This window comes from Streptopelia decaocto, assembly GCF_964273445.1.
Source record: "Streptopelia decaocto genome assembly, chromosome: 2".
Taxonomy (NCBI): Eukaryota; Metazoa; Chordata; class Aves; order Columbiformes; family Columbidae; genus Streptopelia; species Streptopelia decaocto.
In genome coordinates this window covers 137498250-137748465 of record NC_138655.1, presented here as the reverse complement: position 1 = coordinate 137748465, position 250216 = coordinate 137498250, and the positions used below count along the sequence as shown (strand labels likewise).

At 40.8% G+C, this 250216-nt stretch overlaps 4 protein-coding genes across 14 annotated transcripts; 2 read left to right on the top strand and 2 right to left on the bottom strand.

Annotated features, from left to right (window-relative positions):
• Nucleotides 1-18667: 18667 nt before the first annotated feature.
• PPP1R9A (protein phosphatase 1 regulatory subunit 9A) lies at nucleotides 18668-162536 on the top strand. Of its 6 annotated transcripts, XM_082044354.1 has the most exons (20): nucleotides 19116-19316; nucleotides 19567-19699; nucleotides 20624-22317; nucleotides 95935-96067; nucleotides 96553-96673; nucleotides 101617-101721; nucleotides 115146-115281; nucleotides 124142-124297; nucleotides 129898-129951; nucleotides 132316-132545; nucleotides 133804-133900; nucleotides 134023-134194; nucleotides 140868-141025; nucleotides 141581-141881; nucleotides 146404-146491; nucleotides 146590-146667; nucleotides 149237-149435; nucleotides 152039-152158; nucleotides 155290-155472; nucleotides 156441-162536. In XM_082044354.1, the coding sequence occupies exons 3-20, from the start codon at nucleotides 20851-20853 to the stop codon at nucleotides 156651-156653; spliced, it is 4011 nt and encodes a 1336-aa protein (XP_081900480.1). In that variant the 5' UTR covers nucleotides 19116-19316; nucleotides 19567-19699; nucleotides 20624-20850; the 3' UTR covers nucleotides 156654-162536. The 6 variants fall into 6 exon arrangements, 5 of the variants coding, with proteins under 5 accessions (XP_081900482.1, XP_081900480.1, XP_081900479.1 ...); XM_082044356.1 differs by lacking the exons at nucleotides 19116-19316; nucleotides 19567-19699 and adding an exon at nucleotides 18668-18919; XM_082044353.1 differs by lacking the exon at nucleotides 19567-19699 and having other exon boundaries at nucleotides 19116-19311.
• A 132-nt stretch (nucleotides 162537-162668) lies between these two features.
• On the bottom strand, nucleotides 162669-182375 carry LOC309435718 (serum paraoxonase/arylesterase 2). Of its 5 annotated transcripts, XR_014183218.1 has the most exons (11): nucleotides 179300-179394; nucleotides 178029-178099; nucleotides 173279-173334; nucleotides 171605-171770; nucleotides 170383-170509; nucleotides 169386-169586; nucleotides 168632-168713; nucleotides 167994-168122; nucleotides 166920-167090; nucleotides 165575-165783; nucleotides 162669-163243 (listed from the first exon to the last, which is right to left on the bottom strand). XR_014183218.1 is itself a non-coding variant. In XM_082044359.1 (10 exons), exons 1-9 carry the CDS (start codon nucleotides 179377-179379, stop codon nucleotides 166932-166934), a joined length of 1071 nt encoding a protein of 356 aa, XP_081900485.1. In that variant the 5' UTR covers nucleotides 179380-179394; the 3' UTR covers nucleotides 164523-165783; nucleotides 166920-166931. The 5 variants fall into 5 exon arrangements, 4 of the variants coding, with proteins under 4 accessions (XP_081900485.1, XP_081900486.1, XP_081900487.1 ...); XM_082044359.1 differs by lacking the exon at nucleotides 162669-163243 and having other exon boundaries at nucleotides 164523-165783; XM_082044360.1 differs by lacking the exons at nucleotides 162669-163243; nucleotides 165575-165783 and adding an exon at nucleotides 165791-165953.
• Nucleotides 182376-199205: 16830 nt separating this feature from the next.
• ASB4 (ankyrin repeat and SOCS box containing 4) lies at nucleotides 199206-217599 on the top strand. Of its 2 annotated transcripts, XR_014183184.1 has the most exons (6): nucleotides 199206-199509; nucleotides 203613-203912; nucleotides 207024-207514; nucleotides 209163-209276; nucleotides 211655-213616; nucleotides 214649-217599. XR_014183184.1 is itself a non-coding variant. In XM_082043952.1 (5 exons), exons 1-5 carry the CDS (start codon nucleotides 199296-199298, stop codon nucleotides 211841-211843), a joined length of 1308 nt encoding a protein of 435 aa, XP_081900078.1. In that variant the 5' UTR covers nucleotides 199274-199295; the 3' UTR covers nucleotides 211844-217599. The 2 variants fall into 2 exon arrangements, 1 of the variants encoding a protein (XP_081900078.1); XM_082043952.1 differs by having other exon boundaries at nucleotides 199274-199509; nucleotides 211655-217599.
• A 9325-nt stretch (nucleotides 217600-226924) lies between these two features.
• PDK4 (pyruvate dehydrogenase kinase 4) lies at nucleotides 226925-237451 on the bottom strand. The gene is made up of 11 exons (XM_082045689.1): nucleotides 237032-237451; nucleotides 236115-236256; nucleotides 235015-235086; nucleotides 234265-234449; nucleotides 233746-233835; nucleotides 233139-233216; nucleotides 232425-232501; nucleotides 231646-231744; nucleotides 231247-231357; nucleotides 230441-230554; nucleotides 226925-229416 (listed from the first exon to the last, which is right to left on the bottom strand). Exons 1-11 carry the CDS (start codon nucleotides 237168-237170, stop codon nucleotides 229273-229275), a joined length of 1251 nt encoding a protein of 416 aa, XP_081901815.1. The 5' UTR covers nucleotides 237171-237451; the 3' UTR covers nucleotides 226925-229272.
• Between the last annotated feature and the right edge of the window lie 12765 nt (nucleotides 237452-250216).

Here is a 250216-nt window from a genome sequence, read left to right as displayed (position 1 = left end):
GGCTTGCTGCTCACTTGGGCATGTTGAAGTTGCGTCTCCCAGGTCCTGGGGGAGCATCCAACGGAGCGGGCTGCCCGGGGCAGGGGCTGGGGAGGGAAGTGCTGCCAGAGCTGTGTGATGAGAGTGGGCTGCGAGGAATGGGGGAGTCCTGGGGCAGGGAGGAGAATGACCCCTGGCCTGGCTCTCCCAACAGGGAAGGGTAACTTTTGGAGTCCACTCCCAGCTTCCAGACTTGTTTGTGCATTTTAAATGCAATTCCAAAACTAGTCCAAGGGATGCGATATCTATTTCTGTCATTCAGGTGAGAGCCCTAACTACTCAGGGGTAAACACTCTCCTTCATGTCTTCTGCTCCCCTCTCACTGCTCAGTCTACGTTCCAGCCTGGTATTTGAGCACATTTCAGAGGCAGGAGAGGAACCTCTTCTTGCTGAAGGGACCTTTAACCCAGGTGTCTCCTGTTTTTTTCCAGTGAATGCTCTAACCAGCAAGATACTGTGTGGAAAAGAACACTTGCAACATTTTTTTCCTCTCTGGCTGTGTTTTAAAAGAAAATGTTCATCTCTTCATTTTCTGAAGTACTCTGGGCTCCTGCTATAGGCTGGGGAGGTTCTGAGTGCAGGTACTGGGCTCCTCCTGGGGCAGAGTGAAACCTGGGGTTTTTAGGTCTTCAGTTAGAATAGGCCAGTGACACAGCTGCCAAGATGCTTCATTTTCTGCTTCCACAGAAACAGAAGTTTTAGAAAACTTGCAAGTTTATCTGGGAGGTGCTCCTTGGAGTAGGCACCGGCAGCTCCCTGATCGATGGGTTTGGAATTGCTATACAATTATGTAGGTGTTTAAGTTCTCTCTTGAATGTAGCCTTAACTGAGTAGGGCCCCATGTTAGTGCCTTTGCTCCTTTTCCTGTCTCTTTGCCAATTCCATTTCCAAAGCTGTAAAAAAAAAAAAAAGATATAAAATAGTTACTAATCATAGTTTCTGTAATACTTTACCTGATTATCATGCCTCATCATTATAACCACTTCTTTCAATCATCCAGCTTGTTTTAAATCTGTGTAACTTCTTTCTACAGAAGATAATTAGATTTAATTTTAAGCATAGGATTTTTTATGAAGTACTGTCATTATTGAACCTACTGCTTTTCATTCATCAGGGTTAGAATTTAATAGAGCACTCATACATTTAACAAAATTTTGTATTTAAGTGAACACATATTTTCCTCTCATATTTTGCTGTATTCCTTTACCTTTGTATTTTTCTGCTGAGGATGCTGGGCCAGTTCCAACTGTAATGTATTACTTCTTGCTCCATCAAATCAATTTATATTACAGGTTCAGTGAAAGTCTCAGTGTTTCAAGGGAGATTGTAAATGTACCTCTGCTGACAGATTTTTATCTGTAAAATGAGATACAAAATCTCTGAGAAAACATTGTTTAATACTAGACTATTTTCAGCCTAATAATGTACTTTTAATTTTATGCTGATTACGTAGTTCTCTATTCAGAGAAAATAGGCTTCCTTATTCCAGTATCCTTTTTTTATTTCCCTAAAAATCTCAGGCAAAAAATAAACTAGCAGATGATTTGCCATCCAATGCCTGGACAAAATTTGAAAATGACTTGAGATTTTCCCCTGCAGAAAGTTAACTCTCTGCATTATGATCAGCATCTCTGCTGCGCACAGAGCCCCTCTCAAACTTCACTGGGGATGGTTTCCATGGGAACCAGAGAATGAGAACTGATGAGTCTTGAAGCAGTCAAATAATAATCTTGCTTTTTACCAGTGGGCAAAGATTTACTTCTCCAATGTTTAATGGAAGGTACTAAAGCTTATTATGTTTTGAAGGAGAGAAAAGACACCTGGAAGGAGGCCAAATCTGCTTTGTGTACCTGTAGGGTTCATGCTAGCTGTATTAAATGGAAAAACCACTATCTTCTCCTGTGCCTTTAGATTTCCTGAATGACAGAATGGAAAACTCTATTCAATCCAAACACCCACAGTCCCCGGAAGATGGCGAGGGAGCAGTGGTCATGAGGAGGTGAGTTGGTTACCTGTGTGCAACATTTTAGAGCCTACTGAATGATCCTGCGCAAAACCATCCCGGGTTCAGCGTTCCAGGTACTAGCATGGACTTGTCTCCAGAATTGCACTGACACCGGTTTTTGCACAGTGCTGAGTGCATCTTACCATGACTATTAGCTACAATGAGGGTTGTTTATTGTGATACTGTAGGAGGGAGCAGACATTCTGTGTAAATAAAGTCACACAGAAGTCCAATGAGATGCTTGGCTAAGATGGCCATTATTTGGTTGTCACAGTCATTGGGATTATTTTCCTGAAATACTGAGAAGAGATAAGAACACCATGTTTCACTCTTGCAGAGAAAATATACGGAAAGGATAGAGAAATATCTGCCCTTTTAAAATCTATTATATCTGTTATGAAAGATGACCTCCAAAAGCAGAAGAAAGCAGGTTCCACGAATCTGTACATGATGATGCATAGAAAAGATCAGAAATGTCTTCCTTACAGAACCTGAATTTGACCTATGCCTTGTAGTTTTAATGTATTACAATTCAAACTTGAATTATAGGAGGGTAAATGGCAAGGTATGATTTAAAAAAAAAATGTTTTCTCTTAAACTCATTTTTATATTCTTTACCATAATCTGATTTTCCAGTGGTTTTGAGCTTAAGTATTTAATATACACTTTTGTGTGATTATTTTGATTTCTATTTCACAAACATGAAGAAAGAAAAAAGAAAAGTGCATACATAGAGCATCATTACAGTGTTCGGAAAAACTTCTTTTTTTTTCAATTAGTTGAAATAATAGATCCTGAGGGAGAACAGCTATTGTTATTTCTGCATTGTATAATATATCAAACATAGATGTGATTAATGATCTAATCCAGTGATTAAATTAAGAAATCCCATTTCTGTCTCTTACCAGTAATTAGTATCTTATAAACACTGAAGGCAATTGCTGTACTTAAAAATGAGGACTCAAATTTTAAAATATTTTTTCTTAGCTTGTAGCTGAAACTAAAATAAATGAGATGCTTGCATTAAAAAAAAAAAAAAAGTAAGAAAGATTTTTCTGCATTAAGTAAGTATTTTGATGGGCTCATGAGATGAAAACCCAGTTCTATTACTGACAATATCAAAGAATCCCTAATACAGGAGGAGGATGGAGTAGCAGATGAAGCACAGCTAGGGAATATGGTGGGTTTGGCAAACCCTTATGCTCTGTCTTTGGGTCACTTTATTTGGGCACTCTTTGCCGTGTGCAGAGATGCTGCAAGCAAGAGGTGTGCAGTTTAAACAGGTCAAGTAGTGCTCATTTTGTTCCTGAATTCTAATACCACATTTCCTTCTGTGTGTTATAAAACATCATCCTGTTAAATGACTGCCCTATACAGGTCTGGTGTTCAAAGGTGAAGAGTAGTTCCATGTTTTTCATGCCTGGAAGGGTTTATTCACTTCTAACTGCTTGACTGAGACAAGCGTTTACCCAGTTCTTACATTTGCCACTATCTCTATACAGTAGGCCTGCCCCGACTTTCAGGAGTGAAGAACATCACAAAAATTCTTCATTCTTGTGACCAGCTGACCTACCTGAAGTTATACCAGGGAAGAGGCTGCTCCTTCTCTTTCCCACAGTCTGAAAAGCAGGCTCATGGTAGATGTGGAGTATAACAAGCCACCAAATGCTAATATTGGTAGGCTGCTTAACACCGTTTTCCCTGCTGTTCTCTGAGCCAGATCCCTAATTGCTGACCAAAGAAAATAGGCAAGAAAACTATTAGAGGATAAACTGAAGACTCTTACTACTGATGAATCATAAATCTCAAACACTTATTCTTTCAGAGAAAAAGGCATCAGGGCTGCTGCTTATCTTGAAGGTCTGGGTGGTGCAGTGAGAGAAAATGTAATGATAATCATATAAGAACAGGAGAAATGGTGGTGGTTCCTAAACATCTGATGGGAGACAGTGGAACAAAGGACAGGGCTGATACAACTGCCGTTTCATCACAGCGTGCCCAAATCAAACAGCATCGTTTCCTGGGAGATCAAACAATTCTGCATGCTTATTAATCACGAGAGAAGCTCTCTGCTGTTCTCACAAGTCCTCCAAAACCTGTCTAACTCAAGTGGGCGAGGATCAGCCCACCCATGACAAACTGCTGCGGCTTTATCCCGCATACTGTATATTATCAAAAATGTTATGTCTGCTCTGAACAAAATGTCCAAGTGTGATGAATATGGGCAACACTCCAAGAAAGTGGGCTTGTCTTCATGAGAAAATTGTACTTAAAATCAAACTTTAAGTTGGTTAATTCATTTTAATTAGACTAATCTACAGACCTGCATGAGACACTCTTTTTTTTTTTAATGTCACTGTCACACTCAGTGAAATAAATGTTTTGTGCAGATTAGTGTGCTGCTAACTAAATTGGTCTGAAATAACAGCTGAGATTTAGAGTGACTTTTTGTAGTAGCTACGGTTATATGCTGTGGTCTTCCTTATGCTGGACCCTTAATTCCCACTGTTTATGATAAAAATGTAGGTGCTTTAGGAAAGCTTTCACTGAAGCAGCAGGTGTCTTTTCCGACCAAGGAGAGCCTGTATTTCTACTAGGTTAGAGAAGGACTTGTGTAGACCTCCCTGCTGAATGTGCAGCCCTGCATGGCCACTGCTGGAATTCATCTTATTTTGATACAGTACAAGTCAGAGGTAACAATAAATCTCTTTTTATTGCTGAAAATCTTGGTAGAACGATACTAATAGAAAATTCACTCTTTTGTAAAGTATACTATCCCAGTGGAAGACAAAACTATCAGATACACTTTTGTTTCTTACCCATCCAAGGAAGGAATGTTTTCCCAGTAGATGAACTATGATCTAAGAGTCTTTGAAGAAATAACAAGCATCAACAAATTTAGAGTCATAAAAAAACCTGTTTATTGTGTGCTTATTCCCTGATATCATGCTTGATTGTCAGTCATATTTGTTTTACTGTGTTTTACTATTTGAACATCATTATGAGCTGAAAAGCTTGAAGGAGCTTTTAAAATGTAAGCTAGGTTAGAAAAGGGACTGTACAGAATGTTGCAAGAGTCATCTGAAAGAAGCTTGTTACTGTGACATTCGTGTCTAACATCCATATGCTGGGGTGAGTTCTCATCTGCAAGAATAACACCAGTCATTTTACATTAAAATAAAGATTCCCAGTGAAGGACAGCATCAAAAAAGTAGAATTATTTTAATGACCCAGCCAGCCAGGCCTGCTAGCAAAGTCTTGCATACTTTTTCATGTAGTCTTCTGTAAACCAATAATATTTTAATTGTTTATTTAATGGGTGCAATGTATGGTTTATGTTGTCTCTTCCAAGTATGTATGCCAAATATATTTTACCTTGCAGAAACCTTTGAGGTGACTATTTGAAAATTTGGCAAGAACTAACTTAATGACCACTAAGTAGTCCTTTGCACAAGGAGTCTCTATTTCTGGAAGCTGTTAGATCCATGAAATGCAAACTTAAAAGTGTAAGCAAATAAGGTTAAGTAAGAGGGGAAAAGAGTAGACACAGTGTTGAAATACTTTGACTTCACCTTTTACAATGGTGGGAAGCAGCTCAAGAATTACAACCCATCTATCATTATTCCAGCTACTGCTTGAACTGTTACATTCCTTTGTAGTATCTTAGGTATATATTATCATACAATGTGTATGACATATATCAGGATTATTTTTACTATATAAGTATCATAGTGTTTATATCCAAAAAAAATATCCAGTCCTCTCTTTACCACACCACTTCTTGAGTTAAACTTACTAAAGTATTTTTTTAAAGGAGATAAAGGACTGCTAGACTAGAAGATCTTAGAGCAACTGACAAGGAATTTCTTCAGGACCAAGTAAAAGCAGCACCTAAGAAACAACTGTGAGTTTTTATGTTGGAAGCATAACCTTCTCCAGGACTGATCTGTTCCTGATTCACTGAAATGAAAGGCTGTTTTCTGTTCAATTTTTGTAGCAGAGGAGTTCGGCTCACAGGAACCCAGCAGATGCCCTTGTGATGTGCTAGTTAAGCTGTTGCAGAGTGACTCAAGCAACGCTGACTTCGGCTAAAAGAGGATCTAGTCAAATAAGTGGGGTTACATTTTTGTCCTTGGTAACATGGCTGTGACTTACGCAGCAGTCTGCCAGGGATTTATACTGTGCTCTTTTCAAGGGGCAAAATGTTCCCACAAGCACTCCCACACCAGACACGAGCTCTAGGAAGACCGAGTGAATCCTGTGTTTTGGAAGATTTGTACCACTATGTGTCAGGCCTGCTTGACCTTTCAAACCAAATTCTCCAGGAGAAAGTGCTCTGCTCCCATCCCCTCCTTGTCTGCTTTTCCCTCTGTGGCCCTATGTACTTAACCCTTGTCTGTGTGCATGGGTAAAGAGAAGAGAACAATACTGGGAGCTCTGCTCCCCCTTGTACGGGCAAGCAAAGCCATGGGCTCTGTGGTCAAGGGGCAGGGAGATGACCTCCTGCTTGTTTTCTCTGTATAAACAGAGCATCCCAATGTGGGAGGTGCAGAAGCTTTTCTCGTGCTATTCTCCACTCTGTAACCATGTAGAGCAAGACCACTGTGTGTGCAGCGGGATAAGATTATGCCATGGGAGGTGTTTAGTAGTTATCTTTCCCCTGTGGGTTTACTATGAGCTGTGATTGGCTCAACTAAGAAGTAGCAAGGAAAAAAGAGAATTCCTACACCTACTTACTGTGAAGAAGGCTATGTTTTTTGGGTTTGTTTTTTTGTTTGTTTGATTAAGGTTTTTTGTTTGGTTTGGTTTGCTTTGCTTTGCTTTGGGTTTGGTTGGTTGGTTGGTTGGGTTGGTTGTTTTGGTGGGGTTTTTTTGCTACTATACCATAGCTATCTACATCGGTGCAGCCCTCTGCAGAACTCCTGATTTTGGTCTATATTATTATCCATTCAGTAAGTTTGAAAATACTTAAGACTTCACTTAGGATTCCGGTGTTTACTTCACTGCATTTGTTTGTACAGGCTTGGTTAAATAAAGAAATAAGCACATAAAAATTAGCACCATCTCTGTAATTATGGCATAGTCCAATGTCCAAGACTTCTGCTTTTTTTTTTTTTTGAAAATAGCTTCCATCACCTTGTTACTTCATACATTTAATTTTGCAGAACTTTGAAATATAAAGGTATATAAAATAAATAAATAAATGCAAAGTCAATTCCCTTCACCAAAAGCAACACAGAACAGGCAGCAGTGCGTGAGACAGGAACAGTTTTCTAATTAACGTGAATCTCTCCTTTTAGAATATTTTAAGGCAGTGTAGTCTGCAACAATTATTCTTACTTTAAAAACAGTTTCTGTTTTGTGATAAGCTATGGTCTGTTCTCAGAAAGCAAAAAGTTGAACATTCTCTGAATCATGCCCAAGATTAGCACACTAATTTAAGAAATCTAGTTCTCCTTTGGAGCCTCTATTTTTCTTCTTCACTATTGAGCCTTCCATGAAGATGTGTCGTCTTTAAAACTTCTTGTGTTACAGATGAATCAGTTAGTGAAGAATCCATGACTCATTCCTACAAAATATTTCTTGAACTTCCCCACCTCGGTGGCCTGAGGATCATATTCCTACTGAGTTATCTTTGAGAAAGTGAACTTTCTAATTTCTTCAGCAAGAAGTTCTTAATTTTCTTTTGCATCCATGAGGACCTTGTTATTGACCTATCACTGAAACAGAAGGCTTGATCAAACTCCCAGGTAATCATATATTCTGTGATACAAAGTATTATAGGTAGTTTTAATCTGAGAAATAGTGTGTATCTCAGTAATGGTATTAATTTCAGAGGGTTGGAAATTTGATTTCAAGCGTATACTTTTAAAGCTCACTACACGTGAAATGGAAAAGACAAAAAGTTAAACAAGGCTATATGGTCAGTGTTTGCCATTCAGTGCTGAATCAAATGGTTACATCTACCAAGACAGTTTGAGGGGAAAGGTGAAAGAATGGAGATGGGCAGAAGGTTAATTCTTCTCAAAGTGCAACGTAGCACAAGTCATTCCTTGCAATAAGGAATCCTTGCAATAAGATGCTTTGATAGAGTGAAGGCTTTAGGGAAAGTAGGCAGAAAAAAATAAATGCCTCAATGTTGGGATTCTGAACCACTGAACTTTCTGCTAGGACTGGTTGCCAGAATGCAGACTATGAGTGCAGAAAGGATAAGTGCCATGTATATATGTTGTAGAAAAACAGTAAAAGCTTGTCTATGCTCAGACTAAGCATTTTTTCCAAAATATATCAGTATGAAAAGACCCATAGAAATTAAGGGGAGGAGGTGGAGGATTGGGATCCTAAAGAGATTTGTCCAGCTTGACTTTTGATCATAATGTTTTTTTTCCTCTTTTTGCTTCATGGTAACATGAGATGCACAGTGTCCTTTGAAGGATGCCTAATGTACCTTTTTGTACTACTACCGAACACAAGTTTTACTCAGCATATTAAAATAAGTGTTCAAGCGGTAATATATACACATGTATTTCCCTAAAATATCTCCTCCTTGTTCTGCTTTCCCCCCTCTACTGTTCAATATTCTTTCCCATTGTTTTTTCTGTCACCAACAGATAGGTCTGCTGGCTATTTAGTGAGTTTGCTATTATGGCAGCTACTAATGAAAGCTTCAGAAAATCTATTTAAAAGAAAATTAATAAGGGTTTCAGGCATTTAAGTGCAATAAGAAATGTTCTGGGCAGCAATCAGAAAGCCTGCCTAAAAATAAGTAGTTTAGCCTTATTCATTTATTGTCCACATTTCTGCCTTTACTGTGTAGGTTGAGAATTCAAAACTTAACATTCAAACAATCCAGTGCTGTCTGCAGTTTGGGATGTCTGCAGACATTTCCTTTTCTAGTGATTGGGATGGTTCAATACAGTCAGAAAGACATTCCCCATTTTGTTTACTTGTCCGCAATGTTACTGAAGTTCCCATAATTTTGAAATATAATGAAATCAAGGAAGCTGTAGAATAATTTTATGACTTTATAGTCTTTATCCTGATAAAAACCAGAATTTGGTGCCTCAGTACGATGTACATTTACAATAGTTAGGACAGCAGAATTTAATTCCATGTTTTCTCTTTGCAATGGAAAAGATTTTTTTCCATGACATTCTTCTGTTAAGTTGTCTCAGTTGTCCTTTTAAACTTAAAGCAGTTCATACACCCAGCCAACCTGGTGTGCCCTGTGTTTTGATGCTTAGATGGTTTTTATATTGAGAAGTCGTGAGAAGATCCTTGTTAACAAATAATCCATCCATGATAATGCCACCATCTGCTGCCCAGGGAGGAGGGAGAGCAATGAAAACCAGAAGAAGTGAAATCTCAAACTCCCTTACTAGGTGCAGACTCCCTCCAGCAATCCACAAATCTTATTCAGGCATCTGGCAGGGGCTTGGCAGTTTTGCAGTTGTGGGAAGTGAAAAATGATCGTAGTTAAACTTATGCTGAGCATTCTCTTATTTTTTACAAAGATAGTAAAATAGTAATGTGGTACCCGTTTGCAGGCATGCTATGTATAGCTTTAGATGGCCCCTCCAAAGCACTTACAAACTGCTTAGAACACCATGCATGGGCGAACTGTAGTGCTGGTGAATTTAGGTTTGATCTAAACTCCCACTCTCTCAGCTGTTTCTGAAGACTTGGTGCACTGCATTCTTTTTCCTTCTCTGAATGGCACTGTGCATTACTAGTAGTAGCAACATGAGTTACTACTACCTCATACTATATTAAATATCCATTTACTTTTTTTCCTTGCAGTGAAATAACATGATAATTTCTTCAGCTGATGAGATTAGTCTCTTCACTGCCTGTATATGCTCTTGTAGAGCAGTTGTGCAAAGCTGATTGAGTAGGCTCTCAAATACAAGAGACTCAGAAAATGCTCTTTTCTCCTTCCCCTCTCCTACCCTAGTTACTTGCCTGTTTGTGGGGTTTTGCCTTTAGTTCTCTGTGCAATCTGAGAGGAGAACTGCCATGCAAGCTAATTGTTCCTTCAATGCTCTGCCTGAGCCGCTTCCTTCCTTTTTCTTTTTAAAAACTTATTTCCCTGTTCCAATTATGGGCAAGCTGGAGTTCCTGACATACAAAGCAAAACTGTTTACTTACAGCTGGGATTTTTTTGAACTGATTAGATGATGTCTCTACTATACAACCTGCCCCAACTGGAGCTGGTGATTTCATGCCTGATAGGAAAGTAAGATGCTGGAGAGAGTATTCATGTTCTAGACAAAGCTTCTGTAGAGATATAAATATATGCAACTTTATTCTTTCTTTTTATTGGAATCTACATAGTATCAAGACATTTACCAGCTAGTACATGATGCATTCCAATATTTTATTGTTTATGTGCCATTGCTTGCTAGTCTGGTTTTTGTCATTGTAGTCAAGTCATTGGTGGGACTCGTGAAGCTGCCTGTATAGATGCATGGACACATGCATTGCCTTATCTTCTTGTGTTTCAGTCATTTCATTCCCTATCTGAAAACTCCACTACATCCAAAAAAGATAAATAAAATGGGTCAAGTTCTTTTGCTCCTCATGCACCCCTTACAAGTTCCCTCTCCTCAGATCTGACAGGTTGTTGGCAGTTTCGTACCCGTCTGTATTTCCCTTCTGCCTCCATCTCGTCACCATTTATTCCCAAACACTGTTTTCTCTTTCACATGGCACAACATGAAACTAATGCAGGCTGCTGGGTAGTAGGTCTAACTTAGCTTAGTCCCCTGTAATCTCACTTTCCTTCCTTCACCCTTTGTTCCAGCTCTCTCTTCCCCCTTCTTTACAGACATTTTCCTTAGATGACAAGATAGTGCTTGGAAGAGAGACTGGTCATTTGTAAAAGGTGCATTACATATACCAATACCACCACAATACAGAGGAAAAAATACTTATATGACCTCGTTATAAAGAATCTTACTTTAACTGTCCGATTTATGCAAAGACCTTGGTAAAACAGTTGAAATTCTGCATCCTATTTCTTCTTGATTCTGCATCCTCTCCCTTTTACTTCTTGTAGACTCTTGATTTTGGTATGTTTGCTTCTATCAAGGTATCAGGCAGCGTGCTTGCAGTACCTGCTTTTGCTGCCCAAGACACTACCATGTACAAATATTTTGGTCCAAGCCCCACCATCAGCTTATTTACTAAGTGATCTATTATTCTGCTAACGTGTGCATGACTCTCTGCCTGAATGAATGAAAATGGTCACCCATAAAAGAGGGCACTTGAATAATCAATGGCCCTCTCAGGCCTGAGAGCCATTCATCAGATACGTCCTGGAGCTCTTCAGTGTCTTTATAATTTCACAGTAAAGTTACAAATTACTAGATCAGGCATAACTTGTGTAATGAAAACAGATGGGTGTTTTGTGTGTAAATATAACTTTCCTTGGTAGCAAGAGCCCTGTTTGCCTCTGGCTTAGACAGAAACTTCTCCTCCTGGAGAGCCAAGGATCCACTGCCTAATCCATTGTGAAGGCCTATTCCAATGCTTGCTGATACAAGTTAGAGCTTCTCAATATTCTTCTAGAGATGGGTCAATTCCCTTCCGAGAGAGCGTGCATCTACTTTGTTATTACCAGAAATATGTACTGCAGCAGAGTAATCGTAACTAACGCAGCTTTGCAGAATGCAACCCTGTTCTTGAAGGACAGGAAATGGAGCTTCCAAATAATGGCATTTTCCAGCTATCTTGTGTTCCTTCCTGCTTGCACCTACTCAGCATGTCACCTGAATTTTTATGAAAGAGGAGAAGTCCTTTTGTTGTTGGTCTCCCTTTTGGATTTTGTCAGTGATTGAACAGTGAAACGTGAAGAGATTCCCCTTGTCCAGCGACACACCTTTCCATTTATACTGGCAGAGCTAATGGAACACAACCCTTCAGAGCAATAAAGAAACTCAGAATTTTTTTCCGTTCTGAATTGTTTCTCAGAAAAGCGTCGAAACGTGTGTACCACGCGTGAGGCATTGCCCCTGCCACCCAATAGGGGGCGCTGGGGAGCGGCTCCTCACTGACCACCGCGGTCGGATTTCGTATTTTTTTTTAATGTTACAAGCCCGAAAGTTTAATATTAGATCCGTTGTTCAGCTTATAGAGTTGTGCTCTTCCTTTTCTCTGTTTTCCTGGTGGCTTGATGGTTTTGCTTGTGCAAAGCTGGCTACCCCACAGCAGCTATTCCTGGGTATTTTTTCTTGGGCAATGTCCTTAGTCCTTCAAAAGCTTGTCTCTTCTGCCTTATGCAATTACTTGTTCTGGTTTATGCAAATATTGATGTAACCCTATTTCTCTATAATTCCATACTGATTAATGTGAGTTTTCCTTCCCTTTCTTAAAGATGTCATTGTAAATTTGTGGACTTTGATTAATTCTTATGTTTTGTGTTTCAACATGACAGCAGTGTTCTCATTTTTCTTTTTAATGGTGTGATGAAGTGGTCACTCTTCTTGATTTCTCTTTCTCTTTACACAGGTGCTTTATTGGTAGCACAGAACTCTTATTTATAGACACATTTACCTGGTAACCTGTATTCCTACAGTGACTGTGGCACAGTGATACTGTTTCTATGCTTTGGCAAAGAGCACAGCTTTTCCAAAATAACTGAATATTTTTAGCTGGCCTACATTCATTATCTGATGCCATATAAAACACAGTAATTAAGTATTCAATGCTCTTATGCACTAAATTAAACTGACTACTAAATCTAGCTTTAAGAGCGAATTTCCACTGATCATGTATTAGGAAGGCAGTACCTGTAAGGGAGGAGGAAATGTAATCAAAGTACGCAGCAGGCAACCAAGGTATGGGAAACTACGCTTGGCTCTGCATTCTATAAGTGACAGATTGCTGTTTTGAGCTAAAAAGCTGTTTTCTCATTTGTATTTATTCTAATTACTAGATTTTTTTTTTTTTTTTTTTTTTTTTTTTTTTTTTTTTTAAGGAAAAAGGAGAAAGAAATTCCACTAATGCATCCATAACCAGCCCACACTTGTATTACCAGGACGGTTTGGGACACAGGCTGCTATGATGTGAGCTCGAATAGAGGCATATGCATCAGCTTCTGGGTGGAGCAATCCAGACAGATTTTTTTCCCACTTGCCCATAGATTGCACACAACAAGACAGCAGAACTGTGCTCTATTTTGTGAAGTCTGGCCTCTGTGCCTCTCTCTGAGAAGTCACCTGTTGCTCTTTCCAGAATGGGAGTATAGGCTCCAAAGTGCCACTGAATTAGTCAGTTGGAAAAGGTGAATGCTGAACTTGCTGCCATTTCCACAGCACAAAACATCACCTGGTTTGGCAAGGTAGTGATTACTGAACTCAGTAACCAGATTTGCTTGGGTGTTATATACTGACAGTATCAAGGACACTTGTAAGCTCTGAGCATCAAGTATACTTCTCCCTCTTCTCCCAGTTTTCCTCTGGCTAAATAAGTGTTCTTTAAGAATAATAATAGATATTTACTGCACAAGAAATACTCTGAGATAATGCTTTTGCACAGACTGGTGAACCTCATTGTATTCTGGATTCTGACTGTTAAGGAAAAAAATATTTTCAATAGAAAAAGAATTTTGTTATAAGAAGAAAGATTTTCTATTAAGAAATAATATTAATTATTAAATTATTATGAGGCTCCCAATTATATCTTATTTCTGCTTTAGATTAACCAATTGTGACATCTGTGAAAAGCATAACTTCCATATTTACATTGTTAACAAAGAATGTGTCAGGTGCAAAATTCAGCTTTTTGGGGTTGGAATAGCTGAAATAGTAACATTTCCAAGTCTGAATCTTTCTTGCTGATGTTTGAGAGTTTTCCATTAACATATGATACTTATCTGATCAATTAAGGTATGTGACAGGTACCATTCACTTTGGAGTATCTTACTCATTTTGTCAACTCATCTTTTTTCTAGAATGTTTCCTAATAATTTCCCCACCTGAACAATTTAACATGAAATAAGAGTTTTTCCAGGGTTTGATTCTTAGTGAATTCCTAAAAGACTGTACCTTTAATCTTCTCGTTTCCCGTGAGATCATATATTTTCTGCAACTGTCTGGCATCATTCTAGCTAAGCTGGTAACTAATAGCTGTCCCTATTGTGCTATAAATTCAGAGCTCAGTATTGAGGGCCCATGAGAGAAAGATGTGTGAAATGCAACACTTTTGAGCATTCTTAAGATTTCTAGCTTTTAAAATAGGCAAAACCACTACTTCAATGTAAGTACTTGTATGCAGTATATAATCCATATCTTTCCCTTTTGAAAATCCCATTATATTTGAGACATAACTGTGCATTTCTTGAATAATTTAAAAGCAGATTGTTTAAGAATGGATGTGACAGTCTCCTCACTGTAACTGAGAGAAGGCTATTACTAGTCTGAGTTTAGGCCTTCATAATGCTAATATTTGCCTTTCTGATAAACTGCTAGAATGTGCAGTTTTGTTATCATTAGCAGAGATCTTCTTCAGCTCTTTCAGGACAAAGTTATTTTTTTTTTCATGCTATTCTTGCGCTTTCAAGTCGTTTGACATGTTCTGTGTAAAAACAGCACATGCAGTTGCCAAATGAGTGATATTAATGAGCTCACATTTTTCACAAATAATGGCTTCCTATGTAAAAGAATTATACTTACTGCAATCAGAGATTGTTAATGTTTGAAACTAAAGGTTATAAACTCATTATTACAGTTGTTTGCCATTTATTTTAGTCTCCCACTACGCTGGTACAGGGGAATGCTAACTTGAACATTCCTTATCTGCCAAAATGCATGTATCTTGTTCAGACAAGATCTTTTACTTTAGACTGGATGATGTATTAAGAATTCATGTCTGAGTGTTAAAAATTAGAATTCAATTCTGTTTATGCTGTGATATGAGTAAGGAAGAAAAACCTCCTCCTCGCCAGTGGTTTGGCAGGATAGCAGATAGAGGCTTTCTTAGCCAAAAATCAGAATAGGTAAAATAGTTTCCATTTGTACGTGTACCTACAGATATTATCTTGCAAGACTTAAAAAACATGGACAGGAGACAGATGATGGAATGAACTTTCGTCTTTTGCCTGAGCCATGTGGAAATCTGCCGCTGCTGCTCTGCGGCGCAAATAAATCGCTATTTCAAAACCTGAGTGTCTTAGAAGCACAGAAGTGACTCAAAACAACCCATCAGTGACATCCAAAAAGTCATGCTTGTAAGTAAATATAATTCACACACCTAGAATAAACAGAAAATCAATTATTTTCAGTGTTAGATGACTCGTTTTAAAAGATACTGAGCATAATTTAAAGTGATGCTGTCAGGTTAAACAACTTGGGTCTCCCTGTCATTTGTGCAAATTCAGAATAATTTGAATGGAGTTGCTACTCTGCTGCAAGTAAAATGGCAGTTATACTTTATCATATGTAAATATTAAACTGAACAGATTTTAAATTCCCATTGGTTGGGAAGCAGAGTTATTCTGTACCTTCAGTGAAGTTACTCTGAATTTATACTAACATAATAAGGAGTTCCTTGGTCTCTTATCTTCCCTAAAGTATGCTGTGCAGCATTTTAATGTTGCTCAGGAATTAACAGAAATGTCAATCATGCTTTAGCAGAGCCTAAAAATACCTTCTAGTCAAATGGATTGTCACAGAAATACTGAAAATGTAAAAGGACACAAAATTCTGATTTTTATAGTTAGTTGCATAGCCATACTCATATATGAAAAGTCTGTTTTGTAAAGTGACATACCAATGAAAACAAAATACAGTTTATTATCCCAGAGACTATAACAATATTCTTTAACATAGGCACTGTGGAAATAAGGATGTTTACTGAAAATTTTTGGAAGTGATTAGTAAGTTTGAATATCTTAGATGTCAATGACCAATGCTGAACCCCTGCATAAGGTCCAAACTGTTTCTGATTAATCAACCAAAATTGCCAGTAGTTTCTACAACTCTTGGCCATTCTGATGCCGAGGTGGCATCGAAGGAACATGAAATTACTTCAAATAATTTTGCATTAGATTCTGTGTCAAAGCTGGGTGTTGTCTGCTTGAATGTCTATACTGTCTATTTACAATACATTTAGGGAGAACATAAATGTAACATATTATCTCTTTCATCACGTAAAACTTGAGGTTTCTTGTGTGCTTCTATCAGCATCAGTGAGTCATCTAATTTCCTTATTTTCTACTAAAGTATAATATAGAGATAGTTTGTGCTATTCTGCCATGAAATAATAAAAATGTTTTCTTGGGTACCTTGTTTAAAATATATATTATGGGTCAGAAGTGGCCATTTTGTTTGCAAAACATCTGTTAGAAAAGGGATTTAATAATATTTATAGCTCTGGTTATGTAGATATGGTAGTGGATACTTTCCTAAGTATCTTTACATAATTAGTTATGAATTAGTATCTTTAAAATGGTTTAAATAGTTTCATAGATTGTTTAATATTTGCTTGTGCCCCTTTTTTCACTTGTGTAAGTGAATTATACAACATTTCCAGATACATATCTGGTACATGCTAAGCTCTTCAACCACTCTGCGTGCTTAGTCTAAATTCACAAAGGAAATAAAATGTTTAAATTACTGCTTTATGGCTCTATTGTTCTTCAATGACACTTGAAGTTCTGTTAATGTATTTTAACTTCGAAACTCAAGCAGCCCTCTAAGTGTTCTTACAGCTTCACGTCTACAAAATCGTCTGGCGCTGTCAGAGACTGAGCCTTGGATCTGGTGTTAGCTGATGTTTAGAATGTAGTAGGGAATGTCCTGGTTAGCTGCAATATTTTTAGTCCTTGTGCAAGTTCTCACCTGTAGGACTCCTCACTGCAAGCAGCTGTGTGCTGTGGTTTAACCCCAGCTGGAAACTCAGCCCCATGCAGCCGCTCATTCACTCCCTCCAGTGGGATGGGGGAAAGAATCAGAAGGGTAAAAGTGAGAAAGCTCATGAGTGGAGACAAAGACAGTTTAGTAAGTAAATAAAAAGCTGTACACCAAAGTGAAGCAAAACAAGGAATTGATTAACTCCGTCCCACAGGCAAGAGAGTGTTCAGCCATCTCCAGGACAGCAGGGCTCCAGCATGTGCAATGGTTACTTGGAAAGCCAAACACTATCATTTCAGACACCCCCCTTCATTCTTCTTCCCTCAGCTTTATATGCTGAGCATGACATCATATGGTATGGAATATCCCTTTGGTCAGTCTGGGTCAGCTGTCCCAGCTGTGTCCCCTCCCAGCTTCTTGTGCATCTCCAGCCTTCTCACTGGTGGGGTGAGAAGCAAAAAAGGCCTTGACACTGTGCAAGCACTGCTCAGCAGTAACTAAAACATCCCTGTGTTATCTTATCAACACTCTTTTCAGCACAAATCCCAAACATAGCCCCATACGAGCTACCATGAAGAAAATTAACTCTATCCCAGCCAAAACCAGCACAAGGGGAAAGAGTTGTTCCTTCATTCTTCTGCTTTGCGAAACAGTCTCGGAAGGTGTTTTCTGTAGCTGCTCTATATCCTCACTCATTATGTACCTCACCTGATCTCCTCCTCTTGCTTGTTGTGCTGTCGTCCTCCAGTATAGCCATGCCACAGAGCACCCGGGATCCCCCTGACCTCCTCCTGTGCCTCCCTCCTCTGGCACCGCAGGCCTGAGAGATGCTGTGCCATGCATCAGGACAGGCTTATTGCCCACCGCAGGAAAATCACTATTGCAGCGTCCTCAATTCTGTTCCACACCTCGTGTATGTATTTATCAAAATGCTCTTTTTCAATCTGTTTCACAAGGTTTGTTGTTTGCCTGTCAATATTAATGTGCTGAGTATTTAACCTATATAGAGGCAATCATTTTGAGCTGCGTACCCTTGGTACAAATTAGATTAACTAGAGACTGACATCTGTGAACAGTTAGAATAGTGTATAGTACCCATGCTTCAGTTTCATTAAAACTAATGAATTAAATTTGTGAACCTATATACCTAATGTCTTAATTTTTAGTCACTCCTGTCTTGCTGCTGTATGTGTAATAGTTTTCAGAATTTGCAACGTACATCCCCAGGCCATTTATGCAATTAGTTTAATGAACTTTACTGAGGAGTTGCTATGTGATTAACAGTCATTACCTTCTTGGATTGCCAATTTTACAAATTACCTAGAGGTTTCATGCTCCGCAATTAAGTTTTGTTATTCAGTGCATAAAAACAAAACATTTTTGTGGCGAAGCCGCCCAGGTAACAAACAATAAAAGCACGCTGGTTGTGGTTGTACTTGGAGGGCAATTTGCTGTCATCCTCTGTCCCTGTCAGCAAGTGCCGGAACAAGTCATGTTAGCAGAGTTGTTCAGCGGTTTGCCTGGGTTTGTTACCGGCATGTTACTCTTTCGTGTAGGCTGGGTTCAATGGCTCCATAGCGAGGGCGGGAATACGCCGGGTCTTGCTCTGGAGCGAGTTCTCAGCGCGGCCGGTGCTACGCGCGCCCCGCGGGTTTCCCCGCCGCGGGCCGCCGGCCGTACCGGGACCGGGACCGGGACCCTGCCCCTCTCCGGCGGAGGCGGGCACGCTGCCCTCCTCAGGAACGGGCGGGCGCCGAACCGGCGCGGTCCTCGGCGGTCGGACTGGAACCCAGCGCTCCCGGGCGCAGGAAAGGGACGAGGGGAGCCAGCGGGGCTCGGCGCTGGCACCGCGGCGGAGCGGCGCGGTCGAGCTCACCGCCCCGGCGCGGAGGCGGCGTGGCCGCGGCCGAGCCCGGCCCCCACCGCTCGGCGGTAACCGCCCGGGGCCGGACTGCAGCGGGAGCGCGGCTCGCCGCCTCCCCCGCCCCCCCGCCGGAGCGAACCACTGCGGCTCGCCGAGGAGGTGAGGCACCTGTCACCCGGCGGCGGCGGCGGCGGCGGGCGGCCCCCCGGCGGGCGGCGGCGGCGGCTCGGGGCGCGTCCCGCGGCAGGGGCGCGGCGGCCGCGCCGCGGCGGAGGGGCGGGCGGCGGGCGGGAGCGCGGCTGCGGCGGGGCGCGGCGGCTCTCCTCCCCCGCGCTGCCGCCGCGGGTGTGCGCGCGGAGCCGTGTCGGTGCTTCAGCCGCCGCTGCCGCCGCTGCCTGCAATGGCGTTGAGGCGCGGCGGCGGTTGCTGCCTCCTGTCAGGCGGGCGGCGGCAACGGCCGTTCTCCACAGAGGCGCCGGGCCACCGCGGGCCGGAGGAGGAGCGGGGGCAGCGCTGAGGCGGGAGGCTGGGGGAGCCCGCCGCTGCTCTCGGCTAGGTAAGGCGGCGTGCGCGCTCGGCGGGAGAGGCGCCGGGCTCCGCGGGGGAGCCGCGCTGTCAGCGGGCTTTTGTTCCGCGGGGCCCGGCCGCGCGGGGGTGGCTGCCCGGGCTCTACCCCGCCGCAAGGTGCTGCTGCCCGGCGTCCCGCGCCTCCCGCCCGCCTGCCGCCGCGGCGCGGCCGCCCGAGGAGGAGCCGCCGCGGGGGCTCCGGCGCTGTCCTCTCGGGTTAAGTTTATTGCCTTCTGCAGGAGCGGCGGATCGCGCCGGGAGCCGCTGCCGTGTGGCCTTTCCAATCTCCCGTGGCGATCGGGCAGGGGCGGCGGGCCGGGAGCGCCTCTCCCGCCGCGGCGGCGGGGTTCCCTGCGCCGTGCGAGCACCACGGTATGTTGCAGCGCCCAAAATGAGGCGTCCCTGTCACGGCGGGAGCGGCGGCGGCGCGGGCTCGCGGAGCGAGGGCTGGGGAGGAGGAATGGACGGAAAGGGAGGGGGGTTTGGCTCTCGGTGAGCCGTGTGCTGCCCTTCCCGGGTGTGCGGGGGTCGGGGGCGGCCGCCAGGGTAGGGGAGCTCCGGCATCTTGGCCCCTGCGAGCCCCTCGGGCCGGGCGGTGGGCGCGGATCCAGACCCTGGCTCCCTTTCTGCAGCTCCTTCTCAGGCACCTCCAGGCGCTAAAACCACTGCCCGTGACAGGGGGCAACTTTCTCTAACTGAATTTCACTTTCTTTACTGTGTCAACTGAGGATGTTAACTTTGGGTGCAGTTTTTTTCCTATTCCCTCGAGCCGCTGTTTAATTTGCCTTTCTAAGTGTATTATGTTTGATGGTATTTCTACCATTATGTTTCTTTGAGAGAGCAACGGTTTTCTTGCAATGCCTTAGGGAAGTAGAACCATCATGTTTGCATGAATTATTTTACAGTTAAATGTAAGTTACTTAGAGGTTTGAATTGGGGATTATTTTTTTACTATAGTTTTTAGAAAAGTTCAATAACACAAAGTAGTGTTATTTTTCTTGTCACATTGCCTTTTCTTTGCATGCATGTTTGTGGCATGATACAATACTTCGTGAATGACAAGATGCAATAATCCGTTCTTTCACTATGGAATGATATTATAGATTGCAAACTATGCAGCAATCAGTCTGAAAGTTTGTAATTACAAGCTTTCCTGTGTCTGTGCGCTGTTAGTTTTTGTTGTGTTTTGTTTTGTTTTTTTCTCTATTTTTGGTAAGCACTTTGAATGGAAATTATGGCTTAGGTTTAAAGTACAGGTGCCTGACATGATTCAGAAAACCCTCCTTTGTGTTGCAGGTTAAATTACCCATTGTTCTTGAGAGTCCTTGGTTGTGCTGCTTGGTCAGAATTGACTGCATGCGTTTGGATATTTGTCTCCAGATCTTCTGTTGAGTATGGCCCTGCCAAAGGGCAGTGCCCCCTGAGAAAAACACTCCTTAAGCAGAATCTCAGCTGTGACAGACTGAGACTGAGAGTGGTACTGCAGAAACTATGTAAGCTGTTTTTGCACTCCTGGAGTAAACATGATGAAAACAGAGTCTTCAGGAGAAAGATCAACCCTCCGAAGTGCCTCTCCTCACAGAAATGCTTACAGGACTGAGTTCCAGGCACTGAAAAGCACCTTTGACAAACCGAAATCAGATGGCGACCAAAAAACGAAAGAGGAAGGAGAGGCCTCGCAGAGCAGGGGAAGGAAATATGGCTCAAATGTCAATAGAATTAAGAACTTGTTTATGCAGATGGGCATGGAGCCCACTGAAAGTGCTGGAGTTACCCCTAAAACCAGGGGGAAGGGTGGCCCTCCATCACCTCAAAGACGAATTAGGCCTAAAGAATTTGTAGAAAAAGCAGATGGTTCAATTGTAAAATTGGAATCATCTGTCTCAGAAAGGATTAGTAGATTTGATACTATCCATGATGGCCCTTCCTATTCCAAGTTTACTGAAACTCGGAAGATGTTTGAGCGAAATGCTCATGAAATGGGACGTTCCAATCGCTATTCCCCAAAGAAAGAGAAAGTCATTTCCAATGAGCTTCCAGATGAGTGGTGCAGCTCTAAGTCTCACAGAGGCAGCACTGATTCGCTGGACAGTCTTAGCCCAAGGACAGAGACTGTCTCTCCGACTGTGAGTCAGCTCAGTGCAGTTTTTGAAAACACTGACTCACACAACGTAATCGTCGTAGAAAAATCAGAAAACAATGAAGAGTATTCTGTAACTGGCCACTATCCACTAAACCTCACATCTGCTGTGACAAATATCGCCTCCCCGGTTGCAAACCTTGAGGGTTTCAGTCCCTTGAAAGATGCCAGCACGTGGTCTCCCCCAGCCAAACAGGGTACGGGCGTGATGTCTGTTGAGAACTCTCAGCAGAACAGCACACCTTCAACGCCGAGACAGAAGACGTCCACAGGCACTTCGGCAGGTTCAAAAACAACTGAAGAAATAAAGAAGAGTACTGAGGCAAGTGCTGATTCTGTTGAGAACTCTGCAGCAAGTCAACAGGATTTGGTCAATGTGCTTGACAGCGAAAGATCTGTGGACAGCTGCGCTAGGAGTAAGTCAAAAACAGACACAGAATTTTCGTTGCAACAAAAGGAACGGTCAGAACACGCAGAGGGTATCTTTGATAGACCTGAAGCTGCAGAATTACCAAGAAATGTAGCATCAGGTGTTGATTTTGCCACAGATACTGTTTCAGATGCTACCGAGTCCCATTACGATGAGGCGAGTGAAAAAGAAGTGCATGAAGATGTGAATAATTTTCAGAGTTCCCACGTGTACATGCACTCTGACTACAATGTGTATCGGGTACGATCAAGATATAATTCTGACTGGGGAGAGACAGGTACAGAACAGGATGATCAGGATGACAGTGATGAAAATAACTGTTATGAACCTGATATGGAATATTCTGAAATCAATGGATTGCCAGATGAAGATGAAATCCCAGCCAACAGAAAAATAAAGTTTAGCCGTGCTCCAATTAAGGTAAAGTTTCCTACATTCTTTTTCTGCAGTTTGGTTTGTTTCCAAATGCAACTGTATTTGAAGTAGATTTTGACAACTGACCTTGGCTCTGAAAAGATTGCGGAGGATATTTCAATATGCGTTATTACAGTCAGACAGCGAGCATGATCTTAAATGAAGTAAGGAAGCTGAGCTCTGATGAGCTTGTGTCATTTCCAAGACTACTTGATGACTGAGTAAGCCAGCAGAAATTGAGAGTGACAGCTGGGTTTGTGAAGTCTGGGAATTTTAACATGCACATTTTGACTTACGTGGCTGACCTGTAATCACATAGAGAAATGTAGAAGTGGGTAGTTGGTGGCTTTCATGCTGCTTGTTTGTTTGTTTGTTTTTTTCATTTGAAATTACAGTTTCTTTAGATTGAATGGTGGCTTTCTTCTGCTCTCATCAGATGTTCTTTTGGGTCCCTGTATTTAAACACTGTGTCATGAAATAGAATGTGATTCCATCTCACTAGTAGAGGGCTGTTAATATTGTGCATTTGGATTAGTATAATTTTTTTCTAGTAGCATCATCACTTTTTAAAAACTTTAAAACATTAGTATATGTATATCTAGTATATCTCAGTGCTATAGAAGTCAGTTGATTGAAATATCTAATGAAGGGTGGGGTTCTTGCAGAGCTCTTTTGCTCTAAGTACCTTGAAGTTACGGTTAAGAATGTTGTTTAAGTACTTTCAGTTCAGGAAGGAATAACTAGCCATGGTTTGTTTTACCAGCTTTTCACTGCTGAGTTTCGGGGTTAAGTATAAAAGTATTTTACTTCCAAGTTGTTTTTAGTGCAAATGGTCCCAAATGGGCAATTCAAAAACATAGTCATTTTTCCAGAAATGGCTCTTGGAATAGCCGTATACCATGGACTACTTGAAGTCTAAACATTTTAAAATTAAAAATATGTAATTGTAATTGACTATATTTTTGTTGTGTGAGTTTACCAATGAAAATTACTGAATCAACGCTATGAAACTTGAAGTAATGCAGTTTACAAAAGCTGCATCTACACCACCTGTGTTTTAAGTCAGGGTAAGATGTATATTTGTATTCGGAAATTTTCATCTGCATGAAGCAACCAGGTTTTCACATCTGTTTGTTGGGGGGTGGAGGGAGGAGGATGGCTTTGTGTTCTTCGTACTTTAAAAAGACCATTTTTTTTACACTGAATCAAGTTATTCCAAGCCAAGATAATGGATTTTTTGATTTTGTTTTGTTAGTATTTTATTCAGGCTTGCGTCGTGGACCAAAAATTCTAACACTACTTGTGCTCCCTCTAGATTGTTCCCGAAATTAGTCTAGCTATTTTTCTTTAATTTTTTTTGGAGATGAAGTAGAGAAAACTTTTATTACAAAGGATTATGGAGGTTGTTCCCCCCACCGCCTTCCCCCTCAGGCTGTACTAACAGACAAGATGATGTTCTCCCTTCTGAAAGCTCAACCAATTACATGCAGAGGTTTGTTTTATCATATTTATTATGGTTCCAACAGATCAGAATCCAGAGAGTGACTCCTGGTTTTATTCTTAAGACAGTTGGATTTTTCTGCTGTTTCTGTTTTGAAAGAGCTAACAGTGGCATCCTGACTTCAGCATATTGCTGTTGTCCGTCTGAATCATGCTGTCATGCCAAGTGCTGTAAGAGTATTCTTTCAGTTATTTAGCTATAAAATTTTTCTTTTCTTCTCAAGTTTTTCATGCTATGTTCTTCTCAGATTACATATTATCAACTAATAATAGCAGTCCATCAGGAAAATGCTCTAAAAGTCATTTATGTAAAAAAAAATAAAGAAGTACATTTGTCATGGTTTTAAGCATAAAGCTCTCTTAACAAGCTTATCCAAAGCAAAAGAATTGTTAGTTTAATTATTTTAGCATCTTTATTGTAGATAGGAAGAAAACAGAATAAAAGCTGCTTTGAGAGGGAACAGTGTAGGAGGGACTGGGAGGCTTGGGAGATCCCCTGCTTTTTGTCTTGGGTGCCTCCAGTGCATGCAATCTGTTAGTCATGCGGGGAAACAGAAGTGAGACCATGTGGAAGGCTTGCTCTAGGAGGAAGAAGTGCAGCGGAACTTGTGGAAAATTAAAAGCTGCTTCTCGGGCGTTCCTGTCTTCTTGCCACAGTGCCCTGTGATTCCCTCAGCAGGGTCAAGCAGTGTAAGCTGCCAGGCAGGGCTGCCCACAGCATCAGGTCACTGCTCACAGTGTCAGGTCACTGTCCAGCCACGCCACCGCAGGCAGGGGCTCGGGACGGCAGCGGGAGATTCCCCTGCTGGGTGCCCAGGGGCTGGTGAGTCTCTGGGCTTCTGCCTCTCACAGCGCTGCCAGTAGGGCATGCTGCCGGGGGGCGTGAACTGACTTTGCCAAGCGGTTTCTGGTACTAGTGAGCCGTCCGGAGGGCAAGGGGGACTTGCGTTCTGTCCCCTTGCACAGTGCTAGCGTGTGAATTTACCCCATCTCTGTCTGGGATGTGGGGATGATACTTGCTAGCTGACTAGACAGCAACAATTTAAGATTTTCTCTGTTCTAGCCCATTTTTTGTGTTAGTAGCCATAACCGGTTTCATTGATACTTTTCTGAATGTCATCTCATGCATGTAACCGAGAGAGGAAAATACAAAGCAATGTAGGAGTATCTTCTGAACTGTTGGACACTGATTTATCTTTATTAAAATGAAGCAATTTGTACTTAATTACTCTGCTAGATAGTGGTGTTAAAAGTCCAAACCAAACTCAAGATGTTTACTGCTGATTTCACAGCATCATACCTCCACTCTCCTCCTACAGGTGAGCTCTGAAATAATTAGCAAAACCGGCATGTGAATGTGTAACCTGTGAAATGAGTGGGTACTTATTACCATAAAGTTCTTACTTGAAGGTCTCAACAGGTTTAGATAAACATCTTTGAACTGTTTTTTCCAAGAAGTTTTTCAGGTGGACGTGTAAGAAGTAAATGAGAAGAGTGCTGAGACTGAGCAAAGAGATTCAATTACCACCAAGGGGAATCCTTTCTTTCTCTTTAGGAGAAATGCTTTAGAATATGAGAAGTAATGAAGGCAGAAGGATGAAAAAATAAAATCTTATTCATCAAACTGATAAAGATTGAATTCTGCACATCTCCCAAGCAGGAAGAAGATCCTGTTATTGAGAAACTCGCTATAAAGAGAAAGACTCAAGTCCATGCGTACAGGAAATTCCACCCTGTTGGAGACTGTAATTTCACTATTACTGATCCCATGCTTCATGGACCATTTACTCTGCTCTAGGATTATGGGATATGTTTGCTGACCTTGTCTCTCTTGGAAATTAGTCCCTTGGGAGCAGGTGGCTGCCCAGGGGCCATTGCAGGCTTGGAGAGCTTTTAGGTATTTGGAGTGTGGCATCAGTGACAGGAGCAGTTGTGTGTGTCTGTGGGAGCTTCAGGCAGCTTTATAAAAAATAACTTCAAAGGGCCCAAAAGTTGGTGCTGGTAGTGGGAGCAGACATGAGTGTGTATGTTGCTAAACAAGGTATGTGCACATTGATATAGCAGTTGATATCAGTGTTTTATCTAGCAATATAGGGGCCATCACCAGCACTGTCCTGTTCTTGTGTTGAGATATTGTGTTTCTTCTCAGGGATAGAACTGAAACTCTTCAAGGCAAGTGTAAGAGTTGAATAATTTAAGCTAAGTGTGATGAGATAAAAAAATACCCCTGTTTTGCCAGGGATACTTCTCTGTACAAAAAAACAGGAACTCTGTGATTTATAGGCCTTTGATTGAGTTTCATAGAGTTTCCTGGGTTATGCTGCTTCCCGAGCATTGTGGGATAATTGGACGAGGTTTGCCAGTAGTGCAAAATTCGTTAGCTCATGGCTTTCCACACTCTAGTGACTGGAATGTATTGGTTGTCCAAATCATAATTCTTTTTGAGCCATGCTTCCTCTCTCCTGGATAGAATTAGGATGGAAGAGTAACATTTACCTCTTCTCTCCGAGTCCAGAATGTCTAGGATCTCAATAACTGATGGCTGCATCTTCAGTTAGTGCCCTATTTCTGGCACCAGGTACACTTTAGAACTGTTAGCAGCAATTGGTGTATCCTGCTGAGCCTCCTTTTGCAACCTTCTCCTCCACTGGCCTGGCCCTACCTGGCCAAGGGGTTGGAGAGGTTGGGTGGTGTGCGGTCAGACTGTATGGCAGACAGCAGGTAACTTGTGTAGTAAGGGGTTTTGGGCCAAGCTGCTGCTGCTGTTTTCAGGGTTCCATAAAGCTTCCTTAGGGTGCAGTGGTAGTGAAGGGAGCTCTCAGCAGACCTCTGAGTTTTGGGGTGGGTGAGAGAGAGGGTAACAGGAATGGAAAGCATATAGTTAAATGGCTCTTCCGTGCTTCAGCTAATTTCATACAAAGGGATTATGGTCACTAGTGCCCAGGCCTCATGTTATTCCTCTCTTTTATCGTGCAGCTTGACTGAATCTCATACCTTACAACACTTCAGTTTTCCAGATCATGTTTTGTTCAAATGGTCTTTAAGAATCAGAATATGTGCTTCTGTCTCTCTCTTTTTAAAGTGAGCCTTTGAAGAGGTTTGTACAAGAAATGCTGTGACTGTAGTTTAGTGTAAATGTAAATATTTGTATTTAACAGTTGTTTTGAAATTTTGTATGAGCTGTATGGTGATTTTTCTTATCAAAATAAGTTCAAGGAGCAAGTCTTTCTTTTAAGTTTTTCCTTGTTTCTCTCACTAAAATGTATTCAGGAGTGTAAGTAGTGACAAAGAAAGAATCGGAAACAATCTGACACTGTAATTACTTTGGAAGTTTTTATTCTCCAAAATATTACAGTTCTTTTTCCAGTAAGCATCAAAATAAAGTATGCCGGAAACATCTTCAAATTGTAGTGTTGAAAGAGAGAGTATTTCTTTGTCTGATTCGATGTTTAGTATGCTATTTACCTGTTATTGTTAAAATGTCGATGAGCTATTTTGGATCAAAGAAGTCATAAGTGAAGGTTGCCCATCCACAAGCACTGTACAGTCCCTGGCTTCAGACTTGCCACCGCTTCTATTAGTGTTTTACTTAGGTGAATACAGAGTTGGATTTAGGTGACCTCCAGATCTCTCTTCCACCTTCAGTGAGCATATGAGTCTGTAAGTAAAGCAGTCCAAGAGGGTGTTAGGACACTTGCTGAAGGCAGACATGAAAGGCAGGACTTGCAGAAAGATCTTGAGGCTGTATTGGATTTAAAATGATTATAGAATCTGATAAATTCATCCACTTTTGAATGAGTTAATTAAGACACCTTACAGATTATGAAGGATGTGTAGCTTCCTTCTGAAATAGCTGAAAGTATGTTTTCCTTTCCTTAAATTTGGTTCTCTAGCTCCTGTGTCCATGCTTTGTTTACAGCATTAGGAGTAGATGGTAGTTTTGACTAAAGCATGAAACTAGGTATTAAATAGGCTTAGGCTCCGTCTCCTGTAGTGTTGAATAAACCACTGAACTTTTATGGTGTACTTGAATTCTGTAAAATGGGCAGCATGTTGGTAATTAATTCCATTAATCTCTACTTGTGAAGTAGTTTGACATGCTGAGCTATTGCTTGGGTAGCTTGAAATCTGTGTATTCTGCTACATAAAATGACCTTATACTTTTTTCAGGTATTGTGAAGTATGGGAAATTCTACAGACTTAAGCAGTAATAAAATGTATTGTGCTGCAAGGATTGTGATGCTAGCTTTGATTTTTTTTTTTTTTTTTTTTTTTAAGTAATATAGAACCAGCTTCTTTGTTCTGGTGGCAGGATATAAAGAGTGTTTGTGGGACCTGGTCTTTTATTTCAGTTACGTTTGTTAAGGAAGATCTTGCTGTGAAAGGCAGAATGTTTTAAATACGTTTGTTGGTGAAAGGAACAAGAAGTAAGTATTAAAGATTCAAAGACTGGATGCTTTCACATAAAGAACAATAGTGAAGGGATAAAGCATTCCAGAACAAGTTGCTATTTTGATTATTAAAAGATCAGTGTGTTCAACATGGTCATCTACCTCCTACATGAAGTATATTACTATATTGGAATTGTATACTTTCACTGGATGAGTCTTTCACACACAATAATTTTAGATGCAAAAGAGTTTTCTTGTATTGAGTATACATGGAATTATTGGTGTGCAGTAGATGGAATAAAGTTATTTGCCTGCCACAGTCTGCTGTGGAGACTTTAACTATTGTATAGGTGATAATGTGACTACTAATTCTAGGGACCAGTTATTCCTGGATGCAATGTTCACACGGAGTTGTTGAACTAAAAATAAATAATGTTGCTTTAAACTGGGTTTTATAAGCATTGAGGACATTCTAGAAGAGCCATTTGTAGAAACTGAGTTTGGATTGAATAATTGGCATCAGAGGTTTATATGGTTTAGATTGAAAGGGGTTTCCACTTAGAGATTTTGAATTTCAAAAATGGAGGCTGAGAAACTGTAAGGAAATGGTTTGAAATTAATTGAACCAAAGAGCTAAGGGAGCTAATGGTGGGGTCTTGGAATCTCTTTGATTCAGAATTAGAAAAAGTGTGTAGGATTTGCCTCCCAAGAAAAAGCAGAATACACGAGCAGAATAATTGCAGACCTAATTGGAAGAAAAGCCACTCAAAGAGAATATCAGAAGCTTGCCAAGAACTTGCAAGGAGTGGCAAAAGTGGTTGTTCAAAAAATGAAGACTGTTGTAGAGTTCAGAAGTCTTAAGTGTGAATAAGATGTTGCCAGAAGTCAAGCTTAGTTTGACCTTGCAAAGGAAAAATAATCAAAAGTAAAAAGCTGTATAATCCCTAAAAATGAAAGAAGAAAGGAAGCTGTGTTACACAGTGAGCATGAGGTTACGGTCAGAGCTATCATCCCCAGTTTATATTAATATTTTGCCTTCATTTTTGGTTCAGTTGGTCATGTTGAACATGGAATTGTGATTAGGAGTGAAATAAATGTATACAGGTGGAAATGGTTACACTGGAAATTCTTGTAGTGAAATGAAGAGGAAACCTAGAAGTTCCTAGTGCTTAGGTTTGTAGGGGGCTGGGTGAAATAAGCTATATTTTAGAAGTGTTTGTAGCAATTATTTCAAAACAAACAGAACACTATCAAAATAGAGATGGTATTAACTGCAGAAGAGCAAATGCAGTAGCTGTTTTTCAGAAAACAGAGAAAAGGTGGTTCTGGCAGCTTGATTTTTTTTTTTTTTTTCCTTATAGCAAAGCAATAGAAAAACATTTTAAAAAGAATCAAAGGCAGGGAGGCAAATGGAAGAGTGGAATACATGTAAATGGACTTATGAGAGGTAGCATATGTCAGGCTAAATTAGTGTCTGCCTTTGATAAGATAGAAGACCTTGTTAAAAATTTCAGTACTTCTGCCTCAGAAAGTTGGAGTTTGCTAATGACACTTGGTTTTGACGGAAAGTGGGGAAGCCTTATCATTGCATAGGATTACTGTAAAATACAGGCGACTGGGAAGGCTTGAGTAGTGGGGGTGGATTTATGAGCTAAGAAGTTTCACAGTGAACTAGTGACTCGTTGGTAGGGGATAAGAGTGAAGGAGAAAGCCACTCTGTGAGTTGCTCATGCAGAATGGCAGCAGTAACCCGCGGTGCCATGCAGCTGTGAGGAGGGAAAATGGCATTTTAGATACATGAGGCAAAATGTTTTGGTAGCGGTAGGGAATTGTGAATGTCATAACTCGCTAAGGAAGCTTCATCTGGAAAGTGTCTGGTGGATTCTGCTGAAGGCGAGTGAATTTGCAGGAAGAGCTGCAGCAACTTGCTGCTTTTATCTATGCCTTTCTTGGTTAATTCTGTCAGAGAACAGGGGGCTTAAGAAATTTGTCTTGCTTAGTGAGGGATGACAAAGCCTGAAAAAGAGCATAATTGCATCTCTGCTATATTCATAAAGAAAAAGCATCTGAAGGCTAAGGGGAAGCATTCCACTTTTAAGGTGGAGTTGGGCATTTTCCAGCTAAGATTAAAGAATTGTAAGAGCAGGTACTCTTTTCCTATGTTCCCAATAGACTGCTGTATTATCCAACAGTGTCTATTAATTCTGTTAAAGGTTGGAATTTCTTTCAGCACTGTTGAACTTGCAGGCCACAAATAAGCTATTTTTAAAAAGTACCGGACATTCCTGTAATTAATTGGTACAAAGTGATAGCTATTATTCTGTGGTGTCCTTGTTTAAATAGAAAGTATTCTAGTGAGAGCAGAAGCTAATTTTATTCACTAGATTTGATTCAAGAGACCTGTCAGATCCCTCAGATATTTCCATACGATAACATCAGTGGAAGGTGTGAATACAGAATTTATCTCTGAGACCTGTTTGCCTTGAGTTATTACACATACAGCTGCCCTTCTTAGTCTGTGCACATCTGTAACTTTTTATGTTCTTCTCTGCGGTTTCCATCTGCGTTAGTAGTCAGTGCGTAATCTCAAGGGCATAAGATGCTGGTTCACATTGAAAGGATATCTTTTAATATTCAGACTATTCTGCATGTAGATCTAGGGCCTTTTATTTGATAAAATACCTGTATTTCAAATTTTAAAACCTCTATAGCTTATTGCTTTTAAACAAATGATGTGAATAGTAAAAGTCATGCTACTAAACTCCTGTCTAATTTACCTAGATCATGGCCTTTATGATAAAAAAAACATCCCAAGCCTTTATCTAGCTTGCAATCGTCTTTACATCTTTATAAGCTTGCAGTCATCTTCAAGTTGGACTCTGACATATTTTTATACTGACACATTTAGACTCTGTAGGTATGTAGATTCTGACATATTTAAATATTTACCTGTTAGCTCTGCCTTGTTAGAAGCCCAAAGATACCTGTTCACTAATGTCACCTTGGGTTATTGTTCATTAGATTTTATTGTGCATGGACTGCTTAAACAGAATACTCAAGAATATTTTAATATCATATTTTTTCACAAGGGAAAAACAGAGAGAAGTCATGAATCTAGAGTTTTAGAGCAATCTTGAAAAAGCTGGTGATTTAGAAGTGTGACAGAGTGCTCTAATGCAAATGAGAATGTTTCAGTACGGTGTTTGGGGGAGACTGCCAGACCATGTAACTCTTAATTCCTCTTTGCTCAGCCCGTTTCTCTGAAGTAGTTACTCAGTTTTATCTCCCATTTATTAATCTGGTAGTTTGACTAAAAACTGCCACCTTAATGTTTTGTGCGTTTCTTTCATGTTGATATTTAAGATGGGGAGATGAAAATACCATAACAGGTGTGTTGTTGTTTGTGGTGGGTTTTTGGTTTTTTTCCCCTCCCCTTTTCTCTGTATGGCATATAAAGCAGTTTCCAACTCTAATAGCTGTTGATCCAAATTAACTGCTAAGACTTACTGTGGTTGAGTACAAGTGCATGATACAGTAATTACCAGTAAGTCTTGACCATTAAAAATGGGAAGTTATGCTAGACCAACCTTCAATGAAATGACTGGCTTGATAGATGGGAGGAGAGCAATGGATCTTGTCTACATGCACTTTGGTGAGGCTTCTGACATAACATCCTCACAGAGAGGCTGGATGAGCAGACAGTGGGGTGGATTGAAAACTGGCTGAACAGAGAAGTGGGCAGACAGAAACCTCATGAAGCTCAACAGGGAGAAGTGCAAAGTCCTGCATCTGGGGAGTAACAACCCCATGCCCCCATGCTGGGGGCTGCCCAGGTGGAAAGCAGCTTTGCGGAAGAGGATCTGTGGTCCTTGAGAACACCATGTTGAACACGAGTCAGTGGTGTGCCCTTGCAGCAAGGAAGGCCAGTGGTGTCCTGGGCTGCATTGGAAGGAGTGTTGCTGGCAGGTTGAGGGAGGTGATTTCCTCTGCTCAGCACTGGTGGGGCCACACCTGGAGTCCTTTCTGGGCTCCCGAGAACAAGAGACTGGAGAGAGTCCAGGGAAGGTCCATGAAGATGATGAAGGGTTTGGAGCATCTCTTCTATGAGGAAAGGCTGAGGGAGCTGGGACTCTTTAGTCTAGAGAAGAGAAGGTTCAGGCAGATCTTATTAATGTATATAAATACCTGAAGCAAGAGTGCAAATAAGATGGAGCCAGACTTTCTTCAGTGGTGCCCAGTGACAGAATCAGAGGCAATGGGCACAAATGGAAGCACAGGAGGTTCTGTGTGAACATCAGGGAACCCTCTTTACCTGTGAGGGTGGCCAAGTACTGGCACAGGTTGCCCAGAGATATTTTTGAGATTCTGTCCTTGGAGATACTCAGAAGCTGTCTGGACCTGGTCCTGGGCAAGCAGTTCTAGGTGGCCCTGCTTGAGCAGCGGTGTTGGACCAGATTGGATCTTCACAGGTCCCTTCCATCCTCAACAATCCTCTGTTTCCATAGTTTTATTTAAATCAGAAAAAGTTATTATCTGGATAGTGAATTTTGGCAAAGGAAGCTGCTAAATTGCATCCAAGATTAATTCCTTTAGTTTTACTATTTGTAAGATACACTAAGTGACCTCTCATATTCTTTCTCAAAATTATGAGTGTGTGGTTTCACAAATCCAAAGGTGGTGCAGCAGCTCTAAATTATAATAGTTAACATTTTTTGAATAGACGTGAATATTTTAACAAGAGCTCAAAAATACAGCTTGAATTTATACCTGTAATTACAGATAGTTTAGTTTAAGGATTGATAATAGCCATTTGATGTTCCCTGTTAATGACCTACCACTGTCAATCAAAACAGCTATCTAAGAAAAGATTTTAAGAGTTGTTTGGCCAAGTTTTGTTGTATTATAGCATGAGCAGGTTGATCTAACCTAACATTTAAGAATGCAAAAAAAAAAATTGGGAAATGTTTAAACAAACATTATTAGTTAAATATTTATGAATAAATGGAGAAATTAAAACCAGCAGTACAAAAATAAAACTGTTGAGGGGTAGAGTTCATTTGCAGCAGAGGCAAAGCCCACTGGCATTTTGCATGCAGCATAGCCCAAGTCTGTACGGCTGTTGCTGTCCTGCAGCTGGGTGAGCACTGTTTGGAACAGGAACGTCAGCTGAGAGCTCGGTTGAGGCCGAATACTCCGATGTTCTGGTCAGACTGGTAAATAATTCCACACTGTGCAATGCACCTTTGGTGCAGTCTCGAAATTACTCACTTCTCAAATGTACTGAGCTGCTCACATTGTTTTGTTTATCTGTGAAATCCTTCCGATAATGATGAAGAGAGGCACTTTGCTGATTTTATAAAGCACAGGATCTCCTAGCGGAGAAGCTGATGTGTATGGCTGAAGGTGACCAACAGTGATTTATAAAACATGAGAGATTAGTGGGATTTTTTTTTTTGGGTAGCACTTTGAATAAAGGCATTGAAACTGAAAGATAGTGAGTAGTATACAGTAAATTGTTCTTCACTCCTTTGGCTTAAAAGTGGATCTGCTAAAGCAAATCTCTTGTGCTTATATATGATTTATGTTATTTATTTTATTTTTCTAGTCCAGAGGGTCACTTGTGTCTCTAAGCCCTGGAGAACCCCTGTAGTTAATCCGTGCCATTAAGACCTGCACATTTCTGAGCTTGAGAAAGCTGGTTTTAGCTTCCAGCAGCACTGTGATGAGAACTGTGGGGGCTTAGGGGGGAGGTGGGGTGGTGGTGGAGCAGAGGGGTTTCCCTTTACCCCAGGGAATGGGCTGGGAGCACGGGCTGAGCTGGAGCCTCCTCAGCACCCTGCCTTGGCTGGGCCTGGCCTCAGCTGTCGTAGGCCAAGGTGCCTGATACGTGGTAGCGCTGCACTCAAAGAAGCCATAGGGCAGGTTTGTGGCCTTTTTAAAGAGCTAAACGCTTACCACTGCATCAGTAGTCCCGCAGTGTGGCATTATCTGAAACATGCAATTGAACCCTTTCTTCACCACTTTGCCTCCATTGACTTCCCGATGTTATCTGAGTATTGTAGTCTGACTCTTTTTTTTTTTTTTTTTTTTTAATTAAATGTAGTTTCCGGTTGTCTTCTCTTCTTTTTATCCGCTGTATTGATTCTGGACGCTTCCCAGACTGCAGCTGGTTTTGTTGATGGCCTAGGACATAATTTCTGTTTTTATCCTTACTTTTGTTTTCTAGGACTATATGCTTGACATTTTGCATTATATTAAAAAACAGGAGAGAAAAAAAAGCTGCTTTTTAAATTGTCAACTTATGAATTTTTGTAATTGTTTTATGCAGAGCATATTTATCACTTGAAAGACTGTGGTGCTTTTTTTCCACTGAGTTTATTTTGTCACAGCATTGTCTGTGGATTTTGTTTGTTGTGTTTTATTATTTGTAATAAGTAAATAACATGTGAAATTTATAGCTTCATATCCACAGAGGCTCTGTAAATGCTGCTCATTCTTTTGTTATTCTTATTCTCTCCACAGATCTATCTGATCTCACTCTTTGCTTTTGTTAGCTTGCTTCCTTATTGTGTGAGACAAAATCTAGATGTGCCATATGTTCCATCACAGTTTTCCTTAAAACTGTGGCTGACACCTGAGAAGAGGGGAAGTGTCTTCTCTGGGCCGTGTTGCATGGAGTATCTGTTTCACCTGGCCAACTTATAGGCAGATCGCAGCCACTTCTTTTTAGAAGATACACTCGTACACCTAGAAAAGTAGGAATTAAAAGAACACACTTACTTGTGTATGCAGATGCTTGACTAATAAAATATTGTAGTGGTAATTCATCAAAAGGCTTTGAAAGAGAAATCTTTGTATTAAAAACTCTGTAATTTATTATTATGATAAACACAATGCTCCCAAGGGTGTGGGGCTTGCTTTAGCTGCAAGAATTTTTTGCAGTGCGAGGTAAACCGACCAATAGGGTGCAAAAATGTCTGTTGAGGGTAAGCATAGTATGCCTTCTTTCTGGTATAAGGTATTTTTTGTTCTCTTTTAAACAAGAGTGGTACTATAATAATGAAATACTAGATTGAATTCTTTGTCTTTTATTAGCAATGGAATTCCAAGATACAACATCACTTGGTGACTTGCTGAATAATAGTTGTCTTTTGATGACTGGCTTGGATTACATTATTCTGAAAATGAAGGTCAAAATTCTATCTTTTGTCTCACTATCTGAAAAAACACCAGCAGTAGAAATAAAGGAGGACTGTCCCTCATCCCCCTTTCAGATCTCAGATTTAAGTTCCTAAAGTGAAAAAAATGCAATTGTAGAATAAATTAAATTTAAAATATCTTACTTTGAATCAACTGTTTCTGCTGATGCCTGTGTGTTTGGTGCAGATATCAGTGTTACCATAAGAAATAAGATATTTTGGGGATTTCCTGACAGTGTGCAGCGCTTTGTCATGCTACCGTTCTGAACTTGATCAGTAAATTAGGTTAGTAGTGCTGATAGCAGATTTCCAGGAGTTACTCCGCCAACTCTGATTCAGTTAACTGAGCTTGCATGCAAGAATTCCTGATGGCACATGATGGGGTGTCAAACATGGTGACATGAACTATACTGTGCTATATAAACTATGCAAACCATACTGTATGACACGGGCAGACGACAGTGCTGGAAATCCTCATTATAACCCCCCTGAGTCACGTGTTGTCTTCTGCACCATTTAGTTAGCATGTAGGGAACAGAAAATAAGGTATCAACATGCACTGATAGCAGGGCAGCTGGGCAGACATGATGATGGCCATGACCTGAAGAACTGCACAGATACTGGTTTTTCTGCTCTTACGCTGCATTTGGCAGCGTGGAGCTGAGTGAGCAGCAGGAGAACTGCAAAGCTGACAGGCAGCACCAGGGTGTAGCAGCAAATAAACTCAAAAGAAGCAAATGTGAATGGGAAAGTTTGGAACATACAAAACTGGAGAGTGGTGTAATACAGCAAGATAAGGTGGCACTTAATGTTAAAATGCTTGCTGAACTGGGATGACTTAAGGGAGTTATTCTTAAAGATGGAAACATAATTATGACTATTAAAAGCTGAGGAGGAACCTCTGCATGAATTGGTAGTGTGCTTGCCATTTATGCTAGTGGCAAGCCTAGCAATGAGGTTGTAGGGTATTTTTTAGCAAAGATCATGACAACATCAGTGGCGTGGAGTGGGGAGTGTTCAACTGTTGTTGGGTTTGTTTATTTGTTTGTTTGTTTTGTGGTGGTGTTATCATAGCACTGTTGAAGTTTAATGTAGACATATCTGCAGAACCACTTCGGTGACTTAGCAGTGTTTTCCTGTTTTACAGTCTCACTGTGCTGATGCGCTGATCTGTACTACAAAGACACCTCTTAATTTCACATCATGGTTAAGGAAAAATGTATAGCATTGTCTACAGTCTGCTCTAAGAGAAAGGTTCAAGAAATGATGAGCTATAAGAAAGTGAACCAAAAAAAAAGGAAGCTATAGAAAACTGTGATGAAAAAACAAAATCTGAGAATTGTGGAAACTACTGGCCTTTGTTTTTTGCTATGACTCTTTTCCCAAAGCAGTTGGCCCTGGGAATTGCACTCCGTTCTGCAGGGAGCCTGTGTCAGTGTGCTGAACGTGTAGTCTGCTGTCTCTGCACTTGTGCAGCCTCACCTGGAGCACTCTGTGCAGTTCTGGGCACTACAGGATAAAAAAGATATTAAGCTATTAGAGTGTCCAGAAGAGGGCTATGAAATTGGTGAAGGGTTTGGAGAGGAAGCCGTATGAGGAGCAGCTAAAGTCACTTGGTTTGTTTAGCCTGGAGAAGAGGAGACTGAGGGGAGACCTCAGGGTGGCTACAGCTTTCCCACAAGGGGAGGAGGAGGAGGAGCACGTGCCAAACTCTTCTCATTAGTGACCAATGACAGAACCCGAGGGAATGTCAGGAAGATGTGCCAGGGGAGGTTTAGGTTGAACATTAGCAAAAGGTTCTTCATCCAGAGGGTGGTGGAAAGCTGGAACAGGCTCCCCAGGGAGGTGTCACGGCCCCAAGCCTGACAGCATTCAAGAAGAGACTGGACAACACCCTCAGACACATGGTGTGAACTGTGGGGTTGTCCTATGCAGGGACAGGAGTTGGACTCGATGATCCTTGTGGGTCCCTTCCAACTCAGGACATTCTGTGATTCTGTGATAATTTAACTAAGTACTCGTGGGATGGTCCCTTCATCCAGTTATAAGAATTGCCTCAGAAGATGTCTACATCAGGTAGATTTATAATGAAACCATGAACTGATGCTTTTCTGGAAACAGTTTCAATATCTGGTAGTGTTCAAAGAAATGCAAAGCTACTGTGATAAGAAAACAAAATGACTTAAAGTTCCTAACTTTTAATGCTTTTGATGTATAAGTAAAAAAAAAAATGCTGCATTTTTCGGTGACAGTTTGTAACAAATGACATCAGCATCAAAGAGAGCATAGTGCCTTCAGCTGAAAGCAGTTCTTGAGTTTCATTACTAGTCAGTGAGTCTCCTTTGTATGATCACATCACAACTCTAACTGATCAAAGAGATACTCAGGAAACCTTTGCTATCACTTAATGGGGTTTCTTACTTGCTGATCTTGGAGTACATGTAGATTATATCATTAAGGCTGACAGCTTTTTCAGGTGTGCTGTGAATCTGCAATAAAAATTTATAAAAAAAACTTCGTGTCGTCTGTGCAGGTAATAAAAGAGCTTGGAGAAAGATTGACCATCTTTGGAACATGTGCTGAGGAAGGGGACTCAGACCTCCCTCCATCATTTTCTAGGAGCATGTCTAACTAAACATTATGGAGTAGGTTACGTTGTATGTTCTTCCATGCTTTCTGTTGAGTGTGGGACTGAAAGAACCATCTGTACAGGAAGACTTTGCAGGTCCTGGCACAGGAAAGAACACAATGGCGAGGATGATTCTGTAGCTTAAAATTTAGCATGTTCTACTTCGGCCCCAATGGCAGCTTTGGCATCTGAGATGTGCTGAAAGACTCATTAAAATGAAATACACAAGGAGATAGTAGATTTCAAAAGAGATTCTTTGACTTAAAGGGGATTGAATTTTAACTCCCACATAGTAGATGAGTGTTATAACCTCTTGGTCTTTTATATGAAGTGCACCACTATCGTCTTTTCCTCTCCTGGATAGGCTTTCCTGAAGAGAGTTAGATCTTCCTGGTTTTTTTTGATTAAATGCAACAGTCGCCTGCCTTCAGGTGGCAGGTGTAGGCTTTGAGCCTTGAGTAAAGGTGGCATCTGTTTGCAGCTCTTACTAGGGCTGTAAGCTGGAAGAATAAGTAGTCAGAGAGACTGCAGTACTCAATAAATCGATTCCTGACTCTAGGCAGGACCTCAGTCAATGTTTGTACTGACTTTGTGGAGCACCACCCCTAACTCAGCTTAATTTCCCTTCAGATTTTGTGGGGGTTTAAGTGCTCAACTCCAGATTTTTAATTTAGTCAGTACATGAATGTGGTGTTCGACCAACAGATAAGACCATAAATATTTTACTGGATTGTAGTCCCCTGTTGATTATAATAAATAGTATTTGTTTCTCAAACCAGAACCTCTTTTGGATGCTTTTCCATCCTTTATTCTTCAGTTGCAATATCTGTTGAAACCTGGCCTTTTTCTACGTTGTCTCTCCCATTATGCTATTTGCAAGTGGTGGCTGGGAGATGACAAAGACCAACGTTTAACTTCACTATTCTAAAGCAGTTCCAATGTGGAACATAATCCCAAGAGGGAAAAAAGATAAATAAAACATCAATGAATAAAGAAGCTAGAATAATTTTCAAACTGGGATAACCAGGATAAGTTTTCTTATTCATGTCTTGAAGCTTTCATGGTTTTGATACACGGTTGGGGCCTTATCAAGGTATTCATTTTGTGGCTAGAGTGTCTTTTTGCATAATGAATATAAATAAGCTCAACAGATAACAGAGTAGGGAGAGAAATAGTCAAAGGACAGCAAAATAATGCTCAGTTATGCAACTGGGATTAGTGGGAGAGAGAGGAGTAGAACCGAGACCTTCAAATTTTAATGGAAAATAAAAATTGTAAAATTTAGATAACTGCTTTTGGGGAATCTTATGATACTGATTAATCGATTTAATAGTATTCCAGTTCAGATGGAGAATATTAATTGCCATTTACCATGTGTGCTCACTGACCTACAGATAAATGAAGTTGAGGTGAGATCACAGAATCACAGAATGTTAGGGATTGGAAGGGACCTTGAAAGATCATCCAGTCCAGTCCCCCTGCCGGAGCAGGAACACCTAGATGAGGTTACACAGGAATGTGTCCAGGCAGGTTTTGAATGTCTCCAGGGAAGGATACTCCACAACCCCCCTGGGCAGCCTGTTCCAGTGTTCTGATACCCTCACTTGAGAAGAAGTTTCTTCTCATATTTAAATGGAACCTCTTGTGTTCCAGTTTGAACCCATCACCCCTTGTCCTATCATTGGTTGTCACTGAGAAGAGCCTGGCTCCATCCTTGTGACACTCACCCTTTATATATTTGTAAACATTAATAAGGTCAACCCTCGGTCTCCTCCAAACTAAAGAGACCCAGCTTCCCTCAGCTCTGGGGAAAGAGCCAGGAGCTGCAGCTACTTGTGTTGGAGCACTTGTCTCCTGCCTGCACTACTGCTCTGTCCTTCACCATTTTGGTTTGAGAGAACCTCTGTGTGGTCTTCAGCATCACCAAAGCACACCTCCTGCATTGTCATAGCTCTTTACTAACCGTGAAACCAGGGTTCAGAAATCGAAGAAGGGTGGTAATGTAGTGTGGACAGAGTTGTACCTCACATGTAACTCTGACTGATCAGAGCGGGTTTGTTGTCAATGATATCTTCAGCAGAACTGAAACTGAAATTAATATTGAAGAAGTAAAAGAAAGCAGTGTGAGCCTGCGCTTTGAGTTCCTAGTGTGTTCATCACAGGGCTGATTGTTTTTTTTCCCTGCAGCAGTCCCATGTGACTTGATACTTTTTTGAAAATATTGTCTGTCGTGGATATAATTACATGCTTGGCCAATAGAAGTTGGAAACAAACTGCATTTCCCAGATTCTGTACTCCTGTCCTTTGTATAATGGTATCAAGCTATATTCAGGAAACAAAAGAGATTTAAGAGTGGGGAGACTGTCGTGGGGAGTACGTGTATATATTGCTGCAGGCAGCAGCATAAATTAGGTGTACATGAATTAAAATTAAACAAGATGAGTTGGTACCAAAAGCAGTCTAGTTGTAGCTGTTTGGTCTTCAAAAAAAGATAATTTACTTTGCAATGTAGTTGTATACTTTGTCTTATTTTATGTGTTACATAAAGTAAGCCAAGCAAATTCTCCTTACTGAGCCTGCCTGACCAAACATTAACTGCTGATGGATGGTTATAGAATTTGCTAATAATTATATATTCCTTACAACAAGAGACTGTGAACTTATATTTGATGCTTTCACAGGATTTTATTTATGGTAATTCAAGAATGTAGTTTAGAAAGCTTCCAGTTTGAAGACAAAATTCCTTTCGTGATTGAATTGAGTGTCTAGGATCTTACGTGCAGCTAAATAAATGCGTGTTCCCCATATACCAGAGGACACAGGTGCAGACTTCTGGTTAGCTTTTTTGAGAATGCAGCATTTGAAGAATTGGAGACTTTTCTTTTGCAGTTGGAGGGGATGACATCTTTGTCATTCGGTAGAGGCAGCTCTGTGTTGGTTTATGTCTTTTACAGATGGTGGCCACTTTTTTTATTTTCTCTTTTTCCTGTTGTGGTTTAAAGCATGTTTACACAGAACATTCATGACTCTTCCTGTGCTAAACTAAGACCAAAGGTGCTAGGAAGCTTGATGCAGAGAGGTTAAGCTAAAAAATTATTCTGTCCCATTGAGAAGCTTTTGGGACTTCCAGTCTTTTAAGTAGCTTACGGGATGATAAGACCTTGGAAATTTTTAGTGCTACCGTGCTCCACAGACTTTGATTTGTTTTTTTGTTTTCGTTTTGTTAAATTGTGGGCAGACATAGAAGGGCAGTAGGATCCTGCTGTTAGTGAGATGCAAATTATCGCCTCTACCCACTGCAATGAATTCTCCTTAGCCAAATTAAGAGTTTCGATTTTGGTGGTGGCTTTTTTTTGTCTCTCTGTAGACATCTTAAGAAAATGTATTCCTTATTGTGTTCTTTAAGTAGTTTTCAGAGCCATTACATAATGTGGAGGATTTTGTGTTTGAATCTGCGCAAGATATTTTTGCCGTTATGTGGGGTTATCTTGCTACTTTATCAAACTTATTTCCGGTACTGCAAATTAAGAAATGAGTATGCAAGAAGCATGTAACAGCATATGAGAATTTGATGTTATTTAGGACTATTTGCACTGAGTGCAAAGCTGTGCAAGGCTGTTTCATTTTATATTCTTACAGAAGCCCCCTGAATGTCTGCAGTACATGATGGTGTTTCTAGTTGAGAAGCAGCTTACAGGATTGAGCTCTGAGAAGTATTTCAGATATTATGAGCTGGTCTTTTCTTTCCCAGGTCCTTTTAAAAGCTTTCAGAAATGATATTTGGAGCACAGAAGAAGAAAATTAACATAGTTTCCCACAGTATAAGGGAACAAAAGTGAATCCATGGCATATAATATGCCATGGTGATTTATTTAAAATAAATAAAATTAACTACCCGATTTAGGATCTGACACGAAGACAGACTTTGATCCTCACGTGTTGTGGCCTTGGGCCCTGGCTGCATGTCAGTGTTTCTGCCCCATCCGGGAAACAGCAGATGTTGGCAGCAGCTCATCACATTTTCCAGAAAGCCCCTCTTCCACCTCTGCAGAAGAAAGTGGTTCTCTCCTCCTTGTGCTGCTGGTGGCAGCAGACTGGGAGGAACTTTCCTGTTCCGCATACAAAATGTTTTTGTTTTCTTCAGAATGCTTGTGTGTGTATGTGTGCCTTCAGGTAAAAAACTTGTCTGCAAATGTATATTGCTCATATTTTGCCTCGAATCAAATTGCAGTGTGGATTGATACTGCAAATTGATATGTGTTGTGCAAACTGTGCAAGAGGAAAAAGCGAACACCACCTAGAAGGCTCTATCTAAGGCTAGCTATTTTTGTTTCTCTGTTATGTTTGATTTTGCTTCAAATGATGCTCTGTGGCTGAAACACTCGCGCTTTCTAGTTTGCACCGTCAATTTAAACATTTGCTGAAATATGGCATCCAAATAAAAAATTGCAAATGTCAAGTTCTGTATTTAGTGATACTTAAGTCCGCACATATGAATTAAACTGTTAAATAAGAAAAATATTTTACTGCATTGTTATTTAACTGTATTTCTAGGAATGGCATTGCCTAAAACCCTAGAACCTGAAAAAGAACCCCTTATCAGACTTCAGAAGTTCGGTGTTGTTGAGCTCATGTATTTTCAGCAGTGTTTGTGGCGGAACTTAACTGGGGACCCGTAAAGGCCTTAAAATTCATAATTCAGCCATCTGCGTTCTTCTAAACACTTTCCAGGTTTCCTAGTGTTTCCGGGGTCCGTGTCCCTGCTGCACTGTACCCGACAGCAACGCAGCAGCAACCTGGGCAGCAGTTTGGGTTGTGTGATCACCAAAGGGCTTGATGTGCTCGTGCGTGTGGTGTTCAGTGAGAAGTACCGTCTCCTCTGGCCCCACATCAGGTTTTCGGGTACAGCTCATGACCTCTCAGTTTAAACATTAGAAACACTGTTCTAAATAATCCCATTTTACTTTGTGTAAAATAAGTCTTAGGCTTATTTGAATAGCTACAGTTCAGCAACTTCGCTTCTATTTCCACATGGTACCTTCTAAATTTTTTTACTTACTTATCACCCTGATGACTTCCCCATGGTTAGTCCGGTTACCTTGGAAACCAGTTTACCCACACATCTAATCTCTGAACTGATTAAATAATATGTACTCCCTGTGAATCAATTTGAAGAATGCTTTCTCCTGTCTTAATTGAAGAATTTTAATCTCTTTGTTCCAGAAGTATCAGAATTTCAGAGGGCTATTTTTAGGTTCCAGTAAAATGTTCTGCTTGTTTTTTTATTTTAGCCCTTGAAAAGACAGCAAAGAGGATTAATCTTATTGCATATTTTTTAAAACGTGTAAATATGTCTTATGAGCAACCGCTTGCAAATAAAAATGAAAAAAATGGAGAAGCACAAAGCTGTTCACTAATGGCTGAGGCTACATTATACAGCTGTTGAATCAGTGCAGCAGCAGAATTTAACTGTATAATGGTAGTTCAGCATTATCTCCTTGTACAGCTGTGGCACGGCTGCTGCACAGGGTTGCAAGGAGGAGTTTGCTCCTGCCCGGCTCTGCTGAGGAGCACTGGCTGTGCCTTTTCTTTGCTATCCACATCAGTCCATGTTTCCTTGGAACGGACTATCCTGAAAATAGTACTTTTATTTTCTTCAATGAGATAGGGGAAAAAAAAGGAACAAAAATGTACTACCTTTTTTTTTTTTCCCCTTTAGCTTTTCATTTAGTTTTCACTGTGTACTTGCTGGTCTTGTGTTAATCTCCACACTATTACAATTTCATTTTTTAACTTGCATAACAGATGAGCACTCAAAGTTGCATCTAGTTTTGGAGGCATCACATAGAAACACTGATTTTTCTCATTATCTTCTGGTAGTTTATTCTAATGAGATCAAGATTTATTAAACTATTGTTCCAGGTCTTATCTGCAACATGGAAGTTGAATAATGTTATTCTGAAAATCAGAGTAATATTTTATTTTCAATGGAAACTGATTTGTCTATTATTTCTGGGGACCTTTCCTGACAAATTAAACAACTGATAAGAGAAAGCTCGCTCTCTCACCAGACTTCATTGTGATGTCAGGCTTTCTAAGCAGAACCATCTATGCTTTTGTCTTCCAGTGTATTTGAGATGATGCTTTCTGACAGTTTATATAGCAAAATCCTACGTTGTGTGACACAAATTATTCTTTAAAGGTAATTCCTCAATTTTAAGCATATGCTGAATTGTGGTAAAAAATATTTTATTTGCAGTGGTACAATAAATAGTTGATCTACTGTTTTCTCATTAATGTTTTTTTCACTATGGTCAGCTGCTTCTCCCTCTTTTTGACACATTCAGGTCACTGAAGCATTTCCTGAGGGTGATCAGGGCTTTCATATATTTTTAGATGTGTTTATTCCAGAATTCAGGTAACAAAATTTCATCCCGAAATTTTACATAGAGTCAAAGAGTTTCTAGAATTTTTAATAGGTTTTTGTTTTCCCAAAAGCTTTCTCAAGTTTACAAACTGCTTAATTGGGAGGAAAAACATTAGAGAGCAGGATTTATATACTCAGCTGGAAAGAAATGCAGTTTTTCTTGTTTGATTAGTCTACTTATGGCTACCCGCTAAGATTCTAATAATTGGAGACCAAAGGTTCTGGGATAGGATTTAAGAGAGAATTTTTTTAGAGTTCACAGAAAATCTCATGAGAAATTAAGATGCTGATGGAAAGTGTGTATAGAATCTCTTGTGGTGAGTTCCTTCTGTCACTATTTAAGTGTGTGAATTGCTTGACTTGTACTTCATTGTAACTTGGGGAAAAAAACAAAAACAAAAAACCAGGATGCCTGAAATCAGAAGACATGCTGTAGACTGAAATGACAGACTCTGGGTTGGAGCAAATTACACTAGAGCAAATTTAACTACATTAATTTTTATCTGCTAAAGTCATGATTAGAGATGTGTTATTTTCCAGTGTTTTAAAAGCATTTAAAATAAATAAAAAGCCATCAGGACCAGTTAGTATAGATTCACCAAGGAAAAGTCATGCTTGAGCAACCTGATACCACTTTTGATGAAATGAGTGGCCTGGTGTAATGGATGAGGGGACAGCAGTGTATCTTGTCTATCTTGATTTCATTGAGCCTTTCCACACTGTCTCCCATAACATCTTCACAGAGAAGCTGATGATGTGTGGGTGGGATGAGCAGACAGTGAGGTGGGCTGAGCACGGGTGGAGTGGCTGGGCTCAGAGGCACGAAGTGCAACTGGAGGTTGGCAACTAGCGATGAACTCCTACTGAGCCCAGTTCTGTTTGACATCTTCATTAATTGATCTGGGTGATGGGGCGGAGTGCACCCGCAGCACGTTTGCTGGTGACACAAATCTGGGAGGAGAGACTGATATGCCAGAGGGTCGTGCTGCCATCCAGAAAGACCTCGACAGGAGAAATCAGTGAACAGGAACTTCATGAAACTCAGCAAGGAGAACTGCAAAGTCCTGCACCTGGAAGCAGTATGTGCTGGGGGCTGCCTGGCTAGAAAACAGCTTTGCAGAAGAAGACCTGGGGGTCCCAGAGGACACCAAGTTGAACATGAGCCAGTGATGTGCCGTTTGTCTGTTAAAAAAGTAAAGGGTGTTTTACTGTGAGGGTCATCGAGCTCTGCTACAGGTTGCCCGGAGAGGTTGTGAAGTCTCTGCCCTCAGAGGTGTTCAAAAGCTGTCTGGACGTGGTCCTGGGTGACTGGCTCTAGGTGGCCCTGCTTAAGCAGAGGGGTTGGACCAGACGACCTTCCAGCCTCAACCATTCTGTGAATCTGTGAAACTTTTTTGGAGCATTGCTTAACTTCAGTCTAAGTAGATAACACTGGGGTTTTTTTGTTTTTATTTTTGTTTCTTTGTTTGTTTTTCCTGCCAGTGCAGTAGAATTGTAAGTTAGGTAGCAAATCGGGCAAAGAGGTCACATCAGTGTGTAGGTTGAAAGCTGAGCAGTCAGGCTACTGACAAATTACTGAATAAGCATTCTCAAGAGTTTAAGAATGTTTTCACGACTGTGGAGATGGTTCATTGTGTAAAATTTGGAGGCGTAAACAATATAGAAAAAGAAGAACCAGTTTACCTTGAAGACTGGTGTCACAGACATGAGATTACAGTCAGTCAGAAGGGCAATGAAGTCCTGCACTTCTGGGTTTATAACTGACACCTCCTGGAAATGCGGGAGAAAAGAGGAAAAACCTGGATTCCCTGTTGATCATAGGATTAGTACAATTAGTCTATTGAGCTATGTAGCCATATACAAAGCAAATGTGTATTTAGACAGATACAGTGAGGTATTTCAAGTACCGGTAGTGAAGAGCTGGGAAAGCATATCCTGAGTGATGGTGTTTACAGTTCAGATGTCTTGCATTTGAGAAACTTGACTTCGCACCAGAATGAATGGGTGGGCACAGCTAACAATAATGGGATCTAAGAGAGCCATGAGTCAATTTAGGATGGAAAGTCGAGGATAGTTTTTAATGCCAGACCAGTGTGCATTGGGTCTTCATAATGGGGTAGAAGACATAGAAACAGTATTAAGTTGAAATTCAGTAAATTCATGAAAGGGATTACAAAGTACCCCACAGGAGCAGGATTTTATCTGAGAATCAGAAGGGACCTCCTGGTTTCTGTTCATGTTACGATGTGCTAGATGAGCTTCTATGTGGCGGATCAAGCCAGTGACAGAAGAAATGAATACTTGCAGAAGCCTGCATTTCCACTTCATTTTGGCAGGTTTATCCCACAAGAGCTATGGATTTTTCTAACATGTTGGAACTGGCAAACTTGGCAGCTGTAAAATGCCACTGATATCAAGTATAGTTCTGTTTGCATAGTGAAACGCATTCTCTTCAAAAAAACTACAGTAAAGCTATCCTGTGTTCTGTCAGAGGAATTAGTTAAATTGAACTGAGAAATCTGGAACAAGAGATTTCTGATGTGATTGCACCGGTGGATGCTGCCTCCAAGTACATGGCTAAATACCTCAGTGGACAGCTGGGCACCTTGCCGCCTTCTGCTGCATTCTTCCCCATATACATTTCTAGGCAAATACATTGTGAGCCAGCTTTCAATCATGAATTCACAGTCTCTCCAGGTCACAGTCTCTCCAGATTCACAGTCTCTCCAGGTCACAGGCAAGCCTGAATAGTCAGAAAAATAAACCTTATTAGTAAAGAAGGAAGTTTGTCTTCTTCATTGATATTTCAGAGTTTTCACACATTTATGGGCAGAGGTGAGTAAAGCATACCTGAAGTTCATCCAGATGTAATACTGCCATTTTTGATTGAGGTGGTTCTAAGCCACCTAGTTTTGTATTCTGGATTGAAATACAGAAATAACCTGCCAGACTGTTAAACAGTCTATCTGAGTATTACTGCACCAAGAGCAGACATTGTAGAAGAGCAGTAAAAGCTGATGTGGGGTAGTCATCTTAAAGTTTATGGTTAATGGCCATCTAGTCAGTATAGTGAGTGTAAGGGAAATGTCTGAAACAGATTGATTACTTTACAAATGAACCTGTTTCTTCTCTACAATGACTATGAAGTTGGCTTTAGCTATTAAAATATTAAAAAATAAGAACTGAACTGCAATGTGGTGGGTCACCTAAGATAGACTCTGCCATTACTTGACAGTTTAAACTATTCTGTAAGCTGAACTTCAGATGCACCAGGGCTGTTTTTAATAGCATTTGTAATTGAAATAAAATTGTGGATTGTAGAAACACCTCTCTCCAGGGTTAGTAGTTTCAATATCTGGATATCTAAGAACTGAAAATGAACATGGATTTTTTCAAATTACATCATTAATGACTAAGCCTTGGTTTTTGGGTCTTAGGTCACAGTTGTGCTGAAAAGAGTGTTTATCTTTTCTTATTCTTGGACCCTACATATTACATTCCTTAGTTCTTGTATGAAAAATATTTTTTTAGTATATGACAATCTCAATTATCTCAGATATGCACAAGGAAATGGAAGTAATGTTCTGCTGGACTTTTCTAAATGACAGTTGCTCATGAGAGCAATGACAAAAGTGGGATTATTGCACATAGTATTTAATGGTGTATTTCTGCACTACTTCAACTTTGGGGTAATTGGAACCATTCACTGTTTTTATTTCAGTAAAATACCAAAGTAGTTGAACAGGTAGTAAGATGTACATTCTAGAATTTAGAAACAGCATTTGAGAAGATATAACAAAAAAAAACCGCTGGTGTTATGTTAGTGTATACACTGGGAAGACAAAATATCTGGCACAAACTTAGATGGATCTGTTTTGGGAGAACTTCTCGGTGGTGCATTCTTGCCTGTAGTTCTGAATATAATTTCTCAAACTCTCACCATGCAGCATACATCTACATGCCGTGTATCAGTGTTCAGTGACTCCAATGCCTTTTAATTTAAGGAGATCTTACACAAATAATCTTCATGAGTCCTGCTCTTCTGTTTTCATCATGCCTATGGATAAAGAGACTTGTCTCTCCCACCATCTAGATTTCTTTCCTGTTCTAGTGCCAGTTTCATAAGATTCAAGAGGTTTTGAAACTATATTTTGAGTTGGATTCTTTCTTTATTTTGGCAGGTATTTTACATTGCACTGACAACATAAAATGATTGACAGAGCTGGCAGAAATGACCCTGCTCTGTAAATTGAGTGCATCACATTCTTGCTGATATAACTGTAGTTGCAGCAATTCAAATGTGAACTTTCATTGCTACAAGTATTTTTTTTCAGTCTCTGAGGACAAAAATAGTCTTTAGCTCTTGAATTCAGGTTCTAGCCTGGGGAGAGTCCTCAGTTCATCTGTTTAATACTGTATGTCTGAGCTGAACATAACCTGGGTTTCTCACACTGTAATTTTAGTTTGTTCTTCATTCAGGCATTTCACAGTAACTTTTCCTAACAAATTGTCTCATTAAATTTAGTAATAAGACCTGTTCCACTTGGCTGCGTGCATCATTGGTTATATTAAATAACTAATTAGAGGCACAAGCCATTTAATAAAAAAAAAAGAATTACACTCTCTCCCAGTTCCATAACCCAAACAATCTGACAGTTTCTGTCTGTAGCAGCAATGAAGTGAAAGTAGCTCAAATCACCAAGAAGACACTAGATTTGCTATATAGTAGATTCTAATGGCTTTGTCAGTGAAATATTTTGAAGCTGGGAATTCATAAACATTGCAATGTCTGTGTATTATTTTACCCCTCTGCAGTTATTTGAATGGCACACTCTCCTTTTCAGTGAATGAAAATTGTATCTTCATCGTTTGAGTTCTTGTCATTTTGCTTATTTAAGCTTTTGTTTAGATCCCTTGCCTGATGGATTAAGCAAGCAGCTGCTCTTTGATCATGGCATCTGTGCCCCTTATTTTGACTTGAAGTTTCAAAATGTGCAGTTCATGAAAGGTCTAAGCAAATGGATTTCTTTTGTTTGTCTTGTTTAAAAGAAAGCAGTTTGAAGACTATTAAGGGTATTACTGTGCTACTGTCAGTGCTGTTATAGTTTAGGCTGTATCATTGTTTTCCTCTCTCAGTACATGGATGCAGGGTTCTTGGAAAATGACAGGAGGTACTACTACCTGAGAGAAATTGTTGCTTAGTTGTCCATTAATGAAAGGGCTTTAGAGTAATTTTGCTAACTGAAATGCCAGTATAGATTGGTCTGATCGGTAGCTGAGCGCGACAGAAAATAGAGGCGAATTGTGGTGATGTCATTCTTTTGATACTGAAAGAAGAAACAAGAAGAAAAAGAAAAATAGCAGCCATCTACACACCATCAAGTCCAGAGGGTAGAGAAAACCAAGACTTTGTTGGCCAGCTGTTACAGTTATGAACACGTATGCTGTTACTTCTGTTATGTTTCTTTTGTTGTGCTGGACTTGTGTCCTACGTGCATACAGTTTGTGGTTTGGCACATTACGCTGTACCCCAAAAAAGCAGACACAGGTAAATGTAGTTGCTGATGCTTAAATTACACAATACACAATTCACTAGATTTTAGAATAAATATTATAGTTCTACGTACATATTGACGACATCTAGGGGTTTAGATTTGCGAACTTCTGGGTTTGGTTTTATTTGCTATTGTTGCGTAAAAATTGGAAAAGATATTGAATGTTGGAGCCCTCACCTCTTTCCCAGAACTTGTACCTCTAAGAGCTCACACCACGGGGGTAAAGAACAATTAATTATTCTTAGTCCATCCAGCAGTGACTGAATTCTGCTTGTCTTGAAATCAGCATGAAGAGCATGCCATCAGTGATCTCCTCATCCTTTTTTTTCCCCAGGTCTGCTGGAAGTGGCAATTAGAGGTTTTTATTTTATTACTTTGTATACTTAGGAAGAATATCATTAGCAGGTTTTAAGCAACTGTCCAATAGTTGCAGTGGGCAGAACTGGGGAAGACCCAGGGTACCCAGGAGCTTACAGGGACCAAACTGCCCCTCTGGGAGAAAGGGGCAAGTAGAAGCAGTTCTGGTTTATGATCTCTGCCTGTAAACCAAACATTTGTTGCTTTTCTGCTTGTATTCAGAGTTTGCCGTGATGGTCACTCCCGTTCCTTTAAACCCTTTACTAGCTGTCCAGCATATTCAGCTTATGTTGCTTTATAATTCACTCTGTAGCATTCATAAATAGATATTTTCATCGACAAGTACAAACTTTTGTACATGTTTGTTTCCTTACATCTGTTAAGAGATGGTCCTGGAAGCGTGATGAGGAGAAGGAGCAGAAATCACGGCTAACCATCCACAAAATGGGGCATTTACTTTTACAATGAAGATTCGCATTTGCCCTCTCCGTTTCTAACCTTGATGCCAGTTCGAGTCAAATCAAGCCTGCATTTATTGACTTGCCAGAGTTTACTGACAGAAAACATTACTCTTGGCAAATTACAAAACGGCTAGGAGTATCAGACGAAATAACTGACGCTTCACTGCAGTAATATAAATGACCTAAATACCCAGTTCTAGTGGAGTCTTTTGGTGTGTTGAAATAGACCTTTTGTAGAGTATAAATTGCACTCAGTGTAGAAATGTCACCAGAACAAAACATCTAACAATCTTTTAAGGAGCTTTGTTAACAGAAAATATTCTCAAATAAACGTGAAGCCATCGTAATTATTATTTTGTTGACGGTTAGTAGCATGTTGTATGTGTGACCCCTTTGGAAGAATGTTACCGTTCATCTTTTCAACATGCTGGCACATCCCCAGGGCTATGAAAAATCAAGAGTCTGGGGATGCAGGAATTAAATGCATCTCCAAATGCTGCCTTTTTCCCTACATTTTCTTTTGATTTTTTTTTTTTTTTTCCAGTTCCAAGACCTTATATTTTTTACATGGTTTCTAAAATTGGGTAGTACCTCCTAATTGTAAGTGGTTCAGTTTTAACATTTTTCCTTTGCAAAAGCACTGCCATGGCTTGCTGAGATACTGAGCACCCACCTCACTTGCTGATTTCCATGGGAGCTGGGAATGTTCAGCTTTCATGGAAATAGCACTCAAGATGTCTCAAGCGGAGGACTTAAAAGCTGTTGCTCCAAAAATGGCAGGCTGCTTTTGAAAATACAGCCCTATATTTGAAGTGTGGGTTTGGTTTGGGTTTTTTGTTTTTTTTTTTTTTTTTTTTCTGCATTAATTTTCTCTGTTTTAGTTTGATTCTGAATCAGCTTCACTGAGAGAATTGGGGTTGGGATGCGGGTGTGTTCCGGACACAGATTCGCCAAGGGGGATGTGAAGGATGGGGGGAAGATAAAAGCCCACGGCCAGCACCAAGGGCCGTGACTCTTTTCTTCGATGTCCCCCACGGTGACCGTGTGCCCTCACAGTGGTCTTTGGCTCCGTTGATGGATTCAGCTCCGAGGGGTTTTAACATTGGTCTTGCGTGCAGCAGATACGAGTGTAAAGAACCTCTGTTTAAGATCCCATATTTCAATATGGTGATGTGTAGTGGTGGCAGAGGTTCAAGTTCAGAGCAGCCTTGGATTTCTTGGCGAATTGTGCCAGTCTGAGGCCCTGTGTGTATTAGGACTGCTTGGACCAGGTAGCTGTGCACTAGAGCAATTACAGGCATGAACTTCTGGGGCAGATGGATTCTGTCAATGCAAAGCAGTGTTCATTGAACATTGCAATATGGTAACACACAAAGGAATGGCACTGCTTTAAAATCCTGGCTGGTGTTGCTGTGAATCATGAAATGATCTTTTAAAGTAGTTGCTTAGTTATCAAAAGGAGAGTTTCACTAATGGAGATGGGGCTGCACCTTTCTCTGAGGAAGGCAGGTAGTAATGTCCAGGTTGTTCTGCTTTTACCTACTACATTTTCAATAATTAATTGTACAGAAGAGCTACCGAGTGAGAGCATATGTCTGCAAATACCTTTGCTTTGGTACTTAAATAATACATTTAGATGTCATTTGAAAGAACACAAATTTTAAGTGCTGGAAAGGGAAGGAACAAAAGGAGAATACTGAATGTAGAATGTGAGGTTAGGGATCAGGTTGATGCCAAGGCAGTCAGTCCAACCTACCAGCCTTCCTTCCTGCTTGGAGGTGCAGTGGTGGGGAGGTCATACATCTAGTACAGCGTCACTGCTGGTTTTCCCTCAGAGCATTTCTGAGTCGTAACCTGAAGTGCTAAACATCTGTCAATTTTGAAATAATGGGACAAGAATTTTTGCCAAAACATTTCATGTGTATATTTTTTTTTCAGTCTTCCTTCAAATTTCAGTTATTTACATTCAAATTTTCTATTTCTAGGATTAATGTATACCTTTGAACTCGTATTTGTAACCTCCCCTGATGCTTTTTTAGCCATACATCTTATGGAAATTCCTGTATCTCATTAGTTATATGGAGCTATACATGTGCCACTGTAATGAGATTTTTAATTCGTGTTTCCTCCTGCTCTGCTCAGCCAACCATAATACCATGAAGAAATGTTCTGTCTGGAGGGCAGGAATAAAATTTATGGAAATAAAATTGATATCTGAGATCTGTTCCTGAAGGTCGTCTCTGCTTACATCTGCCCTCTGTTTACTGCAGTGACGGGGATGTGTATGCATAAAAAGGAGGGCGAAACTCCATGGTTGCATCCTTTCCTGGTAAATACTATTTAACAACCTGTGTTTGACCATTTGAAAGGCCTGCTGAGCTGCATTGCTGAAACTACAGGTCACAACTAACAATTATGCAAGTTAATTACTCTTTCCTCAGTTGTGAAAGGCTTACATAAGGGTTTCTTTTTAAAACATGTATAATTGCCTTGAAGAAAAAACTGCTATTATTTGCAGGAGAACACATTGTATAATAGAAGTCAAAGCAAGAATCTGCCCTAAGGTTGATCTCACAGAGGTGGTTTAGCCCAGATCGCCTAAAAATAAAGTCCTGAGGGGCAAGTTCATGCATACTTTGAACTAATGTGCATGAATTTTGCATTTTGAAACACGTACATTTTATTTCAGGGACCTACAGTATTTGGTGTAAAAAAAAAAAAAAAAGCATTCTTTAGTTATCTTTAAGCACTAATCTTCAACCAAAAATAGTATTACATTTGTAGAACAGTTGGGAATATTCAGAATCCAGAGTGACTGGGAAAATTCAAAACATGGCTGCTGTGAAACATCTATTTTAATATAGCACAAATATTTTCGCATACAGTTGTTTCCGGATGCAGTTTTGGGAATGTAAAGTGGTTGAAAAAAAGCCACTAAATTCAGTACAAAAGCAGTAATTACATTCCCTCCGGAGCCAAGCTGGTGTGTAACACAGCTCCTTTTGACTTTTACTATCTGTGGGTTTTAATGTAGGCGGAAAACTTGCCACAAAATGATAATCGGATAGTACTCGACATTTCTAAAAAATGTTTTTTTTCCCACCAGATTTGCAGCCTACACAGTGAAGTTATGTACTTGTATCATGAGAAAATGTAATTTAGGAAAGCAGGAATTCACTGAATATAAAGTCTCAAATGGCAGAGGGGAATACAGTTTCAGTATTAGGCTTTTATAAAAAGAAAAATGTTAGTAATCTCTTATTCATGCAGTTATGTCTTGAATATTTACAAACTCATATAAAACAGAATGTACTATGCGGATGTATTTTTCAGTACAAAGCAGTAGGTATCAAACTTATAAGACAAAGCAGAATGGAAGTAAAAGCCTTTCTGATCTACATAGAGAAAATGACCACTGGTAATAAATGGGATCTGAAATATGCAATATACAGCAGTACAAAATTGGCATAATACCACTGGCACAAAGGAAAGTGTTTTCACTCCCCTCCCTTAAAAGTAATGACTGCAGTGCTAAAGTTATTTTAAAAACCTAAAACAAAGGAGATGAATACAGTTTAGAAAAATCCATGTGTATTTAAATGTAAGGTCCCAAAACAGAACAGAATTTTGAGGGAGTTTCTTTCTAAACAAATGGTATTTAGAAAGTGCCTTATTAAGATTTTTTGTTTTGGAATATTCAGCTGGTTTTAGTTTGGTTTTGCACGTGTTTTAGCTCAGATTCTCTGTTCTTCATTGTATATGTCAAAAGCATAGTGGTATTAAACTTCAGACTGACTGTTGTCTTGACAGGGAGATGTGGATACCCTTAAGCTTGTGCAAGATAAATCCATTTACTGTGGCTTTTATAAACATTTTATTTGGTATTATAGATGAGGAGTCAATGATGATGGTTACTGAACCTGTATGCTTCTATAGACTTAGCTTAATGGTACCTGTATATCATTCTCTCAAGCTGTCTCCATACAAGATAATTCTTGAATTAAGAGTATACATAAATAAAATAATGGCTTTAAAATGGTACATCATGGTTTGGTTGTTTCAAGGAATTCAAAACAACTGGTCTGCTACAGAGACTTTGAAGAGTGGAGTGTATAACTACAGTTTGCTCCCATTTCAGCCTCATCTCAAGGGTGAAAAGAAGCAAAAGTTGGTTAAAGTCATGTTTGCTATAAAAAACTGGAGTTTAGTTCATGTCTTGCTAGAGGAAATGCTGTAAGAAGCAACTATACAGCCTCAGGTTGTGTGTGCCTGTAATTATTATTTAATATCTGTCATATACCGTGTGAGATGCCTTCTCTCATAGCTCCGAAGTGCAGTGACAGCAGCATTTTTTTTCAAGTTGCAGGACAGATACCACGGATTTATGTTGGTAGAAAGTAGGTGCATCTTCCACTGCTGCCAGTAGTCAAGTTGCATGAGTTCTACTCCCAGACACTGCCAGAAAGAGCAGAATAGAAGTAAATTTTTACAGTATTCTTGAGTTTGTCTTGAGAACTTAATTTAAAATGTTTTGTTAAGACTCCTGTTAACATAACTGTTTGGATGTCTCAGGTTTATGAGGAAAGGCTGAGAGAACTGGGATTGTCCAGCCTTGAGAAAAGAAGGCTCAGGGGAGATGTCATCACCATGTTCCAATATTTAAAGGGTGGCTACAGGAGGAGCGAGACTCCCTTTTTACAAGGAATCCCATGTAGAAGATGAGAGGCAATGGGTGCAAATTACTCCTGGGGAGCTTCCAGTTGGATATAAGAGGGAAGTTTTTCATTATGAGAACAATCAGCCATTGGAATAATCATTCTCCAGGGAAGTGGTGGATTCTTCAACACTTGACACTTCTAAGGTTCAGCTGGACGAGGTGCTGGGCCATCTTGTTTACACTGCGCTTTTGCCAAGAAAGGTTGTACGAGATAGTGCTTGATGTCCCTTCCAACCTGGTATTCTATGATTCTGTAATTTTTTGCAATTCAGAGCCATTTTAATAGAATGAGTTTATTTGACAGTAAAGCTTCTGTTTTATTTAGGGTATTTTGTTCTTTCTGGACATCTTACTAAATCCTTGGAATGTTTTTTTAAATATCATCTTAGAGGACTGAATGCTTTTGCCTTCATATTTGAACTGCCACATATGCCTAACAGCTTTTTCAGTTCTTTGATTTATATGGGACTGCTTTGTTACCCGAATCCTGATAAAAGTTGCACGCAAGAGCTGCAAGGCTGTGTTTTCTATCTTGAACACCCCTAGACTTGAGACACAGTACAGTTTTTAAAATGGGTTGGTGACAGCCCTTGTTGTTAACTGAGCAGCCATCATTTGCCAGAAATGATGGTAGACAAGCTACTTGCACTTGCTCTTCTGTCTCCTAGGGGTGTTAAAGCAAGCAGGCCTCCAAGAGAGAACTTCCTGGAAAGGCATTTGCAAACAATGACCAGAAAATTTTGGCTAGTTTGGTGTCACCATGGTTTTCAGGAGATGAAAAAAAGACAACTGCTGTGTAGAGTGTAATATGAATCTCAAAGAGTGCAGCTGTTCATCATTCTTAAGGTTTTGCAGCTGGTTTTGTAAGTGATAATTCAGATAAATTAAATACGGACTGCTGTGTTCTTTAACCATTTGGGAAACAAGTCCTTTTCTTTCAGAATATTTCTTCTTCCAATAATTGAATAAGTAAAAATAGGTCTGGTCACCTGTTTATGTCCAAAGTTGCTCTTACAAAATGAAAGTTTGACATCTTCTGCTCTTTTGTGTGAGAAAATTTTGGATGAGTTTTTCAAAATGTATATGAAAAGAAGGAAAAATTCAGAACTTTTAAATTTCTTTAGAAGTATACCCAGCCTATTTTAGAATACTGGGGTGACTCTTGATATGAATCACATGTATTTCCCTGGCTTTTGCTATTTGACAAGTTTTTAATAGCTTCTGGTAGACACTGTAATGATGTACAATTATCTTGATCTTGATATCTTAATTGTTTTAAAAGGAAGAATTCTTTAAATGCTGTGAATGGCACAGCGGGAAGCAGAAGAAACTCCTCCACTGACATTTTTCCAAATAAGGACTAACATGGTACCAGTTTATCCACATACCCTGTTGAAAACTGTGTGGTGCTGTTCTAAACCTTTCACTGGCAAAGACCTTTAGGGAAATGTTCCCTGTTCAGAGGTGGCGTTGGACCCCCCCAGCACCCCTGGGTGTGCCGAGGGCTGATGAGCAGCCCCCGGCCAGCCCGGCCAGTGATGCTGGGTTGGCCACAGCCTGGAGCTGTGACACCACCGTCCAGGGACTTGGGAGGCTGCCTTCAGGTGGTGAAGTGGAATATGAAATAGTCTTTGTGAGAAGACTTCAGATATTTTTCTGTTCTCTGATATATCTGATGTGAAGATGGAGAAATGAACACAAAGACCCTGTATTAGAGAAGTGAGTATCAAAGGAAAGTAATAATGCAGTCCTTGAAAAGAGAAGTAAGAGGAGTTTGTTGCACGAGAACTTGCAGGGATCTTGGAACATAGTAAATTGCAATAAATAATTAGTATGTGTTTAGGAAAAAAAAAAAAAGCTAAATAACCCTTTGAGGCCATTTGAAATAATTTTGCATGAGACAATACTTTTTAATGGTGGAAGACCTTAAGTGGAACATGAAGAGTTGCATTGAGAAATTAAGTATAGGAAGTATGTAGAGGCTTATGTACACACAGTATTGTATATTATACATAAATACAGGGAAGGCAGTGTAGAAAAGTGTGTATACATAAATTTATTGAAACATTAGGTGAAATTTAAATAAGAGAACAAGTCGTGATGGCATCCTTTGGGCAAATATGTCTGGTATTAGAGAAATATATACAGCTTATGCATTGAGCTCAAGCCTGAATATTTACTGCTGTTTATGGTATTCAACCATGATGAATACCATATAAAAAGCTCCTGACCACTCTGTCCTTAATGACTTTGCATGAGAGTGCATAGAGAGAATGTCTTTAGGCAAACCCAAAAGCTACTGCTATTTAAATAATGTGGTCTTGCTTAAATTAATGTGTCTTGTATACCCCACAGAAATAATTATATTTACCACAAGATAATTTTGTTATCAGTTTTTTTGGAGGAGGGTGGAAAGAGAAGGATGTTCCTTTTCCTTCTGTTTCTATTAATTTTCATATTGTTTAGTGCAGGAGAAAAGCTGATCATATGGAGGAAAATATTCTGCATTTTTATTTAAGGTATTTGTATTTCGAAGTGTACATCTTGTGTTCTGCATTACAAAATCTTGTCTTTGGTTGTCAATGTAAACAAAAGTAGCTGTATGAAACAATGTGATTTTTCTCCCTTATTTTTAATTCCAAGGAAATTTGCCTTTAAAATATCAGAAGCACATTACTCATGGTAAGAGAAATGGTGATGTTAGTGGTCAGCAGCGCTGGGCATTGTGAATACGGTCAAACCACTCATGTGAGCAAAAACCTTGCTGAAAGGCTCAGGTGTTGTTAGAACTTAACTTTGATATTTATGCTGTAGTTCATGTCAGATTTTTCCATTTTAAGCTCTGTCCAGGAGGTATTAATTCAGCTGTGAGAACTTGCTTCAGGCTGCAGTTTTTAATACAGTATGTCAAGGTAGAAAACCAGCAGAAATTGGTTCATCAAATTAGGAGTTCCATGAATCTTAAAAAAGCTGCTGAGATGAGGAAATCTATGAAGGTCTGGCTGAAACTCAGTAGAGTCAGACATTAAATGGATTTCAGTCCAGACCTGTTACAAATGAACAGATGAAAACTATTTTAAACTAAAAATTATGTAATGTATTTCTTAAGATTTCAGCTAAATCTTTGGAGCAGGTGCCACACTACAAAAAATCTACCATAAGGTCAAAGTGTGAGATACTCTGGTGCTTGTTCAGCATGTTTTGAAAGGGAAAAAAATAGGAAGGCATAATTATCTTTAAATTAGTGGTCCAAGAGTCCAGGTGAACTCTTCCAGTGTCCTTTGACAGTGATTTGAAAGAGTCTCAGTGGCTGTTATGGACTTAGTTGAATATGAACTGTTCTTTCTTGTGATTGTTTTGTAATTAAGACTTTGAAGCAGCCTTTTAACTTGTTCTGAATAAAGTCTGATGGATCACTTTATCATACAGACCAGCAAGTCTCGGTGGAGCATCTGTGTTGATCAGAACTTTGTGTTTTTTGAACAAAAAGAAGAATAGTTTCCTCAGACTCACATTTTGCATCTGTGCCTTTCATTCTGCTTTTAAAGAAAGCATATTTCTGCTTTCTTTAGCTGTGATTGTAAGCAATGACGTACGCTTTATCCTGCCTTGAATTATTGACTGAATAGTTGGATTTTCCCCTCTTGACCTGTGGAATAGGAGTATATTTAACATGCAGTGTCTGTGTCTACCTAGAAATCCCTCATCTTGGTTGCAACTCGGCCTGCAGTATGGCTTCCTGCGGCCCCAGGGCTGCTTTCCCCCTGTTAGTCCCATAACTCTCCCTTGCTGCTGCATCAAGCTGATTTTCAAGTTCCGTGTACCTGGTGGAGAGCCGGCATAGTGCTATATACAATGTCAGATACAATTCTCGTACTGTAAGGAAAGCTCCTGTTCAGCCAGCCTCCACTTCGGGGCAGTGGAAATGGTGGTGAGTCTGCAAAGTCTTTCATTTGAAGAGTTATATGGTAGTTAATAAAATTTATGCTTCGATGGTATTTCCCTTTTTAGGTTTTATTTGCTCAAGAAGATTTAAATAGTGCTCTAAGAGTAGGCTGCAAGCGTGGGAGGTTGCCCGCCTGCCTTTAGGTGTCAGAAAGCAGGTTCATCTCCCAGCCGGGCCGGGGCTGCGTCACAGCCGCCTCTGGGGCGTGGGTTTCCATTGCTGCTCCTCCTGAGCTTTCTCTTCTCTGCTGTGGGGTGCAGATGCTACAGCTATTGTTTAAATAGGAAAGCTAGTTTCCTAACCTGAAATTATGTGGAATGATCTCTCTTCCTTTGTAATGTCATATAAGGAGAACAGGAAGATGGAAGGCGAAACAGAAGAGGCACAATGACTTCAGTGAGGATGACTGGTGCAGGATGGCACAAGTGATACAGATGGAAGCACATGAGGGACGACAGTGGTAGAAGCAAAGCAGTTTTCATGAGGGTCTCTCTTTCTGGAGTCCCAACACACTAACATCCAGAAGTATCTCAGCAATCTTAAGTACAATTCTAACTGTCAAAAATAGCCAGTTGTAACAGTAGTTTGCAATTCAGATTTTTGAAAGACCAGCAGAGTTGAATACTCCGTTGTTTTTAAACATCATGGTTAAATAGCCAAAGAACTTAATACCTTCCAAAGGGATTGATATTTTGACTAAAGATGAGGGAGGTAACCTGTGCGTGGACTCAGTAATTTTGCTCATGCTGCGGTATTTTGTCTTGATTTAAATTTTGGATGGTGTTGATTGTATGAAGTCACATAAGTCAATTTAGAATTGTTCCTCTAAATCCTGTTTACACAATGCTTTGTATAAATCCATCATCGTCTCCACATTATCATGGTCACTATTTTTTAGAAATCAGGCACTGTGGTGAGTAGTGAATGTAGTCCCTGCCACAGCATAGCCTCTAAGGTTTAGTCTGTGCTATAAAAAGCATTTTCTCTAGTTCTCCAAGCGTACTGTAGCCCATACCACTGCAGTCTCTGAAGCAGATAATGCAACTGAGAGGGTGTTGTGTAAGACTTCAGTAAGTATTCCAGAAATAGCAATTCTTTTAATGGAGATAGGTCTTCCCAGTGGGAGCCCAGAGCTCTGGAGGCACTGCTGGGGTTGCTCTTGCAGACGCTGCGCAGCCGGTGTGCTAAGAAGGAGCTTCATCCTCTCCCTCCACTCTGGCCGTCATTTCAGTCCACTTTTGCTGGGCTGCAGCTGTATGCCCTTACCTGCCAGCACAGATCCGAGCCACCCCACTGATCTGGATAAAAAATGGCCACAAAAAAATAAAGGAGTTAATTATCACACACACTTAGAGATCAGTTTACCTGGCACAAAGAAGCAAATTCCTGCTCTCTCAGGCTTTTGGATGGGTCTTAACATCTAGAGCACAACTGCAGAAATCAGGTGGTGTTTCTGCTCTATCTGCCGGAAACACACAGGATCAGATGCTGCCGATACTAAAATCACAGTCCTTTTCAGGAAATCTGACTCGGTATCTTTCCAGGCCACTAAATGCTATTTAAAGCACAAGGAGACAGGAAAGAAAAAAAAAAATCAAAATACTGCAGAAATGAAGAAAAATATCCTGAGTTAAAAGCAAAGCTGACAAACTTCAAGCTAGTTTCTGTGAGAGTAAAGCAGCAATTTTGAAAGCTGTGCTAGAATTTATTCCCTCAAGACATTTCTGTGGATTTCTTTCTGTAGATCCTAATAGAATACTTCTGCAGCTTTACATTTTTTGTGTTAAGTCCCCAAAAGGCAGAAGAGATGTCAATATAACTGAAGATGTTAAGATAATTCCTCTGTAGAATTTCCTTCTATCTAACTCCTTCTCCCTCAGAAGATAGATGTGTCTGTAACTGTATTCTTTATAAGCCCTTCCATGAGACCTATGGATTTATAGAACTATTAGGAAAGAGGAAAGTTGAGTGTCTCTATTGTATCTAGATGGAAAGTTCTGTTCGGTTTTGCTTTTCTGCAAAAATTCCCTCTTTTCACAGAGATCAGAGCAGAAGCCAGATACAAGATGTACAGGAAGCATAAGAAAATAATTTCTTTTTGCTATAGATATGATTACCATTAGTAAATTGTCACAATAAGTTTTCCCAGTTGCTTTTGCAATGAAATTTGACTAATCAGTAAGACGCTTACATTTCAGAACATGAAGTTTCAGTGTATTGTATGGGAATTAGTTTGTACAAAATGCCTTTTGAGAACAGCAGCAGAGGTCATGGCACATTCCTTTCATGTGTGTGTTAAGGAAGAATAATCAAATGTGTGTGAAATTCATTTAATCTTTTCAAATTAGGAAAAAAGAACCTTCTCTGCTTGGGAAGATACAGAGCTCGTGTGCATAGCTGAAGCCAGATATGTAAGATCTTGAAAGTACATTGTATGGGAAGTAAACTTCCCAAAATGGCTAAGTCTATTTTATACTGGAAATTGATTTTCCAAATTAGCTTTCAAGTGTGCCGTTGTTATTTCCTTGACATAATGAGAGGCATGAGATTTGCCTGTACCGAACTACAAACAGCTCAGAATTGTAATTAATTTAGGAATGGACTTAAACAGTACTCAAAACTGGTATGTTAATTAAAACATTTGAAAAATAAAGGCCATTTTGGTGACTGTTTTTGTAGTTTTGCTTCCGAGTATCTACAGTGCTAATGTGATTGCTATAATCTACTGACAGCTGTCACAAAGAATTAATTATTACTTGTCTTTATTCAGTATTTAAAGTGTGTACATTGCTTGTTGGTATAATTACTCCTGTTTATAGATTCCATTTGCCTTCCTGCCAAAGGTTTAGTGGCATATTTTGTTTTGGCAACAATAGCTCAGTCTTTCACTTTCTGCATCTAAGTTTACACTTGATGGGTTGGTTGTCTTGTCATCTTCTTAAATACAAGTATAGTTCATTGTTACAGATTTTGAGGTGTATTTGCTGCTTTACTTCCTTCTGTTGTGTGTTATACTTCCTTGTTCTTTTTTTATCTACCTTAAAAGACCAGTTACATCCCTTATCCTTCTCTGACATGTATTTGTGTTTTTATGATTTTTGTAATGCCTGACAATAGAAGGAAAGAAAATGTGGGGTGTGTAGCCTCAGCCAGCTGACCCTTCAGCAGTTCTGCAGCACTTACAGTCTTACTTACAAGCGGAGGCTGTTTCTAGACGTTTTAATATGTCTGTCAGCCAGGTTAGTGGGATGTTTGCTGTGTGACTATGCTGGCTTTAAACAGCAAAGATTTTGGAAGAAGGTGGAAACGGAGACTAGAGCTAGGGCATTTCTCAGCTACTTGAGGTTTATTATATTGATGAGGGTCATCAGACTTTGATTAGCTGGAGCACCCTGCTGAGATACTGAGCTGCTGATGGAAGATTAGAGCCAGTAAAGCAACTTTGGTGGAACAAAAATAGCCCATTTCCCGAGTTAAGATGTCACTGATTGTTGAAAGCACTTCATGCTGGTATCATGGGCTTGCTGGAGTGCACAGGGTCGTCAGGGTTACCACCTTGATATGGGCTTTTGATAAGACAGAGAAGTGCAAAATCTTTTTCTTTCAACCTTATGCTTTGTTGCTGCTGCTAAGACTGAACAACATGTTTATGGAGACATTTCATTTTAAACCAGTTGCTGCTCACTGGAGTGTGGGTGAGTCTGGTCAGGAACGGTAGCCTGGGTCCATCCCCAGCGCAGCAGCCAGGCGTGTTCCCTGGCAGCATCCCTGCGGAGGAGACGCTCTCCCTGGTCATCTGCCAGTGCACCGAATGTCACTGCTGGAAGTTTGCTAGAAGACTGTGTTTGGTTTGTTGCTTCAGGGTGGAGGAAAGCATTAAAAGAGAAAAGGCAGTGAAAAAGTGGACTGTGAGAAAGAGGTGAAGAGAGGAAGGAGGATAAAGCAAAACAATGGGAAAACTGCAGTTGTCTCACTGAAATTCATAGAATCATAGAATAGTTTGGGTTGGAAGGGACCTGCAAAGGTCATCCAGTCCAACCCCCTGCAATGAGCAGGGACATCTTCAACCAGATTGGGTTGCTCAGAGCCCTGTCCAGCCTGGCCTTGAATGTTTCTAGGGATGGGGCATCTACCACCTCTGGGCAGCCCTGTTCTTTGGGCAAATGGTTGTCATTTGGTGTAAATGTGGTCCTTCTTACACTGTAGTGAGAGACTAGCGGGATCTCCCGGACCGTGTTGTTATTCCTAGTTTGCTGGATACCAGTCTTTGTTGTTGTGATACTATGTGAAACTCTCAATGAAGCGCAGTTAGTGTATATGGGAAGAAAATAGTGTTTGCAAGGTTTAGTGGTTCAATACATGAGAGATGGTTCCTTTTAACTGTATATTTCTTTTTTAAACAGAAACTGTCTTTCATCGCATCTTTGAGATTAAATATCTGTTACTAGACTTGAAGAGGAATCGATAGACTTCTTTTACTTCTCCATGCTGAAGGGCTAAAGAACATTCTAAAATCAGGATCTAATTTAGACTAAGCAAATTAAAAACAAAAAGCAGAAAATAAGCAACCTTTCCGTTTACTGGGAGGTCTCCTGCTGACTTGGAATGGAAACTGGAATGAATTCATATTGGAGAAGAAAATGTACTTTACAGGTGTTTTGGCTGTCTCGGTCTTCCCAAATTCTTTTTCATAAGGAGTTTTTCTGCCTCCTGTGGCCGGCAGCCCTTCTCCTTCCATGCCCTGGAGTCTGGGCACTGTGCCCCCTCAACAGTTTGTAAGGACAAGTTTCCTCCTATGTGAAAGGGCCGGTAACGCATCTGGGAAGTTTTCAGTAAAGTTTTGCTGTCATTTTATGTACATGTTGTATAAAGTAAAAGCAATGCCCTTATTTTTGTTACTCATTGCTGTAATTATTCTGGAAGTTGTAACTGGCTATTGTTTTGGATTTGATTGTGATGTGATGTATCCGTTTAAAATACCTTGACTGCTGTTTACTTCCGGACTTTGAGTGTTAATTCTTATGTGCAGAGCTGGCTATTGTCCCTTGAGAAGAGGAAATGAGACCATGAGGGCTCTTCTGTGCGTTCCAGATGTTCAAACCATCACAGAAGAGCTTGTGGTCAGCCTGGCACCACAGTGCAGCACCTCGGGCTGCTCTCCTTTGGCTCTGCCAGGAGGGATCCTTGCATTTGGACAAAACATCTTAGAAGTCCATACGGATTTTTTTTTTTTTTTTTTTTTTTTAATTTTTTCTTGCAATTAGCAACTACTTTTTTCTTGTTGTGGCACAAACCACGTAAACGGGTCTAGCAAGATTATCACAGAAATTATGAAGAAGTACAAATCTCTGAGTTTTACAACATTAGGCTTGCAGTTTTGCTTTCACATTCATTTACATATTTGTTGGCACTGCGATAGCTGCTTTTATTTTGTCATCTGTGGTTCAGTTGCAAATCAGCTAGATGTTTTACTTCTGCCCGTACTTAATTATGGCTGTATTCATTGTAGATGAATTCATCATTTAGATGGTAGCTCCTGCTGTAAGTATTGAGCCAAGTCTTTAGCGTGGTTGTGCTGATGTCAGTCAGGGATGTTCTGCCGGGCTGATGTTCATGGTATCTGTTTTATTGTCTTTAATGGGAACTATAGAAAAGATTAATTGAGTAAAACCCCAGATGGTGTTCCAAGATGGCACTCCTTTAAATTGGAAGCCACCAGTTTACAGTAATAATTTTTTTTTTTGTGCTGTCACCTCTTGGTCTTTCAAGATTGGAAACTGTACTGTTTCATTTAAAACAAGAGTCCCAGGCTTCTCTAGGTGTTATTTCTTGAAGCAAAATCAGACTAACAATACTACAGATACAGGAAGGGGAAAAAAAATAAAATTAATCCTGCAGTGAGCTACCATTTTCAAGTGTGAGAGCATCCCTGGAAAAATACTGCCTTACGATGACATTTCTGAAACTTGTTCTAATAATAGTGATCATTTATTTGGGCTTGATTTTAGAACAAATGAATTTAACATCCTAAGAACATTAAGGAAATTCCAAATAGTGTCATTTTCTTGAATAATTTAAATATACATCTATAACAATTCAAATCTCAAAGACTGCAGGCACTTCAGTCTGCTTGCAATGAGGGATGGTTTTCTACAGCCTCTAAATTCTATTTCAGGCTCATTTTCATAAAAATATGAACCTAAGAGTGTATGTAAAATAATATATTTAAATAAATGAAAGTTTCTTATATTTGCTTCCTCCAGTACGTTTCAAATGTGATTATAAAATGTCATTTAAGAAGTTTTGCAAATAAAATGTTTATAAACATAAAAACAACAAAGCATTTCTGTGTTATTTTTAACAGTAACTATCTCACATTTGTACAAGGAACCTACACGAACAACCCTTTCTGAAAAGCAACATGATGAATATGTATCAACACAGTATAAGCGTGCCCTTGCTTGCTTGCTTGCAGATTACCTGTGCTTAGGTTATATTCGTGTAACACAATAAGATATTTACATAGTTGTCTGTGACAGAGATTTTTGTGATATTTTTCTTGTAGTACCCAAGTTGTTTGCTGAATGTAGACTTGAAAAACAGAGTGATCTGATTCTGAAGTGGGAGAAACAGAGAGGGAGAAAGATCATCATCAGATTCCTCTTGTTTTATTAATGGGAATTCATTTTTATGGTTTGTCCATTTTAATAATTAAGGGGTTCATGTTTGCTCAATAATTTATTTTTGGTTACGATTCCCAGTAATAGTTTTCACGTAAGGTTGCTTTTCGTTTCTGAAGCCCTTCTCCACTGTCCTCCAGGCAGCACTGGACTGGCACTCAGCACAGACTTGTGTGAAGGAGAGGGAGTTCAAAGAACAGCTATTAATCTGTCTAATGAATAAAATCCTTTGTAAGCACCATAACATTTTGAAATGGAGCAAGTTCCTGCATACTCAACAGATCTGATTACCATGTGACAATTACAGTAGGCTATTGTAAACGGTGAAAAGGCCTTCAGAGACACTGAAGCATATAATAATGTACTGGAAGTTGGCTTTAGTTTATTGGTAATATTCTGTTCAAGGTTAGGTTTTATGGCACCTCTTCCTTCTGCATATGTTCAGCTCTTGTTTTATCTTACAGTGCTAGCTTTTATGAAAGTTAATTGTATTTGATTTGACTTTTTGTCTGACCTGTCCCTTTTTATTAGAGTGAGTCTTAAGTAGGGTTCTGGTATCTCTTTGTTTCCTTGAAATGACCGTAGCCTATTTGATGTCTGTAGGAACATTCCTCTGCAAGTCTGTATCTACACTGTGAAACTGAGCAGGGCTGGCATATACCTTCCAGCACTGTCATGCAATCATCCATACTGTTAAATTGCTAGGGTTAGTTAGATAGTAATGTAGACACAGGATGAAATTTCAGCTCTTTTGTGAGTACCAACTCTAGTTAACTGTGGCAATCGACAGTGGTATCTCAGGTCACCAGCCTATGTTTGCAGTGGTTTTGGAGAGCTGAGGGGTCAGGAAAGGGGAATGGGCACCATGCGTCTAGCTCAGAAAGGGGTATGGATAGAGAAGGATACCAAGAAAGCTTTTAGAGAGTTGTCTTAAGGAAGAGGAGTTCATAGATCAACCCATGAAGTAAAAATGAACTGATGCTGTTCTTTACGCAAAGATCCTTTGTCCCATCACAGTGTGTCTATATCCTTTCCCAGCAGTGCTTAGACAGGAAAGGGACATTACAAATGCCTTTTCCTCTGTGCCTTCTGTCTCCCAGCCTTGCCTTGAGCTGCTGATGGTGTAGGAACACAGCACCAGGCATGCTGGCTGCAACTTCAGTGTTGGTTTAAACAGCAAACCCATGCTAGCCGCAAGTCAGGCACACATGAATACCTCCAGATTTTAGAGTAGGCAGGAGTTTTTAAAACCAGAGGTAGTCGGGCTTACTGCTTTCAAGACCCTTTTGTTAGAGGGTGGGGTGTCCTGGTGGTTCTTCAAAAGTCACTGTGTAGTCAGCGTTCGAACTGCTTGGGTACTCATCACTGTGAGGACTATTGCCGAGGTTCATTGTGGGGTTGCAGATCTGCTTCTGTTTTCTGTTATTACTTTGACAAAAAGAGAATACCATCACAAGTATATAGAATTTTGAATAAAATATTAAACTTCCAGTAATGGATCAGAATCTTAATTACAGCCGGTGGACTTCCACTGCACTCTGGTTTAGCGATGCATCTGGAACGGGTGGTCACAAGTTCCAGCGTAGCAGCTGTAATTAACTGTAATCTAGGATATTTATGTGGCTTAGTATCTGCATAGATGCTTCTTTCCAAAATGAAAAAAAAGTTTGGTTTATTCTTCTGAAATTAACTTTAGGTAGACAATAAGCTTTGACTTGCTCCTTCTTTTCACAAGAAGTTATTTGAAATAGGTACTTTTTATAGCTTGACAAAAATAACTAGGAACACGGTAAATGGGAGAATTGACAGATGCAGTGTGAGGACCTGGTGGTTTTAAAAGCCTAATACTTTGTGCTCTCCCCATGTGTCTTGAGAGGAGTCACTTCTGCACAAGGGGAGGTTTTACTCCAAGAAGTAGCAGGTGAAAATGCGGTAATAATGCTGGGAGCAGAGGGCTGTGCCAAGAGGAACGTGTGCGAGCACTTAACCAGTGTGCGCAGTGCAAAGGACTTTTCATGCTGAAGTATATGCAAATGTTGGAAAGTTTGGAAAGGTTGCCTTTGCTCTTTTCTAGATGTTTTAAGCAAAATGTCTGTCTGTAAGATGATGTATCTTTCAAGGACAATCTTTACCAATACAGGATTAAAGAAATTATTCTCAATCTATTTAAAAAAATACTGTACAGTGTTTTATTCTGTCACTTGATTCAATGTCCAAGTTTTATTTTATAGTTTTCACTTTCCTTTCTACTTCCCTCACTGTTTATCCCACTATTACCTGTAAATATGTTACTCAGTCTGGATAGGGTATTGCTAACATTTGGCATTGCTTCTGAACCATTTTCTGAATAAACGAGTGAAACAGATTTAAGTTCATGTTTTTCCTCTGTGCTTCTTGGAAAAAGTGCATTAATGATGATGCCAAATGAATGCTTTTAGGAACAGCTTAAAATTTTATGTGGAACACTTGACCCCCAGTGTCTCTGACGTCAAGCTGGGATGGTAATAGCCAGCTGTGGTGACATTTGAAAAGGCAGGGTGTTTCTGTGAGCAGTGGTCATGTCAAATGCAGGTTAGGAGACTGCAGAAGGGTAAGAAAGAATACCGCCATGACCCACAACCTCACACATCCCTGCTCTTCCAAACAGCCAGGGGGAAGAGAGGAGTGAGGGAATACCTGCACTGGGTAATTAGGAATAACAGTGTCCTGAATTCTCATCTTTTGCCCTCTCTGTATATAAAGAGCAAGAACAAATGTGAGAAACTCCTTCTTTCCATTTGTTGGCAAAACTTGAACTATAGCTTGGATAACTCACTTGAAATTGTCATGAAGAAATAGTGCTAATTAATTATAAACTGTGTAACATTGCCCTATGTTTAAGAAAGGAAGGCAAAGCAGACAATACCTTCAGTCACTTAATGTCATGGAGCTTTCGATCTTAATATTTTTGCAATCTAGTCATCTGTTAATGTTTAGGAGAGTGCCTCCCAAAGAGATTATCCACTTCTTCCTGTTTTTAGCTGGATTACAGATCATTAGCAATCTTTAGATTCCTGTGTATAGGGAAGTGCAGTGAGAACTACATACAGAGACGATATTTAATACTGCGCTTGTGGGCAGGCTAAGTTGCTAAGCCACTTAGGTACTCAACAGGTGGGGGGAGACTAGGTTAAACCTTTCCTGATATGTCATAGCCTTTCACTGAACACATAGGGTTCACTTTGCACTAGAAATAGACTTCTGTTTATTATGTGTCTGATGAGACCACAATACCCTACAGGATACAAATACAAATGTTTTTAGTGCTAATCTAGTCAGTCTTCTGATTTGGACAATATGCTGTCTATAATGTTGAATATTCTTTGCATGAAGCCCTAATGTATATTTTTAAATGCAAACTTTTTCTCCCACTTTTTTCATTGTAATTTTTTAAAAATTAGTTTATTTTCATTCTGTCAATATTTAGTAAAAATTAAAAATGTAGTCCAAATACTGCTTTCTTAAATAGAATTTCCAGCACAAAGACAAGTACAAAAGCAAAATTCATGGATGATGGTCTTTTTATCAGTAGTCCTATTTCTGTCACCTTGAATGTAGAGATGGGGAGCTGAATTTTTATACAGGCTTCAGATGTTTATGAAATAAATCAAAAAATCTTTTCTGAGACAGAGTTCAGGTTTCCTGATGCTTGATGTTGAGGTATTGTGCTTGACTCTTGTGTTTAGGGAACTACTTGTGTTTTACAGAATGCCATTTAAAAACAGGTCAGGTATAACATTTCTGTGATTAGCAGTCCATCATTATATTACATTAAAAACAGTATCACAATAAAGGATTGTCTGAGAGAGCTTACAGGTGGAAAAAATGTGAGTTGAACAGGAAAATCTGACACTCATCACAGAACTGAATGTTGTTGATAGGTGTGTGGTTTTAGTGGCTTTAGGACATTCTCTTTATCATTGAATACAATGCAAGAACTATGCATAATAGTTGGTGCACGGCAATGGGAGGAAAAAATACATCAACAACTACGATGTGTCTTAAATGAGAAGTAATAGCGACATACACTTTCAGGAGAAATTGCCAGGGAGAATTATGTTGTAGTATGCAGAGAATACCACTTTCCCCTTCTTTACACTTCCACAAACACTTAAACTTTCTACTTATAAAAGGACTTCCAGTGTCAAAGGTACAAAATTATCTCTCCAGTATCTCACCCGTATGATATTTACAGTCTGGTTGCATGTTTCCCCTCACAATTAGGATAGTTGTATATCTAAATCTGTCTGGTTGGTAGCACATCTGTAACAGAGAAGGCCAGCATTAGGGTATTGAAAATAAACAACTTTGTGAGGAACCACCATTGCAGAGCAGGGGCCAAAATGCCCGTGTGTTTTGAGGACGCAGGGCAGAGGATGGAGCTCTGCATCCAACTTGGTCAGCCGGGTTCCAGGAGCAGGAACCAAGTTGTAGGGACGGCGCTGTGGAGAGGTGTTACAGGAGTCATGAAAAATTGCAAGATGTGACACTTTACTCTTAGGAAGCACTTCAGAAAAAGGTTTTAAAGTTCTTATTTGGGTATTTATCTCAATCTCGACTAGCAGTATGCGGCTAAATGCTGGTTACCTGATGTGTTGATACAGAATTATCCTGTGCCTATGCACAGAAGCACAGAATACTATCGCAGAGCAGCTGAGCTTAAAAGGGACGTGAGGACATCCTCCATCCAGCCCCCACCTCGGAGCAGGTGGAGCCAGACCAGGTTGCTCATTCCAGTTTTACATCTCCCCATCGCCAAGGAGACTCTGCAGTCGTTCTGGACAGCCTATTCCTGCGTTTGACCATCCTCACAGCGAGAAATCTTCCCTTCTGTCAAAAATTTTCCGTGTGTAGGCTTCTGTCTGTGGCCTCTCGTCCTTTCCCTTGAGAGCTGTGATCCCTCGTTAATCCCTCCCGTAAGGCAGCTGAAGGCAGTGGCAAGGTCCGGCCTTGCCTGCTTTCAGCCATCACCTGCTGCAGACGTAATCCCAGGCGTAGGAGCGATGGGCCCTGGTGACACCAGACATGGTCTTTTCAGCAGGGCTGTCGGCCTCCGACCTGCTGGGAGTGCACTGTGCGGGCTGGCAGGATCATTCTTTTCCGTTTTGGAATCTCTATGGGCATTCTGGGAAACTGCAAATGATCGCTTTCTAAGTTAAAAACCAAAACAAACAACAACCCAGAAAATCCACTGAGGATGCATTACGGATTTATTAGTGTTTTATCCAAATTTTCCTTCACTTTGTAACTCAGTTATGTTTTATATATGACATATTTAAATATTTATTAATAAACATCTAATATAATAATAGTAAATATCAATATTAAAATGTTAAATGTTTATACATAATACATAAATATATGAAATGTAAATCAAAGTGCAAAAAATAAACATACATATAAAATATTGAACTATTCTAGACAGTAATACAATAAACCTGTATTATATTTACATAGGTTCAGTATGCATTTTATTGCAAAGCTTCATTTGTTGGGAGGGAAGGTTATTTTTTAAATTTAACATGTGGAATGTCACTTTCCTTCTTCCACTTAATAAATATGCTACCTCGTGGATTATAATGTAAGAGAGCTAGCTGCTAGACATAAAACGACAGTCAAAAATTGGTCAATGCTGTGAAAGAGTTACACAGTTTACCACAGGATCCTCCCTGGTGAGTAAAGGTGATCTGGCATTTTTAATACAACAAATAAATCAATCAGTGCATTAGGAAAGAATGGGATTAGCTAACGTGTGATGCCTTAGAAAAGGATACAGATAGTGCAACTTCAACTTAATCCTGCAGCCCTCTTCAATAAAAATGTGTTTGGGGAAGTTTATCTGATATTTGACCCTAGAGAAGCATGTTGAGGGATGGATACTAGAGCTCTAAAGTGTTTTCCCACGCGAAGGCTGAACGAATCTTCTAGGTGTAACAGGAACTGTTCAGGTTATTTTTCTATAATGGATAAATGTGTAATTATGTCTTGAAAAACTGTTTTCCTTGAAAGTTAGTAGAGAGAAAATTGAATAGTATGATACTGGAAATATATTTGGAAGAATGTTTGTCCAGTTTGCTGTGCGCATACATGATGCTTTTTAACGAAAGGATTGCCTCACCCACTAGATTTTTGCGTGTTCTCTAAAAGTTCTTGAATAAGGAGTGGGAGTGCGGGGCTCAGAATATGAGGGCTGTTTGCTGATCAGCATTTCAGCTTTTGCTGTACAAGCAACATTTGGGAACCATTTTTTTCTTATGATGTGAGAGTACTATTGTTTAAATAGTTGAGAAGTTTTGTTTCACCTGTAATACATAAGTACATATATAATATATATAAAATATACAAGCATGGTGACTTAAATTATTATCTTATAGAACAGATTTACATTTCATTGTTTTTGAGAATCCGTACTGTTCATATTTAATTCATTGTTTAGTTGGTTTCAGAAGTCTGCATTACAGAATTTAGACATGCAGGTATTTTACAGCCATGTGCAATGTTCCCACAGGCCAGAGTAAGTAAAAGCAAAATAAAAAAGTAGAGGAATATGTAATTAAAATATAAATCCAGTTCTCAGGGTGCTGTATGCAGATATTTAATTAAGATGTTATCTGGATAACTGAAGAACAGAAATAGCATCTGTTCTAAATGGCATGAAATGAAGATTAACTTTTTCTTCTTAAATGTTTGAGATAGAAGAGTGGAAAAAAAAGAATAGAAAAGACAAGGAAATGTTCTTGTGTCATATTCTAGATGAGGAAATCACATGGTTCTTTACAAAAGAGTAACTTTTCCCCCCTTGTTTGTTGACAAAGAGAATGAAAACTGGCATAGCGTTGTTTAATTGCTCTGTGTGTTAGAAATATAGAAAATAATTCTGGATTAGAAATCACTGGTAGTTTCTGGGGAGTGTTACTTGTCATGGTCCCTTTGCGTTTGGGTCAGGTAGCAAGGCAGAGCAGAAGGGAATTTGTCAAGATCTTTGTACCACTTCTGTTTGTAGATCAACACTCTTGCCTTCCCTGAGCATCAGTTGCCTATTACCTTTCCTTTGCATTTCATATATTAGCAACTGGGAAGTCCATGAGCCAGCCAAGCCTGATTATACTTCAGGAGAGACATTCACTAAAAAGAGGTACAGCTGTGCCTTATCTGGGAACCTTTGGGGTAGTGTTGATGTCTTAGCAGGTGATGAACCTTTGGAAGAGTCTCAGAATTTTCCAGTTCAGTGAATACCTGTGACCCGTGAGTAGGAGCAATTTTTGATGCTGGGATAGTAGGCATTGTCAGCCTCTGGATACTGGCCTGATAGTGATTGTATTGAGAAGCACTGGAGAGATGTCTCTGTGACTTGTTTGGAAAGCAGCTCTCAGTGCTTTGACATTTGCTGGGATGTTAACGGGTTTTCAGGGCACTGAGCTGGTTTCAGTGCACTTGCATTAGTACAGTGATACCAGAGTAGTTTGGATGGGGAAAAAAGTGATAGACTGAATCTCTCCTTACACTATCATTGCTATATCGGGACTAGTTTCTGTGTTTTACTCAGCTATTGAGAGCCCCAGGGGCTGTTAATAGCAGTGATTCAGCAATATTCAGTCAAATACCTGATTCCCATTTAAATTTTATATGTACAAAGCAGCAGGTGGCCTGCAGTTGCCCTGGTGGAAAATCTGTATGGGCTGAACAGGATTTTTTTAAACCAGTTGCTTGGTAGTATCACATCTCCCTGGTCTGTTTTTTCTTCTCCATTCATTTTGTTTCCTTACAGCATCTGTCTAGGTTGACTAATGAAAAGTCTCATGTTTTTTATACTTTTTGCATGGTAAGCAAAATGAATTGAGAAGCAGCAAAATGGCAAAAAATGGAGATTTCTGTTTCATCCATTTCTACTAACCTGTGCTTGACCCTCTCTATACGGGGCCAGGCTCTGATGGACCCTCTGGAGGTCACTCTGGCCTCCTTTCAGCAAGGCCTGGAGCTCTTTGATAACTGCCAGTTCATCAGCTTTCTCTCAGCAGAACTATATTAATTCCAGATACCTACAGATTTTTTGGTGTAAATATGCACCACTGGCTATTTGCTTTTAATTTAAATTTGGATTTTGGCTGTTTCTGCAAAGTAATTCTTTTGCCTTGTACTTCTCATGGTGTCTCCTTCCTGGATGCCTCACCTACACCTTGCATTTTCAGGCTGTCTGCATTTCTGTAGAGGGATTTGGAGAAATGGTTGAAGAAGTGTTCAGTTACACAATCTTTTTTATCTTCAGGAGGGCCTGTAGACCAAAATGGGGTATTAGGTGATTTGTGTGTGTGTTTGTATATAGGTTAAGCAGTAGTTCCGTTTACTCCAGGACATAGTAGATGAGTATCTTCAAGTATCTCACTGTGCCTTGGTGGCTTCCAAGATCTCTTTTCTCTACAGCTTGTTTTTCTTCAGTTGTCTTTCTGCTGAGGGAACTTTTTTAGACAGTCATAGCTCACATGAAAACTTCTGTAGCAGGGGTGTCTGGCACTTTTGTTTTTATCAGAGATGAACTTACATTGACTATATTCTTGTATGGGTATATACCGACTATATTACATTCTTTCTAAGGCTTTCTGATATCGTTTTACCTATTTCATTATTTACAGTCATGAACTTGCAGGGCAAAGGAGATTGCCAAGCCGTTGATATCTCAGATTTGAGATAATGTTTTTTCTTTTTTTCTGAAAATAATTTGTTTGTCAGAAGAAAGGAGTCTTTTAAAACATTGATGTTTAAAATGCTAAAGATGCGCCTGTTTTACAGAATCAAAGATGTAATTCCTTTTTTTTTCTAGACTGTGTTTGATCAGTAGTCACATCATAGGCTTTAAAAAGCCATGTTCTTAGGAATACTGGTGTATTTTTCTGTCTTAGGACAATTCACCATCATGTATCATTTGCTTTCATTTAAATTCACAGTAGAACTAGCAAGCAGGTAGGACAGAGAAAAACAGAGTTTTCTTGGTCTGCATGTCTACCAGCCTGCCTGCCAGGTTAACTTTCTGTGCAGCGTGGGCGTTATTGAGCCCATTGGGTTCCTTGAGGGATGATGGCATCCTTTGCTTCAAAAGGGAAACAGATTTGGCATTAACAGCTGATACAAAACAGCATCTACAGTGTAGTGGCAGGGTTAGGTTCCACATCCATTGCCTCGCCGCAGGGCTGACAGGAGGAAAGGCTGAGCCTCAGCAGTAGGACTGAGCTTGGTTAGCCAGAGACCACGTGCTGACAGGGAGGATAGCAGCTGTGTCACTTATTGGTTCTTAAAAACAGATGAAACAAAGTGAGCTGTCTACCCACAACAGTCAGTTTTTAGCAGAATTAAGTAGCCTTACTTAGCTACCAAACCATCCTGTTGGCCTGTTAAGTACACATGCGTGGATGATGCTGCGAGAAGGCCTGGGCCACCAGGCAGCATTGCTCTTATGCCAGAAACTGTCTCCTCCCCTTGGACAGCAACAGCTGATACTCAGCCATTAGAAGAAAAAGTGTGATATTACATGGTGAATTTGCTGGGTTTTTTTAAATATTTTGAAGATATTTAGGTAATGAGGAGACAATACAGACATTTTAATGAATTCCTGAATGTCTCATGAGAGAGAGAATTGCTTTTTCAATGTAGAAAGTGCTGTCTTCATTTAGAGAAGAAATTGTGTTTTGGGAAAACAAATCTTTTTAATAAGGTCTTTTAAATGGATGCCTAAAGGAAACAATGTATTAATGTAGAATGATTATTATATATAATTGATATTTGGACAATTATAAATGCTTCTTTTGGAATTCTGTTCTCCTGGCATGTTATTGGACAGGTTTGCTTATGTATCAGCTGTTGGAGGATAGCTGCAAAAATATTTTAAGTCAGCTTCATTTGCCTCTTCTAGAGAATAAAAAAGAAATCAGCTCTGATCTCATCCATGATATGAACACGAAATACAGTAAACTTCTGACCTGTTCAGTTTGAGAGAGAGGACCAGAAGTGACATGATAAAATTTCATCTGCATTTCTTTCCTCATGTAGGAAGATAAACAAATATATGTAAATTTTGTTAGAAATTTATGTTGATCATTTCACTACAGACGCATGCGATTAGGATATAATGTGCAGCTACTGTAGCACTGAAACTCTTCTTCATGGGACACGCAGCCAAAATGATGTTTAAGTAGGATGAACCCTTACACCTGCCTGGCTTTGGAGATCTAGCTCTCCAGGTAGTCTCATGCACTCACCTGTTCTAAGCACAAAAACAATTGTTTCAGATATGGTAAGTGTGATGGATAACTTGTATTGCACTGCATGCCAAACATTGCTTTTTGAAATACTTTTGTTTCACAATGTAAAAAACTTTGACGATTGTAAAATGTGATAATATTTCAGGTTGACAGAGCTCCTTGGATAATAGTGGTCACCTTTTGACTCTTATTTGAATAAATATAATGGATTTGTTTGCCTGCTGTTGAATGTTGCCCAGAAGCAAAAATTTGATTTTGTTTACCGGACGTTTGGGGGGTGAAGTGTTCATCCCACTCCGTCTGTGGCGGGCACCAAGGGCTCGTCCCCTGCCTGCGGGTGCGATATGGGAGCAGCCAGCGGCCAGGGGAACTTCCAGGGGCATATTTGCTTTCCTCCTCCTCCTGCCCGCAGCCTGCCAGGCCTTCCCCTCTGCAAGGGGGCTGTGGGTCTCTGGGCGAGCAGAAGAGTGTCCTTGGGCTTTGTGTGCACCTGTGCTGTGCCTTGGTTAAACCAGGGCTGCTCCTTGCACCTTCTGTGACCACTGAATATTTTTTCATGGGTGAGACAGCATGTGGCCCCTTGAGTGGATTTTAAGTAATGGAGAATATAGTGAATAAAATGCTTATTTTGGAAATAATACTTAAATGTTACTTTTCTAAAACTACTTACTTTTACTTGAGCTATACAATTTTGATGTAGAATATAAAATATGGTTGATAAATTTGCAGTTTTGTATCAAGACATTTCTGTATCTTTCAGTCATTTTGCTCCTAGGTAATACTCAAAGCTCCCATCTGCCAGACTTAAGTTAGCTAGACTTACATACTACTTTTCTCCTATTTCATTTCTCTTGGAAGTAGTTCTACATGTCACCAAAAAAAACCTCACCGTGGTTCTTCTTTTGAAGCTGTGATTTTGGCTTTTGGATTGTAACTTCATGCAGCAAACTGAGCTGCTACATCCCCTCTGGCCAAAGCTGACTTCTGCAGCTGTGATCTTCACTTTCCTCTGGTGCTGAGCACTCAAGCCCTGTACTAACTGTCTGTTTCAGCCTTGCTGTTAGCTGCTAACCCAGGGGCTTGTTTGAATCTCTCCTCACTGGAATTTGTGGTGTGGTCAGAGAATTTGGATGGCTTACTGAGCATTTCACAAAAGCACGTCACTGAACTGCTTGTATACCTTGTGCAACCTGAATACACAAACTGCAGTAAAAAAAAAAATGTTAAAAATGCTAAGTCATACTATAGGGTTTTCAGCATTAGGAGACCATTGCAAGAAAACATTTTGCTCTGGAGAAGATTAAATTTTCTTTTTTTTTTTTTTTTTTTAATGTAATTTAAGACCTTATGGAAGACAGACAAATGGGACTGCGTTGATGGCGAATGCCGGTGTTTCTCTTACTTTATTAATCAGTACCTGCAAACTGCCAGATTTGAGGCTTCTATCTCTTTCACCATAACTTGTTGTGTATTTTATTTTACCTTGTTATTAGTAATAGACTAGTGAAGAGAACAGTTTACTATAAAATTATTTCTTGCTTTTTTTACCTAGTAACATACAGGGTTTTTTCATAGTCATAATTTGAGAAGAGCTTTTCCAGTCTTACACATTGTTTTTAGCAGTTGGGGACCATACCCAGTGACTGTCCTGGGTGCATTAAACTCACCTCATTGGTTTTGTTACTAGCTGTGAGCTCTTGGGTTTGTATTGTGGGATCATCAAGGTTTAATGAACCTCATGAGGGGCTTGAGCCACAGAGGAGGTGTGAGATTTCCATCGCTCAGTTACAGGTGGTCTGTTTGGCAGCCTGCATTAAGGATTTTAGTCATTAATGACATGCCATGGAGATGGTAAACAGAGGATTTATTTGTTGTCACTGGCAGCGGCAATCTCTTAGGGTAGTAGAAGAACAGCAGTTTGTAGTGGCTTCCATGGGGGAGGGTTGACCTGGATTCAATTATCTTGCATTGCACATAGAGGGATTTTCATTTAGGTGATTATCATGTAGCAGTAGTCTCTTGCTGACTAATATCTGGTTCCCTAGTTAATCCAGCATTTTTTGAAAGGCAAAGCGACAGCCTTTAAACTGTTCTTACTACTCAGTGGAAGGATTTTTGTCCTGATGTGTTTTGGCAGAAATCAATGCAAGCCATAAGACAATTAACTTTTGGTAGAACAAAGAAAAAGCTTGAGCATGAAGAATAACTCTTGTATCTAAAATGCGTTTTGTGTACACGTGGCGGAACCCATTTTGTGCATCTGGTTTTCAAGCACCTATGCTGGAACAAAGCTCAGAAAAGTCTGCTGGGTTAATAAAATACAAGTTCTTTGCTAAACAGAGACATGATGGCTTTTCCATAAATCTGTTTCTTGTAAGCTAAAAGTCATAACATAAAGACATAACAATTATAGCTTGTATTTTTATTGTGCCTTCTTTATTGAGGTACATTATGACATTTATCAGAAATAAAATTCAGCTTAGGGCATGGAGGGCAGTGTATATTCACCATTTGAAAGCTTGAATTTAAGGAAGATTATGACAGTTGCCCTTTTGGCAAGACAGACAGGCTTTTAACCCGAAGGTAGGTAAAGTAAGATTACTTTAATACAGCTTTTATGAGGCCTGCCTGATCAGATAAAATAATTTTTAAAACTTGAGTTGAAGCAGTGTCTCATACCTTTCAGGGTAAATAGGCAAAAACATGCGTGATATATTAAAGTTGCTTTTAATTCGAAGTACTGTCGGACAGTTTTTAGTCAGCTGTTGCTGTAAAATTACCAGTTCTCTGCATTTTTTTCTGTGACAACCACCTACTGTTGATGTTCTGTGTGGTACCAAAACAATTTAGCCATTTGGGTTAAAATGTCATTTGAAAAGTTAAGTAAAATGATAAATGCCTTACACTGTCCAGTGTTGCAGTTGCACTTTGAAACTTGAAACCCTTTTTCTCCTCCGGTATTTTGTGCACTGCTCTCCTTTTTTGTGGTAACTCTGTGCATTTTGCAAGGGGGGTGCTCATGCTTCCAGAGATTTTTGAATTCTAAAGAGCTGAGATTTTCCTTTTTCTTTGAAAAAAAAGTGGAGGGAATCTGTTTTATATGTATGGAAACCTGTCAAAACAGTACATTATTTGGTCTAGACCCAAGAGGGGACCTACATGGCCAGTATGGGCTCTTCTGCCCACCTGTTTACTCCAGTGTTCAGGCAGCAAGATCGCATTCATGCAGCTGCTGTGGATCTGGCTAATCCTATTGGTCTTGAGAAATAAATATGTTTGGTTACATTTTTACCTTCTGGCATGCAGTTTCATTCGTTTTACTCGTGAATAATCTGAAAGAATATTTCTTCCCTTCAAGACTAAAGTGGTTTATAGCATCCTTGTAAGCACTGCGGCTTATTCTCGCTTGGCTACGAGGAATTGAAAGCTAAAACTTGAGCTGACTTATAGACAGAACTGCATTTGTGGTTATTCAGTTTACTAGTAGGCTTCTTCAAATTGTAATTTTGTGCTATTTTCCAAATTCCAAATATTCCAAATATTTTATTTGTTAGCGAAAGGTGTTTTTATTGAGCTTTTTTTTTTTTTTTTTTAGAATCTCCAGAGTGTTTAATCAATAACAGTAAGGTTAAAACTAAAGTTTTCAGGATTAAAGTTTTACTAGCTTGACTGTTTTGATGTCCAGCCACATATTTATTTTCCCACACTACCTGTATCTAATTCCCTCATCCAAGACAGTGGTTTTATTCACTATTGTTTTTTTAGGGATAAAAAGCAGTCAGGAGTTACATATGTTTTATACCAATTGCCTGTCATGCAGTTTCCCAGTGAATGTTAACATCACTTGTGGTTTTCCTGAGCTAGTGTTAACTTTTGTTAGTAATACTAAAGAAGGACCTGTAAAGATTGCTTTGAATTGTTTTCTGTCTTTCCTTATGTTTGTTCTATGGAGGGTTGATTAGGAATAATAGTAATGCCCAAGGAAAGAAGCCTTTCAGCATTGATGGGTATTCTTGAAACCGTAACTATAAACCAGTATTTTAGAAGATGTACTTCTGAAAAGATTGGATGTGTACTTCTTTTTTGGTTGTTTGGTTTTTTCTTTACTTAGAGTTTCTTGAAAATAGCTGAGGTTATATGTGTAAATATATTCTAGCAAAGCTTTGTAAGATCAGTTTGCTGTCTTCCTCTGGTTGTTCATTCACTACACCAAGTTTAGGCAAGAGTCACAGCCTTACTGATTTCTTTAGACAATGAAAGCTAGCTGACTTAAAAATATTTGTCAGCAGTTTTTAGAGATATTTGGGTATGTTCTTTTTCTTCATTATATTAGATGGGGATAACTGTTAAAATAATGCTAAGATTATTGAAGGGCTTACTGTATTGGGTTGATACTCTGTCATACACAGATTATATCAATTTTAATTTGTTAACTGGAGTATGTCCAGCTTCCTCTGAATGATGTCTGTTTTAAGAGAAACGTGCAGCTGTTTGTAGCCAGAACACAGTTACTGTGAGTGATAGTGGTACCAGCTGTGTGCCACACACTTCAGCGGGTGGATAACTGAGCAATGTTCCTAGAGATGCCCCTATGTCCACTACGTTGACACAACATACGGAGAGGTTCTTCTGCAGCTTTTACAGTCTTCCATCTCTGCACATGGTAAATGGTGCTTTCTCCTCCTCTGCTTGGGCAAACCAGGACAGAAAGCTGAGCCTCATATTTTCATTTCCCTCGCAAAGGCAGAATGTGTCTTGAGCCTCAGCTATTTCTTTCTGCAGCAGATTAAGAAGTTGCATCTGTAGGAGAGAAAACTCAGAGGACTCAGGTCAGTTGTGAAGGTCCAGGAGTTTGTTTGCCATCCATCTGATTCCATGGCCACCTCTGCAACTGGCATGTGGCTGGGACAGCAGTGGGCTCATAGGTAACCCCGTGTCAGTCTTCATATCCAGTAATGGACATGGACGGGCATGGCGCCCCACTTGCTGCTTTGCCCAAAGGTAGCCATGTATGCTGGGACTATCAGGGGCTTGCACAGGGGAATGCTCGGGAAATCACAGAACAGTAAAGCAAGATGTTCCTGTGGGGAAAAAAATACACCAAAATTCTTGAGGAATAAAAAACGTCAAAATTGGAAAAAACTCCAAAATGCACAAATGTGTCCTTCTACTTTCCCACAGCAGCCAAGCTGAAACTATTTTCTTCTAGAAGAGAGAGAGAGCAAAAAGAATATATCATCCCCACTCTTCATTTATTTGACTCCTGTAGCTTCCCTAAGTTGTATTCCTGCATACCGAATGACAGGAGCTTGACAGGAGTCAGGACTCTACAGGTATTAGTGGAGAAGGTTCATGTTCACTCTTCAGCATAGGAGATGGTATTGATGGGGCCAACAAAGGTCTCCTGCTTTGCTTTTCCGAGGCACAGCAATAGCAGCCCTGGAAGCAGTGTCACTGGGTCTTACCTCAGTGTCTTTGGCACACCCGCCACAGGCACGGGAAACCTGGTGGGAGAGTGGGGGGCTTGTACCGAAAGCTGGGGTGCCCACAGCCTGGGCTCCATGGAGCTCCACAGATGCCTTCTCAGGGTGGATGGCACTGGGTGCTACACTTTGTGTTTGGTTCTCCAGAATTTCAAATCCATCACAGACTGGTATGTAGGGAACATCAATAAAATTTTAATTTATGCAGTAAATTTGGGCACGAAGAGTAGAACTGTGTAAATACTTAATGCAAGCAAAACTCAGTTCTATACTCATTTAGTTTTTCCATAATTCGAGGGATAGACTGAAAAACAATCATAATAGAGACACCCACCTCTTCCTTTTGGTGTTGATGAAGTCAGTTTGCTATTGACTTCAGGGAGTAATATCAGACTTTGTGCTAATGTCGTAGCAAACGTCGAAGTTGAAAAATGTCCAAAAATAGTGTTGAATTGAGTCACTTTAAATGTATTTATCTTGAATCCCCACTTTGTGGTATTATTGCTGTAGTCTCATCCCAAGCTAGCATTATTCATTAATACCAGCTTATCCTCATGATCCTTCTTTCTCTTTGTCTATTTGTTCGGATATACTGTGTGCACACATTTGTAACCTTCTGTTTCTTGCTCCATTAATACTGCATTTTAAATTGCACTTAGAGATGGTGCATTTGAACCAGTTACGCAGTCAGACCAAGGAATGAACTCCTGTTCTTTGCTAATGTGAGAGTCTCTGTTACCCCGTGTACCATATTAGGAGGCATTAGGGGGACTAAATTCCTCTGGAAATACAGACTGTCTGATTTTTGAAGCATTGGTGTGATTAACTGCAATGTAATACAGTTGGTATGAATGCTTAATGGATAAACATTCTTTTGCTTACCCTAGGCAGTTTTACATCTTACTAGGATGCAATTCATTGTGCTAAACAGTGCAAATGTGAAACTATCATTAGAAAAAATGCAGTCAGCCAAAATGAATTCTGCCTGCAGGTGCAATTAAGGGATTGGTAAGTCTACAACATGAAGTAACTGAGTAGTGATCTGGCACTGAGAATGCTGCATTGCACTTTCCGTTTGAAAGATGTTTACAAAATACAGCAAACCTTTTGCTATACTACAGAAGCTTTTCCCTTAATCCTCTTAGCCTCTGCCTGTCCATTTTTGTATACAAGCAATGGCATTAACAGGCTGAACGGCTGGGTTTTGGTGCGAGCGGGTGCAACTCTCCTACCAAATTAATGCAACACCCCATTAATTGGTCTTTTTTATGTCACCACATGGTGATATTAATGTGAATATAGCAATAGGCTACCAAAGGCTTTAGATTCTTTAGAATCACAAGCATTTTAGTCGATGTAGGAAAATACTTGCTTGTATTTGAAACTAAATAAATACCCTCTGTAACATGTGCCACCTTAAACTGGGGGATTATGTTCACCCTGTATAGAAGGCTGGTTGAAGGGCTGTCTAATATCTAGTGTCATACTTAAGCTATGCTTCAACTCATAAGCCGTGTCCTTAAGTAATGAATAATGTGTGGGCTGGCACTCTGCTGAGGAAGAGTTCAACACATCTCTGAGTTTTTCGTAATAGAATATAACAGAATTTCCCACGGTCATCTTAGGCCATGGGACTCTGTTCAGTTATCCAATCTCAGTTAAAGAATTCATTAAGTAGTATTTGTCATTAAAAAAAAAAAATGCAAGCATTTCTTCATTTAACATTTTTATATGAACTTAGTTACTGTGAAAGGTGATGCTGGGATAGCTTTAGAGATTCAGAAAGGCTTCCACTGTGGTTTGGTGTGGAAGTGCATTTGCTTGTTGTGCTTCGGTCTGAGGCAAGGCTGGAAAGTCTGCTGGTTTCTGGCACTGGAGATCCGGCTCCCTGGCTCACTCGTCTTTGCTGTGTCTGCAGCAGTATCAGTGAGATTGCCCATTAATAACAAATACAGTAGCTGCTGGGACTGAGACAAGGTTTATGAGAGAGTCATGAAAAATCTTTGGGGCAGTTGCAACTTTGCATCTCAAAAAGCAGAATAGGATTTGTATTGATGATGTAGGGTTGAGAACATTTGACACCAAGTCAGGCTGCTTCCACCTAACTCTTTTATTCCACTTCAGCTCTCTTCTCTGCCTTAAGTAACGGGATATATAGCCATGTGTACTATTTATAGTACATTCTGTATACATATTTATATCTATAAATAAAAAAATTGTATTAATTTTGTTCAGTTTATATAATATGTATTAAGTACACAATAAAACTAGAGTTGGATGAATTATCTGTATAATTTATTTAGTAAATCTCTTAAATCCTAAATGAATGCCTGTGATCACTTTTTATGCCCTTTTTTCCTTTGAATTATTTTCTTAATGGTGGTGACATCTGTAAGTGGATAAAAGGAATTGCTTATGAAATTTTGGTCATGTAGGTTCATTTTCAGTGAATATGCAGGTTACACGATTTACCTCTGCTGAGATTTATTTTAAACAGAAATAAGACTGTATTATGAATAGTCAATATTTTATTTCAGATGTTTGCTTCCGAGAACGTGTGTGGCACTTTTACTTTGTGTTTGGCCATCTTGACGTGTAGGCTGAGGGAGAGTGTGATTTCTGGGAGAAGAAACACTGCCGTGTGGATTCATGGCGACATCGCTACTGTATGGCAGTCTGTACTAATTGGTACCAGAAACAGCATTCACTCTTGGCTTGCTCGTGTGTCACACTCTTGAAAGCAGAAGAAAAATCACACCCTCAGTTACGATGTAAATTGGCAGCGATTCAAGGTTCTGGAAGAAATACTGCAGCAGATTCAGGAATAAGAGTCTAGGGACAGAAATTGCAACTCTGTGCTCTCTTGTCTGTTTAAACTTGTTTAGGCATGAGAGGTCCAGACTTGCTATGTTATAATTAATTTGTCAAACTGAGCTTACTACAGACATTCTCATTCGCATACTTATTTTCACGTTCAAAGATACAGTGAGTTCTTGAGCATGCTAGTTTGTTACCTTGGCAATAGAGGAACTTGCCAAAAGAGTGATAAAATGTATCTGCTGTCACACTGGAAATGAATTTTCTTCTTAAATATTCTTATTGATATTTTCATAATTTTTTTTTTGTATAGCGTGACTATCGATGTGCTCTTGTTGCAACTGCTCCTTGTTCTGCTGGATGGAGACACTCCCGAGGTGCAGGGAAACCTTTTTACTTTGCCCTGAAACAGGAGTGCGGTTACATTCAGCCAAAGCCATTCAGGTTTAAAGGTCGGTACTGCACTGCTGTAGTCAGGAACGTGTTAAATTGCTGTACCTAGATCTCCAATCTGTCCGGGATCTGTGAAAGAAGTCTGGCAGGAGAGTTTTTCTGAGGAACCATGAGCTTTACGGGAATGCAATACAATGGAGCTTGTCTCTTGGCTCTTTTCCCTGCAATTGTCAAGCTGCTGACACAAAAAATACAAGGTTTTTTTTCCCTATTTTTATTCTCTGTTTCTATATTGTGGATTACTGACCAAAAATAAACAGTAGAAGATTTAAACAATTGCAGAGTAAATTTTTTGTCAGTAACTTCCAGAAATAGAAACCAGCATTAAAAAAAAAAGGCAAGGTCAAGGCAAAGGAATTAATTACCTATGAATCATACCTGTGAAGTACACCAAACTTAAAAAGTCTCCTTGGGGTTCCTATATGATCAATAAGACTCAGGATAGTCACCTCACTAGTCATTTATTCATCCCATTATACTGCTGCATTAAAAAAACAACCCACTGTCCAAGAAAATTTAGACCCATGTCTGCAAAGCTCATCAAACAGAATTCACTGAAAATCATTTAGTGTGTACCATTAATGTAAGAGAAAATTGGAATATTCCATTTGTAATAATGGTTATGACAAAAACATAATGAGAAGGATGGAAATAAAAAAAACCTCACAGAACTGTAGCCAGTCACTATGTGCAAAAAACCCAGGAATATTCAGATAAGACAATTCAGATATCTTTGTCAGCTTCAGGTTTCAGTGTACCTTGTTGTTTTACTCACTTATTAAACCAAAACTGAGCCACAGCAACCCTAATAGCTGTGCGAGTTGCGAATTCCATGCAAGCCATGTTTCGATTCCAATGAATCTCTTCAAGTCTGACCAGGGTGACTCTTTCAGAATAAGCAAGTTGAGTTACTTAGATTGCCTTCCAGCAAAAGGTACATCTGATATTCAGCTACTCTGCAAAGGGTTGTACACTGAAAACATGAAAAAATAGTTTATTAAAAAAGAACAGAGAAATGTTTTTAAACTTTTTGTGTTGAAGTAATTTGATATTTGCCAATGAGCGGACTGTTTGAGTTTTTAGGGTTGCCATGGGAAAATAGCTGAAGTTTTTCCAGGATTGGTTTGGAGACATATTTGCCCTCAACAACCTAGAGGCCATAATTTGTTGCCTGTGTCAAAAAAAAGAGAAATGGTTCATGCTGTTTGTGTTTCTCATGACATGATGTTCCTGAGGTTTCACCTGAGCAGGATTGCTGCTCCAAAGGGCAAGCCCAAACTACAGGGACTCACACCTATGGGATATAGATCAGTCTCCACTTTTCAATTTTTCACTGTACACCAGATCAAGATTGTGAACAAGGTCACTAGGAGTTGTACAATGAAGAGTGCTCAGTGTTAATGAGACCAGTATTACAATTTGTATAGCTTCTTGAGTATATCAGTATTAATTTGTTTTCAAAGGAGCTTATCTTGTTCTCAAGCCCCTTAGAAAGTCTGAAAAAACAGTGGTGCAGGGCTGTGGTCCCACTTGTTTCCAACAAGCTTTGGACCCTAAATCCACCTTAGATAGGTGCAGTATGGGAAAATTCACGTTCTGCCACTGCAAAGTTTATTTTTAGAAGTTTCATCCTACAGGGAATTCCTTTTCAGCAGGAGTTCGATGTCACTGAAGGCACTTGGAGTAACTAGTTCTCGAACTGCAGGACACCCTCTCTCTCTCCTTGGTTTTGAACTGCTGTTGGTAGTGGGGCAGGCTACTTCCCAGGTGGTTTTGTTTTGTTAAATGCTTTATGCAAGTATTGTCCCAGCACTTGTTGCTTTGCAGAGATCTTATGTTCCAAAATCTCTGAAAGAAGAGAATTGCGTGGCAATGACTTTGAGTGTAATTAGCAGATGACTGGAAGTTATCTGTGTCGTGTAGCCTTAGACTGGGTCAGCGATATACACTGTTGTGGAGGAAGGAGGGAGAGGCTTTGAAAAATATATTAAAAAGCACAGGTGGAGTCAGAGGGGCACCTGTTCCTCCTGATGAAGGAGGCGGCAGCTCTGCTGCCTCACTGATGGAGTCAAAATGAGAGCTGGTGTCTGGAGAAACCAAGTTTCTCAGAACCTACCTGGTTTTTGTAGGACTTGAACTGCTGGATTGTTTTTTTTTTCCAGTTCGGATATTTTGAGGAGGGAAAGAGTCCCTTCATAAAGAGTGAGAAGAACTCACTCCAAGAAAAGAGCATCTTTTATCTCCTCATTGATCCTTGTTAGAGTAGCACACACAATGCAGGATGTTTTCAGCTGAAGGAGTGTTGCTACTATAAAAATGTTTACTTATCTTCTACTTTAATTATCTAAGTAAAAATTTAACTTACCTTCAAGGAGTAAGGTTTTAGACAGCACTAATATGAAATCCTAGTATTTTCAGGAGATCTTAATCTCCTTTGTATTATAACATTCATTGGTGATGACACTGTATTAGGCAAATAATGGTAAGGATTTTTTTTTATTCTTAGAAATTACTCTGTAAGAGCAGATCTGTATTAGCTTTGATTCTACTCTTCAGTACAGGGCTTATTTTTACTTGCTAATTACTCTAACCTGTCTTAATTAAGAGTAACAGCCTGAAGTTTTTAGCATGGGGCACACATCTCATTTGCAGCAACAGTGACTTTGTATTTTTCTGCAATGTAGACAAATAGCGACATAAATTGTAACAAAACTAGTACATCAGCAGTAAACCAAGTACAAACTGAATAAATAATTAATGGTAGGATAAATAACTTCACTGATTCTAGGAAATTACTTAATGAAGACAGGTGTATTAAAGAGGTCACACCTGAAACTGAGCAAAGGGAGAGTAAAAATCATATTTGTACACAGAAAATTTGAGATGACAGACAAAAAGAAAAATCTGAAAATTTTGGCCTTCCACTTGACTTAAGGGACCAAGAAGGCCACATTTTTATGCCAACCTACACAGAATTTAAGGTTACTTAGGGTCCCTGCAGCCCCCCTGAGCTGAAGCACCAGGACCTTCTGCTTCAACAGCAGTGAGTGCAGTGGAGACGTCAAAGACAGTAAGTAGGTATGGCCTTTCATCATTGATACCAGGAGATGATGGCTACCACCAAAGCAATTTCAGTTCCATGTTTGGGCCTGAAAGTGCACTGTATAAAATTTAAGATACTAGTTTCAGTGAAACGAGCTTTAAAGTGAAGTCTGTCTGCTTGTTTAACTGCTTATACTGGGAAGAAAATCACACTCTTGTCTCAAGCTGTGATTAGTCCATACATTTTAATGCCAGTGTCCCACCAGGCAGCGTGACTGTGGCAGGGTTTGGGGTTCACATTGGTCGGGTGCTTCTCCCTGTCAACAGGCTGGATGCAGGACGTGCTGCAGTGGATGGAGCTGGATGGATGCTGAGATGTGTTGGTGCTGCTGCAGGACAGTGACACTGTGCACTGTGGCTTTTTACTAGACATTGTCTTCATGGCTGTTGCAACAGACAGAAGACATGATAGCCTGTGCTAGTTTCCTAAATTATTAATATCTAGAGATAATATTTTCCAATTTGTATCAACAAGTTGAACAGTTTGGTTGTGCATGTCAGCAGTTGCTCCTGGCTTTCTGTTGTATGTCAGAAGAGGACACTCTGGGATGAAGAAGTCTAGGGCTTAGATGCTTGTAGGATTTCAGAAACTAAAACCTGCTGTGCAGTTCTTTTTGCCAGCATTTCAGGCTGCTTAAAACAGGTCTTTCTCCTACAGAGCTTTCTGAGGGAAACCACAGGCTTGGTTTTGGTGTTTTTTTTCTCTCATTTAGCTTCTTGAGCACAGCCAGAGTTATCCCCATTGCTGAGCCACCTCCTGCCCTTGTGGGGTGCAGCACAGGAGTGCTCCTCACACTGCTTGTGCTTGAGGTGTAACACAGTAGGTCACTGTCATGTCCATGAACATGTCTGATTCTTCCTGTGGTGCTCTTATGGCTCTTCCTCACTTCTCTCTCCACAAGAGAGTTTTTCATCCTTAGTGGAGGAAGCCCAGCAGTCCAGTTTAGTATATTCAAAGCAAGGGATTATTGTACAACTGTTCTGACAAAATTGTCAACTACCCTGCAAATGTCCCTGTTCCTCCTCACAGAGGGTAGGGAGGTGCTATCACATGCCATTCTAGACTTTTCTAGATTGAGAAAGTACTGAAGGTGGCATCTATGTCTTCCTGAATGTCCAAATGTCTTATTTAGCCACTATCACTCCTTATTTGGATTCTTGTTAGCAATCATGACAAAACTTGTCTGAAATTTGAGCTGTTACTGTAATTAATAATAATGCATCTGATACAAAATATTTATGATTTCCACCCATGTCTGCATTAAAGACAGCCTCTGAGTTTTCATCTTTCCCAAGGTCAATAGGGTATATATAGCAGAAGCAGCCAAAGGAAATTGTTATTACAACCTTAATTATAATTAAGGTTGTCAAAGGATGAATCCGTAGCATCAGGTTGATTAGTCCCCCTTAGTGTTTGTACATTTCTGTTTTCTCCGTTTCAGTGCAGGATAAACAAGTTTATTCACTTGGAGAAGAAAATGAGATAGGAAAGATAAGAACTTGTGCTTTAAGGTACATGCTCTCCAAATATGGACACTGTCTGTGCCAAATTTTGTTCCCTCCACTGAGAGAGTTCTCTGTGACTCTCCTCCAGCAAATACACAATGCACTCTAGAGATGAGTTATGAAAAGATAAAACTATAAAGTAGTTCTGTAATTAATCACCTTCCCACACTGGATGTTTGCAGAGAGGTGATGTACGACCAGAAGACTACCTGATCATTCTCAGGGCTTCTCAGCAGGTTATACAGAGAGATGACACTTTTGGCTGCTGCTGCTGTCTGCAAATAAGATGTGGAACAAAGGTGTTCCAAATTTTTCAAGTTTTAAAAATCGCACACAAGAAGGCTAGAAATACCAATTGTCACTCTGATTGAGCTTGTCATGTGTACCAAAGCAGTGAACATCAGGTGTTCCACTGGGAAGCCACATTCAGTCCATTTAAATTATGTGGCTGCTGTTTTTGAAACTCTGGCTCCATACAAGACCAAGGAAACCCAAATTCTAAACTTGATCTTGCCTTGGCAGCTGTGAAAAAGGAGAGGATTTTGGATCATCCCAAGGTTAATAGCATTGCTTTTTATGACTGCAAGTATGCCTGAACTCTCAGTTCTCCATAATGGGACAGAAGATGACTCTAATAGGTGTCTTTGGTTGTTCTTGCCCAAGGATGGTGATAAAAGGAAAAGTGGAGATAGAGTGGTTGTTGTGCAGGTTTGAGAGGTTTCATCTGTGTTTACTGTTCATACAGGCAATACCAGTCTATTTTGCTGGCAGGTCCTATCTTCTGCTCGTTGACAAATCTGCATCAGCTAGAGAATACTTCTGAAGATCAATCAGCGATGTCAAGCTAAGCCTGTTGGTGGCCACCAGCAACATGTATAGTAATGGCAGTGATGAGGTCAGGAGCAGAGGTTGTAACAACCAGTCCATGACTTAGCATCATTTTCAAAATGGTCTCTAGCACATGAATTTTCAGAAATAATAAAATGTTGGGGAAAAGTAGTAGTTTATTGGGCTTGCCTGGCATCATTATGGTGAGGTAATGGCTGTGATGCCTACTCCCCTCCCCAGAGTGGGTGCTAGAGGCATGACTTGCTGGCAAACGTTTGCTGTAACTGTTGGTGCCATTTTTTGCAGTTCTGCCCTCCCGTGATGATGAAGGTGATCCATCTCACCCAGATGACTGAGTTGGATCTTGGGTGCTGGTTTTGCCTTCTGCACAGAGGCATGAGGAGCAGGCGTTCTGGCAGCGTTGCAATAGTGGGTAGAAAGCCTGGTTTCATAATCGGTATAGCACAGTGATCACCGTCGTATGTTGACTGTGGCCCCTGGGATAAAATAACCTGGTATAATAAAGAACTGCACATGAGAGACTATTTATGTGTGTGTTAGACTTGAGTAACTTGAAGATGTGGTCAGGCAGCTACTGCAGCAAGATGCCATCCACCAAGATGCAGTTCTTCCTCAGCTCTTTCTTTTTGGTGGCCACCAGTCATTGGAGCAATACAAAGCTTGGATGCCAAGGTATTCAGCAGCAGCTGAACACAGGATCAGGTCTTGTTCCTTAGCACAGCTTGCAAAGACAGTATAGGCATACCCAGCGTATACACAGTATGTTTGGGACTTTCTTAAACACAACAGATGAGGCATTTTTAATGTTACAGAATTTATAGTATGCAACAGAAATAATATGGCTAACCCTTGGCGAGGATAGCCCATGTGATTCTTCGTAGTTTATCTCCTTTCTGGCTCGCTTAAATAAAAAAGAAAAGTTGGCACTACCTACTGGTTACTGCCAGCAAAATTCTGTAAACATTCTTGATAGTTGAGAGTTTTGAGAAAATATCTCAAACTTTTCCTTTTTCCAAGACTAATCTGTTTCCGTCTTTCTGGTCTTATTCATAAAATGAAGTATTAGAACCAAAATGTGGGGTTTTTTTTCTGAATTGGAGTGTGCAATATATTTTAATAGTTAGTGACGTGTCTTTTCTAGATTGTGCTCTGTCACTGCCCTCTGAAAGAGGAGCAAGTATGCATGTATGTGTATGTATGATTTCCCTGGGGGTGCCACCCAGGGTACCTGACAGTAATACCTGCTAATTTGATCATGCAGTTTGTCATTATTTTGGTGCTGGTTGAATCACTGATGGCTCTCTTTCATTCACTGTAGAGAAGACAGACATATGTTCTGTGAACAACAGTGTTGGAGTGAGCCCGTCCGTTCTTCGGGGTTTGCTGAGTTTGATATGCACATTAAGCACTGGTATCTGTTGGATTGTTGCCGCTGTTAGTTGCTCTTTGTTTCCACTCTTGCTGGATTAAAAGTGCTGTTGTAAATTCTAGTAAACATCACAGGTGAATTCATGGAAGCTTTTTTGTTTGTTTTGGTTTTTTGTTTTGTTTTGTTTTTCTAAATACTTGGTGAGGTGTAACCAGAGATTAAGATGATGCATTGGATTTTCCTGAAAAAGAGCTTTCTTTAAGTGATGACTCAGTAGACTTTATTGTAGTGGGTACTTGGCCAGTGTGATGGCAAAACCAAATCTTCTAAATCACAGGGGATGGGAGAATTCCCATGAGTCTGAAATCCCACACACATTCTAGGAAATAGCAGCGACAGACGTGGTGAAGTAGGTCTACTTAAATCAATTTAAGCATACTTTCAGGAAAAAGTTATAACTGTTTATTTTAATTTTAGCAAAGTAAAGTCTTGAGTGACAGTTCTATGACTGCACTGAGCAAGCAGTTCGTGACTGTGATGGATAGAGTATTTCACAAAGAAATAAGATTTCCAAGCACAAATTCTGTTTTCTTCATTTTAACACCTAGAGATTCATTTAATAGAATCAGTCAACTGTTAAATGTGATTGTGCAAAATGAGGTAAATGTCATACAAGAATATCCTCCTTTTTCCCCTAATCAAAAGACATGTTGGAGGCAGTGGGCAAGATCATATAACCAGTGTACAAAAGACAGTGAGTTAATGCCAGGTAGGAAACGTAGACTATTTTACCCTGATGCTGTGAGTGATCCTGCAATCTCAGATTGAATGCTTAGGAGAGATACTAGATAAGAGTGGCCTGATGTATTTGGAGACATAACGATAAATGTATTCACTGCTAACAGTATCTTTAGTTCCCTTGTGTGTGCAGATCTAAATACTCCAAAACAGCAAGCAAGGTACAAGAAGCCATCTGTCTAATCTGGTTCAAGGAAGACCATCGCAAACAAAAACTCAATACATGATTTGATGCTTTGAAAGAAAATTGTCCTGGGGCATATCTAGTCACTTTGCAACAAATCTGAAATTGCTGCCACAGTATACTAATGCCAGTCATTGAACATAAGGAAAAGAATGGGGCTAGTTAACAAGATGAAAAGGAATTTAGAAATAAATATACTTATTTTGTGACATGATTTTTCTCTATACCTTACCGTCATCTGTTCTTTGTCTTCAGCAAACAATGTTTGTCTGCATCTCTCACCATCCTTCAACAGCTAGTGTCTATATCTCCATTTTCCTTGAGAACATCCGTCTCTTTTCTGTATTTGAAACACGTGTCTCTCGTTGTGTGGATAAATGAGACAATCCAAGCTATACCCACAGCTGTTGCTTTTTACCTGTACTCGCTTGCATGACAGCTGCATTTTAGACATAAAGGTCTGTGGTCATACCTTAGCTTGGTAGTGGTTTAGTTGTGTCCAGCTTTACTGATTGATCCTCATTTTGGTCGGAGTCAGCATGAATGAGGTTGGGTTTGGATATGGAACCCTTGGTGAGTGCAGTGGCCTTTGACAGCAAACCACTGAGAAGGGCAGCTGGAGGTTCCCCACCAGCCCACAGCGGGGCCTTGCCGTGCTGTCCCCTGGCTCTTATGACTGATCTGTACTAGTATCAGGGTAGACTAGATGGTTGCTGTGAGTTGTACATCTCAATCAAACGATAGATGTGATGGCCTTCTGTCCTGTACCTGCTGCTTTTTCACTGCATACAGCCTGGCATCGGTAGATCTCCAGGTTTTTTCTGGCTTGATATGACTACGTAGAAAACCATGCTAATGATTCTTCCTGTCTTCAAGTGTTGTGAGAAGTAGCAGGCAGGGGTAGGTAACATGAAGAAGGCTTTATCTTGTGTCAAAGACGTTTGTGAAAGACTTGGGGTAACAAAAGACTTTTCAGAGCTCCTGTGTCAGGCTGTTGAGCTGGTGAGGCTACCTTTTGTTTTGTTTTCCATTGTAACTGGGAGTTCAAACACCCAATGGGGTTAACAGTGGGAGCAGAAATTAATACATAGTTCAAGGCATTTAAGAAATACCCAGTGCAGGTGCAATTATTGCATCTAGAAACAGAAGCTTAGGGAAGGAGTTGAAGGTGATCGCTTACGTTTTGGAGGAGTTGGCTGTTCCACAGTTTCTCCGTTAGTGTGTTGCATGGTCAGAACTTGCACATAGATTTTGCAGGTTATTTTAGACCAATCAAATTGTTGTATTTCCTTATGCTTATCTCTGTGTCAGTGTCTTTTCTCCAATCTTACACATACTAAAGCAGCATAAAATGTTCAGCAGCAGTGGACATTTACTATGTGACTTACTTTACTTAGCTTTTGGATATATTTAAGAAGGCTTCTGAGGAACACAGTTTAGTTAAACCAGTCTTTCTTGCATGAGTATCACTAAAATTCAATGTGAGATAGGTTTGTGGATTCTTGTAAAATGCTTATAATCTCAGTCTTCTTGGACGAGGCAGTTTATTAAGTGTTTCACGTTGATGTAAAATACAAGAGTTAAAATTTCCGGAGAGTGACTAATGCCTCTTCTGTTTCAACCACTACTTTATGTAAAGCTGAGAGGGTTTTTGAAGTAGCTTTGCAGTAGCCATTACACAGTTACTATACTTACAATAGTGTTGAATAGTATTTCTCTATTGCAATTTTAATATAACTACTATTTAAAAGAAAATGATCTGCACTAACAGCTTTTCGGGCAGGTGAAACCGCGGGTGGAAATGAGCCCAGGTCGTGATGGAGCCTCCAAGCACAGCTGTGACAGAGCGGGCTGGGCTGCTTGAGATCCGAGCACATGTGTAGCTGCACCGCGTGGTGCAGCAGTTTATGTTGTAAGAGAAACAGTGATATAGAAAAACGTGGTGACATGATTATATCCTCTGTAGGATCCCTGTAAAAGAGGAAGATGGGATATGGGAAGTTGTTTTGCTCTATGTGAACTAATGAACATGATACATGCATGGGACTGAAGTTCAGAAAATTATTACCAGTAATGATGTGTATTCTTTACTTACTGCCAAATGTGGACAGTTAAGTGAACTATGCTGGCCTCAAAAATACGAAAATATGTTTTTCCTGACTGTTTAAAGTTCCTGAAGGTCTGAATAATCTCTGATTGACATGTTCATGTTGAAAGCATAATAGAAAGTAGCGTAAATAAAATAATCAGGTTAATACAGTCAGTGTTACATTACTGCTTTAAAGCAGAAAAAACCCTGTAAACCTGGTTAGTTTAAAAAATACCTATGGCTGTGTATATTGCTCTCCTTAAAAGGTAATACATAATACAGAGCATAATCTCTAACGGTATCCATAGGCGGCATAAATGTACATGAGTAATCTTCAGGTGTAGCATTGGTCAGATGGATGCAAACTGGAACTTAATTAGGAGAAAAGACTGAAACAGAGGTTGTATGCAGATCATCAGTTTTTTCAGAGATCTGTATGCAGATCATCATCATTTCAGAGGTTGTATGCAGATCATCAGCTTTTTCCTGTCCGTGAATCTTTTTTAATAGTACATTCTTAATGAGTTGAATTAAGTAATTTAAATATTGACATGTACAGTCCAACTTAGTCATTCAAGATCACCACCTGCATTTATAATCGCAAACAATAAAAATCAATCATTTATTCTCAATTGACTTTTGCAACCAGACTTGTGCTTTACTGGTATGAAAAAGCACAAGTTTAAAAATCTGAAGTTTGAAGGAACAGGAGAAATTTGACTTTTAAAAGCCTTTTCATACTCTGCAACATCACAGGACAAAAGCAGTTGGTATTTTTGGAGTAGATAACTGAGTGATTTTTTTTTTCTGTTTCCCCAGGTTTTCAATACGTATTCCAATGAAGACTATGACAGGAGAAATGATGAAGTTGACCCAGTGGCTGCATCAGCTGAATATGAACTCGAGAAACGTGTGGAAAAGCTGGAGCTCTTCCCAGTTGAACTAGAAAAAGGTATGGACTCTGTGTGCCATTTCCAGTTCCTGTGACACTGATCTATGAGCCCACACATACCTACACAGCCTTTCTTGAATTTCCATGAATCTGTTGTAGTCACCTTGCCTTTTTAGATTTCAAGCATTGTTTGATAAGGAATTAAAGAAGCATTTCAGAGACTTGCAGTTCTTTATTTCCCTAGGGGAACTGTTTCCTGTCCCTGCATTAACACATGATTTTACACAGTGTTTAATCTGATGTTTTCATTCTCCACTGGAAGAGTAAAAATTGTGATTGTTGTCCGGAGCTCCTCATAAGGGTAAAGGTGATATTTTTTGTGTGTAATTAAATGGTGGAATAATAAAGTTTATAAAAGGAAGCAAAATGATATTAATGTTACTGATATGAAAAACCAAGAGGAACCAAAGAATAAATGTTTATCTACCAAATAACTATATAAATCAAATGTAAGAAGTTTCTGCTTTCACTTGCCTTCTTCACAGATGAAGATGGACTTGGCATAAGCATCATTGGAATGGGAGTTGGAGCAGATGCAGGCCTTGAAAAACTGGGAATATTTGTCAAAACAGTAACAGAAGGTGGGGCAGCAGAAAGAGATGGCAGGTAAACTAGACTCAGCATTTGGAAATTTTCCCAGCAATAGTTACTATGAATTACGATTTTCATAGGAAAAAGTTGTTTGCTTAATGTATGTCATGATAACGCAAAGCTTTAAAATTTGGAAACTTCACTGGTAAGGTCCAACTGCCTGATACAGTTATGAGAAGACACCAGTTTAGTGCACTAAGTTTTAAGTGTTTAAGGAGAACAGATTCGCCAAAGGTGTGTGTTTGTGACTACCTGAAAACCCAGAGGCTTTGGTGTGAATAAAACTGGAGATTCCCTGTTGTGTATCACTTTTGAAGGTAGTTTAGATTTTAAAGGTGTTGAGTTTCTGTGTGTTCTTTTGGCTTCAAATCAGCTTTACACGCACAATATTTATGAAAAAGAGTTCTGCTCAACATTTGATTAGCAAAATAATTTGTGTATCTGAATGCTTAAACTCTTACTAAATACACTTTATTTCAAGTTTACTAACGCAGGCTGTTACTTTGTATTTCTTATTATGTGTAGTCATCTGCTCCAGAATTGAGTTTTCACCCCTACTGCACTGAAAGTATTTTAATCAATTGGAATACGAAGCTGTATCATAAATCTTGCCCACTAAAGAAATGAACTGGTGTTTGTAGTCTTACGTGATGCTTATATAAAACCTGCTTGCTTCTAGAATTGTTTACTTGGTACGTGTAAGTTGAGTAATTCCTTTTGAACGTACAGTATTTCCTATCACATGGGGCAGAGTTTTCTGCGTATTACCAAATACCTGCCACAATCAGGCCAATGTTTCTCATAAAAAATTAGAAAAATGCTTTACTATGTAATCATTCAATAATGAAAAGTATTCTTAAACATCTTCCACCCCATATAGTCTGTTGTTTCTTCCCAGTGCATACATCTTGTAAATTTGCATGTAAATAAAATACTACTTATCTGACACATTAGCAATTACGTCTACTTATATGCATTCTCTACTTCTATTTTTAAACATTAGTGATTTGTTATATTAGTTATAAATGATACCAAATACAAACACAGATAAATGGAGTAAGAGTAAACTCTCAAAAGATGATACTGTCTTCTGAAAAACTTATTGCAGTAACAGGTTCCTTATTGATGAACACCTATAACTTTGCAGCCAGGCAGAGGTTGTTCTGCTGTGGAAGCTCGACACAGGTTAAATCAGAAGGCTCCATATGGCAGGGGCTTACAAAGTTTAGTAACATTGCTCTGAAACTACTGAATTATACCATCCTCCAGACTGGGCTTGCAGGTATCTTTATTGCAGATCTTGGCAATAAGATAGCAGGTTGAAGGCCAAATACTGATTTATCATAGGTTTAAAAATTATGAAGGGAAGTGAAGAAGCTGACACCTCAAGATGTCATGACTTCATCCATTACTTTAAATTTAAGTGAACGTTTTTCTAAAAGGTACACTTCAGCTGAGCCAGAAGACATTAAGCTCACGACTGGCATTGTGTGTGACATTCCCTGGCTGAAAAACAGACGCGCTTCCTACTGCTCTGTGATGATCTGTATTTTCTGTTCGTTTCATTATTCACATGTTTGAGTGGGCTATGGAAGTTAATGTACAATCACAAGTCTCTTCTTTCATTTCCCTAGATGGCAGCTGAAAGGAGCTTGTCAGCTGAGAAAAAATATCATCTTTCTTTGACCATTCTAATATTTGTGTTGGTTTTCAACTGGCTGTATGTTCAGTCAGTTGAGAAATAGCCTCTGATTTTCTTTCTGAGAGCCTGACTGATCGCTCACTTGGGAAAGGGATATGTAATCCTCTCAGTCGGGAGCAGCCAGTTCTGTAATTAAGTGCGTCAACTGTAAAGGGTCCTGTTAACTTCATCTTTGTCAAAAGCCTAGTTAATCATTAACACTGATAGCAAAACAAAATCTCCTTGCAGAAAATAAAGCTATATTTCAGCAGTTGCATCAGATATTCTGAATAACTGCATAGCAATCTTCAAGCAGTCAGTTCTGAAACTACAATTTAAAACATTACAGTATCTGTAGGATAACTCCCATCTTTTACTGAAAAACCCATCAAACATGATACAAAGTACTCGCCTTCCATGGAAACCCAAAATTTGTACAAAGAAGTTTCTGAGTGATTGAGCACCGCTAGCTTGATTCATGTTGATGCAAACAAGCAGGTAGTGTTCAGTTGTCATATCAAAAGGTGGTGTGTGGCAGTATTTAACCAAGGACGATGCTTCGAGATGAATCCAGAGACAAACGTGTTGATAAGTAATAAGAGAGATTATTAATAGTGTGTAAAATATGAAATCAGGCATTAGACTGAATACGAAAAATATTTTTTTCTGGATTAATTAGTAGCTACTTCTTTCAAATTATTGTGGTGATGAGTCATTCACATTTTAAAGTATTTTGATAACATTGAGAACAACAGTTTTGAAACATTACACTGTTCTTAACTTGAAGCACAGGTTAAATTTTTCAGTTCATCATACAGAGCAGTATATCTGCAAGTAATTTGTTCAACTTTAGTTGGTTCATTGCTGCTTCATTGAAGTGCTGCTTCACATAGGCAAATAATAAATTGTCAGAAGAATTATTAGTTTCATTAATGATAGAAGCACTTAAACCTCTTGAATTTGGGCTTTGCCAACTTGAGCCTAGTTTTTAATTCATGTTTGAAATTGTATTTGAGAGGCAGAAGAAGCCTAGAGCTGCTGACAGAGGGGGCTCTAAAGAGAAGGCTGCCTGGAACACGTGGCTGTGTTGGTCTAGATGGTACCTGGGGTGGCTTGTCTGGGGGTCAGGGCTGCAGGTACAGAGCTGGGGTGCGAGTGGGTAGAGGGGAGGCCCGCGGAGGAGGGAGATGGCCAGGAGAGTATGACTGTGAGAGTACTTTAGTCTGGGCACTACGGAATGTACACAGTAACAGACAGGAAACTTCTTTTCTAATTACATGTGATTATGTAATTTGAATAACGATTATGTAAGTATATGTTGTTTGATATCTATATGTGTTTATGTATAAATAAAATATATGCATTTATAGAAAGAGAGGAGGTTTGTAGAACAATGGCCATAAAAATAAGACTTGGACATGAATTTAGGAGCTGTACAAACAAGAAAGAAGGAGATAACAGACTATGCCTGAAGGACAAGTGCAGTTGATCAAGATAGAGCCACTTACAAAGTTGCAGGCAGCGGTGTTTGAACATGACTTTCCATCAGCTGAAATACTACATATCTGTAGGAACACTACTAGTCCACTGCGTGGTGAAGTATGTAAAGTTTTACAGCTCAACTGCCATTAAAAAGGGATCTTCTTACACCATTTTGCTTTCAGCCAAGAGGGTGAGTTTCCCACTCAGTGAGCCCCAACTTCTTTTCTTGAACTCCTGTGGCCATCTAACTGAAAAAAACACAAACAAAAAACCACCAAAACACAACAACAACAAAACAAACAACAACAAAAAACACCCAACCAAAAGAAACAAACAAAACAAACAAACAAACAAAAAAAAAACACGAACCAAAACAACCGCAACAAACCAAACCAAACCAAAAACCAAACTAAATCAAACCAAAACCCAGCATCAACATACAATAAATATTAATGTGGTTGGGGCATTTATTAAATGCTTCAGTGAAAATTGCAATAAAATTCTGAGAATAAAATGCCTGATAGTATTTTCAAGGCAGGAGTTTTTAGGCTGTTGCAAAGATCGTATTTTCAAACATTCTTATATATAGGAGGGAGATCCTGCCCAGAAAATAGTGACATTCTGTGGTGTGAGGCTACCAAAGAATAAAGCTCGTATTTTTAACTTGTCAGTGGAGTCCAAAGAACTGAAGGTACAGGTTGAACACGTGTAGAATTGCAATGCATTGCCCCAGACATGACAAAGAAATTAGTACTCCAAGTCAAAAGGCTTCAGCCCTCCTTTGAAGCCTCTGTTATTCTTTGAAAAGAAGTCTTATTCACTAAGATACTCTAAGATATAAAATACCTCTATCTAGGTATTTTCATATAATTTAAACGGGATTTTTTTGCAGCTGTTTCTTTCTTCCTTTGTGAACTGTATTGTTTGGATCAGTAGCATTCCTATTAAGTGCTTGAAAATTATTCCCTTTGACTAGTTCTGAATGTTGTGGTTTGTTTTGGTTTGGTTTTAATTTTTGAAACTACAGGAGTTCATGCATTTCTAGAGGATATTTTAGTATAGCAGTCCTCCTTCCAAGAATTTGTAGTCCACATGAGTCCAGTTCCTTCTCTAGGGATTTCATAGCAGCGCCTGCTTCAGATAAAAGCAGCATGGTTTTTATTCCAGCTAACTTTTCCTCCTTCAAACAGTGTATTGACTGTAAGGAGGTGTTTGGTTTCAGAGAGTCCTCATTAAAACAGTCCAAGGGCTTATTATTGTGTACAGCAAGATCACACTTACACTGGGAATACATCCTTTTGGAGCAAGTTAGATTAAATATTTTAAAGAGTAGGTCACAATTAAATCTAATACACAAGCTCTTTTCTCCACAGATGAGCAGGTTGTTTTAGTTAAATATTGCATTTTTTTTCCATTAGCGTGAAATACCAGAGCTATGTCCTATGCTGTTTTTCAGGATTGGCTTAGGAAAGAATGATATAAGAACTGTTCAAGTATCTTGTTTAATTTAAGTCATATGACAAATTCAAGAGTTTGTGTTGCTGTCTATGCAAGGAAAGTGACTGGATGAGTGATGCTCTTAATTGTAATGGTAACTTTGAAGCTGGATTTATGAGATGTCTGCGTGCAAGGAATGATGCATTTTTCATATTTATCTCCATCATTTTATGACTGAGTTTTTATTTAAAGTTTTTGTTTAAAAGCAAACTAAAAAGATCTCTGTATGCTAAGTTTTGCTGAAAATTCACCAAGAATTCACAGAGTTGTTTATATATTTGTGTTTGTCCCCTGAAAGGATCCAAGTGAATGACCAAATTGTGGAAGTTGATGGCATCAGTCTGGTTGGTGTTACGCAAAATTTTGCTGCAACTGTTCTTAGAAACACCAAAGGGAAAGTCAGGTGAGTATTTAACAAGAAAATAAACTGTGATTGAATACTTGAGCTTACCTGGCATCTTTCACAGGAGTGTCAGTTTGTGCAAGTGGAATCAGAGTTTTTTGGCCTCTGTGTCTTCTCTGCTCTTATCCCAAGACACAGATGAGCTGTGGTGTTACAGATGGGCGTTTTGGCTTAGATTTTAAAAAATGACCACTGAAGCTGAAATTGCACATAGAAGACGAGTCTTTGCTGATCTAGATCTCCATGGACCTCAGACTGTTTCTGTTACCTGGAATGATGAAGGTCATGGGTGTTGGTCAGATTGGAAACTGTGCTGCCTCTGATCACCTCCCTGCACCATCTCTGGGTTTCTGTCAGTTCCTGTGCTGCGGTTCATTGAAAAGCATCCCTGTAAAAATCCATAAGTAATGACTAGGCTAGAAAATGTAACACGTGCTGCAAGTAAAAGTCTAAACTGATGTAGGTGCAAAGCTGTAAAATGTTTGTAAATTAATAAGAACACTATTTCCCTAGAAATGAACTTGTTTGCCATTTAAAACCTATGCAGTCTCATAGCTGTCCTGCTTAGTAGCTTGTTCAGTTCAGCAAAGATTTCTCTCTACAAAATAATTCCATAAACATCTTTGACGTATTGCAAAGCAACAGCCATTCTGTAGTCATCCTTTGGTTCTCTCTCAAAATCCCCTCTTGTGAGTACAGCTGAATTCTTTAATTAACGAGTTTGGGGCTGATGTCTTTTAAACTGTGACTAAACTACTGGTGGTAATATCTGCACTCCCCCTCAGACAGTGGTGGTATACACTGGCATGCACATTTTCATGGTAATTCCATAGCTGTTCCACATGACATTAAGGAATAATGTTGGGATGTGGATTCTGCAAAGAATCTTGGGGGAGGTTGATGAACATTTTACTTGAAAGAGGTTATTTAGGAAAAAAAACTATTAGAAATTGTAGTATAATTACAGGTGAATATATTTTTGTGTAACATTCACAAGTTAAGCTACATCAGTGTTATTTCTGCAAAGACTGACATATGCTCTGGGTGTTTTTACTGAGTTGACTATAAAAATGAGTACATACTTTATTAGGTTTTCTGCAGAGTTGAGACCTTTGATCATAAAATCTTTATGACAGAATAATGTCTTCCTATGTTTTGGTATATGTATTTTGTGATTCATGTTTTAGCTAAAGAAAAAAAAATGAAGAAAGCAAGCACTCACATACAACAAATGCATTATACACATTTATAATCGGTTTGTTTGTGCAATTATTATTGCATAAGTTACAGAATAAAATACTTGCTTCCATGGAGAAATAATGGGTTTGGAGAAAGGAAGAAACGTAAAATGATTTTTCACACAGAATGCTCCCAGAGTTTTCTCTTGGGAAGTAAATTAGAGTCAGACTGGTTGCAATCTAGACCCTTTTGTCATAAAATAGTGGACTGTAAAAAGTATTTCGTCATTGTTGTTGAGCTCACATTGTCAAGTGTACTATGTATCCTGTGCACAGGGATCATTGGCTTCTGACAGGTCTCATTTATCAAGGAAAGATTTCAGCTTCTACACTTTTCCTTGTAAGTAATCTCAAGATATTGAGCTTTCATGAGAAAAATGATCTAGTGCATTAGTGTCACAACTAGGTAAGGAACCTCATAAAAATATTAAATTAAAAATAAATTTAAACATAAATTGTATTATGAATTACGATATGAAATAATACTAATATTAAATAAAACAGATGTGTCATTATCTATATGCACAGTGCCATACTGTGTGGTTAGCAGCCTCTTGCTAATGTATATGTCTAATTAGAAGAAAAGAATGAGTAGAATTTGGTGTAACTCCCCCTGTTTTTGCGGTAGGTTTAAATATTTCGTGTAAAGTAAGCAAGAGCTAATACTGATGAATGTTAATATGAAAGAAAATGATGTATTTTTGTCTTGCTGACTGTTTTTCCTTTCCCATATGATGCAAGGGCCTTGCCTGCAGCTGCTTTTGTGGAGAGAATATTGTTTTCTGACAGATAGTTGTTCCTACTTACATCTGTCTTAGAGCTGGCATGCACAAAGCCCTCTCCTGCCTGGTGTCCTGCACACACAGAGATTTGTGTGTGTTTCCCTGGCGTTACTTCACGTTTATAACCTGCAGTGTTACATACGCACAGTCATTTTGTCCTAGTGCATGCCAGTTTTTGTAGCAGGGTTTATTGTGTGAGATCAGTTGCAAAGAAAGGCCATTCATGAACAGAATGACATTAAAGCTCCTTCTTAATCCTTTGTAATAAATGCAGTCAATACCTCTTCAGGGACCTTGCATAGTACCAATACTTCGTGATTTATTTTTCTCCTTTGAGCCTTCTGAACACTTTTGAGTGATCCTGACAGTGGAAGGCATTGACCTAGAATAGATTTTTGCAATGTTTCTGCCAGAAAAATGTATCCAGACTGTCTGTAGCTGACACAGTAAAGAATCTGTGAAAATTAAGACATGGGTTTTACCTTTTGAACTGTTCTAGGTGAGGGTGAGAAGGGGGGAAAAAAGAGCAAGTAGAAGCATCCATTGTTATTTTATCCATTGTTTGAAGTATTGGACTATTCAGAAGAGTTGTCATACCATAATGGAAGATCATTGACCCAACCAATGTGGCTTCTCCAGTGATAACAAATGCAATTATTCTTTCTTATAATGTTTTATAGGAAGATAATCAGCACCCGCCTGATGTACCCTGGTAGCCTATGAGACAAAGGAAAGGGAATTCTTTTATAATCCTAGTTGGCAATCAGCTTCTGTTTTTAGGGATAAGAATTAGTGTCCTCGTGACTCTTAATCTGGCAAATACAACTATGAATGCAATTTCTATTGATGTAAATACCAAGCCGTCTTTATAATTTTGCTTAACTATTTTGTTTACTAATATCTCATATTAGTGGATTTCAGAATTTGATTATATACAGGAGGGATTTTGCTTTGAAATGTGTGTTGTTTTCCAATATCGTTGAGTGCTGCCCCTGCTCTAAGATTAATGGATCAGTCAGAGGGCAGTGCCAGACTATTGTCACTGATTGTTCTGTGCTTCTTCTGACCCTGTTTAGGATGTAATCTGTCAACTTGAAGTTTCTGAGTGGTGCCTACAATCATTAAAGACAGGATAAGGAGGCAGGCTGACAGTGAGAGCCCTATCCTGCCATGGAGCTTCTCCTAGGTTATTTTGCTTGCAGTCTTCCTCATGGACTATGGTGCTGAGTAGCAGACCTGAAGTTCCTTGAAGTTGCTTGGGTGATGCTGAGCCTCTGTGACCCCATTATTTCTCCTTGTTCTTCATCATAACGAAATGGTGCTGGGGGACCCTAACATTTTCACCAGAGAAAGCTCACTTGGAGAGGGGTACACCTCCAGCGAATTTTATTTTTTCTTGAACACACTCGCAAGAGAGAAAATCTAGTTCTTTTACAGAGAAAACTTTGTCCTTTGGCCGTATTTACTTGGTCTCTGTCCCTCCTAGAACAAATACATGAGCTTTCAATGGGGACTGCACTTCCCTGCCTCACTGGATACAAAGATTCGTGGCCACGCAGCTCTGGGAAGGGCAGGTCCCAGGGAAGGAGGACATGGTCCTGGGAGGACTTACTGCATTGATCAGCAGAAAGAGTCTTGCATGAGAGAGAGTCATAGGAAAACCCCAGTCCTTCATATGCTGTTTCTATGCTTTTATCATTACTGCTTTCCTCTGAAAGGTTCCTTTTAAGGAAATTACCCAAATTCAGTGCTTTACTGGAGAAGAAAATTTTGAATTCCATGTCTTCCTTCTGTATCCTGTCTTCTGACTATGACTAAGCATTTTCTCAGCTTTCCACACTGTTGCTAAGCACTGAGCAGATGCTCTCATGGTGCTTTCTGAGTCAGTTCTTGGGTTTTCAGAGAGCCACACAGAACCTGGGCAAAACCTGTTCTGTTTCTCATGATTTGCACCACCTTGAAAGCAATTTCATTAATTCTAAGCTACCAGTGAGTTTACAGGTTCTTGTTTAATGAAATTCTACTGAAATGCCCCAAAGTCTTCCCATCTTAATAAAGAATCTAAATAATTAGTTAGCAAATATTGCCATGTTTAATTAATCTTCTAGAACATGAAGAGTAGGTTCTAACAATAGCAGGGTAGCTATCAAACCCTGGGGCTTTCCACTTTTAACTATTCTCTGTTCTAGTAAAGAATAATTTATTAACATTTTGTGTTTTTTCTTATCTGGATGGTTTTAATTCAAAGCAGCATTTTGTCCCAACTCTGACTCCCAGTTCACAGCTGAAATTCTTTCACTCCTAATGTACTGCAAATGCAGTCTTTCAGACAAAAATGAAGTTTTAATGGTTTTTCTTAGATAGCTCTTATACAAGGAGCAGTTAAAGGGCAAGAAGTGAAAATATTCGCTTCTTAATTAACACCAACTAGTAATGCCATTTATTCCTTCTCCCGCTAACTCCTCACCCCATACTGAGCTGATTTTTTTCTGAAAAATATACTGTCTCAGAAAACAGTATTTGCGTGCCTTCTGTTAGTTTTGTTTAACGTCACAACATATGGAAAGGTAATTTCTACAGTTGTGTCTATGGAAGAACTGAGACAGTATAGAGGACAGATTAAGTCAGCTGCAGGATCAAGCCAGCAGCAGTATAGCCCTACGGGAATGCTGTTTGCTCACAGTAACAGTGAACAACATCACTTTATTTTAGTGACTCCTTCCCCTAGATTGTCATCTTCTCATCTTGCGGTGCACACGCCTGGGCAGATTTTTGCCTGCTCTTTCTTACTTTCCCTACGGGTGCTCTTGCCCTGCGAAACAATTGTGTCCTTTAAACATTTGCAGGCCTTCTCCATACTGCAGATCCACATTGTGGAACAGGCAGGAGAGATTTCTACTTCTTCCTCATCCTGGCTAATGAGACAGGACCCAAAAGCAAAAGATACCATTCTCCGTGCCTGATTCAGACAGCTGGATTAAATTGTCTATTTCTGTCTGGGGCTGACGGTTTTGTTATTCCTTTTCTTGTCTGTTTCTCTTTCCTTGAATCCAAGTACTGAGCCAAGGAGAGAAAAAGATGAGGAAAGAAAAGTTCTTTGCTCTGTGACGCTGATTGCTGAGCTGGGACTTTATGAAGGGCTGCTTAAGAAGCCATGTGTATATCCCGCTGCTTTGATAAACCTGAGTCATGCACCCAGCAGAACCTTAATTTGTGGTGTTTTCTACCAAAATAGTGTGACATTCTCCTGTATACTCCATTATGGTTATACTAAAAATTCCATAATATGAGCTGTTTTCTTCTTTCTGAGCTCTGCAAAGAACTCCTACAAGCATTGGTAATCATTGTGTAAGACTAGCAGGAGCAGCGTACTGAACTTAACGTGAAAAATTACTCACGAACACTGTGACCCCTTAGCACGGGTGAGGTAAGGCTGTGTTCATCGGTGCTTTGCTGGTTTATATTCCTTGGCTGTGCCTGTTGTAGGAGATGAACTGTGCCTCAGACTGTTCTGTGGCGCTGAGGCCAGCTGGCACCTGAATGGACATTGCTCACACCGTTAAACTCTCTTACCCTTTTAGAGCAGGGTGGCCATGTCCAAATTGTCTGTTGGAAACATCCAAGCTAACTCCTGGACCATGTCTGAGTATTATTTGGTAGAATGTTAGTTAACTTGGGCCAATCTGTTCCAGCGATTGTTTCAGTGATTTAGCAGTGTAGATGATACACTACCAGTGCTTGGGAGCATTCCTTGGCACCGTTTTAACTTGCTGGCATAAACATAGTCCCTGTGTCCTGAGATCTTCCTAATTTGAATTTTATGGTAAGTTATTTCTTGTAATATTTGCACATTTGGACGAAAAAGTATATGTTTGAGTTCAAAATACATAAACAAATCTTCATGCAAAAGTTTTTGGCTGAATTATAAACTATTTTGCTAGATATCTAGAGTATTATTTTTCAAATTAAGTACAACATGAATTAATAATATTCAGCAGGACTTAATTTCACTAGGAGTCAGTTTTCTGTTCCTGTCAAGGAACAACTTCACAGGTTTTGAATCACTTCATCCTCAGGTTGGTTGGATCTAAATATAAGGTCCTACCCCTGCAACGAAAATATCAACACAAATGTTTTTTTAGCTGATTTCTTTACTCTTTCAAGGTGTGAGATACTTTGCTGTAGAAGCTACTGTCTGGTTCTGGTGCACCTTGATTAATGTGATATAACATTGTGACAGCTGGGCAGAAATACCCACCATTCACCCCTTTGGGGTAACTCAGCAAGGAACAGGGATGCTGCTGTAGGAGCATTTAACTACACCTGGACTGTGCTATGAGTGTGGTCCAGCTTTCCTAGAACCTGCATCACCAAACCATCCAGATGAGGGATGTGGTCTGAACTCAGCAGCTGACTTGTGACTGTGTTTCCTTCCTGGATGCCCGCAAGGGTGATTGAGAGGGAAGGCGAATCTCACCTCAAAATGCAGTCAGGTTTTAGAAGCATTCCCAGGTAGCACCTGAACCCTTTGAACTGACCTGATGTATGTGTTTCACTTGCGTTCACATATGTTAAAATATAGACTTACAAATGTGTTTCTTTGACCTGGCCATTCCTCTAAGAATTGTGTGGTGCTATAGCAAATGCTGATTAAATGATAATCACATATTCAAGAAAACCTTTTATGCAAACATTGTGTTGAGGTACTGTCAGACTAGCTGGAAGAGATTCTCTACCTGCGCTCTCAGAAGAGCAGAACAGTGTAAGGATCTGAACCTAGAGTGGTGCCAAAACATTGAATCCCTTGGCTAATTTTGAAGTACTCTTGAATAAAGCTAATGTGTCCGTGGGGCCCTGGACTAGAATTTATTTCTGTGGAAATAATTAATCTAAGTGCACTAATATTGCTGTGTGTTTTTTTTACATGACCTTGTAATTGCCTGACTCCATATTCATTCAGTGTTGATAGTAGTGTAGTTTATCAGGGGCTGTGGAGAGCAGCCAAGGGGTGCCACATTCTGGGGTGCACCAAACCCAGCATCACCAGTCAGTCAGAAGAGGTGATTATCCAGCTGTATTCAGTGCTGGGGCAGCCTCACCTCGAGTATTGCGTGCAGTTCTGGGCCACACAATTTAAGAAGGATGTTCAGGTCCTTGAATGTGTCCAGAGGAGGGCAACAAAGCTGGTGAAAGGGCTGGAAGGAATGTCCTGTGAGGAGCAGCTGAGGGCTTTGGGCTTGTCTAGCTTGGAGAAAAGGAGGCTGAGGGGCAACTTCATTGCTCTCTGCCACAACCTGAGGAGGAAAATCAGAGAGGGAGGTGCTGAGCTCTTCTCCTGGTATCCAGTGACAGGACTCGTGGCAACGGTTCAAAGCTGCGCTAGGAGAGGTTTACATGGGACATTAGGAAGCATTTCTTTACCGAGAGCATGGTCAAACGCAGGAATAGGCTTCCCAGAGAGGTGGTCAATGCCCCGAGTCTTTCAGTGTTTAAGAAGCATTTGGACAATGCCCTTCATAATGTTCTTTAACTTCTGGTCAGACAGTTGGACAAGATGATCATTGTAGGTCCCTTCCAACAGAAAGAGTCTATTTTGTTCTGGTTTGTTCTGTCCTCTTCTGTTCTTAGGAATAGTTAAAAAATGTTAATATTCTATTTTCTATTCTGTTCTAAACTGCTACTTCAACAACAACAATAGCAAATAACAGAGCACACACTACACACACATCTCATTCTTGGCACGTTACTTTTACCTGTACCTACAGCTCATGCCATGGCCACACCAAGGAAGTCATGTTCCCATGCACCCATCCTGACTCTTGACTGGGCAAAGGGACACCTGTGTTGGCTGAAACCACTACTCTGTCGGGGTACTGCTGTCTAGGGTCGAATTCAAAGTACAGCACACAGCTTACTTCATCATGGGTCTAGGACAAAGACAGAGGCTGCAGAACTTCTGCACAGTAGGTCACTTTACTGGCAGCTTTATCTCCAGGGTCTTAGCAGACTCTTCCCAAAGTTTGCTCTTCTATGCTGGCTGTACTTAGCCAGCATTCTCCACTGGACAATACACAGGTTGGTCCGTCACGTGTTTCTTATGTGACCTTGGCTGACTTCATTCAATCATTGTGCCTTTCATCTACTGATGGTAGTTACTTCCTCATGTTACTTTGGGTGTTAGCCTCCAGGCAGAGCTGTTCCCTTATTCGCGTTAGTTTTGGGCCACTACCGTCACTAATCTCCAGGCCAACCTTTTTTACGTCCTTCTGCTAATCGCCCTCAGTTCTTCGTGGTTACAGCTAGTAGCTTTAAAGATTGCTGTGTACATAGAAGTATAGAATAATTTTGTTTGGAAAAGACCTTTAAGATCATCAAGTCCAACTGTTAACCTGGCACTGCCAAGTCCACCTCTAGATCATGTTCCTAAGAACCTCATCTATACATCTTCTAATCAACTCCAGGGATGATGACAGCCACTTCCTGAGTCTCTGCTGCATGGGGGGGCTAGGTGGACTTAGAGACATAAGGCAGAAGACATCCTTAGCAAATTTGCAGAGGATTCTGAACTGGGGAGAGCAGCTTATGAGCTAATGGGCAAGGCTGCTATTCAGAGGGACCAGTAGGCTGGAGAAATGAAGGAGCAGGAACCTCATAAAGTCCAGCAAGGGCAAATGTAAATCCTGCATCTGGAGCAGCTTAGCCCTGTGAAACACTGTGGGCTGGAGAGCAGCTGTGCAAAAACACCCTAGGAATGGGCAGAAAGAACTTCTTCACTCCAAAGAAAAGGAGGATGGAATGCCAGGGATTTTCCTGCTGTCTCAGCTGCTTTCCAGAAGGTAGAAATGGTGAACCCAGATTCTCTGTAATCTGTATAGTGACAAAATAACAGGAAGTGAACAAAGGGTGAAGCAAGGGATGAGATCCTGACGAGATATTTTCACCAAAAAAACGTCCACTGGAACAGGTTCCATCCCATCCTTAAGAGAGATTTAACACTGATCAAGGCAATGACAAATTTGGTCATGCTTTGAATTAGAAGGGTTGGGGCGGACCAGAGCTCTCTTCCAACCTGAATTATTCAATGATTCAAAGAGTTTTTATAACTCAGTTTCAGTTCACTTTATCCAAGCAAGTGCAGCGGAACCTTGTAGTTTGTGAATTCCTTACGTCCAGTCAGTGACCCCTGCATTTGAGGCTCCCATCTCTTCAGAGAGCTTGATCTTGTTCATGAAAACCTGACAAGTTCCAGCTTGCGCTGCTCTAACCAAATAAACTGCCTTCTTACAGGGTTCACACCACTTTTAGCACTTTGGATTAATTATATGGCTATTATCCTAATGGAACCAGCCAGAGTAGGTAATTGAAGACATCTTGAAATAAATTAGAGAAATGGTAGCAGAAGCAGCTTTGCGCTTTAAAGTTCAGAGGGCAACCATTTTTTAAAACCATCTGTAAAACTCCCCCAAATACAATGAACTTTACTGTACATTTTTAATTGACCAAATTACAGTTTAGGAAAAGTTGGAAGAAAAAAACATGAATCCTGTTGCAGCAAAAAAACACAGAGTCTGCTGTATTCTTACTTGGTTTTTGTTGAATTGAAAGAATACATGTTAAATTATTTTTAACTGAGTGTTTAATGCCTGAAGTATTTTTAGGAGACATCATTCACAGGGAATAAAGCACTAAAAATCCATGCTGCAGAACTTCAGTTTTGTTTCACAGAGTTGGTGCTCCACCCCCCCCCCCCCTCCATTTTTCTAGTACCAAGGCTCTTTTCAAAATTGAAATGTTTCTTAATTAAATTAATTCTTATAATAATGTTTCTGGTTCCCATGGTTGGCAAAAAAATCAATACATTATTTTTTGTTATTTCAAGAAGCACAGGCCTGCAGACCCTCATTTAATAAAAACTGGAAATATGCAGAAAGCTCTATATCAGGTGTACTTTAAAATCATTAAATCATGACTGGATCGCAGGAGATGTAGGAGTTGCTGCCAGTTTCAGTAGAGTACTTTTCTTAACCACCATTGCTGTAGTTTAATTTTCAGTTTCTTCAGATATTATATTTTGTTGGATGTTCTTAAATACAAGGTAGAGTCAAATGTTTATGATATTCCTAGCTCTGTTCCTGTTTATTTTAACCATGACCAAAAAGAATATTTCACAGCTGGTAATTCAGCTCGATTGTGTGTAACTCTGAATATCAAGGTCAGTTCATGCCCTGCTTCTCTGTGATATTCTCTCCTCTCTTTTTTTGCAAACATCAGAAATAATGAGTAATGGCCTGAGATTTAGTACAGTAATGGCTTGTAGTACCGCCTCACAGATCCGCTGGGTTTTATTTTGCAGTTGCTGGCTGTGATAATTAAAGGGGGTATTATCGTGATGAAGTTTAAAGGCTTTAAAACCCTCATTTGTCGCATATCCAGAAACATAGCCAGCTTCTTAAGTATATTCTTGATGATAGAATTTATAGTTCTTTGTTATAATACTTTTGGCCCTTGAGACTAATTAATCAAGTCTGAAATGCATGTGCTTAATTTTGGTGAGCCAGAGTGACACGAAATACATAATTAGCCACTTTGTTGAAGTGTGCATATTACGGTTCAGTGACTAATTTTCTGGTCAGTGAATCACAACCTTATGTCTCTTTTTTGTATTTAAACACTTCAGATGATGATAGTTCTTATATTTAAAGCTATACTAGGCATAAAGATCTAATTCATGCTTAGCATTTTAATAACTGCTTCTGTTTTATGGTTTTCTAAGAGAGAAATATTAATGTCAATTTAAGTCATATATCTATGATTTATGGCTTATTTTAGTTACAAATTAAACATAATTATAGGTAGCAAGGTATAACATAGCAAAAAGTTTAGTTCAACTGTAAAAACTGTGTTAGCAACACAACATTCCCTTTTACAAATTTACAATTCTGTATTTATAAATGACATAAGTTGTACATTGAATGCTTCTAAATATTATTTTCAGACATTTTGGAAATGTCTCACTTTAAAGCAGTAAATTATAGAAGAATAAAACATTCCTTGTGTATTTCTATTTTGGAAATCATTTGCTTTAAACTTTGTCATTGCTTTGGGGCTTTTATTCATGTATCATCTAACAGCTTCAGGTGTCATTGAGAAACTTCATTTTGACATATGATTCAAGCCTTGAAAATCACATCACTATAAACTGTGAGTGGCTTTGGCTTGAGAAGAAAAATGCAATTAATAAGCTTTAACATTTTTACTTCCTACCTAAACTTGCTTATCTGTATGAAAATATTGCTGCATTACAGTCTGATGTGTCAAAACCGCTCCTAAATTTTCATGAGTTTTCAGACTTCAGATCCATTACATATTACCTGTTCTAGGTTTTCGGTGTGCAAAAATGATTGTATGAAGTGTTTCAGGTATCTTAGTTTCTAAGGGAGGTGAATTATCAGGCAGAGGGCAGTAGGAAATACAGTATTTGCATCGCTTTGTGTGGTTTCATAATTTACCACTTCAGTGATCTCCCTCTTGTATTTACAAATGTGGTGCTCTCTCTGCCGTGTATAAAAAATGCACCCGTGCATAATGTTGCTTAAGTTGTTTATTTAAAATGGAAGTGGGGTAATTTTCCATATTATCTTGTAACTCATTTTTACGTGGAAGAGACAAATATGTCGCAAATATGGGTTGAATCTTTTTTTTTACTTCATGTAGTAATATCAAAAGTTCATTGTTCCTCCCCATTGAGACTGAAAACATGGCTGGGTTAGTCTTGTAATACTTGGCTCTAAAATTAAAAGTCAGAGGAAAGAGGATCCGACTATGAGTCAGTACACAGAACAGATGAAGTATAGGGGTCATGAAGAAATGTTCTTTTTCTTTCAGCCCAAAGTCTTTATCATTAATGAGAACCGATGTAATATTTCGTAATTGTAGGATTTGAGTGCCAGACTGTGATCTGTTTTGATCAGGATTAAAATGCTGATGTTATTTCCTTGATTTTGTTCTGTTTTCTGCTGTGTTTTCTATAAATGTTTTTAAAGTAACACACTTCCCTGCAAATTATTTTCAGAGCGCCTTGTGTCATTATTTAAAATGGAGTTACTCATTCTCACCTTTCATATCCTTTTGGAAGTAATCTCTAACTTAGATATTTTGATGATGTTGAAATAACCTCCAAATTGTATTCCTTTCTCTAGTGCCTGACTTCATAGACTCTGACAAATTGTTTGGCATAGGAAATGGACTCAGGGTCATCCGCTCCTGGGAAGTTGGCTTACACATGGAGGCCAAATCCCAAATGACTTTCACACTAATAGGCAGTACTAATGAAAATCATTTTCTTATATGGGATACAAAGCACATTTCTACCTCTTATTCCAGTAATAAATTAAATTCATCATTTAAGCCAAGTGCTGTGGAAGCAAATAATTCACTATATGCAGTGTCTTAGTGTCACCTGATTGTGCTTTTCAGCTCTGCATAATACCTTTTTTCACCTGTAATTACCTAATTGTCTTTCTAGCCTGCTAAGAAAATATTCCTTCAGCTTGACATATTTAAATTGTGCTTTTGTTCAGTAGTTTACAGTGTTGATACTGTATAATGGGTGTTTATCATTAATACTATAGACAGAAAAACATCTAATTATGTTTATGCCACCATGGTGAAAAAAGTGTTACAGTCCAAGGCAATTCTGAATTTCAGTTGCTGAAAGCAAGATTGGGAAGCAGTCTTGTAAGTCTCACTGAAGAAAGAGGCACTTCCTGTATCTGTACTTCCCAAGCTCAGCAGCAGCTGACAGTGGAGAAAAACTCTCCTTAGCAATAGAAGTTTGTGAAATAAAAGAAAGATTTAAATGCAGCTTAAAATTAGGAAAATAGTGTCTGTCAGATTTCAAAATGTGGGGATAGATTCTCTGTTAGAGACAGGAGGAAGGCAAATTTAAAAGCTCAGAAATATCTTTCAAGTCAAGATGGAGAAAGAAGTTACTCTGACATGTGTTCCTTCCACGATGAGCTGCTGGAAGTTTGTGCTGTTATTGGTCTTCTGTAGGCTTCTAGAAAATGTGTTGCTCTTAAGAGAATGGAAGTGATGATTTTATTGTTTTTTTTTTAATTGCCCTGCTCTACATCTGTGTCCATAAAGTTCAAACTTAGCTAATATTTTTTGCTGAAATTTGGAATGCAGGCTTTAGTGGTCACTTCCCCCCCGCCCCCCATAAATATTGTCACGGTCTTGGACACAGTGTCCTTCTGGCAAGTGTCATCCACAGAACAAGTTACAACAATCACAGCCATGTATCTCTGGAGAAGAAGGCCACCCCTGATACAAGACACAGCTAAAAATCAAGAACTTTGGTAAACCAATAGAGGTAATATTTTTTCATTAATGTTTTGCACAGGTTTGTAATTGGACGAGAAAAACCGGGACAAGTGAGTGAGGTTGCGCAGCTGATCAGCCAAACCCTAGAACAAGAACGACGCCAGCGAGAGCTGCTGGAGCAACATTACGCACAGTACGATGCAGATGATGATGAGGTAACAGACTGTCTAGTGTTTCACTATTCAGTGTTTTTTAACGTTCTGTTTCCTGTTCCTAATTCTGACTCTTTAATTGTCACTAAGAGGTCAACTTCTGGCCCTCCCCATTACTTCTGCTGCTGATTTTTACAGATCTTGATGATGAATCTTATTTGAAGAACAAAGTTACTGAAAAGCTTTTCAGCATGTATTTAAAATGTTTTTGTTCCAGAAGAGCAAATACCAAATTCATTGATGCTTCTGGAATCATTGCTCCTCCTCTGAAAGTGTATGCTTTGGCTGAAATAAGGGAATAAAGTTGGTTTTCTTGTGCATTGAAACATTGTGTTTTTTGGGAAAACTGGTAAAAGTTGCCTTCTACATTTTGGGTGTTTGGGGAAGTTTTAGACCTTTTTCTTTCCTAGAATGTTCTTAATTGAGAACATTAAGAATTTTTTTTTAAATTCCAGGTAAGACCCCTTATTCCACACACACTGCTTATTATTCCTGTGTGAACAGAGATTCCATGGGATAGAGAATTAATCTACCTCATCTGAAGCTTGTATTGATCTTCATGATTAGTGCCTGATGTCCCAATACAAGGGTTTTGAAACTATCAACTTCATTGAGTAGATTTTCCATAATTCCTTCCAGTTCTCCTAAAATTCTAATATACCTGAATATCAAGATGCTTGGAAAGACTAATAAGAAATCTTTTTCAGAGACTACTGTCTGTCTTACTCCCAAAATTAGCTGCTGGGCTAAGGTAAAAGGCAGTTGCTTTAATAAGCCACTTAGCTCAAGCATACCGTCTTCATTTCACATAATCTTGAATAGTATTTGAAATGTCAGACTCCATCTATTAGTGTGGTTTTGCTCAGGCCAGCATTTTTCTTTTATTTGGGGAAGGAGGCAATAGAGAAGGGGAGACAGAATTCATGCAATGCATTAATTTCAATTTAGTTTTCTTTTAGGCATTGAGACAAGGCTTCTAAACAGTGAAATAGGCAAAAAAAGTACTCTTAGGTAAAATCCGGATACACTTGGAGTTTGAAACACACTGTTAAAAGTAGCAACAGGTCAGAACAATGAGAAGTGTCCCAGAAACTAAGTAAAAGTTCTTTCTAGCCCCAGTGATGCTTTCAGTCCGTTTAATTTCTACTGATACTAAAAATAAAAATATTTGAATATGTGTTAGAATGAATCTTATTGTAGGTGCATATTTAACTCACATAAATAGAAGTTGTATGTATTAGGGATGCATATGTATGTGTGCCTGGGCAAGACCATGAAGGATAGAAAATCCATATCCTCTCTGTTCTCTCCTCAACCTATAGAAACATGCAAGTCTTCTGTTTAGTTTAGAATTAAAATTCAAGTGCCTGAGTAATTTCTTGAAGGTAGTCTATCATCTCCTCAAAAAAAATAAAAATAGAGACAACTCCTTCTAGCCTTGGGAACAAGAGACTTCTCACACCTCATCACAGCATGCTGTAGATGCCAGGGTGCAAAGACTTGTGAGGTCATTTTATAGTCCTACAGCTCTCATATTGGCAAGGAGAGCTGTGTCGTAAGTGCCTGATGTTCAAACCCTTCTCACTGTGTACTCACAAGTAGAGGGATGTGTGGCTGAAGGCAGACCTGTGTGAGTAATTCATGCATTACACCTTTTACCTGCAAGAAATCTCAGAGGTTTGTGTTGCTTACCTTCACGCTCCACACAGATGCCTTAACTCAAGATCTGACAATAAAGAAAATGCTGTTAAAACCAAACAGATCAATACTGATACTGGTAGTAGTGCCTCAGGACTGTTGCTGTGCTGCTGCTCACAGCAATACTTCAATCACAGATGACCATGCCGATGTTTCTCAGCACAATAGTGAAAGAGGACAGGGGTGAGTAGGTATCAGATTCTTTTTGTGATGTATCTTCTTTTGTCCTTGCAGTTCAGTGGTTACAAACTCTTTAGCCCTGTTCAGTGCGTAAATTTTTAACACAAAAAGTACTGAATGGATAAAGCGTTTTCTATTGGTAGTGCCTTTGGATGATAGAGAGAAAATAAGATGGGGCAAGTAATTAATAGGATTAGAGGCATCTTTTCTTATCATAGAACTACACTGAGGATGATGACCTCTTCTGTGACTATGACATGTGCTTTTTGGCTATTAGTGTTTGCAATGCAAAGCAGACTTTTATGCTGTATGAGAGAAAAGCAGGACAAGAGAGGAAAAGAAAGGAAAAGACATCTACCAGGGAGACCCTGGGTATCATCAAAGATCTCTTTTGAAAAGAGAAGGAATTAGGCGTCAGAACAAATGCAGTACATCAGTTCTCAAAATCTACATTGGGATCATTGAAGATCATACCCATTTCCTGCTTGATGCTATATATATATTTGGGAGGGGGGTGGTACACCTTGTTCTCAGAATAGATGGCAGGGGTGTAGTTACTAAAGTGTGCAATGAGGCATGTTCCCTTTCTTAATTAATAAACTTATCGGAAGTAGTTTTTATTGGGAACTTGAAGCAATCCTGAATTTTTTCTTTGTCACCTGATTATGCCATCCCAGTAAGTTCACATAACTTGCACCATTCCTGGGCAATTGACACGATGGAAGCTGTGATCTAATGCACATTGGAGACAGTTCAAAGACACTTTTGGTCACCACAAGCACTTCTGGTCCGTTTACTGTCACCTTGCTCTGGGAGGTAAATGTGTCTGGGCTTATGTTGCTATATACCAGACACCACTACCAGCCCTGCGTTCTTTGGCTCTGGTAAGTAGGGCATCTTTTGGGCAAGAGTGTCTCAATTTACACTGTCTGAATGAATATCCACAAATGTACCAAGACCCCTATCCTTTTGAGTCCATTCCCTCAAAGTGATAGTGATTCTAACTGCATGAAGTTCAGGAGTATTTGGGTTGCCAGTGTAAGGAGTTTCATGCTGAGGTGGCACAGAGTTGGGCAGGAGTTGTTCAGTCTCAGGGCTATCAAACTGCAGCTACGATGCTGCATAAATAATCAAGAAAATGATCTTTATTCAGCCCTTCTTTGAGGCTGTCAAATTGCAAGCCTCTGAGACTTTACCACAAAGACAGCAATAACGTATCGGGTTTCCGGAGCAGGAAATCAGCGATCTGTGTGTGAGTCCTGGAGTCATTGCACATGACTGTGTTTGGTAGAGCTGGTCAAACCAGAAGAAGAAAGCATGTGCCAAGCGTGTGCAGGTCCTGGTGTTTTATCTTGTGCCGCCAGCTGGCTGGATGTCCTCTGGTTTGAAACTTAGGGTAGTTTTCATCATAGCCCAAGCGGCATCTAGCTCTTTTAGAAGGATCTGAGTTCTTTAAAATAGGAGCATTATTGGGACAATTTTGACTTCTGCCACCCAGCAGTGTGCACTGGACTTGAGTCAGATGCTAAATTAGAGAGATGCTTGTTGGTCTGCTCTAACTTCTCATTCCTTTGCCTTGCAGGAGTGTTACATGACAGTTATTTGTTGGGGGAGAGTCACACTAATATATAGTGTTTCTAAAAAATAAATCATTAACTATACAGGTAATCCTGAAAGAAACATCATTTATGATATAAATGCCCTGCATCCCTGTACTTTATAATGTGCTGATATCAGGTCATCAGGGGATTGCAGGATCCTTTCCGATGCTCCTTCGTTTAAGTCAGCACGTGAAAACACAAGAATCGTGTGCACAACTGATGATCACTAAAAGAAAAGGGATGCCCAAAGGGGGGGTCCATGCAAAGACAAGCAGGATAAATGTGCAACAGCTCAACAGCTCACAATTTGTTGTTAAGGTCCCAGGAGACAAGCAGAGCCAGTAGTATCAGTTATTTCTCAAGTACTGCTTACAGTAGCAGTGTTGGCATTTCCCCACGAGCCTGTGTAAACTACAATAAAGCTGGGAGATTCTGTTTTTTCAGGTGCTGCCTTTCAATAGCCTGCCACAGAGTTTATTCATCATCCGTTCATCTAGCTTCCTAAAACTCCAAATCCTTTGAATTTGTTGTATTCTGTCAGAAAAAAAAAACAAAAACAAAAACAAAACTAGGCGGCTTTGAAGCGGGTACTGTCTTTGTATTTCCTACTTTGTGTGTTAAGTACAACCTGAATCAGAATCCTCGACTGAAACCTTTTGACTTCCCTGTGTTAACATAGTGTTCTGTGCACATTTTAGTCAAATTCTGACATTTCTTAGAGTTTTGATTTGAACGTGGTATTATCTTCTTTGTGTTCTACAGTGAATGGCAAAAGTCACATAAAGCAGATGACCTGTTCCCCTGAAGGCTGCATATGGCAATGCAGGATGTGAAATTAATAACATATTACAGAATTCTGTTCACTCTGTGGCCACAGACAAATAGTTTAATGCAAGGGATGTTTTAATGTATTTTAATATCACTCATAGTCATTTGATGATTTTTTCATTTTTAATTCTCATTTATCAGGACATTTTGAGAGCGAAGCAACATTAAAATCATTGAAGAAATTATCGGCACATATGAAAACAAAGATGTTGCAATGTGCTTGAATGCCTAATGCCCAAATAACACATTTGTTAAACAAGATCTTTCAGAACAGTTGGTTTTTCCAACATCATTAATGTGAAGCACTTCTGTAAAAGTGGTGATTGATCTGTACCTTTATATTTTTCTTTGCTCTTTTGAAAGAGTTAAGTATAAACCATCAAAAACTCAAGTGAAGAGGTGGGTTTGAGTTATTTTTATAGTTCTTCAGATGGTGTTCCCTGATTGTGGGAGAGTTTCAGCACAAACAAAAGGTTTAGCTTGATGCAGCCTTTGTTATGGTGATTTGGGGGAGGTCTGTCTGCCTTATCCTGGCTGGTGCTGCTGCTCCTTCTTTCTGCTTGGGACTGTTAGGCCTGTTTCAAGAATTTACAGGGCAATTAAATGATGTGATTAATGCATTTTCCCTTTTAAAAAGGGAAATTGTAGTTCATGTTTATAAAGATAATTTAATGCTATTAGCGGTGATAGTATATAGCAAAATGCAATGGCTAATATCAGAAGCTATTACTGTGGGTGGGATAAGGTTAAGCTTTAGGTGCTACTGAAATGAGAAATAGGGCTTTTGCACGGATGAATTTTGCTCACCAATATAGACTGAAGAGTCTGAGGTTTTCCTTCAAGAGCATGTAAGTTTTCACTGACTGTTGAGCTTAAAAATATTATTGTTGTTGTCAGCTAAGAAAACGACATGTATTGCAAGGAACCTCAGGCAACTACAATAACAACTGTTACCTTACAAGGCTTCGTTACTTTGAAGTAAAATAAATCTTGTCTGTGCCTTGCTGCTGCTTGTAAAACACTGTGTTTCCCATTCTATCTTACTGGTGCAGGGTCTGAACAACCTTCTAGTAGTTTCATGTGAAATAGAAGTCAGCAGAGCTATTTTTTTTCCTGGAAAAGTATGTTTTATGCAGTTTATGACATACATTTCCTAAAAGTACACATTGGTTCTTTTCAACCCGTAATTTGAGTTTTGTGTGATTATAAGATTGGATCCCTTTCTTTTGAAGAAGAAAGTAAATGTCTCATTTATTTCAGTGTTCTGTAATGTGTTTGTGTCATCCTGCTGTCTTGTTTACTCGAACAAAATACTGTGCTTTGCTTTGATGACTACTTTTTGCATTAATTGATGCAAAAATGACTGTGCTCATGGACACTCGCTATGTACAGTTTGAAGCAAAATTATCTTTTGTGTTCATTTTAAGCTGCCTGATGTCCCCCTTCAAACACTGGCTCCTGAGGTGCTTCGAGTAGTGCCTGCTCTTGAATTTTTCCCCAATATAACGTAGTCCTTTATATGTGCTTGTTTTTCTTTCTGTGTAAAGTACTTCTTTTTAGTTTAAGTCTTTTGCGAAACCTGTTTTAACTAAATTCATCCGTTTTATTATTATACTAAAATTGATAAATATAATTAGGATTTGCACTAAATTAATATATTCATTTAAAAAGCACGTGTAGCTGAGCCAGATCCATTTTTTTACATAAACCATGCATGAGTTTGCTAGTTAATGATCCAATTTCTGCTTCCTCTTTGCGTGCTTCAGAGATTTCCTTCCCACTGCTGACGGACCTGCCAAGATGTGTTTTTTTCATGCTGGAACTGATGGTTATGTTTTTATAGATTTTTCAGGGATAATGACTGCAAAATTGCCAGTACGTGGACTGTGTTAGTATTTTGTCCCCACAATAATTCCTTTCACTGAAATCTTGCTGGGATTGTGGAGGTAGTTGTTCCACTTCTCGCCACCCTGATGGTGTGTGAAGGTGGTGTTACATGCTCCTGGAAAAAGCCAGGACAATTAGCAGCCTAATTTTCTGTTTAGATAGTGACTCCATGTAGCCGTGGGGAATAAAATAAAACCAGAAGTTACTACAGGCGTAGCGTAGCAGAAAATTTCACGTGTGCATGTGAGATCTAGACAGACAGACTGATAAATTTAATTTCAGGTGTTGTTTCATTTAGCTGTAATGCTAATATGCTTGAAAACTCCAGTGAGATAGATGGTGTGATTTTTGCTTTTATTTTAAATAAGGAAAAATAAGCAACACCAGTTGTTACCTTTTTTGTTGAAGACTACTGAGATTCTCAGGCTTGATATATATAAAGTATGTAAAATACATGGTTACTGTTCCATGGGAGAATATGTAACTACTTATAGCGACAGAGAGTTGCTCTCATTAACAGTGGCATTTAAAGTATGGGTGGGTCATGCACATTGGTGACTTACCTTCTTTTTGATAGTTCTTTTAATATCAGAAGATTTTACCAAATGATTCTAAGCTTTCTGTGTGTTTTGGCTTTGTTTTTTAAAACTTTAATAGTTTTTAAAAAGGAGTATGTAATTTTTCATGATCTTTGAAGGTCCCTTCTAGAACAAACCATTCTGTTATTCTATGATCCTGTGTGTTATTTATCCAAGAAATGGTGATGTTTTATTGCAAGCATATCATCCTGTCGTTGAATGCATACATATATCCTTTCTGCCCGTATGTACTTGAGCGCTTAGATTTAACGTGCTTCCATGCCCTGCTTTTGAATTGAGAGATATTTAAATAAGCCTAAACAACAGCTGGGAAACTAAATTAAGGTAGGAAGTTGAGACTCAAACCGTTGTTCGGACATCTGAGTTCTTACATCTTGTTTTGAAAAGTTCTTCTGACGAAAAATGGCACTAATAGATAATCCCAGCACTAGTGGGAATATACTTCTGATAATATTACATGCCTGCATCTTGGTAACTGAAAACTCATGAACAAAAATTTGCATAGTTGTGTTAAAATCTTGGTGTTGTGACTGTATTTACTTCAGGAGGACTACACCCCTTCCCCTGCCCTTCCTTTTCCATGTATATATTGAGTCCCAAGATTTGTAAATCCAGATGTGGCCCTGAGGGAAGCGTTTGCTTTATACGTTTGCATAGTGATTTGCACAGCCTGCACACTGTTAGTGATCCACACGCCATGTACTCCCAGCGGGAGCCCCGCTGGAGCGCGGGGGACCCCACCACCTCGGGTGCGGGGAGAGACGCGCGCATGTGTGTGCAAAAGATTGTCAGGGCAACTTGGCGTTCAATATCACTAGATTTATTTTTTCGACATTATTGTTTTATTTTGTTTAGTCTTGAGATACTTATTGTAGCTTGTGGTGTTTTTAAATCCGGTTTTGTCAGAAAATTGTTAACATCCCATGGTTTACCAGCCTAAGAAACACCTGCATTTTCTGTTTAAAACTAGCTAGAAGCAGCTCCTTAGGGTGAAAATTCAGTAAACTCTGACTTTAGTCTCTGAACTTGTCTCTGACACTCGGTTTCTTTTTCCTGCCGTTGTCTTTCTGTGTGGGTGTGACTTTTCTATTGCTGATTTATTTATAAAGAACAAACCGATAGATTTTCAAATTCAGCATGGAATATCACGGGAGAATTACTGCGTCTAGATGGCTTACAAAACACTAATCAAGGTCTTGTTGGTCCTATTCTGCTTTTATTTCTATTTGGAAAAGATTTCTTGTTAAATTTGAGATAAATTGGGAGAGCTCTTCCTATGGAAAATAGGGTGTCATTTGGAAAAGGATGAAAACCATTGAACTATTCAGCCAGAAGTGCTTGTGCACTGAGTTCCTGGTTACTGTTTTCTCCTCTCTCTTAATGTTCTGAAATACTATGGTGGAGTTGTATATTTTTGTCTGGTAGAATTCATAAGTACTGGGCTTATAGTTAAAGAAAAAGATAACCCTTCTTGTATGCAGTACGTTTGGGCCCCTCAGTTCAAGAAGGACAGGGAACTGCTGGAGAGGGTCCAGCGTAGGGCAACGAAGATGATTAAGGGAGTGGAGCACCTCCCTTATGAAGAAAGGCTGAGGGAGCTGGGTCTCTTTAGTTTGGAGAAGAGGAGACTGAGGGGTGACCTTATTAATGTTTATAAATATATAAAGGGTGAGTGCCACGAGGATGGAGCCAGGCTCTTCTCGGTGGCAAACAATGATAGGACAAGGGGTAATGGGATCAAGCTGGAACACAAAAGGTTCCACTTAAATTTGAGGAAAAATTTCTTCTCAGTAAGGGTGACAGACACTGGAACAGGCTGCCCAGGGGGGTTGTGGAGTCTCCTTCTCTGGAGACATTCAAAACCCGCCTGGACATGTTCCTGTGCGACCTCACCTAGGTGTTCCTGCTCCAGCAGAGGGATTGGACTAGATGATCTTTTGAGGTCCCTTCCAATCCCAAACATACTGTGATACTGTGATACTGTGATTTGTACAGTAATTTAATTACTGTTCAAACAGTTTCTACTTAAAAAGAGGATAACTGGACTTTCTTAAATGCTGTAAAATTAAGACAGGGGAATATGCTACAGATGAAGAAGATGAAGACATGGGACCTGTCCTTCCAGGAGGTGACATGGCTATTGAAGTGTTTGATCTCCCTGAAAATGATGACATGTTCTCCCCCAGTGATGTGGACACCGGCAAGCTTGCTCACAAATTCAAAGAGGTAAGTTGTAGATCAGAAAATACTCCTGAAATATGTCACTGGAATTAGATTTCTAGTTCTCTCATTGTTCAGTGCTTATTTTTCTCTTGAATACTAGCGTTGATTTCTAGCTGCTTGTATGCTCAGTATAGTTGAATGACTCAAAAAGATATGCTTAAAAGAAGTGGAATTGGTCTTCAGAGTTGTTTTAATGTCAGCTTTCAGGTGACTGTTGGATTGATGGAGAGTGATGTATCATTTATGGTTTCAGCACAGAAGTCACCAGGCCCCAGCACTTTTTTTCTTTTATTTGTAAGATTGCAATAAAAAGTGATCAGGAAAATGGAACAGCAAATGCTACATTTTGTGAAAATGGACATGTGGAGCTCTTCCTATACCATTACACAGCGACTCATCGGCATACAGCAATGTCATATATTTGGCCATGTGTATAGAAAGATGGTATATTGAGGAAGCAAGTGCATTTCAAGCTGGTGTTTTATCAGATCTCTGTGGTTGTAAAGTTTACGTGGCATCCACTGTTACTAACTGAGGCTTGAATTAGTGGTGTTTCTCACAATCATTGAATTCATGTAACTTAATTTACCCAAGATTCAGGCCAGACAGGAGGAAAAGGTTTTTTTACAATGAGGTGGTGAAACCCTGGCCCAGGTTGCCCAGAAGGGTGGTGGGTGTCCCATCCCTGGAGACATTCAAAGCCAGGCTGGATGGGGCTCTGAGCAAGATGATCTGGGTGAAGATGTTCCTGCTCATTGCATTGGACTAGATGACCTTTGAAGGTCCTTCCAACCCAAAATATTCTATGATTTTTTGTGTATTTTAGGTTGTGCTTTTGATGTGGTTTATTTCTGAACTTTACTGAATTCTGATTCAAATAAAGACGTGAAACAGTTGGATTTATCTAAGCCCACAGTGATGACAGAGGTGACAATAAAGAACATTTTTCTTTTAAAGTGTAGTGAAGATAGAAGGGGTGAAAGTAGCCAGAACCTCATAGGAGATTTGAGCAGCATAGTCCTTCTGGGCCCAGAGTGGAGTTTTAAAATAGAGAGGCTTCCTTTTGATTCTTTTTCCCCTATCCTCTGCCCTTCTCTTCAATCAAAACAGATATTTTATTTTTTATAAATATATGTTATTATTACTGTCTAGCAAGAGTAATGTATGGGAAGTAATCAGTCAGAGCAACCCATCTTTCCCTTTTCTGCTGATGCCCTTTTCAGCCTTTGGAGGCCTACTGTTATTCATTATTGCTTCCTGAAAGTTTTTTTGTTCACTTAAACGATAATTTCTTCCATATTTCAAGTTCTAGACTCTTAGGCAAATTAGCAGAACAGTTTACTTCATTTTCTAATACTTTGCATCACACATTGTGATACTTTCTCAAAGCGGTGCCAGTGCAAAACACATTTGCAGTGATGGGCAAGGCACTGACCTCTGAATAAATTGCCCGTCAGAATATGCTTGCGTAAAATTTCCATCAGCTTGGCCTCTTGCTATACTTGAGCATGTCCAAACTGCTTTGAAGCTATTATTTGCAGACCTGTTTGGTTTAATGGCCTCAAAATACTGGTGTAGAAGAGATCAAATTAAAGGACTTGAGGATCCTCTAGTTCAAGTGTAGATGAGAGCCTGAGAAGGAAAATTAAATGCTCCTGCATAAGAGTGGACTCTTTTTCACTAACCCACACAGTTACCGCTGTTACGAACATGCCACTTTTGTTTCACTGATTGTGAAGCTGCATTTTGTTGGCTGCTACAGAGTGAATACATGTATTTTTCTTGGTATTTGCCCTGAATTCTTTCAACACTAGAGGACTTGTTCACGATCACGCTGCACAAGCCCACACAGTGTTTTCTGGAACTGTATTTAAAGAATAACTGTTCTTTCTTGTTCTTACTGCAGAGATTAATGAAAGTATTAAACAAGTGGGTTGGACATAATCTTTAAGCATAATAGTTTGACCTAATTAGTTGAATTCAGTCTTTGCAATGAAAAATGTGCTCAAATACTTTCAGATCACTCTTATTTGAAATGCCTTGCTTTTGGAATGGAAGTCAGGAGAGAGACGGGCATTCCTGGATGAATCACTGTACTTCTGCAAGTCTTGCTTCCTGGCTGTAAAACAGGAAAAATGGGACTGATTTCCCTTAACTGATTTGAGAGAAAGAGCTAGAAGCTTTATTTTAGCTGTGATGATTGAAGAGAGACAGGATCTACTGGGATAAGGGACATCTTATGTAAGAATTAGGTGTTAACATTTCACGTCTCAATGAAATCTTTGAAAAATGGATTATTATTATATTCAAGAAATATAATGATTATATAGACATTTTCATGGAGATTATTAGATTCCATTGTATACTTTTTTTCCCCATGGTACTCTAGGTATTTAACATTTGCTAGCTTTTCATCCCATCCTACATTTTGCAGTTTTAGATTAATTCAAGCTGTTTAGCTATTTTCTCTATCTTATTAGGAAAAAAAAAGTTTACAGTTATGAAGAAAATTAATCAGCTTTTCAAGACATCATTGCAAAGGAAACGCGCCAAAAATGATTCAAAATGTCCATTGTTAAAACGAAGCCTTCACAGTTTTGTATTGACTTAGAAAACATAAAAATACAAAATAGTATCTGCCAAGAATTTGTCTGACATTATACAGGACATGGAATAAGTTATTTCTCTTCCCCTATTAGAAAATTTGCTTTAAAATTTTTAACTATGAAGGGCAGATTTGCTTGTCAAACAATTGACCTTGCCTGTTGTTCAGTCTAACCCATAAATGTGTTAGTATTTCTCGTCTATTCTGCAAGAATAATTAGTTCTGATTAAAAAAAAAGACAAAAGTGGATGTCCAGCTACACATTTGTCAGTTCAGCAGGAAGGTGTCTTCTTTCTTCTGCCTCAGTGGGATCTGCTGTACCATGTATTGATTCAGTGATCTGGCTGGGTGCTTGGTATTTTTTTCTTTAACTTAATGACAGTATAAAAATAAATGTTAAAACCATCTGGACCTGAGCAGATTGTCATTTATACAACAATTTGGAGTTTATTTGTATGTAATAATAAGCTGTTTAAGTGCTGCTGACTGATTTGTGGGGTTTTTAGAGGAGATGGGAATGGACTGTAAGCAGGTAGCCTAAGGCTTTGAGTCTTGGCCTTTTGATTTCATTATTAACTCTGCAAAGGGCAAACTCCAGCTCATCCATCCTTCCCCTGATTTTATCTCACTCCAAAACAATGAGATAGCAGAACTAAGCAAAGGCCTGGGCACTTAATAAACTCCATAACATTTTGAGATGGTTGGTTTCTGATTTTTCACGACTCACAGAAATGGAATGATGAGAAGAACCAGTTCTTCATCCCTGAAAATTGCAGATCAGAGTTTGGATTGAGTGAGCTCAAAAATTGCAAGTGACCTCTACAAATACTTATTAAAGTATCTCCTTAGTTTCCTTTACTGTATATAATTACAGAAAGGTATATATCCTACCCAGCCTCCTGATCTACTGGGTGCAGTAGCACCCCATGTCACTTCTTGCCGTTAATCCCAGCTCCATGCCCTGTTCCCAGCTGCGCTGGCATCTTTGTGTCCTGGAGCAGTAGCCGTGCTCTCGTGTGGCTCAGGAGCCTCATATGATCTGTGGGTCACTGCTTGCTCGGGACAGGTTTGTTCTGGCCCCATGGCTGTTCCACCTGCGAGTGCACCTGGTGTGCCCCCACATTTTACATGTTTCTGCAAGCAGTTGCAGTCAGTGACTGGTTTCATTTGAAATGAGATCCTACATCTGCTTTCACTGAGCACTGGAAGATTTGTTAACAGTTTTCAGTGCAAAGTCAGAAAGTGAGCATAAGTAACGTGATCCTGAGGATGAGAAGTGCTTTAAATCTCCTCTGGAGACAGTGACCAAGGAACAAGTAGTGGAATGAAGTTTTCTAAACAGTTCCTCAGGTGGAACTGGTTGCGTCAGTGTCTCCTTTACTCCTTCCAACCTAAATTCAGTAATTCTTCACCAGAAAGGACTAGATTTACTTACTACATCAGTTAAGGCTGATTTGCAAACCAAACTGCACCTGAGAGTGTGTGTTTCCTCTGCCACAAGAAATGTGTTCAAGTGGTCCCATGAAATGGGAATTTCAGAAGTATCTCAACCTTTCTCAATACTTGTACTAATCACCTTTGTGATGGCTCCTTTTATTTTGAAACTACTCCTCTCCTCCAGCAGAGCTTCTCTTTTGAATTATTTATAGTTTTTTGTTTGTTTGTTTGTTTGTTTTACGAACAGCCTGGTCTTCAAAGATGTAGCCATTGCTTCACCAGAGATTATAATTTCTGGTTTAGTACAACTCCCTCACATATTCCATTAGCTTGACATAAACTATTCCCAAGGCCTCCTGTTAGTCTTCCAAGAGAATTAACCCTCACGTAAAACATGCTTTTCTGTAACTATTCCTGATATTCATAAATAATGGATTAAGGTTTTGTTTCCACTGCAGTGCCAACTCAGGCTGTAATTCAGGTTATGTCCTTGCTCTCAACCCAACACACACAAGTCACTGTTTCAGATTAAACAGTGCTTTTAGATTTAAGGCTTTGGGGCCTGTCAGAAGTTGTGTGTGCTTTAAATGATAAAGCAGCAGGGATGCGGGTGCAGACCAGTATTGGGTGCACACGCATGAACATTTCCATTTGGATGAGGGTTCTGCTGTTGAAGCTGTCGTTCGATTCACACTTCAGAGTGTTCTCGGAGCCTGCGAGCAGTAGACCTTTGGGCTGAAACTGAAGGTGTTTCAGGACATTGCTTAATACACTCAAAGAGCTAATGAGTATTCACTCCACAGGATCAGAAGAGTGTAGGTTAGTCCAAAAGAAATCTCCCCAGAAGATAGGCAGGTGGATGCTGGGTCCTCAGCACCAACCCTTGCACTGATTGTGCACGGTGCTGGGTAATGTCACTGCAACCTTTAGCACGCTGCCTGGGCTACTAATCTGCTTGCAATCATTTTGTGTGCTTGAATGCCGTTTCCTGTTTTTCGCAGTTTCCCTGTGTAACTGCTCTCACGTTGAGATTAGCTAGCTTGAGCAGAATAATAGTAGAGAAGAATGGCATCAGTTTACCTTTTTTCTTGCATGAAATAAACATGTGGAATCTTCCCTCAAGGTTTTCCTGACTTCTCGAGTTGTTAAATCACTTATTTCCATATTTGCTTTTTTTGTAACGTGCCTGCTTTAATCAACGCAGTGGGACTTTCTGACAGCACTGGGACGTATTTCACATTCACATCAGAGAAGAGCAAAGCCCAGCAGGATAACATCTTTTTTTATTTTTTTTTTTTTAAAGCATAAGACATTTGGTTTTGCTAAACAGATTGGATGTTCTGATTTGAAATTATGAGTGGTTAAACGGCATCCTATCTTTAATTAGGTTGCATAGACTGAGTCATTTTGCAAGCTAGACATTTTAATTTACAATCTACTGCACTGCAGCACTCTTCAAGGCCTTCTGCTCTGTAATAAGGTATTCAACTTGCAGCACAGGCTTTAAAAATACTGGTGTACTCTCTGTGACTTCTTGTTTATTTTATGTTTTCAATTTTAGTTGCAAATCAAACATGCAGTTACAGAAGCTGAAATTCAGAAGCTGAAGACGAAGGTAAGAATCAATATACGGTTAATACACGCTGTTTTTTTCATCTCATGCAAAATCAGATCCGAAGACGTATCTTTATGTGGGTGGAGAAGTCAGCATCCTTATTAAAGGCTGATTAAGAAGCAGAGTGGCTCAGCTAAATCTTGTCTTGGTATATATTTTCTATTCAAAGTTTCAAGTAAAATCTTAAATGCTGCTATTAAGAGAAACTGCCAACTTATGTAGCTTCAATTAAATATACATTTTAAGGGGTATCATAGTGACTAAATGGCAGATTTTTAGTTTTACAATTCAAATGCATTTTCTCAGGTTTTAAAATTTTTTTGAATATTCAAGTCTAAGTTAGTAGTGTTTTTATTTACCAGTAATGTTGAAGTATCCTGTTTATACTAGTTTCCTTTTTTGGACATTTGAAAAACCTGATTTATTTAAAGGTACGTAATAGAAATTACTTTTTATATATAGACGAAAAAGAGCTGTTCCATATTGTTGCGGTTCTCTTTAAAAGATATCTGGAAAGGAAAAAGCTTACTAGTTTAACAGAAAACATTATCTCATGATTGGTTGCTAGTTATTATATTGAATTGCTACAGCAATAAAAAGAAATTGTATTTTTTGTACTAGGATAACCTTTAGGGGCAGGCAACTGATAATTCAGCTGTTGAGTAATATTAGGTTTTATAATGATGTCCTTCCCTTTGAGTACATTATAAAGGAAATAAAAAGAAGAGAAAGAGAAAATTGTACTTGAGCAAAAGATTTTATATTATTTCCTTTTAGCAACCATTTCACTCGCATATTTTGTATAGTGTTTATCAAATCTGCATAAATTGTTGTTAAATCCAAATTCAGAATGCAACTGTTTTCTGTGATGACAATTCGTGTTGTACTGTTTTAGTTCAAAAAGTGAGGAATCTTTTCTCCCTCTGCTTTCCAGTTGCAGTCTGGCAATCGGAGCCGCACGGTCAGTCCCTTGGGACTGATTTGCTGAGCCCCACTGACTTCATGGCAAGGATATGTGGGTGTAAACACTCACCTGGGCAAATCCATTTGCAAGATTAGGGTTAATGTGCTTTTTTGTGCTGGACTTTTTTACCTAGTGTTTTGAATAGGGCCAAAGAAAATGTGACGGGTTTAGGTATATTACTACTAAAACTGCAAACAAGTTATTTTCTTTTTGTGTGCATCATCCTTGATGCTAGCAGAACTGCCTGGAGCAAATTAAACAGTATGGATAAGTGAACAAGGATGTTAAAGCATGTTTTGTTTTCCATAAATTCTGGGAGCTAAAATCTACAAGTTGCTACCACCCTACCCTTATCCAGCACCAAACATTCAAACCTGCAGCTAGCTTCGGCTGGGGAGTGAGAAGCCTAACGCACACACACACAAACAAATTAATAAAAAACTAGCAAATCAGCTAAGGATTATTATAAACTCAACAGTAAAATTCAGATTTCTTTGGGGTCACTTGGAAAAAGTCATTGGACTTCACTGGTGCCGAACAGTTGAACTGCCCTGGCCATGGGGTTAAGCAGTGCTAATGGGTTGGGCAGAATTGGCCCCTGAAATCTTCAACAGCAAGGGTATATTTTCCTTTTCATATTAGCTTCTTACAACTCGGTAAGCAAATTTAAAGAAAACAGGAGTAATATATGTATAACAGGTTCTTTGTCCTCGTAATAGTTCTGGCATAGTTTCAGTATTAGACGTGAAACTCTCTGTTTGCTTAAATGAAAAAATATTCTAGGTTATGACCCAGTGTTAAATTTTGAGCTATGCTTCAACCTCTTTTGTTTGGCTTTCTAGATTAAGCAAGATTATGACATGAAGACAGATATTGTGAGAATTCAATGGAATTCCTAATTTGGGTGAAAAATCAGATAGATTAGATGCAATTGAGTTTTTTCGTATTGTTTTCTAAAGTCCTTAAATACAATACAGAACCTGGAAATCAGATTCCTCCCAGAATAAGAAATCTCATCATTTTGTGAAAGTGTATGAATGCTTTATAACACCTGAGCCACACACATAGAGCAAATTGCATCCCTGGCACTCACTGATTAACTCTGCAGTTTGCCTGAATACTCCACTATTGACATTTTTAAAGTGTGTTTATTATAACCCAGAGAAGCACAAAAGCTGCACTGGAACACAGAGCAAAGGCTCTACTTTGTTTTATGAGGAGGAATAATGTTTGTATCAGCCTGTTTTCTTTGTCTGGGAATGCTCTTTTCACTGCTAGCATATTACTGTTATAGGTATTAATTCCCTGATTTTCAGTAGTCATGTTGTCTGAATTAATCCTCAGCGATGAGGCTGCAGTTGGCAGCTTTTTCCTGACTGCATCTCCGCTCTTCTGTTCAGCTGCAGGCTGCCGAGAATGAGAAGGTGAGGTGGGAATTGGAGAAGACCCAACTCCAGCAGAACATTGAGGAGAATAAGGAAAGGATGATGAAATTAGAGAGTTATTGGATTGAGGCACAAACCCTGTGTCACACGGTGAATGAGCACCTCAAGGAGACGCAAAGCCAGTATCAGGCTCTGGAGAAGAAATATAACAAGGCAAAGAAATTAATCAAGGATTTTCAGCAAAAGTAAGCAGTTACGCCAGGCTCTGCAAATGAATTAGTGGCCAGATAGGAAACATGTATGTGATATATTTTGAAATTTGAAACTCACTATTTAATACCTGTAAGGTAAACAATATTTTTCACTTTTTTCATTAAAAACATGAGCTCTTTATTATGGTAAAATGTTAGTAGTATTCAACTATTAGTTCAGTGTTGTTGAAGAATCATACTATAACTGAATAACGATTTAGTCTGTAGTATTCCAGGTTGGAATGTTTCAGAATTGCTAGATAACTCAATGTCATTACAAACAGCCAAGAGTAATCGTAGTAAAGCATTTGATTAGCAAGGTTTGCAGCAATTTATATGGGTATTGTGTCAGCTGGATTCACTCCTACTGTTTCCTAATGTGATATGAAAAAGAAAATTGGTTTGTTACCTTTTACATTTTGTTTTTCTTCTAGTAGATGCCAAGAATGTTTCAGCTGAGTTGAGCTAACTAATGATTACCTGGTCCCCTCTGTTTCATGTGGTCCCCTCTCCCTTATGGCTAGCAACAATAATAACATCTTACATTTCTAGAACAGCTTCTATTCCCCCAAATTTCTTTTTATTTTATTATTATTTTTTTTAATTGCAGAAACTTTCTCTTTTCCTGCTGAAATATATTAATTTAAAGAATAAAACTCAAAAACACACAGCAATGTCAGGTGACTGCTGGGAAGTACAGAAGTGAATATCCTGTCCCATTAAAAAGGGTTTTAGGTAGTGAAACTCTCATTAGCCATCCTGGAATTTTGTGGCTGTTCCAGAATTAGCTGGTGTCTTGTGTGCTTTCTATCACAAATGTCGTAGATTTGCAAAATAAGAAGAGGGAAACCAGCTAGCATGAGCTTGGATAATCTTTCTGTTCTTATGCTGCTCCATTTCCTGCATCAGAACACAGCATAAAATAAGCTAACATTGTTTTCATTGTAAACACAGATTATGAAAAAAATAGTTTAACTGTTTTGATTATCAGTTAGAACATCTGAGATTTTTTTTTCAGATAAATTCCTCTTACCATTTTTATGTCTTCACATATTCACTTAGACCAAGTAATTGTGTAGGGTTTTGTCCTTATTGGGGTTTCATACTTCTTACTACATCAGTAATAAAATATGTTAAGGACAGATTTTTCTCCTGTATAGTTTAAGATAAATCACAACATTTTATTTTCTGTTTGAATCTGATTTCTTTGATGACAGCAAACACATCTTTTTCCTTTTTTTTTTCCCCTAAGAGAACTTGATTTCATCAAACGCCAGGAAGCTGAACGAAAGAAAATAGAAGATTTGGAGAAAGCACACCTTGCAGAGGTTCAAGGGTTACAAGCTCGTGTGAGTAATAATTACTCTCATATTTGAAGAATGAGACAATTCTGACTGATATTCTGGAAAAAAACCCTATCTTATGGATGTGTGTGTGTGTTACGTCTAACACTGTGTTGTATTTCTTTCAGATACGAGACTTGGAAGCAGAAGTTTTCAGGCTAATGAAGCAAAATGGGAGCCAGGTTAACAATAACAACAACATTTTTGAAAGGCAGACATCTTTTGGAGAAGTTTCGAGAGGAGATCCAGTGGAAAATCTAGATACTAAGCAAGTGTCTTGCCTGGATGGCTTAAGTCAAGGTTTGTTTGAACCAAACCATAACTCCTATTAATACATATGTAAATAGCATGTTTATCATTAGAAGAAACAATAATGCAGGGATGTTGTTATTTTTTTCAAAATTCAGTATCTAATGACAGCCATATCAGGGTTATACCAAATAATGCCAGTATAGAGTCCCAGAATAGCTGTGCAATGTGTATTCTGAAAGAAATGAAAGTGACTGAGTGCTAATAAGGATCATTATTGATTTCATAAAGCTTTCAGAGGGATGTCATCAACATTTAGGTTTAATTCGATGTTTCTGTTATGTTAATAAAGTGGGAGAAAATTGTGTTTTCTCCTTTGTTCCTGAATATGTCCTTGATTACCTAACCACCAAAGATCAAACAAGAACAAAGTTACCAGAATGAGAAAACCAATGTTAAATTAACATTTTGAATGGATTTCTCCATGTTCTGATCTCACCTTGGTACAGATATCAAAAGGAACTATGTAGGTGGCACTCACCGTTCTCAGGATGGAGCGTTTTGTAAAAAAAATTCAAATTTTTTGCTGGCACATCAATTAGAAATCTTATTCAGCTGTAGCACAACCTGATTTACAACATAAGACTTGTAAGACTTTGTTCTGCATTACTGAAGAGCCGTAATGATTTGTGGCAATGCTGAGATCTGGATAGGTGCTGTCAGTAGGGTGACTGTAACCTTTACTTGTTTTGCATAGAGAAGATAATTCCCATTTTTCAGGCCGTGCCAGTGAAAATACACAGATAACTTCCACAGCTTACTTAAAGTTCTGTAATTGCAAGTGGCTCCTCACTGTTGAAGTATATACGGAATTAAAGCCAGTTTTAGATCCACAGCCTTGGAAAAAAATTGCTTGGCGCAGGAGCGATACTTACTGTGTATTTAGTACCATCTGTGGAATCAGGTGTCAGAGATGTTGGGATTCTGATAAAGGAGCACCAGACTTTGTTCCTATATAGGTTTTCATTTTAAATAAGCTATAATGTTATTATGAATATTATGAAAAAAAATGCATTACATTACCAAATAAATGTATTTCTAATAATCTCAGACATGTTTTATTAAAATGGATATTTTAGCGGTTATTTCATGTGTGGACCCAAACTGAATATTGCTCTACAAACAAACAATATGAATTACATTTTTAACTAAGTACGTGCCTGAAAGAGCTAGTCCTTGTGAAATGGTATTTGGGTGGTCTGCAGACCTTGTGGAACTGGTTTCCCTGAGCTATTTCTTTCTAGCAAGCGTTTATTATACTGAAATCTCTGACATTCAGAAGCACTCAGGATGACAAGGAAATCTGTATTTCTGCCGTAGATACTCAGTGTTACAAAATATTTAATACTTAGCAACGCTGTTAACAGGAACCCTTTCAGAGTTTGCATCAGGAGTGAAAAGTATGTTTTCTTTACCTGACACACAGAAATCATGTTTACATTACTATTGTAACAATGTCAGTACACGTTCAGGGCTCAAGAGCTGAAATCCAGGAATTTCTACATGTAAAAAGAAAATTGCAAAATTATTTTTAAAAATTCAAAAATTCTTTGAAAAGCATTAAAATTCTTTGTGTCAGTACTTTTAAGTGATATTTCTCAATTGATCTATTTGCATTTTCCAAGAGCTGCTGTTTTTCCTTGCAAAAACACTCCCTTGGAGACATGTTACCAGTGTTCAGTACTTCTGAGAGCTAGAATAGACGATCTGTGAATTTAAATGGCCAACTTTAACCACCTACATACAAACACAAATTATTTGCTAGGAAAAATAGACAATCAGCAGTGATTATTTGAAAGCAGAAACAGCATAAGTTAGACCTTAGATTCCAGGCTGGATTTGTGTTTTTAACAAGTGAAAAAGAGAAGTCCTTTTTTAAAATAGAGAGATCCCTAAACATGCTGCATCACTCTTTGACTTCCATATACCTTTGCCAGTAAACTCTGTAACAAAGTCTCTGAAGTCTGTCTCAGACAGTGATGTGGTGATATTTGCTCTCCAGAGAAAGAACATCTGTCTCCATATCACACTTTTGTAAACTTTTTAAGAAAAGGACTTGCCATTGTCTAGTAATACTAATCACTAATAATGAGTGTATTTTCTGATCACCCCGTGGGTGTTTGCAGAGGAGCCATAAAGGGTGGGCGGGATGTCCATGATGTCTTTGGAGGGTGAGCGGAGTTCCTGCGGGTGCAGTGTGTTGTGCAAAGCGCCTTGGAGACATTCACACAGCACTCCAATCTCTTCGCTGGCTTTTTTTTGGCGAATATAACAAGTGTTTCTTCATCAAGCCTCAGCATTAGGTTTGTGGAGTGGGACTGCGTGTACACAGCCACATCCCATAATTTTTATTCCTGAGTTTGCAGGTCTGTCACCCCTCAAAAAATCAGGTTATGTAAAAATAGATCTTTTAATTAATACAATACTAAGAAATTCTTTTTTCTTCAATATGATCTGAGTTGTTTATTACATTCTTGCATGGAACTAGATTTGGGAAGAACTGATGGATACGACTTGGCGGGGGCTTACACACAAGAATAGCTGTCCCTGTCCCTGCCGCTACAGGTGCTCTGCCCGTGTTTAGCATCGCACCAGACCGTGTGGCTCCTCAGGCTGCAACATAACCTCACACTGAGTTTGAGGGGCTGCCAGGAACATCAGCAAAAGTTATAAATCAAAACCATTATGGACCACGGAGTTCTTCCTTTGCTTTGCCAGGGAATATGAGAAAGAAGCCTGAGGATTGTGTTTCTTCTACAAATACATTATTTATTCAGAGAGTCCAGGAAAACAGATAACTTTCTGGTTTAGTGGTCGTGAGCTGTGTCTCCAAGAGAGAATCAAACTCTTCACTGGAAGGAGCTGGTGGTTTGAAATCTAAACAGTTCGGCGTTGACACCGACTTTGACAGTATTTGCTCACCTCTGTGCCAACACCTGTTCAAGCCGCTTTGATGGCTGTAGTGTCAGGGTGCCTTCGGATACCCAGGGATGCACCGGTTCACAGAAGGAGATTTTGAAATCTATCAGCCTGTATAATGGAAGAACAGTGGGAGGACAGGCCGGTTCTTTCCTGCTCCACAGTGGTACTGAAATAATTCATATGGAAGCCCATTGGAGTCAAGTAGTTGAACACCTGCTGAAAGAAAGTCTAATTACATCATCTCTGAGAGCAAAATAGAACCTGTTATGACTTTTATGTGAGAGATCTATCAGTCTTCCCAGTGTGCTGGGAGATTCCCAGACAAGCCCGTGGGGTGTGTGTTTGTCCCAGGGAACAGCCAGGGCTGGTGGCTCTCCGTGGGAGAGCGAGGGGACTGAGGGTGACAGCATGTGTGGCCAGGACAGAGACCACTCAGGCAACTCATGGGTGAGCTGTGAAAGGAGGCCATGTATGGAAGTGTGTGCACTTGAAAGAATAAATATAGGCAGTTCAAATATGACAGTGTTCAGTTATCCTATCAAGTACTTACGGCAGAAGCATAATTACAGGTCATACAATGCTAATGATTTTGTTGTGTCATCTGTATATAGAGTTTAACTCTTATACAAGCAAAAACATGGTACTCAAAGTCTTTGCAGTGCTTTAAGAAGACACAGATCTGTACAAATAAAAACACGTTTGAATGAATGCTACCCTTTAGTTATTTACTGACGTGCTATCTTAACGTGTGGCTTTGGTTTTGAGAGACAGTTTGAATTCAATTGACAGATAATGACTGTTGAAATGAGAGGCTCCACGCCACCCCTGCCTTTGTCCAGAGGCCTTGTTCTACCTCTTCCATTGCCCTCTGTTAGCACTTGCACGCTCTGTGCACACACCGATTCAGTGGAATATCAAAAAACTGACCCAAGAGGTGAAGAGATTTGAGTGTCAGACTGAAATTAGATAGTTTCTGCTGCGTCAATTATTTCCTATGAGGATTAGGAAAAAAAAAAAGTTGAAACCCCAAAGAATCTATTTATTTTCTGGTGTAAAAAGCAAAAACGCATTTAAAAATGTGTTTTGTCTTACTGCAGCTTTGTGAATTTTTTAATTTGCTGAAATACTCAGGTTTCATTTGAGTGGATGATTAATAGCAAAGAGAACTGAAGTTGTGTTGGCCCTATTTGTAGAGGCGAGTCATATATGAAGTGTTTTGTACACCTTGCTCATAAGACACTCTTTAGCAGGGCAGCTTTGAACCCAGGCAGGTAGAATTGTTTCATTGTTCTGTTTTTTATACGAAATATTTCTCCAGTTTTCATATATGACATAATGGTGTTGGGGCAGTAGATGAAAGAGGGAAGATCTAAAAATGCTTTCCCTTCAAAACCAAAGAAAGAGTCTTTCATGATTTTTCCAGGAGAAACCTGTATATACAAAGACAACAGTAAGTGTAAGAGTGATAGTGCCCATCTCTTTTCTGATGATATATGAAAATAATGCAGCTCTGTGATCTTAATTTTTATTTCATTTTGTTTTTTTAAAGTACATAGGGTAGAATACATCATCTTCTGCACAAACCTCAGACTTTCAGAAGGTACAGCAACTTTGTAAAGAGTTAAGAAGTGGGAGAGTAGAGTACATTTCCCAAGCTTTCACCCAGGTGTTGTGATGATTCTTTGATGTTTTTTTTGGGGCATAAGTACTGCGATCTTGTTGCAGATCTCTCAGTGAGTTTTTGAGGTGTTAGGTCAGCATAATGACAGATCTAACAGCCCGTGTCCTGCTTGACACAGCATAGTTATTTTTCTAATTAGGAAAGGAAGCAGCAGAGACCCTTCCCTTGTGCAAAATCATGGCTTTTCCATTCCTGCCTTGAACAGCTGTGATTCAGGGTGCCTTTCATGGGCCTTCTGGGTTTTTACTATCGTGCTAAACTTACGCAACATCACTGATGGTTGCAGTGAAAGTTTGTGTTCAGCATTCTCAGGTCCTTCCTGCAAAACTGTAACATTACTTTTCTAATGATTTTGCCAAAACTTGTTGCTGTTGGAAAGCTGAAAACAACTACAGTAGATGGTGATAATCACAGAAATGATCGTGTCTTCCAGACTCTTGCTTAAGGAAGGGGGATTGGCAGAGTGTCTTCTGATGTGATCCGAGTGTGAGGCAGGGCTGTATTTGTGTGAGGTTGCTCATATATATCTGTTTGTATGAGGGACCATCCATGATCGTTGGTCCTGACAGAGATATTTTAGTGAGGTTTATCAAGTTTATGTAAGCTTTATGAGTTTAAAAAACTCTGAATAAAAGAGGGAAGTACCTACAAAGGGAGATAATTGTTCTGACTGTGCAGAAAGGAGGAAGTTAAAAGATTGCCACGTAGTAATATAAAGATGCTTTTACTTGCAGAAGGATTGAGGCAAACAATTGAGGCATCGTATTCATAGAATCACAGAGTCGTAGAATCAATTTCTTTGGAGGGGACCCTCAAGATCATTGTGTCCAACCATAACCTCACTCTAGCACCAAACCATGTCCCTAAGAACCTCATCTATACGTCTTTTAAACACCTCCAGGGATGGTGACTCAACCACTTCCCAGGCAGCCTGTTCCAATGCTTGACAATGCTTTCTGTGAAGAAATTTTTCCTAATATCCAAGCTAAACCTCCCCTGGCGCAACTTGAGCCATTTCCTCTCATCTTATCACTTGCTACTTGGGAGAACAGAAATTCATATTGTCACATATAACTTTGAATTACAGATGACCTCACCATCCAGAGGAGGACTGGGATTCCTCTCTGCTGTCCCCTCCTGAGAGGGATAATGTCATAGAGCAAGCACCCTGTGCCACTGTAGATCCAAAGGAGTGAGTTTAACACTTGTTCCATAATCCTGTGAAAGGCTGCCTGTAAGGCAATTCACTCACAAAGGGTTATCTGATTTTTTGGATACTACCTGTATCACTGTTTGTGTGCTACTGACTGCACACATTGCTTGTTGATATTTTGTATGTATTGTACAAGGTAATTTTGAGGGGCGCTCAGTACAGGAGAGAACAAGTCATGTTCTTTAAATTTGTAAGCCATTCTGGTTATGATCAAATATGGAGCAGCCTGAGGGTTACTTGAGATACTTGTGTAATTTGATGAGCAGCCTGCAAAACTGGTGCAGTTACAAGGGAAATGCTTAATGGGGCAGCTGTGGGAAAAATGACTGTCTAGTACATCCTTCTCAAGTGGCTTTAAAGGGCAGGACTGGGGATAAATTAATTAGTCCCCTGGGTCTAAATTGGCATATTCATGTAGATCCTGGGAAATGTCTGTCAGAAGGCAGTGAGGATTCCTTTATGCCCTGATGGAGAAGAACTCTGTGAAGGCCAGGAACATGCAAGTCTCTCAGGGGGTGTAAGTGGACCTGCTTTCTGGGCTAGTACAACTGTGTTTGACAACTTTTTTTTTTGTGTGGGCCTTCATGTAACAGTGGGAATAATTTGTTGAGTTTTTAAATATTTGCAGTTGATTCATCATTATGCAGTTACTGGATCAGCGTAGCTAAACTTGTTAATGATTTATGCAAATAACCGTTTATTTTTGCACATGTATTTTGACAGTGTTGAAGATACAGGTACAAGTAAAACATGCAAAGTGCATGTGATTGCAAATGCAGGTCCTATTCTTGGGAAAAAGGAGTGAAAGATTCTTCTCTTAAATAGTTTAAAATCATGTTTCCATACAGATTTCAATGAAGCAGTGCCAGAAACAGAGAGATTGGACTCCAAAGCTCTGAAGACTCGAGCTCAGCTTTCAGTGAAGAACAAGCGGCAGAGACCTTCTAGAACAAGGCTGTATGATAGCATCAGTTCAACTGATGGTGAGGACAGCCTAGAACGAAAGGTGAGAAGGACTCTACCCTCTCTCTCAGGCTTCCCATGGGGTGCTAGATTGCCCCTGTAAGTCATTTCATCCTCTGTCCTTTCATTGTAGCACAGGCAGTATTTATTCCTCTGTGGCCAGTATGCTATGAATGTCCTTGAGCGATGTGTGAGTCTGGTCTCCTTTGAGTCAGCACACCTGTTTTTTTGGTTTTATTGTTGTTTTGTTTTTAACAGGAATCCTGGGCTTTCTGATTTATGTGCTTTATAATGCAGAGTGAGTCCTTTCATTTATGCAGGAGGTGAAAGGAACTTGAGTAGTGTGCTTCTCTATTAATTTGTTAACACAGTTTATATGGTACTCATTGTTTTGTCCAATTCTGACTTCCATCTGAAAGCAAATACCAATAAACAACAGTGTGTGTGCTATCAAAAAAGGTAATGGCATGAATTGCTAAAGCATTTCTTACAAATAGAAGGGTAAATTATTAATAAAAGAATTGCATGTTCAAAGTAAACCTTGCTCTGATTGGTTACTAAATGGTATAACTTGCTTTATAATCTCTTATACCAACAGCCATCAAACAGTTACAGTAGTCCCATGCACATTTCAAAATCACCACTGCCCTTATGCATGAGAGCATCCTCACCAGCATCAGATTCTGGTGCTTCCTCCCTCTCCCCCGTGGCTAGCAGTGCAGCAATCTCACTTGACAACCTAACTGAGAACCAAGAAGGAGGACAGCACCACAAAGGAGGTGTCCTTTCCCCACATGCTCGGGGAGACACTCCACTTTCCTCTCCTTCAAAATCTGGGCACAGCTCTGAAGCATCTCCTTTGCATCATCCAGCTGGCAGGAATATTTTACAGGATAAAGGTATTGCTATTTTCTACAATAAATTGCTGCATCATTTTGTTCACTTACATCTACTTCATAAACTTCTGTTGTGTAGTAGGACCTTACCAATGAGAAGGCCATTGTCTCATGACTTCTTTGTCTACCTGGAAGTAAAAAAATTACAGTTGACCTTGTGTGATGGCAAAGAAAATGGCAAAGTTGAAACTGAGATCACAACTGCTTCCTGTTTTTTTCTGTCTTAGAACTCACTGAAAAAGATAGAGGGAAGTTGCCTTTAAGAAATTCTTATCTATCATTTTTAAAAACACCAAATTATTTGACCTTAGGACATTTCCGTATTAGAAACATGCGTATCGCAGTGTACTTAGTTTAATTATGTAATTTTGGCACTGCTAGATGCTTTTTTTGGAGGGTGGGGAAAGGCGTGTAAAGCAAGAATAACAGATTGTAGCTTTTAATTGCTGAGAGGCAGCATGGTATAGGTTAAACAAGGGTCGATGTCTGGGTTATCGTCATTTACAGAAAAAAAAAATCAAGTAATTTGTTGAGTGGGTTGGCCACGTTGTTTATTTAATTCAGATTCTTTAAATGTAAGATGGATAAAACATGAAGTAATCCCGCCTAGCTCAGGTATGTTTCTCAGATATTAATTTATTCAATGCGTTAACAATATAACATGGCACAGAATTCCAAGCCCTTTTGTTCAGATGCCTAGTGAAGTCAAAATTAGCATTTTACACAACTTTCACGTTCTTAGCTGTGCATCTTGCATTCTCTGTCACATGAGATAAAATATGTGATAAAAATCATTTGTGAGGACTGCAGGAATAGGTCTGGATAGGTTCTTGACAGACTTTGGCTTACTTAAATTAACTGAAAAAAAATCATTGAGTATTTTTTTTTGTCTGCACAGCTGAAAAGACTTGCCATTCATTTACAACCTGTTTTTTTCGTAATCTTCGTACAGGGCTTTCACACAGATTCTTAAGAGACAGATTAATGAAGTTCTGTTTGAGCTAGGTTACCAAATGCTACCACTTTTACATAGGTTTTAAAACTGCTAGTCTAATTGTATAGTTGCTAATTGTGTAATTGTTAATGAATCAAAATTAAATTCAAAGCTTGAGTTTGGCAAGTAAAAATAAGGGTACGAACATAAGGTGACTTTCCACTCTGACTTCAGCTTGAATGTATGATTGGTTTACCAGTGAAGTCGTAAATCCTGCATTTCCATCCAGTGCACAAAAAATATCTTTGGTGGAGACTAGCCTTGTAGTGTAAGGAATAGGGCATTACATTCCACTCCCTGCGTTGCTCTTTCCTCCCCAATTTAGCTTTGAAAAATAATCCGTCTAAGTATTGGTATTGTGGTTGTTAAGTAAACAACTGGTGCTTTTGGGTATATCCAAATTCTGATGCGTACATGAAAATTAAACCAGAACAATTTAGTTACAAATGTAAAATTTGCATTTAATAAGCCCTACCAAAAAGTAATCTCCTAGAGCAGTTGTTTAACAGCAAGCATTGTAGCAATAGTAGTTTAATTGATTGCTGATTTGGCTGTCAAACTCTCACAGGTCAGAAAATAAGAAGGGCCATTGTATTTGCTCTGTGTGTTCAGGTAGGATTTTTTTAGAGATGGAAAGAGAACACATTTCATGGGCATGTGTGTGCCCATTGATTAATCTCTGATTAGCAAAAGTGAGCACTACCAACTTCACAGAATCGCTTGCCTTTTTTTTCTTTCTCCTGAAATCCTGCAGTGCTGTGGGAGCGGCTGAAGCAGCATGAGATCTGTCTCCTCATTATTGCAAAATGATAAAAAAATCATAGAATAGTTTGGGTTGGAAGGGACCTTCAAAGGTCATCTAGTCCAACTCCCTGCAATGAGCAGCGACATCTTCAACTAGATCAGGTTGCTCAGAGCCCCATCCAACCCAGCCTTGAATGTCTCCAGGGATGGGGCATCTATCACCCCTCTGGGCAACCTGGGCCAGGGTTCTACCAACTCACTGTAAAAAATGTCCTCATGTCTAACCTGAATCTTCCCCCCTCTAGTTTAAAACCATTACCCGTTTTCCTCTCGTAACAGGCCCTGCTAAAAAGTCTGTCCCCATCTTTCTTATGAGCCCCTTTTAAGTACTGAAAGGCTGCTATAAGGTCTCCCCAGAGCCTTCTCTTCTCCAGGCTGAACAAACCCAACTCTCTCAGCCTGTCCCTTTGGTTATCTTGATGGCCCTCTAGTGGAGGTCCAAGTCCAGAGGCATTTTGCTTGCTTGTCTTTTAAGCACAGCTTTTTCATGTATGTGTATGATTAATTTATTTTCTCCAGTTCTGCCTATTTTGTGCAACAGCATCCTTTGACAGGGCAGCCAGGGTGACCCCTACAGGCAGTCCTCAGTTGGTGTAAGTCTGTTTGCACCTATATTGTGACCTTGGGGAAGAAAGTTCAGTCTAGTCCCCTTTTGCATCCATCAGCCACAGGTTATTTACACCAGCTCCTTGAGGCTGAAAGTGATGGATTAAATGGCTTCTGTCTGGTTTATTCAGAGGAACTGGCTCTCCCTCAACCTATCTGAAGAGCTCCAAGGAGTTAAGGGAAGGTGCACCCTTCCAGGGTGGTCAAAGCCCCTCCTGCCCACACAGGGCACCTGCAACCCTGGTTTGCAGCCACTGCCACAGGCCAAGCACTGCGTACCTGCGTGTGTGCAAGTGCCTGTTGAGTCAAATCTACTCCACCACTGAAGCTGTTTTAGGGACCCAGCCTGTCCATATTCCACTTGTCCCACAGCCAGCGTGAATGCTTTCCCCAGAAAACTGTCATTATTCTGCGGGCTCCGGCTGCGTCCAACTGCATGCGAGTGGGAGCACAGCGCTAAGAGTCTGAACAGAAATTTGCAATACCAGCTGGCTGCTACATGTCACTGCTGAGGTCTCCAGGTTATTTCTTCTATTACAATAGCAAAACCTCCAGCTACTAAATGCTGTTCTTATTTTCCCGCCACAAAAGCAGATTCATTTACTTTCATTAAGAAGTTTCTCAAAAAGGCCCACGACCCTCCAGTGCCCATTGCCTGTGAATAGCTGCTGTGAAAATAAACAGTATGATCTTTTATTCTTGAAAGTGGCAGTTTGACAGTGGTTAAATGGGAAGTATACATTAAAGGTGAAAGAGAAACCGTAAGAGGAGAAAGGAGAGGAGTATGCACAGTGTAGGGGTGATGCAAAGTGTGCATTGCCTGAAGCTCTCCTCGGCCTTCCCGGCAATGGAGTTCTTCTTGGGACAGTTCCTTTGGTCATTCTTCCTATTACTCCTTCTAGTTTTCTTTTTTTCTTGAATGCTTTTTTTTAACACAAGGACATGTGTTAGAAAAAATAATATGGCTTTTAGAGTGTGAGTATTGCAAGAGGCTTATTTTCCTGCCTTTTCCAGGATTTATGAGCCATTTGCACATTCAGTTTTTTACTTGAATGAAAATCTGGCCAAATATTATCCACAAGCAATATATTAAGTTCTTCTACACACACAGTGGACTGTTCTACGATAGTGCTGTGGTATTTTTTATTAATTCTGAGGGCTTAATTTATGTCAACTACAGTAGGAGAAATCCACAAACTCAGCAGTGTTTTCAGTTAGAAGTCACTATACATCTGAGGTCACATTGTAGAAGTCACCAAACCACAAGTGATTTGAATGACTGACCTTCATTTGCTTCCTTTAGAGTATTTGGGGAACATTCTTTAAGAATCAGAGAAACTGTGTCTGAATTTTTCAACTGCTGTGTTTTTTCTTTTAGCTTCCATACAGATTTCACAGGATGTTTTGCAGACTCAGATTCATTGTTTTGGCTTTATAGGTACTGCAGGCTGTTTCCTCTTTAGACTTTAACAGTGTTTGTAGAACAGATCAAAAATCGGTACAGGTCTCAGGGCAAATTTATTAACTAAGCTACTTTTAACTTTTTTTTCTTTTTTTCTTTTTTTTTAAATTTGGAGTGGTTGGATTTCAAGTTAAATGGTTATTTTAACAAAGATGTTCAAGCTAAACAGATAACTATAGATAACTATTACCCAGCATGTCCATCATAAAAGAGGCACTTGGCTCCAAAGTTCAAGAAAGATTCTCACTAGTCGTTTTGGAAGTAAAGGGTACATACTTAACCAGTTCTGTGAAAGGAAACTTAAGCTTAGTTTAAAAATTGATTAACTGTTATGTTTACTTGTAAATCTTTTGTGTTGTTCGACTTACTACGTATTCATTAAAACTCAACCAAAATTAACTTTTCATTTTCTTCAATTAAAATAAGATTTCTTCATGTGTATTTTCAAATTCTGAAAGTATTCATTTATTTTTATTCCTTTTCACACTGTCTTATTAAAAATGAGAAGAATTCACCTAATTGTGTACTCACACATGTGTACATGTATGCATATCTAATTATGAAAATATACACAAACTGTTATGGATGGAAAGTGGAATAGCTATCAGTAGCCATTAAAAATAATAATGTACATTCTTCCGTGTACAAATGTATCCTAGATGGTGCCACATGTGCTCAGGCAGCAAGAACAACTAGCCCTACTATAGGGCATGCAGAAAAACTAAAGCGAAAACTTGCAGATCTTGGGTAAGCGTTTTGTTATTTTACATACTTATTCTTTTAATTAAAAGGATTGAAAGTAAAATTTCAAAGATGTTTTCTGATGTTTTCTAATATTGTTGTAGGGCTCCCTTGAGAAGGAGTTCAAACAAGGGCAAGAAGCGGAAAGAGAAAGAAGCAATTAGGGTGACCTGTGGCAGTAGGTATGGGTAAAAGACTGAGGATGTAAGAAATTATATGCCAGAAACACTGGAAAAACCTAATCCTCCTAGCCCATGGGAACATGAACTATCCCACTGACTTCATATACATAAGTGTTAAGCTTTGAGGTAACCTGCTGAGCTTATAAACGTAGATTTCTTAACTAATGAAAGACTAACATATAATCCGACAAGATCCCAGCTAAAGGGCGTAATACCTAGTTCCAGGTGTGAAGGACGTGGATTCAGTTAAATGTCAAGAATGCTAAGCAGACTTTATACATTCCCAAAGTCTAGAAAGGACATAGCAACTCAAAACCTCTTTCCATATAAAACAATTCAAAAGAAAACCTACATAGCAAAAGAGATATCTAAAGAAAGCAAACTTTCAGTGCTACTCAGAAAGTCATTGTGGTGGAAAACCAGTATGTAGTCATTTGTGGAGTTTTGCTGACATTCTAATATGCAGAGCCCCAGTGACAACAACATTGTGTAGCTCCACAGCATCAGAAAAGCAAAAGAAACCTTAGACTTTTGACTTACTCCCTCAGGCACACTGTGCTGAACTGCAATGTTCTGTCTCGGCACACATTTGTATATTTGTATTCTGCAAATATCTGGCAGGATCTTCAGTGATCTTAGGCAGCCGTTGTCACTTCTATGCTGGTGTCAGAAAAACCTGTTCCAGTTGGTTCCAGTGGTGCATCTGCTTGCAGTGTGCTTTGGAGTTGGTGGTAATCACTGCTGGATTTCTTTGGTGACAAGAAGAGATTTCTTAGAGCGAATTCTCTGCAACTCAGTGTAGCTATAAGGCAGCTAGTGCCCTCAGCAGGGTGTTAAACATCACATAACCATAGGGTGAAGGAAATGAATGTGTACTTGTTTTTAAGAACTCGATATGTTCTGTATACCAATGTAATATATTAAAGATATTTGTGAGATTCCGTAGGTATCTAGAGAAAGCAGGTCTCAGTGTAGAGAGATCAGTTGCTTATCAGAGTACTTCATAAATCAGCTATTTGTTAATATTTCTGAGTTTGGATACAGTTAATAAAAGCAAAATTTAATACTGCTTTCAAAGTCACAATTCATAAGCATTTGTAATTCTCACTGTGCCTCTGTAAACTGGAATGTTATTATTTCGGTACAACTTTTTAAACACCCATTTTCAATTCCTTTTGTTACTAACTCTGAGGAAGTTACCTCAGAAGAAACGTGAGGGTGTTTTCTCTACAGTCCAAAGCTGTATAAGCTCTTTGAAAGAAGGAAGATGATCAAAAGACATCATCCCATTACAATTACATCCATTACAGCAACTGATTGATGTAGAATTAATCATGCTGTCGGATGTTGCATGCATTGTTTTGCTGTTGCCAAAAGGTAGCATTCAGTACGTGTAAATAAAATCCTGAATTCTTTCCTAAGACTACCACTAATGTTGCTAAAAAATTCTGCATTTAAACAAGAAGCATCTATTCCTCTACCTGGAGCTAGGTGAATCAGGCAACATAATTTGGTTTTTCTTTCTGCTTTCAAGCAAGATTAGAGGATGAGGGAAGAGACCAGGACTGGATCAGATACATCTGCCTTTATGTAGACAAAGTGAGGGAGGATTCTTCTGCTTCCGTAGCTCTTTGACAACCTCAGTTCCATCCACACAGAAAAGAGGCTTCACAATGTGCAAAGCTCTAGTGATTATGTTAATAATGGCGTAGAAGCTCTCCAGAAGGTGGAAGTTGAGGGGAGATTTACATACATGAAATTTACTGATGGCTCCTAAGAGTAGTAGAAGTTTAAGGCTCTCAAACAGTATATATATTGATATAAATAATATGAGGCTATGACATATGCATAAGTTCTTTGAGGCAGACACTTTACATCGCTACTTTTAATTTACATAATATACTGTTGACATGATATATTTAACGACTAATTTAGGCAAATTGTTTCATAACTGTTATCTTTGCCTTGATCACATTATCCACTGCAATCTTTGTTACTACAAAGAGAGGAGTTGGTAGTATCACAGAGGTGGTTTTTCATTTTTCTATAGTAATATTTTTAATATTTAATATCTTTAAAATCAGTATAATAATATTCTACCAGTAGTTAGCTTTTGTAACAAAGGCACATCTCCATAGATGGATACAGGTGCACCTGGTTCATTCTGCCTGGGCTCGAAATCCAAGCCAGACCTTCTCTGGGAAGCAGAGCCTGCTGGGGTTGGTGCTGAGTTTAACCTGTCTCCTCATGCTGAGGCTCAAAAATGCACCAACACAACATGTGGCTTCTTGACTGGAGCTGGCTCACATCTGAACAGTGGGAGTACAAGCGTTTTCCATTTACTGGGTGTATGTTTAAGAGAGCTGGAGTCAGAAAAAGAATCAAAAGAAACCACTTTTATTTCTTTTGCTGAAAGATTTCAGGCATGCCCCTAGCGGCTGCATGCCGCTCAGTTCTTTAGTCACAGTTACAGGGAATGTCACTCCTTTTACAATTAACTGCCTCTGTAGCATTTTTTTTCTCTTGTTTTATAATCTAACACATAGTCCTGCTCCTTTCTCTTAAACAGGACCACCAGAGAGATGCTGCAGAAATCAGCAAACACTAAGTCATTAGCAGAGCGATCCTCCTCTCTCCCACACTGTGTACCATTCACATGGTATGGAGAGAGTGGCAAGGGATCCAATTCTTCCAGCAACCTGCCATCGCCTACCAGCTCAACTGAACCTTCCTCTGAAAATATAAGTCCAGCTAAAAAAGGGTCAAAGGTAGAAGATAAAAACTACCTTATTCCCACTGTGTTGAGTGGCATAATTGGCTTAATGTTTTTGGAAAAAGAACAGGCCAATATGTGAATACTACAATAAACAGTGCATGGTGTTCATTGTACGGCAAAACCTCATCCAAACAGAACATCGCTGTCATTGTACCATCCCAGATTCTGCCTTTTTACTCTGTCTTTATGTACATTAATTCAGTAAACTAACTGTGGTGTGCTGTACCGTAACAAAAGCAAGTGGTGCCAGTGGAAATTAGCATTTGGATCCACTGAACAAATGCTAGATTTTTGTATTCAATTATAGATATTTTCTGCATTCTTCAGGACTGATTGTGGGAATACCTGCCTATGGTCAAATGAGGTGTTTGCAAGTGAAGAAATGCTGTATGCCCGTCAGTCATTTGCCTTTTTTCCCTGCAGTAATGCAATCTGTTTGTCATGCATGCTGGATGTTGGATTTAATTCTATATATGAAGATGCTTGAACTGTAAATATGAACTATTGCAATTTAATACATCTGTGTGATTCCTTTCTGTGTGCATGAATGTTGCAGCATGATAACTCCTTAAATAACCCTTAGTTATAGTAATATACTTGGCTTTTTCATGTTTATTTTCACTTCTGGAAAATATTTCTTTGCCTGTATTTTCTTATCACTTGTAGCAGTTTACGTTTTATATTGGTCTGGTAGAAAGAAACAGATACGGTTCTCGACTTTATGTACAGGAGTATGAATCAGAAATGTAATTCCTCTCTTTTCTCCGAACACATGCATGTACATAATAGCAGTTTCCACAGGCGTTTCTTACTCTTTTGGTGCCAAAAGCTGGTGGTACCTGACTTCTGCTGTGCACCAAGCAATGCCAAGTCATAGTCGTGATTGTGTTACTTGGCAGGGAGAGCAACACCAGGCTGAGCAGTGAGAATCAGACTGGTAGAGAAGGCCCCAGGTGGAATCTCTGAAGATTAAAGAGAAACTAATTGGTTACCTGGCTTCTTTTGAAAAGAAAGATGGCGATTAGACATGTGAATCCTATATGTCCATTTAAACAAACGTTGTGTGAAAAATAATTTTTTAATGGGGAAAAAAGCAACTCCTTTTACTGTTAGTGTTAGGTTGAGGTTTTGGGGTGGAGCAGGGGTTGTCCTGCTGCCATATTAACTAGCAGGCCTTGGCTATCTTGTGTTTTGCTTATAGAAAATTAAATTTTAAAGACTTAAATTCATTGTAAGGCTGAAGCTTGCACAAAATAGAGGTGAAAGAAAACTGAAAGTACTTACAAGAGAAAAAGATGTTCTTCACACAACAGGAGGTAGAGCTGTTGAACTCCTGGCCTAAGAACGCTGTGGGGGCTAAAATTTTGCATATTAAGGAAGCTGCTCAGATTTTTTTCTTCTCTATAAAGAGATGGGTAAAGCAGAACAGCAATTCCAAATGTAGGTGTGAGAAAACTGATCATAAAACCATTTTTATATTCTCTGCAAAGTTTGCAAGCTTTTAAATTAGTAGTTTCTATACTGCTCTTCAGGTTTTTAAAGCACAGCATGATGCAGTATTTAGTTGGATTTCCAGAAAAAACGAGAGGACCAACACTTGATATTTTGGAAGACTTCTTGTTTTCGGGAAAGATAGGTCACATATCTTGGGGGGAAGGATAAAAGGATAACTTTTTTAGTGTTGTTTTTTGTTTTGATGCTTGGATCCATGTGAATTGAATTTTATGTACATTTTAATTCATTTAGATGTTAGATTGGAGATTAGAGGTGTCTATCATCAACTATATATTCAGTTTAAATGGAATATCTTGGTGTCCGTAATTTTTTTTACATTTTGTTTTTTATGATTCTCAGTCTATTGTGAAATACCTGTTAACTTTTATCTTCTTCTGAGAGTAATTTTGCTGTGTACCTGGAAAATATGTGCAGGCTTTTGCTGTTTTTTGCTGCAAGGTGTGATGTCTGTCATTGCATTGTTAAGAAAAAGCAGTGTTTGTTTTATGGTTATTATTTGAGTAAATAACACTCAATATCCAAAGTTCTCTTCTACTTTCAACTTCATTTTTTCCTAAAGGTATAGGCAAAGGGGGACGATCCTTTCACTTTTCTAGGAGATTATTTGGGACTCAAAAATGGCTTCACAAGATATTCTCCTTGCTCTTTCAATAGCAATTTTCACTTCTCTCTGCTAATTAATCCTCTGTCCTATTCTTTGTGCTACTGCCTGTGCTACGCTTGTCCTAAATATTTGGAGGACAGTAAAATGCTAGTGATTAACCCACAGAACCAGTAATTTAGCTCCAGGATGAGAGCCAGCATCTTAAGAGGGATTGTTTTCAGGCCCGTTTGCTATTAATTGAGGCATCAGGACAGCAAAGGTGTCTCTTGAAGTACACAATGGTAAAAATACTGTGTATTTAACAGTAGTATTTAACAATACTACAAATTAGACTTCCTCATGTGTATTGTAACTGGTTTGGTAAATGATCGAAATCACTCCTGAACTATGCCAACCTGAAAGACAAAAAGCAAATTTCCCTTTTAGATGCACATATTGGATTGTTTGTTCATTCTGACTCATCTTTTTCTCCACAGAATTTCACGTTCAACGATGATTTCAGTCCCAGCAGCACAAGTTCAGCTGATTTGAGTGGTTTAGGAGCAGAACCTAAAACCCCAGGTTTCTCGCACTCCTTAGCACTGTCATCAGATGAGGTATGCTGATGAAATTGTTTAAGGTGGGAAATAGTTGGTTCCTTTCTCCCATAGCATTTGGTTGATAATTACTCAAATAACAAAAGGGTATTTTTTAGGCAGTAGCATGGGAGAAGATAATTAATCTTGGTTTCTAGATTATAATTTTTCTTGGTTGTATAATAATTACTGGAAATAAAGGTCTTATGGTATTATCATAGGAAAGCAGGATGCAGTTGGTTTACTAAGAGATACTATATCCTCACACATTTTAATGCATTTTTCCTACATTCTAAATAATGCTCATGTGGACCAATACATATGCACACACGTGCACTAAAATAGACCTAATTGAGACAATTTTGAGGTAGTAAAGATAACAGTATAGTTTGGTAAATATAGTTGAGATGTAAGGCACCTTCACCTAGACTAATTTTTACCCTGATACATTAAAATAATAATGACCTGTACACACAGTAATTTTGTATTACTGTACCTGAATGTACATATATCGATTAGAATATATATGTCTAAATCCACTTTGCATTCTCTTCGTGCTTGCTTCACATAGTGGATTTGAATTCAGTTACTTCAAACCAGAGATTTTTTGAAAAATGATAATGTGAAAAAGCATTCCTAACCCTGTAAATTGGTGACATAATTGAGTCAAATATAATAGATTGACAATACTTTTCTTAAGATACTAGTTTTATAACCCAGTTGTCAATGAAGCTGCATGATTTGACAGTAGCTGACAGTGTGTCCTGTGGACTCAGGAAGCCCATGCCTTGTTCTCTTAAAAACACTCAGTAAGAACTTCATATTTTTAATGTGAGGTTTGAACAAGTGCTTTTCTAGAGAGAAGGAAATTGAGGTATCTATGTCTTCTTTTTTTTAATGATGGTTAGGTTTGTGCTATTGTTGCCTGCATGCTTTGCATGGGTTTAAGGAATGAGAGCTGTTCCCTGCAACCCAGTGTGCCAAAATGCAAGTCTACAAAACCAGCCGTTTACTTTAGAGGTTAGTCACCTCTAAAGGAATAAAGGTAATAAAGGGCAAAAAATTGTAAGAATCATAGGAGAGTGTAGACAGGAGTCTGTGTATTCTGTGAATTACTGTAAACAATAAAGCCACAGTTTCTGCTTTATTTAGTATTAATACTCTCTTGATAATACATTTCATTCTCTTACCATGTTCCATTCCTCTTGTATATTTTATTGTGACAGTGCCCTGTTCCAAGTGGTATTCAATTAAAAGCTTGAAAATGCTTTCATTTTGCTTGTTCAGCTCTCTACTTTATCACTTTAAAAACATCAAGCCTGAACAGGTCTATAAAAATGAGTGTGTTTTCTCCCTCCTCTGCTGTGTGCCAAACTGCAGCCTCTGAATCAGGCCGGTGTTCAGTAACAGCTGCAGTGGAAACCTCCACAGCCACCCTGGCAGGCGATAAGGCCAGCATTGCCCTTCAGCCTTCTGTGGCTTATTGCTGTGAGCGCTCCTTTGCTCAGACTTCTCTAGCAGATCTAACATGAATATTTGAAGGAGATTTAAAAAATGAAAGGGGGAGGGAACTCAGTTCTTGCAGGTTGTTCTCCTCTAATTAAGGAGCTTTGTCTCTTGCAATAGGAGCCATGAGAAAGGTTCCCGCTGGTTCTAGGATGCCAAGACCAAGAATTCCAAGGGCTTTTCATTGACACAGTCTCAGGTTTAGCTGCCAAATCATGTGTGTGCTGAGCTTTCAACATAACCTCTCTGCTTCTGGAAATAATTGTTTTAAAGAAATCTCTTTGGTTTTGAGTAGCCCTATCTGTTTGCAAATCTTGGTGCTGCTCTTGCCTGAACTTTTACATGCTGTTACATGTTCTGTATTTTGTTTCTATAATGCTTTTCTTTCCCATTTCTTCGTTGCTCCCTCACTCAGAGCCTGGATATGATTGATGATGAGGTGAGATACTAGTGTGCTGTTGTGGTGAATTGTGTGACCATCACGTGGCAACGTATTGTCTCATTTGCAGATTCACATTTCTTGTTTTACGGTGTTATATGGCAAAGCCCCTTGTTTGAGCAGAACACACAGATGTCACTGGCTCCTCTCGCCTTGTCTTCAGTTGCCCTCTCCATTCTGCTAAGAGTTTTTAAGACCATAGCAAATTGCAGTTTTTGCGATATGCTGGAAGGGAGAGAAAGGTCGGTGCCAGAGTAAATCTACCAGGCCAAGCATCAGCTGCATGGAGCTCCCGCCGGCGATAGAAATAGAAAAAGATAGTGCTTAAACCGTCTTTTCCCCTTCCCTGAGAACTGGACAGCCAGAAGCCGAGAGAGCTCCCAGCATCATCTAACCCAGTGTAAAAGCTGCTCTAACAGCAGACAGCTGCCGCAGCCTACAGCAGCTGCTTTGCTGACCGCGGCTGGGACAGAGCAGCTTTTGTGTCAGGCCCCACGGGTGTACCCCTGGGCAGAGAGAGTGGCAGAGTGGGGACACGGGGCTGCCCCAGCAGCTGACAGCCCACCTACCCCTCGTGGTGCTGTGTCCGTGCTCTCCTGCTCCTCCTCCTCCTCTGCTGCGCAACGTGGTGGGAGCAGGGCCAGGGCTGTGGGGCCTCTGTGTGTTCCACACCGCTCCTCTGTGTCATCTCATTGTCTTCCATAGGTAGCATCAGTCTCCCTGCCTGTTTGGTGTCATCATGTTGAACTTCAGACTGGTTTTCTGAGTTTGGTTTTTTCCTCTGAATTTCTTGTTCTATAGCTTTAACACATCATAAAGATCTGTGAATGAGCATGGGAAGTGGAATGCAGAATTCAGTGCATCCTTTAGAAACGTTCTAATTCAAAGGATAAAAATCTCATGAGGGAATGGGAGCATGCGTGTTTTGAATTGTGCCACCTGGCCTTTTCAGTCCCTGTTTGAGTTAAAAGGAACACCAGATCCTTTTTCTTCTTCTGTTTAGATGTAGAAGACCTTTTGGTTACCTCATACCAATTCTTCAGTATCTGGTTAGGTACAGATGCAATATAGTGGTGTGAAATTGTTATTATTGTAGTGTAAAGATAGTACAGATACCTCTGCTTGGTTGCTGGTGGGTTGTACAGGAAAATGTTGTTACTTGTTCTTGGTACTCTTTTAATAATAATGCAGCATGTTTTTGTCGCAGATCCTCGATGATGGACAGTCTCCCAAGCACAGTCAGTGTCAGAGTCGCGCTGTTCAGGAGTGGAGTGTGCAGCAGGTGTCCCACTGGTTAATGAGCCTGAACCTTGAACAGTACGTTTCCGAATTCAGTGCCCAAAACATTAATGGGGAACATCTCCTTCAGCTGGATGGGAGTAAGCTCAAGGTAATGGACTAACGACTTCAGGACTGACTGTAGTATTTATTGTCACTTCAGGTCATCTGAAAGGAAGAAAGAACTCAGCCAGAAAGCAGTGTATCCCTGTGTGTGGACTGGTGACAGATTAGAATAATAAACACAGAGTATAAAGCCACAGCAACACTTTAAGAAATTCCCATATGCACTTGGAGCTTCAGAAATAGAGGGCATTTGCTTTGTGAAAACTCTGGGTGTATATAACATACCTATATTTGTTGTATGCATCAGTCATATAGCAGCATGCATAACTGGTATTTGCATGCATGTATTTCTCATCCAGCTCTGTTTCGCAAAAGGGTGATTCAGTTGAGATAGTAAATAGAAATACATCAGAAGTAGCAACTGAAAAATGGCTTACTGGAGTACTGGAGGCATAAGCTGCTTACCAGCTGTACTATCTTAGAACTAAGTACAGTTTTGATGTATAAAGTATGCATTGTTTCTTGTAGCGAAAATATGAGCCTACTTTTGTCAACAATAATTACAGGAAGGAGTTGTGGGAGGCTCAGCATATCCAAAAGTCAAAGTTTGGTGTTTCCTTTCTCAATTTTTGTACTGATCTGTCACTAACCCTGAGGGTTTTAGAAGCGAGCAAGTGAACTTTTGACTAAGGCATAGCAGTGAGAATTGGGCAGTCTTCTATGTAGACTGTTTCATCTTTCTTTGACTCATTTGATCAATGAAATCAACATAGTCAAACTGTGGTTGCAATGAGATTTAATTTTTTTAATATTCTGGAAGTGGAAAGCATAAAAAGCAGAAGTATAACATATTATTACTTAAGCTTCAGGAACATATCTGAGCTTGTCTCAGATTTGCTTAATTGTGATAGTCTTCCACCTACGAAGAATTATTATTAGAATACGAAAAATTTGGTAATAAATTAAAGCATATGAAATTCTTTTTGTTTTTTAATTTTGTTTCCTCCACCTCAGGCTCTTGGTATGACATCTTCCCAGGACAGAGCAATCATTAAAAAAAAGCTAAAGGAAATGAAAGCATCTTTGGAGAAAGCTCGCAAAGCTCAAGAGAAAATGGAAAAGCAAAGGGAAAAACTTCGGAAGAAGGAACAAGAGCAACTGCAGAGGAAATCGAAGAAAACAGACAAGTCTTCATCAGATGCAACAGAGGGCACTCATGAGCAGTGACGAGCAAAAGTGCTGCTGTTAGTAAAGTGGAGGCACTTCAGGGGAAGAGAAACTCATGTCCACCCTGGTGCCCCTTCAGCTTTCTTGCATTTGTTACACAAGAGTGTGTACAGAGAAATGGGGCTATACATAGAATGACTGGGGCAATTTATATTGTGTAGTTTTCTTTTCCTGCATATCCAGTTCACGTTCGTTGTTGTTGCCATGTGAAACAACCCCAGCCCCTCGGTTTGTTTTGTTGTTGTTGACAGCTGGCAGATTTCATATTTGTGTGGCGGTGTTTCCTTCCAAACTACTCTTCTCTATTGAGCTCTGTGTGTTTGGTCACTTCAGTAACCAGCATGATGCCGAGGAGCATGGTCCACTGCTTCACCTCCTTCTTCTGAACAGGATGACCAGTCAAAATGATTGGTGAACGTTTCTTCAGCTTGGTAAAAGGAGTTTGTGCTCTGTCCCATAGGAGCTGACTTAACTTTCTGACTGGAAGTGCAGCTTCTTTATGGTCTTTGGATACTCAGTTCTGTCTACTGGAGTAAGTTGCATCTGGCGTCAGTACCTTGAAGTGACGCTGCTCTGGAAACACAACTGTTCAGTGACTTTTTCTTATACACTGGAGATAAAGACAGGAGAGTCAATATTCCTCCTGGGTGAAAGACAGGAGGTGAAACTCTTTCTGTTAACTGTACATTAGTTAATTGAGGAAGGAGGCAACGCCTTAAATGATTATGTGGGTTTACACAGAAATCTGAGGATAACATTTATCCTTCAGATATCTGAGCAAGGATGAATTTCTTACTAGAGCACAGCGTATATAGATCTGTATAAATTTCATTGTGCTCCCAGTGTGTAGGCAACTTTCTTAATAGCACACTCTGCTTTCTTTTTCATGTGTTTTGAACAGGAAACTGGGCTTATGTTGGTTTGGGTTGGGTTTTGTTGTGTTTTGGGGTTTTTTTCCCTTTCCCAAGAAAAACACCACATCTTCAGATTCATTCTCCAGTAAGCAGTGGGAGAATAAGCTTTGTGCTGTGCTGTTATGAAGCTGTTGTTGGAAATGCTCATGAAACTCGAGTCTGCTGAAGATTTTCGGTTTTATAGAAGTGCACTTTAAGAAGAGGAAGACGAGGGATTCTGGTTAAAATTAAATTCAGTACATTGCTGTTAAGATCAATGCTGCCATGGAGGTGACAGTTACCAAATCCAAAGCTGCCATATATTAACTGTTTTGATTGATGTGTTTAAAGAATATCCCCACCAAAACCGGAATTTTTGGGCATAGGCTGCAGAATGTTTTGATGGCTTAGCAGTGGTCATATTACATCCTTCAGAGATTTCTGTTTTCCTGGTGTATGAGGCCATCGGCAAAGCCCACTGTGTGATTTTGACTCTGACAGAAGCAGGATACAGCATACACTGCATAGTGTTATTGCCTCTTAAGAGGGCTATTAAAATATTAAGTGTTTCTTCAAAAGAATGGACAGACAACAGGCAAATATCCACAGTGAGAAGCTGGAGGTATTAACTTACTGCTTTATAGTCAGAGCTAACTACGTAGCAGCATTCAGAGTTGAGAAACTCCCCTTTTGTGCATCCTGGAAGTTGCACTCTTCATCTGGTCATGCCAACCCATAAATTGTTTAAGATGTTGATGCAAAGTTAGAATCTTGAACTTAATAATTTGCCAGCCTAAAAAAATGCATATACTGAATTCTTTTGAAGAAAATGTTGTTTAGTTTGGCTTGGCTTCTCTTCTGCTCTGTACTTTATGGCATTCAGATTTGTGTCTGTAAAGTTCTCTGAAGCTCAGATTTGAAGCAGTTGGGATGCAATGTCTATAGTTACATTTCTCTTTTGATCCTAATAATGGTTTTGACATGGAAAATGATCTGCAAACTGGAAGAGCTTAGTTCATTCAAACTAATACACAATCAATCTGCTTAGCATTACCTTTATTTTTCCTTCCTAATCCAATTTCTACAAGATTCTGATGTATATTTTATTGAGATCTAAAAATGAAATTCCCGTAAAAGACACTTCCTGGTATTTCTAAAGGCTTGTGCTATTTTTCTTGAGATGATAGACCACTGGCAAAAAATACACCTGCTAACATGAATTCCACATTGCGGTGAATCTTTCTGCACTCTTTGTAGGAGAAAAGTTATAAAAATGTTTAACAACATCATAAAACTAGCATTCTGTTATTTTAGGAGGTTATCAATTTATATTTGAGTAAGAGAAGTTATCTGGAAGAAACTGGAAATTTAATACGTTAAATATCATGTTGATAAATGCATTTGATGATTATTTTCTGTTTAAATTATGTTTACATTGTAGTCACGTGTAAGTGGTTGTATATAGCAATCTAAGGTGGTGTCCCTGTTCTGTGTTCTTTGTTTTCTTGGAAACTGGAGCAGACTGCTTGGCATTATACCTTGAGTTTTCATTCTTGCTGCTTAGAACAGTGCCTAGTTAATCTCTTCATTAATCAGATTCCTGTTCTGCAGAACAACTAATTCAACTTAAGTCCTTTAAGTATTCAGGGGGGGTTTATTGCTTTGTGGTAATGTTATTTTGTTAGACTAAAAAAAAAAAAAAATAGAAAAACAAAAGAAGCAAACAAACAAACCCCTAACTTAAACATAAAATGCGTTTTGATCAACACATGAAGACTAAGCAAACCAAGCAATGTCAAGAGTTTCGCTCTTTTCTGTGATAAAAGAGATTTATGTGGTTCCTTTTTATTAAGTATGGTAACCCATTTTGGGGATGTGCAGAAATGTCACTGCGTAGCAGATGTAAAGACTGGTGCAGTTGGAAACTGTTACTGTTCCATAGGATCTTGAAAGTCATGTTGCATTTTTCCCCCTTGTGTTGTGTAATGACATATATGAAATAGAAGACGTGTCATCATTCTTAACTTAAACTTCCCGTAAACCAATGCTAAGTCAGACTAATATGAGGTTTTATGTAATAAGAAGAAACAAATATTCCATGCTAAATGACTGGAAAGGGCTTCCCATTTGGCTCACCCGTAGATGTGTTGCCTGCTTTTGCGTATTGATTTGTGGAGCTGAAGCAATGCTGAGTGCTGACCATGGGAGGCCGGTTCTGTGAACACCAGTTCTGCTCATTGCTGTGATATTGCTGGGTTGTGAATATATCCAGCCTCTGAGAAGATGAAGAAAAGAGAGGTAGCAAAAAATGGAGCTCTGAAAAATACAAAATAAAAGATGCAACACTGCAGGTCACTTTAGTCCTAAAAAAAATGTAGTGTTTATACTGAGATTGTGGGAAGAGTGGTGACTCCTTGCTCTGTCCAAATTGTTTTGCAGAGTCACCTGTTGTGCCACAACTTTAGTCTGCTGTGGGGGTACCACAAGAATCAAGTTTTTACTGGAATTACTGAGCAGCTTTCCTCTGAAGCTTGCCCGTCCTCAGCTCTCATCAACATTCAGAGGTGCTTGACTCTGAGCATCAGGGTTTCTTATACTTCATTGCTTCCATCGAAGCCTCTCGTCCTCCTGAGCTGCTCCACCTTCACCTCCTGGCTCACATGCTGATGAGTAAGAGGTTGAAAACGTTGTGCGATTTTTAAAAATTAATTGTGTTCCACTTTTAAGTCAGAGAAAAAAATTCCACTCTTGTCAATAGTGCAGAATCCAGTTCTACAGTAGGAAGGAAGAAGATTGTAATTTAGCTGGGTCTGGCCAAGAAGTACCATTCCAGGTACCATCAGAACACTGAAAATCAGAAGGAAAGGTTTGCACAGATCCAGCTGTAATTCATTACAGAATCTGCAGCGCAGTCTATGCTGTTTCTCAATGCAGAAATTCAGAGGAATTTTGCAAGAATGAAGTCCTGTGTTGGTTTCTTAGCCAAGTATTTACAGAGAGAAAATATTGTCAAGGCAAAAGCAAAGCCTGATCTCGCTCTTTTTAGGTGTGACTTTGTCCCCTGCATTATCATCAAACTAAGTGATGGAGGGACTGGACCCTCTTAATAATGCCTCCCTCATTCTGTACTCTCCCTCACTTGAAAACCTCAGGAAACCTATGTCGTGGTCCAAAACACTGAAGAAACAGTGCACATAATTAATTAAGTTGTAAATCTTTAACAGTCAAAATGGGCAGAGATGGTTTGAGGTTAGTTTTGTTAAATTAGTGATTGAAAATAATGACATCAGTTAGTGTTTTTAGAAATGTTTAAGTGATTTGTGGTTTGATTCCTCTTTAAATAAATGCGTATGAGTTTGTGCGTGTGCATACACGTGTGCGTACACAGGTGTCCATGCAGATTCACACTGCAGGAGTAGCAGCTGGGGCTGTGGCGCAGGGTCTGCGCTGTCGGCAGAGGGGCCCGGGACTGTCTGCAAGCTCGGGGGAGCAACGTGCTGCCCCTGAGTCTCGCCGTGGTCACCCCTGGCTGTGCTGGGGGCTCTGCTCACTCTGCTTGTGGGGTTTTATGCCTTTTGCAGATCAGAAGATTTCTTTGAAGTTTTCTTAAAACCATATACATAATGGTCTTGTGCAGGTCCTGCACACCCTCCTCAGTTTTTCTGGGGTGAGAGGCTGGCAGGATTGATTCATCGGAGTGTCAGTGTTCTAGGAAGGAAACCCTTTTTTATATTTTTATCCCTAATTTGGATTTCTGTTGGAGCGGTTTGAGCAGCTGGTTTTTGAGCAGGATCGTGAGTGACATCCGAGGTGGCTTACCCACTCGCCACAGATCACACAGTCCCTTGTGTTAACCTCCCGTATGTATTTCACTGGATTTTTTTGCGCCTGTAGACCTGGCTTTTCAAAGCTGTGACACCTTATCCATGACATTGAGCCCCCAATCCCTCTTTATAAAACAATCTGTTACTAATTACCACTGCTGACTGTGGTACTTTTGCCGTTGGCATCGAGTAATGATTTTAAAGATGTGCGAGCAGTGAGAACGGGAAGGTTTGGTGTGAGTGCCCTGGGTTGCCTGTTTGGGAAGTTTGGACTGCATTAGGAACAAGCCGTGGGGTTTGTGAAAGCTGTTCTGCTGTTGGGCAGCTTGCTCCTTCCAGAGCGAGGAGAGCTGAGGAGGGCTGGCAGCTCAGGACATCGGGTCCAACCCACATCACCCACGAGCCTGAGCCTCCTGCCGGGGCTGCAGCAGGAGCTTTGTCACCAGCACCAGTGGAAGCGGGTTCAGGCTCCGATGCAGAAGCATCCAAAGGGAAGAGAGATCTCTGGACACCAGACGTTAAGGAGTAACCAGCCCTTTTGAACTGGGGAGTGCACAGGGAACCTCCTGCCTCCATACTTTCCCATCCACATTTACTGTCTGAACGACCACTTCTGTATTTTCCAGTCACGTTGCAATGGTAACTCGCTGGTCACTGACAAGTGTTAGACATGTTGCTAGAGGACCAGGCAGCTAAAAAAACTACGATGCACTGTGCTCACTGTAAAAATTGGCTTCTTACATTGTTTCTTTTTATATGGTTGAAGAGGTGGTTGCGCTTCAGTTGTTTTCCTTTTATTTTTTTAAAGAGGTCAAATGTATATGAAGTGCATGTTATCCTAAACTTTTTGTTTGTACATCTTGGTGTCTGATCATCTGCATGAAAGACACAGTAGTGCCATGTCTGAGCTTGTTCTCTTGTGCTTGGTTGATATGAACTTCTCTAGATGGTTGAGTTTTCCCCAAAATAACTTTGGTTAATATTTACTTATTGGGAGACATCAAAACAAAACATCATGGTGGCCCTTTGGTTTTCTTACAGTTTAAATACAAACAACAAAGCCTTGTGGTTTAAAGTTAATTTGTTAGTGTAAATAAATTTCTTGCCAATGAGTATTATTGTTGTTAGACAACGAATGCAATAAAATGAGAAATCCTGAATCTTTATTAGAATTTGTACTGAGTCCTCACTTTCCTGCCCGTTTGTTGGTCATTCCAGAAGAAATAACAAATGGGGAGCACAACTGGACAGCTGTTGCGCCGGGTGTCACACTGGGGGAGGGGACACATGGACCTTGCCCTGCTTGTTCTTCCTTCTACTCAGTGCCGAAGATTACTTTAATCCCAGCTCTTGGCCAAATTGGCATGATTCACAGGCCTCGGAGTGGATCTTATTTACAATCTGTAATTATGTAAAAATAAGTAAAAAAACCCAAAAAGAATAAGGAAAGATAACGGCCTTTTTTCTTGATATGCAGTTGAGATGTTGTGTGCCATCTTCTGCTGCAGGTTGATGTGAAAATAGGCTGCCTTCCTGCTCACACTGGTCAACGTTTCTCTCTTTAAAAGACCTTGATTAGTTTTGGTATATAAAAACATTTTACACTCAAGGTTAGTTATAATGGGCATTTTATACATTCAAAGTACAGCAGTTCTGTCTTTTAATTTAATGTGTCTTTATTCATTTGATTTTATTAAAGCATTAAATTGGGGAAAAGCAGACAGCACAGACTGTCCAATTTGTGTAGTCATTTCAGCGGATTTACATCTGGCAGAATCTAGGCCAAATACTCTGCACTTCATCTGTGCAACCCAGGATGTGTTTCCCAGTGGCTCAAATCATAAATCTTACTTTCCGCTAATATAGCCACCACCTGCAAGAAGATAAAAGAATCCTCAGTCCATAAAATTATTATATTAATTAAAACGGGTATATAAAGAGGCTGTAAATCCACAACTGACATGTAAAATGTGTCTGCTCAGCAGCTTCCTAAGCCTGGAGGCATCTATACATCTATCCCTGTTGTGTGAATTGTTTCAAATCCCTGCCGTTTGGTTTCCAAATGCCCAGAACCGCTCCGGGCTCCACAGAGCTCATACAAGGTGATGGGTGATGTCTCCTCTGGGAGGGCAGCCTGGACATTCCCTCCGCATGTTCCCTTGTCGGTGGGAGGTTGGGCTTGCGGTGCATCCTCGTCCACTGCTCTTTCTCCCCCGAGGCCGCTGCTGCGTTGTACCGAGGGGTGGAAGCTTTGCTCCAGCACGGCTTTAGCTGCAGAACGCGTCTGCTGTCTGTCCTGTCCAGCACCACTTCAATGCACAGTGGCCCAGCTTCAATTCCCACCCCTGCACTGCGAGGCAGGACACCTTTAGGGTAGGGTGGCATGGGCTTCCAACCCTCCTTGCCTCTGGTTAAAAGTCAAAGTTTCATTACCAGTAGGAACAGATACTAAATCCTACCTATGATCTCTCCCCTCTCAAATGCTTTAGGAAAAAAAAAGGCCCGTCGCTTGCACATGTTTCTCTTTGTGGGCAGAGTGCTGGGAAAACCTCCAGTATAGGAGCAGTTAAAAAAAAAAAAAGAGAAAAAAAACTTATTCACGAGTGAACACATTATTTTCTGAAAGACCAAAACCAACAAAAAAATAGAAGTTCGACAACATCCAACAATATGTAGATTTGCTCATCTGAAGATGTTCTAAGCTATTGGAAAATACAGAAGTAATGTTTTGATGGGTTACTTCTACTAGTGCCAAGGGAATCCCAGCTGTTACGCTTCTACAACCACAGAGTAAATCCAGGAGCCAGCAGCGTGACTGGCTGGTGTTTCAGCTGTGTTAACACCACTGTTGCAAAACCTCAAGTCTTTAGAAGGCGGTATTTAATTTACTTGAGAACAAATAGTGGCACAAGCCTAAATAATTATTTTAAAATTCTAGTGCGGGACATTGATGGCTAATCATGAACAAATTAATACCCCAGCCTTTCCTTATTGTGAGAACTTCCTTCAGAGCAGTATTTTTCTGCCTGGGCTCTCGGAATGTCATCTGTTCCTCAAGGCTGAAAATGGATTATGAGTTCCTGTAGGAAAGCACGCTGCTTTCCAGTTGAAAACGTCCTGCTGGGAGAGAAGCTGCTAAGGAAGGAGCAGCAAACCCGAGCTACAATCAATTACATTCTCGAGTGCTTGGTGCAGTCAGCTGATGCTGAAGCCAAGTCCAGCAAAGGAATGAGACGAAAGTTGCCCTGGTTCAGGGCCAGCTCAGCTGTCTGCGCGCCAGGGTTAGCAAAAGATTTGAACCGTGATCTGAATGGATAAGTCCCTGTCACCAAAGCCTCCATAGGCAGGCACTAAACCCTGAGCAGCGCTCAAGTCCCCAGATCAACTGTGGGCATTTTGGAGAGGAGCTGTGAACACGGTTTGTGCACAGACCTGCTAAGGCAGGGCCATGCCCAAGAGACGAGGTCAATCAGCTGCCTGGTTAACCCTGAAGTCTCCCCCTCCAGCCATTGCCAGACCCCTGCAGCATGTGCTATTTGTACACAAAACAACACAAACACCAGCAACCACTCTTGCTGCAGGGATGATGGAGTTGTCTGGCATGGCAGCAGTGGGATGCTGCCAGTGTCGGGAAAGGCACAGTGACTGAGACAACACACCACAGGCTCATTTCTTAAACCTCGCACAACCTCTTGTGCCCAGGGATGTACCTGACACCACAGTGTCCCTGCCAGTGAGCCAGTGGCAGTGCAGGGGCCCGGGCTGGAGGAGATGCAGCAAGACCCACAGCCGACTGCAGCTGTGCAGAGAAAGCGGTGGCACCGTCCCTCCCACACTGCAACACAGCCCCAGCCACAAGCCCGGGCACCGCTCCTTGCTCCAGTTAGAGCTGTCCTTGTCCCTCAGAAAGTGGCAATAACACCTTTGTATCAATGGATGAAAGCCATGAGGCTTGTTTGTGCTAGAAAGGAACAGCACAGGAATCAAGAGATGTCAGCACACGCATTTGCTGTTCAGGGCCAAGCCATACCCTGCAGTAATGCATCCTTTAGCCGGAAGAGCAAAACCCAAAGACAGATGAACGTTCACACACACTCTGACTCCTGTCTCAGTGTTCAGGTCACTTCAGAGCAGGTTATTTGCTCTGTCTTGTAGGCAGAAGCATGCTTGTGTTTGCAAAGTCCTGAATTTTCCACACACTCACCAGATTAGAGGAGGCCACGGCTAGTGGTGAAACAAATTGCAGCAGGGACACCGGAACAGCAATTAGCACCCAGGGTCGGGCTCCTTCTCCTCCTGAGCTCACACTTCACGAGCAGCCAGCCCTTCTTCTCCACGCAGCGGGGGAAAGGCAGCAGCGAGGCAACGCTACCGCGTCAGCAGAGGGGATGGTGGCCGCCAGCAGGAGCTGCTCTGCGAGCAAGGACATCTTTGCTAATGAATGAAGAGCTCAGTCCACAGGCAGGAAACCAAGTGGTGGCTCAAACAGGGGCTTCTGCAAGACTCAGGTCTCGTTGTAAAGCACAATGCTGATTCCCAGCTTCAAAGGACTCTCTATTCAGCAATTGCTAACTACCACCACTCTAAAAATATAAATCAACAGAAACTTTAACAGGTCTTCTCGCAGTGCACAACATGATCAGTAACTGCTGGATAAACGTCAAGGGACACGTGTTCCTGCTGCACGGACACACAGCGGGAAGCAGCTCCACACAGACTGGACCACAGAACGCACATGACCCACATTTGGAGGTAGTCACTGTGGCAAAGCACCCAAAAATGCTCCCTTTGCTGTGACAAACAACAGTAACTGCTAAAGAACTTCTCACCAAAGGTGCTTGGGAGTTGTTTCCCACCCTTTAAGGAAAAAACAAAAGGCTTTTTTAAAGTCCCTTTTCAAGACTTATGAAGAAACCACTTCAAAGTGAGCCCCCCCTCCCTCTTTTCTTAGTACGATTAAGACATTTATGAAACTGAAAAAACGTTAGGAAATGGCTTGAAGGGGGAAAAGGGAAGAAATGAGACTGAACTATCCATTTATTCTGCTTCCAGTTATTTTGGAAGCACTAGGGAAAGCCAACAGGAAATTTTGGAAGAAGGACCCTTAGCACAGTCCCTAGGAAGGCCCAAAGGTCGGTGAGAAGAAAGCACACCACACAGGTAGTTAGCAATTCTCATTTACAAAATCAGTATTCTCAGGGGAAAAAACAAAACAAAACACAAGGAAAACCACAAATGTCACACAGAAATTCAGTCGCAACAGATAGTTCAATGTGTGATGGTTCAGTCATGTGTAATTTGAATTTAAACTTAAAGGTTACCCTTTGTTCCTGACATGGGCTCCTCCACATTACACAAAGAAACTAATTTCTCACCTTCAATTCCATTTCCTCTACTATTGCATAAAATTCTCATTTGGTGAGGAAGGCTAAAATACATTTCCATGGCTCTAGTTAACCTTTACTGGAACAGTCTTGTTGTTAGCAAGTCTAGCAGAAACTAGGTGAGTTCCCAAGCAATTAAATCCTCTCCACTGCAGCAGCCCTTACCCCCGAGACGAGCTATAGCTCACAGTAGAGAGCTCTGTGGAAGACTGTGCCGATGAGCAGCTTTCCCTCGTAGACAGATGCCACCGAGGTTCCCCGCAGCACGGAGCCGTCGTTGGAATAGACGCACGTCACCACCGGCTCCTCCGAGAGGATGTTCTGGATGCGCAGGACCTGCAGAGGAGGGGGACACGTCTACTGAAACAGCCGTGGCTGAAAATCCTCCATGGTGGAGGGAACATCAATCGGTATGTTAATTTCAGCAAATGAGGTTGATCAGCTGCTGGTAACTGCAACCAAGTGATTTGTGTGATAGGACCACAAATTTTGCTTCAGCGAAGCATGGTCCATGGAGACTGTTTATTTTTTTTTAAGTAGTTGCACAACAGAGTCTCCAACCCAGTAAGCAAAAAAGGCAGTCATTCCCAGCACTAGGCATATGCACAGTTTTTTTCCAGCCTAAAAGTTACTTAATATCTTCTATTTTCGTGCTTTTTTCCAGACAGACATAAACCTACTGCTATCACACATGATAATTTTGCCTTATGGGAAGTTGCAGACAAGGCTGAAATCAAATGGACACCAACCAGTCACCTGCACTGGCAGCTGCAGCACACTGATGCCAGTGCCTCATTGATTTCAGGAGGAAAGAAGAATAACAGTGTCACCTACTGATGAACTGCACTTACACAGATAAATGATTCCACTGTGAACATTTCTGGTCATGCTTTGCACTCAATTATTTTTTGTTTGGCACAGAGATGCCGGCTCAGTAATTAACACAGTTCATCAAAATCTGATTGTGCAGCCAGAGCTGCATAGAAAGCAGCCTGGGGAGTCTAGAATGTCCGAGCTACTGGGTGGAAATGATTCAGTTGTCTCCTAAGGATCTGAATTAGTTAGTGAGGAAATGCTGTTCAGCTTTCCATACGAGAGCAGAAGCTATAAGCTGGGAGCCAAGGCTGGCCAGGCTCTCCTCTATGTAATGCAGAGTTAAGTTACACCAGGGCAATGTGAACAGAGCAACTTTCTTGCACAGACATAGCCAAGAGACCCGTGACATCTCCCAAAAGGCACCTCAGAGCCAGGTGGATTTTCAGGATCGTTGTAGAGCAGCTTCATCCCATCGGGATGACCTCCTAGCCAGACATCTCCAGTGTGAGGGTCAACAGACAAGTTGTCAACCATAGTGTCCAGCTGCAGCGTCTATCCATCACAGAGGAAAAAGAAGAAAAAAAGAGAAGTTAAAGCAATTACAAGTCCTGGAAGCTAACTGTAACATCATCAATAGGCTTGTCCCTAACTTAGACTGATTTTTTAAAAATTATTTGCTCCCTTAGTGCTGTTTTTCTTGCCCCCCAGTATGCCTCATCCCCTCCTCCATGTCATGATAAGCCTCCCTGCTGTGCTGAGCCTCCCCATCGGCTCAGTCCCACCAAGCCTCATGTTGGTTACTTCATTGCTTTGTGGTCTGAGCCCCACTGACTGGGCAGACTCCACTGTGGCTCTACAGCCCAGCATCCCGCACTGGTTAATGGTGTGAGAGTGGAAGACCCGGAGCTCTTACAGGGCACACAGCACCTCTGCAAACTCACAGCAGGAGCCATCCAGAACAGAACTTCACACACAATCAGGCCAAAATCTCAAGCATTCCTGGAGACTAATCTGTCCAAAATTCATATATGCCTCTTTTTTATGAAACAGCAGCAGCTTACCTTTACATGCGTTAAACTCCAATTAGCATGTTTTTCCATAACATGGATATTATGATCAAATACATCTGCAACATAGATGTACCTTCAAAAGAAAGAGCCTCTTAGCAATGTGTATGAGTAAGCAGACACCAAAACCAGACAGTTCCTCCCATGCAAGCCCAGCTCTTCCCACGAGGAATGCCAGCCCACAGATCTCACATAGTGATAGCAAGCGATTGCAAGCAGGTCACAGGGCACTAGAGTGAAGCCAACCTGCTGAGACGCTAATGCAGCTTCTCAGTGTGCCAGTTCTTCTTTACGACACTGAAGCAGGCCTTGGATTGTGAGATCCGCAAACATGCTTTTTTTTTAAATTTAAGATGACCTGTCTACACCACAGGACTGGTTAGTTCAGTCACACAGACTTTAAGACTGTAGAGCATTCCCCACTTGCAGAAATTCTGTCCCATGTATCCTTGTAACCAATACACACAAATTTCTGTATCAGCTGGTTAAAATGCAACAACCTTTGATCTTATTGTATATAAACCACCAGGCAAAGCAGCAAACACTGCCTCTAGTTATAGACCAAGACATGCAACTTGTGTTCTACAAACCCTCTGTATTGCTTACATTGGACAGGTAGCACCTGTAATACACCTTGTATTACACAACCTGGTTTAGACACTTGACCCCAGCAGTACCACATGTACAAGTTAGGATTTTGGGATTCTTTCGGGTGATTGAACAAACTCAAAGGCAAGGAGAAACTTACTTTCTGTCAGGTGAAATGTTAATTCCATTGGCTGAATAAAACCCAGATGCTACTTCTTTAACTTCTTTTGGACTGTAGTAAACAACATTTGACCAAGTTAAACCCAAGAGTATCTCCAGAAACATCAAGATATAGTCAGAGAAGTAGTGGTCATTGGTAGCATAGAAGCTGTCTGGTCCCACAGCTACTATATCATTCACACTAAAAAAAAATAAAAAGAGAGGAAGAAAAAAAACTAAATAATGAAATGAGAGGTACAAAGGAGCACTGTAGGACTGCCCAGAGTCCAGCCAGGACATGGGAATCCCACAAATAATAAGGAGCTGCAACTACAGATGTTACTTCAGATAAACACCAACCTATTTAGATCCTTTTTACTTCTATTTTCTTTTACATGAACCAGGACTGTGTAGTGCTGAGACCTGGACAGGACTATAGGGTATCAGCTAGAGATCCAGCTACCTGTCCATAAGCCCAAGGAAATTTTTCTCTCTTTTGATTACATTCAACTGGACACCAGAGAACAGGTAGGAGTTGTGACAACTCTATCTATCATGCTCTGTTTCTCTTACAACCATTTTGCAGTAGGACAGACCAAGAAAATTTTGTATGCAAAAGAAAAAGGAAAAATAAAAAAGCTAAAAGTATGTTTAGAGTGTAGCGAATTCAGAATAATAGAATATCTGAAGATTCATATCTGCAATGACCTGAGAGTAGGCTACACGACAGGAGAAACGGATGCCAAGCTAATTCACTGGCATCAACCACAGCAGTGCTTAAGATGGATTTAGTGATACATCTATTAAAAGTATCATTTACAGAAGAGATTGTAGTCATATAGGGTTTGATTACACAGATAAGAAGTAATCAATAACAGAAATGGGAAAGCTGGTTAAAGAGGATATATTAATAACACCCTAAACCCAAAATCATCCTACTTTAGATTTTACCAAAGTAGCTTGTTCTTCTGGGAAAAGGTGGTATGTGGCTCCAATACCTTGTCAGGAGGTCATGTCGAATGGTTTTCACATGTACTAGAGCATTGTCATCTTCTACAAATTTAAACAATTCTACTGTACTCTTCTGATGGGGATGATTCACAACAAAGAGGTACACGGTGTCATCTAAAAAAAAAAAAAGAAACAGAAACAGCTGAATTTCACCAGTTCTTTGCAACAGTTTGTTGAGCACTCTCAGCTCTGAGCAGCCTCCAGCACAGAGCACGTGTTGCGTTTGGTGCCCTTCCCTCATGGCTCTTTAGAGGCCAAAGGACAAGTACCAAAGCAATGCAAGATGCTACTGCACCTGGCTCCAGACCTCCAGCTACTCTTCTCCTGGGCTCACTCTACAGGGAGCTGCTGTATAAACTACGTTTTTGCTATTTCTGCCAAGGAAGAAAGAAATTATGGCTCCATCCTTGTGCCCAAGGCACTGGATTTTGCAGTCTGATGCAGTGCAGTGACTAGTTTAGACTGGTTTATTTACTACATCCCCTGACCAAGCTGGAGGAGTATCCTCCTTCTGTACTCTGTATAAGGCTGCAGTCCCTCTGCCCAGCCGTGCTGGTAAGGCCCTAAATTAGCCACCACCAATGTCTCCAACAGCTTCCCTTAAAAGGTGACTGTATGGGGATGCAGACCAAGCTGCACCAATAGTTCTCTTTCTCTTAGTATTTGCAGACTTCCAATTACCCCGCTAAAACTCCCAGTGAAAGGACAGGGAAAAAGAGAGGAAGGAGAGCACGAAGAGTATTTTGTTGGTCTTAGAGATGAGAACATGTCTTAGCTACAGAGTACCAGAGATTTTGGTAATTTGCAAAGCTTCGATAATTTATAATTTAGCCACAAAAGTCTGTGTCTGGTCACTACTAGTTGGTGGAACACACATCTCCTGAAAACCCTTGACCCCAGGGTGAGACAGATGTAAACTGGTAAAACAAACTTTGTGTGATTTTTAACTCCTTACACTCTTCACATGTTTTCTTTCTTTTCAATACACAGGACATCTTTCTGTCTCAGACAGTCTGTGAGTATGTGCAAAGGTGTTTGCTTTAGCAGCTGCCTTTAGAAAAGAGCCCCAAAAAAATAAAATATCCAGACATCTTTTTCTGTCCCAGCAAGCGCAGGCTATTGCAGGTGGAATGCAAGGCCACAAAGGTGTTTCTATTTCTCATCTTTAGGCTGAGATTCAACACCACCACAGGCTAAAGGTCTCTTTACCTTTGTCTATGTAGGTGCTGATCCCATGAGGGACAAATGATGCCAGATCAAACCCTCGGCTGATTCTCAGTTCCACTGCTTTGGGATTGTCTTCATTCAAATCCATCAAAAAGATTTCACCTGGCTTGTCCAGTTCAGGGTTCTTTAATCCTGGATATTTCAAGCCCTGTAAAATAAAATCAAAATCAATAGGAAAATCATTCCTGAATAAAAGGTAAAGGGAAGCATCACAAGGCTGAAAACATGGAGCCTTGTTTGGGCTTGCAAGCACACATCAGGATGTCATAGAATAGAATCACAGAATCATTTTGGTTTGAAAAGACCTTTAAGATCATTGAGTCCAAGTGTTAACCTAACACTGTCAGGTCCACCTCTAAACCATGTCCCTAAAACCTCATCTACACATCTTTTAAACACCTCCAAGGATGGTGACTCAACCGCTTCCCTGGGCAGCCTGTTCCAGTGCTTCACAACCCTTTCCAGGAAAAAAGGTTTTCTTAATATCCAACCTAAACCTCCCCTGGTGCAAACTGAGGTCATTTCCTCTCATGCTATCATTTATTACTTGGGAGACGAGACCAACACCTCCATTCTACAACCTCCTGTCAGGTAGTTGTAGACAGCGATAAGGTCTCCCATTTCTCCAGGCTGAACAGCCCCAGTTCCCTCAGCTGCTCCTCATCAGACTTGTGCTCCAAACCCATCACCGGCTTCGTTGCCCTTCCCTGAACTCTCTTCAGCACCTCCATGTCTTTCCTGTAGTGAGGAGCCCAAAACTCAACACAGGATTTGAGGTGCGACCTCACCAGTGCCGAGTACAGTGGGACGATCATTCCCCAATCCTGCTGGCCACAATATTTCTGACACAAGCCCTCTGCTTCTGCCCCCTGTGCTACAATGGCAGCAGAGGGACCAGCTCTGCCCCAGTCCCAGCGCAGAGGGACCCAGTTGCAGGGAGCACAAGCAGCCATGTACAAGGCAGCGCCTGCCACCCACTGCAGCCACCCTCCAGGTGGGTGCTCCCCATATGTCAAACCACCCTGCAAACAGACAGGCTGTGGGGACAAACTGGGAGCACAGCACCACAGAATGCATCCAATGGCGTCAAGCCACGGGGAGCAGCAGCAGCACAACAGCTCACAATTTCTGGCATGACTTTTGCAACGTTATCATTCCCTGGGTGTCCCTGGAGCACACAGATGAAAACATAAGCTTTTGTTTTAGAAAGTATTCACTAGCCATCCTGAGTGCAAAGAAAAGCTTGAAAACCTATGTTCTAAAGGCTAAAAAAAAAAACCACCAGGAACAACAAAATCAACACACCTCAACTGATTTTTTTTTCTTTTTAAGGTAGGGAATTAACACACCTTCTTAACAAGGGAGAGGTTTGAAATTTCAGCATTTCAAGGAAGCAGGATGGAAGAAATTCAAGGTTACATGGGCAGACAAGTCAGTGCAATAGGAAACGTGTCAGAGTTACCACCATCACTTCAGTGTTGAGAACTGCACTTGCTCAAGCAGAAGGAAACTCTGGCTAAGCTGACAGAAGTCTGGGTCGTTCCTATGGAGCCAGCCAGTCATGTAGAAAAAAAGAGCCCATCCTACAATTTTTACCTACGGTTTCTGTAGATAAGGAAGCAGCAAGGCCTGCATAGGAAGGAGTACAGCACTTACGGAGCTGATGAAAGCCAGTCCATTGGGAAGTATGTCGATATCTTCTGAGCCAGCTTCTGCAAGACAGAGATAAACAGGCCTCTTCAGACAACATTAAATATGTCCCATTGAATAAACCTCCTTTTTAGTACAGTTCCAGGTCTCATGAATGCCTCTTTCTGATATGACTGCACAAGCTATGAAGTTCAGCAGAAGAGTTCGCATCGCATTAGCAGTGGTAGCAGAAGGCAGCAGCATGCTGGGTTAGCAAACACTACTGGGGTTCACCTCTTTCTGGGGGCTCAGGGGTGCCCTGCAGTGGCCGGGCCGTCTCCTGCTCCATGTGCCCCAGGGCGGCACGGGATGAATCTCCCACTTCTGACAACAGTGTTCTGCAACCAGCAGTTACCGCAGACGACAAGATTTTTCAGGTGAGACCCACACCATCGCTCAGCCTGCACTCTTGCATAAGGCAGCTCTGGCAGTTGCGCACACTAATTCTCCTAGTTGAGCTGAGACGCTTCGCTAAGATGGATTGCCCAATATTTAATTAAAGCTCTCAAGTGACAGAGAACCTACTATATCTTTAACAGCTAAGGGCTTTAATAGTTAGACCACACTTAACTGCAGGTAATCATTACCAATATTGCCATTTCCTGTACTATTTTTCCTTGCCATGAAAGAAAAGGAAAAAGGAAGAAAGAGGAGGGAAGGGAAAGGGGAAGGGAGAAGAGAAAAGGGAAAGGAACTTTTTTAAAGCCCTTTATTAAGAACATTGCAGTAATTTTAGGCTTTGATAAAGAGCTCCATAGACCTTTTAGTCTGATGCTGAAGCAAATCTGCCATCCCACATTCTCACCGCTCCCCTAAGAAGCCTTCCCTCTCCCAATCACCAGCACAACCAGCATTCCCCACAAGCCACTTTCCAGATGATAGATGATGGAGCAAACCTACTTGGGAGCATTTGCTTCAAGAAGGAAGTTGTTCTGCAGGTTTTCTTTAACAGAGCCACCAACACAAAGGTTTTCACCCAGCTTGTCCCACTTTTCCACACCCCCTCCTGCCTGGCCACAGACCACCGGCGTGACCTTAACATGGTTCACACCATCTCCAGCATCTCAGCACCTCCTCCTGAGAGAGTGCCTGCAGATTCTAGTTGGGTTTATTGTTTGCTTTTATGTAACTCCTATTTGCTTTTATGTAACTCCTACACTGGTTCGGCCACGCTGTAATTCATCTTGTGGTCACTGAACGGCCCTTGTGGGGAGGAACCAGATCCCCAAATTCGCCCGTCCAGGCAAGTTCCTGCCCAGCTCAGCCCTGGGGAGATGCAGTGGCACAACTTCTCCCAGAGGGACAGGGACAGCTCCTCTTCAGCCTCAGCCAGCCCCTGCTCCACCACAAGCATGCATTTTCCAACTAAAATTCTGAATTTGGGTTGTTGAGGGTTTTTTTTTTCCAGCTTGGCTCACACCCTGGTTTAAGCAACAAGCTCCTTTTCTTTGCCTCAGCTCTTGGTCTCTCCAAGTCTTGGTCAATTTGTAAGATGGGGTTAGCAGTGATTCCCCACTTCCTGGGATTGCTGCAAAAATAACAACATTAATAAATGCTGAGAGGCTCTATTACCATGGTGATCTGAGCTGGACAGACAGCTTTTACTGGCAGACTATGCTGGTGAGTGAATAAACAGAGATATAATAATTTAGTGCTACTGAATTAGTGAGGCTGCCAAGCAGAAAGATGAGCAGGCTAATTGGGAGCAGATAATTAAAAGTACGAGTTTCTGGCGGAAGGAGAGTAATGAGAGCTTCGCACCCCACTACTTCAGAAGAAACTGCCCAGAAAAGCACATTTTGGCTACTTCTCAGTCAGGTCCTGGTTTGTGTGGAAGAGAGAGAGCGCTGTCAGAAGAGCAGAGAAATGCTGATTCAGCACAATCCTGCTGCGCCAGCACAGCGGAGACAGCAAAGAAGGGACAGACACACAGACATGGGCAAGCTCCTGGGCTCTCCTGCAGGCCACATTTTGGGAAGGCTCTGGGCTGCGGTCACAGGCGCTATATAGACTCATAGAACAGCTGGAAGGGTTGGAAGGGACCTTTAAAGGTCATCTAGTCCAACTACCCTGCAATGAGCAGGGACATCTTCAACCAGATCAGTTTGCTCAGAGAGAGTTAGGAACTGATTTATTAGGTACCAGCTACCTGCACTATAATATTGGTTAATTGTATCACCAAGCCCGTCTTGTCCATGGCATTAACTGAAGAGGTGGCATTAAAAAAAAAAAAAATACACCAAGAAAAATTACTGCTTACCCTAGAAATGTGGGGGTTTTTGTTATTTATTTTATGTTAGTATGATGTATTCCACAGGTGCGTCTAACAGAAAACCACCTGGATTTAATGTCCAAAAGCAAGTGACTATTTCACCTACACTCCCTTAATTGTTCCCAGATGCAAGTATTTCTAGTAATTTCTACAGTAGCTTCTTGAACTTTAGGAACTAGTACAGGACATATGGTCAGTTTATTATAAACCACTAACATGATTAGACACTAATAAAATTCAGAAGATACTGCTTATTCTACAAATACAGCCTTTCCTATGTATTTGTCAATGAGGTTTAGGACAAGCTGTGATTTTTTATTGATTTGTTCAATGTTTGCATCTGTGTTTACATTGCACAATATTCCCAAGGCAGAGCAGATCAAAGTCTTAAAAAAAAACAAAAGAGAGACACAGAAAAGATGAAATTGTGCAGAAAGAAAAGGCTCCACTAGAGAATTTTTTGACTTACTCAGGGTTTGCTTCCTTTACTATAGATGCACTTTTAACATGGTTACAACAGACTGTACCAGATGCCTGTTCTTCTATGTACAGAATGGATAGTTTATTTTGTTCAGAGTTGATCCAGCTCATTACCTATGTCCCACTTACTTAAGAGTTCAGAAGGACTGTTTTAAACACTGAAATAAAGGCAGATTATTTATTCAACTTTATACTGTCATTTTAAAGGAAAAGGCTCAGAGGACCAAGAGGTCCATGTAGAAAGATATCCTTACACAAAGTCACACACAAGAGCAACCTCACAGATCTGAGTACAGCAAACCCCTGGTCTGAACAGCGCTACCTGGGCAGTATCTAGATATTTGGGCTCCTTGATCTCTCTGAGTAATATGCCCCCGCCCCCTCCCCAGTCATAGTGAATGAATTTTGGAAGACATTTGCACGAACATGCAAACTTTTAAGTTTGCACAAATCCTTTTTTATTTCTCTTTCTGCCACATTGGACCTGCTGAATTAACTTTTGGCATTTTAATTTTTCCAAAGAGCAGCTAATGACAGAGCGAAGGCAAAGCAAGGTGCAGGGGTCCATGTGAAGGGACTGGGTTTCAGGAGCACAGCAAGAAGAGGAAACGAAGTTCTGTAAATGGATCCACTGCCACCTCTGAGCAGAGCCAGGTTCTCAGAACTCACCTAATCTCCACGTAAATGTCAGGCACCGAAACTGAGTTATTGTTTGGAAATTAAACACAATTGTATTTGCAATTTCCAGCTTTTCTTCTTTCCTCAACAGAGCAATCATGCTGCAAAATGTCTTTGTAAAGATTGCAACAGTGATATGCTTAAAAGAATTACTCAGAAATGACTTTTCTATTAATCACCATCAAACAAGCATTATTCAGAGTCTTGTATGAGTAAATTTCAGCTCAATCTAAAAGACCTGGAACATTTTTTCAAATGCAATTTCTCAGGCACATCACCTCAGGCAAAGGAACTGTGCACATGCTCATTCGTGGCAGTAATTTGACTTTACAAAGATGATCGATTCCTGACACAAGGAAAAAGCAACACTTATGAAATCAACACAGTGACTCAGCAAGCTCAAAGGCAAGGCTTTAATAAAGCTCATTCAATGACTTTCACACATGCAAAATCCAGGCAAATTTCAACAGAATTCAAGACATAGCCAAAAATAATAAGGAGGAGAAAACTCCCAGTCACTAAGCCTGTATTAAATTCAAAAATTCTAATTTGGGGGAAAGACACAAAAAAAGTCATCAATTTTAAAGCTTAAAGGGAGGAAAAAAAAAAAAAAAGAGAGAGAGAGAAACATTGCCATGTGTTAAACACATGACCCAAAGTACAAAGTCAACATACCAGCTGCCCTGTTAAACCTCTTGCAAACCACACTAAGATGACAAATATGACCCCTTGCTCTTTGAAACCACACAGCTGAATTATGCAACCACACCGAGCTCCTGGCTGCTGTTCGTAAGGTGCGGTACCAGCCATCTCCAAAATCTCCTCATGTCAATGAGGTGCTAAGGCAGGCCAATGCGGCTGGTGTTCAGCAGCCGCTCCTTCACCCCATGCCGGTGGCTTTCTCCCGGAGCCGCCACCCTGGCACCACATCCTGCCTTCAAGAGGTCACCAGCTCACCTGTGGGCACCTGCCTGAAGAACCAAGCACACCCTAATCTAAAAGCCAAATGATTTCCTCAGTGGCTGAGCAAAAGAGGAGTGTTTGTAAGGTACTCACTTCCACGGAAAGGAACGGAAACATTAAATACCAAAGGCAAAAATATTACACCAAACTGGCTAGTTTTTCAGTATCATTTTCTTTCTGCAGTTTCTCCCTACCTCGAAGTCCAACAAATGAAAGCCAAATTAGCACTTTGCTTTCAGGATAAGGCTTGGAAGCTGGCTTTAAGAAGCAGTTGCAAAATAAGGCTCGACAAAAGCAGTGCACTCAGTTATTTTGAGCACGTACCGATCCCTTCAATGAGCCGGCAGTTCGGGAGGGTTACTGGGGCTATTTCCCGCGAAGCATTGAGTTTGTTCCTGCAAGAGCAAAGAGCAGGGTTAACAGCACACAGCCAGTTTTAAAGCAGGTAACATTTCTAGAATAGCTTTATCTTAGTTTTATTGTCTGTCATGAAGAAGCAACAAATCAGCTGTAAAATACTGAATAAGCAAAACCCAGAACTGACAACATCAATCGCTCCAAATCACTGCAATACTTGCAGAATATCGTGATTCTCCTACACTGAATATCTTCAGGAACCTGACTTGATTCATGAGCTTCAGAAACAAGCTTCCATGACCCACACAGCTCAAATGATAACACAGCCACACTTTCTTCAGGTTTCAGCCACCTAAATATAGTAGCAACCCTGCAGTTAGGACCAGCATTTCAGATGAGGAAAGAGAGACCTTCTACCCCAACCCACTGGCTATTTTTGGTGACCAGGCCACCAGTGGCTGCACTGTCTTCGTTTCTTACCCCACACCCAAAAGCAGCGATCGCATTACTGCAAGACAGGACTACCATTTCCTAACAGGCAGGACTTGGAAGTAAAATTTTCACCAATTACCCCACCCCTTCCTCTTCTCTCCTGGTACCCACCCAGAGCACTATCCTTCAGCAGTGCTTATTTCATTCCTGGATACCCACAAAACTCAATCTCTGGCTCACTCTTTACTGGACAAGCAGATACAGACGGGTACCTGCACATTTCTCCATCTCCTCCATATCAAGTTGTCTGCAAGTCTATATGAAAGGCATCTCACTACCAGGACTGCTGTGTTTGACCACGGTGGTCTGCAGTGCCATAAGCAAATATGTTGTGTTTCTATGTAAAAATGTCAAGCTAGTGTACTGGAATATTTATTTCTTTTTAATTTTTATTTTTATCTCCCCCCCCCCCCCCAAGAAAGCTTTTAAACTAATGTAGTTACTCCTTTGCGTGCCTATCATACATGTTGAGGCTGTACTGCCTCAAACCACAGGAAATTCTGAATGCAAAGATCCCATAGCAAAACCTAGCTATGTTTATGTCGTAGTTTCAGGCATAAACTAAACAGCAGTTTATATATAAATACGCAATACAGCTGAGCACTGTGTGGGATGTCAGTCCTGCGTTTTTTTAATCACTTAATTCTGAATTCTAAATTTCTTTGATGCTGTATCATTGACACAAGTTGTTAACATGAGACAAGGGAAAGGAGCCAAGTTACACTCTCCCAAGCCCTCTTCCCTACCTCAGAGGTCCTGACAGCAAACTGCAGCGGCTCCCAGCCCTCAAGCAGCAAAGGAGGGATATCAGCTCCCCCCTCACCATCCCTACACAGCAGAACCCACTAAGCCCCCGAAGCTGGAGGGGGGTGATCATGCCCAAAGTTTGCCCTGCTGCCTGCTCAGGGCTTTTCCCTTTCCCATTTGCATCGGCTTTCCCTGGGCAGATCTCAAGCGTCCCTGTGCCCCAAGCACAGCAGGAACTCAGCCAGCAGCCAGCGAGGGCTGATGATATCCCGACAGCATTCCCAGGGAAACACTTCATGGGCTGGAATGAGAGTAATTCAAAAGAACACCGGTCACAAGCCTGCAGTGTATACAGAGGCTTTTCCAAAATGTGTCAGTTTATCTAGCTCAGCCAGCCTTAGCTGCTAAGCCAGATGGCCTAGATAACTAACTGGCCGTACTGAAAACACAGTGGACCTGCAAACTGTGGGGAATGCAACTTCAAAAAGAGCAGGAATTTTCTCACTTGGTGGAACCCCAGTGCACAGCACTGCCTCCCATCCAGTTCTTCTTTCCAGCTTCAGCCTTCCACCTGCTGTCCCGCTTGGGGGCACACAGACCACAGGCATTCCCTTTCCCTCAGCAGATTTCTGTCTTTCAGTTTTTCTCAAGATGTGCCAGTCCCAGGTCTTGGGTTTGCTGGGGTTTTTTCCTTATTTATGGGGTTTTTTTATTTGTTTGGTGGTTTGGGGGTTTTTAGGGGTTTTGTTGTTGCTGTTGTTTTTGTTTGGTTGGTTGGTTGGTTGGTTGGATTTTTTTGTCCTGACAGGACTGAACACCACTTCTCATTTTTGTATCCCCTCCCAATTATTTTAAAACCGTCAGCATCTTTCTGGAAGCACACTGCTATTTTGAACATATTATGCAAGCTGAGCACCATATTAATGAAGAGTGTTACAAAATTATAACATTGTGTGTGTGTGTATATAAATATATATGAACAATAATATCATAGCATAGTATAATTCACATTCAGATTTTACAAATTAGCTCACACCTTTCTTCAGAGAAGAATTAGCAAATTAAATTGTCAGTAGGGGAATCGGTGTAATTTCAGTTGGTAAGAACTTCACCTGTTTTCTGCTGCACAAGCACTACTCAAGTCCATTTGGTAGCTATCAGCAGTATGATAGATGCATAAGCAAACCTCATTTAAGAATAATTAAGTTTGTAAGAGATTTGTAATAATTCTTCAAGCCTTATCTTTTAAGCATTTCATGGATTCTTGTGTCATACTATCTAGATGCAACATACCAAACTAAGAAGGAAAAGCAAAAAGTTTTTGCTGGATTCCTGCCTTCTGGGGAGGGGAGATGGATAACAGAGAGGCCTGGCAAGAGTTAACACTATCCACAGTTTCTCCTCTCAAGGCTGTGTTAAATGATTTTAGAGTACTTTGTTATCTAAAGATGTGTGTTTCCAAACTCCGCAACCGTCTTAAGACCGCTGCTATGCTGCAATTTGCTGAAAACACAGCACACAGGAAAAACCCACAGAGAGCTACAGAGACAGGGGGATCCTGTTTCCATCAGGAGATTCTGCTTTACCAGATTCCCAATATTTCATTTGTTCATTTGATTTGCAGGGGACATAGGGTCCCCTGGTCTTCACGCTGCTTTGAAACGGCTCATCCCACTAAAACCTGGGAGCATTTTCTGGTTCTGCCACTCCAGCTTGTGCAACTCCAGGGCAGGAGGGTCATGTAACCACCCCAGTTATCACCAGCGCTTGTGGTGGATTTAATTCAAGATGCAGACATCCATGTGAGGTACCTGAGTCCAGGGAGTATAAGTCTCTTTTTGTAATTAGCTACAATTACTACCTACCCAAAGATCAGTTAGATGGATGTTGTTGCTTTAAGGTCAGGCATTTGGAGTCCTTGTGGACATGAGCAAAATTCTAATGATGTAGCTGCCTTGCAACACAGTAATTTACTATCACTTTTGTGGCCGGAAACAACCAGTTTGTGTTTACTAGCTTTCAGTTCAGAAACTGCTGCAACACTAGTGTTCATATTCACACCTCACTGCCCGTCAGCATGATTTGGCTGGGTATTTTAGCTACTAGAGAGAGAGGTCGCAACTTACAATCGCAGAAGTCTGTGCTCCTTCAGAGAAAACCTCGTGTACACATGGGCTATTGTTATCCAGCGGTCAGCTTTGGTAGAAAATAATGCAAGTTTCTGGCAACCCAATTTCCACTTACTGTTTTGCCAATTGACAGAAAATGAAGTAAATCTGAAGACAGTGTTTTTGGCATATCCCTGTGAGCTGCATTCTGTGCAAAAACAGAGGTACCAGCCCCTCGGACACAGGGCACCCTCTCTCTTTGGCCCCCTTGACACCAGCTTCTTGCCAGGCAGGATTTCACATCCCCTTACTGAAAGGGCGTTTCTAGTGCATAAATGCTTCTGAAGGGGCACAGCTGAGCAAGCCAGTGCCCAGCCTTTCTCTGGGGAAAACCAGTTCCCTTCATGATGATAGCGATGGCAGTGGTGATGAACTTTTACCTGCTGGCCCCAACCGTGCTTGTGCAAGGGCATCTATTCGCTAAGTCACGCTCCAGATGCGGAGCTGAAGTGCCCCCACGCTCGGAGGGGTGCACCCGCCACCCCTGCCCGTCTCGGTCCCGTGGCGGGCACCGGCTGCCACCCCTCAGCTGCGGGCTCCGCTCAGTCCCATCCCGCACCGCCAACAACGGGACACGCAGCTCCGACACCCCGCAGTCCATCCCGCCCGGGGTCCCCGGTACCCCCGGCTGCCCGCAACCCCGTTAACCTCCGGGACAGCGGCGCCGCGCCCCGTGCGCCCGGGAACCGCCCCCGTTCCCCGCTCCCGCTGCGCGACTCCCGGCGACGCCGCACGGCCCGCGGCGGCAGGGCGGCTCACCGAAAGGCCAGCAGCCGCTCGGCCACCAAGGCTGCCGCGATCCCGACGAGAGCCACCGCCAGCAGCTTCCCCATGGCCGCTCCCCGCTGCTCCCCGCTCCCCCGCGCCGCGTCCCGTCCCGTCCCGTCCCGCCCCGCCCCTCCGCGCCGCCCCGGGCCGCCTCCGGTGCAGAGCGCTGAACGCAGCGCGACAACCCCCTGTGTTCCCCCGCCCCGGCCCGCCCGAACCGGGGGCGGAAAAGCCTAACTCTCCCTGCGGACACGGCTCTGTCAGCCCGCTGGCCCGGCCAACAAGTTGCAGGTGCGGGGATAGCGGGGAGAACGGCAGAAGGAGGAGCCAGAGCTGCTCTGTGGACTCCGTGGGCTCCGTGTTACTGCACTCCTGTGAAAGACAAGTGGACCAAGTGTCAGATTCTGTTATTTAAAAAAAAATAAAAGAAGTGTTGTATAAAAGTACCTGTGTTAGGCAAAGACTGCATGGTGCAGAATGCACAAGTGCTCCACGTACACCTCTATGCAGAGATATACAAGTTTCCCCCCTAAATGATGTTAGCTCTCACTGCCACGCTCCCTCCAACAGCTTTCTTCTCCATGCAGAAGGACTACAGGAGCCACCATGGTTGCCTTCTGGGTCCCACATGCAGGATCCTTTTGCATCAGCTGCAGCATTGGCCTCCCTGTGCTTTCTGCTTTGTGGAGAACACACCTTCCTGGATCGATGCAACTCAGCAACTATCTTTCCGTTCTCTGCACAGTGAATGCCCTCACCTGCAAGGCTCACGTGCCTTTGCACTTTTCTGAATGGCTGAGAAATCACAAAAAAGCTCGTCTCTGCTCTTCTTGCCGTTGTCCCTAAGGCCAAGCAGATGCTCCACACTTCAAGCAAAGCATGGCAGGGAAGAGGAGGAAATACAAGTCACTGTTTCCTCCCCCTCAGTTTTGGAATATCGATTTTCCTCTTTCTCAACCTTGATTAATTTGGAATTACAGGTAGGTGGGACTTACTTTTTTGGGGGCAGGGACATGGGCTGTTTTTTTGCCTGTCCATACAAATCTCACTCTAATGAAGTCTGCTTCAATCCAAGTATGTGGTGGGATGGGTGGGAAGCAATGTTTAAAGTTTTGGGATATTGGGATGACAAAATAAAGTTCAGCAGCTACCATTAAAAGCTAGCATTTATTAATGCTGCCAATCCCCCTATAGGCATGGACTTTGCCTTCCCTATGAATACATGTACCTTTAGAAAATATATTCCATGGCATAGATGAGATCGTGAAACATTGTGCCTTATTTTGAATGTATCATTCAATAGTGTGAAAAGGCTTAGACAAGAATGATTTTTATCTCAGCTTGCTACAGCATGCTTACTTGGCATTTGTTTCATCTATTCATTTACACCACAGTTTAATTGCAAGAGCACACACTGCTTACTGCCTGGGCCTCTGTTTTGGCACAAGGTGGGTGCAATTCATCTGATAGAATGTCTACAGGGGAGATACAGCCATCAGAATTGGCCATAAGATCCAAAGAGTGGCTATACTGCGTCAGAGCTAGAGCTCATCTGGCTCAAAAGCCAACAGAGGCAGGGGCTTAGGGAAGAATAAGGAAATGGAGGAAAGTTGGATAAATCCCCCAGCATTTTTTCTCAGCTCCTAACTATTTTCAGCTCAGTATGATGAGTTTTATCTGTTTAGTAACTCCCGAGAGATCTGTCTTTCAAGTACTTTGCTGTCTTCCCTTGAAGCGAGTTGTGCTTTTTCCATACTTTTCACTGATGTTGAGCCACCTAGGCGCCCTGTATAGTCAGAGCAGGAAAACAGTTACTTTGAGGCAGCAATTAATATGAAAAGTGTCTAAAACAGATCAAGAAATCTTCCTTAAGAAGTGGCCATTTCTCTGCATTAATTGGAAAAGGCAACTACGGTGACAAATTCAAGTGCAAGAATCTGCAGGAATTCAGGCTGTCACAAATTCCCCAGAGCTCTCTGCCTTTGGGGCACTCAGGAGGCACCTGGGAGTGACCTCCTGCCACGTAGTACAATGACTCAAAACAGAAATGAGCTGTGTGTATGTAATCAGCTGTAGAGGGATATGTACCAAGCCTGGGAGTGGAGGAAGTGAGCAGAGCAAGGAGACAGGATAAATCTTATTCTAATTTAGTCATTTGAACTCCTCTATAGACAAAGAAAAGCAGCCCTCTGTAAGCTCGTCCAAGTGTGGTGAAGTAGGACAAGTAGCACTCTGTAGCTGCCTAGCCTCCCAGTCACTCTCTCCACTCATAATAGAGAGAAGTTAGACAACTTGCTAAGAAAATAAAAGGTAGCATTTACATGGCTAAAGATAGGGAATAATTCCTACCAAAAATTTTGGAAGTCTTAAATCTTGCACTTGTGAAAGATAGGCCCTCTACATGCGCTTCTCTACCACATACCATCATCTTTTTAAAGAGATAAGATACAGAAGCTACGTACACAGAAATTTGGATTTCACAACAAACTATTTCAAAATGTGTCAAGCTTGAATCACTAATGAAACACAATGTGTTTTACCAAACTTAAAAAAGCTGAAACTCTCTTTTAATCCAGACTTTGCTCTCTCTTATACTGATGTTAATCTGAAGTAAATTCACTGATAACTTGCACTGGTGATTTATACTAAGGATTAAAGGTCAGAATATTATCCTAGAGCACTTCTGGGGGGCTGATCTGACTAAATACAGAAGTCTACAATGCAGACACGACAGTATTAACTAGACCCTTCAGGCTCTGGAGGACATTGAGGGACCCAAGCTATGGAAGGCATTGAGGCCAAATCTGGTTGGCTACTAGTGAGGAGATAGAAAGCACTCATTGACCCAGAGCTGCTTTTACAAATACTGAATCAAATTCAGAATGAGACATAGGGGCATGAAGACAAGGTAGACATGAGGAAGCAGATAGAGACCAAACTTGATGTTGCTACAGCTTAGCTGTAGAAACAAAGAGGAGATGTCAACACAGTGTGGAAAGTTTCAAAGAGAGACTAATGAGATCTTAAATCAAACTCATCGGTTTTGTTGAATGCAGATCTTAGGACTAGGTTAATGAAAAGGGCACATGCATCAGATTGCTGCTGACGTGCAAGTGCTGCACCAGCTTCAGGTAAAAATAAAAACTGGCAGACAAGAAAGCTGCTTACCACAAAACCAGGCAGAAGTTGCAAGCAAAGCATACTGAAAGATGAGGGGAAAAATTTCAAAAATTGATTATCATAGAAATTACAATATTCTTTACAAAGGCTGTGGCCTAAAACCACTTTAACCCTTTTAGCTGATCAAAGGGAAACTGCAAATTGCTCAAGGACCTCAGCAATTTCTTAAACCCAACATACTTCAGCTCTGCTAGAGTTAAAAACTACTTCTCAGCTCCCCATTCCAAAGCAAGGAGCAGAGATTCCTGCAGCTGCTGAGCAGCTGGCACAGGGCAAGGCAAACTTGCTGGTCATGCCCTACCACCATACATAAGTACAGTGTCACCAACTAGTTAGAAAACTAGAGTTTGCCATAATTGCCTGATAAAGAGATGGTATCCCACAGGGTTCAATAATACAGATGCATAGTGCCTTTTACAAAGAAAAAGGTAAAAACAAAGAAGAAGATAAAAAGGTAAAAACATTCCTGCAGTCACACCAAGTTATATTGATTTTCTCAACTTCTGAGAAAAAGCCGTGTCAAAATGACATCAGTGGATTTGTTGGTGAGGGTGTTGAAAAGGCGCTTGCTGAAACGATCTGGCTTTCAGCCTTGTCCTACTTCAGAGAGAGCAAAGGTCTCTATGTGGCCTTTGCAGAGCCAAACAAAGACTCCAGCACAGTCAGCCACAAGCAGCCCAGAGGCATCTGTATAAATTTGGATGTTCAAATAAGTTTGTGAGCATATTTTGGTTATTTCATGATGGTGTGAGGTAATGCAAAAGTGCTCAGTGATGACAAGATGTCAGAATATGTCACTGTCAAAACCAGCCCCAAGCAAGGTTATGTCCAGGCCCGGCTCTTGCTTATTGTCTCTTATGCAGCAGTGCTTCTTGCTGCAGCTGGAAGCAGCAGCAAAGGGAGCTGCTTTAATTATCTTATAGGTGGCAGAATTGCTAAACTGGAGAGGTGCCAGGCTAAATCGAAAGTCAGAGAGGTCCTCCCAGACAATCTGCCCTTTGCTGCTGACAGTGTGCTGGGTGTGCAGAATATTACTGATGACTTTGACTGCACTGTCATGGCTCAGCCTTGTCACAAGCATAAAGCAAATAACGCTGTCTTTTTCCAGGCAGAAGCACGCTGAGCTGGTATTGTGCCTTGGCAACACAATGCTTAAGTCTTGAAGGTGAAATTCTGCTATCTCGGCAGCAAGCTCCTCAAAAATCATGATTGATAACAGTTGTGCAAAGGAAGGAGAGGGCCATGGGGCTTTTGAAAGATTAAAGCTGTGTGTGAAATGAAGGAGGCTCCTGACTTCAAACACAAGTAAAGGAGAGCCATGTTCCTGTCATCACCACCCTTCCGTACAGAAGGACTCTCAGGTGACACACAACAATTACTCCGAGTCTGAACCCAGTCTATGTGTGCTGCTTTCATGCCCTTGCAGATAAATGGGTTGATGCACTGATGCCATCACAGCATCTCACTGAAGTGGAACAACCCAATGACACAGAAAAAGAATGAGAGGGAAATGGTTAATTAAGCATTACTCCTGTGCTGCCCCTATTTATTGATGCATTGCAAATATCAGGGAAATTTCTCAGAAAAACAAACAAACAAAAAACAAAAACAAAACACCAAAAACACACACAAAAGCTGAATTTTCAGGATAGATACCTCAGTAAAAAAATACAGTGAGATTTAGAAATTCCACAGCTTTCAAAATACTTTAACAGAAAGAAAGGGGGGAAATATCCTTGACTTATAAATACAGTAGCAAACAAGAAAAACTATTATACACACTGAGTTATGATGTTATGTCGTACAGCAAAATACAAGTGTGATTAAGAGTGTTAGTATACAAAGTTTATTTATAAAATGCAAGATCCTTAAATTGTATTGGCATCGTGAAGCATAAAAGAAACAGGAGGAAATGCACGTGTTGAATGAACGCAGAAGTGCACACTTCTTCATGAACTATGATTCCTACACCCGGTTTCTCACTTTCTGGACTGCCCCACATGTACACCACAGCCTACTTTCAGATTTACCTGAGTGTAAATCCAGTATAACACCACCAACATTAACTTAACCTTATTTCAGAGCGCCAAGTCCTGGTACTGGTGTTAACAGAGTTGCTTCAAATAACAGGAGTGTAGGTATGGAGGCTCTTAGGTGACAAAAAGGGAAGGAGACCTTCAAACCAGACTGTTGTACTGGAGTGATCAACTCCAGTGCTGAGGAAACCACTTCAGACTTCTTGATTGGAGAGATGGTGGCCACAGCCTGAAACCGTACAAGTGGAGTGGGACTATATGCAGCGTGAGGCTGGAATATTTGAAGTTTCAGGCAACCAGGAGCAGCAGAGATCCAAATTAACTTCCTCATCTCCAGGTGAGATGGCACTGGGGGTTTGGTAGTTCTAGGTGGCTTGATCACCCTGTGTGCATTGAGCTGCTTGAGCCACACTCCCACTGTGTAGGTTGCTCGACATTCACCTTCATGTTCAGCTGTAGTCACATAGGAGGAAGCAAAGAGCCTTGCAAGGGGGAGGCTGACCTGAGGTCTCTCCCTCACCAGCAAGGGGATCACAGATGCAGAGAGAAGCCAGAGCTGCTATTGTAAGGAGATCATATGTATAGATAAAAACACGCACATCCACACCATTCATTTTATTACTAATATACAGAGCAAAGTGTTTACAACCCCAAGAGCAGCCTTGCAGCCATTTCCTTTAGCATGGGAAATATGCCTAGCAGGAGAAGTAGTTTGGAGGCTGAGACAGCAAGACAGAAGAGTCAGTGCATGCAAAGTAACAGAATCAACTTCACTCACGTTTTGTGGCAGCTTTGAGTAATTGCAGTCTTAAAATATATTTGACAGTTAGACTGGGATCTTCAAACCCAGTCCATGAGCCTGCCTAAGCGCAAGCAAGAGGAATGACATATCATTACCATTGCTTTCAGGGGGAAGAATTTTAAACAGGTATTGCTTGATTGGTTTTGTCTGTGTCTGGATTTGCTTTCTGAATTTTCAAATCCATCTGGTAAAATTATGTGAAAACCAAATATATGGTTGTAAAGTTATGACTTGCAAAAATACTGTTATCTAATCCTTCAGGTATATAGAGTGGGACAGATGACTAAAGAATAGACAGGATGCGCCTAACATCTGTTGCCTGCATAGAGCATGATTAGCCACCCTCCACTGGAATTAAGATGGAAATAAAGTGTAAAATCTTTCAGCTAAGGCTTGCATAAGCTATGAGAGCAAATTGAGAACAATACTATTCCTGTAGAAGAGGCTGTCTAAATTATACTCAAATAAGTCTGAAAAAAGCCAAAAGATCCCTGCTGTTATACAGCTATATACAGACAGTTTACCTAATTGCTGTTATGTTCTTAATATTTAGCTTTAAAAATACTTTCATTTAGGTATAACAGTAGATGTCTATATATGGATTTAGACTGTTAGAATAAAACCATATAAAAGTATCATTCATGTAGATTCATAAGCTAGTTTTCTTTTAAGCATAAACCTTGAACAGATTATGTGAAAAAGACTCTAGGACCTAATCCAACATTCACTGAAATCACTGCGAGTTGCTACATCATAGCCTCTCCTCTGCAAACATGTGCCAAGGAGCAAAGAATGTGGCCTTGGTGGAGCCAAAGCCTTTGTAGCATCCAAACCCACCCCTTACGCACTCTGCTTTTGTGGAGGAGACAGATAGAGAAGGCACCCATGGGATGCAATAGAGCACTGCCAGATGTAGACATCCATCCTGCTCTCAACCTAATTCAGCTCAAGAACAGCTTGCACATGAATCCCATTAGGCCATGATGGATCTTATAGGAAAGACAATAGGCTTTGTGTTTTCTGCCTTAAATAATCACAAGGAAAACACAAAGAAGAGCTAGAAGGTGCAGAGTGGCATGTTCCACACTGCACCCAGAAGCACTGATATTTCTCCTCAAATCCTTGGAGAATCCTGGGTGGCTGGTCCCAGCAGCCCTCCAGGAGGTAGACAGCTTGAGCTATGTGGTATCAAAACTATTAGAATTTGGCTGTCAACAGCTTTTTAAGAGACATTACCTGAAATTTTTCTGTGGTTTTCCTTTTGTTCTAACATGAACATGAATTTGAACTCTAAAAGCAAAGGCAATTTTCTATATTATAATATGAAAGGAGCAATGATCATATTTTAAATCTTTGATTAACATTTTTGATGGAAGCTTGAACTTTCTGATCACTGTGTGGAGGTATACACAGTGCAGAACATGTTGCATTCTAAGTTTTGACCACATTCGTTTAACCAATAAATTTCAGCACAACAAACAACAGATCAGTTTGTTTACCTTCACCGTTTAGAAGTCTTACATGCAATGATCAGAAAGGTGTAGAGTCCTCCAGTACCACCTGTTAAAATATTCTTGTGGTCTACTACTAACATCCCAATATGTACATTCTGATTTTTTAAATTCTATTTTCCATATAAGTGGAGGGAGATTTCATACCAGTCACTTAAAAAATTATTGATTTAGTGTTTTCTTACAACCTAGTGTCACAACTGTGCAAGTCAATAAAATTGCACATGGTTGAAACTTTCAGCACTCCAACTTAAAGCGTAGGTGGGGCTTCAAGAGTTGTGTAAAGTGTCTTCACTGATGCGAGTAAGTGTTTTGCAAAGCTTAAAAGAAAATATGGACAGATGAGCCTGCTGGCATCGGGCTGGCCCAGGGGCTTCTCTGCACAGTGGATCAGATGCAACTGTGGACACTTAGGCTGTCTCACCTAGGGCACAGAAAAGGAGACCCATCATCCTTGACATCCTGAGCTGGAGACTCACACAACTGGCTCTTGCTTGCTGCTTCCTAGAAGTTTTGAGTCGAGGGTCTAGTTTTGCTCTGAGTCCTAAAACTGCTTAAAGTCTCTTGTGCTTTATGGAGGTGGTTCAGGGTTTTATCTCAGGAAGACCAGACCACATTCCTACTGATCTCCTTCCCCAGGGAGTACACCGGGCACTTTTAGGTGCAGATGCCACTGGACCGCCAACACAGTGCCACATATGTCCCCTGGGGTGCTGGTCTCAGGTAGGCTTTGGGTGTTGGGAGGGAAGAGCTTGGGCAGGGGGCTCATTGCTGTGTGCCAGAAGCCTCCTGCCATCCCCCAACCGCCCCAAGAATCCCCTGCACTCAGTCCTACAGGCACCACTGGCTGAACTGGGGCAAAGCCAAACATTTGGGCCCCTCTGCCCCAGTTTAGCTCTTGCTCATTGACCCACCCTGCTTCAGTTACAAAACAGTGCTCACAGAACCACGTGTTATCATAGAAATCTTCCCTCAAGTATTTCCTCTGGAATTCATTAGATTTCAGTCTCCTTGGCTATTTACTCTCACTTTTTGCAGGGAGTGAAAACTTTCTCAGAGCTTTTGCTGTGTGAACAATAAACAACAGTTGTAACAAAATAATACAGAATTATATAAGTAGAGTTTTTGGAAAATTGCCACTTATTGTGTCATTTTTTTAAAAGACCAAAAATAAAAGCCTTCAGAAGGAAAACTAGTAAGATTTTATTCAAACCTGAGTTCTCTGATTTCTTCTGCAGACCTGTCCTCTGAGAATCAGGCATATTTGCAAGATGAATAACTCCTTCAGTGCACTTCCCATTCACTCAGTGATGAACATTTAGATGGATTAAGAAAAACATTTTCCTGTGTTGAATAGCACAACAGTTGTTTGTATCACAAGTTTGATTTGAATGATAGTTAAATAATACATTTAAATAACAAAAGAAAACCAATAATGTTCTGTTTCTTCATAATATTTGAAAGTAGTTTTGAATATTACCATGACACCTATCTTATTTACTAAACAACTTTTATTTCTGCATAATTTTACTAAACATGGTCTAAAAATCAACTAGTTAAACTAAATATCGATTAAATTACTGCCTTTGACAAATATATATACTTTACTTTTAAAAGCACCCTTCTACAGAACCAGATTATATTTGGCTTACTTTATACCTGATAAAGGAAAATTAATATTTCTAGAGTATGTCTGATCTGGTTTTGATTTCAGTCTTCAGACAAGTGAAAATGCACCCTGCAGCCATCTCCACAGGCTCTCCCATGATGTGACAAGCTGAAGAGTCAGATGTCTACACTGTAGGTATGTACGTTTTGATAAAGAAGGAAAAAAGTTTTCTTGTCTGATCTGAGCATTGTCATGCTGCAAGAGTCCCATAATCTTCCCAGCTACCTCACTCCGGCTGGTATTTGTCTTTGCACAGGTTTTTTACACTTCTGTCTGCCTATCAAGCAAACAGAAATCTGGTCTTGAGAAAGGTGATGTCAAAAATGAGTGACTTCATCTTCCCCTGTCTACTTACCCTTGCTTCAGAAATGTTCTCACTGCCTCTCCCCATGCAAAAATCTTCCACCAGCCTCGGGAGGAGAGATTACAGTGGTGTGCAGGCTCCTCAGGCTGTCCTTGTCTTAGAGAAGATATATATTTCAAGCAGGAATAAAAACAACACTTCAAGTTACTGTTCCTTAGAAGGAGGTACATTATTGACAAGATTTGGGCTGCAAGAGAGTAATAAGTGAGTTGATTTTTTTTTTAACGGTTTGGTTATAAAGGACATTTTTGAAATCTGGCTTTTCTCCAAGAGCTTTTCAGTTTTAGATGCAATTCACTTGTCTTTGACATGACTGTTATGTTAATAGTAAAAGGTGTCAGACTCCCGAACCTTTTGATATTTCAAGATTTCTTCTTATATTAGATCTGGGTGATCTGATGGTGGTAAAGAAAGCCCACAGTGTGCAGCATTGTATTTTCCTGTTTCTCACATAATTATTTAAAAGGAAGAGTCCAACTCATGATCTTTACTTTTAACTCAGTCAGAACTCTTACTGGCTTTTATTTGAAAATATGGTTGGAAAAGGACAGACTATAAAAAGAATAAAAGTATGTTAAATGAGGACTTGGCCCAGAGAATTCAGGACAAAAAATTTATAAAAGCAAAAATAAAGCCTACGTACAATTCCTACACAAAGCTACTGAGAAAGTTGTGATTGGTCACTATGGCAACAGATTTTTAAATTGAAATAAAATGCTTTTAATACAGCAAGCACATTTTTCTATACAAATCTAGGAAATGAACTCAGACCTCATTAAAGTGAATATAATTTTAAAATAGGTATTCCATGTAATGTTAGAAATAACAATACAAAGACAATAAAAATATAAATAGCTATACGATGTTGATGTTTTTACCATGTTACTGGTTCAGTCATTCAGAGGCTCAGGAGGTAAATGGTAACATTAGTTTTCTTTCCTCAGGGAGTGTTTTGTAATAATAACTGGTATAAATCAAGGCAACTGTAAGCTTAAATGAGAAATATTTGCTTTTGTTTTCTTGGCTTTTATACTAATGGACTCACATTGGTGAATCAACATATTGAGCTCTATTCCGCAATACAAGAATTTGTTCATAGAGGCTCCACTGACAGAGGCGAGTCACTTCTCACCCACTTTGCTCTGCTTCCCTCACAAAGGCATAGAGGCCAAGCCGACCTTACATCATTCATGCAAATTTTGGATGTCTGTCAAAAAGAGCTGGAATTCCTGCAGTTGAAGCAAGATATTAGCCACTACTGCACCAGCAAAAACCAGCATCTAATGTGCACATCCTGCTTTAGACTAACATAACTATATTGTCACCTCTGCACCTAAGGACTTGGTCTGTCACATTCAGGGAAGGTAGATGACGATACTCGGAAGGAGCAAGCTTAGCAGCTTGTGGTGCTTAGAAATGTAACAAACAAACCAGCATTTATCAGTGACTGATTTATCAGGAAAGGGTGGGAAACACAGGCAGCAGCAGAGACTGAAAACATTCATCAAAAGCACTGGCACAGCCATGCTGATGCAGGATGGCCATGGAGCCAGCACAGACCGGCATCCAGCCATGGTTGTGATGTGCTGCTTACTTCATGATATCCCATCTTCCCTCTCCACATGTTCCACCCTTTCAGCAGATTCTTCCACATGCTTTATTTTGGCATTGCTTCAAATTTAGTCCTTCGAAGCAGGAATAGTCTTATTCCTAGGCTGCTTGATGGCTGTTCAAGGTACCCCAGTACAGCCTCTGCTGAATGTATTCATACTCCTTCATACACTGGTATTTTGATCCAAAAGGACTGGCAGTTGCAAAACTGGAGATCCTTTCATACTTTGGCCATTGGCCTATCCTAATCCCCCTGACACTTTATTTGACACATATTTAATATATAGAAAACAATTGAGTATATAGGAAACCACCTCACATATATCATCTCAGTTCTGCACAAATTTCACTTTGGCAGGCAAGGCAGAAGTTGCTGGGAAGAATCTGATGAGAATGTCTCATCTTGGGCCAACCACCGTCAGGGTTAAGCCCCGGCCAGCCCTGCCAAGGAGCATGGCCAAGGAACGGGCAGCCAGGCAGGGGAGAGGGTGGGAGAGACATCGCCACCAGCGGGGCCCTTTTTGCAGGCAATTAATTAGTTTTGTCTTGCTGCTGTGAAGGAACACTTTGACTAACTGCTTTCCACGGGCTTCAGTTGAACCCATGGTCCATGCTTCACTTCATCAGGAGGAAAGAAGTGGAAGAGATTAATATTTTAAGTTTGGTTGCAAAATCCCACTGTTTTAAATACTGTCAGATACTATGGCATCAAGCTGCAAAAAATATGAGAAGAATTTTCCAGTAAGCATAGATAGACAAGATGTGTTTTTTTCCATGCCTTGAAAATACTGTCCACTTGATTTTAATTTCTGTGTACATGTACCCTGTTTACAACACTCATGTCTGTTGAATCAAAGAGAACCTACAAGCATCTCAGTAAATATGGTACTTGTTTTAACTGTTTTGTATAATAAGTGCATTTTGTGCATACTTTTTAGAGGATGACAAAGTAATAATTATATTATCTTAATAGTAATTTTTGAGAGATTATTCCTCATTTTAAAACATCCTAAATTCAACAGCTAGCACGCTAACATCAATAGCTAATCCAACCCTGAACTTTTGGATATCCTAATGCACTGATATCAGGAGATAGCACAATATGCAGGAATGAAAGAAACAGATCCCTGGGGCTGGAGATGGAAATAGCAGGCATAAAAAAACCCAAACCCCATGGAAGGATGGGCTAAGCTTTTGCCTTGCAGTCTTCAGATACAAAGTTCCATGAGAACAGAATTCAGGACTGTTGACATCACCTTTTGATTTCATAACACACACACATACCTTAAGGCTTAAGTACCTCACCTGATCCGTATTTCTAACTTATACTTGCTTTGCTGAAAGCAAAACCAGGAGGCCTCGACTCTCACAGATACATAGGTTCCCATCTCTTAGGAATTCAGCTTCTAGGGGTTTTATATCTAAATGCCTTTGAGGATCTGGGACTATCTTTTTTCCCCCTCCCTAGCAATGAGAGAACAAAAGTGAAATAATATAACAAAGAACAAGAGGAGTATTCCAAACTAATGATACTAAGAAGGTTTCAGGTTAGCCAGCCACAGGGTTGAATTTAGAGAGGTCTTTTCTCTAAAGGTAATTTACAGCTGAGCACCTGGATAAAATAGTTTGCACCTGGCACAGCTAAAGAACTTCTTTCCTAGTAAGAAAAAAAGCAAGAAGCATGGGAAAGATTTATGTAATCTTCACACTCAAAGTCAGCATCCTGGAAGAAAAAAAATCAGATAAAATATAGTGATGGCTGAGGCAGGCAGAAATGTGTAGAGCGGGGGGAAAAAAGTCAATATTAATATTAGCAAAAAAGATGTATGATATGAATAAGAGGGCTGTGCTTAATCCAGCTTGGGAACATAGAGCTGTCAAAAAGACACAAGGGATGTACTTGGCAACACCAAGGATATACAAGACAATAATGCCCACAGAGTGGGCAGCAGCATGGCAGACGTGTCTGGATGCTGCAGATGCTGTAAGGGCCGCAGGAAGGCAAGGGGATTGTGATCACTACTGCAGCAGTATTTTTACAAGCATGCACTGTTCAGAAGAGATTAAAGTGTGGGATTAACTCAAGGATCTGGTTTTTTCTTTGGGCCCACAGATCCTATTTTCAGTACATTTCCCTCCTGAACCTGCAAGGCTTCAGAGCAGGGCAAACTCTTCACGTGGAGGCTGCTTAAGGAACCCGCTTTAGCCAGCAACCTGCCGAGGAAAGGAAAGGGCAGAGTTGAAACCTCACTGGTCAAGCGAGCTGATGTGCAGCTGCAAGGCTCAGAGATGGAGGCTGCAGGCAATGTTTCAAGGTCCCTCTGTAAGGGGTGGGAAGGGGGAGAACATTTGCAACAACTCTGCTAAAGCTGCAGGTAGGTGACCCTGCATCTATTACTGCTTCCCATACCCACCCCACCAGCGCTGCCTTTGGGACAGGGTTGCAGCAGGACAGGCTGGCTGGCAGGGAGCTGTCAGGGGGCTGCCAGGCTTTTCTGTATTGCAGCTGGGAACAACTCCACTGCTCCGGTTGCATGACCATCATTCTTTTGGAGCATTTCTCCTTTTGCTGGCTTTCTGCCTGTCCCAGTGTGGAGTTCAGGATGTTGATTTTCAACTTCAAAACGCTGCTCAAGCCATTCCCAGGACTGCTGTGGGTTATGTATCTGCCAATAGATTTACTGCTGTACATCAGCAAATGCCAATGGAGGGGCCCTGGCTCCTCAGAAGACATGCTCTGCATAGCTTGCCAGTACATCCTTTCTCATTTTCTCCTTAAGGCTGTCTTCGTCTTCTATGACCAGTCACAACTCTGACTTTGATACAAACTCCTGTGCCACCAGTCGTCCTTCTCCTAACACCACCCTGATGCTGTTCCTACACTCATCTCCAGGCAGCTTTCCCTGGCTCAGCACTGCTGCTTGATGCCCAGTCTGATAAAGGACATGGCCCACTGGCATCTGTGGAAATACTTCCCTTGACTTCAGCGGGCTTTGGAAAAAGCCTGTGACAACCCTGACAAAGAGGGTCCCCAGCAGCCCATGTGAAGCCAGTGACGACAGTCCCATCACCTGAAGGGGAAAGCAGCGTGCACCCCAGAGCATTATCTGCTCTTCACTTCCCCACTGTGCCCCTTCGTACCTGGTTCTTCTGACTTGCTGTAACCAATTATGAGAGGCAGATCCAGCCTGTCCCCATGTTTGTGTGTCTGTGGTTTGTCCTGTGAACAGGAGTGTGTTGTGTGGCACTGTGTGAAACAGAAGGAAAGCTTGGGGGCAGGAGCTGTCTCCCTGGTAAAAAAAACGTGCTTTTGAGTTAGCTGCGTAGTTTAGAAAATTGATCCTAAATGTGGAAACCAGGTTTTCTTAGCAGATCCCGTGTGTGAGTGCACAGCACCTATCAGAGTGGCCTCAGGCCTAACCTATAAATATCATAAATACTAGTACTGTTATTTATATTAAATAAGCAATGGCCTATTGTTTCACAGTGAGATGTTCAGAATATTTGGCAGCGTTGGGGCTTAGGTGACATCAGTTTTGACTTTCAAAATCAAACTGCCACCTTGTGGTATGTAAGGAAGATGTCTTTAGGAAATTGCATGGATAGCAAAAATTTGGATACATAGTGGAAACTGGTCCCTTTGCCACACCAACGATTTACAGCATTTACGTATTAAATACATTTTTTACTATACTTCAGGCACACTAACAACAATTATTATGCCATGCTTTAAAAAGTCAGTCTAACTTTTTGTGATTGTTTGTCAGTGTAAAACAGAAAACCACTTCCTCATTCTTGTATGTAATTGTACTGAAACCAACAGTGCACTTGTATGAGTAGGCTTTTCAAGATTTTACCCAAATGGTGCTTACAGGAAAACACTAACTGTAAGGGATATAGGTATCTATAACTGTTTCCTTTCTCTCTTTAAAGGTCATTACTGTTTAAAAAAAAAAAATGTGAGAGTCAGAGCACGGCCACACAAAATGCTGACGGTGAGCAAGTTGTAGTGCATCATCTGGTCTGAGGTGCTGTCCCTGTGCATCATCTTGGACCATGATGGATGTAAGGTGATTTTAATCAGCTTTCTCTTTCACTGTGGGCCAAGCCATCACAAATTACTTCACCTTGCTTGTCAACCAAGAGCGAGCACAATGGATCAGCACACATGCAGTAATCTGTTACAACAGCGTGCTTGTGCATCCCAGTCTTCAAGCAGCAGACCAGCATGGAGATGTACTGGCACGATCCTTTCAGCTAGATTGAATGTTCTTGTGTCCTCCAATACTATTTATGGAAGATGATAGATGAAAAGCTAGTCCATTTCAAATCAAAATACAGCTGAGGTGAACAATTTATTGTAGACACATATCAGTGCTTTGTGCATCCATGACTTTCCAGGAATATAGTGGTATTAAAAAAAAAGGTGCAAGTAACAAGAAGCCCATAAGATCTGGAGTTCACATCTTGTCCTACTGCTCATGCCAGACAGGCATTAACACTTTTTTAAAAGCATGAAGTGGAGTCATCCACTGCTGAAAGTAACCAAGTAAGAGGGAGGCAGTCTTGTGGGAGGGAATGTAAAGGTGTGGAGAGCCTGATGCTGACTGTCAAGTAGGCCTAGAAAGACCCAGATGAGCTGCCTGGGACCTATAGTACTAGAGCAAGCTGTTTTCCTTCTCACAGTGTCTATAACAAAGTGCAATTCTCCAGGGACGTATTTTTTTATAGAGTTTTCTTCATGCAAAAGCACATAGGTAGAAGGAACTCCACTTTGCTGGGTGATTTAAATCAAGGGTGGATAGTCTTCTTCCAGCTATGGTCTCATCCAGCAGCCCAAGTGGGTGCAGGTGTGAACCACTTCTCTGTGATGCTTGGCAGCAGCTCATGCTGGCCATGTGTGGGTTGGCATCTTCACAGACTGCTGTCAATGCAGGGACAGGACTGGCAAAGACAGAAAGAAAAGGGAGGGAGGGGGAAGTGTTCAGTGGGTGATCGGGTTGTGAGGGTAAAAGTGTGAATTTAGGTGAGGGGTGGGCAGGGGAAGGAAAAGAGCCTATGGACCCATACAGCCTTCTGTGCTTGCCTGTGAGTTAATTCACATGTAAGCCCCCTTCTGTTTATGAGATCTCCCACCCCATAATGTGGCTGTACAGCTCTGAAGCCCCCTCATCTCAGCATTTCTCCTTCTTAGGAGCATGGCTTGTGACCCCTGAGCAAACTAGGAAAATTCTGCTGCTCATGGTATTATGCAGGAGACTGAGCTGGATCAACACAATGATCCCTTGGGGCTTCACTGTGAGACCTGTGTGGTGCGGGGGCTCTTGCGGAGCCCTGCTTGATGGTTGAGAGAATGAAAGCAGGACCAAGATGCTGAATGCTGTCCTGGGGAAAAGTGAGCTACCTCCCACTGGGAGACTGCTTTGGGGATTTATTTTTTTTTCTGAAATGCACTAGTTAAAAGGCATCTGCAAACACAGCATCACATCCCATTGCAGTCAATACATCAGCAATGGTGACTATGAAAAGAAATACGAGTGCTTCTCCAGCTGAGAAACAACACCCAGGACTAGTGTCCTTTAATATAAGTGTATGGCAGGACCAGAGAGTAACCATGTGGTCAATGAAGCTAATGTGTATAAAGCCTATGGACATATAACTCTTATTTTGGTGTGATTGCTAGTGCGTCTGTCCTTGCTTTCATAAAGAGTGTGGTGATATCTAAGACTGGCATTTCAATGCCTGAAATGCTCCTCATATAAATAGAACAAGCAGATCAGCATGACCAAGCGATAAAATTACCTTCTGGTCTTCAGGAACTTCAGCATACAACTGTGCTATAGGGACTTCAGTGTACCCCTCCTCACAGCACAAATACGTTTGGAAATGGATCTGGAGGAGACATATGAAGAAGGAGAGAATACAGAGAGGAAAATAACTCGAGCTGCAGCTGCAAAGTTGGTGAAAAAGGCTTTTCTCGAAGCCCTGAAGTCCAATGACTTTGAAACACTGGAAGAATTCTTGAGCCAAAAGAAAATAGACGTGGATACAGTGTTTGAAGTGGAAGATGAAAATCTGATTCTGGCATCCTACAAACAAGGTAAATGTGGCAGCATTCACCAGCCAGGAAGTAGATGGGTTTGCATGATTTGCAAGAAATTGTGGCATTTTATCACTTCTGAAGCTGCAGCATCAGCTGATTCATAGGTAGTAACATCTCTGTAGGTTCATACAACCATGGTCACTGCAGCAGGGGAGCTTATCAGCTTATCAGCTGTGCCTACCGGGCTGGGTAGAGGGCAGGCCAGAGACCAGCCCCGGCCTCCATGCCACTGATGCAGCTGCTGCAGCTGGAGGAGTTCAGAAAGAGGACATCTTTGTCATTTCCTCACAGAGAACTCGGATGCAAAGCCCAGAATAGGCACATGCACGCTAAGTGTACATTTCTTGCATGTACCCAGTCACATGTACAGACCATTTAGGAACATAAAATATTCAATGTCTTCTACTTTCATTTTACAGTAGTAGTAGAGTAAATTCTCCCTAGATCAGGAGAGCTAAGGAACTCCTGTGAACCTTGGATGCTGCTGGATGGGGGGAGATTTATTTTTCAAACTGACAGAAAGTGAGGATGTGCTGGTTCATCAAAACAGAAAAATCATCTGTAAAAACACAACTAGAAAAGACAGCTGTTTTGGAATGTAGAAACCCCAAACTAGTTCTCAGCCAGATGATGGCTGAGTTTCCAAAAACTTACAAGTTGAAGCAATGAAACAGGTTTGCTCTCTGCTAAAATCAACATACTTCATGACCTACTTGCTAACAGATTATTTGTGTATATCTAGAAAACAGTAATGATCAGCCTCTGCCAGAAGTTAATCATATGTGGAGATAAACACCTCCAGTCCCAGCAGCACAGTAAATGCACTTTCTTTTCTGTGGCATAAAGAAAGAACAACATCCCACCTCTTCTTTTCTGTGTTTACCTCTTATTTAATGATTGCCTCCTGTTCTTTTGATTTCGTGAAGGTGAGGATGATGCAGTGATGTCGTACTTCCCTTGGGGACAGTGTCTGAACTAAGCCATGGTGATGAATGTATCTTAAAACACCTTTTCTTCTGTCCTCAGCCAACTGAGATGCATTCTGGTTGTCGTTTGAGACTACAGGATTCATGCATAGATTTTTAATTGTAGATCATTTTACTGCAAGAGACCTGTCTCTTTTAGAGAAGTCTCTCCTTTCTCCAAAAACTAGAGAGGTGCACCCTATGGCCTAAATCACACCAACGTATTCACTTTGTCTGAAAGGCAGGAGTCACACTGTGAACTCCTGTGGACATTTTACTTTTATTCTGAATCCCAGATAACTACGGTATGAGAGGGGGATTTCTTTGAGGAGGAAGAGGGGAGAAAAATTAAGTCCAACCATCCCACCATTCTGAGAGCCTCAGCTTTGCCATAGCCCTAACTGATGAAGTGGAAAGGAGATGCCGTGGGTGAAAGAGTGGCTTTGCTTCCTCTCTTTCAAAGAGGCCAAGAGCTCCCAAGGACACTGACCTTGCATGCACTGTGGCTTTTTCATGTTTCTAACCAAAGAAGCAGGCAAGCTGAACCAGGCCTCCCATGGAAACCACACCTGCTTCCTGCTCAGTGCCTGATCCCTGTCCCTCTGGGCCCATGAATGTCTGTGGCCTTGGACCGAGGATGTGGGTGATGCTCTCTGAGAAGCTCTGAGCACAGCTCACCTGCAGCAGCACAGGCAAAAGAAATAAATGGTGGCCTCAGGCAGGGAAACTGTGGCTATATAAAATGATAACTTGGCTTCAAGAATGACTTTTTTGCCATTATGCATCATTTATGGCTCACATCTGGCCAGTCAGGGGGTTGAGAGAAGGTTGAACAGCTGCAGAGGAGCCTCTTGCCCTGCTTGGGCACTCAGCTGCCTCAGGGCTGCCTGCTGTTGCCATTCACAGTGTGGGTTCCTTGGGGAATGGGTTTAGTAGTCTGCAAAATTTAGTCGTAGAGTGGATGCCACCATCTGTAGACAGTTTCTCACCCCTGACATCTCACACGCTGGCAGTAATAAACAGTTATACTGGTCAGGAACAAGCCATTGCAGCCATGCCAGAGCAGGAGGTGCAGCTGCTATCATGACTGTCCATTTTATGTCTGTAAACTTTCAGTGGGAATATGGCATTTTTCAGATGCATACAAGAACTGCATTACTGGCATCTATCTCAGAATATACTTGCAATTTAACTAGGAGTGAAGAAGAACTTTAATCCAAGTTTCTCCTTGCCACCAGCACTTCTGTTTCTAGCTAGCTCTTTTCCTCTCCATCTTCTTTTTGTCTAATACAACATCCATGAATGGTGTAAAAACTGTATTGGTATGACACTAAGGTTGAAAAACCATATACAATGAGAGATTCAAAGATTAAGGTCTGAATTTATTTGACCTCATACATCTTTAGTATTTTTTTCTGTGTCTTTTACATGGTAACAGTATTCAACCAGGCATTCGTCCAAGGAGAAATAGATACATCAAACCCAGAGAGAGAGAGAGTGTTTTAGACTTCTCCTGCCCTTGTGCACATTATTGTGTTTTACTTTTTTTAAAATGAATTATTATAGTAAACACTTCTGAGAGTGTCTCTGTGCAGTCATTAAGCATGTAGTTCTATTTTGGGAACAATAATTGAAGTGTTCTTTGGTCTTACACCTGTTTGTAAATTTGAAAAAAAGGTCATTGCGAAATTTTCAGAGAAAAATCTAAACATTTTTGAGTCAAATTTCATGCTGAAGTGTCACTGCTTCTATTTGGTTCTTCAACCCAATTTACATCAGCATTCAAATTCTCAGTCCGTGCTCCTCAGGGGCAGCAGTTGGCAGGAGGTCTGTGATACAGCTGCAGCCACATTGCCAGGGGTGCAATGTGCAATGCATCCCTGGAGGTCTGAATCCAGCTCCTGACATATAAAATCCTGCAAGCTCCCCCACAAAAACAGCAGGATGAACTATCTGTTGAGTCACTGGTCTAAGCAAATGCTGCCTTCTTATTCCAATGCCACCTTTGTTCAAGTATTGGCAGGCTATAGATCCCATTTCCCCCATATTTATAAGCTGGTGGCATTTCAAATGCTCTAAGCATATTTTATTATTTAGTCAGGTCACAAGAAAAACAAAGGCTGCCATTGAAGTACTGAGGCCTGAGCAATAGGCCCTGAACCAAAGCTGACCTCTAGATGAATCTCCCAACCAAATGTTATATGAGTATGTAATAATTAGTGAAAGACGTATAATCATTACTGAAATATGTATGATCATTAGCAAAATATGTAGCTTAGATAAAATATCAACATTAGTGAAGATGAAATGTCGTAAGGATATATTTATGTTTTCTTGTTTACACCAAGAAAACAGGTACCAGGCCTTGTTTAGAAATAAGTAGTCAAAGCCACATATGACCATGGCAATCATCCTCGGAAGCTGTAAAAGCCAGAGATAAATGAGCAGAACAGGAACTCCTCAGACATGCCTGTGATCCTGGCCAGATCCAGAATGTGCCCGAGTGAGGATGGTAGTCCACCAAACGTTTTTGTGCATTTTGATATATAGATTTGTTCATTAACCTGTATAAAAGCAGGACCCTCTCACAGCAATGATGGAGACCTCACCTACAAGTGGACACACTATGTAGGACTTCCCAGCTGCCGGGAGTGGTTCTCTGACCCTTCGCTGTAACAGGGGCACCTCAGCTGAAGCACAGATCTGGTTGATGGTGAAGTATCAGGGCAATTGGTGACGTGTCTTTCTTAATGGTTATACTTAATTCTATGTAATAATGATTAGATGCATTGCCCTGCTTATTCTTTTGCTGCTTTAAACCAAAGTAAAAGTAAGCTTATCTTTTGAACTTGTCTGTGACCTTTGTGCTGGCCCCATCCACTGGCAAAACAGCCTTCAGAGTACATGGGAATTATCTCTCCAAAAGGCAGGCTATTCAGCACACATAGTAAAATTGCTTAATGAAAATGAAGTTATGCTTGAGAGAACTTTGTGTGCACTAAGCTGTAGCTGGTGAAATTACAGTAAATTAAAGCAAAACTCTAACTCTTCCTTCCCCCTCAATTATTTTCAGTAAGTGGATAGTCCAAAGAAAAGTCTTTGCCAAGGATGGTAATGCATTTTCACTCTGTACAGGGTACTGGCTACCTAGCTACAAATTAAAAATATCCTGGGCAACTGGACTGCATCTAGCTGTCATGTATGGACATCTGGAGAGTCTTTCGGTCCTGCTCAATCACAAAGCCACCATCAACTGCCGGCCCAATGGAAAAGCTGCAATCCATGTTGCGTGTGAAACAGCAAATGTTGAATGTCTCAAGATCCTTTGCAACCACGGAGCTAAGCTGAACTGCTTCTCAATGAGTGGGCAGGCACCATTGCACTTCTGTACGACACGAACCTCCATGCCTTGTGCCCAGCAGCTGGTTTGGAGAGGTAAGGTAAAGCTCTGGAGTGTCTCTCATGGCATGGCCAGAGATGGTGGGCATGGTCTTTGGTTTCTCTTAGCAGGCAACTTGTCAAAGTACACGTGTATTTGCCCCCTCCATCCACAGCTGACCCATGTCTTCATCTCAGACATCTTTTCCCCATCTCTTTCATCAGAGGAAGTTTTTCCCATTCTGATTCCTCACCAGATCTGTCCTTTCCTCTCCCTGGCCACCACCCCTTACTCCAGGGTCGTTTCCCATTTCAGTACCTCTAGCCTGCTATCCAGTCATCCCACAGCAGAAGGGCTCCTCTGAATCAGGGAATTTCTATTTATCTATTTTTTTTCTGTCTTCTTCAGGTAGGTTTACTATTGAGATGTTTTCACATAAAAGTGCAACCCTCTCCTCTTCTTTCTTGTTCAAATTTCCTTGATCTCAGTAAAATTCTTCCAACTGCTTGTTTTTTAAGACCTGCCCTTGAAAAACTGGATGCAGTTTTTCATACTGTCTCTTCATTTGTCAGCAGCCAAACTCCTGCACCCATGTAGTGATTAGGAAAAAAAAAAAAGGCTATTATATATGATTTTTTCCCCCAAAGTAACATACATTATACTGCCAGTCATCTGTAACAAATGAAGTTATGAATAGACATAATTCCTGGGTAAAGATGTGCTGTTGCACACTATTTCCTTAACATGAGGATGCTGACTCAGGACACAGTAAAAGACAGACATAAAAGGTACAGTAAAGTCAGGCAGTTCAAGACTTAAGCTGCAAACAGACAAATTCCCCTATTTATCACTGTGCCATGGCAAATACAGATGCTTTGGGGGCTAATTTTGCTACACGTGTTGTTATTGAAGTTTTTTCTTGAGATGCAGAACCCAAGTGTGCTTTATGGGCAAGGCAATCTGCAGTCCTGAATGAATAACCACATCACTTTTCTTCTGCTGGAAAGATACATATTATTTTGTTTGGTAGAAAGGAAAATAAATGCTGCCAGTTGTATCCTGCCCAAAGCAAACAGTCCTGACAGCAGGAGTTGAATTTGCTACCATGGAAAAGCTTAGAAGTCACATGTAATCTTATAAAATGTAGCATAGCATGAATGCAAATGAAAGGATGTATTTTGTAGGTTTTCTCCACCCACCCGTCAGCAACAGAATAATACTTTACAAGCCACTTTTCATCCCAAAGCACTCTATAAACTCAGATCTCCATATGAACTAAACACTGGGACTCCAAACAAAATGGGAAAGGTCTCCACCAAAATGTGGCGAGTGTGCACATTCACACAGGAGCACCACCCAACTGGTGAAGCCAGGGTTTCATTTGATGTCCCTGCACCAAGGTGTCTCAGATACATCTCCCACCTTGCCAGCTCCCCTCAGCAGTGTCACACTGGATCAGTTCAGGTAAATGCAGCTTAACCACTGTTGGTTTGGGCAACTTGCCAACCAAGCAGATCTGATCCCACATTAATTTACCACCTCCGAACTTAATTTACAGATACTTTCATGGACACGTAACACTAAACATGGCTTAATGGCATTACCACTCATGTTTTCCAGCCTAACGATAATTTCTGACTCCTCTCTCTCCTTCCCTGCCCTTACAGCTCAGTCTTACTGTAGATTTGGCCACATAAGGGCTTTTGTGAGCATGGAGAGAAAAGTGGTGGCCACGCAGCATGCACTTACTCTTACTCTTGCACGAGTGCTTTATTGGCAGTTTGCCAAGGCCCCCCAGGTTCAAGGAGCCCTTGCCCGTTACATCAGCACCAGCTCGGGAAGAAGCCCCTTGCCTCTCCTGCAGTTTTACCGTTCTGCTTTGCCCTGGGGAGTGGGCTCTTGCCAGTCTTCCCTCTTTTCTAATAAGCGGTGTTCAGCATTATGCCGACGCTCATTTGCATTTAACAGCGAATAGCGTGTACCTGGGAAGCGACAGGGCAGCGGGCGGGTCCTACCGCAGGCGGCAGGCGCTGGTTCCGCCGCCGGGACAGGGGCTGGCAGGGCCGGGCGGGGAGCGCTGGGTTCCCCCGCCGGAGCAGGGGCTGGCAGGGCCGGGCGGGGAGCGCTGGTTCCCCCGCCGGAGCAGGGGCTGGCAGGGCCGGGCGGGGAGCGCTGGTTGCCCCGCCGGAGCAGGGGCTGGCAGGGCCGGGCACGGAGCGCTGGTTCCCCCGCCGGGACAGGGGCTGGCAGGGCCGGGCGGGGAGCGCTGGGTTCCCCCGCCGGAGCAGGGGCTGGCAGGGCCGGGCGGGGAGCGCTGGTTCCCCCGCCGGAGCAGGGGCTGGCAGGGCCGGGCGGGGAGCGCTGGTTGCCCCGCCGGAGCAGGGGCTGGCAGGGCCGGGCACGGAGCGCTGGTTCCCCCGCCGGGACAGGGGCTGGCAGGGCCGGGCGGGGAGCGCTGGTTCCCCCGCCGGGACAGGGGCTGGCAGGGCCGGGCGGGGAGCGCTGGTTGCCCCGCCGGAGCAGGGGCTGGCAGGGCCGGGCGGGGAGCGCTGGTTCCCTCCCCGGGCCCCTTTTCGCTGCTCAGTAGATGGTGCTGTTGCTTCAGCTGCGGCAGACGCTCGGCGCGAACAGAGCAGCCGCATCAGCCCCCTTAGCAGCTTGAAAACAGGATCCAGACACTCAGCTGGGGACTTTGGCTATAGTTTTTTATATTATCTATAGATCTATCTTAAAATGTCCTTTCTTCCCGGCTCGCAGTTGATAAGGTGCTGCAGGAAGCGATCTCAGGGTGTAGATCTGAGTGGAACTATTCTCTGGAGTAGGAGTAGAACTCTCTTTTTTCCTCTTCTTCATTTATAGGAAAAACCATTTTACACTGAGATTTGGACCTGCATGCTGCTACAAAATACAATGTCCTGATAAGGCCTTCTGCCAGCTCAGGACCAAGCTCTTACACCTGAAGCTGGATCCAAGAACCTGAAGTTTCTAAAGGTTTCCTGGAAGCTTAAGAAATGTAGAATCCATGTCCCTAGCTATTTGCATTTCCATGTGTGTCTTTCATGACAGTTGCCCACCCTCGCCTTTTTCTTGGGTAGCAGAACTCAAGCAGAGGTGGCCAAACTAGGATTTAGTTGCCTTCATTGTTTCCCATCATCTTTCTTTGTCAGGAGCAAATGTGAACATAAAAACAAACAACCAAGATGAGGAGACTCCTCTACACACGGTTGCGCGTTTGGGTATCCCAGAGCTTGTGGCCTTTTACGTGGAACAAGGAGCACACGTTGATGCTCTCAATGCCTACATGGAGACTCCCCTGGCCTGTGCAGCCTATTGGGCCCTTCACTATAAGGATCAGATATACAGCCAAGATCACCACCTCATCTGTCGGATGCTCTTAGACTATAAAGCTGAAGTGAACGCTCGTGATGAGGATTTCAAATCACCGCTTCACAAAGCTGCCTGGAACTGTGATCATGTCCTGCTGCATATGCTGCTGGAGGCAGGAGCAGAAGCAAACGTCATGGATGTGAATGGCTGTGCACCCCTACAGTATATCATAAAAGTGACATCTGTGCGGCCAGCTGCCCAGCCTGACATCTGCTACCAGCTGCTACTGAATCATGGAGCAGCTAGGATATATCCGCTGCAATTCCACAAGGTTAAGGATGGTTTTGTGCAGAAGGGATATGGAGAGAGGTGATGTCTTGAACAGGAATGGGATGAGAGATCTGAACTTTGATGGAATCTGGATTTCCTTGAGTTTTGTAAACTACAGGTGCAGAATGCCAAAAACCTCTGAGACAACTCGTTGTAAGATTGATATCATCTAAGTGAAGTGCAATTACAGGTGCTAATGCCAGAAACCAGACCCAGGTCCCATTTTTGTTCAAAACCAGCCTGAAACCTCAAACGCTAAATGCTAGTTCAAGCCTAATTTTTCAGAACTGATTCACTTTCTCATTTCAGAAAACCTATGGTTTTGTTGAATCTGGCTCTATACAGCCTTAACTAGGTTATACAAAATGCATATTTCATTTTACCTTTACCAAAGATTGGAGATCAAGCCAGCTGATTCAGTTTATGACTTCTGACCTCTAATTTTTTTTTCAAATTTATTCAAAATGAAATGAACCTCAATAAAGTTTTGGCTCATTCCCAGAAAATATAAGAAACTAAGGGGAAATGTGGGGTGAGAGCTCAGACTTGATTAAAAAAGAAAAAAAAAAAAAAAGGCAGGATTCTTCCCAAAGAATTTCTAAAGGTCTGCAAAGTCCAAGGCACCCACAGAAGTAGCTGACAGACTTCCTATATCAAGCAACTAAGTAAGCTTGCTGTAGTCAAGACTAAGTCTTTTGATCCAGTGCCCTAAGGAACATTCTGCAGCTCCTCCACTATATATGTAAAGTTTTAACAAGCCAAGCAACCAGAAGGCTTTGAATAAAATGTGAAACCTCTGGCTTGTGCCCTTTTCAGCCCAGGAGGTCTGGCCCTGTCTGTAACAGAGCAACACTTAGTCTCCTAGAGCATGTTTGAGAGCCAGGTCTGGGGTCTCTTCTTCCTGCCTCCACCTTTCTCCTCTTGCATGGAGCAAATCTCCTTTCCAAACCATCATTTGCCACATGTAAAATATGTAGAGTGATATTTATCCCAGAGGCATGTCCTACAGGTTTGTTTGTAAAAGCCTGTCTACTGTGTGGGACAAAAATGTACCTTGTACAGTGTGAGTGCAAAGAAGTGTTGTTCCCTGACTGTGACAACAGACTCTGTTTTTTTGCCTACTGAGCTAAAGTTACCAGGCAGAGCAGTTGTTTCAGGGGCCTCGTGTGGCTTGGAAGCCTTACATCTGAGCTGTGTTATCTCCCAGTCATCTTTTAAATTTTCCCGTAACAATGCTTTTTTTATTCATATGATGGGATTTTTTTCTGTATCTGTGCTGCATGACCTGGAGCAAGGACTTTGTGCATGGCTTTGCCTGGTGTTGAGTCACTCAGCTCAGCTATAAACAAGTTCTTTCCAGATTTGTGTGAAAAAGCCCACCCCTTTAGCAAGCCACATTGCTCTGAAGATCTAAACCAGTGCTTCTGTATGATGTTAACTGGGGTATGCCCAGCTCCACTGGGGCCAAGCCTGGGGTTTCTTGCTGTACTTGCACTGAGTGGTAAGATGGCGCTTCTGTCTTTTGCATCTCCGACCTTAACCTCTCGTGATTTTTGGGCTGTGTTTGTCTCAGTATGCACAGTGCTGAGCATCCAGGCAGGCCCCAGCTTCTTGGTGGTCCTCATGGTCTCTATGTGTCCTGCCTGCAGGTGCTACAAGCCTGTCATTCCCATCCCAGAGCTGTGGAGGTTGTTGTCAATAGCTACGAACACATCAAATCAACATCGAAGTGGAAAGCAGCCATACCTGATGATGTCTTTGAGGTAAGCTCTTAATGACTTGTAACTGAGTAAAATCTGAGCTCATTCTCTGATTATTTGCATTCTCCATATCCAGCCGCAGAAAAGTGATAGTGCTTTTGAAAGAGAAGAACATCTGTGAGGATTTGGGACTTTTCCATTTCATATCACTCACTGACAAAAGACACATTTTTTGAGAAATTTTCATAGAATTATAGTATCATCTAAGTTGGAAAAGAGATCAGGTTAGTCAAGCAGGACCTGCCTTTCATAAACCCATGCTGATTGGGCCTGATCGCTTGGTTGTCTTGTATGTGCTGCGTGATGGCACTCAAGATGATCTGCTCCATGACCTTCCCTGGCACCGAGGTGGGAATGACAGGCCTATAATTCCCTGGATCCTCCTTTTGGCCCTTCTTGTAGATGGGCATCATATTCGCCAACTTCCAGTCAACTGGGACCTCCCCAGTTAGCCAGGATTGCTGATAAATAAGGGAAAGTGGCTTGGTGAGCACCTCTGCCAGCTCCTTCAGTACTCTTGGGTGGATCCCATCTGGCCCCATAGACTTGTGTGTGTCTAAGTAGTGTAGCAAGTCACTAATCATTTCTCCTTTGATTACTGGGGCTTCAGTTTGCTCCCCGTCCCTGTATTCCAGCTCAGGGGGCTGGGTACCCTGAACACGACTGTTCTTACTATTGAAGACTGAGGCAAAGAAGGCATGAAGTACCTCAGCCTTTCCCTCATCCTTTCTTACTATGCTTCCCCCCCAATATCCAATGAAGAATGGAGATTCTCCTTAGTCCCTCCTTTTGTTGCTAATTTATTTATAGAAATATTTTTTGTTGTCTTTTATGGCAGCAGGCAGATTAAGTTCTAGTTGGGCTTTGTTTTCATTGCAACATTATGCTTTGGAGCACCCCCTGTCAGGGATGCTGCAGGAGCTCAGCTGTCCCTGTACTCAGCAAGTGCAAAGATTCTGGCTGGGAGTGGTGTTTCTTCAGATCTCTCAATGTGTATGTTTATATTTTTTTAAGTCAGCAAATATTTAAAAATACTGTGTTACATGTGTGTGACTATATATCTTTAAGTTGTGCTGCATGGGTTGGGTTTCTGTGAGTAGGACTGCTTAGCTATGAATACAAGGGAGAATTTAAATGAAAAATAAGAGGTCAAAGAAGAAAAGATGTTGTCAAAACTACATGCTTTGACATAATTATCCCCTTACTTCAGAAATCTGCATAGTACAAATACTCCAGTTTAAAACTATTTTTTAATTAATAGTAGGCTTTTTCAAATCAGTGCTGAAGTTAAGTGCAGCAACATCTGCTGTGCATTATCACTGATGTTTAGGGAACCCCATCTATATTGTAATGCATAGTTATATAGTGAGGAGAACTGTGAGAATGTTTTTTCAGACCAGCTTTGTTCAACAAGAAATTAAAAGAAACCATTTAGGGTGAACACAAAATTAAATGTTGAAGGTCTTTTTTTCACCTGAATATAACAAGAATAAGAATAAGAATAAGAAGTATAATAGAAACTCTGCCGAGCTAAGAGTGTGATTAGAAAGGCAATAACTCATTCTTTTTCTCAAAAAAAAAAATTTAATCTGAAATAGTGAAACATACTTATCTGGAAAAATCTACAGTTGCTCTATTTCTTTGTTGAGATTGTCATTTTTTGTTGTCAAAGCTATTTGCCAAATTTGACATGAAATTGAAGAAAATTTTTTTGTTGACACAAATCTGTACTTTTCAATACATAAAATGTATCTGAAAAAAGGTGTAACCAGATCTGTCAAGTAGGAAGAATATAAAGTAAGGTCAAGTCACATGTAGTCACATGTATTTACCATTTGCTTCTTTTATTTCAACATCCTTGTTATGCATCTGCAATTTTCTTCTCATGGGGATGCAATTTCATTTATTCCACAAGGCCACTAGGGCGCTGAGTAAGACCAAAGGTACTTTCACCATTCACAGCCCCAGCGAACTCCCCGGTCCCACCAGCATCATGCTGCCTCACAGCCCTGTGGGCAGGTTTAGGGGATTAACTCCTCCTGCACTGGCTCTGAGCTGTCTGCAGAGTCTGGCCAGGTCAGGACTGTCACCACACAAGTCAGCAGAGGAACCCCCACCTCAAACTAATGGATATAAGACATACCAAGCCTAAAGACTTCATCGTGGTCTTTAACTTAAATATCTGAGGCAAGCCTAAGAAATTTGTACAGGTGTTTGCCTACCCAAGTCCATGCTGCTGGGTGTGCCTCCGAGGGACGGAGTCCTGTCTGTGCTTTGCCCCTTTTTCTGCCAAGGGCTGCATGTGGGCAGGGGAAAGGGAGAGCAGACAAGCAGCCTTATAGCCCTAAAACAGACTTGTGTTTTGTTTTGTTTTTTTTCAGCGGCACCAGGATTTCTATGACTCTTTGTTCGCTGTGTGCAGCAATTCACCACGGTCACTCATGCATTTATGCAGATGTGCCATTCGGGCAATATTGTCAGACAGGTGCCACCGAGGAGTCCCATTGCTCTCCATCCCACCATCCATGAAGAAGTACTTGCTGCTGGAACCAGAAGGGATCATCTACTGAGCTGCAGCAGCGCTGGCGATGCCGTCTCCCTTCCCGAATCCACACGCCTCTGCGGGGTGCTGGAGATCCAGGCACAACCCTAAGGCAGCCCTTCACTTTTGTACAGTCACATGCCAGCCTGAAGTCGAGCTGGGATTTCCTGGCTCTCCTTGGAGCTGTTGTCTTTTCCTGAACAGAGAGATCGCAGCTGCAGGCTGTGGGTGGCACTGAGGGAGGCAGAGCTGGAAAGGTTCTCCCCCCCAAACAAACGCAGGGGTGCACACTTCCATGTTTTGTTCAGCCTAGCTTAAACGATGCTTCTGCTGCCTTTGGATTTTATTCTGCTGCCTGCTAGATAACACTAGATTCAGTTTGAACAAACTTTGCTACTGTTTCACTGTAATTTTCTTCAGCTGTTATTTTGGGAGTAAAAGAAAGGATACTGTCAAAAAACAGGACATTCATTAGAGTCAGAGAAATTCTTTCCCAGAAAGAAATGGGCGAACTGCTTTGAATCATGAGCACAGACAGGATTTCAGTAGTTTCTGTATTTTCCCGTGGGTTGACTCTCAATTCAATGTTAGTTCACTATTCACTACACCTGTCTGTATCTTATAAAGCTTTGTCATAATAATATCCCTTTTAATTGTAAGAATTTTTTTTATTATCAACCATAGTCTGTGAACAGGATTGAAATCTGTAGCACTGAAATTTCTGTATGTCGATATTCATGCCTGGGTAGCTTTTAGCAGATGCTGTCTCTGTTTGCACTCTCATTGTTACCAAAGGTAAATTCATATTCTGGTGTCAAGAAGTGCAGGTAAAATGGACTTGCCCCTGCAACCTGCACAACTGGGCTTATACCCATCCATACATCCCTCCAGATGGTGTTGGACAGGATCTGGAAGGAATATGAACTGGTCTCTTTCTTGCCTATAAAAGGAACCTATCCTGCTAACATGCATTATATACCTTGTTTTTTGACAGCTGAGCGCAAGTGAGAGGAATCTCACCCTAACCAAAAGGTGTTTCCAAGACGAAGACTTGTTGGCTGTGCTGTTACAGACCTGCCTGTCCCCATGATTTGCAGGCCCTCTGCTTTTGGACCTGCTGGTGCTGGTATCCCTGCTTGCAGGAAACCTTTACGCCTGATGAAGCTAGTGTGTCCAGTTCAGGAGGATGAAATGCAGAGCAGAGGCAGTTCACACACCAAGTATCCCACAGCAAGTGCACATGTGTGATCTGGCCTACAGATAGAACCCATTTGTGTTCCCTTTTTTTCTTGAATGCAATCCATCTGGGCCGTTCCCATTTCTTTTTAGACCCTGACAATTCTGGGCTCTGTTAAAAGGGCAGCAAGACATGCCCACCATTGGGAGCCAGTCACTCCTGACTTCTCATTGCATCTCTGACCGTGAAGCTGTCAGTCCTTATCATTATTATTATTATTATTAATCTCTTTGCGAGAAAGCCCATAGCACATTAAGCTCTTCCCAGCCGGACTGAAGCAGCCAGGCTGTGCAGTGTCTCTTTGTCTTGCAAAGTGGCAATAACAGCACTTGAAGACACATGCAGGTTATTTAGTATTATAAATCACTTTGCTCTCTTTTCATCTCAGTTTTTGGGAACCAAAGCCTGTACGCAGTGTTAGGAGAGAATCCAATTAATGGGTCTGTTTATGTTTAGATAGACAGGAACGCAGATTGCTGTTTAACAGTTTCCAGTTCCCGTGGAGAATTTCAAAGATGGCACAGACCATGTGAAAGTGCTTTCTCATATGAATGAGGTTGCAATGTAAGTTCCCATACCTTACTAAACTTATGAAAGATTTCTATAGAGTTGCAGGGCTATCTCTGTCAGAGACACTACAGTACTTTACAGGGAAGAATGATCAGGATTTGGGGCAGGTTGTCTAGAGAAAAATCCACTTGAAGCAGTTCCAGGTCGATGGGAACCACTGAATTCTGCACTGAGGAAAACCAGTGAATTTGGAAGGATGAAAAAAGCTTGGGTTATCTAATCCCACTGCTTTTCTAGAATATGTACCTACGTAAATCAGGCACGAGGAAGAGGGTTTGCAAACTGGCTAAGGCAAGAAAATGTTTGTTGTTTTCTGAACAATCTGACAATGGGGCAAGCTGGGTAGTCCAGAAGAGACAGATGGAGGTAGCTGATTTTATTTGGAACACATCCTTGTGCTGCCTGCTTCTGGAAGTGAAATCGTGCATCTGGAAGAGGGAGGTTTAAGGCAGAACAATAGCAGTGTTTTCTGACCTGTCGTAGTCAGGACTCTCTTGCTGAGAGAGAAGAAAAAAGCCTGTCACCAGTGCTCCTAAATTCCCTCTGATCCTCCCCTTCTGCACTGAACATGCTTAATTTTTATTCTGTGGGCACCCAGCCTCACTTCCAAGCTTTGTACCAAGCAGGTGCCAGATTATAGCCATTGTGGTATCTGACAGGGAGCACAGTGGGATCAGGCTGATTATAGTCATAGGAATTTGCAAGCTGTTAAAAACACTGGAGAACATTCCTATCACAGGGAAAAAAAAAAAAAAAAAAAAAAGACCTGATTAATTACTTCTGTTGTTAGCATTAGAAAGACCAACAGTAAGCAAACCGTATTATTTGTTACTTTTTATCATCTATTTCTTTTTTTTTTCGCATGCACTGGATAGAGTTGCTCATGTGAGGCGTGGGGGTACCTGACAATAAGCTCATCATTTACTAAATGTAGAGCATGCACAGTCTTATTATTCTGACTTAGTGAAGATGCCTTGAAATTGCATATTGTCATATAACTCCTGATCATGCTTTTATATTTTCAAGGCTGCAACAGATCGGATGGCTGCAGGTGGAAATAATGCAAAACCCAAACTGTCACCCCTACACTGCAAGTTTGAACCTAGTCAAGACCTAAAATGACAGAAAAGTGTTTTCCAGGTTGTCTGTTGTCTTCTTTGAAATGAGTTGCTTTTTGCCATTTGGCATCTTAGACAAGATGTAGCCATATCTAAGACATTTCCACTACATTTCACAGCCTATTAGAATATTTTAAACCCAGATGCGCACAAAGAACAAACTGTCCTTTCCCATTGGCAAGCCTTCCCACAGCTCCCTTAATGACTTCTCAGTGGACAACAATCAAATTACATTTTTTGGTCCCTGTGCTTTTCAAAAGATACATATGAAGGGATGTTCTTAAATCACGTAATTGTTGACAAAAGAAGTTATCCCATCTATGAACACAGAGACACTCTGCATGTTTTTGTGGGCCAGTGCAGAGCCATAATTTAGCTGCTCATGGAAATATGGACATCGTCTTTGTAAAGTGCTCTTGCAATAATTTTAAACCTACCCCCTGGTGTATGGTTGGATCCAGCTTGACTCCAAACTCCACTGATTTCTCCATGGAGAGTACGTAGGTGAAAATGAAGTCAGAGTTAATCTAACAGTGTTCAGGAATGTGTTTTCCTTCAAAACCTTTAAATATCTATTCATATTTGGTCAGCCTTTAACACAAGGACAACGTGCCCAGAACAGTGTGGCTGGTTCAGCTCTCTAATGCTGTTGTTTATCCTGATGGTCTAATGCCAAGAAGAGGAACCAGAGACTGCAAAGTAGAAACTCGGGACATTGGAAAAGGCAGCAGTAAATCTTGACCAGCTCCTGCTCAGTCTTCAGCCAATATGTCCTTAAAATCTTCTTCATCCATCCTTGAGAGAGGCTAGTTTTACAGTGCTGCTGGCAGCAGGAGAGTAAGGATATATTCTCAACTGCATTCTACTGTGCACAGTGATATCAAGATCATATGGGTTGCATGAGGCTTAGGGATGTGTTAAGTAGGTCTTCTCTCTGCAAAGGCAGCTTTGGATGACTATCTGCATATCAGTTGGTCCTAGAGCATGAAACATGTTTTGTTAAAGTGCTCATTACTGGTACTTTAAGACAGTACTCAAGAGTCAATGTCACCAACCCCTACTCCAGAAATAAGCTACATGATGAGATCTTATTGATAAATGGCAGCAATACTCAGCCTTGGGACCTTCAGCACAAGGGGTGCTGGTTCCACATCCCTCCTCCTCTAATATTGAACTGCACTAAGAGGAGTGTGGGCTATGAAGACAAAAAGCTCAAAGCCCAAACCAGAAACCTAGGACCTTGGGGCTACCTGGCCTAGGCAGGCAGGACCTCCATGTTGGTCTGCTCTCGTCATTTGAAAAACCATCATAGGAAGGGGATGGGTTGCCTGTGGACTTTTTAATGCTCTTTCATGGTGTTGTCACTAGGGCTGCGTGGAGGATGATGATGAGGCTGTATGTATCATCTTGAAAGGTTGGGACCAAAACTCCTGAGTATACAAAAGCACAATGGGGCTGAAATATCCATTTTAATTCTGGCAGCTCCACATGCATCTGTGCGCACATCAGCATGTGTTCACATGGGCGTGTGTGAAGGAACTTGCAGAGAAACCCCAGTCAAAAATCTTTGCTCTGGTTTCAGAGTTTTTCAGCCCAAAACAGAGTATCAGAGCTGGAAACAACCAACTCCCATAAGCACTCTGGAGTAAATGAAATTTTACTTACGCAAAACCACTTACTATCTTGAAAAACTATTTATCTTCTTTCCATGGGGCAATATCTTACAGCCTATGCACCAGTTTTGACAGAATGAAATTAACTGCTGTGATCATGAATTTATATAAATCTCCCAGACCGAGCAAGACTGCTATTTTCATAAAATGTCAAGAACACAAATTTTAGGGTTTAGGGGGAAAGGTCTGGTCTGCCATGGAAGGTGGCAGCTTTTCTTTTAGCTGTAAGCACTGCTGAATCAATTAAAATGATCACAGAGGCTTGACTCATTCGTATTTGAGGAACGTCCTTTGAAAACGCACTAGTGCTTTTGGCAGCAGATTTTCCCCATGGGACAAGTACCTTTAAATTAAACATATAAGAGTTCAGACTCTAAGATTGGAAGGAAGATTGAAACAGTCTGGAGTGGCCTATGCTATTATATACCTTTATTAAACTCTGCAAAGCCAAAAAGGCATGTCAGCTTTTCAGTGCGATGGAAGGTTTGCAGGGCTCTTGAAGGGCTGCTGCTGCTTTTCTGAAACACTGCAAGATATAGATGGGTCCGACACAGCAATATTTCCATTTACTTTCAGGACATAGCAGTAGAATTTCCCTGTACTCCCTAGGGTTTGCTATTCTACTAAATGACAGTGCAGAACATGCTATTAGCAGAGATGCCAAAGCCTAGCTAGTGTCTGACACCTTAACCTCTTCAAGAATTATATTAAAGTAGTGGAAAGATCTACCACAGTCTCTATTTGTAGAACGGCAGGGACCTCTGGTACAGCAGACGAGTGGGTCAGAAAAGATTGCTATATACAGCAACTGTCAGATGAAATCAGTCGGCTGCTGAGAAATTTGTTTCTGACTATTTCTCCAAATGCATCTTAAGCTTTGTAAGACACAAAGTGGAAAGGTGACTGTGGATATTATGCATTCCAATGACCTGTTTGATTTAAAAACACAGTTAACATTTTATCAGCACCTAGCAGCTGTGTATTGCCCTTTACCTTGCACAGGTACCCTATGAAGTGCTGCTAAATTACGAATAAGGTGTTTCAAACAAGGACAGTAGGGCACATGAGTATTTTTACACCATTGATGAACCATTAAGTTCTGTTCTTGCAAGCTGGGGCTCACTAGGGATATGGGTATCAGCCTTTTGCATTGTGCCAGAATGACTCCACATTTTAACCTTATAACAGTGCAATTGACATGGCTGCTTAGGCTATTTGTACTGCAATTAGCACTACGTTAGATTATGTCAATATTAGCTGTCAGTGAGGAGTTGCACTGCCTGCATATAGCCATAAGCTTGCTGGCTATTTGTGGCAGAAAAGAGGGTTGAATCAAAAAAAAACTTTGGTCAAGAATAGGAATCTATACCTAACCCTCATAACCCTAAAAATACCACTAGTTGATCAGGGACTAAGAATAAATAATTGCTAAAACCTGAGGAAAAAGGCACAGGAACAAAAGAGTAGCCATACTCAGAGAAAGTCTATTTTATAATAATGAGCTGTAAAGGAGGGGACAGAACCGTGCGCCCTATAAACACAGGGGCGCTGGCTCACGCAGCACAAAATCGCAGGCATCGCTGAAGGGCAGGGCAATGCCCGGCTGGTTGCAAGCGCACAGAATGGTGGAGAGCACAGGTGAAGAGACAGCCCTGCAGTCAGGGCAGAGCCAGTTCATGACAAAAAGCCATGTATGTATTTTGATATCCATGCAGAGTAAAATTGACCCTAGAAACTCAATTGCATGGAAGTCCATTGACTTACATCTACCTCCCAAAGTTGAGCCAACCCGTTGGTGAGTCTCTCCTGCCGTTTCCAGGTTCACTGCTGGAGAAAAGGTGCATGGCTGCCCTGAATTCAAGGGCACGCTGTCTGCTTGTGCCTGTGGCAAGCACCTCTGGGTGCCAGCATCTCTGAACTAAACCTGAGCCCGTTTCTCCCATAGCCCAGCCTTTCTTTCTTCCTTTCTTCTTTTTTCCCTTCCCTTCCCACCTTACAGTGTTTTTTGGTAGCTTTTGTTTGGGATAATTTTTTTTATACAGTGAAGTGAGTTTGTCCCAGTTAAAAACAATCTGAAATGAGTTGCACAAGGCACCTGTACACACAGGATAAGACATGGATGAAGTCAAACTCCTCTCAACTAAAGGAGCTGCAACCAGCTGGAAATAAAAGAAGTAATATATTTTTATATATAACTTTTATCTTTTATGTGTCGATACAGTGACAGTGTAATTTGCAGTTGGATAGAGTTTCTCCCTTTCCTTTTGATTCTCTCCCCTGTTCACGGGTGGTGTGGGGGGAGTGAGCAAGCAGCTATCATGGTTATATTGCAACCTTGGGTTAAATCGCGACAGGTCCTCTTCATTTTCAGGTGATCTGGGTGCAGTGGTGAGACTGGCACTAAGCGGCTCCACACAGGCAGGAGCAAACTGCAAGCAGTGCCTGCAACAGACTCCAACGTGGGCTTGGACTTTGACACTGCTCCTTCCAGCAGCCGTGACAGGGAGGGAGAGCAGTGGCGTGACCAGCCCAGGTGGCTGACTCAACAAAAATGTGTTTTTAAGCTCCTAGTGCAGGGAACACATTGTCCCTGTGGGTTCCCTGCCTCTTGCCCAGGGTGCTGCCAGAACAACACTGATAGGCACTGCTGCTTCCCATGGCCCAGCCCCAACCAGAGGCGGCCATGCTGTATACTTAGCAAAAGTTTGTCCCTAAAACAAACAAACAAACAAAACATCACAAGAAAAGAGGGAAAAAAAAAAGGGGGGGGATGGAAAGATGTAATAGTAAACAGAATAAAAGACCCAGCGGCTAGCAAGAGAAAAGCAGGAAAAGCAGTCACACATTTCCTGAAGGGTATTTTTAAAGTTTATAACCGTTCACTTCTTATTTACAGCACCGTTTTGTGTCCTTTTATCTAGCATGAGCTGCCAGTCTGCCCTCTGCTTAAACCAAGCGTTCACATCCAAGTGTCTGGAGCTCTACTGACTATGGGAGGCAAGCTTTGCCTTTTTAGGCTCCCAGCCCCAAACAGCTGGAATAATCTTCAGCTGTATAGAAGCAGGTTCTCACATTGTTCAGGGTTTGGACATTCCTAATCCTTTTTCAAAAAAAGCCTCAACTGTGTGAAATGAGCACAAGCTGTGGCTGGTCACTGTTGTGTGCCATTAGAGAGTCATGTCCTTCTGTCTTCAGGTGTGGGCAGAGCCCCTTTATCCCAGCCGAACTCTTGGTGGCTGGGGACACAAGGACAAACTGCCCGCTTTGCTGAATGGGGACACAGTTGACTCAGAGACAATGTCATCTCTGTGCCCAGACTTCCGCAGTGTGGACCTGGTCTCACCGGGCTTGAACAGGAAGGATGAGAGGTGACCTTCCTCTCGTCTGGGACAACTGGAGCTCAGGGTTTTCCAGTATAAGGGTTGCACTGCATTGGATAAGGGGGATGGGGTTGAAGCAAGAGCTGTCAGACGGTTCAGTACTTTTAAATTGGCCACATGTGCATATACACATTTCTGTTCAATGTATCTTGAATGTCCAAATGTATGTCACATATTCCTCTCCCTCCCTTACGTGTGTTGCTTGATTGTAAATTCTTCCAGCACAGGACATGCCATCCTGCAGCCCGCATGGCAGGTAACACAGTGAGGCCGGCCTCTTGTCTGGGCTTCCACTCTGAAGGAGTTAAAAATTAATTTGCTTGTTGTCTTCTAGAGACCTTCAGGAGTGTATGTGTTTCCTGTACTGACGAGCAGCTCAAATGATACTGGCTTTGTCCACAATTCACTGGTGTCAACAGGAAGTCTGTCATAGGTTTCAGTGGACATGGTGTGAAGTCTAAAGATGAATTATTACTGCTCTACTATTTATCATTTACATGTGTTAATATGCTGATCCCACCTTATACATTACACTTTTTAGTGCTAAAAGAAAAAAATAAAGGGTTGGCATATGTTAGAATCACATTGCAGAAAAGAACAGTGATTTGCATCAGCAGAGGTTTTTGGACATGCTTATATACAACCTATTGATCCATTACTGTCACGGAGGCACTCCAAAGTCAGTTTTAGGTGGACGAGTTCCAAACCAGACTTTATTCTGGGTGGAAAAGTGCGGCCAATAAACTGACCAAAACAGGATTTATACAATTAGTTAGCACTCTGGCAACATAAAATATAGATTTGGATATCAGTTGAGGAGGTTATTCAGGTGCAGCAAAATGAGAATAATGAGGATCTGCAGTGTGCATGCACACACTCACAAGAAACAAAACAGAGCCCTCTGACTCCAGGGTACCCACAAGAAACTATCACTCGCTTGGCTTAGACAAGGACTCACACTCGCCTGGTTAGGCAAGGACTTATTCAAGGATATATCCAGTAAATTGTCACTCACTCAAATGAGGAGGTGAGGTGCTCCCAATCCCAGGAAGTTTCCTTAGACACCGTTCCCATCTAAGGGGAGGGCTCCAGCTCAGCAGACCCACTGCTCTAAGAAGACCACACCAAGGGGATCTTCAGCAGGAACCCTGTTTTATAGTCTGATCAGATCTGGCTGTGGGCATTCCAGAAGCTTCTCAGCTTCTCTGGGCCCCTCCTCTGCTAATGACCCTGTCAGCCGACTGCAGGTCCCACAAAAGAGCCATTAACTGCCCCATTGAAGGCTCCAGTTTTCAGGGGGGGCGCAAACGTGAAGTGCAACTGCCACAATTACCTATATTCTGTATTCCATACCCATTGTCTATAAAAATGAGAACAATTAAATAACTGCTTCTGAATCTATTACTAAAAAAACCCCAAACTACCACTTTTTTAAGTGAAAGCTTAACATAATTGCACCAATATACTGCTATTCTGTTAGAAATATTTACTTAAAAAAAAACAAACAAACAAACCAAAAACCTTCCAGTGTTAATATACTCAAAAGAAATGGTGAAAAGCATTTATTTTAGCCTTTCATTGCCAACAGCTTTGCTGGAATCTCCTTTCTGTTCTTATGAAACAACCTCCCTCTGTGATGTTGAGGATAGACCTGCTCCCCCAAAACTCTCATTTCCTAAAGCAGTAGATGTGTTCGTTCCTGGGAAGAAATGGGAGGTTTTACAGTTCTTATCTGTGCTATTTGACTGCAATAGTGTAGATTTCATGTCAAGACACATCCTCTCCTTTAATATCGGTACTCAGAGGTGGAGAATATCATTCTGCTACAGAGCAAAGGAGAAGGCAAGGACAACTCTTTGGAGAAGGATGAAAACATCTCTTTCAGTCAGCCCTGAATACTAATCTCTGCAATATAATTTCCAAGGTCTGCCTACATCAGTTTATGGTATTCCAGTGAGTAGTTTTGCCATTTCTCCAGCTGTTCTGACATGTATGTTGTCATTCACAAGACAGAACCCTGGGAAAATGAAGGAAGTGCTATGATTTTTTTTTTTTCTCAATTGAACTGATCATCCAGTGGCCTTGAAAAAACTATCAAAAACTTTTGGAAGTGTGACATGCCTCCAAAGAACCGTTCCCATCCTTCAGCTACAGAAGATGTGCTTGGAGCATGCACAGCCTGACACTGACACCAGGAGTAGCAAGAAGAGAGGAACAGGAGGGCAAGGCCAGAGAGGCAAAGCTCATGAAGTGATGAAGCAGAAAGCTTCTGGGCATCTCCACAAATAATGTGCACAATGAAAACTTCAGAGCGTACCCAATGAGAGTTTGAAAATGAAGCTTTCTTCATCATGTGTTTATGTAAAACCTGAGGCAAAGTTGGTTAGAAACAAGGGAGAACTGTCCATTGAGTTCAGAGGGGTTTATTACAGGCCCTAACTAAACACAAACAAGTGCTGCTCTGTCAACGCAAACTAAGTTTTATGCCTGAGCAAACAGCTTTCTATGGTCTGTGAACCAACGACACATACCTGTTAATATCCAGAGTGGTATAAACCATCTGATCCACCCCTGCACGAAGGTTGAATTCCTCCAGTAATATCCTTGGTAAGCAGGGGAGTGACTCTGGATCATCAATACCCTTTGCAATGCACATTAGTCATCATGCTGCATGCCACAGCGATTGGAGGAAAGGACATGTATTCCTGCCAGGTATTACACCCTGTTTACCAGTTAATTTGTTAAAAATCAACCAGAAGTTTTGTGGAAAGTAAAGCCACTAGAAAAGCGAAAGCCACAAGCTTTCAATACACCTGAGTTCCCAGTATGCCTCATGGTATGTAGCAACCAGCATCAGTTACAGTTACCTCCGAATTTTCTATTAAAAGCCTGCCTAGTTAGCACGTTCAGTGGTATTTCGGTGTCCCCGGAGGAGTAAGCTCAGACAGAGCTCTGGGGTTCTTGCACTGCTGCCCTGTGGGGTACAGACCCAGAGCTTGAGCCTCACTCTGTCTCCTGCTGTTGTGTGTCACTGTGTCCAGCCCCAAACCCAGACAGAGCTGCGATGCTGGGAAATGCAGACAGTGGTGACGAGCTGTGCAGACACAGCTTCTGGCTGGCACAGCTTGTGCTGGCAACCAGCAGGATTCCTCTGCAATGATCCCACTGGCACTTGCTGCGAGATAAATATTGCCTGGGATTTTCCATTATCTATCCACCCTAGCCAGCAGTGACACAGCAGTGACGTTGCTTTGAGCTCTGTACTTCCAGCCTCCATGACCACCCAGAATTAGTATGGGGACTTGAGTCATTTACCTAAACATAAATGTTCACTGATAATTGAGAAAGCCAAGAGTGTCTATACAAGGTATTTGCATGAGACTGGCAGCCGTGACAAAGTACCTGTAGAAGATCTCTGTTCTTCTGGAGTGACAGATGAGAGACAGGCAGAGTCATCCAGGGTTCCTCATATATCATCAGGTGTTTATTTTTAGGCAACTGAATTAGCTGGGAGTCAGATCACAGCTGAAACCATCTAAATACAGGTGCCTACAATCTGCCCCGGGTGTCATGGGTCCCATTGCAGTTACCTGAACTCTGCCATTGAAGACAGGAGAGCTGTTGAGCTGGCCAGATGGTGAGGCCCCACCCCAAATACTGTGTTTAGTTTTGGGTCCCTCGCTACAGGAAAGACATTGAGTTGCTGGAAAGAGTTCAGAGAAGGGCAACAAGCTGCTCAAGGGTCTGGAGCACAAGTCTGATGAGGAGCAGCTGAAGGAGCTGGGGCTGTTTAGCCTGGAGAAAAGGAGGCTGAGGGGGGACCTTATCGCTGTCTACAACCACCTGAAAGGAGGTTGTAGGATGGAGGGTGTTAGTCTCTTCTCCCAAGTAGCAAGCGGTAGGACAAGAGGAAATGGCCTCAAGTTGTGCCAGAGGAGTTTCAGATTGGGTATTAGGAAAAGATTCTTCACAGAAATGGTTGTCAGACATTGGAACAGGCTGCCCAGGGAAGTGGTTGAATCACCATCCCTGGAGATGTTTAAAAGACATATAGATGAGGTTCTTAGGGACATGTTTTAGAGACAGTGTTAGTTTAATGGTTGGACTCGACAATATTGAGTATCTTTTCCAACCAGAATGATTCTATGATTCTGTGTAGATGCCTGCTTCAGAAGGAGCTGATAGCTTTCTGGGGTCCTCTGGATACATAGACTGTGGTCACTAGAGAGGGAGCGCAGATATCCAACTCACACATTGGCACATACATATAAATATGTATGTAGTGTCATGTTAAGATGTTGTACTTGATGTGCTGAATCCTATGCCAAAGTTATCCGTTTTCAAGGCCAGGACCCTAAGCCACATAGTACAGGAAGTCCTATCTATAAACAATGAAGGAAATAATTATATTATTTTACTTGATTGTCTTGCTTGACTTCCAGACAGGTCACATCTGGTTGTATCATGTTAACGTGACATCAAATGTAGCCATCCTAAACTAGAAACTCTCTGTCACCTTCCAGAAGGATGCTCTGCATCCCCAGATGGTGGGAATGATTGTCACCACTCTTGCTGTGTTTCCCAGCATCACAGGTCTGTTTGGGTTTTCAGGATGACTCCAGGAAGGCAGCATGAGCCTTGTTTCCCCAGGCTTTCCCCTCACACAGCAGGAAATCAGGTAGAACCTTTATTTTCTTGCCTCTTCCTGCTAGGAACTGCAAAGCGAGGGGTGACATGGGAAAATCTGTGCTAATTCTACATTGGCCATTTTGTTGCACTGCTTTGGTTTTCTTTATAGCTGCAGCAGAAATATAGAAGAGAGCCAGCGAGGAGCAGCTCCTGACAGCCCATACGTATTTTTCTACTTATATAAAAGACTATGTTTTAAGAGGTCTCCGAATATTCTGAAGACACAAGATTGTGTTCTAGCCTCTTGCTGTGCCATCCAGTGTTCTTGATGGCAGGGAAGAACTCAGACTGCCCACAGGGATTTTCTGCCCTTTCCTCCCTGTGAAGTGAGTGAAGAGATGTAGGGCCAACTGAGACTGCCCACCGAGGTGTCCTGCTTTCCCTTTGCTGACTGCGAGGAGCAGCAGCATCTTGCCAGGTACTGATTCAGTCATTCTGTATTGTACATGCATGCCAGCACAGATGTGCAAAGCCACCTTAGGAACTGCAATATGGGATCGAGGTACAGGCACTTAAAATTGCAAACCCAAAGATATTAAGCCAGAAGTGTGCCCCTTTCTTTTCACCATCCGCACCTTCCATCAGATTAGCTGAAGTGGGGGATCGTAAACTGCCAAGTTCTACCTTCCGTTGGCCAAAACTTCTCAAGAATTTAAGGGCAGTTCTTGGGTGTTATAACCTGATCATCTCAAGTCATCATCACTACTGCAAGGGAAAAAAAAAATCTATTTTTCCAGTCCAGTTGTGTTTTTTATCAAAGGTAGCAAAGCTTGTTTTGTAATAATGCTATGGGAAGGACATTAGTACACAATAAGGGCAAAGTCTGGTGGATTTGAAAGCTTGGTTAAGCGACAAGGGAAAAAATGATAATGAACAACCACTTATCAGTGCTGCAGGGAGATTAACATGGACGTGTGCCCAAGGTATCAGTAGCAAAATCAGTGTACACGTTTTAGCTAACGATCTGGAAGAGAAAACATCAGGTGCTTTGGCATGGTTTCTGTTGACCTCAGAAACCTGGCTGTGTAAGGTCCTGATCGAGGGGCAATGGGGGGAAGTGCAACATCTGCTTATCGCCTGTGAAACCAGAATGCATTTTAGCCATGAGTAAACTTGCTGATGTCAGTGAACCTCTGACGTGCTGGAAACCAGTCCTGTACCCCCAGTGCTTTGCTAAATCAGGAGCCGGGTGTGCAGCCTCTGTCACTCACTGGGTTTGTGCTGTGGAAGGAAAAAAAAACATTTCCATTTCTGGCACCTTCTGGACTGCAGGTGCTTGGCTGGAGCCGATGGCCTGCAAGTAGCGTGTTGCGGGGACACTGTGGTGGCTGCTGTGGCCACGTGCTCTCCACGGGGCTGCAGAGCAACCCGGGTACCTCCCTCTGCATCTGTAGCAGCATGTGTGCCTCGTGAGCCTGCCGTGGGTGAGGTACAGAATGCATGTGTATGTATTTCTGCTTGGAAAAACCTGAGGGGAAATGTGCTAGTCCTGTCTCTAGCGACTACAAGACAGTAAAGGTGGATAGGGAAAAGAAAATGCAATGGGTGTTTCTTTTGCTGGTTTGGTTGAGTTTTCTGTAGTAGCTTATTAAGGTCGCTGGTGTACTTTTAGTTCTGGGTTGTTGCTCCCAACACACGACATACTGATATATGTCAGAGTGGTACATTTCTGTAATTGCAAAATGCTTAGAGTTTACACCACCTGATCTGCTTCTCTGGCATTACAGGTGAAAAAAAGCATTCTTAAAAGGGGAAACTCAGCACACAAGGCTGTCACTTGTAAATTTACTGCCAGACAACCAGGGGCTGGCTGTTTTTCACCTCTCATTTTTCAGGTAAAAAGTACCTACACACAATTTTACAGTTAGCCTATCTTCTTAAAATGGAGATGCAGGACATTCCGAGGCAAACAGAAGTCTACCAAAGTACCAGCTGTACAGGACTGTTTTATCATGGCACAGCCTGTTCCATCTGAGAACAACTGTTCTCTTATGAACCAGCTACTCAAAACCAGTTGTCCTGTTGCTTCGGAGCTGGAAGACACCCATGGAAAAAGTTGTTATAGACTTGATGATGCATGTCTTTTTTAATATAAAACTAAAACTCATGGTGAAATTTCATTATTTGTAACTGAACACAAAAATATTTTAGAGGGTAGAATGTGCACTGATAAAGGGTTCTCAATCTCATCTCTCAAGATGAATGCTATCCTAATTAGAAAGAATCAGGTGATGTGTATGTGATGCAGTGATTTTAGGTGCTACGTAAACTCACAGCAGATGCAATATTAAGCACAAGCAGGTCTTTTTTTCAGTGTTTTACCTGCTACATCTATTTGACACAGTATGAAATGTGCTTTCCTCAACTCCATTTCATGAGACTTAAAATAAAAAATGCCTTGCTTACACTGCGCTTCTTAGAAGAAAATAAAGACACTAGACAACCATTTAGAAGATTTTATTATAAAATTATTTCTACATCCAAGTAAAAGGCTTAAAACCACAGCTTTACTTTCAGGAATAAAAATTTAGTAAATGCTAAAAAAAGACACTGTATGATCTAGACAGATAGCCCTTAGGTATTTTTTAAAAGTACAGAGATTCCGCGTGGGTTCCTTAAGTGCTATAGAGATCTCTGTCTGCAATGTGAATGTCTTTTGCAGCTTCTCTCTGCAAGCAACATTGCAGATATGTTTACAGCACCCATGGGCTTCAGCTGCTTTGAGATAGAAGTTACAGCTGCAGCTATGTTACAGATGTACAATACAGCATGAGATCATAACTGATACTCAGGCATTACTGGGTGCAGACAGAGAGGTAACATTTGTGTTTGCTTGACAACAATGACTATCTAGGTATCATTTTGTGACCTTGTATTCAATACAAAATTAACACATATTCAAGTATAGTAAGGCAGTGAAGGCAGCTTTTCCACATCTGTATATTCTAGACAAAGATATTTCATTTCACTGAAGCTTATTCACTGAGATAAAAACAGCCTTGATGTAGTACTGAAGTCATTATGCTCAGTAGTTATCACCAATACTTCTAAAGAAATGAAGCATATCAGGTTACTATTTTATTTTTGATGGATAAATCTGTGCAACAGAATTTCTAGAACATAAAAGTAGTTTCAGCTTCATTCCTGTTAAAAAAAAAAATACTTCATATTCACAGCAGAATATGGAGTGGCTTTCTGTCCAAGAAATACAAATTTATTTTAGAAAACTGTCATACAACTGAGCAGGATGCTTTAAATGCTGTACTTGCAACTTCTTGTAAAGGATCATATACACCTAAGATAATACATTACTTAGTAAAAAAATAATCAAGTCATATTATACAGCCCTGATAAACTTTGACTGGCCAGTTTGGCAACATCCAATAGTTTAACTTCTATTCTGTTGTTAAGTGTACCTTGTTTACAAGTGAGAAAATGCACAAGGATGGGAAATGAAGCAGCTTATTGAGAATGGAATAATTTCCCAACAGCTCTCTCTCACTGGAACTGTTCCTGTGACAATTCCTCATTGTTTTCCTGTTCATAAGAGTCATTCTACAGTTTTCAGTACTGTTCGTATTTTGAAACTTCTTATCTCCTAAGCCCTTTTCATTGCAATAAACAATTCTTAGAACAAAATTCTAGATCCAACACCACTCTTCCTGAAAACCTTTCTAATAGACCTTTGGTGCTCATCACAGCTTTCCAGGTGTAGAATTCCCACATACCATGAGCTAGTGTGGTCCAAAACAAACTCAAGAAAGATGACAGGTAGATTTTGGGTTTGCGTACCGACCCACTAAACTTCTAACAGCATGACAAAAAGGAACCACAAGACCATGTTTTAAACATACTGTTGTTTCCTGTGTCATGCCTACATAATACAGATCACCAAACCCTTTCCGTTCAACTTGCACGTCTGACTTGAGTTCTTGCAAAATCCCAATCTACTTACTTGGCACACGCTTTCTGGAGTGCAGGGATGTATGCCAGATGCAGCCTAACCTTACAGCTGCTATAACAAAGTAGCTTCCCGTGTCTTTCCAGTAGCTTTATAAAATATCCCAATTTCCTTCTTAGTTACCATATGTGCGGGAGCTTTACTTGGCTGGTTTTATCATGAACTTAACATTAAAAAATCTAGCAGTGCAACTTGCAGAGCAAGGCATCAAATCAGAATTATTACTGGAATACAGGTTTGTTGTGTTTTCAAAATATAAGGAAAACACTTTCTCCCTACCTCCCAGGGCTCCCTCCCTCCCAGTCAGGCTGTATTTAAACGCTGTTTGTATCTTGCTACAAGACTGCCATGTTAAGTTGATCTTTTGCAAATGTTATAAATACAGCTTTAAAGTACAGGTGTTATCTATCTACCTGAGAAGTTCTGTAATAAGATGAACCACTGATAACTAGTCTAGGAGAAAAATATACACCATCATAACTGACCTTTATCAGTATTCATAATTCAAGCATTAAACAGGACTTAAAAATTGCACACCTCTATTACATCAAGTCTTTGATCATAAGAAAAAAAAAATAGTCTGACTTTCCTCTATACACATCTCTTCTTTAAAGACCGATGTGCTCCTATTTTCCCAATCCTGAAGCCCACAGCAAGATTCCACATTCAGTGCATGCAGCCCAGGCTATAACATCCGTATCTTCTTTCCTTTCTGCCAGTCCCGAAACTGAAGAATTTGCTTGTCTGGAGGTAGAGGAATACCTCCAAACACTAGTCTTTTTTAAGAAGCCAGCTTGATCCCCTTGAGTGCCTGGACACCAACTTCTCTTCAGAGAGCTGCACTCTGCTTTGATACATCCTTTGGGCCTTTACTTGGGACACACCAGTCATCTGCCTCTGAGGTAGCCTGGTAATGCTTGGAAGCTGATTTGTTAAAAACTGGGAGTTTTTCTACTGAGTCTGTTGATAGGGCCTAAGAAAAAAGATATTGAAGGAGAAAGTTATTTGGTTTCTACCTGTCAATAATGCCACTTTGCAAGCATTCATGCGGTAGGTTTCAAGTGTTAAGCCACTGACACTACAAAGTTATTTACAGAAATATTTCTACAATACAGGCAGTCATTTCTGTGCTTCAGTATCTATGTTTGATTTGGATGATTTGGCAGGACAAATGCAATAACATCAAGTCATATTTACACATTTTTATAGGCCTTTAGAGTTACTCTGTAAGCTGCTTTCAAGATAGTCCTGGAAGTCATAGAAAAGAACTTTCATTTACAAAATTCCAGAGAAACTTTAAAAAATATTCCTTTCTTACTTCCTTATTTTGCAGCTAAAATTCATATTCTATTGGGAAACTGTCGTATATAGCTGAACTGCCTTTTCTTTTGTATTGTTTCTCTGTTTGAGTGCCATTGGTGCTTGGAACTATTGTTTTGGTATACTAGAAGAAATTCAAAGCAAGTTTTTCCCATGGGTAAGCACAACAAACAGAAAGAATATGTAGTCATTTTTTCCGGATTACTTATAAAAACAGCAGTGCATGTTACATGCCAGGTATTCAAGGTCACTGATATCTGAATCCTGCCTATGGGCTATATGGCAGGTGTTGAATAGGACCAACTACTAGACTCTTCAAGGATTAGTTTATACAGACTTTCTGGTTGTCAGAGTAAAGAAGCAACAGTAAAGAAACAAGGTCTGTTGCTCACACCTTTCTGTTTCTGTTACTTCACTTTCTCCTAGTATTTTGTATTCCATTCTAAAAATTATTGGGGCTTTACCTAGAAGATTTTCAAGTAGACTAGTTAAAGCCGAATGATCATTTAAATTCTAGACACCAGTTACAAATCTTACTGGCATTTCTTAATAAAAATTAAAGATTTTCTACTCCTGAGGAGAGAATGTTTACTTTAAAATGATACTGAGAAGTTACTTCACTGCATTAATGGTAGTTATCAACACTGTATTTTATTTAACCAGATCAAAATACATACCTTCAAGTAGATAATAGCATCTGTTCCATAACCACATATGGAATAGAGATTTAGATCTCCTTGGAAGTATTTAGCATACAGACGAGAAATTGGCAAGCCATACCCAAAACCAGCCTAAAAAAAAGTATAAGACAAAAGTAATTTATTTTTTACTAGCTCTTGTGACTTAAAATTAAATAGCTGGAAAGAGTTCAGAGATTTTAGACTTAGAAGGTCCTTTGCATTTACTCATCTTTTAAAATAAAACAGAAATCTCTAAGCAGTTTCATAAAGAACATTGAAACTGACCATTAAAAAAAACCAAACCACATGAAAGAAAAAACTAATCTCCATGGAAGAGTGAGGGTTTATATACGGGTCTCACTTTTACACATTACTTTTCTGTATTTTCCCTGTTTTGTTTTTGCTAGTACAGCTTGATTAGTAAAAGGAGTTAGCTACTGGTAAATAAACAACAATAATCTAAGCCTATTGTGCTTGCCTCCACAAAGACAACATAATTTATAAGTCTGAGGACTGCGTGGGAGTGAAGACCAAGTAAATTACTGTCATTGGAGTACAGGAAAAAAAAGTGTTAGATTCAGGTTGGAATGTTCTTCTTCATTTATACCTTTAAAAGTATATTTTTGTCCACTAAGCTAGATATTAAAAATCTGTTTCAGAAAGCGTTCATATTTATGAGGCTCAGTCTTTGCACACCCCATGAAGCAATAGGTAGACAAAGTGTTTCATAATTTATTAACCTCCCAATTTGTTCAACACTTTTAGCAACCGTATTAGTAACATGAGTACTGCAAATATCTTACAAGAGGGGTCTGTCGATCATCCTCCATGCTTGGCCTTGGTGCTGTGGAATACATGTAGCTAAACAGCTGCTCAATTTTCCTTACTGGAACACCACCTCCTCTGTCTGAGACCTGGTTCAAGGGAGAACAAAGTTAACTACAATCATGTTTTAAGAATGGTATTTAAAATGGTGTTATTTGAACAATCCCTTCCAACAGTATTACATGCCAACATTTATTTTGCAGCATATTATTTTTCAGTTAAATACTTGTACTAAATGGAGCCTATCAAGAAAAGGCTCTTGCACAGTATCTCCGATCTGTTTTCAGAGACTGCAAGTTCTTCTAATCGAATTTGCTACAGCATATGCAATCATAATGATTACATTAAAACCATATTGTAGTAGGGCAACAAAATACCTTAATTGCCAGGTCTTCTTTTCCTAGAACAACTGTCACTTCAATTGGAGAAAGGGAAGGACTGTCTTCTTGGAATTCAACAGTTGCCCTCATTGAATTCTGTGGAAATGAAGGTTACCATCATCAGAAATCTCTGCACTTAAAATCATACCCCTGTTATGCAGAGGCTGAGCACAGTTACCCTCCATTCCTATCAGTGCCTAGCTTCTAAGGAACACACTTAGCAATTAGTGTAACAGGAGCAGAGGTGGTCTCACATCTAAAAGCAATGAAGTACAGCCAAGAGTCTGCTACACATGAAAGACTACACTCTTCTTAACCAACAAACAGCCCAGCCAATGTCAGTTAAATAACCTTTAAGAGTCACCAGGTTTCTGGAGAAGAGCCAGAATTCTGTGCCCCACATTGACAGCGCATTAGCTCAACCCCATTCACTACTTCAAGATGTATCACCCTACTCCACAGAAAAGGCACCAGGGCAAACCTGCACTACAGCTGTAACCCCTAAAAGCAGAAGGCTACCAATGGCCACAAGTCCATGTCCCACTTTTACTCTCTCACCCTGTCCCATTTACCACCACAAAAAAGTGTCCAAATACTCTCCTGCCAACTGGAATCATTCCTTTCCCAACTGCCAAAGCTATTTCCCCAAATAAGAACATTTTAGAAATCTCACTGTCCTAAGTAAAGCTTTACTTTATTCAGATCTAGCTAGAGATTTGAAATATTGATGCTCCAGCTTGGATTACTAAGAAAAGCAGCAGTTTATACTGACATACCTTAAAGAGCTCAAAAAGCATGTGAAAAAGATGAGAAGGAACGTATACAATGCTAATTGGCTCTCCTGGATGTTTTCCTAGGGGAAGGGAAAAAGGTAAGCAAGATTTAAAAGGAGGATGGAATTTTTCTGTATTGTATCAATATTTTAAAATAGGTAAGTTGTATGTCAGAACAAACAAGAAAATCAAATCGAGTCTCAATTTTTTTTTCCCCTCAGATGAGCAAATGTTATGCGCTCATAACAGTGTTTAGATTGTAATTACCACTTGCTTAATAACAATTTATTTTCAAATAAACCAGAAAAAAATCTAGTATTAATTCCATTTTATAAGTAAAGGATTTTAGAGATTAAGCAGATTGCCTGAGATAAGACACACGCAGGCACCTTGAACCAGAACCAGTGTTTCTCAGTCAGCCCCACTTCCTCACCTCAGATACAGAGCTCCTCTCTAGCAACTCTAAGTACAGGTTAAGTCTTACTGCTCTCAAATTCATAAATATTACCTCAGGAAATCTGATGTTTAAGATACAATGACATTTGAGTTCTAGCACGAGACATGAAATGAGGTGCTTGTAACCGAAAATGAGGAGGAACTATCCCAAGACAGATCAACTGGTATGTACCATTACAGATATAGAAACGGGAGACTTTTGATTCAGTAAAAACAGTTTTGCTGCCTATCGGAAGACAGACATTAAAGGTCTCATCTTACCATTCACTTGAGTAAGTTTCAGTTCTGGAGATGTTAAGTAATACTGGTCACACAGCAGCTTGGAACTTTCAAAAGCATCTGAAAAATTTATTTAAATAAAATATGTGAAATGTAATGTCGAACACTGTAGAAACTCATTCTAATGCATGGCAAAATATGATTTTTAACTGCGTTAGCTGCTAAGGTGTTACAGACTCTAGGCCTGTGTTTCAAAGGAATGATGACATTGCATCCACTGTCTGCACTAAAAACTGAGAGTAAATAGGCAATTACAGCAACATAGGTAAATCTTGTACAACTTGATAATTTGGTAAAGTAGATGTATCTGTTATCTATGAGTAGACAAGGCCAATCTCAACACCATAGGCAACTTTTAACTCCTCTCTCAACTGTCACTTGCTAGGCCTTATTCCAACACATTTTTTTACTGCTACTTTGTATTTGAAGTTCTGTCCTGTAAAAGCTCATGTTTTGACAGACTGCTTTCAACTATTTCAATAAACAGCAGTCAGCATCCTATACAGCACATGTTGGTTACCCAAACTGGTTGCAATCAGATACAAATACTGATCATGAAGAGAAGTGGTAAGGATTTGAGAATACATACCATTCACTACTTCAGCAACATCACAGCAAGGATCAATACTTCCAATGTGCCTTGGGTGTCCTGAGCGGGACTTATCATCAAAAAGAAGGGCTGTTTGAGATGAAAACAATACAACATTTAATTCCAAATATGGTATTATAAAAAGCCTTAAATTTAGACTAACACAGTGTGTTCACAGCATATAATTGCGTAAAATACTTGAGTGTTTATGCCTTTTGCAAGTTAAAAATGCTATCTCCTGCCAGAAAACTATGTTGGCTTTTCTGTAGTTCAACATCTAAAGGCTTTTCAGATGTAAGCAATGAGATTCCTACATATTTCACGTAAGACTTATTACAGTTAGTCTACAGTCTAGAAAACAAGTTTTCCCGTTACTTTTGTAAGTCATACATTCACAGTTGCTAACTTTTCAGTGTCATACAAAATCTGAGGCAGATCTGCAACGGTTTTAAGAAATGTATACATTAACATGTTTCTCATTAGATTGAAGTTTGTCCTCAGGTAAAAATTTCTACTTACTGTGTTGATTCATTAGCATCCGGGTAGAAATACGGCTCATATAAAAACGATCCAAAAAATACTGAATGTTTTGATTGGTGACAGGATCTACTTTAAAAGTGTCTTTGTATTCAATTACTCCTTGTGCCATTGTAGGAACCACATCGTGATGTCTGTTTCGGACTCTAATTAATGTATCTATAAAACTAGATCAAAGAGAGATCTTTTTAGCATATTATTCTAGGACTACATGGAGGCAAGCTTTTACAATGTCATTATCTAATCCAGCAGCAGCATAGGTAAGTGCATAACCACCTTAATATTAAAATATAGTCTATTTTCCATTCTTTTTAAAGTAATTCCTCACTGACCTAAACCAGAATAGTCTGATATTTTTAATATAAAAGGTCGAATTAACTCTATGTTTACTCCTTCATACTGGTTTGAGCAGAGGAGTGTGTGAGGAAGGGAAAGAGACACCTAGCTGACATTTCAGAAAGAAGCAGGGATGTGACATCACAGATAATTTGTGTTGATATTTCTGTCGTGACAGTTCAAGGGGCAGTATGCCCTGAGAACTGAGCTGCAACAGGTCATATTTATTTGCAATATTGCTAAACATGATCAGAGATTTAAACCACCTTGTTCTATGCACAGCACTTCATGAAAGATTATCAAATTCAGCTCATGACAGCTGTCATTCTAAACTGACAACATTGTGAAAAGCAGAATGTGAGATCAAAAGTTCAAAGAAACAAATGAAAGGCTTACTCAGATAAGACTTTCTGGTCATCTGGGCTTTTGTGATTGAACTCAACTAGCTCCATTAGACTTTGGATGTACCTATTGAAAAAGAACACAAAAAAATACATTTGGTTTTTATTAGTCTAGGAACAGTAAGAATACTTTGTCTTGTCCAAATCATTACTCTTAACAAGTCAGCTAGAAGTGTGAAGTATCTCTGAAGTATCAAAGAACCATCCAAGTATGGAATCATAGATGAACACTTCTTGACTGCCCCAACCTTAAAAGTTTTAAGAGTCTTTTCTTGTGCCTGCCACACAAAAAAGAATCTAAACCCTCACTTTAGGTACACAGCATCCCCTTACAATTCTTGAGAAGAGAGGTGTTTCAAAACAAGATCCAAATGACAACACTAGTCAGGAAGCCATGTAAACAAAACTTTTCCAAATCTGATCAGCTTTGGCACAAGCTAAGTACTTGAGCTGCTTGTGCTAACATCTGACAGTCCTGACGCATGTTGCAAAGGCACAATCATTTGCTAGATTAAGAACAGTTTCTGGATCTAACTCTAATACTTTGTCCTTAATGTCAGCCATCCTGGCAAATGCTGCAGTTCTACCAGTAAAGCAAGGTTAAATCAGACCAAACCACTGTGTCAAACAGAGATTATGTTAACTGAATTCCAAATACCTGCTGCACAGGCCAAGACAATCTGCTATGGAATGTTAGCAATTCCTTCAGTGAGAGACCCAAACAAGTATATAGACTGCTTTTGCAATTTTTTATAGCTCTGAGGGTCTGTAATGCTACATGAAAACATGTTTTCTTCTCTCCCTTCCCAAACGGTAAGAAGTGAGATTTGCTCTATCAGCTATTTCAAACTGTTCATTTTTGTTTGTTTGTTTTTAATACTATTTAAAAATAACAATATAACCATGTTGGTTTTCAGTTTCATTTTGGTATGTTAGAAAAGGGCAGCGTATAACACCTTGCAATTCAGCTTTGATGAATGATCTGCATTTCTTGTGCATTTTGAAATTGACTTCCACTATTCAAAGAACTCTATGACAAGCAAGTTGTCAAAGCTATGTTATTTTACAGGCTGAATTCAAGTAGTTCCTACTTACCAGCGTTTTACTAATTGTACTGATGGAGTGCCTAGTAATTTAGCAGGAAGAAGATCAATTTCTCTCAGTATGTTTGCAAACCTCACAGGAAGTTCTTGCCGCAAAAACGCAAAAGAAGTTCTCTCACATCCATTAGTTGAGCCTGTGAATAAATCCGAAGTAAAAACCTCTTTTAAGAAGTTTCAAGATGCAAATACAAATTGCTGCCTTGCTACTGATTTCTGTACTATATCCTTTGGAACCATGCTATTACTGGCCAGTTCTAAACGTACCTACATGTTTGTGCTGAACGTTGTTTACATGATGGCAAGAAACAGCGTGTTCTTGGGAGGAGCACTTACACTTCCCATTTAGACACGGGACTTTTTTGTAATCCTCTAGAAGAAGCACATCAGCCTCAGTAAACACGGGCTTCTTCAGGGTGACGTCTGAACATAAGCACAGACTTCATAGCTGTCAATGCGGTAATCGGATCTGGGTACTGTTTGTTCGCCTCATCAGGACAAGACTAATGACAAGACTAATGCCCCATCCCATTAACACCACCGAATAAAACCTGTAGCGTTATCTTCAGCTCCGATCGAGGCAGTCACGGGCCACCATCGCCCGGCAAATCGCCCAGGGCGACCTCTCCACCGCCTCCAGCCCCGGGGGGGCAGGTCCCCGAGCGGGTCTCAGCCCCGCCGCTGGAGGGGCCGCTCCCCTCCCTCCGCATCGGGACGCGGGGCGGCGGCACCTTCAGCGCAGGCAGAGCCCGGACACCCCCCGGCGGGGATCGCCGCCTCCCCCGGCCCGAGCACCGCCGCTCCCCCCGCGCTCGCCCCTCCGCGGGGAAACAAACCTCCGAGAGACAGACCCTCAGGCGTCCCCGCCGACCGGGGACCCCCCGACCCTCCCCTGCTCGTCCTGCCACTTACCGAAGTCCAGCAACTGCTTGATGGAGAGCGGGGAGGGAGAGAAGCGGGAGAACTGCTCCACCTCCCGCGGCAGCCCGCTGCGGCTGCTGGCGCCGGCCATGGGGGCGGCGGTGCGCAGGGCGATCCGGGCGGCCTTCATCGCTGCCGGGGCGTCGCTCGGTCAGTCTGTCGGTCGGTCTGTGGCAGGTGAACCGGTCGGTGTTTGGCAGGTAAATAGGTCGGTATCGGACGGGTCGGTATCGGACGGGTCGGTATCGGACGGGTCGGTATCGGACGGGTCGGTATCGGACGGGTCGGTATCGGACGGGTCGGTATCGGACGGGTCGGTATCGGACGGGTCGGTATCGGACGGGTCTGCAGGTGCCGGTAGGTGCCCGTGGGTCTCGCGCTGTCCCCACACCTGAGGCTGGTGGCTTCACGTGCTGCCTCTATTTACAGTCCCCGGGGGGGCGGGGCTCCGGCAGGCCACGCCCCGCCGCCCGTAACGGAACGTTCCCCGCGCGGGGTGGCTCGTGACCGCCGTTGGCGGGGCTCCCCCGTTAGCCCCCCCCAGTCTGTCCCCGTCCCCCGGCAGCGGGCGCATCGCCAGACCCGGGGGGGAAGCGCCAGGGGCTGGGGAGGCCGCGGGGGAGCCCCGGGTCCGGGCGGGGGGAGCGGGCGCTGGCCCTGCGCCGTCTCCGGCGACCTTGTTTACCGGGCAGGGGCTGGGCAATGTCACCGGCGGCGCCGCCTTAACAGGATCCAAGGTCGCTGCGTTCCTCCCGCTCCTGTTGTCTGCGCGGGAGGGGGATCCGGCCTTCCAGAGAGAACCAATGTGCGCCGGCGGGCCCGGGGCTGTGGGGAGCGGGACTGGGCTCTCCGCCCGCTGCCCGGGTGCGGAGGGCGGGCACTGCCGGCCCGGAGGGGTACGCGGGTGTCTTGCCGATTAACTGAAGGGGAAACTGTCTCTGTGCACTAACTGGAGGGGATGGTAGTGCTGGAATTACCCAAAGTCTAGGGTCGGCGCAGAGAATACGTGGAGGTGTGCAAGGGCAGCAAAATGAGAGCCCAGCCACAGGGTTCAGGGTGCTTGGCACGCAGGTCATCACTGTGACCTGGATTAATCGTGACCGGATACCTGGAGACATCTGCTTGGATTGTTCACGAGTCCCAAATCGCCATGTGACCCTTATTTACGCTCTAGAGCCGACCTAAGAGGTGGCTGACGGAACTTCTCTCTCTTGGGCACCTCATCTTCCAGGGTCACAGATGAGCTGGGAAAAGCCTGCACACCTTTTCCTCCCTACTGACAGGGGAACTCTGAGCTCAAGACGCCAAGTCCGCTTCAATAAAGGCAGAGTTTGCACAATGAGTTGAAGAATGGAGTTTATGTCAGCAAAGTACTTCCTAACATCCTAATTCTTTATCAGTAACAGCAGGACCACGTAGCAATAAAACAGTGATACAAAAGAATATAGCCTTAATACTTAGATATGACTCCTCCATCCAGTTTTAATATGCGTCTGTTTCTACACACATACACAAATAAGTATGCTTTTTTAACAGGAAGGAACATGCAACAATAAATTAATATTTTAATGTTTATTAGGCTGAAGAGAACACTTTAGCTTATTAATTATTTTCTTGAACTTTATCTCATTTTTGTCTTCCAAGTCATTATATCTGTTATCCCTGCTTACTCTTCTACTTCCATGGTACTTTTGGTTCTATTATTTTATTGCTCTCTGTTTTATTATTTTATTGTGAGAATTACTATTATTGTTCCATCAGATATATTAGGTTTTACAACAGTCATTGTATGCTGGCATATGAAATGTGAAATGAAGCAAAATGAAGACATCTAATAATGACAAATGTACACATTTTGATTTTTCCAGCGCTTGCCAGAAGTTGAAAATTTGAGAATAGATGTCGGGGTTTGCTTTTGATGGTTTTAACTTTATTTGCCTGCAAGTTGCAGATGACTCATGGAAGTAAAAATATCATACAGATTTGTTTAAATTATGGAGCGTGTGTAAGATAGCTCGTTTTGTTTCGTGTCCTTCCTGAAGCCACTAGGCTATAGGAAGCAAGAATCTGAAGATTAACACTTTGCAATAAAATCTGAGTCAAGAAAGTCTTCCACACTAGGCAGTTATTCTAGTTTATAAGGTCACTATTTCTGTTTCTATTGAGATACTTTATTTTAATCTCATGGTGTTCTGAGCTGGCTTAATACAAGTAACTTGAATAACCTTTGTGAGCAGTCAGTCTTATTACACACTCTGTTCTGAATAAGTCTACTAGGAGTAATTCCTGTTGATTACATTTCTTTTCTTTACAGCAACTTGTTTTCTCATAGCTTTCCTGGTAGTTATATGCAGTTAGGGATGAACAAAAATCTTAACATATTCAGTTTAGCTATGAACAAGCAGCACAATTGTAGTTGCAGGAAATACAGGAAGCGTGTTGCTTTCCCCAATTATTAAAAAGGCAAGGCTCCAGCAGCTGGAAACCTGGATGCTTTTCAAAACAAAACAAACTTTCTACAAGAATTGTACACATCAGCAGTGCAGCAACTAACAAGAGATTTATTACTCCAATGAGCTTTTGGAAGAAACATGTCTCCATAATGTAAATTTGCTTCTTGCTCTTTGTATGATGGGTTATATATTACAGTAGGTTCTGAACAATGTAACTTTCCATTCTGTAAACATAAATCATCTATCTGGGAGATAATCGTTAAGGGTGTCCTGAATATTGGAACAGACCGGTAAGTTTTAACCACAAAGATAGCAATATATCAGGATTCATTCTTGGCCAAGCTCTATGTTAAGGAGACTAAACTCAGAAAATTGTAACCACTTCAGATTACTCCACAATCTCTCCTGACTGCAGTACTGGTTGTTCTCATGTTGTTTCCTCTCCAAACCACCATTTCACCCCTCTGCCTGTAGCTCTAGTGCCCATGACAGTTTTAAGTGCAAGTGTTAGAGAACATTTTGATGGTGAAGAGAGTGCCAGATTCTGAACTGCAGCATTAATCAGATGGGGTCTTATTTCTGCTGCTTTATTGTTTTAACTTTCCTCTTATGATCTGCCCTGGGGCAAGTTTCGAAAAGGCAATAACAATGCTTTCAGTTGCTCACAGTAAGGTTTTACTTACAATCCATAAGAAAATGGAGCTACATTAACATTCTGCTGCTTTTTTTCTTTTCACAACAGCGGGGTCCAGAAGAGTGCAACAGATGAAGGCTGGATTCCTGTCCATCTGTTCCCCAAGTGCTGTCCATCACAATCCACTCTCCTTGACGTTCCTTGTGTCCTCCCTGCTGCCCGAGACACAATGTGCTGTACTTAGATCAGTGCTGTGTTCCTGGCTAGCCAGAACCCGTGACCACTAGCCATGTTACCGATGCCTAATAGAAGGTGTTTTGGTTGATTTTGCCCTACCTTTTCCTCCATATGGACACGAACTGAAGGGTTTTCTGCCTAACCCACCTTCTGACAAGCACTGGAGACAGAATATGCTGTGCTGGGGTGGCTGCCCTCCCCTGACCAGCCAGAATATGTGTGATGACAACTGACGGGATTGCTGCTCTCTAGTAGAATGAGTCTTGTCTGAGTTTCCCCTCAATGTAGACCAAAATTTGAACTTCTCCTCCCTAAACCATTTGCCAGTTTGCACAAAGTTTGTAGGAAGTTGATTATCCCAGTTTGATTGATATGGTTAGGAGGGATGGTTTGGCAAACGGGTGAACAGGCAACATTACTGACTTTTTTTCCCTTAGGAAACCAGCCTAGCATTTTCTACTAGGGACAAAGGCAACTTCTAATTCAGCTTTTATAAGGAAGGGTAAATGATGAACCAGAAGGAGCAGTAAGTCAGGGTGGAAATTAATGGTAGAACTAGAAAGTTTTAAATGTAAGCAGAAGGAAGAGTCTGATGACTGAAGGGCATGAGCTGTGTGCACAGCACTTCATGACATTTCCAGCAGTAGTGTGAGCAAAGTGTTCACCCTCTGCCTGCAGACGAGTCTGCATTTATGTAATTGGATTGATACTTTAATCTACTAACACGTTTATTTTCTATTTATGTGGCCCTTTGCATGGAAAAAAAAAAAAAACAAAAAACAAAACAGAAATAGCATTACGAACAAGGGTCAAATCTTCCTGTTCTCATCTTTCTATCACCCGACGCTGCAGCCGCAGGAGCTGTCAAGCTGCCGAGGGCTCCCGGCGCGGCCAAAATAGCCAAAGTAGGTGAAAGGTTGTGGAGCAGTGCACAAACAGGCTGGCGTGACCCATTGCCGGTTCAGTAAGGGAAAGGTCCTGCAGCTGCTCCAGCACTTGCGCAATCTCCCAGCCTGCTCATAGTTTGCAAAAGTCAAGAGTACAGTAGCTGGATCGTTTTACTGCTGGAGCTGCGTGTGGCAGCTGCCTTGGAGCTGTAAACACTGGGATGTGCATGGCAACCCAGAAGCCCTAAATGGGAGACACCTTTTTTCCTCTTTCCCTGCCTTTGTTATCCATGTCTGAAATGGTATATTAACTGTTTTAAAATCAGGGAAAAGGAGAATAGGTCACTGATTCCAAAACTGCTTTTCCAAAAAATAGCAAGAGGCTTGCATGAGATTAACCGTCAGTGTTTCAAAGTGGGAGTGTAGAAATAGCAGAGAGGGAGAAAAGTATTTTGGGAGGATAGCTGTACCCTTCAGGAAAAAAGCTTGAATTCAAACTGTGATAAAATATCACTTAACAGTATTTGTCTTGAAAATATTGTCATTAGAGGATGTTGGATTCAGGAGGCTGCTTACTATGTAAGAGAATAGTAATCTTCAGCCAAGAACCACATTGCGGAGGAAAGAGAGGTGAACTCCCAGTGTGGGCTGGTGCTGATCTAAAGTATATGGACAACACAATGTCTGGCTACCAGAGCAGTTCTTGTGGAAAAGCATGTGCCATCCTCTATGAGAGCTGCTAACACAGAGAGAAGAGTGGGAAAAATATATTAAAAAAAAGAGGTAAGGTGTCATCAGGACAGCCACCACTTTGGGCTACGGCTGCTTCTACTGTGAACTGCTTCTACTGGGAAAAGGTGGAGAACGTATGAAAAGTCAGAAACAAGTGAGTCCTACCAGGAAAATACAACGTGCATGGCCTAGATATGTTTCAGCAGAATCTGAAAATAGTTACAGTTTTCTGTAGAGTTATGGGAAGGGAATTAGTGGAACATGATGAATCAGTCCAAAAGTTTTGGATTAGACATCTTAAGAAACACCTCACGCTGCAAAGAAAGAGCTCTGGCTTCACCCGTAACCCTTACAGGAGCCATAGGCTTTGAGCTGGTACACACTCTGCTTTTCTTTCTCAGTGTGGACTACTATGGCTGAAGACGAGTTGTTTTTGCTATTGTTTGTACTTGACACTATTGACTGTAACAGAACAATTGGTAAAGTGGAGGTGGTAACATGAGTTTCTGCTCAGAACGATTGCCTTGAACCACTTCTCCAGGTTATTATTTTGTCTGATGCTGATCTCAGAAAGCACTTAGCACTGTTTCCCCAGTTGTTCCCTCTCAGCCTTTCTTTCATCAGATCTGGAAGAATTTATTTTCTTTTAGTGTCTGACATAGGAACTTCAGTGAGAAATTTACCCAAGGAAATACTAAGATGAGGCAAGAGACATCACCTGGAAGAGGACTTGCTGGGGTGTTATCTGGGCACCCTTTCAAAAGAGATGCAGAGTTTATGGTATTAATATTACTGGAATGGCACTTCCTCCCAGTGTTTCAGGTTACCCAGGGGAAGTTTGTTTCCCGTTTGCAACATTGTGACTATTATTACTGAAGCATGAACTCACAGATATTAATAGGTTGATCTCATAAAGACTGGTTTTCCATAATATCCTTTGCAGAAGATATCCTTATAGTAAGCCTATGGGAGTTTTCTTATTCGATGAAAGGTATAACCATGGGCTAAGCTGTAATAGCTGCAGTTAAATATAAAAATGTGTATTAAAGTAGTCCTGATAAAGAACCAGTACAATAAAAATGTCAAAGTGCATAACTAAAACGGTTTGCTATTGGGTCTGAATAAGTACAACAATATTTTTGTGTCATATGACTAACAGGTGTCTAATTATGGGTAAATCATCAATGCAACATTGCTGGAACATTAAGACCAGCCTGAACACAAGAAGATCTTTATTAGCTGAGCAACCATTTTAACCTCATTATATACTAGACTCTAGCAAAATACACAGTTTCACTATGCATTATTAATATGCTTGGATTTTTAAACTCTAATTCTTTTAAATCTTTTTTTTGCTTTATCCATGTTGGCACTTTCAAATTACTTCTTTGATATAGTGCTCATCTAATAGTCACTGAACTGAAAAATAAAATGATCAGAGCTATGCTGGTACTTGGTTTCCAAGATTTTAATCTGCCTAAAGTGACATAAAAATCCCACACTACTTTAATCTCACTTCATTTCACTCGTTTAAATGACACCAATATTCTAAATGAATTGTGGTGGTTATGTTGATACTCAAACATTCGCAACCATACATGTTATTTAGTTTCTACTTGGGAAAAGACCCCTAGACATTAAAAAATACTGAATGAAGAAAGTAGAATTTAAGGTGACATATTCACCTGGTTTTTTAAAAGTTCAAAATGTGTACAAATACAGATCTTGATTCCCTGCTATCTGGGACATAATACCAGGGTACAAATAATCAACAATATGTTTGCAGTCATTGGTTTCACAAAGCCACCTTTGAAAGAAAATATTTTAACATACAGTAGGATACAGTCTGTGAAATGGAAATGAAAAATATCTTTATCTCCTGTGAGACCAATTGAATTATAAACTTAAAGGGAAAAGATAGCTTTTCACTGCACAAAATTAGATTTGCTGAAATGTGTAAGATCTCCATTTACACCTGATATGAAATGTTGTCATTTCTTCTCACACAGTCACACAGCTACTGTTTAAGTGTGAATTGTCAGGTCTTCCATTTCATGGCTAGTCATTTTTAATACATATGTAAGTGGGGTTGAATATTTGGGGATCTCTTTATTCTGGGAAAGAAATACAAGCTTACTCTCTGCTTCATTCAGTATTGGAGAGATGTTTTGAAATTTTCATATTCAGATCAAGCAATAAATCTACTATAAACCACTAGAAGATACTCCAGCCAAGAGAAAACTTCGTAACGACCACAAGAGACCTTGCTAGCGTTCTGTGAGTGCTGGGAGCGAGGGCACTGCCTTCCCCCAGGGTACCTGCTGGAGCACCCGCTTTCCATCTGCTTTCCATTCCACTCCTGTTACTTATTTGCAACCTCTTATATGCTGGAGCTGAAGAAACAGGGATGAGAAAGTTATCAAAAAAGCAACCTGGAATTCAGAAATGCATATGTAGTTCCAGCAAGAACAGGATAACTATGTAAGTAAGGTATTTAAACTGATATTCCATGGGTGGAGCCACACTGAAGTGAACAAGGATACCTGTATTTATTTCTGTGAGTATTTTAGGCTGTCTCAGAGCATGTACATCAAGTGATCTATACACTAATCTCCTCTTGAATATGGAAACACAGAGTCTTCAAATTATAGGCATTTTCTTTAAAAAGTAGAATCCTTCTGGATTCAAATCAGTGCCTAGAATCCTACTTGTGATGTGATTTTTACTGAAAATGACCTTCTTTAAGGCCTTGGGAAAGAACAGAGATTTTGCAAAAGTGAACTAATAACGATACTTCTATCACATTTCCCCTTAATACATTATATTCAAACCTCCATTACACTTTTGACTCTTCTTGTGAAATACAGCAAATGGACATGGTGTCTGCCCTTTCCATGAGAAAGACTCAAAGGAGTGGTGGATTGCATTTTGAAAAGCAGTCTGTAATATTGTGTGAGCAGTTTTGACTGCTTAAAAAAGGCTGTTTGACCCTGCAGCTCTGAGAGACTTCAGTCGGAGTTGTGGACCCCTATCACCTTGAAAAATTATATGCTAAGTCTGACCAACATCCTGAATTCAACTGTACTTCTGAAAATGTGGGATGAATTTCCACCCCAAGTCACTCAAACAGACAAATTACAGCATTTTGACTCCCAGAATTTTCTCTTTCAAATAAAATGGGTGAGTGTCCCCTGCTTAGCCATTCCTGGAGAAATCTATCTAAAATTGTACTTTTGAAACATCCAGATAATTCTAGTCCTTTACAGTCAGTTCATGTTTCAAATCTTGTGCCAAATGCTTGAATGCCTTGTAGTAGAGAAGACCCAAAGGGAACACATAAAATTATATAGGAAAGGCACCAATTCACTCTTGCTGAGCAGTAATTTGGTTTGGTTTAGTAACCTGTGAAGTGGTTCACTAAAATGATGAACTTTAAGGAAACCATAAAGAGTGTGATTATTGATATCTGCTGTAGGTGACCTTTATGTGCTGAAAAGATCATGAGGTAGTAAAGACAAAAAAATTACAACCTCTTTTTCTTCTTGTCTCTAATGGTCTGAAATTGAAAAATTAGACCTATTGAACCCCAGTTAAAAGTTAGGACAGCCAAATAAAACAAGGCTACAACCTGCAACTTGCAGTTTTCCAAGTATGTTATTTATATACCTTAGACACTAAGTGCTCCTGCTTGAGGGAGTCGTGACTCACCACCCTCATCTGAACATAAATCGCTTGATCCATTCACTACCTCTTCCATTAACTTCCCCTCTACGGTAAAGAAACATATCATATTTCAACATTAAAAAAAAAAATTGATAAAAGCACAAATGCAGATCATCCAAAGCTTTTTCTCCTGATTTTTGTCAGTGCTGTGATAAGGACTGTGTGCCTTGCTGTCTTCCCTATTTCTGAGTGTCCTTCTGGCTGCTCTTTGTTGTTTGTATTAAAGTAATCTAAAGTCCTGCCAGCATTGTCAAATTCATAGTGGTATTGATCAGCCTGCAGGATGTGGTTAAAGCTTTGGCATCGTATTTCTTGACATTACATCAATATGTAGCAGGTAACATTTCAAATGTATTAGCTATGCAGGTGACCTTTTAAATCTCCTTGGGAGAATCTTTCACACTTGTACAGAGTTAGCGTGCCATTTACCAGAGATTTTGAAGGTGGCATTTTAAGTGTCACTCATCATCTTGATAAAGGACCAAAAATGCAGTAGCATGCCATCAGGTATGTCCCATGACACAGACAGTGCCTGGGCGTGCTACATGCTGGGAAATGCTGAAGTGGGCCCAGGCCCGAGCCAGGAAAGCATTGCCTTCCTTGATGTAAACAGTTTCTAACAGTTGCCCCATAATCACATCAGCTGAATAATTTTTCCACAGTTCTCTTTCCCAGTTCTAGTAGAAGTGTATGGACTGTCTGATCCCAGGTGCTGCATGTATTTGCTACATAGCCTTGGTTTGCCCTAAGAGGAAGTTTTATGCTTGCAGAATAGATTTATTCTGCATTATGACTGGGAAACGGAGCTGTCATGAAAAATGTTCAACCCAGACTTCCAGTGCTTTTTGAAGTATTTGGGGATGTGACAGCTGTGTGTCTGAAAATAGGTTTAAGGAGAAGTTGTTTACAGGAAGGGACAGGCTTGGTGTGCTCACTATCAGCTGCATTGCTGAAGAACTTTCTGTAATGTTCTGTACTCGTCAGAGTTCAGATAATGATTGACTACATTATGAACAAGTAAAGTGGACAGTTTTCAGCAGGATGGTATGAAATCTTGCCAGCTACAAATAGTATGAAGAATTATGCATAGATATTGCAATATGAGATAACAAAGGGGATCACTGGGACATCACTGAAATGATGGGTTAACTTCTCAGTGAGAGGGAATTTGTATTAGTGTTATTTCCACTTCCTGGATAGTGTGTGAATGACTGTGAATGAAATCCTAATCCAAAGGCCACTGTATTCAGTTAAATGTTTCAAGTCATCTCAGCTGTAGTCTTCAGTGGGAACTAGATCAAAACTCTGTAAGACAGGAAAGTGCAAAATGCCCAGTGACAGGAAAAAGTCATAGAATCGTAGAATCATTTTGGTTGGAAGAGACCCTCAATATCATTGAGTCCAACCATTAACTTAACTCTGGCACTAAAGCAGAGTCCCTAAGAACCTCATCTACACGTCATTTAAACACCTCCAGGGACAGTGACTCCACCACTTCCCTGGGCAGCCTGTTCCAATGCCCGACAAACCTTTCCATGAATAAATTTTTCCTAATATTCAATCTAAACCTCCCCGGTGCAACTTGAGGCAATTTCCTCTTGTCTTGTTGTTTGTTATCTGGGAGAAGAGACCAACACCCTCCATGCTACAACCTCCTTTCAGGTAGTTGTAGACAGTGATAAGGTCTCCCCTCAGCCTCCTTTTCTCCAGGCTAAACAGCCCCAGTTCCCTCAGCCGCTCCTCATCAGACTTGTGCTCCACACCCTTGAGCAGCTTTGTTGCCCTTCTCTGCAATCTTTCCAGCACCTCAATGTCTTTATTGTAGTGAGAGGCCCAAAACTGAACACAGGATTTGAGGTCCAGCCTTACCAGTGCCGAGTACAGGGAGACAATCACTTCCCCAGTCCTGCTGGCCACACTATTTCTGATACAAGCCAGGATGCTGTTGGCCTTTATGGCCAATAGCCAGTTTTATGCTTTATATTAAAAAATTTTCCATCATTTTTACTATCCAGAAAAGTATTTTGGAGACTGATTTGCCTCTTCTTCATCTTCCTACATTACATATAGATTAATTCAATGAATTAAAAATTGTTTTCTTATGACTGTCTAACTTGAGGAAGACAGTGACCAAGGCCACCTTTACAGCAAGGAAAAATAAAACAGACATTCATATTCTTGTTCTGAAATCCTTTCTGTATACTTTGTTGTTTCTGGCTAAAATAAGCAAAACTTTGGTTTTCAAAATGATGTGAGGATGTTGTGTCTGTCATTGGTCATGGATTGTCAGATCCACATATTCTTAGCAAGGCACACAAGCCTCCTGCATTGTTCAAAAACATCTTTGCTTTTCTTACTCCCTCGGACATGGGACAGATGCTCTTGCTATCAGCATGAACAATGTTTTGTTTTCCATGGCTCAGTGATATATTGATGTTTAGAAAACTCCCTAGACATTTTACAGGTGTAACTCTGTTGCCTGCATTACCTTAAATTCTGAAACTAGGTACTCATCAGGGAATCACATACAGGCCACCTCAATCCAGACAGTAAGACTTGGTGAAACATGGGCAAAAGTCCCTATGACCCTCCAACGAATTGCATAAATTATGTGGCCTATAGTAACAGCATCTAGCTCTAAGCTAAACAAAATTCTTCAAAAGTCTCTCACACTCCACTCTGTTCTTTTGAGGGTGATACTTCCAAAAAAAACCCCACACCATTTTGAGGTTGATTTTTGCTCTAGGCCTGTATCAAACTGACTGTCTTAATGGGAATGTACACTCCTGAAAATCAATCCATGGAGTGGGCTGTTTCAAGGAAGGCTCTGATGATAGTTAGTGAAGAGTCTTCTGGTAGGGTAACCTTCTGTGAAAGAATCCTGATCCTATAGCCCTGAAGTCATGCTGACTGGTGGAGGGTGGCAGCATAATTGCAAAGTGCATCATTTGCACTTTTCATGTCAGGCATCTTCCTCCAAAACACACTTTTCTCTCCACATCTGTGGCCTGTTGTACAATTTTTCGGAGCCAGCAGCCCATAATCCAAATTTAATTCATGAAGTGGAGCATCTCATGAAGCAGCGGGGCATCTCATGATGCTTCCAGGCATAAAGTTAGCACTGACACCTGTTGTGTGTTCCCAGGGTATTGCCTAGGATTTGGGGTTTAGTGTTTCATTAAATCACAACTTGTAGTTCAGAGGTGGAAGGGAGGGGAGGAACTTCCATGTCAAGGACTGACTTGACATAAAAGTAATTTTACTACTCACATTGCTGAGAGCATCAAATATAGCTTGTTCCCTAATGTTAAAGGGCAAATAGAGAATTTTGGCTCTTAGCACTGAATTAATCAGCTCCATCAGAGCTTGCTGCTGCAGGAAATCTCTGGAGAGGTTTTCTGCTTATTTTACTTAACTTTTACTAATTGCTTGAGTGCATACTTTCCATCTTACTTTTTCCTTTCATAATGACCATCCAGTTCATTATTACAGAGAAACTTCTACAAATATTATTAGAAAAAAAGGTTCTAACCTGCTCTGAAAATAGTGGAATTGTCTCTGAAAGTAACAGGTCCATGAAACAAGCTCTCTGTTAAACCCATATTGACAGTGCATGAATTGTGCATTAACTTTTGCCTTAATTTCTGAAAGCAAACAGGGGATTGAAAGGGCTATGGTTTGGAGAGAAGGAAGGGAGAATGCGGGGTGGGGCGGGGGGGGGGAGGAAATAATAGCAAAAAGGAAATAATTGAGAAGAAGAAAGAAAATAGAAGAAGTGGAGATAGATTCCTGGATGTGTTCTTCCTTGCATCTTTTGTTTTTGTTTAAGCTCCCTTATACTTTTACCTTATTCCACCTTTTCCTTTTCTCTGTTGTCCTTAACTATCAGTGACCTCTTGTTCTTTTGGTACAATCATTTTGTAAATTAAAGAATTCAGGTCCAGATAGTGAGGCCTTTTTGAATGCTATGAATCCTAAATTCAAATCTTTCTAAATTTCTAGACCCTAAGAAATATTTAATTTCTTTTGTTTCAATTGCTAGAAAAGATGCAGGGTTTTGTTTTGCTTTTATAAAAGGGTAAAATAACAATTTTTTACTTTTGTTCATTTTCCTCTCTACTTGCAAAAACATCTCTAAAAGATCAGGGAACCATATTTTCAAACAGTTTTTTGTAAAGTTTGTTTCACTTTATTCCACAAAGAATACTTGGTTGTCTCACAGTGAAGCATATTTTATGGTTCTCCCTTGCTTGTATTTTTAGAACAAAAAATATCTGGGTGAAAGGTTGCCTGCATAGGTGCCGCTGGGGTGAGCAATAATGTGACCTCCAGGCTGAGGCAGTGCTGCCGCCTATGTTCATTCCCTCTCCAACAGTTCCAGACCTTTTCTGAACCTTGACTCACGGTGAAAATTTCCCGTCACCTAGCAGAGTAGTATTACAGTCGGGGAAGCAATTCTGCTTTGGAAGCAAAAGAAAAGTCTCCATATGCAAACTGTTTGTCCAACTAG

What these genes read in the sequence shown, in the direction of transcription:
- LOC309435718 (XM_082044359.1), bottom strand. Translation starts at nt 179,379, where the DNA reads ATGGTGAGGGGGGAGCTGATATCCCTCCTTTGCTGCTTGAGGGCTGGG. An exon ending in TTGCTGTCAGGACCTCTGAG is followed by an intron (nt 178,100 to 179,299) that starts GTAGGGAAGAGG and finishes TTGCTCTTGCAG; the next exon opens with GAACAAACTCAATGCTTCGC. An exon ending in CGACATGACCTCCTGACAAG is followed by an intron (nt 169,587 to 170,382) that starts GTATTGGAGCCA and finishes ATTTTTTTTTAG; the next exon opens with TGTGAATGATATAGTAGCTG.
- ASB4 (XM_082043952.1), top strand. Translation starts at nt 199,296, where the DNA reads ATGGATCTGGAGGAGACATATGAAGAAGGAGAGAATACAGAGAGGAAA. An exon ending in TCTGGCATCCTACAAACAAG is followed by an intron (nt 199,510 to 203,612) that starts GTAAATGTGGCA and finishes CACTCTGTACAG; the next exon opens with GGTACTGGCTACCTAGCTAC. An exon ending in CCAGCAGCTGGTTTGGAGAG is followed by an intron (nt 203,913 to 207,023) that starts GTAAGGTAAAGC and finishes TTTCTTTGTCAG; the next exon opens with GAGCAAATGTGAACATAAAA.
- PDK4 (XM_082045689.1), bottom strand. Translation starts at nt 237,170, where the DNA reads ATGAAGGCCGCCCGGATCGCCCTGCGCACCGCCGCCCCCATGGCCGGC. An exon ending in GAAACTTACTCAAGTGAATG is followed by an intron (nt 232,502 to 233,138) that starts GTAAGATGAGAC and finishes CCCTTCCCCTAG; the next exon opens with GAAAACATCCAGGAGAGCCA. An exon ending in TGCTTTTTGAGCTCTTTAAG is followed by an intron (nt 231,745 to 232,424) that starts GTATGTCAGTAT and finishes TCATTTCCACAG; the next exon opens with AATTCAATGAGGGCAACTGT.
- PPP1R9A (XM_082044356.1), top strand. Translation starts at nt 20,851, where the DNA reads ATGATGAAAACAGAGTCTTCAGGAGAAAGATCAACCCTCCGAAGTGCC. An exon ending in CCCAGTTGAACTAGAAAAAG is followed by an intron (nt 96,068 to 96,552) that starts GTATGGACTCTG and finishes CCTTCTTCACAG; the next exon opens with ATGAAGATGGACTTGGCATA. An exon ending in CGAAAACTTGCAGATCTTGG is followed by an intron (nt 146,492 to 146,589) that starts GTAAGCGTTTTG and finishes ATATTGTTGTAG; the next exon opens with GGCTCCCTTGAGAAGGAGTT.